This window comes from Symphalangus syndactylus, chromosome X (genome assembly GCF_028878055.3).
Source record: "Symphalangus syndactylus isolate Jambi chromosome X, NHGRI_mSymSyn1-v2.1_pri, whole genome shotgun sequence".
Lineage (NCBI taxonomy): Eukaryota > Metazoa > Chordata > Mammalia > Primates > Hylobatidae > Symphalangus > Symphalangus syndactylus.
Genome location: NC_072447.2, coordinates 80278074 through 80552310, shown reverse-complemented (window position 1 = coordinate 80552310; position 274237 = coordinate 80278074). Strand labels below are relative to the sequence as shown.

At 40.9% G+C, this 274237-nt stretch overlaps 5 protein-coding genes, 1 long non-coding RNA gene and 1 other non-coding gene across 15 annotated transcripts; 5 read left to right on the top strand and 2 right to left on the bottom strand.

Moving 5' to 3' along the window:
• Positions 1-18911: 18911 nt before the first annotated feature.
• Positions 18912-48721, bottom strand: LOC129476115 (doublesex- and mab-3-related transcription factor C1). 2 transcript variants are annotated; one of them, XM_055268726.2, is made up of 7 exons: positions 48666-48721; positions 22516-22673; positions 22158-22216; positions 21710-21843; positions 20770-20830; positions 20438-20585; positions 18912-19449 (listed from the first exon to the last, which is right to left on the bottom strand). In XM_055268726.2, exons 2-7 carry the CDS (start codon positions 22577-22579, stop codon positions 19337-19339), a joined length of 579 nt encoding a protein of 192 aa, XP_055124701.1. In that variant the 5' UTR covers positions 22580-22673; positions 48666-48721; the 3' UTR covers positions 18912-19336. The 2 variants fall into 2 exon arrangements, with proteins under 2 accessions (XP_055124701.1, XP_055124699.1); XM_055268724.2 differs by lacking the exon at positions 48666-48721 and adding an exon at positions 24778-26574.
• Positions 48722-48885: 164 nt separating this feature from the next.
• On the top strand, positions 48886-49693 carry LOC129476120 (protein FAM236D). 2 transcript variants are annotated; one of them, XM_055268736.2, is made up of 3 exons: positions 48886-49038; positions 49220-49383; positions 49538-49693. In XM_055268736.2, the coding sequence occupies exons 1-3, from the start codon at positions 49003-49005 to the stop codon at positions 49563-49565; spliced, it is 228 nt and encodes a 75-aa protein (XP_055124711.1). In that variant the 5' UTR covers positions 48886-49002; the 3' UTR covers positions 49566-49693. The 2 variants fall into 2 exon arrangements, with proteins under 2 accessions (XP_055124711.1, XP_055124710.1); XM_055268735.2 differs by having other exon boundaries at positions 49208-49383.
• A 22704-nt stretch (positions 49694-72397) lies between these two features.
• On the bottom strand, positions 72398-73999 carry LOC134735953 (uncharacterized). Its single transcript, XR_010119557.1, has 2 exons — positions 73911-73999; positions 72398-73253 (listed from the first exon to the last, which is right to left on the bottom strand). It is a non-coding gene; the product is annotated as an uncharacterized lncRNA (long non-coding RNA).
• LOC129476119 (protein FAM236A) lies at positions 72807-75524 on the top strand. 2 transcript variants are annotated; one of them, XM_055268734.2, is made up of 3 exons: positions 72807-74866; positions 75056-75219; positions 75374-75524. In XM_055268734.2, exons 1-3 carry the CDS (start codon positions 74645-74647, stop codon positions 75399-75401), a joined length of 414 nt encoding a protein of 137 aa, XP_055124709.1. In that variant the 5' UTR covers positions 72807-74644; the 3' UTR covers positions 75402-75524. The 2 variants fall into 2 exon arrangements, with proteins under 2 accessions (XP_055124709.1, XP_055124708.1); XM_055268733.2 differs by having other exon boundaries at positions 75044-75219.
• Positions 75525-114176: 38652 nt separating this feature from the next.
• LOC129476625 (U1 spliceosomal RNA) lies at positions 114177-114340 on the top strand. The gene has a single exon (XR_008655048.1). It is a non-coding gene; the product is annotated as a U1 spliceosomal RNA (small nuclear RNA).
• A 19295-nt stretch (positions 114341-133635) lies between these two features.
• PHKA1 (phosphorylase kinase regulatory subunit alpha 1) lies at positions 133636-273035 on the top strand. Of its 6 annotated transcripts, XM_063634348.1 has the most exons (33): positions 133636-134159; positions 135048-135206; positions 142688-142735; positions 152972-153140; positions 164031-164113; positions 170061-170141; positions 176035-176133; positions 177526-177672; positions 187522-187575; positions 188409-188531; positions 190815-190910; positions 191694-191801; positions 193860-193938; positions 201599-201733; positions 210021-210130; positions 211106-211250; positions 219298-219376; positions 223062-223228; positions 225435-225611; positions 227020-227111; positions 227476-227615; positions 235011-235167; positions 236793-236872; positions 241197-241275; positions 241416-241545; positions 243582-243683; positions 244530-244645; positions 244774-244812; positions 246938-246988; positions 255964-256134; positions 265564-265617; positions 267268-267468; positions 270733-273035. In XM_063634348.1, the coding sequence occupies exons 1-33, from the start codon at positions 134082-134084 to the stop codon at positions 270904-270906; spliced, it is 3723 nt and encodes a 1240-aa protein (XP_063490418.1). In that variant the 5' UTR covers positions 133636-134081; the 3' UTR covers positions 270907-273035. The 6 variants fall into 6 exon arrangements, with proteins under 6 accessions (XP_063490418.1, XP_055124683.1, XP_063490419.1 ...); XM_055268708.2 differs by lacking the exon at positions 246938-246988; XM_063634349.1 differs by lacking the exon at positions 225435-225611 and having other exon boundaries at positions 133652-134159.
• LOC129476118 (ubiquitin-conjugating enzyme E2 D2-like) lies at positions 183054-183590 on the top strand. Its single transcript, XM_055268732.2, has one exon. It carries the CDS (start codon positions 183089-183091, stop codon positions 183530-183532), a length of 444 nt encoding a protein of 147 aa, XP_055124707.1. The 5' UTR covers positions 183054-183088; the 3' UTR covers positions 183533-183590.
• Positions 273036-274237: the final 1202 nt, after the last annotated feature.

Genomic DNA, 274237 nt, shown 5'->3' with positions numbered 1-274237 from the left:
TCTTCTTTAAGCCCTATATCTGGGCCAAACCAGACTCCCATGAAGGACAGTTTTGGCCAATGGAAATGCCAGTTTTATTCTAGACCAATGTGAATTTTACAGTGGGGGAAACTGAGGCCAATCAGAACAAGAAGAATCAAACAGGGGAAATGAGTTAGACTCAGACCCTATTTTTGAAGGGCCCATGAAATATGAGGAAGCATCACTACCTTTTATTTATTCTGTGCTCACCGCACTAAGCACATACAGCCTCACGGCAACTTTGCAAGCTAAGCATTATTATTGCCATGTTGCCTATGAGGAAACACACTCAAAGAATGAAAGTGACTTGCAGAAGTGGTTTGGGGGAAATTTTAGGCCGAAGATCAGTGAACACTCCCTTGTCTTTACCAGGCCCTAAATCAGCGAATAATTCGATTTTTTAACAAAGCATTGAATAAAAGGTTCAAAACTCAAAGCAACAAACATCAGTCAGAGGGTTTTTCCAAAATAGTCCCTTTATTTCTTACTCAAGGTAACACTATGTAGTAATCGATCAGATCTTTCTTACCTGCACTGGTTTCCCAGTCCTCTGCTGATATTCTAAACAAATGAAGACCTGGAGACCCCCACCAGGCAGAAAGAAAGCTCAACTGGATATGAGCCCTTTTCCATGCTATTATCTCCCTCCTTTCTTCCCTCCCAGTACTTTACCCAAGACAATTGATTCGGATGACATCCAATTACAACTTGTCCTTCCTTTTTTGAGACCCCGAGAAGTCAGGACTCTTATATTCTTGATCCGATGGCAGAGAAACAAACGTGCAAAGTCACTCAGACTCGGAGCAAGACTAGACTGAAGTCCGTCTCACACCTTCCTTCCTTCCCTGATTTGTTACTCGAACAAGTGATCCCAAAGCCCCTCCTTTCCTAGTGATGGATGAACAAGTCCACATATTTCTGGAGGAATGAAGCGGTAGTACCTGGAAGAGGACTAAGATCCTGCTATGAAATCGTGTCCTAGGCACACCACAGTCCCACAGTTGACTTGGGTAAAAGAGGAGGCATATTTTGGTTAAAGGATGTGGCATGAGAAGAGGGAGGAAAAACAGAAATAAAGTGATGGGCATTGGGGGAAGGAGTGAGGCCCTTTTCCCTGTGCCCTTTTATTTTCCTGATGCCCCCCTCCCCCCATACACACACACACTTTTTCTAAAGTCTCATAATGGTGTATTTTTGGCATCTTAGGACATCTTTGTGAATGTTAAATATCAAACCTTTCTCGTGTACTTCCCTTAGCTGTGTACTACCCCTGTTCATAGATTTAAAACACTGCTGTGTAGAGCACTGTGAGTTATGTCTTGACTCGTGTATGTCACATAACAGCATTGGTTAGATCTGAGCATACCCATCACATCAGAGCTTCGGTAGAGTGGATCAATTTCAACCATTAGTGTGCACGTACAGGTTTAGCAACTGGCTCTCAGGGGAAAGGAAGGTTGGGGGAAATGCCCTGGGTTGTTGCATTTGCTGAATGCAAGATATCAAAGTGATGTCAGTGAACGCAGAGTTGGGAAGAGATGTATTTTTACCTTTCGGATACCATAAATGTGAATAACCACAAGAACACAGATAACAGTACAACGTAGAAAAATAATTAGGGATTGATTTTTTTAGCATATGTTATGTTTGTTTTCAATATAATTGATGTGATTGTTAGTTTATATAATGTAGTTTTTAATAATGGCTGTATTTAACAACTGGCTCACAAAATTCTTGAAAATCTTATGGTTGGCTCTTCTGTCTGGTAAGAGCCAGCTCCAGCACTCCGCCACTTTCAACCCTTGCCCAGAAAGACGGCTTTTCCAAAGTAGGTTCCGCTAACACTGCAGGGCCATAAAGGGCTGCTACTGCTGGTTTCTGACCAAGAACAGCCTAAGATGTACGGGAAAGTATTATCTTTAAATTAAAAAACGGAAAGATCTGGGACAAATATTGAGCGGAATAAACAGTCAAAACCATTTATGTGGGAATGTGCATTCTTGGAGGGGGCCAAAGTCGGGTGGAGGTCAGTGGTAGGGGCCGGGCGCGGTGGCTCATGCTGGTAATCCCAGCACTTTGGGAGGCCGAGGCGGGTGGATCACGAGGTCAGGAGATCGAGACCACGGTGAAACCCTGTCTCTACTAAAAATACAAAAAAAATAAGCCGGGCGTGGTGGCAGGCGCCTGTAGTCCCAGCTACTCGGAGAGGCTGAGGCAGGAGAATGGCGTGAACCCGGGAGGCGGAGCTTGCAGTGAGCCGAGACTGCGCCACTGCACTCCAGCCTGGGCGACAGAGCAAGACTCCGTCTCAAAAAAAAAAAAAAAAAAAAAAAAAAAGAAGTGAGTGGTAGGGATCTCAGAATTAGCAAAACCCATCCATACAAGGTTATATTCAACAGATTTCTCTTTTCTTTTTTGCCAACGGATTTCTTAAAGGCTAAAGAAATGGGGGCGACCGGTATTACCTGGCCATTGGACCTGTATCTCTCTTTAGAGAGACTGACGTTCATTACACTCCCGCCTCCTGCTTAGATAAATGCTGCATAAGCTGTTAATACATAAACTTCTCCACCTTGCCTTTTTTAAAAAACTTAAAAACATATCCTTGAGGCTACCTGATCGCCAAGCTGAGAACAGTGCTATTTCAGTGAATGGATGTACTGACCACACTATTATGCATCTTGTGAAGCATTTAAAGTCACACATATAAGAAAAATTTCTATAAATGCCACTTGTTCCCCATGTTGAGAACTGTGTTATTTCAGTGAGTAGATGTGTTAGCTACAATGTGATGCATGTACTGAAGTGGTTAAAGACACATGAATAAACAAAGTTACTAAAAGTGAAAAAAGAGAAATCCTTGAGGCCGGCGTGGTGGCTCACGCCTGTAATCCCAACATTTTGGGAGGCCGAGGCAGGCGGATCACTTGAGGTCAGGAGTTTGAGACCAGTCTGGCCAACATGGTAAAACCCCGTCTCTACTAAAAATACAAAAATCAGTCAGGCGTGGTAGTGGGCGCCTGTAATCCCAGCTACTCAGGAGGCTGAGGCAGGAGAATTGTTTGAACCCGGGAGGCAGAGGCCGCAGTGAACTAAGATCACGTCACTGCTCTCCAGCCTGGGCGACAGAGCGAGACTCCACCTCAGAAAAAAGAAGATAACCTTGAGATCACTCCACAGTCCTCCCTGGAGACATCCCTCACTCCTCACAACAGCTAGAGGGTACTCCATTGTGTGGACCTACCATAGTGTGGTCAACTGGTCTTCTATCGATGGACACTCTGGTTGTTTCTATTCTTGCTATTATTTTATTTTATTTTTTCTTTTAGTAGAAATGGGGTTTCACCATGTTAGCCAGGCTGGTCTCGAACTCTGACCTCAGGTGATCCACCTGCCTCGGCCTCCCAAAGTGCTGGGATTACAGGCGTGAGCCACCGCACCTGGGTCTCGCTATTATTTTAAAATATGGCTGCAATGGATAGGCTCCTGACATAATCTTTAGCAATTTTTATATCACTACGTCTTTGGGATTGATCCCTAGATGTACCATTGCTGCTTAAAAGGTGAAAACACAAGGTATCTTGCTCATTGCTGTCAAATAACTCTTCAAGAAGGATGGACCATTTGCCTTTTCCCCATCAATATCGGAGAGAGAAAGTTTTCCCAGCATCTCACCAGTAGTATTGCCAGATTTTTGAATTTGCCCATCTGTTAGGAGATAAATGACATATTAGTGCGTATGTTAACTTGCATTTCCCTTCATATGTGCAAGGCTGCACATCTTTTCCATACGGTTAAGAGAAATTCCTGTTTTCTTTATTCTTATGTACTTTTAGTTTATAATTTTGGCCCAGTTAGTATAGGGGCCTTGGCATTTTCTCCTTTCCAAGAAAAGTTCTTTATGTCCTAGGGGTATATTAGGACATTTACCTTTTCTTCTGATTTAAGTCGTAAATCATTTTTCCTGTTTGTCATGAATCTTTTTACCTCATTGATAGTGTTTTGTTTCATTGTTTGCCATGCAAAAGCATTTTATGTTTCCTTAATAAACTTTATCAATATTTTGCCTTATATCTTTTGGGTTTTTAGTCATAGCTAGGAAAGATTTCCCACTCTAAATATAGAGAAGATTGTCTCCTGTCACACTGTAAACTCTGGTCCACTTGAAATGTATCCTTGTGTGTGGTGTGAGGGAGAGATCCAGTTTTTCCAATACCACTTGTCAAAAAGTTCCCCCATGGGAGTGATATCAGCATGACAGCAGTCAAGAAAGCTACAGGCCCTCCTTCCCTGATAGAGACATTAACTTAACAACATTGTATAAACCTAAATACCTCTGTGAGAATTGTAGAGATCACTGGACAAGCTACAGCACATTGGCCCTTGTAAAACCAAGAAGGGATTCCAGCGACAGGGGTAGGAAAATTCCCAGCATTCAGCATCCCCCTTGTGCCCCTCCCTCTACATGGTGTAGTGTGGAACACTAGGAAAAAAAAATCACGAATTCTGGGCCCCTCCCTTGGGATAAAAACAAGAGAGTGGACCATACATACAACGTTCTGGCTTGTTTGGGGGCTATTTGAGGGACTGGTTTCTGTCTTGCCTGACTTGGAAGGCTGAAGCAACCTGAGATAGAGTCTGGAAGCTCCTGAAAAAGAAAGTGCACAGCAGGTAAGAGCTGCAGTTATGTAGGTAGACGCCAGGGGCAACAAGACATTACAAAAGGTTTGAGAGGTCCTAGAACCTCCAGCCAATTGGTGAAGGTCTTCCTATGCACCAAGCTGGTATGCAAAGACTGGGAAAGGTGATTGTTTCTTCAAATGCCCAAATCCCAACAAAAGATTTCAAGACATACAAATCAACTGGGGAAGATGGCCCAGTGGCTGGAGCAAAACAACACTCCAGGAGCCAGCCCTAAAGAAATGTAGACCTAAGAGCTGCCGGACAAAGAATTTAAAGTAATTGTCATAAAGATGTTCAATGAGCTAAAACAGAACACAGAGAGACAACTAAATGAAATCGGGAAAATGAAGCATGAACGAAATGAGAATATTGACAAAGAAATTAACACTATAACAAAGAACCACGCAGATTCTAGAGATGAAAAAATAATAAAATAATTTCACTTCAAAATTCACTGGAGGTGTTCAATAGACCACATGATAAGGCAGAAGAATTATCAAGCTTGAAGGCAGGTCATTTGAAATCATCATGTCAGAGGAGCAAAAGAATAAAAGAACGAAGAAAAGTGAAGATAGACAAGGGACTTATGGGACACCACCAAGTGAACTAGTATATGCATTATGGTAATCTCAGTAGGAGAAGACAGAAAGAGAGAGAGCTCATTTGAAGAAGTAATGGCTGAAAACTTCCTAAATCTGTGGAAAAAAAAATTGACACAAAGATCCAAGAAGCTCAAAAAATCCCACCATGGTTAAATCCAAAGAGAACCACACATTATACTCAAACTGCCTAAAGACAAAGACAAAGAGAGAATCTCAACAGCAGCAAGAGACATTTGGTCACATACAAGGCTACTTTCATAATGTTATAAATGGATTTCTGAGAAGAAACTTTGCAGATCAGAAGCAAGGAGGATGATATATTCAAAGCGTTGACATTAAAAAAAATAAGAAGAAAGAGGGGTGGAGCCAAGATGGCCAAAGAGAAACAGCTCCGGTCTACAGCTCCCAGCGTGAGCGACGCAGAAGACAGGTGATTTCTGCATTTCCATCTGAGGTACCGGGTTCATCTCACTAGGGAGTGCCAGACAGTGGGTGCAGGACAGTGGGTGCAGCGCACCGTGCGCGAGCCGAAGCAGGGCGAGGCATTGCCTCACTCGGGAAGCGCAAGGGGTCAGGGAGTTCCCTTTCCTAGTCAAAGAAAGGGGTGGCAGACGGCACCTGGAAAATCGGGTCACTCCCACCCTAATACTGCGCTTTTCCGACGGGCTTAAAAAACGGCACACCAGGACATTATATCCCGCACCTGGCTCGGAGGGTCCTACGCCCACGGAGTCTCGCTGATTGCTAGCACAGCAGTCTGAGATCAAACTGCACGGCGGCAGCGAGGCCGGGGGAGGGGCGCCTGCCATTGCCCAGGCTTGGTTAGGTAAACAAAGCAGCCGGGAAGCTCGAACTGGGTGGAGCCCACCACAGCTCAAGGAGGCCTGCCTGCCTCTGTAGGCTCCACCCCTGGGGGCAGGGCACAGACAAACAAGAAGACAGCAGTAACCTCTGCAGACTTTTTTTTTTAATATATATATATATTTTTATTATACTTTAGGTTTTAGGGTACATGTGCACAATGTGCAGGTTTGTTACATATGTATCCATGTGCCATGTTGATTTCCTGCACCCATTAACTCGTCATTTAGCATTAGGTGTATCTCCTAATGCTGTCCCTCCCCCTGCCCCCAACCCCACAACAGTCCCCGGAGTGTGATGTTCCCCTTCCTGTGTCCATGAGTTCTCATTGTTCAATTCCCACCTATGAGTGAGAACATGCGGTGTTTAGTTTTTTGTCCTTGCGATAGTTTACTGAGAATGATGTTTTCCAGTTTCATCCATGTCCCTACAAAGGACATGAACTCATCATTTTTTATGGCTGCATAGTATTCCATGGTGTATATGTGCCACATTTTCTTAATCCAGTCTATCGTTGTTGGACATTTGGGTTGGTTCCAAGTCTTTGCTATTGTGAATAGTGCCACAATAAACATACGTGTGCATGTGTCTTTATAGCAGCAGGATTTATAGTCCTTTGGGTATATACCCAGTAATGGGATGTCTGGGTCAAATGGTATTTCTAGTTCTAGATCCCTGAGGAATAGCCACACTGACTTCCACAATGGTTGAACTAGTTTACAGTCCCACCAACAGTGTAAAAGTGTTCCTATTTCTCCACATCCTCTCCAGCACCTGTTGTTTCCTGATTTTTTAATGATGGCCATTCTAACTGGTGTGAGCTGGTATCTCATTGTGGTTTTGATTTGCATTTCTCTGATGGCCAGTGATGATGAGCATTTCTTCATGTGTTTTTTGGCTGCATAAATGTCTTCTTTTGAGAAGTGTCTGTTCATGTCCTTTGCCCACTTTTTGATGGGGTTGTTTGTTTTTTTCTTCTAAATTTGTTTGAGTTCATTGTAGATTCTGGATATTAGCCCTTTGTCAGTTGAGTAGGTTGCAAAAATTTTCTCCCATTTTGTAGGTTGCCTGTTCACTCTGATGGTAGTTTCTTTTGCTGTGCAGCTCTTTAGTTTAATTAGATCCCAATTGTCAATTTTGGCTTTTGTTGCCATTGCTTTTGGTGTTTCAGACATGAAGTCCTTGCACATGCCTATGTCCTGAATGGCATTGCCTAGGTTTTCTTCTAGGGTTTTTAAGGTTTTAGGTCTAACATGTAAGTCTTTAATCCATCTTGAGTTAATTTTTGTATAAGGTGTAAGGCAGGCATCCAGTTTCAGCTTTCTACATATGGCTAGCCAGTATTCCCAGCACCATTTATTAAATAGGGAATCCTTTCCCCATTTCTTGTTTTTGTCAGGTTTGTCAAAGATCAGATGGTTGTAGATATGCGGCATTATTTCTGAGGGCTCTGTTCTGTTCCATTGATCTATATCTCTGTTTTGGTACCAGTACCATGCTGTTTTGGTTACTGTAGCCTTGTAGTATAGTTTGAAGTCAGGTAGCGTGATGCCTCTGGCTTTGTTCTTTTGGCTTAGGATTGACTTGGTGATGCGGGCTCTCTTTTGGTTCCACATGAACTTTAAAGTAGTTTTCTCCAATTCTGTGAGGAAAGTCATTGGTAGTTTGATGGGGATGGCATTGAATCTGTAAATTACCTTGGGCAGTATGGCCATTTTCATGATATTGATTCTTCCAACCCACGAGCATGGAATGTTCTTCCATTTGTTTGTATCCTCTTTTATTTCATTGAGCAGTGGTTTGTAGTTCTCCTTGAAGAGGTCCTTCACGTCCCTTGTAAGTTGGATTCCTAGGTATTTTATTCTCTTTGAAGCAATTGTGATTGGGAGTTCACTCATGATTTGGCTCTCTGTTTGTCTGTTATTGGTGTATAAGAATGCTTGTGATTTTTGTACATTGATTTTGTATCCTGAGACTTTGCTGAAGTTGCGTATCAGCTTGAATAGATTTTGGGCTGCGACAGTGGGGTTTTCTAGATATACAATCATGTCATCTGCAAACAGGGACAATTTGACTTCCTCTTTTCCTAATTGAATACCCTTTATTTCCTTCTCCTGCCTAATTGCCCTGGCCAGAACTTCCAACACTATGTTGAATAGGAGTGGTGAAGGCCGGGTGCAGTGGCTCATGCCTGTAATCCCAGCACTTTGGGAGGCCAAGGCGGGTGGATCACGAGGTCGGGAGATCGAGACCATCCCGGCTAACATGGTGAAACCCCGTCTCTACTAATAATACAAAAAAATTAGCTGGGCGTGGTAGCGGGCGCCTGTAGTCCCAGCTACTCAGGAGGCTGAGGCAGGAGAATGGCGTGAACCTGAGAGGCAGAGCTTGCAGTGAGCCAAGATAGAGCCACTGTAGTCCGGCCTGGGCGACAGAGCAAGACTCCATTTCAAAAAAAAAAAAAAAATAGGAATGGTGAGAGAGGGCATCCCCGTCTTGTGCCAGTTTTCAAAGGGAATGCTTCCAGTTTTTGTCCATTCAGTATGATATTGGCTGTGGGTTTGTCATAGATAGCTCTTATTATTTTGAGATACATCCCATCAATACCTAATTTATCGAGAGTTGTTAGCGTGAAGCATTGTTGAATTTTGTCGAAGGCCTTTTCTGCATCTATTGAGATAATCATGTGATTTTTGTCTTTGCTTCTGTTTATATGCTGGATTACATTTATTGATTTGCGTATGTTGAACCAGCCTTGCATCCCAGGGATGAAGCCCACTTGATCATGGTGGATAAGCTTCTTGATGTGCTGCTGGATTTGGTTTGCCAGTGTTTTATTGAGGATTTTTGCATCAATGTTCATCAAGGATATTGGTCTAAAATTCTCTTTTTTGGTTGTGTTGCTGCCAGGCTTTGGTATCAGGATGATGCTGGCCTCATAGAATGAGTTAAGGAGGATTCCCTCTTTTTCTGTTGATTGGAATAGTTTCAGAAGGAATGGTACCAGCTCCTCCTTGTACCTCTGGTAGAATTCGGCTGTGAATCCATCTGGTCCTGGACTTGTTTTGGTTGGTAAGCTATTGATTATTGCCACAATTTCAGAGCCTGTTATCGGTCTATTCAGAGATTCAACTTCTTCCTGGTTTAGTCTTGGGAGGGTGTATGTGTCAAGGAATTTATCCATTTCTTCTAGATTTTCTAGTTTATTTGCGTAGAGGTGTTTGTAGTATTCTCTGATGGCAGTTTGTATTTCTGTGGGATCGGTGGTGATATCCCCTTTATCATTTTTTATTGCATCTATTTGATTCTTCTCTCTTTTCTTCTTTATTAGTCTTGCTAGCGGTCTATCGATTTTGTTGATCTTTTCAAAAAACCAGCTCCTGGATTCATTAATTTTTTGAAGGGTTTTTTGTGTCTCTATTTCCATCAGTTCTGCTCTGATCCTAGTTATTTCTTGCCTTCTGCTAGCTTTTGAATGTGTTTGCTCTTGCTTTTCTAGTTCTTTTAATTGTGATGTTAGGGCGTCAATTTTGGATCTTTCCTGCTTTCTCTTGTGGGCATTTAGTGCTATAAATTTCCCTCTACACACTGCTTTGAATGTGTCCCAGAGATTCTGGTATGTTGTGTCTTTGTTCTCGTTGGTTTCAAAGAACATCTTTATTTCTGCCTTCATTTCGTTATGTACCCAGTAGTCATTCAGGAGCAGGTTGTTCAGTTTCCATGTAGTTGGGCGGTTTTGAGTGAGTTTCTTAATCCTGAGTTCTAGTTTGATTGCACTGTGGTCTGAGAGACAGTTTGTTATAATTTCTGTTCTTTTACATTTGCTGAGGAGTGCTTTACTTCCAACTATGTGGTCAATTTTGGAATAGGTGTGGTGTGGTGCTGAAAAAAATGTATATTCTGTTGATTTGGGGTGGAGAGTTCTGCAGATGTCTATTAGGTCCGCTTGGTGCAGAGCTGAGTTCAATTCCTGGGTATCCTTGTTAACTTTCTGTCTCGTTCATCTGTCTAATGTTGACAGTGGGGTGTCAAAGTCTACCATTATTATTGTGTGGGAGTCTAAGTCTCTTTGTATGTCACTCAGGACTTGCTTTATGAATCTGGGTGCTCCTGTATTGGGTGCATATATATTTAGGATAGTTAGCTCTTCTTGTTGAATTGATCCCTTTACCATTATGTAATGGCCTTCTTTGTCTCTTTTGATCTTTTTTGGTTTAAAGTCTGTTTTATCAGAGACTAAGATTGCAACCCCTGCCTTTTTTTGTTTTCCATTTGCTTGGTAGATCTTCCTCCATCCCTTTACTTTGAGCCTATGTGTGTCTCTGCACGTGAGATGGGTTTCCTGAATACAGCACACTGATGGGTCTTGACTCTTTATCCAATTTGTCAGTCTGTGTCTTTTAATTGGAGCATTTAGCCCATTTACATTTAAAGTTAATATTGTTATGTGTGAATTTGGTCCTGTCAGTATGATGTTAGCTGGTTATTTTCCTCGTTAGTTGATGCAGTTTCTTCCTAGCCTCGATGGTCTTTACATTTTGGCATGTTTTTGCAGTGGCTGGTACCGGTTGTTCCTTTCCATGTTTAGTGCTTCCTTCAGGAGCTCTTTTAGGGCAGGCCTGGTGGTGACAAAATCTCTCAGCATTTCCTTGTCTGTAAAGTATTTTATTTCTCCTTCACTTATGAAGCTTAGTTTGGCTGGATATGAAATTCTGGGTTGAAATTTCTTTTCTTTAAGAATGTTGAATATTGGCCCCCACTCTCTTCTGGCTTGTAGAGTTTCTGCCGAGAGATCCGCTGTTAATCTGATGGGCTTCCCTTTGTGGGTAACCCGACCTTTCTCTCTGGCTGCCCTTAACATTTTTTCCTTCATTTCAACTTTGGTGAATCTGACAATTATGTGTCTTGGAGTTGCTCTTCTCGAGGAGTATCTTTGTGGCTTTCTCTCTATTTCCTGAATCTGAATGTTGGCCTGCCTTGCTAGATTCGGGAAGTTCTCCTGGATGATATCCTGCAGGGTGTTTTCCAACTGGGTTCCATTCTCCCCATCACTTTCAGGTACACCAGTCAGACGTAGATTTGGTCTTTTCACATAGTCCCATATTTCTTGGAGGCTTTGTTTGTTTCTCTTTATTCTTTTTTCTCTAAACTTCCCTTCTCACTTCATTTCATTCATTTCATCTTCCATCACGGATACCCTTTCTTCCAGTTGATCGCATCAGCTCCTGAGGCTTCTGCATTCTTCACTTAGTTCTCGAGCCTTGGTTTTCAGCTCCATCAGCTCCTTTAAGGACTTCTCTGCGTTGGTTATTCTAGTTATCCATTCGTCTAATTTTTTTTCACAGTTTTTAATTTCTTTGCCGTTGGTTTGAATTTCCTCCTGTAGCTCAGAGTAGTTTGATCGTCTGAAGCCTTCTTCTCTCAACTCGTCAAAGTCATTCTCCATCCAGCTTTGTTCCATTGCTGGTGAGGAGTTGTGTTCCTTTGGAGAAGGAGAGGTGCTCTGATTTTAGAGTTTCCAGTTTTTCTGCTTTGTTTTTTCCCCATCTTTGTGGTTTTATCTACCTTTGGTCTTTGATGATGGTGATGTACCGAAGGGTTTTTGGTGTGGATGTCCTTTCTGTTTGTCAGTTTTCCTTCTACCAGACAGGACCCTCAGCTGCAGGTCTTTTGGAGTTTGCTAGAGGTCCACCCCAGACCCTGTTTGCCTGGGTATCAGCAGCGGTGGCTGCAGAACAGCAGTGGCTGTAGAACAGTGGTGGCTGCAGAACAGCGGATCTTGGTGAACCGCAGATGTTGCTGCCTGATCATTCCTCTGGAAGTTTTGTCTCAGAGGACTACCTGGCTGTGTGAGGTGTCAGTCTGCCCCTACTGAGGGGTGCCTCCCAGTTAGGCTACTCGGGGGTCAGGGACCAACTTGAGGAGGCAGTCTGCCTGTTCTCAGATCTCCAGCTGCGTGCTGGGAGAACCACTACTCTCTTCAAAGCTGTCAGACAGGGACATTTGAGTCTGCAGAGGTTACTGCTGTCTTCTTGTTTGTCTGTGCCCTGCCCCCAGGGGTGGAGCCTACAGAGGCAGGCAGGCCTCCTTGAGCTGTGGTGGGCTCCACCCAGTTCGAGCTTCCCGGCTGCTTTGTTTACCTAACCAAGCCTGGGCAATGGCAGGCGCCCCTCCCCCAGCCTCGCTGCCGCCGTGCAGTTTGATCTCAGACTGCTGTGCTAGCAATCAGCGAGACTCCGTGGGCGTAGGACCCTCCGAGCCAGGTGCGGGATATAATGTCCTGGTGTGCCGTTTTTTAAGCCCGTCGGAAAAGCGCAGTATTAGGGTGGGAGTGACCCGATTTTCCAGGTGCCGTCTGCCACCCCTTTCTTTGACTAGGAAAGGGAACTCCCTGACCCCTTGCGCTTCCCGAGTGAGGCAATGCCTCGCCCTGCTTCGGCTCGCGCACGGTGCGCTGCACCCACTGTCCTGCACCCACTGTCTGGCACTCCCTAGTGAGATGAACCCGGTACCTCAGATGGAAATGCAGAAATCACCTGTCTTCTGCGTCGCTCACGCTGGGAGCTGTAGACCGGAGCTGTTTCTCTTTGGCCATCTTGGCTCCACCCCTCTTTCTTCTTATTTTTTTTAATGTCAACGCTTTGAATATATCATCCTCCTTGCTTCTGATCTGCAAAGTTTCTTCTCAGAAATCCATTTATAACATTATGAAAGTAGCCTTGTATGTGACCAAATGTCTCTTGCTGCTGTTGAGATTCTCTCTTTGTCTTTGTCTTTAGGCAGTTTGAGTATAATGTGTGGTTCTCTTTGGATTTAACCATGGTGGGATTTTTTGAGCTTCTTGGATCTTTGTGTCAATTTTTTTTTCCGCAGATTTAGGAAGTTTTCAGCCATTACTTCTTCAAATGAGCTCTCTCTCTTTCTGTCTTCTCCTACTGAGATTACCATAATGCATATACTAGTTCACTTGGTGGTGTCCCATAAGTCCCTTGTCTATCTTCACTTTTCTTCGTTCTTTTATTCTTTTGCTCCTCTGACATGATGATTTCAAATGACCTGCCTTCAAGCTTGATAATTCTTCTGCCTTATCATGTGGTCTATTGAACACCTCCAGTGAATTTTGAAGTGAAATTATTTTATTATTTTTTCATCTCTAGAATCTGCGTGGTTCTTTGTTATAGTGTTAATTTCTTTGTCAATATTCTCATTTCGTTCATGCTTCATTTTCCCGATTTCATTTAGTTGTCTCTCTGTGTTCTGTTTTAGCTCATTGAACATCTTTATGACAATTACTTTAAATTCTTTGTCCGGCAGCTCTTAGGTCTACATTTCTTTAGGGCTGGCTCCTGGAGTGTTGTTTTGCTCCAGCCACTGGGCCATCTTCCCCAGTTGATTTGTATGTCTTGAAATCTTTTGTTGGGATTTGGGCATTTGAAGAAACAATCACCTTTCCCAGTCTTTGCATACCAGCTTGGTGCATAGGAAGACCTTCACCAATTGGCTGGAGGTTCTAGGACCTCTCAAACCTTTTGTAATGTCTTGTTGCCCCTGGCGTCTACCTACATAACTGCAGCTCTTACCTGCTGTGCACTTTCTTTTTCAGGAGCTTCCAGACTCTATCTCAGGTTGCTTCAGCCTTCCAAGTCAGGCAAGACAGAAACCAGTCCCTCAAATAGCCCCCAAACAAGCCAGAACGTTGTATGTATGGTCCACTCTCTTGTTTTTATCCCAAGGGAGGGGCCCAGAATTCGTGATTTTTTTTTCCTAGTGTTCCACACTACACCATGTAGAGGGAGGGGCACAAGGGGGATGCTGAATGCTGGGAATTTTCCTACCCCTGTCGCTGGAATCCCTTCTTGGTTTTACAAGGGCCAATGTGCTGTAGCTTGTCCAGTGATCTCTACAATTCTCACAGAGGTATTTAGGTTTATACAATGTTGTTAAGTTAATGTCTCTATCAGGGAAGGAGGGCCTGTAGCTTTCTTGACTGCTGTCATGCTGATATCACTCCCATGGGGGAACTTTTTGACAAGTGGTATTGGAAAAACTGGATCTCTCCCTCACACCACACACAAGGATACATTTCAAGTGGACCAGAGTTTACAGTGTGACAGGAGACAATCTTCTCTATATTTAGAGTGGGAAATCTTTCCTAGCTATGACTAAAAACCCAAAAGATATAAGGCAAAATATTGATAAAGTTTATTAAGGAAACATAAAATGCTTTTGCATGGCAAACAATGAAACAAAACACTATCAATGAGGTAAAAAGATTCATGACAAACAGGAAAAATGATTTACGACTTAAATCAGAAGAAAAGGTAAATGTCCTAATATACCCCTAGGACATAAAGAACTTTTCTTGGAAAGGAGAAAATGCCAAGGCCCCTATACTAACTGGGCCAAAATTATAAACTAAAAGTACATAAGAATAAAGAAAACAGGAATTTCTCTTAACCGTATGGAAAAGATGTGCAGCCTTGCACATATGAAGGGAAATGCAAGTTAACATACGCACTAATATGTCATTTATCTCCTAACAGATGGGCAAATTCAAAAATCTGGCAATACTACTGGTGAGATGCTGGGAAAACTTTCTCTCTCCGATATTGATGGGGAAAAGGCAAATGGTCCATCCTTCTTGAAGAGTTATTTGACAGCAATGAGCAAGATACCTTGTGTTTTCACCTTTTAAGCAGCAATGGTACATCTAGGGATCAATCCCAAAGACGTAGTGATATAAAAATTGCTAAAGATTATGTCAGGAGCCTATCCATTGCAGCCATATTTTAAAATAATAGCGAGACCCAGGTGCGGTGGCTCACGCCTGTAATCCCAGCACTTTGGGAGGCCGAGGCAGGTGGATCACCTGAGGTCAGAGTTCGAGACCAGCCTGGCTAACATGGTGAAACCCCATTTCTACTAAAAGAAAAAATAAAATAAAATAATAGCAAGAATAGAAACAACCAGAGTGTCCATCGATAGAAGACCAGTTGACCACACTATGGTAGGTCCACACAATGGAGTACCCTCTAGCTGTTGTGAGGAGTGAGGGATGTCTCCAGGGAGGACTGTGGAGTGATCTCAAGGTTATCTTCTTTTTTCTGAGGTGGAGTCTCGCTCTGTCGCCCAGGCTGGAGAGCAGTGACGTGATCTTAGTTCACTGCGGCCTCTGCCTCCCGGGTTCAAACAATTCTCCTGCCTCAGCCTCCTGAGTAGCTGGGATTACAGGCGCCCACTACCACGCCTGACTGATTTTTGTATTTTTAGTAGAGACGGGGTTTTACCATGTTGGCCAGACTGGTCTCAAACTCCTGACCTCAAGTGATCCGCCTGCCTCGGCCTCCCAAAATGTTGGGATTACAGGCGTGAGCCACCACGCCGGCCTCAAGGATTTCTCTTTTTTCACTTTTAGTAACTTTGTTTATTCATGTGTCTTTAACCACTTCAGTACATGCATCACATTGTAGCTAACACATCTACTCACTGAAATAACACAGTTCTCAACATGGGGAACAAGTGGCATTTATAGAAATTTTTCTTATATGTGTGACTTTAAATGCTTCACAAGATGCATAATAGTGTGGTCAGTACATCCATTCACTGAAATAGCACTGTTCTCAGCTTGGCGATCAGGTAGCCTCAAGGATATGTTTTTAAGTTTTTTAAAAAAGGCAAGGTGGAGAAGTTTATGTATTAACAGCTTATGCAGCATTTATCTAAGCAGGAGGCGGGAGTGTAATGAACGTCAGTCTCTCTAAAGAGAGATACAGGTCCAATGGCCAGGTAATACCGGTCGCCCCCATTTCTTTAGCCTTTAAGAAATCCGTTGGCAAAAAAGAAAAGAGAAATCTGTTGAATATAACCTTGTATGGATGGGTTTTGCTAATTCTGAGATCCCTACCACTCACTTCTTTTTTTTTTTTTTTTTTTTTTTTTTGAGACGGAGTCTTGCTCTGTCGCCCAGGCTGGAGTGCAGTGGCGCAGTCTCGGCTCACTGCAAGCTCCGCCTCCCGGGTTCACGCCATTCTCCTGCCTCAGCCTCTCCGAGTAGCTGGGACTACAGGCGCCTGCCACCACGCCCGGCTTATTTTTTTTGTATTTTTAGTAGAGACAGGGTTTCACCGTGGTCTCGATCTCCTGACCTCGTGATCCACCCGCCTCGGCCTCCCAAAGTGCTGGGATTACCAGCATGAGCCACCGCGCCCGGCCCCTACCACTGACCTCCACCCGACTTTGGCCCCCTCCAAGAATGCACATTCCCACATAAATGGTTTTGACTGTTTATTCCGCTCAATATTTGTCCCAGATCTTTCCGTTTTTTAATTTAAAGATAATACTTTCCCGTACATCTTAGGCTGTTCTTGGTCAGAAACCAGCAGTAGCAGCCCTTTATGGCCCTGCAGTGTTAGCGGAACCTACTTTGGAAAAGCCGTCTTTCTGGGCAAGGGTTGAAAGTGGCGGAGTGCTGGAGCTGGCTCTTACCAGACAGAAGAGCCAACCATAAGATTTTCAAGAATTTTGTGAGCCAGTTGTTAAATACAGCCATTATTAAAAACTACATTATATAAACTAACAATCACATCAATTATATTGAAAACAAACATAACATATGCTAAAAAAATCAATCCCTAATTATTTTTCTACGTTGTACTGTTATCTGTGTTCTTGTGGTTATTCACATTTATGGTATCCGAAAGGTAAAAATACATCTCTTCCCAACTCTGCGTTCACTGACATCACTTTGATATCTTGCATTCAGCAAATGCAACAACCCAGGGCATTTCCCCCAACCTTCCTTTCCCCTGAGAGCCAGTTGCTAAACCTGTACGTGCACACTAATGGTTGAAATTGATCCACTCTACCGAAGCTCTGATGTGATGGGTATGCTCAGATCTAACCAATGCTGTTATGTGACATACACGAGTCAAGACATAACTCACAGTGCTCTACACAGCAGTGTTTTAAATCTATGAACAGGGGTAGTACACAGCTAAGGGAAGTACACGAGAAAGGTTTGATATTTAACATTCACAAAGATGTCCTAAGATGCCAAAAATACACCATTATGAGACTTTAGAAAAAGTGTGTGTGTGTATGGGGGGAGGGGGGCATCAGGAAAATAAAAGGGCACAGGGAAAAGGGCCTCACTCCTTCCCCCAATGCCCATCACTTTATTTCTGTTTTTCCTCCCTCTTCTCATGCCACATCCTTTAACCAAAATATGCCTCCTCTTTTACCCAAGTCAACTGTGGGACTGTGGTGTGCCTAGGACACGATTTCATAGCAGGATCTTAGTCCTCTTCCAGGTACTACCGCTTCATTCCTCCAGAAATATGTGGACTTGTTCATCCATCACTAGGAAAGGAGGGGCTTTGGGATCACTTGTTCGAGTAACAAATCAGGGAAGGAAGGAAGGTGTGAGACGGACTTCAGTCTAGTCTTGCTCCGAGTCTGAGTGACTTTGCACGTTTGTTTCTCTGCCATCGGATCAAGAATATAAGAGTCCTGACTTCTCGGGGTCTCAAAAAAGGAAGGACAAGTTGTAATTGGATGTCATCCGAATCAATTGTCTTGGGTAAAGTACTGGGAGGGAAGAAAGGAGGGAGATAATAGCATGGAAAAGGGCTCATATCCAGTTGAGCTTTCTTTCTGCCTGGTGGGGGTCTCCAGGTCTTCATTTGTTTAGAATATCAGCAGAGGACTGGGAAACCAGTGCAGGTAAGAAAGATCTGATCGATTACTACATAGTGTTACCTTGAGTAAGAAATAAAGGGACTATTTTGGAAAAACCCTCTGACTGATGTTTGTTGCTTTGAGTTTTGAACCTTTTATTCAATGCTTTGTTAAAAAATCGAATTATTCGCTGATTTAGGGCCTGGTAAAGACAAGGGAGTGTTCACTGATCTTCGGCCTAAAATTTCCCCCAAACCACTTCTGCAAGTCACTTTCATTCTTTGAGTGTGTTTCCTCATAGGCAACATGGCAATAATAATGCTTAGCTTGCAAAGTTGCCGTGAGGCTGTATGTGCTTAGTGCGGTGAGCACAGAATAAATAAAAGGTAGTGATGCTTCCTCATATTTCATGGGCCCTTCAAAAATAGGGTCTGAGTCTAACTCATTTCCCCTGTTTGATTCTTCTTGTTCTGATTGGCCTCAGTTTCCCCCACTGTAAAATTCACATTGGTCTAGAATAAAACTGGCATTTCCATTGGCCAAAACTGTCCTTCATGGGAGTCTGGTTTGGCCCAGATATAGGGCTTAAAGAAGAAACCCGAGCCAACGTTTACAAGTCGAGTGATTTTATGTAGAAATCTAGAATTCCATCTTCTCTTGAAAAAACAGTCAATTTGGCCAGCATGAGTCGCTATCCCTGCATGGCAACAATTGCCTGGAGCCAAGCAGCAGCTGCCCACTTACGCAGAGCATACACCGTCAGTTTGGCCAGAGCCCATCGGGCCTGCTCTACTCATTTACATGATCTGCTTGATCCTACAGGCATTGCCACTTATGGCCCTCTGGGCAACTGGAAACAGTCTATGCCAGGCAGAGGGTAGGTACTTAATTGCTCAATGAATAAATATCCTACTCTTTCTCTTCTACCATTTTCTTATCTAGCCATGTTAGGAAATCCCAGTTATTGGATAAGGTGATTCTCACTTTGAAACATGAATTGAACAAATCGGTTAGAGTCGCGATAGTCTGGGTTACACTGTGGTAACAAACAACCCGTACATCACAGTGCCTTATAACAACAACAGTTTATTATTTGTTCACGTACATAAACCTAGACACAAAGTGAAAACATCTTCATGTTTCCACATGCATGGGTGTACACATGGGTGCACAGGTATGTCAGCAATCACAAGACGAATAAAAACTCTGGCATATGAACTCACACAGAACCCCACTGAGAGACTGATCAACTTAGATTGCACAATCCTGTCTTTATGAGACAGAAAAAGGCCCCAGCATCCAAAAGAGTAAGGAATAGAGGTACAAGAATATCCACCCTCAGCCAAGGAATTGCCCCATATAATAAAAAGCTTATAAAACACCTGAAGGCTTTAAAAAAAGATGTTAAGCGTTTTGGACGTTAACCATTTTGCACATTCAGAAACTGGATACCAAATAGGCAGTGCTCTATTGAGGCCTCCTCCTCTGGGTTCCTAGCTCAAGAGGGAGATGCACCCCAGATGTCCAATAGGCAGCGAGATGGAGCTGGCTGGCCTGGGGCGGAGAGAGGGGCTGGGAGGCTGGAATCCTTTATCTCCAGCAGGAGCTGTGGACAGAAAGGAAGGGGCCAGAGCCAGGTCACATCCACATCCCCTTCCAGATCTACTCTTTTTATGCGTCCCGCCCAACCAAAGATTTGTCACCTGGACTGTTGCATAGACCTCTTCCTCTCTGATTTCCCCATCTCCCATCTTGCCTCCCCCAATCCTTCCATCAAAGCCACCACAACTCTTTTTGTCAAGCTCAGGGTCTCTGAAATTCTTCTCCCCAGCTCAGAAAACGTTCCCTGGCTCCTCACTACCCACAGTTGCTGGTCCAGCCTCCTCAGCCTGACCTGTCAGAGCTCTGTGATTGGTATCCTCTCCAGCCTCATCCCTTTCTGTTCCAGCAGTCCCTCCAGGGGTGTTTCTTCACTGGCACGCCATGCTCCGTTCACCGTTTGGACCTGGGAATGCCTAGCCTTACCTCCCAGCCTCCCCAGTTGTTTATCCCCCCCTCGGAGCTCCTCCAGCCCCTCCTCTCTGGGCACATCGTTAAAATCTGGCCACAAAACACAGCTTGCAAGGGCATCCAGGCTCCACATCTAGATTGGAAGCTCCCGGAAGGCAGAGACCAGACCTCCTTCCAGACCAAGCCCCTTATCACCTCTGTATGTCCTCCCCAGACCACAGTAGGCCACAGGGGGCTGAGCATAGACCCTGAGCATAGAAAGTCAAGAGGGCCAGTTCTTCCACTTGACACGCTGCACGCATATCAGAGAGGGCAAGTCCCTGCGACTCTCAGGGCCTCAGCTTCCTTCTTTCTTGACATCAGGGCACTGAACGCTTGCTGTTGCGCACAAAGCTCAATAAACCGAAGATTCACTAAACAGCCCTCAACCACCATCTCGGGAGTCATACTGAGGAGCTTGGGTGCCTGGCCCCAAGGAGATTCAACTTACTGACTCTGATTTTTCAGTTAGAACCTGCTTACCACAACGACCCCCATTCCCCAGCTATTCCCACCCTGTGTTCTCCTTTCAGGGAGCAGGCTACCTGGTGGGTTGCAAGGCTGGTGCAGGGAGATGGAGTCAGGAGGGGCCTGGACAGAGTTTCTCAGAGTCAGCAGAGCCTCAGCGGCCTCCAGCTTCCGCTGCCACTCTGAGTGGGCAGAAACCAAAGCCTGGTCAGAGACTTTGGGGACCTGCAAAGGAAAGCGCGTGAGAGAATAGGCACTGGGAAGCTACACCTCTTCCCAATACGACAAGTGCCCCTTCAGCCCCCTGTTCCCTCAACCTCCTCCCCCACCCCCACCAAGGCCTTCTGCTCTTCCCATCCACTAAACTCCGCCCGTCCCAGCGTTCTGGACCCCACTACTTTCCCAGGACCTGTGGCTGCAGTAGAAGAGGGTCAAGGGTGGCACAGGGCTGGAGGATCAGAGTTGAGCATCTAGAAACAAGGAAAGGAGAGGCCAGGGGATTAAATCCGCTGGCGGACACATACTACCAGTAGACAGAAAGAGGGGCAGGATTTTGCAGTATCTGGATGTGAGAATCCCAATGCCTGCTGGACCATTAGTCATTGTGGCTGGGGCAAGTCCCTGCTCCTGCTTGGCCAGGTTTCTTTTCCATACCTCTTTTTCCTGACAGGGACGCTTATTCCTACCAGCTCTTGCCTCCCAGGGCAATGGTGAAAATCACGGGAAATTACAGGTGTCTGTGTTTTAATTTGCAAAACACCTGGAGAGATGTGATTACTGTCCCTGTTCGGGGACTGATTCTCACTTCCATATTGCCCAGTCCCCATGGGTCTTGAAGGGTCTCCAGGAAGCTTTCTCTGACGGCCTCTGGGCTTTGCCCTGGGCCTCTGTGGCCCTCGCCAGCACGGACCCCACCTTTCAGCAGGACCTTCTACCCCATCCACCTGTTTCATGTGGCATAACAACCCCCATTTGTCGAAGCCCTACTATGTGGCAGGCCTTGTGCCAGTTCTCTTTTCAATGCTATGGGTATAGAATATTGTCCTCAGTACCGCCATAGGGAAATGGAGGTTCAGACACATAAAATCACTTGTCCAAAGTCTCACAAATAGAAAATAGCAAAGCTAGGAGAGCCCTGTCCTTGCCCGTTAGTATTAGATGCTGCCTTGCCCTCCTCCTCCTTCTCCTCCTCCTCCTCCTCCTCCTCCTCCTCCTCCTCTCCCACCTCCTCGTCCCCCTCCACCTTCTCCTCCTCCTCCTCCCCCTCTTCCTCTTCCATCTCCCATGGCATCAAGGACAAGGTTAGGCACACAAGACACAACCTGCTCCATGGTCCTCACGCTACTCACATGCTGGGCAGGGCAGGGGCCCTGTGGGGATCCCCAGAAGGAGAAAGCAGTTGCTGCTCCAAGGTCGCTGGAGTACAGGGCAGAGACAAAGGTTCTGGGGCCTGGCCAAGCAGCAGAGCCCCTTGGGAGCTCCCCTGCGGGGACAGAGAGCACAGGTTGCAGTCAGGTACCAGGCCGGCCATGGAGAGAGGAGGTGTGGACATGTTTTAGGACGAGGATAGGAGCCTAGAATGTCAGAGCTCTGAAGACCTTGAAGACCAGGCAGTCTTGCCTTTCATTCTGCAACTGGGGAAACTGAGGCCCAGGGAGGAGAAGTGATATTTCCCAAGGTCACATGGTGAGCTGGTGATAGGATTGGAGATGAAACCCATGTCCTTGGGACACAGTGAAAGATGTCTGGACAGTGCCTGGGTGGGAGCCTACCCGACTGGTCACCGACTCTCCTTACCTCCTCCGGGGCTGTGAAGATGTGGGTCTCGGGCTGCAGCATGTTGTTCTCCTTCCCAGCTGTGAAAGACCAGGAACAGCTTTGGTGAGTCTTTCCCCCAATCCCACCCCACTTCACCCCACCTCCAGTCTCAGGTCTCATCTCACCATGGAGCTCTTCGATTCCCCTGTCCCCCAGCTCTCTCCTCCCTACAAACACTTGGTAGATAACATTGGTGACATTTTGCACCTGGGCACACTAAGGTCCAGGGAGCAACTTGCCCCAGGTCGCACTGCAATTCTGTGACAGGACTGGTGACAGAACTACTCATGCTTCCTCCACCCAAACTCTGGCTCCCTCCCTTGCCAGAAACACTCACTGAGGACTCCTGCTCTGATGGTCAAATTCCTGACACGGATGGGAGCTTTGGGAGGGGCAGCCATACTCCTTATTGGTCCTTGAGCCAGGTGTCTCTTTGATCGTGCCTGCTGCTCCCTCTTCAAGGCACTCACAGCAGGCAAGACCCTGAGGCGTTCTCTGAAGTAAAGGATTGCAGGGCTAAGATTAGTCCCATTTAGAGGAGGTCTGGCCCCCCCGCATCTCAGACACCATACTCATGAGAAGAGGGCACAGTTGTGACACTCGCAGGCCTGGAAGAGGCAGAAATGCTTGTGGCCCCTGATTTGGGCAGTGATACCGTGGTTGTGGCAGCGGTCACAGCAACCTATAGCTCTTCTGGGGCCAAGTTCAGTCCCCCATGGGGCTCCAGTCTGACGCCCTGTGGTGCATTCAGAGTCAGAGCGGCAGCAGGGTGCAGCAGGTATTTATTTGTCCTCAGTACATCCATAGGGAAATGGAGGTTCAGACACATGGGATCCACGCTTCTAGGGTCAGGAGCGGAGGTCAGAATGGCCACATGATCCCCTACCCCCAGCGTACTTCCTCTGCCCTTGGAAAACCCTATCTGAGGTGGCTGAATGCTCCTTCTGCATCCTTCTCACCGCTGGAATCAGATTGCCTTCCCTCCCCTTCTTCTCCCCTGGTTTTCGCCAGCCTTCACTGCGACCTCCTTGCTCATGTTGCCTCCTTCCCAGAAGCCCCACTCACACATAGCCCCTTCCCAAGAAACTCTTGGAATGGATCCCATACCCATTCAATGCAGTCATTATTCTCCTCGCTTACCGTCACTTCACCATAGACCCCACTTTCAGGCATGCACATGCACTCCCGTGCCCTCTTCCACCATTACTACACCCCCTTCTTGTGTATCATCCTGCACTCTGCCAAACCCAAGTATTATTCCTGGCGTCCACTTCACCAATTCTCTTCCGAACCTCCTGCATTCATTCACTCCCCACACAGGATTTTGTGCCACCACCACTCAATTCCACTGTCAGTCTCTTCTATGCCCTGTATTCAATTTTCCCCTCACATTTCATGCTGATTCATGCTGAATTTTTTCCTTGTACTCCACCTTACACTTAATTATTCCCTTGCTCCCCCTTTGGGCTGATTTCCCTCTAGTATCCCATGAAATCATATTGTTCTCCTGGATCCCTGGCCCTCTTTCAGTTACTAATTTCATGCATCCCTTCATGCATCCCCTTGATTCTTTTTTTTTTGGAGACGGAGTTTCACTTTTGTTACCCAGGCTGGAGTGCGATGGTGTGATCTCGGCTCACCGCAACCTCTGCCTCCCGGGTTCAAGTGATTCTCCTGCCTCATCCTCCCGAGTAGCTGGGATTACAGGTGCCTGTCACCACGCCTGGCTAAGTTTTTGTGGTTTTTTTTTTTTCTTTTTTTTTTTTTTTTTTTGAGACGGAGTCTCTCTCTGTCGCCCAGGAGGGAGTGCAGTGGCGCAATCTCGGCTCACTGCAAGCTCCGCCTCCCGGGTTCACGCCATTCTCCTGCCTCAGCCTCCCGCGTAGCTGGTACTACAGGTGCCCGTCATCACGCCCGGCTAATTTTTTTGTATTTTTAGTAGAGACGGGGTTTCACCGTGTTAGCCAGGATGGTCTCGATCTCCTGACCTCGTGATCTGCCCGCCTCGGCCTCCCAAAGTGCTGGGATTACAGGCGTGAGCCACTGGGCCCGGCCGATTCCCTTGATTCTTCATTCAGCAGGTACCTGCTGAGCCTCCTATGAAGTGTCAGGTTCTGATCTAGCCACTAGGGAACTCCTCAGTGCAGTAGTGTTTCTCTTGGACTGACACACCTTTTCTGCTTTCACGCAAACCCACACATTCCCTCCACAGCCTCCTCAAAATCTTCCATAATCCTCTGCACACTTCAACATTTGTGCTTGAGCACACCATCTCCCCCCACCCCCACCCCACCCCACACACGCAGTCCCGCCACCCTGGAGTGCACCACTTCCTCAGGAAGCCCAATCATCCATCCACTCCCTCCCGGACCTCTGAATCAAAAGCAATCCCATGCATGAGTCCTGCCTCATTGGCCAAAGGCCAGGGCTCAGGGGGCTGGAGCAAGGAGTCCTCCCAAAAGGGGTTCCGGGAGAGCTAAGGGTGCGATGGGACATCAGGAGCAGATGGGGGTTCCCTGCTGAGGTAGCAGAGAGGGGAAGGGGTTGGGAATCTGGCTCAGGAGGGTGGGAGGAAATAAGAGGCGTGGAGAACGAGGACCTAATTCTCATGTCAGCCTGTGGTTGCCTCAGCCTCCAGCAAGTCAGAACCAGTCAGACGGTCTGAGGGAAGATCCAGCTTCTGCTTCCCTTCCCGCCCTTGCCACAAAGGCCCATGAGCTCTTGCGCTGCCTTTGACCTCCCGCCGCTGTGGCTGGCGACCAATGAACCTCGAGATCTCTTGACGCTCACGTTCTGAGGTCACGCCCCCATCACCTCCCGGTAGCTTCTCCTGCTCCCTGTGCTAGGTCAGTCAAGAAATCCTGAAGTGATCGTTGAGCTTTATGCTCCCCAAGGCTTGTTTCCCAGATTAGTCTCCCTTTGGGTGTGAAATATTTTGTGTGCGTGCATTTTTAACTCATGTACTTGGTATTTTGTAGTTTATCTTTTAAAAATTCAGCATGTGATTAAAGATCGATCCGTATTTCTATGCCGCGGCTTCCCAGTCGGTGGTGACTTTGCAACCCCCAGGGAACAATGCTTGGAGACACTTTCGTCCATATTTGTGTGTCTCTGTTTATGAACTCCCTGTTCTGTTCCACAGATAAATGTGTCTATTCCTGTACCACTACTAAATTGTCTTAAATTTTTTCACTTCATAATACATCTTGACATCTGCTAGGGCAAGTCCCTGCATGGTGTTCATCATCTCCAAACACATCTTTGCTATTCTTTGCTTTTTTGTCCTTCTGCATGAATTAGTATGCAATGTCAAGTCTCCGCAGACTCAGTCGTAACAGCTTTGGACTGCATTTTCACTGAATCTATGGATCAGTTAGGGGGAGAATCTACTATCTGTAGAATACTCAGCCTTCCTGTTCATCAACTTGGGATGTCTCCACTTACGTGGGTCCTTAATGTTTTAATCTTTCAGTTCAGTTTTTAGTTTCATCTTTTGTATATTTAGATCTTGCACATCATTTATTGTATGTATTCCAAGATACTGTAGATTGTTGCTGTTCTTGTACTTGATGTCTGTTTAAAAGGACAATTTCTATTTGGATCTAATTTACAGAAATGCCTTTAACTTTTAAAAACGTGACTTGATCTTAAAGTCTGTCAACATGCTAAACTCTATAGTAGGCGTTCTGGGATTATCTGTGAGTTTATGCATAGTAGAAATAGAATTGAAGTTATGGGGGTTTTTTGTTTGTATTTTTTGGTTTTTTGGTTGGTTGGCTCTTTGTTTTTTAACAGCGCTGGCTAGGAAATTTAGTACAAGATCTAATAGCGACAGCAAAATTGGGCTTCTTTGGGTTGTTCCGGATTTTAAAAGGAATGCTGCCAGCATTTCCATATTAATATTGTTTCCTTGTGTTTTCCTTAACTTTTCCTTTCCTTTCCTTTCCTTTCCTTTCCTTTCCTTTCCTTTCCTTTCCTTTCCTTTCCCTTCCCTTCCCTTCCTTTCCTTTCTGTTCTTTCCTTTCCTCCTTCCTTCCTTCCTTTCTTCTTCCTCTCTCCCTACACCACACCACCTCCACCCCCGCATGTCTTACGCCTTTTGTCCTTCTGCATAAATCAGCATGCAATTTCAAGTTTCCCAAGAACTCGGTTGTAACAGATTTGGATTGCATTTTCACTGAATCTGTGGATCAGTTATGGGAGAATCCACTATCTCTAGAATACCCAGCCTAGGTAACTTCTAGGTTTTTTCCAAAACCTTCAGCAAAGTTTAACTTATAATCCAAAACGTTAAAGAATCATAAATGTATATCTTAATCAGTTTTCTTTCTTTCTTTTTTCTTTCTTTCTTTCTTTTTCTTTCTTTCTTTCTCCCTTTCTCTCTCTCTTTTTCTTTCTCCTTCCTTCCTTCCTCCCTCCCTTCCACCCACCCTTCCTTCCTTGCTTCCTTCCTCCCTCCCTCCCACCCACCCTTCCTTCCTTCCTTCCTTCCTTCCTTCCTTCCTTCCTTCCTTCCTTCCTTCTTCCTTCCTTGGGTTGCTTTCTTTATTTGATTTGTAAACAAAGAAGAAACAAAAAGCAGCCCCTCACTCTGTCACCCAGGCTGCTGAAGTGCAGTGTCGTGATCTTGGCTCACTGCAACCTCCACCTCCTGGGCTCAAGCAATCCTCCTGCCTCAGCCTCCCAAGTACTTGGAACTACAAGCACACGCCACCATCCCCAGCTAATTTTCCTATATTTTGTAGAGACGAGGTTTCTCCATGTTGCCCAGGCTATCGTGAACTCCTGGGCCCAAGCAGTCCACCCGACAAAAGTGCTGGGATTATAGATGTGAGCCACCAAGCCAGGCCTCTTAATGAGTTTTCAAAAATTAAATATACACATGCAATTAGTATCTAAAACAGGCAACAAAATATATGAGCAACACACAAACCTCTCTCGGGTCCCTTTCCAGTTACAGCTTTGCTAATGTCAAACCAGCTTTCCTCTCCCATAGTAAATGTAACTTAGCTATGGTGTATTAATTGTTTTGTATATGGTACATTAGAGCAGTGGTCCTAAAACACTAGCTTGCATCAGAATCACCCAGAGGGCTTGATAAAACAAAGATTTCTGAGCTCTGTATCTATATTCTCAGACGACAAGATCTGGGGTGGGACCCAGGGTTTGCTTTGCTTTGCTTTGCTTTGCTTTGCTTTGCTTTTTCTCTTTGCTTTGCTTTGCATTTTCTCTTTGCTTTGCTTTTTGTTTTTCTTTTCTTTTCTTTTCTTTTCTTTTCTTTTTTCTTTTTTTTTTTTGACGGAGTTTCGACAAACCTTGTTGCCCAGGTTTCAGTGCAGTGGTGCGATCTCGGCTCACCGCAAACTCCGCCACCCGGGTTCAAGTGATTCTCCTGCCTCAGCCTCCCGAGTAGCTGGGATTACAGGCATTCACCACCACGCCCGGTTAATTTTGTATTTTCAGTAGAGACAGGGTTTCTCCATGTTGGTCAGGCTGGTCTCGAACTCCTGACCTCAGGTGATCCACCCGCCTGGGCCTCCCAAAGTGCTGGGATTACAGGCGTGAGCCACCACGCTCGGCTGAGTTTTCTTATCAAACACGTTTCCCGGTGATGCTAACACTGCTGGTAGGGAACCGCATTTTGAGAACGACAGCACAAGAGAGGATAACATAAGGAACCTCCAAATATCCATCTCCCAACTGCAACCATTAACGACTCATGGCCAATCACATTTCATACATATCCTCTCCTCTCCCCCTCCTCCAGATTATTTTCAAGCAAATATCAGAAATCAAAAAAGTACAAAAATCATACGTGGATATCTTAATGTATCTTATTTGATTTGTAAACATTTCAGTGCATAACTCTAAATATGAGGAATCTATTTTCCTCAACGTTTTATTTTGAAAATACACAAAGCTGAGGGGGTAATACAATGAACAATCTTATGCCTAGATTCACATTATCTCATTGCTTTATCTCTCCGTCATTTTTTTTTCTTGCCTAACCACATAACAGTTCCAAACACTTCACCCAGTTACTTCAGCATGCACCTCCTGAACACTAGAATGTACTCCTATGAAACCACAGTGCCGTTATCACGTTGAAGAAATGTAACAATGAAGGGGTAATATTATCCAAGTTCACATGCAGTTCATATTTAACTTTCACCAAATGTCCCAATAATATCCTTTTGAAAGACTTTTTGGGGGATCAACAATCCAGTCAAGCATGGTACACTGCACATAGTTGTCATGTCTCTTTAGTGTCCTCTAATTGCAAACAGTACCCCAACCAATTTTTTAAACCTTCCATGACGATGACATTTTTTCCAGAGCCGAGGCCTGTTGTCTTGTAAAGTGTCCCACAACACGGGCTGGCCTGATATTTGCCTCTTGTTTATATTTATGTTTGACAGTTTGGGTACGAATATTAAGAAGGTGATGAGCAGTTCACATTATGTCACATCTGGAGGCCCCTAATGCCAGTTTCTCTAGTTATCGGTGATGCTGTTTGTATTCATCAGTTTTACCACTTAACTAAGGTATTTTTCAGACAGAGTACCACATTGGGAAGGTACTTCTCTCCCTTTGTGATTAATAAGTAGTCTGTCATGATATTTCGATGACATGCGGATATTCTGCTCTCCCACAAAATTTTACCTCTTGGCCTTAGTATTCATTCAGGGCTCTTGCCTGATTTGATTGTTACTTTGTTGGTTAAAAAACGGTGATTTCTCTAATTCTATAATTCATTTCTGCTTTTATGGATGGGCATTTTGATGTAAAAAAAGCTCATCTCACCCCCTCCCCCACCTCGTTGTTGTTGATGTTGCACTTGCTGTGGCAGAGAAAGAGCACAAGCTGTTTATTCGTTTTGTTGAAAGAAATGTAAAGAGAATAAACTGGACAATATTAAGAGAAATGTAGGCAAATACATGATGAATTTGATAAGAATTTTCCTTCTAACAGTCTAATCAGATTGACAAAATTCGTTGCCTGAAATTAGAATTAATTGGTCAGCAATAGCAAAAAAGGCAGTTTGTGATAATTATTAAGAGGATCTGAGGTTATTAATTTGGCCAACTAAAAAATGGCTTGGATCTTGTAGAAGACACACACACACACACATTTTTGGTGGAGACATCGTAAAAAGGTATTGTTATTTCAGTTACATAACGCATAACAGAAAATTATGAGACCATATATAATATTTTACAAAACGCAGAAGGCCTTCACCTAAGTCGCCACTCAAATGTCCATGTAACACAAGACCTTTCTAACCGTATGGGAGAATAATTGATTCAAAGTCTGAAAAACTTCAACTACCTTACTTTTAGCATTGCATGAATCGTGGGAAATTTTGTCTCCAAGAACTTTCCAATTTGCAAAGACATGCTCGTAGCATGAAAAATTGAACTCATAGTGCAGTTATTTAGGTATCATGTCTGCCTCTTAGAAAGGAAATTGAGCTAATTGTGAAAGACATTGCAGAAACTAGTTTCTATGATGAAAGACAGGGATCTGGCTGCTAGTTCAAAATTCAAATTTCGTCGTGATTTAAATCAAGAGTCCGATGTTTCTTTTATTTCTTCTTTCCATTGTACGATTCATATTGAAAACATAAGGGCTTAGCTTCCGAAAGTCAACTATATGAAAAGTTTCGTAACTATACTTATCAAAGTCATTCGGTAAATATACACAAAGGCAGTGAATCATCATAGGCTTATTTTTGCAGTCTTTATTGAGTTGTGTATGTCTTACTGGTCTTCTTAAAGACCTCGGTTTTTATTTATTGATTTTCTCTATTATTTTTCGGGTTTCCATTTCATTGATTGTTTTACGTATCTTTCACATTTCCTTCCTTCTGCCTCTTTTGCTCCTCTTTTTCTAGTTTAGTGTGGTGACATCATAGATTACTGCTTTGATAATTTTCCATTTGTCTAATGGAAGCACTTAGTGGCATAAATTTTCCTTTCAGCGATGCTTTAGCTTTGCACCACAGATGTTGACATGTTTTATAATCATTTCCATTCAGTTCAATTCACTTTCTGAAGTCCTGGAAGATTTAGTCTTCAGTATTCTTTTCATTTAAATTGGCCAATAAATATTGCATATATTTGTGGTGTACAACATGATGTTTTGATAATAAGCACACACTGTGAAATGGCTAAATCAAGGTAATTACCATATGCATTACCTCACATACTTACCATTTTTTGTGTGTGGTGAGAACACCTAAAAACTACTCTCAGCAAATTTCAAGTACACAGCATATTCTTATTAACTATAGTCACCAGGGTGTAGAATAGATCTTTTGAAATTATTCCTCCTGTCTAGCTGAAATTTTGTACCCTTTGGTCAACATCTCCCCCACTCCCCCAAACTCCAGCCTCTGGTAACCACCATTCCACTCGCTACCTCTAAAAGATCGACTTTTTCACCTTCCACACATGGAAATGCCGTGTGTTGTTGGAAACGCCATGATTTCCTTCTTTTATATGGCAGAACAGTATTCCATTGTGTATATAGACCACACTTTCTTTATTCGTTAATCCGCTGATGAACGCTTAGGTTCATTGTAAATCTTGGCTATTGTGAATAGTGATGCAGTGAAGATGGGAGTGCAGATATCTCTTTGACATGCTGATTTCATACCTTTTGAATGTAGTCCCAGAATTGGGAAGGCCAGGTCATATGGTAGTTCTATTTTAACTTTATGAGGAACCTTCATACTGTTTTCCATAATGGCTCTCCCGGTTTACATCTGGAAGATTTTCTCTTTAGCCCATGGATTGAGTGGCATCCTTAACGCTGAGTGGTGGTGAAAATCCTGACATCATCCCAGCAGGGACAAAGAGGGGCGTCTCCTTATGGCCTGGTGGGGGTATATGTTGGAGATCTCCACATAATCCTGCTGATATGACAGCGCGAAGGGGCCCTCGTCTCTGCCCATGGAAATGAATGTGGAAGTCTACGCTCCCCACTAGATCTTTGCTGGCATGAGTGGGGAAGGGGCCACAGAGTTTTCTGAGGTGTTCCACTGGAGTAGAGCAGTTATTGTGAAAAATATTTTCTGTCTTGTTTGGCTGCCTCTTTTCTGATCCTCAGGCTAGGAAGAACAGGCTTTTGTAGGTTTATTTCTTTGTTTCTTCACTTGTTTTGTTTCGTTTCGTTTCGTTTTACCTGTGCATTTTGGCATTCCCCAGTAGCTGGTTTCTTCAGCTCCAAGTCTGGGGTATATCAGGCAAAAACAAAACCCGAGGAACTCACCACCGTGTCATTCTGAGGTCCCCAGTTGGTCTTCTTTCTTCTCTCCATTTCCAGCCTTGTGTTTGTTTTATATATAGTGTCTAGAATTTTAAGTGGTACCTGGTGGGAAGAATAGGGAAATGTACAACAACTACACCATCTTTCCAGAAGCAGCAGTCTCTATAAATTTATTTTATTTAAAAAAGCAAATAATAATTACATATATTTATGGGGCACAATACGATGTTTTGATATATGTATATACAATGTGGAATGATTAAACGAAGCTAATTAGCATATCCATCTCCTCACCTACCTATCATTCTTTTGTGGCGAGAACGTTTACAATCTACTCTTTTAGCAGTTTAAAAATGTGTAATACATTATTTTTAACTAGAAACGCTGCGCAATAGATCACTAAAGCTTCTTGCTCCTAACTGGAACTTTGTACTCTTTGACCAACATCTTCCCTTGCCGTATCCCCCGCAAGCCCCGCCACCCCCAGCCTCTGGCAACCATCATTCTACTCTCTGCTTCTATTAGATCAACTTTTTAAGGCCGGGCGCGGTGGCTCACGCTTGTAATCCCAGCACTTTGGGAGGCCGAGGCGGGCGGATCACGAGGTCAGGGGATCGAGACCACAGTGAAACCCCGTCTCTACTAAAAAATACAAAAAATTAGCCGGGCGTGGTGGCGGGCGCCTGTAGTCCCAGCTACTCGGAGAGGCTGAGGCAGGAGAATGGCGTGAACCCGGGGGGTGGAGCTTGCAGTGAGCCGAGATTGTGCCACTGCACTCCAGCCTGGGCGACAGAGCCAGGCTCCGACTCAAAAAAAAAAAAAAAGTTTTAGGATTCCACATGAGTGAGATCATGTGGTATTTGTCCTCTTTTTTTTTTCTTTTATTTTTTTATTTGACACATAGTAGTTGTGCATATTTACGAGGTACAGAGTGTTATTTTGATACATCTATTCAATGTGTAATGACTATACCAGAGTAATTAGGGTATCCATCACCTCAAACATTTATCATTCCTTTGTGCTGGAAACATTCAAAATCCCCTCCTCCAGCTTTTTCTTAACATATACTATATGATACTGTTAACTATATTCAACCTACAGTGCTATAGAACACTAGAACTTATTCCTCCTATCGATCTGTAATATTGTATCCATTAGCCAACCTCTCTCTATCCTCCCCTCCCCTCTATACTTCCCAGCCTCTAGTAACCACAATTCTACTCTCTACTTCTATGAGCCCAGTTTCCTTCAGCTTCCACATATGAGTGAGAACGTGTGGTATTTGTCTTGCTGTGCCTACCTTGTGTCACTTAACCTAAAATCCTCCAGGTTCATTCATGCTGCCTCGAATGACAGGACTTCATTGTTTCTGGTAGCTGAATAATGTTCTATTGTACGTAGATACCACATTTTCTTTATCCACTCATGTCGACGGACGCTTAGGTTGATTCTGTATCTTAGCTATTGTGAGTAGTGCTGCAATAAACATGGGGAAGCAAATCTTTCTTTGATATACTGACTTCCTTTCTTTTGGATAAATACTCAGTTGAGGGACTGTTGGATCATATGGTAGCTCTGTTTTTAGTTTGTTGAGAAACCTCCGTACTGTTTTCCATGATGTCTGCACTAATTTACACTCAGACCAACAATGTGTAAGAACTCCCCTTTCTTCACATCCTCGCCAAAACTTATCTTTTTGTCTTCTTCATAATGGCCATTCTAACTGGGGTGAGAGGATATGTCATGGTAGTTTGGACTTGCATTTCCCTGAGGATTAGTGAGGTTGAGCAATTTTCCATAAACTTCTTGGCGACTTGTATGTCTTCTTTTGAGAAATGTCTATTCCGATCCTTTGCTCATTTTTAATAGTGTTATTTAGGGGAGTTTTGCTGTTGAGTTCTTTGAACGTCTAGTGTATTCTGGATATCAGTCTCTTATCGGGCGATTACTTTGTAAGTATCTTCTCCCATTCTACAGGTTGTCTCCTCACTCTATTGATTGTTTCCTTTGCTATACAGAAGCTTTTTAGTTTTAGATGGTCCCATTTGCGTATTTTTGCTTTTGCTGCCTGTGCTTTTGTAGTCTTACCCATAAAATATTTGCCCTACTAGAACAATGCCCTGCAGCTTTTCTCCTTTGTTATTTTTACAGTTTCAAGTCTTCCATTTAAGCCTTTAAGTTTCTACAACAATATCACGGTGTCTTGGTTACTATAGCCTTATAGTATATTTTGAAGTCAGGCAGAGTGATGCCGCCAGCTTTGTTTGTTTGCTTCCCCCAACCCCTCAGGATTTCTTTGTTTATTTGAGGTCTCTTGGGGTCCCATATGAATTTTAGGATATTTTTTCTATCTCTGTAAAAAATATCATTGGTATTTTGGGCGGGATTGCACTGAATCTGTAGATTGCTTTGGGTAATATGCTCATTTAAGCAATTTTCATTCTTCTAATCCATAAGCATGGAATGCCTTGCCATTATTTTGTGTCCTCTTCAATTTTTTTTATCAGTGTCTTGAAGTTTTCATTGTGGAGATCTATCACATCCTTGGTCACATTTATTCCTAGATACTTTGTTTGTTTTGTAGCTATTGTAAATGGGGTTGCCCTTTTTTTTTAAATTTTACTTTAAGTTCGGAGATACATGTGCAGAACGTGCAGGTTTGTTACGTAAGTATACATGTGCCGTGTGCCGTGGTGGTGTGCTGCACCTATCAACCCATCATCTAGGTTTTAAGCCCCGCATGCATTAGGTATTTGTCCTAATGCCCTCCTTCCCCTTGCTCCCCACCCCCCAACAGGCCCCAGTGTGTGATGTTCCCCTCCCTGCGTCCATGTGTTCTCATTGTTCAGCTCCCACCTATGAGTGAGAACATGCGGTGTTTGGTTTTCTGTTTCTGTGTTGGTTTGCTGAGAATGATGGCTTCCAGCTTCACCCATGTCCCCGCAAAGGACATGGACTCAGTCTTTCTTATGGCTGCAGGGGTTACTCTCTTGATTTCCTTTTCTGCTGGTTCATTATTGGTGCATAGAAGCACTACTGATTTTCGTATGTAGATTTTGTATCCTGCAACTCTATTGAATTTGTTTATCAGTTCTAAGAGTTTTTGGGGAGTCTTTAGGTTTTTCTGTCTATCTGATCACGTCATCTGTGAAGGGGTGCAATTTGACGTCCTTTCTTTCCATTTGGATGTCATTTATTTCCTTCTGGTGCCTAATTGCTCCGGTAGGACGTTCAGTACTATGTTAAATAAGAGTAGTGAGAGTGGGCATCCTTCTCTTGTTCCTGTTCTTGGAGAAAAGGCTTTCAGCTTTTCCCCATTCAGTATAATGTGGGTTAGTTTTATATATAGCCTTTTATTATGTTGAGATATATTCCATTTGTACCTAATTTGTTGAGAGCTTTTATCATGAAGTGACGCTGCATTTTGTCCAACACTTTTTCTGCATCTACTGAGCTGATCATATCATTTTCGATCTTTGTTCTGTTGATGAGACAGATCATATTTATTGATTTGTGTGTGTTGAACCATCCTTGCATTTCTGGGATAGATCCCAATTGATCATGGTGTATTATGTTTTTGAGGTGCTGTTGGATCCAGTTTGTTAGTATTTTGTTGAAGATTTTTGCACCTGTGTTCATCAGGGACACTGGCCGGCAGCTTTCTCTATTTCGTTTGTCTTTGTCTGGTCTGGGCATCAGGGTAATGCTGGCCTTATAGAACGAATTAGGAAGAAATCCCTCCTCTTCCCCCGCCCCCCTCCCCCTCCCCCTCCCCCACCCCTCCTGCCCTCCCCAACCCCCACCGCCACAGAAACAGCCAGGCAGGCAGTCTTGGGAAGGAGGGGCAAACATGGGGGCATGTGGTTCAGATGCACCTTGCTCCCATGGCAATGGCAGCGGGGCCTGTGTTGGGCACATGAGCGTGTCTGGACTCCACTATCTCCCGGCCCAGCAGACAGTAGGAGCTGCGGCCGCTTAGGGCAGGACACAGAGCCTTGGGGGTGGGCACCTAGAGCCATGTTTTCCTGCAGCTGCCCAGCACACTGAAGCCTTTTGGGCTCCACACAGGTTCAAGCAGTGCCTCTGCATCTTCTCCCTGCAGCTCTACCTGCCAGCCCAAAGGGAACTTCTGTGTCTAGGATCTCAGAGGTCCACAGCAGGAATGTGGTGCCTTAGGATTCCTTCACTCACCGCTTCCTTGGGTCCAGTCTGTGTCCAGGGGCCAGTCGTGGCACCCGGCAATACCAAACAGGCAGTCCCACTTCCTCCCTCTTCCACCACAGTGTCTTCCATTGCCCCTTTATTGAATTCTCGTGTTTTCTCTCAAAAGATGTGTTTGAAGTGTGCAGATTTACTTAATATTTTGCTTCCTCTCTGGGGAAGAGGCACACCCCAGCTGCATTTGGTCAGCCATCCTTATTCCCAATCAAAATAAGCAATTCTGTCTGATAAAGCCATTGAAAAAATACAAGAGAACACTAAGGAAAGAAAAGCTCGTATGTTGAATAGATATTTTTAATGATATTTGAAAGACTCCCACATATATCAAGAATATTTAAGGAACTCTATCATATGCAAACTGCCAGATTTTGGATTGAAAAAATAATAATTCAGAAAATTTTCAGTCTTAATTCTGGATTTTTCCCCAATTCCTAAGGTAAACCCACCTCCATTGAGTTAATACTCAGAAAGGTATATTTCATCTTTAATAACCAAAAATGAATACTCCTGTGAAAGCTGTTAAAATGACAATCAGGAAATTCAGTGAATGCGGCAAATTGGCCATTATGTAAGTGCATTAATTTGAGGAGAATTGATTGTGTTGTCACCTAGCATCACTAATCATATCAGGGAGAGTCATGAACACGGAGGACCTCTCTCCCTGGCCACTTTACATCCGTGGAAGCACAGGGGAAAAGCAGCTCACCGTTGCTCAGGTGAGGCAACTGGATTCCAAATCTCTTAATTTGGATCACTAAAACAGACTGGGTATTTATGGCATTAAGAGGTTGCTCACAGGGAGAGCTGGCAAAATGGCCAAATAGGAACAGCTCCGGTCTGCAGCTCCCAGAGAGATCGACGCAGAAGGCGGGCGATTTCTGCATTTCTAACTGAAGTATCCAGTTCATCTCGTTGGTACTGGATGGACAGTGGGTGCAGCCCACAGAGGGCAAGCCAGAGCAGGGTGGGGTGTCGCCTCACCAGGGAAGCACAAGGGGTCGGGGGGCGGGGGGAAGCTGTGATAGACTGTACGGGGAGGAACGGTACATTCCAGCCCAGATACTGCACTCTTCCCATGGTCTTCACAACCGGCAGACCAGGAGATTCCCTCCAGTGCCTGGCTCAGCGGGTCCCACCCCCACGGAGCCCCACAAGCTAAGATCCACTGGCTTGAAATTCTCGCTGCTAGCACAGCGGTCTGAGGTCGACCTGGGACGCTCCAGCTTGGTGGGGGGAGGAGCGTCCGCCACTGCTGAGGCTTGAGTAGGCAGTTTTACCCTCACTGTGTAAACAAAGCCTCTGGGAAGTTTGAACTGGGCGGAGTCCACCGCAGCTCAGCAAGGATGACTGCCTCTCTAGTTTTCTCCTCTCTAAGCAGGGCATCTCCGAAAAAAAGGCAGCATCCCCAGGCAGGGACTTTTAGATAAAACCCCCATCTCCCTGGGACAGAGCACCTGGGGGAAGGGGCGGCTGTGGGCACAGCTTCAGCAGACTTAAACATCCCTGCCTGACAGCTTTGAAGAGAGCAGCAGTTCTTCCAGCACAGTGTTCGGGCTGTGATAAGGGAAGGACTGCCTCCTCAAGTGGGTCCCTGGCCCCCCTGTATCCTGACTGGGAGACACCTCCCAGTAGGGTCCAACAGACACCTCATACAGGAGAGCTCTGGCTGGCATGTGGGGGCTGCCCCTCTGGGACGAAACTTCCAGAGGAAGGACCAGGCAGCAATCTTTGCTGTTCTGCAGCTTCCGTTGGTGATACCCAGGCAAACAGGGTCTGTAGTGGACCTCCAGCAAACTCCAGCAGACCTGCAGCAGAGGGGCCTGACTGTTGGAAGGAAAACTAACAAACAGAAAGGAACAGTATCAACATCAACAAAAAGGACATCCACTCAGAGACCCCATCCGAAGGTCACCAACATCAAGGACCAAAGGTAGATAAATCCACGAAGATGTGGAGAAACCAGCGCAAAAAGCCTGAAAATTCCAAAAACCAGAACACCTCTTCTCCTCCAAAGGATCACAACTCCTCACCATCAAGGGAACAAAACTGGACGGAGAATGAGTTTGACTAATTGACCGAAGTAGGCTTCAGAAGGTGGGTAATAACAAACTCCTCCAAGCTAAAGGAGCATGTTCTAAGCCAACGCAAGGAAGCTAAGAACCTTGAAAAAGGGTTCGACGAATTGCTAACTAGGAAAACCAGTTTAGAGAAGAACACGGATGACCTGATGGAGCTGAAAAATACAGCATGAGAACTTTGTGAAGCATACACAAGTATCAATATCCAAATCAATCAAGTGGAAGAAAGGATATCAGAGATTGAAGATCAACTCAATGAAATAAAGCGAGAAGACAAGATTAGAGAAAAAAGAGTGAAAAGAAATGAACAAAGCCTCCAAGAAATATGGGACTATGTGAAAAGACCAAACCTACGTTTGATGGGTGTACCTGAAGGTGACGGGGAGAATGGAACCAAGTTGGAAAACACTCTTCAGGATATTATCCAAGAGAACTTCCCCAACCTAACAAGACAGGCCAACATTCAAATTCGGGAAATACAGGGAACACCACAAAGATATTCCTCGAGAAGAGCAAACCCAAGACACATAATCGTCAGATTCACCAAGGTTGAAATGAAGGAAGAAAATGTTAAGTGTAGCCAGAGAGAAAGGTCGGGTTACCCACAAAGAGAATCGCATCAGACCAACAGCGGATCTCTCTGAAGAAACCCTACAAGCCAGAAGAGAGTGGGGCTCAATATTCAACATTCTTACAGAAAAGGATTTTCAACCCAGAATTTCATATCCAGCCAAACTAAGCTTCATAAGTGAAGGAGAAATAAAATCCTTTACAGACAAGCAAATGCTGAGAGATTTGGTCACCACCAGGCCCCCCTTACAAGAGCTCCCGAGGGAAGCACTCAACACAGAAAGGAACGACTGGTATCAGCCACTGCAAAAACATGCCAAATTGTAAAGAACATTGACGCTATGAAGAAACTGCATCAACTAACAGGCAAAATAACCAGCTAGCATCCTATTGACAGGATCGAATTCACACATAACAACATTAACCTTAAATGTAAACGGGCTAAGTGCCCCACTTAAAAGACACAGACTGGCAAATTGGATAAAGAGTCAGGACCCATCGGTGTGCTGTATTCAGGAGACCCATCTCACGGGCAAAAACACACATAGGCTCAAAATAAAGGGATGGAGGAAGATTTACCAAGCAAATGGAAAGCAAAGAAAAGCAGGGGTTGCAATCCTAGTCTCTGATGAAACGGACTTTAAACCAACGAGGATCAAAAGAGACAAAGAAGGGCATTACATAATGGTAAAGGGATCAACGCAACAAGAAGAGCTAACTATCCTAAATGCATACGCACCCAATGCCAGAGCAACCAGCCTCATAAGGCAAGTTCTTAGAGACCTACAAAGAGACTTAGACTCCCACACAATAATAGTGGGTGAAGCAGACCTAACAGACATCTACAGAACTCTCCACCCGAAATCAGTGGAATATACATTCTTCTCAGCAGCCCATCACACTTATTCTAAAACTGACCACATAATTGGAAGTAAAACACTCCTCAGCAAATGCAAAAAAAAACAAAAAAAATGGAAATAATAGCAAACTCTCTCTCAGACCATGGTGCAATCAAATTAGAACTCAGAATTAAGAAACTCACTTAAAACCGCACAACTACGTGGAAACTGAACAACCTGTTCCTGAGTGACTACTGGGTCAATAACGAAATAAGGCAGAAATAAAGATGTTCTTTGAAACCAATGAGAACAAAGACACAATGTACCAGAATCTCTGGGACACAATTAAAGCAGTGTGTAGAGGGAAATTCATAGCACTAAATGCCCACAAGAGAAAGCAGGACAGATCTCAAATCGACACTGTAGCATCACAATTAAAAGAACTAGAGAAGCAAGAGCAAACAAATTCAAAAGCTAGCAGAAGACAAGAAATAACTAAGATCAAAGCAGAACTGAAGGAGATAGAGACACACAAAAAAAAAAATTCAAAAAATCAATGAATCCAGGAGCTGGTTTTTTGAAAAGATCAACAAAATACGTAGACCGCTAGCCAGACTAATAAAGAAGAAAAGAGAGAAGAATCAAATAGATGCAATAAAAAATGATAAAGGGGACATCACCACTGATCCCACAGTAATACAAACTACCATCAGAGAATACTATAGACACCTCTACACAAATAAACTAGAAAATCTCGAAGAAATCGATAAATTCCTGGACACATACACCCTCCCAAGACTAAATGAGGAAGAAGTCAAATCTCTGAATAGACCAATAACAAGTTCTGAAATTGAGGCAGTAATTAATAGCCTACCAACCCAAACATGTCCAGGACCAGACAGATTCACAGCCGAATTCTACCAGAGGTACAAAGAGGAGCTGGTACCATTCCTTCTGAAATGATTCCAAACAATAGAAAAAGAGGGAAACCTCCTGAACTCATTTTATGAGGCCAGCATCACCTTGATACCAAAACCTGGCAGAGACACAACAAAAAAAGGAAATTTCAGGCCAATATCCCTGACGAAAATCGATGCGAAAATCCTCAACAAAATACTGGCTAAACCAAATACAGCAGCACATCAAAAAGCTTGTCCATCACGATCAAGTCGGCTTCATCCCTGGGATGGAAGGCTGCTTCAACATACACGAATCAATAAACGTAATCAATCACATAAACGGAACCAATGACAAAAACCACATGATTATCTCAACAGATGCAGAAAAGGTCTTCAACAAAATTCAACAGCGCTTCATGCTAAAAAATCTGAATAAACTAGGTATTCATGGAACGTATCTCAAAATAATAAGAGCTATTTATGAGAAACCCAGAGCCAATATCATACTGAATGGGTGAAAACTGAAAGCATTCCCTTTGAAAACTGGCACAAGACAAGGATGCCCTCTCTCACCACTCCTATTCAACATAATATTGGAAGATCTGGCCAGGAAAATCAGGCGAGAGAAAGAAATAAAGGGTATTCAATTAGGAAAAGAGGAAGTCAAATTGTCTCTGTTTGCAGATGACACGACTGTATGTTTAGAAAACCCCATCCTCTCAGCCCAAAATCTCCTTCAGCCGATAAGCAACTTCAGCAAAATCTCAGGATACAAAATCAATGTCCAAAAATCACAAGCATTCCTACACACCCATAACAGACAAACAGAGAGCCAACTCATGAGTGAACTCCCAATCACAATTGCTACTAAGAGAATAAAATACCTAGGAATACAACTTACAAGGGAAATGAAGGACCTCTTCAAGGAGAACTACAAACCACTGCTCAAGGAAATAAAAGAGGACACAAACACATGGAAGAACATTCCATGCTCATGGATAGGAAGAATCAATATTGTGAAAATGGCCATACTGCCCAAAGTAATTTATAGATTCGATGCTATCCCCACTGACTTTCTTCACAGAATTGGAAAAAACTACTTTAAACTTCACGTGGAACCAAAAAAGAGGCCACATAACCAAGACAATCCTAAGCCAAAAGAACAAAGCTGGAGGCGTCAGGCTACCTGACTTCAAACTAGACTTCAAGGCTACAGTAACCAAAACAGCACGGTACTGGTAGCAAAACAGATATACAGAACAATGGAACAGAACAGAGGCCTCCAAAATAACACCACACGTCTACAACCATCTGATCTTTGATAAACCTGACAAAAACAAGCAATGGAGAAAAGATTTCCTATTTAATAAGTGGTGCTGGGAAAACTGGCTAGCCATATGCAGAAAGCTGAAACTGGATCCCTTCCTTACACCTTATACAAAAATTAACTCAAGATGGATTAAAAAGTTAAACATACGACCTAAAACCATAAAAATCCTAGAAGAAAACCTAGGCAGTACCATTCAGGACATAGGCATGGGCAAAGATTTCATGACTAAAACACCAAAATCAACGGCGACAAAAGCCAAAATTGACAAATGGGATCTAATTAAACGAAAGAGCTTCTGCACAGCAAAAGGAACTATCATCAGAGGGAACAGGCAACCTACAGAATGGGAGAAAATTTTTGCACTCTATCCACCTGACAAAGGGCTAACATCCAGGATCTACAAATAAGTTAGACAAATTTACAAGGAAAAAAACCACCCCATCAAAAAGTGGGCAAAGGATATGAACAGACACTTCTCAAAAGAAGACATTTATGCAGCCAACAAACATATGGAAAAATGCTCATCATCACTGATCATTAGAGAAATGCAAATCAAAACCACAGTGAGATACCATCCAACACCAGTTAGAACAGCAGTCATTAAAAAGTCAGGAAACATCAGATGCTGGAGAGGATGTGGAGAAACAGGAACGCTTTTACACTGTTGGTGGGAGTGTAAATTAGTTCAACCATTGTGGAAGACAGTGTGGCGATTCCTCAAGGATCTAGAACTAGCGATCTTGACCCAGCAATCCCATTAGTGGGTATATACCCAAAGGATTATAAATCATTCCACTCTAAAGACACATGTACACGTATGTTTATTGTGGCACTGTTCACAATAGCAAAGACTTGGAACCAACCCAAATGCCCATTAATGATAGACTGGATAAAGAAAATCTGGCACACGTACACCATGGAATACTATGCAGCCATAAAAACGGGTGAGTTAATGTCCTTTGCAGGGACATGGATGAAGCTGGAAGCCATCATTCTCAGCAAACTAACACAAGAACAGAGAATCAAACACCGCATGTTCTCACTCGTAAGTGGGAGTCGAACAATGAGAACACATGGACACAGGGAGGGGAACATAACACACCGGGTCCTGTCAGGGGGTGGGGGGCTGGGGGAGGGATAGCATTAGGAGAAATACCTAATGTAGATGACGGGTTGATGGGTGCAGCAAACCACCATGGCACATGTATACCTATGTAACAAACCTGCACGTTCTGTACATGTACCCCAGAACTTAAAGTATAATAAAAATAAAAATAAAAATAAAAAAAGACGTTGCTCAATAGTAACTAAACCTAATATTTTTTGAAGCATTAGCTAGCTGCCGGATAGTGCACCACATGCTTTACACGTATTGTCATCTTTAATTCCTGCAATCCCTTTAGTCTTATCCTCAGTTTTGCAAGTTAGGAATCTGAGGCTGAGGGAAGCTAAGTAATTTATCCATGGTCACGGGAAAGAAAGTGGCAGAGCCTGGATTCAGAGTAAAATTTGTCTGACTCTTAAACATTATACTGTCATTTGAAGGCTCTTGGCAACTTTACAGACATGTTTATCCAAGGCACCAGAATACTCTGAGAAGTCACGCCCTCAACAAACAGGTTATGAGTAAGTTAGCAGCTTCAGTTCAAAGGATTTCAGAGACAGGTTATTCTATGTAAACTCAAGTCTTAGGTTACCAACAGGATCCTTGATCAATGACCATGTGATATTTGTTGATATGCAGAGGTTGATTCAAAAGGAGAGGGATGCAGTTATATTTCCACGCTGTGGTGTAAAGAACAGTCTCTTGGGTCCCTGCTGCTTTCTACCCAAAGGCCTATTAATAACTGCCCAGGTGGTGGGCTGCATCAATATAAATCAAGCCGTTTCAGTGGGAAATCCTAGACTGGTGCTAAGGAATTATTCAAAACCAAGCCCAGTTGTTGAAATAAATTTCAGTTTCTAGCTCTTCATATGGGAGATCTCTGCAGCACCTCATCTGCACTCTTACTCACTGAGGCTCCCAGTCACTTCTGAAGTGGCTAGGAATAAAACTAGTTGTGACGAGAGATACTAGCCAGGCTGCTGCCAAATATGCAGGTGAAAGCCTGGTTATATTTAAGACATGGAGGCCCAAAACAGCCCACATCCTTGATCCTCCATCCCTGCCCCCATCTTACTGAATTAAAATATAATTTGGTGACGAGATGCAGGCTTGGTGATCACAAGGCTTTAAATGTTTTGGTTAAATGGAATCTACTTGAGAATGACAACTTTGAGATCAAAGGTGATGAGCTATACATCTTTGCTTCTAGAGCTCCGGTTGTGGTCCCTTTCACATGGTCGGTAACCCATAAAGTGACTATTGAGAGATACGTAAGTTCCAAGCACAGAGGACCACCTAACAACAAACACCCTCATGGATAGGTATGATGAAAACTCGTTCAGAGAGTCAGCAACATCAACGATGTAAGGACCTCTGAAAATTCTCCCCTTCGTAAATGCAATGAGAAAACTGGCAAAAATGGTCAAAATGAATGTTTTCGGAAACGTGCAAATTCACCGAAAGCTGAGGGGCAACCTTGACACAGCAAAGAAAGAAAATTGCTACAAAGAAAATAAAATACCTAGGAATACAACTCACAAGGGATTTGAAGGACCTCTTCAAGGAGAACTACAAAGCACCGCTCAAGGAAATAAGAGAGGACACAAATGGAAGAACGTTCCATGCTCATGGATAGGAAGAATCAATATCGTGAAAATGGCCATACTGCCCAAAGTAATTTATAGATTCGATGCTATTCCCATCAAGACCATTGACTTTCTTCACAGAACTAGAAAAAAAACTACTTTAAGTTTCATATGGAATCAAAGAAGACCCCATATAGCGAAGACAATCCTAAGCAAGAAGAACAAAATTGGAGGCATCATGCTACCTGACTTCAAACTATACTACAAGGCCACAGTAACCAAAACAGCATGGTACTGGTACCAAAACAGACATATAGACCAATGGAACAGAATAGAGTACGCAGAAATAACACCACACATCTACAACCATCTGATCTTCGAAAAACCTGACAAAAACAAGGGGAAAGGATATCCTATTAAATAAGTGGTGCTGGGAAAACTGGCTAGTGATACGCAGAAAAGAGAAACAGGACCCCTTCCTCAGACCTCATACAAAAATTAACTCAAGATGGATTAAAGACTTAAATGTAAAACCCAAAACCATAAAAACCCTAGAAGAAAACCTAGGCAGTACTATTCAGGACATAGGAATGGGCAAAGACTTCATGACGAAAACGCCAAAAGCAATTGCAACAAAAAACAAAATTGACAAATGGAATCCGATTAAACTAAAGAGCTTCTGCACAGCAAAAGAAACGATCATCAGAATGAACAGGCAACCTACAGAACGGGAGAAAATTATTGCAATCTACTCATCTGACAAAGGGCTAATATCCAGAATTTACAGGGCACTCAAACAAATTTACAAGAAAAAAAACGAACAATCCCATCAAAAAGTGGACAAAGGATATACATCTTTGCTTCTAGAGCTCCGGTTGTGGTCCCTTTCACATGGTCGGTAACCCATAAAGTGATTATTGAGAGATACGTAAGTTCCAAGCACAGAGGACCACCTAACAACAAACACCATCATGGATAGGTATGATGAAAACTCATTCAGGGAGTCAGCAACATCAACGATGTAAGGACCTCTGAAAATTCTCCCCTTCGTAAATGCAATGAGAAAACTGGCAAAAATGGTCAAAATGAATGTTTTCGGAAACGTGCAAATTCACCTAAAGCTGAGGGGCAACCTTGACACAGCAAAGAAAGAAAATTGCTACAAAGAAAATAAAATACCTAGGAATACAACTCACAAGGGATGTGAAGGACCTCTTCAAGGAGAACTACAAAGCACCGCTCAAGGAAATAAGAGAGGACACAAATGGAAGAACGTTTCATGCTTATGGATAGGAAGAATCAATATCGTGAAAATGGTACACATTTTCTCTGTACACATGGACACAGAGAGGGGAAGGACACACACCAGGACCTGTTAGGGGGTAGGGGATGAGGGGAGGCAACTTAGAGGATGGGTCAATAGGTGCAGCAGACCACCATGGCACACGTGTACTTATGTAACAAACCCGCACGTTCTGCACATGTATCCCGTTAATTTTTTAGAAGAAATAAAGAAAAATAAAAATTAAAGAAAAGAAGAAAGAAAATAAGACATTTAAAAGCTGAGGAAAATTTTTTAAGCACACTCTTCTAATAACTACATATAATTAATCGGTAATCATCCCTAAAGACCTTGTTAAGATTAAAAGAGTGGTTATGTGGAGGCTTTTTTAAACCGAATTTGTAAATCATAAAGAAAACTTCAGTCTTCAATAGATTTACTGGTTAGCAGTATCATACATTTAAAGAAAACATAGTAGTAGTCCCAAAAGAACACTTTTAGAAAATACAGGACGGAACACTTTCCAGTTCATTTTATGATGGCAGCATTACTTTTATTAAAAAAAAAAAATAGAAAAAAGATACCAGAAGAAAAAAAAGTACTACAAACCAGTGTTCCTAATGAACACAGATACAAAACTCCTCGATAAAATTTTAGCAACTTGAATCCAATAATATATGAAAAAAAATAATCTATTACCAAGCACAGTCTGTCCTGGGAATGTAAGGTCATTTTACCATTAAAATTCCGTGAATATATTTCACCATATTAATGGAATAAAAGAAAAGAACATCTATTATCCAGCTATATAACAGAAAAGTAATTTGATAACGTAAAACACCCATTCATGACCAAAAAACCCAAACCACTTGATAAGTACATAAAGCAACGTCCTCAACCTAATAAAGTACTCCTACCAAAAACCTGCAGATGGCACCATGCCTAATGGTGAAATACTGAATGCTTCTCCCACAAGACTAAAAATAAGGCAGACTCTTCCTATGCGTATACAATTATCCTTGAGGTCCCAGCTAGTGCAGTGAGCCAAGGAAAATAAATAAAAATTATACAGATTGAATAGGAAGGAATAAAAAAACTCTCCATTTACAAATAGCATGATAGTCTATATACAAAATACTAAGGAATGCGGGGATAAACATCTCCTAGACCTAACAAGTCACATAACAAAGTTACAAGACAGAAACTCAACATGCAAAAACTGACTGTATTTCAACATACTGGGAACAAATAATTGGAGATGACATTATTTAAAATGTCATTTATAATTACAGCAAAACAAATGAGGTATCTATTGAGAATTTTAATGTAATATGTGAAAGACCTGAATGCAGACCACTATAAAATACTGGAGAGAGAAACTGAAGACCTAAATAAACAGAGATATATAACGTTCACTGATCAGAAGACTCAGGTTAAGATGTCAATTCTCAAGTAATTGATCTATAGCCTCACCATAATCATAATTAAAGTGAAGAACTGTTTCTCAAAAGTTATCTATAAATGCAAAAGACATAGAAGATCCAAAGCCATTTGGAAAAGAACAAACATGAAGGACTTACATCACCAAAGTCTCTGACTTAATATAAAGACATGGTAATCATGACAGCCTGGTATGACCTTAAGAATTCACATAGGGATCACTGGATGAAATAGAAGAAGGGCTAGAAATAGACTTACATATGTATAGTAAGTTGATTTCTAACAAAGGCTCAAAGGTAATTAAATTAGCTGACAATTAACTAATAGTGCTGGAAAAAGTAGATCTCTTTATGGAAGACCCAAACAACTTCCATATCTCACCATTCATCCCGACATTATTCACACTTCATGCGGGCATTAATTCAAAATAAATCCTAGATCTAAGTGTAAATTGCAAAATATTAAAACCTACAAACCACAGAAGAGAAAATCTCTGTTGTGAGGCTAGGCAACGATATCTTAGGTAGGACACATGAAGCATGAATCACACTGGAAAAATGATCAATGGACTGCTATCAAAATTCTATTAAAAATATACACTTTGGGTTCTCAAAAACCAGGGTTCAGTGTCTCTGTGAGGCACAGCTTTTCAGGTGCCTGTACTGGAACCTCGTGACTGACTTTGACTTCTATTAAACCCTGGAACAGAAAACCAGGCCTACATCTTTTCAGTTGCAAAACCTCACGGTATTGTCTTGGGCTTCTACTTGAGATGCTCTCCCTTGTCTCTATTTCTTGGCCAATTTCTTTTGTCCCTCCTTTCAGGCACGCCTCGTCTGGGAACTCTTCACTGACTCCCTTCCAATTCCCAAGGCTGAGTGACTGCCCGCCTCCTCAGTCCTCCCATAGCCCCATAAACGTCCCTCCATCACTCTCTGTTACATTCATGCCTCTATCGGTTTCTCCCTCACAGGAGAGCTTGAAGCAGAGCCTCATTCAGGGCACGGCCCATGATAGGCTCACAGAGATCAACTCTGTAGCCTCAGGATTACGTAAGAGATGTTTTCCTAAGCAGCACTATTATTTCAAAAGCCAAATAAAGACTCTGAGGCCACCTACTTCCACTTTCCCTTCAAGGTACTATTTGCAGGGAGCTCCTGTGAAGTCAGCGGTGCAGACCCCACAGACCCGGTTAGTAAACAGGGGGCATAACTTGGCAGCATTGCTTGTAACCCAAATGTCAAAGCCTGATTTTGACATAGCAAGACTAGGCAACAAGGAGCTTTCACCTCTGCTCTTCTACTTTCTTTTGTTTGTTTGTTTGATTTGTCAGTTTGTTTTTGAGACAGAGTCTCCTTCTGTCTCCCAGGCTGGAGTGCAGTGGAGTGGTGCCATCAAGGCTCATTGCAGCCTCCACCTCCCAGGCTCAAGCAATCCTCCCCCCTCAGCCTCCCGCGTAGGTGGGGCTACAGGTGTGTGCCACCATGCCAGGCTACTTTTGAGATTTTCTGTGAGGGTGGGGTCTCCCTATGCTGCCCAGGCTGGTCGGCTGTTCTACTTTCAACTCACCCCAGCCCAGGCCCTTCACCTCTCCCTCTCTCTCACATTTTCCAAGCCCTCCAGGCCCTAAACCACCTGATACTGACTGTTACACAGACGTGGAGTCTCACATAAACCTCAGAAAAGAAAACTGCTGTTGATTTGGACTCTGGATACCATTACCCAGCTCACTCTCCTTGCTGTGACGACTCATTTGGACTCATACACCTGCCCAGGGCATCCATGTACATAATCCTGTGAATCAAAGGCAGGAGAGAACCCACATGGACACTCGGGTCTGTGGCATCCCCACCAAATGATGACTCACCACCAGCTTGAAGACCTCTGCTTTTTCTGCTCGGCAAGGAGAAACGTGGCTCGAGCCTGCTGAGAGGGCCAGGAAGAAGAAGCAAAGGAAAGAAAGATTGGAGGAGTGGGAGTAAGAGACACAGAAACAAACGGAATGTGACATACCAGAAATGTATCCGATGCTGGAGCACGACGCTGCAGGAGGGAGGGACGATGGGGCAGGGGCAGAGGGGCTGAATGGGGCGTGCAGGGGGCAGGCCCTCGGCCTCTTTGCACCCGGCAGAGTGACGAGCTTCGCCAGTGTCTTCAACGAAGTCCTGTCGGTCCCTACCGGCACATCACACACTCCTGGAAGCATGATCTTCACTCCCTTCCTTCCACCTGCTGACCTGGTGAGTCTGGCTTCCCTCCATTGTCCTGGAATGTCCCCTGGGAGGCTGGGCTTTGGTCTGTGCAGGTCACTGCTGCATCCTCAACCCATGGAAGAGGGCCGGAGACGCACCCAACAGTTGCGTAAGGGAAGCCAGGGATGGGAGGGACCATTAGGATCCAGCTATTTAGTCTGTCTTTCAGAATGTGAAAGGGCCGCAAAAAGACCCTGAGGAAGTAGTTGCTGTGTCTGACGCCGCGGAGGATCCATCCGGTGGCACAGGCTTGCCCAGGGAACCTGCTCTTCTGCGAGGGTCTTGGAGGAGCTGGTTCCAGAGGGCCCTGGCGTGTTTCACCAAGTGCTTCAGGTGAGAGCTCCTTCGGAGCCAGCCTCCGCCTCTCTCACTGCTCACCACCAAGCCCATCCGCCTCCCCTTCCTGTTCCACCAAGAGAACCTCAGGCCAAGCCAGAAATCCCCAGGGCTCCCGAGGGTCCACTTGTCACTCTGCTTTCCTCCCTAGGGGAGGATACCGGACACTCGGAATCTGAGACCACCGGAGCCACAGACACAGGCGTGAACGGGGACCGAACCCCCTCTGCTGCTCCATGCCCCTGCTCGCCCCAGTGTCCCAGTCACCAGGCCTGAAATAAATGCTGGCACGCTTGACTGTTTTTGCTTTGTGGCATTTGATGTAACTTTCAACACGTCGGCTGAACTGGGGGTGGTCAGCTTTGGTGGTGGTGGGGTTGTGGAAGGAGAGAGCTAGCATCTTCCTTAGCCCTGTTAGGCTGTCCCCCCTCCTCCTCGAGGCAAGGCTGCTTGTCACTAGGTCCTGGTGGCAACGGGCTGTGGCCAGTCAACGGTGAGTTTTCCACGGCTCTCAGCTCTGACCCTGGTGGGGCACTTACGTGCAGGAATGAGGACAGAATAACATCTCTCTTCCCCCCAGCAATGCACACAGTCTTCACATCTGAGGAAAACTGGGCGGTGTTTATATGCAGAGGCGAGAGTGTGGAGGAAGAATCTGTGGATCTCAGAAAAGGCGTTAACCCCTATACTGACAAAGAGCTCCCAAGCCCCCCTACTCCACCACAAGACAGAGACCCCTTCCAACAGACGGCCTTGTCTCCAACTATGCATTGTTCCTTTCCATAAGATGAGGACTTTATTTTTTTTTCTTTTGCCTTCCTAAGGTGACCTTGGTATGTGTTGCAACACAGTATCAGCAGGAGAATTCTGAAAGGGGGGCGGTTGGAGCATAATTGTCCCTGTTAACTAACAACCATGGAGCAGGCCCTGTTAGAAACTGCAGCACCAGGAGTCACCAAAGTAAATGGACGAGGATATTGGATGTGCTTTTTAGCATCAAGAAGCCTAACTAGGACACGGGAACACCAAAATTCTCTCTCCCCCTCCCCCGTCTCATGTAGTCCCCTGTGCAAAGCCAGGGGAGAAAATAAAATGCTTTCATAGGGCCTTCTGGGTGAATTACTCACCCTCTGGTTTTTCAGAGGTCCAGGGCCTTTAAGCTCAAATTAAATCCAGATGGGGTAAGGTTCAGGTAGGCAACAGCATTTGGAAGTCCCACAGCCCTTTTCCTATATTCCTGGGGAACAGCCACGGTGAGACCCATAGGTACTGAACAGACAGAGCTGTTAATTATGGAGTGATGGAGTTCTTTACATCCCATGTCTCTGCAGCTTTTTCGATGGCACAGGTACCACCTATCTCCCCACAATGCCTCTGTCCTCCTGAGCTGGGCCCTAACTCAGTGGGGGAAGTTCAGCTCCATGTTGCTGCTTCTCCAAAAGGGGCTAGGACTTCACATCGTGGGGTTTAGCCCTAAACCCCATGTTTAGTCTAAAAGAGGAGCAGCGTTCCAACTCCCTAGGGCTGAGGGCCTGTTGGGTGTTCGTTCCTTCATAGCTGCTGTCATAACCATGAGCTCAGTCATTGCACTGGTAAGGGAGTGTCAGGGAGAGTCTGTGCATGCATGTGAATGGGCATGCTTGTGCTTGTGTGTGTGTATTTAGGATGCGAATGCTTGTTGAAACAAGAAATGATGTGGGGAAATCTGGTGGATAGGGCACAACTCGGCAGTCACACTTGAAACCCAAGTGGCAGAGGTGGGATTTAAAGGTAGCCAGACTCAGCAACAAGCAGCCCTTCTCCCCAGCACCACACTCTCTCCAGGGCTCTCCAATCTGATCCTAACATTGTCCAAGTCTGCTTTGCCCAGAACCGTATGCCCACTACCCACCAGATGCTGACTGACTCCCACACACAGCACTACCCATCGTCTCCTGAAAGGAACACCTCCACTGCTGATTCGACCTCTAGTTGCCATCGTCCACCTCAGGCCCTCTTGGGTTGGATGGACCATGCGGACTTCCCTGCCTTCCCCACTGTGCAGGCCACTGGACTCTGCAGCCTCACAGCAGAAGATGCTTTCCTCTGCCAGCCCCGTATACACAGGAGATTCCACTCGTGTTGAAATTTCATCCCCAAGGTGGTGGTGCTGGGAGGTGAGGCTTAGTGCACGGTCGTTTGGGTCATGAGGGCTCCACCTTTCTCCTTGTAGGTGTCTTGGTGCTCTCCTCACAGTAGTGAGTGAGTTCTTGCTCTGGCGAGACTGGATTAGTGCTCGCAGGAATGGACAAAGTGCCCAAGATAATAGGTTGCTATACAGCCAGGATGCCCCTCAGGTTTTCTCTCATTGCATGTGCCCACTTCCCCCTTGACCTTCCTCACCACATTATGACACAGCACACAAGCCCTCGCCTGAAGCTAGGGCCATGCCCTTCAACTTTCCAGCCTGCAGAACCATGAGCTACATAAATATTTTTTTATTTATAAATCACGCAGTCTCATGTATTCTGTTACAGCGACACAAAACAGATGCTCGTGCATCTCGAAAGCAGGCCCGTTACCCATTGCATAATGAACCATTTGAGCATACAGGGCAATCGCATGCAGGAATGGGGAGAGACAGGTCAGCGATAGGGGAAGGCATGGGTCATCAGCTTTACACCTTTGTTCCTGAAATATGACTGTGACCGAGTTATGAGTTCTTCTCCTTTGCTTACACCTCCCCACGACCCGCGTTTACATCACCTCAAAATCCCCGTGCCTGAGGGATGTCTCAGGTAGGTCAGTAAAGTGGACAGTGCCTCAGAAGGAGGTGTGGGGTCAGAAATTCCACCGCTCCAGGATCACCCAGCACTTCTGGTGAACAGAAGACCATTGGACTGTGCGAGTGAGCAAGAGATTAAGCTTGTTTTTCTGCCCCAGCCGTCCTCAGTCTCTCTGGTGCTATGTTCCCATGAATCCTGGGCAGCCTTACAGAGGTAGCAACATTTGTACTTAGCTCCATGAAATGTTACACAGCCTGCTGTGTTACAGGAGCGTCACATGTTTTTGTTTTATTATTCCACCATCCGGATCAAGGTGAGTGGTGTGATCACCATTCTGAGGTCGCATCGCCAGCACAAGAGGGAGCCAAGATACAGTCCCTGGTTGATCTGAGGCAAGGACCCTTCCATTACAGCAAGGCAGTCTAAGAGCCACTGTCACCAACTACAAATCAAGGGGGTCCTAATGAACTGTGAGTTACAGCCCACGCTCTTGGTGATGGGGACACTGTACTTGCAGTCCCACATGCAACAAAGCTAAAACATTCATGAGGTCAGGGTCCCCAGGTAACAGGGTGCTTGGAGACAGTTCCCACCACACAGTGCCCGATCTCCTCCCACACTGCACCCACTGGGGAATTGTTTCGACTGGTAAAATGATGGTGCGACCTAATGGGGAAAAAACCGCATCTGTCGTGCCCCTCCTCCAGTGCTCCCCATGGTCACCTGAGGTAATTCTACAGACCGCCAGAGTACTCCTGAGAACAGTCGCAAGACTGCTGGTCTCCTACAAAAGATGGAGCCTAACCGTGGGCCTTCCAGACACATACTAATGAGTGATGGGACCTCACATTGGTCATATCAAATCACATTCATCTGTTTTACTTCCTGTAGGGGGAAAGCTGCATCTCGCTGGAACCCCCAGAGTGGTGCCCTCAGCATTACAGGGTGGGCAGCTCAACCTTTAAGCCATCCCAAGGGGGAGCACATGCTCCAAGACCACTCTCATAAAAGGCTGACCCATCCTCACTGCACTGATTACAAAGAGAGACTTGGCTTTCCTGGGACTCCAGCATGAGGAACTGTAATGAGATCATGCCAGTGAGGGTCAACGTGGGCTTTGCTTGTTTCTGTGACCCTACCAGTCAATTTTATTCATTCACTGGCCATCTTTAGACCCTCTAGTCTCAGTCACAGAAAATAGATGGGCATAGGGAGAAATCGTGCCCAAAGAAAATGCACTCACTCACTCGTGGGTTTTAAAGTTTGTGGGGAGGCCGGGCGCAGTGGCTCACGCCTGTAATCCCAGCACTTTGGGAGGCCGAGGTGGGCGGATCACCTGAGGTTGGGAGTTCGAGACCAGCCTGACTAACATGGAGAAACCTCATCTCTACTAAAAGTACAAAATTAGCCGGGCGTGGTGGTGCGTGCCTGTAATCCCAGCTTCTCGGGGGGCTGAGGCAGGAGAATCGCTTGAACCTGGGAGGCGGAGGTTGCGGTGAGCCGAGATCGTGCCATTGCACTCCAGCCTGGGCAACAAGAGCAAAACTCCGTCTCAAAAAAAAAAAACAAAAAAAAAAGTTTGTGGGGAAAATTAGTGGAAGAGGGAAGTGGCATTATTTGAGAGATGCTTTTCATAGGATAGATAGAATGGTGCTGTGTTAGGTTGGAGGTGGGCCTGGGGCAAGGTCCAGAGAGGGGCCAAGGATGACACCCAGGTTTCTGGCTTGAGTGACTTGTGGCCCTGGGGTACCACTGACCGATATAGGGATCACAGGCGGAGGAGGAGAATTCAGTGAAAGGCTGAAGAAATCGGGTCTAGTCTTCGGTTCTGCTAAGATTCATATAGCTGACGGGTTGCTGAGAAGCTACGTTGAACATACTTGGCAATTACACAGGAAATAACCAGAATTCTACCCCATTCAGGAAATTTATACACATCCTGTTCTTGTTTCGGCTTGGTTTGGAGTTTTTTTACATACACGATAACCCATGTATGTTTTGGTGTATGGCGTAAAGGCGAGGCTCAAAACTGGTGGTGCTCAACCATGTTGGGTAATATTTGCAGGCTGTCCCAGGCCCTAATTGGCCACTTAAGGGTGGACAAGACCTGTATTGCAGAGACATCATAAACCACTGGCACACACCATGGAGCATGGGTCAGGAGGCTTTGGCCTTGGTTTACTTATTCATCAATGTCCTCTGGGGATTGTGAGGGGAGGGTGAACAGCCTCCTCCCAGAGGTAGGAGCTAGACTTGTCTTATTCACTTGCTGTAAGAACTAGATGGGATAAAACCTGTGGGGGCATGCCAGGCAAAACCTGGTCCCCGGTAACAGTGACTTTCCATATCTACTGAGAGGACAGGAGCTATGGATTCTTTGGGTGACATTTGTAACTCAACGCGGAATAGTATCAACAGTGGGCATTTAATGATTAGTAGTAATATTGATGACCATTTGTCTCATAATACACAGCTCTGGTATGTTTTCTGCAATTGCCTGGATGAGTAATCTGTCGGACTTGCATCAGGTTCCTCATGTTCTTGTCTTTGTTGTTGTTGTTGTTGTTGTTGTGAGTACATAGCAGCTGTATCTCACTTTCTAATATCTTCCAGGGCTGTTGGGAGCTTTCTCATTACTCCTCACAGCAGTCCTGGATGATTGAGAAGGACCAATGCTATTACTCTTTGTGGGGGTGGGAAGGAAAGCATCTCACAGAGGGCTTGTGAAGACTACTTGGGATGCCCCCTCCACAGAGCAGCTGGTGTTGTACCAGGCCTAGAGGCAACATCCATCAGGTTCCTTGAGATCAGGCCCTTTGGGATAAGCTTTGGATGCCATTTGTCCCCAGATCGTCATCCAGCTGCAGTCATTTACATGCAAATCACGATGATACTAGCAATAGCTGCTAAGCCTGAGAGGTTGCATTGGTAAGAGCTATGGGGTGCTGAAATGATTGCTGGAGGTATATCTCACCCCCTTTCCTTTTATCCCAGCTGGGGTCAAAGAACCCACCTTTCCGACACTTGCAATGGTGGCTCAGAACCGTTATCTGGTTATTAGAGAAGTGGCCAGGAGAGAGCCAGTTGCTTAGACAAAGTCACAGTTAGTGGTGGGTCTTGTCCTGGCCCCCAGATCTCCCAACCCTCACTACAGTGTCCTGTCCAGCAGGCCCCTTTTTATGCCCCTTCTTCTGCCATTCCCTGTCTTGTGGGCTTTGAAGTAGGCACACACCTCTGAGGACAAAAGAGGACTTGTTCTGCTACATGCCATGCTCCCTCTGTGTCTAGGAGGAGGCCAGTATGAATGGGGCTTTAATGTTGGCCTATAGCCTGCCATGGGCCCACGTCACTGCATAGCTTTCCAGTTAGGCACGCATAGGTTGGGATCTTGGATTAGAATCTAGGGACAAATCCCTGCATCTTTTCTTAGCCTCGCTTTCTGCATTTGTACACTGGGGTAAATAGGAGGAGTGACGTCAGCAAGAAGGCTGAACAGATGATCCCACAGTACCACTCTTCCCACAAAAGTACAACTACAAATTAATCAAAGACAAGAATACCACCCTGATTTCACTAGAACTTGGGGGAGAAGCAAGGAAACTTCCTGGGATGACAAAACTGAGAAAAGCCACAACCAGTAAGAGGAACAACAGTCACGTTAGACTGTGCCACCTCCTCCCCCAAACCAGCATAATGCTACTCACAGAGAATTTCTCTGGACCCACAATTTCTGAGGTGGAAGGAGGGAATTGGAGGTGGACATGTGACCTCCCCAGCAGTCTGGGAATCTTCATAGGAAGTCCCCTCCAGCCCTATCCCACGGGTACCCTTCAGAGTTCCAGAAGAGAGCTGAAACACCTGGGGTGAATTGGGAACAGAAAGTGGGTGCACTGATCACAGCAACTCTCACGTGGATCTTGGCAGCTGCTCTGTGCCACAATCAGTGGGCATGCCAATGCTGAGGAGACTGGCCAGAACCATAGCACTGCTGAGGGTGCAACACAAAGGAAGGCCCAAATCCCTGCCCAGATTTCCCACTAAGCCCACGTGATCACGTGGAGCCTTCCCTTGACCTGGAAAGAACTAAAAGGTTGGCAATAATGGGCCAGTGTTCGCTTAAGTCTTCCCCAGACCAAGAAACAGTGGCAGGGCAGCAATATAGTTCCAGTGGAGCATTTAAGTTCTGGTGCTCACAGTAAGTCTTTTCCAGACTGAAAGCAACAGCTGGCCAAGGTTGGAACTTAAGTTCCAATATTAAGTACTAAAGGTTTAACACCACCAAGGAGCAGCTGCAAAACCTGGAAGAAGTGAGCATCTCCTTAAACACACAGACATCAACATAAAGAGACAAGGATTGTGAAAACTCACAAAATATGACACGCCAAAAGAAACCAACCAAACTCCAGTAACAGACGCGGAAAAACTGAAGATCTATGGAATGTCTGACAGACGATTCAGAATAATCCGAAAGAAGTTTGGGGAATTACATGACAATATGGATAACAAACTAAATAAAATTTGAATAACACTCCAGGAACAAAACAAAAAATTTGACAAAGAAATAAAAACAATTAAAAAAAAAAAAAACAGAAGTCCTAAAATAGAGAATATAGTGACTGAACTGAAAACCTCATTAGAAAGGTTTAACAGCAGAGTTGACCAAACAGAGGAAAGATTCTGTAAGCTCCAAGACAGAACATATATAGAGGAGGAAAAAGACAAAAGCATTTTAAAAGAGGGAAGAAGGCCTTTAAGAATTATAAGACATCATCAAGAAAATTAGGCTCTGCGTAATAGAAATTGCTGAAGAAGACAAAAAAAAAAAATACAAGGTCTAGAAAGCATATTTAGAAAAATAATGGCTGAAATTTCCCAAATCTGGAGAACGATCATAGCATTCAGGCACAGGAAGCTCAGAGGTGACAAATAAAATTCAACCCAAAGACAAATTCCCCAAAGCACACCATATTCAAATTATTTAAACAAATCAAAGGCAAAGAAAAATGCTCAAAACATCAAGAGAAAAACAACAAAAACAACATATCACACTCAATGGATCACCAATACAGCTTTCAGTGGATTTCTCACCAGAGATCCTGCAGGCCAGGAAAGGGAGGAATGATACATTCAACGTGATGAAGGCAAAAAAACTGTCAGTCAAGAATACCATATTCAGCAAAGCTATCCTTCCAACAAAAAAGAAAGAAAAAGACTTCCTGAAGCAAAAAGAAAAGAAAGAAAAGAAAAAAGGTGAGAAAAAAGCATCAACACAACACCTGTCTTACAGGAAATGCTAACGGGGTTTCTTCAGTCTGAAAGAAAAGAACACTAACATGTAACAAAAAAATATCCAAAGGTATGAAACTCACGGGTAATAGTAAGAAAGCAGACAAATTCACAATGCTATAATATTGTCATCGCGGGTTGCCAAATATATCTTAAGTATGAAACCTAAAAGACAAAGCCGTTCAAAACAGTAATAACTACAACAATTGGTTAAGAGATAAGAATATAAAAAGATGTAACTTAAAACATCAAAAAGTCAAAGTGTGGAGGGAGGCATGAGTTAAAGTGTAGAGTTTGTTTTTGTTCGTTTTTCCTGTGATTAAAGTTAAACTGCTGTCTGTTTAAAATAACCTATTGTAATTATAAGGCATATTTTGTATATCTCATCATGGTAACCAGGAAGCAAAAACCTATAATAGGGACACTAAAATATAAATAGCAAGAATCAAAATTTACTACCAGAGAAAAATACATAACAGCAAAAGAAGATGGTAAGAGCGAAACAAAGGAAGAACAGATCTACAAACAAACAAAAAAACAGAAAACAGGTAACAAAATGGTAGTGTTAAACTTTTACCTGTCAATGATAAACTTGAATGTAAATGGACTAAGTTCTCCAATTAAAAGACACAGAGTGGCTAAAAACACAAGCCCCAACCAAATACTGTCTAAAAGAAACTCACTTCACCGACAAAGACACACACAGACTGAAAGCAAAGGGTGGGAAACAGACATTCCATGCAAATGGAACCCAAAACAGAGTGGGAGTACCTCTATTTAGATCAGATAAAATAGACTTTATGTCAAGAACCATAAAAAGAAAAAGACAAAGAAGGCCATTATATGATGTTAAACAGGTCAATAAAGCAAAAGGATATAACAACTGTAAACATATGTGTGTGTATATATATACATATGTTTTTGTAACAATTGTATACATAGTGATATATATTGCAAAATATATATATTTTAACAACTGTAATATATATTGTAATATATATTTAATTGTTAAATACATCTATTTTAACCATTGTAAATATATATTTTGTAAATATATATATAGTAAATATATATATTTATAATTGTTGTAAATATATATATATTTATAATTGTTGTAAATATATATATTTATAATTGTTGTAAATATATATTTATAATTGTTGTAAATATATATATTTATAATTGTTGTAAATATATATATATTTATAATTGTTGTAAATATATATATATATTTATAATTGTTGTAAATATATGCACCCAACACCAGGGCATCCAAATACGTAAAGCAAATATTAAAAGACCTAAAAGGAGAGATTGACCATGATACAATAATAGTGAGGGACTTTAATACCCCACTTTCAGCAGTGGATGGATCGTCCAAACAGAAAATTAACCAAACAGAAAATTAATGTCGGCATTAAACTGCACTCTAGACCCCATGGACCTAACAGATATTTACAGATCATTCCGTCCAAAAGCCACAGAATACATATTTTTTCTCAACAGCACATGAAACTTTCCTCAGAATAGACTATATGTTAGTTCACAAAGCAAGTCTTAACAAACTTTTAAAAATCAAAATCACATTGAGTACTTTCTGACCACAATGAAATAATCAGTAACAGAAAGAATATTGGAAACTGGGCAAAGTCGTGGAAATGAAACACCACGCTCCTGAACAATGGATGGGTCAATGAAGGAATTAAAAAGGAAAAAGGAAATTTAAAGATTCCTTGAGACAAATGAAAATGGAAACACAACATACCAAATCCTATGGGATACAGCAAATGCAGTTCTAAGAGGAAAGTTCATAGCAATAAATGCCTGTGTAATGGAAGTGGAAATATCTCAAATAAACAACCTAATGTTATGCCCCAAGGAACTAGAAAAAGAACAAAAAAACCCAAAGTTAGCAGAAGAAAAGAAATAACAAAGATCAGGGCAGAAATAAACAAAGTAGAGATTTTTTAAAAACAAAAATCATAAAACAAAGAGTTAGCTTTTTAAAAGATAAAGAAATTGACAAATCTTTAGCTAGACTAACTAAGGAAAACAGAGAGAAGACTCAAATAAAAACAGAGATAAAGAAAGGAAACATTACAACTGGCACCACAGCGGTGGAGATGATGACAAGAGACTATCATCAACAACCATCTGCCAGGAAATTCAAAATCTAGAAGAAACAGGTAAGTTCCTGAACACATACAAGCTACCAACATTGCATCACAAAGAAATAGAAAACCTGAACAGAAACAATAAGGAATAATGACATTGAAGCAGGATTAAACACTCTCCCATCAAAGAAAAGTCCAGGACCTGATGGATTTGCTGGTGAATTCTACCAAACATGTAAAGAACTGGTACCAATTCTTCTCAAAGGCTTAAAAAACAAACAAACAAACAAATAAATGAAGAGGAGGGAATACTTTCGAACACATTTTACGAGGCCAGCATTACCGTAATTCCAAAGCCAGACGAGGACACGACAAAACAAGAAAGCTAAAGACCAATATCCCTAATAAGCATGGATGCGAAAACCCTCAACCAAACACTAGCAACACATTAAAAACATCATGCATCATGATCAAGTGGGATTCATCCCAGGGATGCAAGGTTGGTTCAATATATGTGCAATGTAATAAAAGTGATGCCTCACATCAACAGAACAGAGGACAAAATCCATATGCTCATTTCAATAGACGCCAAGAAGCATTCAAAAAATGTCAACATCCCTTCATGATAGAAACTCCCAGCAAAGTAGGCAAAGAGGTAAAAAACATATCTCAACAAAATAAAGGCCACATATGATAAACCCAAAGCTAATATCATACTGAATAGGAAAAAGTTGGAAGCTTTTTCTCTAAGATTTGTAACAAGAAAAGAATGCTCACTTTCACTGCTCAAATTCAACTTAGTACTGGAAGTTCTAGCCAGAGCAATTAGGCAAGAGAAAGAAATAAAGAGCACCTGTATTAGTCTGTTCTCACACTGCTGATAAAGACATACACGAGAGTGGATAATTTATTTTTTAAAAAGAGGCTTAATGGACTCACAGTTGCACGTGGCTAGGGAGTCCTCGCAATCATGATGGAAGGCAAAAGGCACATCTTACCTGTGGGCAGGCAAGAGAGAAAATGAGAGCCAAAAAAACGGGGAAACACCTTATAAAACCAACAGATCTCACGAGACTTATTCACTACCGCGAGAACAGTATGGGGGAAACCGCCCCCAAGGTTTTATTATCTCCCACCAGGTCCCTCCCACAACACGTGGCAATTATGGGGGCAACAATTCAAGATGAGATTTGGGTGGGGACACAGCCAAACCATATCAGCATCCAACCTGAAAGGAGGAAGTCAAATTGTCCCTGTTTGCAGATGACATGGTCTTATATAGAGAAAACCCTAAAGACTCCACCAAGTAACTATTAGAAGTAATAAGTGAATTTGGTAAAGCTGCAGAATATAAAATCAGCATACAGGAATCAGTAGCATGTCTGTTTGCCAATAGCAAACTATCTGAAAAAGAAATCAAGAAAGTAATTTCATTTACAATAGCTACAAAAAAATAAAAAATAAAATCCTGGCGATAAACTTAAGCAAGGAGATGAAAGATCTCTACAGTGAAAACTGTAGAACACTGATAAAAGAAATTGAAGAGGACAAAAATAAATGGAAAGAGATCCCACATTCGTGGACGAATTAATATTGTTACAATGTCCATATTAACCAAAGTGATCTCCATGTTCGACGTTTGACATCCCTGTCAAAATACCAATGACAGTCTGGATAGAAAAAAAAAATCCTAGATTTGTATGGAGCCACAAAAGATGCTGATAGCCGAACCAATCACAAGCAGGGAGAACAAAGCTGGAGACAACACACTACCTGACCTCGAAATATACAAAAGCAGCCAATACAACAGGGCACTGACATAAAATCAGATACGTAGACCAATAAAACATCATAGGGAAGCCAGATATAAATCCAAGCATTAACAGCCAACTGATTTTCTACAAAGGAGCCAAGAACATACATGGAGGATAGGACAGTCTCCCCAATAAATGGTGCTGGACAAACTGTAAGTTCACAATCAGAAGAATGAAACCAGACCCCTATCTCTCACCATATACAAAAGTCAAATCAAAATGGCTTAAAGACTGCAATGTCAGACCTGAAACTGTGAAACTTCTAGAAGAAAACATAGAGGAGAGGTTTCACGAAATTGAACTGGGCAACGATTTTTTTTTTTTTTTTTTCAGTAAGGCCTCGAAAGCATAAGCAACAAAAGCACAAATAGACCAATAGGATTATATCAGACTATAAAGCATCTGCACAGCAAAAGAAACAATCAGTAGAGTAAAGAGACAGCTTACAGAATGAGAGAAATAGTATTTTCAAACCATGCGTCTGAGAAGGGGTTAATATCCAGAATATATAAGGAGCCCAAACAATAGCAAAATTCATAATAATTCAATTAAAAATTGGGAAAAATGCCTGAATAGACTTTTCTCAAAAGAAGATGTGCAAATGGCCAACGGATATATGAAAACAGTCAACATCACCAATCATCAGTGAAATACAAATCTAAACCGCAACGTGATATCACTTCGCCCCAGTTAGAATGGCTATTATCAAAAAGACAAAAAGTAACAAATGCTGGAGAGGATGTTGAGAAAGAGGAACACTTATGCACTGTTGGTGGGAATGAAAATTACTACTGTCATTATGGAAAACAGTATGAAGATTCCTCAAAAAATTAAAAATAGAACTGCTGCGTGATTCAGCAATCTCGTTACTGGGTAAATAGCGAAAGAAAAGGAAATCACCACATTGACGAGACATCTGCACTCCCGTGTTCATTGCAGCAATATTCACAATAGCCAAGATATGGAATCAACCTAAATGCCCATCTACAGATGAATGGATAAAGAAAAATGTGGCTTGTGTATACAATGGAATACTATCCAGCCATAAAACAAAATGAAATCATGTCATTTGAGGCAACATGGGTGAGCCTGGAGGACATTATGTTAAGTGAAATAAGCCAGGCACAGAAAGACAAACACCACATGACCTCACTCAGATGTGGAATCTTAAAAAGTTGATTTCATAGAAGCAGAAACTAGAGCAGTGGTTACCAGAAGCTGGGGAGGGAAGGGGGTGTGGGGCAACGGGAGAGGTTGGTAAAAAAGTAAAAAGTTACGGTTAGACATAAAGAACGAGTTCTGGTGTTCTATTACACAGTAGAGCGAGTATAGAAAATACCAATGTAATGTATATTTCAAGATTTTAAATCTAGAAGATTTTAAATGTTAACACTGCAAAGAGATGATAAATGTTTAAAGTGATGAATATGGTAATTACCCTGACTTGAAGATTATACAGTGTATACAGGGGTTGAAACATCACACGGTACCCCACAAATATGTACAATTATGTGCAAGTAATACATTTTTAAATCGTGAAGGGAAAAAAAAGAAGTTTAAGAGTGTGCCTGAAACTCTTACAGGTGGAAAGCTCTGTAAGTGTAGAGCTCATTACTGTGACGCCAGCCCTCAGTGTGATCTTGGCGCATGGAACTATGGTGATTCTATCCCCACTGCGCAGAGTATCTCTGACACCTAACTCAATAAGCATTTATTAAATGTAAATAAAACCAACCAAAAAAAAGAGAACTGAGGTAAATACTAACAACCTCGCATGGTTGTGGTGAGGCCTGAATAAAGCAGTCCGTGTGAACACCCCAAATGAAAAGTGTCCATACAAGAAGACACAGGAAATAAAATGCAAACACGAGTGAGAGACTGGGAGCGAACATCTTCTTCAATTATAACAGACTAAATAATCACATCTACAATATACAGAGAGCTCTGATGAGACAACTCAAGAAACACATGCGAGAACAAACAACAATAGGAGAGCTGACAAACAATCTGAGCAGGCCATTTATAGAAATACAAATGGCCACTATGAAAAGAATAGGAGCTCCACATCACAAGCCATAATGGAGTTAAGATAACAATGAGATTCCACTTTTCAAACTGCAACTTGACAAACATTTAAAATTATAATGATACCAATCGGGTATCATATACTGAGGTTCTGACGCTGGTAGTGTGAGTTGGCACAGATTCACGCTATGCGCCAAATGTGCACTCCACGTTTGGAGTGCCATTTGTCAGGGATTAAACGGTTTTGATACATTTACCCTATGGTGCATCCCCAGATTCTTTCTTCCTCCTGACACCAATCACAACTAGAAGTAGGGTGGGAAAACTGATGCTTCCTAGACCAGAGCCCTGGGGGCTCAGATGCCACAGTCTCAAGGCCCATCAGAGTCCTAAAAGGGCTCTGTCAAGCCCTTGACAAACCCTCGGGCGTCCTCAAGGCCAGGACCTTGGAAGGCTCCCGGAGGCTGAGCCTGAGCCTTGGCTGAGCAGCCTGACTCAAAAATTACAGCTAAAAATCTCAGGGCTCCGTGAGACACAGTTTTCTACATCCATGCTTCCCTCAAGTGCCCTACGTTGACTTCCACTAATGCACAGAAGAGAAACCTGGAGTTTGATTGTGGATCCCCAGCAACGCTGGGGTTCTGCTCACTGGGAATTTAGGGGTAGTTTCAGGGTTGTCTACTCACTGAGTTTCTTGACATGAAGATGGGGCTGGTGGGGGGAAAATGTAATTGGCAAGTACCCCGGTTTGAATTTCAGTAAACCTTAAAGATAACAATGCACAAATAGATCTTTCCTTAAGTCTTTAGGCTTATATAAGTAGAGTAACGTGAAAAGCAGAAACCATCACTTTCAATTCATCATTTAATCATCTACATGAGAGTCGTGTTGTGGGGCTGGAAGCTGATTAGAGTGGGTTCAAGGGAGAGTCGGGAGAGAGGAAAGGGAAGCGATGATACTAGTCAATGAGGCATCTCAGCACTTGAGGGAGTTTTCGAGAATGTATCAACTGTTTGAAAAGAGTGTACTCATCTACAGGAGGGGAGGGTGAAGATCCAGGCCAGGGACACGGGGATGGATTTTCACGAGGGGGACAGGCCCTGAGCCAGAGGCCCAGCACAATGAAGAGTCCTGCCGGCCTCTGACATTAAGTCCTTTCAGACACCACATGTACATCGCGCTTCTCAGAAAACATGAACTTCACCGGCATTCCTGCTGCTGCTGAGTCCTGATCTGACTGCATGGAGAAAGCCGCATCCCCTAGACTGGTGCCCTCAACTTTGCAAGGTGGGCAGCTCCAGTTTTTAGCCTTCCCAAGGAAGAGCAAACTCTTGAGGACCTGGTGAGCCTGATTTCCCTCCAGCGTGGCAGATAGTCAGCCCCAGGAGAGCCGGGATCTAGAGCTCTAGAGTTCATTGCTGTATCCCCAGTACCTGCAACTGATCCTGGTGTACACATAACAGGGCCCCAGCGAACACCCGATGAATGAAGGAAGCAATGTTAGTGCTGGCTAGAATGATTTTTCCCTATTTTCCTGAACAGGACTGGCTCAGCTAAAGACACTATGCCCTTGGTTTATTTTGCCAACACCATAGAGGACCAAGCTTGCCCAGGGAACCTGCTCTTCTGAGAGGGTGTTGGAGGAGCTGGTTCCAGGGAGCCCTGGCATGTTTCACCAAGTGCTTCAGGTGAGAGCCTCTGCCTCTCTCACTGCTCACCGCCAAGCCCACCAAGAGAACCTCAGGTCAGGCCAGAATCCCCAGGGCTCCCAAGGGCCCAATTGTCACTCTGTTTTCCTCCCGTCCACTCGGAAACTGAGACCACGGGGGCCGCAGACACAGAGCCGTGAATGGTGACCAAGCCCCTTCGGCTGCTCCATGCCCCTGCTCACCCCAGTGGGCCTGAAATACATACTGGCACACTTGGTTCTTTTGGTGTTATGATATTTGATGTCCCTCTCCACATGAATATCCACCTCCTGTGATTTTATGGTTTGCCTCTTTCGGCGAAGGTGGCAGGGAAGGGGGTCGTTGTGGAGAGAGAGTCAGGCACGGGGTACCTAGCCAAATGGGTTGCTGTCCTTGTACCTTGGAGCAGTACTGCATGTCCCCCAGTCACTTTTGCAATAGCACAATGGTTGATGGACAGTAAACATGCTACTGGTTTCAAACACTTCATGTAGGGTGGCTGATGGGCACTGACTGAGTGATAGCCCTTGGGCCGGGGAGGAGGGCTGTAGGTTGAGGGACAGGGAGGTGAGGTCAGAAGGAGAGAAGATGTCGCAGAATCCACAGGAAAGGCTTCAGAGGCGTTAAGTTATAATCTGACCACAACAACCCCCACCTCAACCTTGGAGAGAGCCCCTCCAGCACATGGCGTCAGATCCATCACCTCAGGTTGTTTATCTCGTATTATGACACCGTGTCTCTTTGTAAGCTGCCCCTGATACATATTGCAAGAAAATAGCAGCAGTGGGAAAAGCTGAGCCTGGTGGATGCTTCCCAGAACTGGAAAAAGCCCAGGCTTCTCGGGGATGGCTCTGCTCCTGGCTAAGGTTCTGCCATGGGAGTCCAGCCACCTGCAGTCCCGATCCCCACAGCCTAATGGAACCACTGGGTTCCTAGGAAACTCACAAGTTCACAATGCCACCGCCCCAGCTTGACGCATTTGGTTCTGAGACACACCTGGGAAATGTGGAGTGCAGGGGTCCTGAGAGCCCCTCCTTCTCTTCTGTTTTCTACTTTTAGAGTATTGTACTACTGACATATTTCAAACCTACAGAAAAACAGAGAGAAGAATACAGCAGCCACCATCCCTACTTAAAAATGCTTTGCCATGTGTGCTTCACATCTCTGTCTGCTTTTGAGTTAAATACATTTTGGAGACACACAAGCCATCCCCAATCTATACTCACTCCTCTCCCCCCTAGAGTAGGTCCCCCATCTTAGGCGTCTGAACACTTCTGGGTCTCCACGCAGCTTCAGAGCAGCTCCTTCTCTGGCATGGGTGCCCCCACGTTGCCTTAGAGATGTTTCTGTGATGCCTGCTGGAGAACATGGGGAGATTCTACCCAGAATCCCAACCCAGAGGGTAAAAGCAAGAACATCTCTGCAGCTTTCACAGATAACTCTGGACCCGGCCCTCTCCCACCTATACCCGTGTTCTCCTGAGGTGGGCCCTGTCTCAGTGGGAGAGCTGAGCCCTTCACCTCTGTTTTACCAGGAGAGGCCTGGAGCACCATCCTGGGTCCCAGTCCCACCCGAGTGATGGGTGTGTGCTTCAGTCACAGGGAGCAGGTCCATTTTCAGCTGCTGTGACATCTCATGGGCTCAGTGGCTGGGAGTAGCTGGTTGGTTTGGGGAGGAAGGCAAGGCCAGGCAGACTGGAGTCCTGGGCCTGCTGGAAGAGAGGTGGGATCAGAGAGATGCAGGCCACATAGCACAGTCCAAGGTAGCCCATCAACCATTTGCTCCGTCAAGGTGGTTGATACCCAAAGGGGCTCACTATACTGAGGTGGGTGCAGGAGCAGGTGTGGTGGGCAGCCTTCCAGAATGGCTTCCAAGGATCCCCCTTCCTGGCACCCATGCTCCTATGGAATTCCCTCCCCTTGAGGGTGGGCTGGACCTAGTGACTTGCTTCTAACCAACAAAATTTGGCAAAGGTGATGGCATGTCATTTCCATGCTTAGGCTATAACAAGACTGTGACTTCTGACCTGCCGGCATTCATTCTCTCCCTCAGGCTCTTCTTGCATGCATGTTTGCCCAGATGGAGAAGGCCAGCGGGCGAGGAGCTGATGAAAGTCTCTGGCCAACAGCCATAGAGGAACTGAGGCCCTCAGGCCAGCGACCCGCTAGAGCCTGCCAACAATCACATGAGTGAGCTTGGAAGTCTATCTTTCCCCAGTTGAGCCCACAGATGAGGAACTGGATCCTGCCAACAGCCGCATGAGTGAGCTTGGAAGTCGATCCTTCCCCAGTCAGGCCTACAGATGAGACTGTTGTCCCTGGGCTGGCAGCCTTGTGAGAGACTGGGAAGTAGAGGACCCAGTTAAGCCATACCCGGATCCCTGATCTACAGAACTCTCAGAGAAAAACTGCTTATCATGTTAACTTGATATGCTTGGGGTAGTTTTTTATGCAGCAATCAATAACAATTAAGACAGCAGGAATATCTGGGGGCTAGGGACTGAGTGCAAGACACAGAAGGCTCCATTAAGGCTGGGAGGAGTTCTCAGGTGCCAGGGTGGTGCATGGTGCACCCACGTTTTAGTCAGATCTGGGGTCAAGTCCCAGCTTTGTCAATAAATATCTGTGTGACCTTGGACAAGTATCTTGAAGTCTCCGGCCCCAGATTACACCTCTGTAAAATTTGACTGACATTGAACTTGCAGGACGGTTGGAAAGATAAGTGTCAGCTTACGTAATCCACACGACAGAGTGTCTGATATGTATTAGGCCCTCAGTAAGTGGCAGCCATGAGTAGTAATATAGTTGACCTGGGACCCTGCATCCTCCTCTTGGGAGCTCCCGGGTGAGCCGGGTCATTTCAGTGCCAAAAAACAGAAACCAAAACCCAAAAACAGTGCAGGAAAAATATCTTCCTAGCAAGTAGGACAAAGGCGTCTGTTCTCCAGGAAGAGAGGCCCATCACAGTGGATACTTTTCCAAAAATTCTGCTGTGAGGGAGGCAGCCCCAGCAGGCTGCAGCTCATAGGCCATATCCCTTATGCAAAGGACCAGATGCTCTCCTTCCTCCCTCCCTAGATTCCTCTCTTCCTCCCTGCCCCCATCCATCCCTTCCTCCCTCCCTCCCTCCCTCCGTCACCCCCTTCCTCTCCCTCTCCTCACTTTCTCTCTCTCTCTGCCTTCGCCTCTCACCGAGGCCTGATTCCAATATCTTAACCCCACAATTCTGCCTCTTTGCACTCATTTGACCCCTACTAGAAACGCAGCCCTTCTTTATGTCATCCTGGTTTTATTCTAGATGAACCCACATCAATGTCCTCATTATGCACTGTTTGCCAGCTTCCCCGGCCACACAGGATGGTATCTGATCACTGGCTTCTAGGGAACAGCTTGGGTGGGCATCACTCTGACCTCACCATTGTGCTTTAGAGTTGGTGTGTTTAGAAGGCCCAGTGTATGCACTGTAGAAAACTGCACAGGGACGGGAGCCCAGGACTCATCCTGCACCAGCAATGGAGACTTCCTTCTATACCATCCAGATCCAAATGAGATGATTCTGTGAGAGCCCCTTTCTACCCAGGACATTGTCTGTCATCCCTCGGACTTTCCATCTGGACATCTCAACTCTGTTCCTCTCCTACAGCCTCGTCTTTCTCCACAGCATGGCTAAAATTTGCCTTCAGTACCCCCCGAAAATAACTGTTAATTCTGCCCTGCCTCAGGGCCTTTGCATTATGGCTCTCCTCTGGAGCCAGCATTTCCTTACTCAGCCTGTCGCTTGTCCTTTTGATCGCTGATGTTCCTACCTTCAAAAAGAACACATCCTTCTTCCCTTGGTAACATGTCTCCCCTCCACTATGCCAGTCTCCATCGCAGTCTCCTCACTTGACTGTCTCACCATAGTGATACATTTTCTCTCTGTGTTACCTTGAGGAAGTTGCTATACCTTTCTGGGCTTCCATTTCCCTATCTATATGATGAAATATTGGACTAACACACAAACATACTGTGTACTCTTCTCTACCATAGCATTTCTCATGCTAGACTGCCCCCTCTGGCAGGTTAAGTTGCATGAGTGTCCTCACCCAGGTTCTCATCTCTGGAGCATGAGCTCTGCCTTGTTAGTCCTGGAACAGCCAGTACCTGGCCGCAGGGCTTTACCTACAGCATGGCACCCATCAACCTTTATTGAAGAAAACGAATCAATGAGCATGAGTCCACTAGAGCTTTGCTGTGCCTGGACTCTCTGATCTGGGATAAGGGTGAGAAGCATTCCTTTTATTTCCTCTAGCTTGGAGCCCAGAGCCTCCCGCTCAGCAGGAACCAGATGTTTTCAATGTCTGGACTCAGAGCTGTCTTCCTGGAGGTGCTGAGGCCTTTTCTGCAGTCCAGAAATGAATCTGGGCTGGCTGAATGTAGGTAGGGCAAGGGATATGAGACTGCGTGGGACACAGATATGGATGAAGCTGCCACTGCAGCTTAAGAGGCTCAGGCCCAGGGGGCAAGATTTGAGGCCACCTTGTTCCCTCCTTCCTTCCTTTGGGCTCAGAGGGAGGACCCTTGTCTGCAACGATACCACCCTCCAACCAATCCAGTGGGTTACGGGGGGCCATAACTTGGAAAACAGCAGTCGAAACCCAAGTGGTCATAGAGGATTTAATAGAGCAGGGCTTGGTGACAAGGGGACCTCACCTCTAGAACACACACTCTCACACACACACACACAGAGAGACAGGGAGAGAGAGAGAGGGAGCGAATGCCAGCCCGGAGCCCCCTGTTCACCACCCACCAGAGGCTGATTCACACACCAACACAGCCTCACACATTATATCCTCAGAGGCACAGCACTGCTGCTGATTGGGACCTGGCTGCCATGAACCTCCTCAAGCTGTTTGCTGTGATGACCCATTTGCACAGGCTCTTGATTTCTAGAACCTCTCAGGTTCAAGGGAAGACAGGTTTCATCTGTCAGTGTTAGTCACAGTGTCCTCACTTCACTGTCTCACCATAGTGACACATTTTCTCTCTGTGCTGAGCAAGTTGCTATACCTTTCTGAGCTTCCATTGCCCTATTGACATACTGAAATCTTTGGCTAAATGATCTCCAAATTCTTGTTCTTCTCACACATTTAGTGACCCTGTGGCTTAGGGGACTGCTACATTCACAGCTACCTGCTGTGTCAGCCAGCTGCCTAGTTGCAAGTCCCCTGATGGCACTGCTGCCCTGGGGGCTATTATGCCTCCCATGAGCCCCAATGCAAGTATTTTCAGTATCCTCTAAGGATACCCTCACTACCCCCTAAGATACTGCATGACACCATTGGCATCTCACCCTGCCTAAAATTGCTTCTTTTCATATCCCAGAGCTACAGAATGGGTGGGCAGCTGACTAGAGTCTCCCAGGCTAGGTCCTTAGGAGACTATATATATGTATCACTATCTTATGTCCCATGACAGACTTCAGAAACTCTAGGCCAGGGCCTGGATGCAACCCAGAAGATCCTCAAGGGCTGGACATTGGAACTCAGGCTAGCCCCTGATTGAGCACCCTCATTCTAGAGAACTGCAGCAGAGGAACTCAGGGTCTCCACTGGGACACACGTTTCTAATCCAGCACTGTTTCGTGGTAGCCAACCTTGACTGCTACTAGTGCACAGAATAGAAACTGGGTCTGCTTATTTGCAGTTTCCAAAATCACCTCAGTGGCCTGTTCTCTGTGCTTCAAGTGCTGTTCCTCCTCTCCCTTTCCCTGTCTAATTTCTTTCCTCACGCATTTCAGGCATCTAATCCTCTGGGACACCTCCACTGACTCCATTAACATCCCCAAGGCTGAGTGGGTGCCCTGTCTGAGCCTTCTCATGGACCCCCGAAACTTCCTCCTGTCACTCTCTGTTGTACTCTGTTGTGCCTTTCTCGGCCTCTCCCCAACCAGCCCACTGGAGGCGACATTTGAGTATGGGCTTGCAGGCATGACCAGGCCTGGACCTTCACGGATTCTGTAAGGAAGGCTTTGTCTCAAAACCTTTCATATATCAACCACCAGATTAGCAAATATTTAAAGGGATGAATAACATCAAGAGCGACGGTGAAGGACAATGAACACTATCCTACACTGCTCCTGAGAGGATAAATTGCTGCCACCTCTTTTCAGATCCATTTATCAATGGTTACTCAGTGTTGAAATATTTGTAGGGTTTTGTGCCAAAATTCTGTTTCTGTGTATCTCTTCTAGAGCGACACATCCTCTGCAAACAAAGATACTGGAAAAACTTTTGAGAACTTTAAAAGTTGAGGAAAACAATGTGAAGGTCCTTGTGTATGGAAGTAGTTAAAGAATTATGGCATATCACTTAGAATACTATGCAGAAGTTAAAAATGATGAGATAGTTGTCCGTGAACTGACAGGAGAAGTTCACCCAGACTTGCTGTAAAATGCAAAAATCAAGCGCCACACAATACGTGCATCCTGAGCCAGTATGTATCTTGTGGCCCCATAAAAGACAAGCATATGTTTCTATTAGTGCATGTATGTGTATGTAAATGCAAAGATTGAGGAATTTTTGAGGAAACACATTAAGCCATTGCTGAGGGGGCTGGTGACGGAGAGGGGTGGACAAGGGAGACTATTGTTTTGCCTGTACTGTTTTCGTACACCAGGATTATTTGCATAAATAAGATAGTATTGGAAACAGGTGATATACCTGTACTTACTAGGTCTTTAATAAAAAGAAACTGTTATTATTTGTAATAATCAGAATCACTTCACCTCTTGCAGGAGCTTCTGCGAAACTTGCTTGCAAGTCAACAAAATTGTATTGAGATCCTCTCATGTACCCAGTGCTTTCACACATATAATTTACCTGTAATTTACCCAGTTCAATCTCAGGGCTGGCAAAATCCAGTTGACCCCTACTCCCTGTAACACCCACTCCAAATTAAAAAATCAACTTTTTCTTGAATCCCTACACACTTCTTTAATCTCAGCTGAGGGAGACATGGTATAAAGCTGGGGGCCGACATCGTAGCCTTTCTCGATATGAATCCCATCCATCCACAAGGTGGTGCGGGGCGGGTCTTATCACCATCACTCACAGCCCCTCCCTGACTCTTTGCAGAACTCTGGGTCCATTCAAGGCAGTTGCACAGAGGCAGCTTATTCTCTCAAAGGAGATTCAGAAAAAAAAGGGAAATGTTACTGGGCGGGACAACAGGGTTGTCCACCTGGCCTCCTGGGCCAGCCTGGGACTCATTTCTTTGAAAAATCGCTAGGTTGGTGTATTAGTCCGCTCGGGCTGCCATAACAGAATACCACAGGCTGGGTGACTTAAACAACAGACATTTATTTTCTCACAGTTCTGCCAGCTGGGAAGTCCAAGATCAAGGTGCTGGCCGATTTGGTTTCTGCTGAAGGCTCTCCTCATGGTTTGCCTCCTTCTTGCTAAGACGTCACATGGCCTTTCCTGGGTGCATGCAGTGCAGAGAAGAAGAGACATCCCTGCTGCCCAAATGTCCCTGCAGAAGCACAGTTGTCACTACCTCGAGATACTGACAGATACAATGAGCTCTGTGGCGTCTCTTCTCATAAGGACGCTAATCCTGTCGGAGCAGGGCTCCACTCTTATGACCTCATTTAACCTTAATTGCCTCCTAAAGGCTCTAGCTCCAGATACAGCCCCGTTAGGGGTCAGGGCTTCAATATATTAATTGCAGGGTGGGGGAACGCAATTCAGTCCACAGCAGTTGGCAAGGTTTTGCGTTGCGGACCCTCGCTTTCTGGCGTTTCTGATTCCCTGCCGTCCAAATGTCCCTGCAGAATCACAGATGTCACTACCCTGACATACTGACAGATGCAACTCGCCCCTCATCCTGCCTGAAGCCACCTACTACCACATCCCAGGGTTACTAATGAGGAGGTGAATTGGGTCTCCTAGCCCAGAGGCCCTGCTGATCGATGTCACTGCCTTAAGCGTCATCATAGACGTCAGAAACCCTGGACCAGGCAGGCCCTGGGTGCACCCTGGAATAGCTTAAGAGGGCGGAACCTTGGGATGGTTCCCCAGGACTGATTCCGGCCCCTGAGAAAACTCACTCAAAAACTGCAGCAGAAGGGGCTCAGGGACTCCGTGGGGCACAGTTTTCTCATCTTGTTCTGCCACCTGGTGGCAGTTGGCTGCGTCTACAAGGAAACAGGTGGAAGCTCCATAAAACCTGGGCCTTTCTTCCTGGGAATTGCCAGCAGTTTGGAGCAACCCTCCTACTTAGAAAATGAGTTTCTTTATATGAGAATGAAAGTCGTGCTGGGAGATGACAGTGTAGTTATTTGGGTCTTCATTTCCATTCATTTTTTAAGTTAACAATTTAAACCTAGCTTTTATTAAGCATTTAAACACAACTTGCCGGTTTGGTCATTTTAATCACATAGCTAGTCATATACAACTATAAGAAACATTACTTTCACTTGTTCATTGGTTCATGTTCAATTAACTCCTAAGTTTCGGTGGAGTGGTGGAGGGGAAAACCTAACTGGAGTAGATTCAAGGAGAGAAAAGGGAGATAAGACAGACAATGAGACCTGCTCACTTCTCGGAGGAGTTTCTAAGTATTTCACAACACTTGCCTGGAAATTCACAAGATTTTGGGGAGAATTTTTGTACACATCAGAGGGAATTATGTATTTACATGAAAGCTAAGGGCTCTTTACGTCTGATCTGCACACAAATCCTATGAATCACAGGGCTGTCTGAAACCATTTGAACCCTCTTCTCTGCAGCATACGGTACAAGTGACCGCTCAGGCTGTGTTTCAACACGTCTAATGTTGCTAATCTCATTACCTTACAAAGCCAGCGATGGCCTGGTTGGTGGGAAGGACATCTTCGTGTGAATCCCGTCTGCAGCATCTGTGGTCTTGTTAACCTCTTTCCCGGCTCCTTCCCCTGACCTCGTCTCTCTGCAATTCTGGGTCCATCTAGAACTCTGGTGTGACACCCCAAGAGCAGATGTGATGGCTGCGGTCCAGTCATGGGCTTTTAGTGGATATGTATTCAGGGGCAAACACATAATGCTGCATTTACCTCCACACTATGAAGATATACAGAGCCTTCAATACACATCGATTACTCATAAATGTCTAAGTCTGATGTATCAGGATCACTCTTAACAATTTCATCTATAGGGTTCAACTGTTAAATGTGAGAAAAACAGTGCACAGTAATGTGACAATAGTGTCCACATGAATGAAGTAGTTCCAGTTTCCCTGGGACTGAGAGCTTTCCCGGGACAGGGGCCTTTAAGTTTTAAAACCGGAATGGTCCCACTCATGGCAAACTAGGACCATGTGTGACCTTGGCATGCAATGAACCATTCATGGCCAAATAAAATGAGCTACCTGTAGAAGACCTCTACACATCATGTTCTCTCGAGGAGGACCCTCGGGGCTGTTTCTGCTCAGCAAGCAGAAACGTGACTCGAGCCTGCTGGGAGGGCCAGGAGGAAGAAACAAAGGAAAGAAAGATTGGAGGAGTGGGAGTAAGAAACACAGGAAGAGACGGAATGTGACATACCAGAAATGTATCCGCTGCTGGAGCACGACGCTGCAGGAGGGAGGGACGATGGGGCAGGGGCAGAGGGGCTGAATGGGGCGTGCAGGGGGCAGGCCCTCGGCCTCTTTGCACCCGGCAGAGTGACGAGCTTCGCCAGTGTCTTCAACGAAGTCCTGTCGGTCCCTACCGGCACATCACACACTCCTGGAAGCATGATCTTCACTCCCTTCCTTCCACCTGCTGACCTGGTGAGTCTGGCTTCCCTCCATTGTCCTGGAATGTCCCCTAGGAGGCTGGGCTTTGGTCTGTGCAGGTCACTGCTGCATCCCCAGCCCCTGGAAGAGGGCCAGAGATGCACACAACAGTTGCTGGATGGGGTGAAGGAAGCCAGGGGTGGGAGGGACCATTAGGATCCAGCTATTTAGTCTGTCTTTCAGAATGTGAAAGGGTTGCAAAAAGACCCTGAGGAAGTGGTTGCTGTGTCTGACGCCACGGAGGACCCATCCGGTGGCACAGCCTTGCCCAGGGAACCTGCTCTTCTGCGAGGGTCTTGGAGGAGCCGGTTCCAGAGGGCCCTGGCATGTTTCACCAAGTGCTTCAGGTGAGAGCTCCTTCGGAGCCAGCCTCCGCCTCTCTCACTGCTCACCACCAAGCCCATCCGCCTCCCCTTCCTGTTCCACCAAGAGAACCTCAGGCCAAGCCAGAAATCCCCAGGGCTCCCGAGGGTCCACTTGTCACTCTGCTTTCCTCCCTAGGGGAGGATATCGGACACTCGGAATCTGAGACCACCGGAGCCACAGACACAGGCGTGAACGGTGACCAAGCCCCTTCTGCTGCTCCATGCCCCTGCTCGCCCCAGTGTCCCAGTCACCAGGCCTGAAATAAATGCTGGCACGCTTGACTGTTTTTGCTTTGTGGCATTTGATGTAACTTTCAGCATGTCGGGTGAAGTGAGGGTGGTCAGCTTTGGTGGTGGTGGGGCTGTGGAGGGAGAGAGCTAGCATCTTCCTTAGCCCTGTTAGGCTGTCCGCCCTCCTCCTCGAGGCAGCGCTGCTTGTTCCTGGGTCCTGGTGGCAATGTGCTGTGGCCAATGAATGGTGAGTTTTTCACAGCTGGCAGCTCTGACCCTGGTGAGGCACTTACATGCAGGAATGAGGACAGAATAACATCTCTCTTCCCCCAGCAATGCGCAGGGTCTTCATATCGGAGGAAAAGTGGGCAGTGTTTATATGCAGAGGCGGGAGGGTCATGTGGAGGAAGAATCTGTGGATCTCAGAAAAGGCGTTAACCCCGATACTGACAAAGAGCTCCCGGGCCCTCCTACCCCACCGCAAGACAGAGAGCCCTTCCAACAGACGGCCTCGTCTCCACCTACGCATTGTTCGTTTTCGTAAGAGGAGGGCTTCATTTTTTCTTTCTTTTGCCTTCCTGAGGTGACCTTGATATGTGCTGCAACACAGTACCAGCAGGAGAATTCTACAATGGGGGTTGGAGCATACTTGTTCCTTTAACCTGTTAGAAATTGCAACACAAGCAATCACCAAGGTCAATGGAGAGACGGCGGGCCTTTCAGACACACAGTAATGGGTGGGAGGACGTCATAGAGGCCCACGTCAAATTACATTGATCTGTTTACTTTCTGAATGAGGAGCTGAGTCCCATGGGTGCTCCCAGAGTGGGGTCCTCAGCTTTGCAGGCTGGGCAGCTCTAGTGTCTCAGCATGCCCAGGGGAGAGCAACACTCTCGAGGACCCACTCCCACAGGAGGCTGACCCATCCTCCCCGCTGGCACATTCTCTTGCTTCTCTCTCATTAAGACTGAAATAAATCTGGAAGTGTTTGGTGGTTTTGTGGGTCAATATCTTTTCACACCTCTTGAGAAAGATATTTAGGTGGGATAGGGTTGGCTGTTGGAGATGGAGAGGAGCTTAAGACATACACTCGTATCTGGACTCATGTACGTGGTTACAGTCATGGGACAGCATTGCTTCTTCCTAAGTACCTGTTAGGACTGTGACTTATAGACAATGCTTTTTCCACAGGTATCTTGCTATGGCCTTGAGGAGGGCAATTCAGCGTAACAATGCAGAAAAAATATCATCTCTCCCTGCCCAAATGCATACACCCTTCATAACTGACAATGTTTATTGGCTTCAAATGGAGAGCAGGCGGCTCGGGATTTTGAGGAAAGGCCTCAGATTGAGGTACACATAATCAGCTCCTACTATCCCCACCCCAAACTAAGACAGAGCCCTTCCAAAACCCTTTCCCCATTCACCTCAGATTGCATGCTTTCATATTATGATACCCCCAACTCCACTGCACCACCCCACCACCACCACCACCTCCAGCCTTTCCTTGATGCCAGCAGAGGAATGCGAGTGAGGGGTTACATTGTAATGTTCTCTGGATCCTACATATCCTAGGGTAGGTCCTGAGAGAACTGGTGCCAGGATCCCACGGTGTTTGTGACGAAGGGCACAAAAAGGCTTTGCAAGGCCAACGGACAGGGATGTAAAACATGCATGTCAATCTCTAAGAACTGAAGATAATTTTAGGCTAGTTATTATGATCACTATACCCACCAGGACCATTCTAAGGCATGGAGAATACTGGTCCTTTGAAAACCACGCTGGTGCTGGCCACTGTAATTTTTGTAGGGTTTGGCCTTCATCAGGTCCTTCCCTGCTCAGGAAACCTCCATAGCTTCCTGGGCCAGCCAAAACGGGTTTGAGCCATCAAGGCTCTTCCTGGCTTCGCTCCAGGCTAGTCTAGACTTATCTCTCACCCCTACAAACAGTTTTCCCTCTGTATAAACAGGATAACTTATCCATTCTAACATCTAGGCCTTTGTTTCTTAAAACAACAACAACAACAACTAACTGTAGTCATATAACCCACTGAGCTCTGTCTCTCCCAGGCTTCAGGGGCGAACATCTGCTCAGTAGCTTCTGGGAATCAGCTCCGGTGAGTGCAACACACTTACCCCCTTGCCCATCACTCCTTACGGATGCTGGATGTAAAGCACCTGCTGTGTGCACTGTAGAAACTGCACAGGGACAGGAGTCCAGGACAGCTTCTAGGCATGCCACAGGCGGAGTCTTTTCTCTGGCTCATCCAAGAGCCAAGAGCAGCTGCTTTCCAAAGAGTCACTTTCCACTACACGTTTACTTTATTATCATTATTTTTTTAATCTCTCAGCTGTGAAGTCCACCAACTGAGGATCCTGGCTCCTGTACAGGTCCCCACCTCCAGATCATCTCTCCCCAGTCTCCCCAAATTCTAACCTTCCAGTTCCACTGAAGAACATGGAATACTCCCGATGCCCACAATACCCTGCCTCGGGGGCACACCGCACTTACTACTCCTTCAGTGCTTCAGATCTCAGATGGCATCTCACTACAAGGAAGCCCTCCTTGTTCCCAGACGTCCACCACCCAGGGTTAAGTGTCTCTCCTCCAGGCTCCCGTACCACCTGGTCCTTATCCTCATCCCGGCAATTAATACATCAAACTGCCACATCTGGCTGATTTACTTACATGACAGCCCCATCTAGACTCTCAGATGTGGGGCAGAGGCTGAGTCTGGTGCATTCCTGTATCTCCAGCGCCCGGCACAGTGCCTCACATATAGTAGGTAGTCAGTAAATGTATGTTGAATAAATGAGTCGATGAGCGAGGTGTCTAATTCATTGAATTTTTATTTTTCCCTACATTCTGGAGAACTAGGCAAATACAAGCAGAGAGCGGTTGTAATTTTGTGCAACAGACACTGACCGGCTTTTTATTTTATCTTTTTATATTTGGAGGCCGGGGTGGGGGGGGAGTGATTGTACTGGTAAAGTCTCTCAAACTTCCAAAGAACAGCTTATTCCAACGCTATAATAAGTTACAGGCATAAAATGATATACTCTCCCAATGTCTTTTATGAAACAGCAAATCTCTCCTGCTAAAATCGAAACAGAGAACAATAAAACATTTGACCAACGTCATTCATAGACCTGGATGTTCAACTTAAGTACTCAATCAAGTGTACTTGGATGGAACAAAGGATTTTGAAAAAATGCTTAGGTATGGCGTTTGTTTCAACTCTGATATAACTCTGTCATCATGTAGTTTTAACCGGTTTATTTCCTGTAAATTGATCATCATTACAAAAAAAAAGTTAACTAAGGCAAACAAAACTTTGCAGTATGCCAATTGAAAGCTAAATCACTGAGAAAGACAAATAGAACTGGAACACAGATACCATGGGTGGCAGGTTCTCCCTAACCCCACTCTACCCCTCGACTCTTGAAAAGTCAGGACCCCAGCACCCACTGCTGTGGGGCCCTTTTGACTACCCACAGCAAAACAAAGTGAAGACTCAGCCTCAGCCTTCACTGCTGGCAGGAGGAGTCCCTGACATTAGCCTGAGATTGCAACCACACTGGCACTGTCCCAGGTACTGATACTTGCTCCAGCCATGGCTCTAGCCCTGGCACTGGCAACTGGCACTTGCATTGGTGCTGGTGCTGATGCTTGCTTCAGCCATGGCATAGGCCCTGGAACTGGAACTGGCACTAACACTGGCACTTGTCACGTCACCAACGGCAGCTGCCATCTCGGGCACGGGGCATCTCCTCCTCTTCTCTCAATGCCTCATTTACTGCCACGGAAAGGAACTGGGGTGGGTGTCATTCACTTTGGCCACAAACTCCGGGACTTCCATCTGTCTTGTTTCCTTTGAGAGCCCCCACAAGAACACCTAGAGCGTGGGATTGCTGTGGGACACCTATTTGTGCACCAGATACTCCTGCTGCACACTAGCTTTGGTGATGAGCTTCATGGACTCCCCAGAGACGAAATGCTTTTTAGACGAAATGTGCCTCCAACACCCTCAACACCTCCCAGACCACCTCCTCGGGGACACAGCTGGCCTGCATGAAGATCGAGTCCAGAGTAATCATCAGGAGCCGGGTCTTTGGTGTGCCCTGGTCGCCTGTCAGGCCCCAAACCAGGGCAGGATCGATTTTTCTGATCAAGACATAGGAGTGCTCTGCTGGATCAAGTTCCTTCAGATAGAACCCAAAGACTAACTCGGGGAGGTCAGAGGCTTTCTTGAAAATCTCAGGGAGGAAGCTCCTGTACCTTTTGATGACATACTTCAGCATGTCTGCCCTTTTGATCGCCACCGTCTTCCGGTTCTTAACCAGCAGGTACTGCACCCGCTCAGCTACTTTCTAGCTCACAGGGCCCCTGGGCATGCGCATCAGGGATGTCGGGGGCCCGAGGGGTACTGCGGGGGCGGGGGGCGGCGGGGGCGCGGGGCGGGGCAGACAGTTGCCTAGGGGTTTCTGGGGTCCACAAAGGAACTTTCAGAAGCACCTGAGCAGGGGCTCCATGCCTCAGAAGAAGTGCTCCCAGGGCTCCGGGGAGCACTTGGTGTCCCCGTTGCAGGCGCCCCCGTGGGGGTTTCTTGGGCAAGGAGGAGAGGAGGAGGCCACCGGGCCTCTGAGACCCGCAGGCCCTGGGTGTCACTTCTACCGCGGACGTTCTCACCTGCGGCTTTGGCTGGCCCAGGAAGCAGGAACTCTGAGAAGAGATGCGCGTCCACGGGCATTCGGCGGCCGGAGCGCTGTGTGCCAGGCCGCGAGGACAGTGACGTCGCCGCGGCTGCTGCGGCGGCTGCTGAGAAGACCCGGAGCCCCAGGGTCTTGAGTCGGAGACCGCCGCCCTCAGACCGGGAGGAGGAGGAGGAGGAGGAGGAAGAGGAGGAGGAGGAGGAGGAGGAGGAAGGGGAGGAGGAGGAGGTGGAGGAGGAGGAGGAGGAAGCGGGAGGGGAGGGGGCTAAGCCTCCGCCGCCCGGGTCTTCCCGGAGCTGTGGGAACTGGGGGGCGCCGCCCCGCAGTGCCTCTTCTGGCAGAAAACAGTACCGCAGGCTACAGCCTGAGGGATGCGGGGGCGCTGCTCCCAGAGGTGGGGCTGCTCATGTGAGGCTTGAAAGAGACCATAAGCCTAAAAGAGACCAGGCCCAGTGTAAGCGCTTAATAACTGTTACCTGTTGCTGTGATGAATCCGATCATTCTGGATTATCTTCGTATCCCTCCTTCTCTCCTGTGGAGAAGACTCCCTAAGAGCGTAGGCATTTCTGTCCAGCGGCTGCCTCTGCAGCTTCCTCTTCAGATCATCTACCTGAAGTTGCTTTGCTCAGTGCCTGGCCTAGAGTAAGCACTTAGTGAGTTTTCCTTTGCGTTCGTTTCATTATTATAGTGTACATCGCATCTACATTGGTTGCACCCTGTGTGGTCATCTAGATGTGGAGGAAGGACCTGGGAAACAAGTGACCTCCATGGAGAACTGAAGATGTGTTTCGTTTTCTTTATGATCAGTGGATCTGGGTGCACAACATCAGTTCTCTTGTGTATTATTTCTCTGCTACACAGTCTGGAAAGTTATTGTTAATTGTAATCTAACTTTGCAAACCACCATTCCCATAATGACATCCTCTTCTTACCTCTCTTACTCTCACGTCACTGCGCCTCATCCTTTCTCTACAGAGCGCTCTCTCCCATTTCACCTCTCATCTGAGATTCGGGGACCTTAAACCGACTCCTGCCTTGAGGTCAGTCCCTAGGAAGCCTGCAAATAAATAGCAAGAAGATTCCTCCACCCTAGCAAGTGCATTCTCTTATTGTATCGTGGTACAACTTAGCATTCCTTTCTTTCATCCTAACCTTTCTAGACAGGAACCAGTATAGCCTCCTCACACATAACAAAACGGTCGACGTTGTTGTTGTTGTTGTTGTTGTTGTTATTGCTGTTATTGAGACGGAGTCTCGCTCTTGTCCCCCAGGCTGGAGTGCAGTGGTGCGATCTCGGCTCACTGCAACCTCCGCCTCCTGGGTGCAAGCTTCTCCTGCCTCAGCCTCCTGAGTAGCTGGGATTACAGGCGCCCGCCACCACGCCCGGCTAATATTTGTACTTTTAGTAGAGACGGGGTTTTGCCATGTTGGCCACGTTGATCTTCAACTCCTGACTTCAGGCCCGCCCTCATCTCATCGGCCTCCCAAAGTGCTGGGATTGCGGTCGACTTTTATATAGCAATTGTTATACTTCGCAATAACACGTACTAGATTTCCATATAATGTCCACGCTTGCACTTCAAATTTCTCCCATTGATCTAAATTCGGTTGTTGCTAATTCTGCTATAAAGATTTAGAAATTGTTGTTGTGTGAGTAGAACTAATTCCCCCCTCACTATTCTTCTTTTACAAAATTTCTTCAAAATATTTTGGAAAATATTGTCATCTATAAGAACTTCAAAATCAAAGTTTTCAAGTTAAAGAAAATTCCCTGGCTTGAATTTTAACTAGAATTTCTTAGGACGTATAGTTTACTATGAGAATAATTAACATCTCATTAACATGAGAAGATGGAGGCTCCTCAGCCACAAAATACAGCATGTTCTTCATCTTCTTCCATTGATTCTGCTTTTTAATCAGAGTACTTCAGTCACCTTTTAGTTTGCTTTATATAGCTTTTGCATAATTCTTAAGTTTGTCCATGGCAGTCTTTTTTAGTTTCGTTGCTGCTGTGAATTGTGTATTTCCCATTATGTCTTCTAATTACTTATTTCTGACATATAGGAAGTCTACTGGTTTTGTATACTTTGGGGCATACGGCCATCTTAATATCCCCTCTCCTTAATTAGAATGCTTTTTCAGTGGATTCTCGCGCGTCTTCTAGGTAGGCAATCACAGTCTCCGCATATTATTAATACAGTATTCATTTTCCCTTTTCTCATCACATTGACTAGGACCGTGGTACCCTGTTAGCTAATAGCGATGATGTGAAACGTTTTTGTTGTCCTCGTTCCCACTCTTAACGGGAAGGACTCCGTTCATTTGGGGCTAAATATGTTGTTGGTTTTGGATACCGATTGTGACATTTATCAACGTATTGTCTGCCAGGTCCAAGTTACCTCTTCTTTGCCCTGCTTTGTCACACTAGAGGTGATCCTTGTGAGTCTTTCTCCTATGCCAACTAACAGAATGTTACGCTCTGGCCGTAGAGAGCACTGGGGGCGACCCTACAAATCCCAGCAGGAAAATTCGTCCCTCCTGCTAGTAGCAGTCTCCCGTTTGATGATATTCACTGAAGGAGGTCAGAGACCAGTGCAGGCAAGCTCCAGCTGCACCTCCAGACCATGATTTCCCCACTATCAGTTGCCTCTGAGCAGCTCCAGCCTTCCCATGCACCACCACCACCCACCACCTTCCTGCCTTGGTGGTCTCTGCTACAGACCAGCAAAGGCCCACACTCTCTGGTAAGTTTCGACACCACTGGCAGGCTGCAAGTTCTTTTGGCAGCTACATCCTCTTCAAAGAGGTCTGATTCTCAGCTCGGGAGCAACAGTGAACTCTCCTACTCCTTTACTGCCTGCTATCCCTCATCCTAGAGGTAGTAGCTGCTCTTTTGCAACTGCTACTCCTGGACCCCTTAAAGCTCTCTTTTGTGCCTTTTAGGAGGTAACCCCCTTCCACCACTTAGCCATGTTTTGTATTCACTGTGCTCTGTCCAAACAACCTGCGTGGTTTCTGTCTCCTGATTGGGCCCCGACTCACATATCACTTATCAACCTGGAGATGTTTCCCTCTAAACCAAACTTTCTAGCAGGCTTTCTTTTCTTCTTCACCCTCGCCGCCGACTCCGACTCCTCCTCCTCCTCCTTCATCTTCTTCCTCTTCTTCTTCTTGTTTGCAAATGTACTTTAAATTTCATCAAACATCTTGTCATTATCGATCAAATTATTCACATGGTTTTGCTTCCATAAGGGCTTTTTATATTTAAAGAAGCCTGGAAAAATGCAGACAACACAAACAAGAGATATGCATTAGAAATCATTGCAATGAGCAGGGTGCGGTGGCTCTCGCCTGTAATCCCAGCACTTTGGGAGGCCAAGGCACGCGGATCACGAGGTCAGGAGATCGAGACCATCCTGGCCAACGTGGTGAAACCCCGTCTCTACTAAAAATACAAAAATTAGTTGGGCGTGGTAGCGTGTGCCTGTAGTCCCAGCTACTCGGGAGGCTGAGGCAGGAGGATTGCTTGAACCTGGGAGGCAGAGGTTGCACTGAGCTGAGATCGTGCTGCTGCACTCCAGCCTGGTGACAGAGAGAGATTCCGTCTCAAAAAAAAGAAAGAAAGAAAAGAAAAAAGAAAACATTGCAACGCACAGTAGTGGGAATCATACAAATTTCTTTAAAACTGTCCTTGGTGAGTCTTTGGCTGCAGACTCTCATTAAGATACTGTAGGCTGGGCGCGGTGGCTCACGCCTGTAATCCCAGCACTTTGGGAGGCCGAGGCGGGCGGATCACGAGGTCAGGAGATCGAGACCATCCTGGCTAACACGGTGAAACCCCGTCTCTACTAAAAATACAAAAAATTAGCCGGGCGAGGTGGCGGGTGCCTGTAGTCCCAGCTACGCGGGAGGCTGAGGCAGGAGAATGGCGTGAACCCCAGGGGGCGGAGCCTGCAGTGAGCCGAGATCGCGCCACTGCACTCCAGCCTGGGTGAAAGAGCGAGACTCCGTCTCAAAAAAAAAAAAAAAAAAAAAAAAAAAAAAAAAAAAAAAAAAAGATACTGTAAGTGCTATAGAATCCTCTCTACATGGCCCACTGAACACAACTGCTGGCCATGTGGAGGGTTTTAGCCTGTGAGGTGAAGGAGAGCTCTGTTCCCTGGAACGCTCCCCACTGTACTATTTGTTCACAACTGTTCTCTGTTCTCCCCACGACAAAGTCACCCAACCTCCTCAAAAAGTTGTCCAATCCACTACTCTGTCCACAGACAGACCTCAGAGGGCCTCTGCAGGCCAAGGAAGGGGGAAAAGCCTAGGCCAAAATGCTTTACACTTTTGAAGAGGGACCACCAGAGGATGACCCAAGCTGAGAGCAGTGTGCTTGCTAGGCATACTCAGGCCGAGTGACGCATTCAAGCTTCCTTCTCTTCATGCTCTCTCTCTGCTTCTCTCTGCAGCAGCATAGCCCTATGCCCTGCCTCCCTTTACCACCCCACACACTGCTCATGCTAGCCTGCTCTAAAAAAGTAAAGAAAAGGTAGAAAACGGGCAAAACTTATGGACCTACTCCCCAGAGTCAGAAATTCAGATGGCCAACAAACCTGCATGTTGTGCCCATGTACCCCAGAACTTAAAATATAATAATAAAAAACAAACAAAATCTTCAGGCTGGGCACAGTGGCTCACACCTGTAATCCCAGCACTTTGGGAGGCTGAGGCAGGCAGATCTCTTGGGGTCAGGAGTTTGAGACCAGCCTGGCCAACAGGGTGAAACCCTGCCTTGACTAAAAATACAAAAATTAGTCGGGCGTGGTGGTGCGTGCCTGTGATCCCAGCCACTCGGGAGGCTGAGGCAGGAGAATCGAAAAAAAAAATTCTTTGAACCCACCAACAATCAGGAAAATACTCATAAAACAACAAAGAGATACAATTATTTACCCAACATGCAGCAAATCCATGTTTAAGTAGATTCATATCAAATATGGCAAAACACAATTGTAAAGACTGTCAATCAGCTGTAAAATTTTAAATGCGTATACACTCAACAACAAAAACTCACTTATAGGTATTCATCCTTCGTATTGGTACCAAATAAAATAACGGACTCCCAGTTAAGCTTGAATTTCAGATCCACAGCAAACACTTTTTTAGTGTAAGTGTGTCCTGTATGCAATATTTGAGGCATTCTTACACTAAAACACTTACTAAATGCTAAGAAATTATTCATTGTTTATGGGAAATTCAAATGTAACTGGGTTTCCTGTACTTTTATTTGCTAACTCTGGCGACCCTAATCCTAGAGAACCACCCAGTCCTATGCACAAGGAGATGTGTGCAAGAATTGTCATTGCTGTCTTGTATATAATGGTTACCAAAATTGAAAATAACAGAAATACTCATCAATAAGAGAACGCTTTTAAAAACTACACTGTGACTAACTACTGTGTGTAAGTTGAAAGATTAAGGAAGATTTACAGGTATGACATGAAAAAACATCTATTCTTGAGTTTTAAAATGTTGAGGAACAATATATAGGATTGTCATCATTTAGTCAGACAAAGCAAAACTCAATTATACATTTCTGTGGGTAAAAATACACTAGCGTAAAAGCATAGAACAGGTCTAAAAGGATGCTCATCAACCTTTTAAGAGTGGTCACCTTTGGAGTGGGGCTTTTTATTTGGGGGATTGGAAGTACGTACTTTCTATCAAATGTCCATCATTGCAACACTGACTTGCAGTGCCAACAAACGTTAAACTTACCAAATTCCCTACATGCAAAGGTCTGTCTCTGGGCTTTGTGTTCTTTTCTGTTGACCTATTTATCTCAAGAGCCAGCACAACACTGTTCTAATTAGGATATCTCTATCGTATACATAATTTACATTATGGCAAGCTCCCCTCTGAGTTCTTACTATTCAAAAATGCGTAAGAGTAGCTGCATGTCCTATTCTGTTCCGTCCATAAGACAATTCTCAACTGGCAAGTTCAGTTTGACCCTGGTCAGGGAACGAGGATCACCCATATAGTTCCGTCCCAGCTCTGTTCATTGAAGCTTGCACATATATCTCAGGCTGTTGAGCTATGGGTTGTTCATATATGGCCAAATAATACAGCGCGTGTAAGTCTTAATGTAAAATAATTATAGTAAATGTAATTGTGAATCTGCTAAACTCTCCAGTTAAAAGAGACCCTCAGGTTGGATTATCAAAATGAGAACCAAGAAACACGTTTACATCAAAAAAATAAAAAATAAAAAACAGAAAGATTGAGAACAAAAGTGTGGAAAACAATATAAAACAAAAAGAAAGTTGGGGTAGCAATTTGTTTTTGTTTTATTCCTTTTCTGATACTGGCAGCACTTTAAATTGGGAGTATAAATTGCATGCACAGAAATGCACAAATCCAAATGGTTAAGTATAGAGATGGCTGATTTTTGTCCAATGCATTCACTTTGGTAACTGTCACACAGATCAGAATAGAGACGACTTCAATCGCCCCAGAAAGTTCCCTTGTGTTTCTTCGCAGTCAGTCAGTATCCACCCCTCCCTCCAGCGGCAACCCCTTTTCTGATTTCTATCACCGCAGATTAATTTTGCCTCTTCCGCAACTTTATAGAAACTGAACCACAGTGCACATTTTTTTCAGGCTTCTTTTGCTCAACTTAACGTTTTTTGAGATTCATCCTTGTTGTGTGTATTGACAGTTTGTTCGTTTTTATTGCTGAGTAGTATTCCATTGTACGAGTACATCACAGCGTGTTTATTCTCCTATTGACGGTGGTACAGCCCGATGACCTGGCTAGCTGCCAGGTCTGCTGCTCCCCTCCTTTTAAAGGTATCAGTGTCAACACACTCCACACCAGAGCCAGCAATTATCTCAAGTATTTCAAAGGTGTATTAGTCACTCAAAGGTAGTTAAAGTGAGGGGCGTCCTCGGGGAAGGGAGAGGGAGGCGTGGGGGAGGGAGTGGAGCACCTGGAAATATATACAGGACAAGGAGCCCCCCTGTAGGAGTTTTTAATAGTGTCGGGGATGGGGGAATGGACCAATTTCTGACAGCCCACAGAGTGCAGGGGCGGCTGAGGAGTGAGTGGAGTGAGGAAGAGCAGTGTTAGCAATGTGCAGGTGAGATTTCTAAGAGTGAGCTTAGCAGGCGGGAGTTATCTAGGAGACTGGCACGTGCCACTCTCGAGTTTACCTGGAGTTTCCTTTATTATGTGGGGTATTATGTCTGCTTATGCTATGTGGGCATAGGCAAACAAATAGGAGCACATGCATTTGGATAGGTGCCTGAGCTGCAATCATGGGCCTGGGACCAGACCTGATACATCAGCATCCCCTTGATCTGGACCAGGACAGCATAGAGGAAAACCCAAGGCCTTAAAATGATAACGTTTCCTATGGATGGCTTTACGGGCTTGTTTCATGAGCTTTAGGTCAGCAAATAAGAGGGGGGTCTGTTCCTGGGGGCAGGAAGCAGGCCTGGCATTGTGTGAAGTCCGGCCTTTGGGATGTAACTTCAGCTATGTATACACACAGATTAGCACAGGGGGTAGGTAGCCTCAAGCAGTAGCCTTGCCTCAGGAGGCACACGGGGACAAAGTTTTAGCCTGAGTGGAAATGGGCTTTGTTCTCCTAGGGTGGGTATGGAAACCCTAGTGAGGCTGGTCTTCAAAGTGTGGTTTTATGCACACAATAAGGAGGATGGGGAAGGAGAGGGTTATAACCCAGGAGTCTAGAAGGTGGTGGTTGTTTGGACTGTGGTCATCCTTTGAGATACTTTGGTTGGCTGGGCTGTAGTCATCATCCAGGATGTGGCGATGGCCTCCCAGGGCCAGTATGACTCTTGAGCCAAATCCAGGACTTGGAGGCACAGGTCAAGGTCAGACAGTCTATCATCATAACTACGCTAAAGGTAGCTCCAGGGAGCACAACCAGTGTAGGACCACATTATTTTTTATTCTTCCTGATGGCTGGTCAGGATGCTGTTCATATGCCTAGTCAATGGTTTTGTAGAGGACTAGTTGTACACTATGGATAGAGATGACACTGTGGGTGCAATACTGCCTTGGTAGCCTGGCATTGAGTAGGGGAAACTGTGTCCCAGATCCAAGCCATCAGCCATATCAGGCATAGCTAGGCCAGTGATAGCCATCTCTCTCTCCTTTCTGCAAGATCTACATGGTGGTAGGCATGGGTCTATAGGCCAACACTTTTATTTCCTTTTGGGAAGGGCCTGTAATTAGCGAACCTTTAAATCCATCATCACTGTGGAAAGCCTTAGAAAGTGGTAGTGCCTGCTTTCCAGAAAAAATAGAAAAGTCATGTTGGATATTTCACTCTTCCATCTATGGCCAGTGGATCCCAGTGTATTAGCCTGCCTTGGGTCCAGGTGTCAACTCTTCGTGGATTGCATTTGGGTAAAAAAAAAAAAAAAGGACACGGAAATGGAGTATGGAGGTTGTGCTCAGGAAATGGGAATCAGAGTTGGGAATCCATGACTTGGAGTCCAAATATATTCATATATTTGTGGGGATTGACAAATTTCACCCATATGGAAAGTATTACTGGGGTCCATTTGGCTCCAATAATCAACAAAACCGTTTTTAGTTTAACCCATCCTGTTGTCCTTTCAGTCAGGGCATCAGTGCAAATCATCAGGCTGGTGAATTTGATGGGTGCTATGACCATGGTAAAAATCACACAGAATAATGGTCTCAATGGTGAGGGTTGGCAGGGGGTTGCATACCCTTGCTTCTGTAGCCTATAATCCACCTTGGTGAAAAAGAATCCTCTGCTTGAATTTGGAAGGATCCCCAGGAATCCAAGTGACCGGAGAACCTGTGTGGAGTAAGGCCAGAAAGTGTTGAGTATTATGAGGGAACCAATGGACCACCAGGGCTGTAGATGGCCATACGACCCTGGAGGGTGGCACCAAAGATGGCCAAGTCTCTATTATATGGAGCTATCGGCTCCATTGATAAAGGTTGGGGAAACTAGAGAGGCCATTTAGTGGGAGAGCCATGGAAAATCAATGGCCCAGCATTTGCCCCAGAGAAGGATACTTGTGGGCCATTTAAATGGCCCATTATTAGACGTCCTATAGTTCATTTTCATTTTATTTCCATACGGTTTTCAGGAAAAGGTGGTGTTTCGTTACCTAAGTTCTGTAGTGGTGACTTGTGAGATTTTGGTGCACCCATCACCTAAGCAGTATACACTGTACCCAATTTGTGGTCTTTTATCCCTCACCCCCTCCCAACCTTTTCCCACAAGTCCCCACAGTCCACCGTATCATTCTTATGCCTTTGCATCCTCATAGCTTAGCAACCATTTATGAGCGACAACATACAATGTTTGGTTTTCCATTCCTGAGTTACTTCACTTAGAGTAATGGTCTCCGATTCCATCCAGATTGCTGCAAATGCCACTATGTCATTCCTTTTTACAGCTGAGTGGTATTCCATGGTATATATACACAGCACAATTTTTTTATCCACTCACTGATTGATGGGCATTTGGGCTGGTTCCATATTTTTGCAATTGCAAAATTTGCTGCTATAAACATGCAAGTGCAAGCATCTTTTTCGTATAATGACTTCTTTTCCTCTGGGTAGATACCTAGTAGTGGGATTGCTGGATCAAATGGTAGTTCTACTTTTAGTTCTTTAAGGAATCTCCACACTTCTCTTTTCCACGGTTTGTACTAGTTGTGCACTAGTGCTTTGTACTTGCTTACATTCCCACCAGCAGTGTAAGAGTGTTTCCATTTCACCGCATCCCCGCCAACATCTATTATTTTTTGATTTTTTGATTATGGCCATTCTTGCGGGAGTAAGGTGGTATCACATTGTGGTTTTGATTTGCATTTCCCTGATCATTAGTGATGTTGAGCATTTTTCATATGTTTGCTGGCCATTTGTATATCTTCTTTGAGAATTGTCTATTCATGTCCTTTGCCCATTTTTTCATGGGATTGTTTGTCTTTTTCTTGCTAATTTGTTTCAGTTCCTTGCAGATTCTGGATATTAGTCCTCTTTCGGACGTATAGATTGTGAAGACTTTTTCCCACTCTGTGACTTGCCTGTTTATGCTGCTGTCCATTCCTTTTGCTGTGCAGAAACTTTTTAGTTTAATTAAGTCCCACCTATTTATCATTGTTTTTGTTGCATTTGCTTTTGAGTTCTTGGTCGTGAAGTCTTTGCCTAAGCCAATGTCTAGAAGGGTTTTTCCGATGTTATCTTCTAGAATTTTCATAGTTTCAGGTCTTAGATTTAAGTCCTTGATCCATCTTGACTTGATTTTTGCATAAGGTGAGAGATGAGGATCCAGTTTCATTCTTCTACATGTGGCTTGTCAATTATCTCAGCACCCTTTGTTGAATAGGGTGTCCTTTCCCCACTTTATGTTTTTGTTTGCTTTGTCGAAGATCAGTTGGGTGTAAGTATGCGGCTTTATTTCTGGCTTCTACATTCTGATCCATTGGTCTGTGTGCCTATTTCTATACCAGTACCGTGCTGTTTTGGTGACTATGGCATTGTAGTATGGTGTGAAGACCGGCAACGTGGTGACTCCCGATTTGTTCTTTTTGCTTAGTCTTGCTTTGGCTATGCGGGCTCTTTTTTGTTTCCATATGAATCTTAGGATTGTCTTTTCTAGTTCTGTAAAGAATGATGCTGGTATTTTGATGGAAATTGCATTGAATTTGTAGATTGCTTTTGGCAGTGTGGTCATTTTCACAATATTGATTCTAGCCATCCATGAGCATGGGATGTGTCTCCATTTGTTGGTGTCATCTACGATTTCTTTCAGCAGTGTTTTGTAGTTTTCCTTGTAAAGGTCTTTCACCTCCTTGGTTATGTATAGTCCAAGTATTTTATTTTATTATATTTTATTTTTTCAGCTATGGTAAAAGGAGTTGAGTTCTTTTTTTTTTTTCATTGTGCTTTAAGTTCTAGGGTACATGTGCACAATGTTCAGGTTTGTTACATATGTATCCATGTGCCATGTTGGTGTGCTGCACCCATTAACTCGTCATTTAGCATTAGGTGTATCTCCTAATGCTATCCCTTCCCCCCTCCCCCCACCCCACAACAGCCCCCAGAGTGTGAGGTTCCCCTTCCTGTGTCCATGTGTTCTCATTGTTCAATTCCCACCTATGAGTATGAACATGCGGTGTTTGGTTTCTGTCCTTGTGATAGTTTACTGAGAATGATGGTTTCCAGTTTCATCCATGTCCCTACAAAACACAGGAGCTCATCATTTTTTATGGCCTGAATAGTATTCCATGGTGTATATGTGCCACATTTTCTTAATCCAGTCTATCCTTGTTGGACATTTGGGTTGAATCCAAGTCTTTGCCATTGTGAATAGTGCCGCAATAAACATATGTGTGCATATGTCTTTACAGCAGCACGATTTATAGTCCTTTGGGTATATACCCAGTAATGGGATGGCTGGGTCAAATGGTATTTCTAGTTCTAGATCCCTGAGGAATCACCACACTGACTTCCACAATGGTTGAACTAGTTTGCAGTCCCACCAACAGTGTAAAAGTGTTCCTATTTCTCCACATCCTCTCCAGTACCTGTTGTTTCCTGACTTTTTAATGATCGCCATTCTAACTGGTGTGAGATGGTATCTCATTGTGGTTTTGATTCGCATTTCTCTGATGGCCAGTGATAATGAGCATTTTTGCATGTGTTTTTTGGCTGCATAAATGTCTTCTTTTGAGAAGTGTCTGTTCATATCCTTCGCCCACTTTTTGATGGGGTTGTTTGTTTTTCTCCCGTAAATTTGTTTGAGTTCATTGTAGATTCTGGGTATTAGCCCTTTGTCAGATGAGTAGGTTGTGGAAATTTTCTCCCATTCTGTAGGTTGCCTGTTCACTCTGATGGTGGTTTCTTTTGCCGTGGAGAAGCTCTTGAGTTTAATTAGATCCCATTCATCAATTTTGGCTTTTGTTGCCATTGCTTTTGGTGTTTTAGACATGAAGTCCTTGCCCATGCCTATGTCCTGAATGGTGTTGCCTAGGTTTTCTTCTAGGGTTTTTACAGTTTTAGGTCTAATGTTGAAGTCTTTAATCCATCTTGAATTAATTTTTGTATAAGGTGTAAGGAAGGGATCCAGTTTCAGCTTTCTACATACGGCTAGCCAGTTTTCCCAGCACCATGTATTAAATAGGGAATCCTTTCCCCATTTCTTGTTTTTGTCAGGTTTGTCAAAGATCAGATAGTTCTTTTTTCTCTAGACTTCCCTTCTCATTTCATTTCTTTCATTTCATCTTCCATCGCTGATACCCTTTCTTCCAGTTGATCGCATCGGCTCCTGAGGCTTCTGCATTCTTCACATAGTTCTCAAGCCTTGGCTTCCACTCCATCAGCTCCTTTAAGCACTTCTCTGTATTGGTTATTCTAGTTATACATTCATCTAATTCTTTTTCAAAGTTTTTAACTTCTTTGCCTTTGGCTTGAATTTCCTCCTGTAGCTCAGAGTACTTTGATCGTCTGAAGCCTTCTTCTCTCAGCTCGTCAAAGTCATTCTCCATCCAGCTTTGTTCCATTTCTGGTGAGGAACTGCATTCCTTTGGAGGAGGAGAGGCGCTCTGCTTTTTGGAGTTTCCAGTTTTTCTGCTCTGTTTTTTCCCCATCTTTGTGGTTTTATCTACTTTTCGTCTTTGATGATGGTGATGTACAGATGGGTTTTTGGTGTGGATGTCCTTTCTGTTTGTTAGTTTTCCTTCTAACAGACAGGACCCTCAGCTGCAGGTCTGTTGGAGTTTGCTAGAGGTCCACTCCAGACCCTGTTTGCCTGGGTGTCAGCAGCAGTGGCTGCAGAACAGCAGATTTTCGTGAACCGCAACTGCTGCTGCCTGATTGTTCCTCTGGAAGTTTTGTCTCACAGGAGTACCCGGCCTTGTGAGGTGTCAGTCTGCCCCTACTGGGGGGTGCCTCCCAGTTAGGCTGCTCGGGGGTCAGGGACCCACTGGAGGAGGCAGTCTGCCCGTTCTCAGATCTCCAGCTGCATGCTAGGAGAACCACTACCCTCTTCAAAGCTGTCAGATGGGGACATTTAAGTCTGCAGAGATTACTGGTGTCTTTTTGTTTGTCTGTGTCCTGCCCCTAGAGGTGGAGCCTACAGAGGCAGGCAGGCCTCCTTGAGCTGTGGTGGGCTCCACCCAGTTTGAGCTTCCCAGCAGCTTTGTTTACCTAATCAAGCCTGGGCAATGGCAGGCGCCCCTCCCACAGCCTCGCTGCCGCCTTGCAGTTTAATCTCAGACTGCTGTGCTAGCAATCAGTGAGACTCCGTGGGCGTAGGACCCGTGAGTCAAATGCAGGATGGAATTTCCTGGTGTGCCGTTTTTTAAGCCCGTCAGAAAAGCACAGTATTAGGGTGGGAGTGACCTGATTATCCAGGTGCCGTCTGTCACCCCTTTCTTTGACTAGGAAACGGAACTCCCTGACCCCTTGCACTTCCTGAGTGAGGCAATGCCTCACCCTGCTTTGGCTTGTGCACAGCGTGCTTCACCCAATGTCCTGCGCCACTGTCTGGCACTCCCCAGTGAGATGAACCTGGTACCTCAGACGGAAATGCAGAAATCACCCATCTTCTGCGTCACTCACGCTGAGAGCTGTACACCGGAGCTGTTCCTATTCGGCCATCTTGGCTCCCGGAGTTGAGTTCTTGATTTAATTCTCAGCTTGGTTGCTGTTGGTGCATAGCAGAGCTACTGATTTTTGTACATTAATTTTGTATCCTGAAAGTTTGCTGAATTCGTGCATCAGTTCCAGAAGCTTTTTTGGAGGAGTCTTTAGCGTTTTCCAGATATACGATCATATCCTCAACAAACAGTGACAGTTTGACTCCCTCTTTACTGATTTTGATGCCCTTTATTTATTTCTCTTGTCTGATTGCTCTGGCTAGGACTTCCAGCTCTATGTTGAATAGAAGTGGTAAGAGTGTAGATGACCTATAGTTCTGAAACAGTTTTCCCTGCTACTAAGTGGTCGAGGAAGCCTAAATCTCAGTTTCCAGTGTCAGAGAGTCTGTTCGAGATCTTGGCAATTTGGATGTCAGGGATCCTTATTGTCACCTATGGGCCTCTTTCATTTAAAGGCTTTATTTTGTGTTTGAATTTGATAGACAATGGCATCTCCTCAAACTATTCAAAAAAATTAAAGAGGAGCGAATTCTCCCTAACTCGTTCTATGAGGCTATCATTACCCTGATACCCCAACCAGACAAGGACACAACAAAAAGAGAAAACCACTGGCCGATATCCCTGATGAACTTAGATGCAAACATCCTCAGCAAAATACTGGCAAGCCAAATCCAATGGCACATCAAAAAGAAAATACACCATGATCAAGTGCGAATTATTCCAGTTATGTAAGGATGGTTCAACATACAGAAATCAATAAACATGATACATCACATCAACAGAATAAAGGACAGAAACCATGTGATCATCTCAATAGACACAGAAAAAACATTTGTCAAAATTCAACTCCCCTTCATGATAAAAAAAAGAAACTCTCAACAAAGTAGGCATAGAAGGACCACAACTTAAAATAATAAAGCCCATATGTGACAAACTCATAGCTTACATTATACTAAGTGGGGAAAAATTAAATGCCTTTCCATTAAGAATTAGAACAAGACAAGGATGCCCACTTTCACCACTTCTATTCAACACAGTACTGGAAGTCCTAGCCAGAGCCATCAGGCAAGAAAATGAAACAAAACAAAAAGTCTTTCAAACTGGAAAAAAGGAAGTCAAAATATCCTTCCTTCCAGACAACATAATCTTATATCTAGAAAAAAAAGAAGACCCCACCAGAAAACCGTTGGAACTGATCAAACACATTCAGTAAAGTTGCAGATACAAAATTGACATACAGAAATCAGTAGCAATTTCAGACACTAATTATGAAATAGCTGAAAAAGAAATCAAAAAGGCAACTCACAAAGCAATGGGGTTACAAGCATAGCCACTGTGCCCAGCAGAGAATTCTTTATATATTCTTAACGCAAATGCTTTATCAAATATATGCTTTGCAAATATTTTTTTCTCAGTCTGTGGTTTGTCTTTTCACACTCTTAACTTGGGTCTTTCCAAGAGCAAAAGTTTTTAATTTTGACAAAGTCCAATTTACCAGTTTTTTCTTTATGGTGTTTTTTCTTTCTTTATCCTTTTAGTGTCAGACGTAAGAATTTTTTGCCTAATCTATTATCACAAAGATCGTCTCCTATATTTTCTTTTTTTTCCCTTTTACTGACATGGAATAATTTACATACATGTGGGTACATGTGAGTGTTTTTTACATGCAAAGAATGTATAATGATCGAGTCAGGGTAACTGGAGTACCCATCACCTTCAGTGGTTATCATTTTATGTGTTGGTATCATTTGAACCCCTCTCTTCTAGTTACTTGGAAATGTAAACAGTATTGGTTTTAAGAATAGTTGCCCTGATCCACTATCCAAACATTAGAACTTCATTCTTCTAACTGTGTGATGGTATCCATAACCAACCTCTCTTCATACCCCCTTCCACCCTACCCAATCTCCCCAGTCTCTGGTATCTATCAGTCTATACTGTATGTCCTTAAAATCAACTTTTTTCGCTCCCACTTGCAAGTGAGAACATGTGAAATTTGTCTTTCAGCACCTGGCTTATTTCACTTAACATGATGACTTCCGGTTCCATGCACGTTGCGGCAAATGATGTGATTTTATTTTTTTCTGTGGTCAGATAGTATTCTGTTGTGTGTATACACCACAATTTCTTCATCCATTCATCCACTGATGGGCACTTAGATTGATTCCATATCTTGGCTATTGTGAATAGTGCTGCTATAAACATGTGAGTGCAGGTATTCCTTTGATGTACTGATTTCTTTTCCTTTGGATAGATACCCAGCAGTGGGATTGCTGGGTTGTATGGTAGTTCTATTTGTCATATTTTGATCAGATCCTGCTGGTCGTTGCCTGGAAGTTATTTACACAAACGGGGTTTCCAGCCAGGATTCAGCTGAACTTGTCACTGTATTGGATCTGAATCGTCAACTCAACAAGGGTGTGCATATCTGAGACTCCTTGTTGTCTCTACCGGTTCAAGGTGCCATTTTACCCATGGCTGGTAGAAAGTTCATGCTGAATTAAGCTTTGAATATCTTCATCATTGGATTTATTGAATCCCTCCATCATTGGGTTTATTTCCGTTTCCTAGGAATACAGTCTGTTGGGATTTGTTTGATTCACTGGTCAGATTTGTGTTGTTCCTTGGTGCGGTTGCTTTCTGGCCTTCTAAAGCTGCTCTTATGGTCTGTCTGCTTGTTTAGTACCTTAAGTGCCATTTGTCTGTAAAATGATTACTGAGTGGGGGAGGATAGGCATAAACTCAGTAAGTCTGTCTGCGAGCCAGTGCCTTGGACTGAGAAGCTCAGACGATCTCCCAAGAACATTTTGCTTCAGACGTATGTTGCCTCAGGTCACCATATCAAAACATTTTAAGGACCTTCTCCTTACTCTTGTGTTTGTGTCAGTTTGCCAAACCTGCTTTGTTCAGTTTCACTTGCCCAGAAACAGCTGCTATTGTCTGGCCCCTGATGGGTGACAACTGGCCTTGCACCAAATTCCACAGACACTAGGTTATAGAAGCGCCATGCTTATAGACTGTTGTTTCTTATGGGGTCATTCTATCTAAAACTGCATTTCTTCCAGGACAAACACCTGTTTCCTTCATGTTTTCACATTACAATGTTAGCATGTGTACTTGTCCCTAACTGACACAATTTCACTAGGGCCAATTTGAAAATGGCTATGGCCTTTTTTGGGACATTTTGACATGAATCAGATTTTCATTTGACAGGTACCCTAAAAACAAAACAAAATGTGAATCAATCTTCATGAGGAGATTGTTTTTCCTGGCTGCCTAAATGAGAGATCATTTTGTTTAATATAGGAGTCAGTCCCATCTTCATTTCCATCACTTGGATTAATACATCCCAGCTCTTTATTCATGTGGCTTGATAATATTGTCTAGGGCTTAAGTCCTCAAATCAGCCACACTGTCACTCTCTTTAGTGTGTATGTTTATCAAAATGTTTCTCTATATCTAAACTTTGTTTTCTCTCCTTACAGGAAGCCCTATAAAATGGATATAAATCTTAAAACCTTGACATCTTTTACTTGCACCTAGAGGTATGGCCATAATAAAAGTGGAGTTTAAATAAAAAATGCTTCTTGATATTTCTCACAATTGCAGAGATAAGTTAGCCATGATATTGGGGCATTCAATATTAGTTGAGTAATTTTAAGAATATTGCCAAGAAAATTTCCAATGCATATCTACCGGCTGATGACACAATCCTGGCAAGACTATGCAGGCAAGACATGGAACAGAACCACAACCTCAAGGCCTCTTTGAACACCTCCAAATGGATTTTCCACAAGTGCCTTCAGCAACGATCCCTAAATATGTTCTGGTTATTGGTTTTCGTTCCTAGGGTGGGTGCACTCTCTTAGTTGAACAGCTATGGCCGTCATGATTTTTAAAAGTACTTGATATCCAAAAACTGGAGAATTCCAACCTATCTCTTCAGTAACATGGACACATATTTCGCTAGAACTATTATTAAAGAATAATTTAACACCTTTTATTCGGAACTCCACTGTCCTTATCATCCGCAGACTGCAGACAAAATAAAGAGAGCTAATGGAATTCTCAACTTAGAATTTTCAAAGCTCTCAGGTATCCTTAAACTTCCAAGCACCGAACTATTTCCATTGGCCTTGATGACAATAAGATCAATCCCCCTCAGGACCTGCAAGTTCTCTACTCCTGAGTTAATTATCAGACTGCCCCACATATTTGGAAATTGCTTCCAGTCCTACTTTCTGCCACACTACAATGTATCTGAATACAAGAGATGATATGATGCTTCCAGGTGTTTCATCAAGTACAAGCTTCATTTCCAAAACCGCAGCTAAGAAGCTTCTGTAAGATCTGTAACTGGGAGATTTAGTCTTCTGGAAGTGACATAAAAGGAAAACTGCCCTTGAACCTCAATGAAAAAGACCTTATCAGACACTGCTAATAACTGACACAACAATAAAACAACAAGGAATAGATCTGGGAATCATACTTCTCAATTAGAAAAAAAATACATCATTTTGTCCTGACTACTGGAAGCCCATTCCATTAGGGAACCTCAAACTGAGGATTCTTAGAAATTCTTCAGAAACAGCTGATTTCAAAAATGGACAGATTCCGTCCAAGACTATAGAATGAACCATCTACTTCGGAAGTGGACAACTTCTGCCCAAAACCGCAGAACGAAATGAACTTTCTGATTTTTTTTCCCAGCACTTTTTTCACCTGTCCTATGGTCTATCATGTTGTGTCACCCTCTGGAACATTAACATGATCTTTTTATCTTTTTTCTGCCCCCGCTATGGTTTTCTTCTACCACTTAAGAAAGAAAAAAGCAAAACTGTTTTGTACTTTTTCCCAGACTCTAGCTATTGCTCTGAAGTTCACTGGTTCCAGGATTTATAATCCCTTGTTCTCCTTTCTGGCCAAAATTTAATAGCCATCCCTTTAAACAGTTCAAAAGGTAGCGCTGGGCACAGCGGCTCACGCCTGTAATCCCAGCACTTTGGGAGGCTGAGTCAGGCAGATCTCTTGAGTTCAGCAGTTCGAGACCAGTCTGGCCAACATAGTGAAACCCTGTCTCTACCAAAAGTACAAAAATAAGCCGGGTGTGGTGGTACCTGCCTGTATTCCCAGCTACTTACGAGGCACAAGAATTGCTTAAATCTGGGAGACGGAGGTTGCACTGAGCCAGGATCATGCCACTGCACACCAGCCTGTGACAGAGTGAGACTCTGTCTTAGAAAATAAATAAATAGATGCTGACTTAGGAAGATGGCCTAATAGGAATAGCTCCAGTCTGCAGCTCCCAGCGAGATCGATGCAGAAGATGGGTGATTTCTGCATTTCCAACTGAGGTGCCTGGTTCATCTCATTGGGACTGGTTGAACAGTGGGTATAGCCCACTGGGGGTGAACTGAAGCAGGGCGGGGCGTTGCCTCACCCAGGAAGCACAAGGGGTCGGGGGATTTCCCTTTCCTAGCCAAAGGAAGCCGAGACAGGCTGTACATGGAGAAACGGTACACTCCTGACCAAATACTGCACTTTTCCCACGGTCTCAGCAACTGGCAGATCAGGAGATACCCTCCCATGCCTGGCTCGGTGGGTCCCATGCCCACGGAGCCTTGCTCACTGCTAGCGCAGCAGTCTAAGATCAACCTGCTATGCTGCAGCTTGATGGGGGGAGGGGCTTCCACCACTGCTGAGCCTTGAGTAGCTTACAAAGCAGCTGGGAATCACAAACTGTGCAGAGCCCACTGCAGCTCAGCAAGGCCTACTGTCTTTATAGATTCCACCTATGGGGGCAGGGCATATCTGAACAAAAGGCAGCAGACAGCTTCTGCAGACTTAAACATCCCTATCAGACAGCTCTGAAGAGAGGAGTGGTTATCTCAGCATGGCGTTCAAGTTCCAAGAATGGACAGACTGCCTCCTCAAGCGGGTCCCTGACCCCTGTGTAGTCTGACTGGGAAACACCTCCCAGTAGGGGCCAACAGACACCTCAAGCAGACAGGTGCTCCTCTAGGACGCAGCTTCCGGAGGAAGGATCAGGCAGCAATATTTGCTGCTCCACAGTCTCCGCTGGTGATACCTAGGCAAACAGGGTCTGGAGTGGACCTCCAGCAAACTCCAGGAGACCTGCAGCTGAGAAGTCTGACTGTTAGAAGGAAAAGTAACAAACAGAAAGGAATAGCATCAACATCAACAAAAAGGACATCCACACCAAGACCCCATCTGTAGGCCACCAACATCAAAGACCAAAGGTAGATTAAACCACAAAGATGGGGAGAAACCAGAACGAAAAAGCTGAAAATTCCAAACACCAGAGTGCCTCTTCTCCTCTAAAGGATCACAGCTCCTCGCCAGCAACAGAACAAAACTGGATGGAGAATAAGTTTAACAAGTAGACAGAAGTAGGCTTCAGAAGGTCAGTAATAACAAACTTCTCTGAGCTAAAGGAGCATGTTCTAGCCTATTGCAAGGAAGCTAAAAACCTTGAAAAAAGGTTAGAGGAATGGCTAACTACAATAAACAGTGTAGAGAAGACCTTAAATGACCTGATGGAGCTGAAAACCATGGCACGAGAACTTTGTGATGCATTTACAAGCTTCAATAACCGACTCAATCAAGTGGAAGAAAGGAGATCAGTGCTTGAACATCAAATTATTGAAATAAAGAGAGAAGACAAGATTAGAGAAGAAAGAGTGAAAACAAAAGAACAAAGCCTCCAAGAAAGATGAGACTATGTGAAAAGACCAAATCTACGTTTGATTGGTGTACCAGAAAGGGATGGGGAGAATGGAACCAAGTTAGAAAACACTCTTCAGGATATTATCCAGGAGAACTTCCCTAACCTAGCAAGGCAGGCCAACATTCAAATTCAGGAAATACAGAGAACACCACAAAGATACTCCTTGAGGAGAGCAACCCCAAGACACATAATTGTCAGACTCACCCAGGTTGAAATGAAGGAAAATATGTTAAGGGCAACCAGAGAGAAAAGTCGGGTTACCCACAAAGGGAAGCCCATCAGACTAACAGCGGCTCTCTCGGCAGAAACCCTACAAGCCAGAAGAGAGTGGGGGCCAATATTCAACTTTTTTTTTTTTTTTTTTTTGAGACAGTGTCTCGCTCTGTTGCCCAGGCTGGAGTGCAGTGGTGCAATCTCGGCTCACTGCAAGCTCCGCCTCCCAGGTTCACGCCATTCTCCTGCCTCAGCCTCTCCAAGTGGCTGGGACTACAGGCGCCTGCCAACACGCCCGGCTAATTTTTTTGTATTTTTAGTAGAGACGGGGTTTCACCGTGGTCTCGATCTCCTGACCTCGTGATCTGCCCGCCTCGGCCTCCCAAAGTGCTGGGATTACAAGCGTGAGCCACCGCTCCCGGCCTAATATTCAACTTTTTTAAAGAAAAGAATTTTCAACCCAGAATCTCACATCCAGCCAAATTAAGCTTCATACATGAAGGAAAAATAAAATCTTTTACAGACAAGCAAATGCTGAGAGATTTTGTCACCACCAGGCCTGCCTTACAAGAGCTCCGGAAGGAAGCACTAAATGTGGAAAGGAACAACCAGTACCAGCCACTGCAAAAACATGCCAAATTGTAGAGACCATCAAAGCTATGAAGAAACTGCATCAATTAACAGACAACATAACCAGCTAACATCATAATGACAGGATCAAATCCACATATAACAATATTTACCTTAAATGTAAATGGGCTAAATGCCCCAATTAACAGACACAGACTGGCAAATTGGATAAAGGGTCAAGATCCATTGGTGTGCTCTATTCAGGAGACACATCTCATGTGCAAAGACACATAAAGGCTCAAAATAAAGGGATGGAGGAAGATCTACCAAGAAAATGGAAAGCAAAAAAAAGTAAGGGTTGCAATCCTGGTCTCTGATAAAACAGACTTTAAGGCAACAAAGATCAAAGAAGACAAAGAAGGCCATTCCATAATGGTAAAGGGATCAATTCAACAAGAAGAGCTAACTATCCTAAATATATAAGCACCCGATACAGGAGCACCCAGATTCATAAAGCAAGTGAGACCTACAAAGAGACTTAGACTCCCACGCAATAATAATGGGAAACTTTAACACCCCACTGTCAATATTAGAACAACAAGACAGAAGGTTAACAAGGATATCCAGGACTTGAACTCACTTCTGGACCAAGTGGACTTAATAGACATCTACTGAAGTCTCCACAACAAATCAACAGAATATACATTCTTCTCAGCACCACATTGCACTTATTCTAAAATTGACCACATAATTGGAAGTAAAGCCCTCCTCAGCAAATGTTAAAGAACAGAAACCACCACAAACAGTCTCTCAGACCACAGTGCAACCAAATTAGAACTCGGGATTAACAAACTCACTCAAGTCAGGTAGCGTGATGCCTCTACCTTTGTCCTTTTGGCTTAGGATTGTATTGGAAATGCAGGCTCTTTTTTGGTTCCATATGAACTTTAAAGTAGTTTTTTCCAATTCTGTGAAGAAAGTCATTGGTAGCTTGATGGGGATGGCATTGAATCTATGAATTACCTTGGGCAGTATGGCCATTTTCACGATATTGATTCTTCCTATCCATGAGCATGGAATGTTCTTCCATTTGTTTGTGTCCTCTCATATTTCCTTGAGCAGTGGTTTGTAGTTCTCCTTGAAGAGGTCCTTCACATCCCTTGTAAGTTGGATTCCTAGGTATTTTATTCTCTTTGAAGCAATTCTGAATGGGAGTTCACTCATGATTTGGCTCTCTGTTTGTCTGTTATTGGTGTACAAGAATGCTAAAACACCAAAAGCAATGGCAACAAAAGCAAAAATTGACAAATGGGATCTCATTAAACTAAGGAGCTTCTGCACAGCAAAAGAAACTACCATCAGCGTGAACAGGCAACCTACAGAATGGGAGAAAATTTTTGCAGTCTACTCATCTGGTAAAGGGCTAATATCCAGAATCTACAAAGAACTCAAACAAATTTACAAGAAAAAAACAAACAACCCCATCAAAAAGTGGGCAAAGGATATGAACAGACACTTCTCAAAAGAAGACATGTATGCAGCCAACAGACATGAAAAAATGTTCATCATTACTGGCCATCAGAGAAATGCAAATCAAAACCACAGTGAAATACCATCTCACACCAGTTAGAATGGCAGTCATCAAAAAGTCAGGAAACAACAGGTGCTTCAGAGGATGTGGAGAAATAGGAACACTTTTACACTGTTGGTGGGACTGAAAACTAGTTCAACCATTGTGGAAGACAGTGTGGCGATTCCTCAAGGATCTAGAACTAGCCATCTTGACCCAGCCATCCCATTACTGGGTATATACCCAAAGGATTATAAATCATGCTGCTATAAAGACACATGCTCACATATGTTTATTGTGGCACTATTCACAACAGCAAAGACTGGGAACCAACCCAAATGTCCAACAATGATAGACTGGATTAGGAAAATGTGGCACATATAGACCATGGAATACTATGCAGCCATAAAAAAGGATGAGTTCATGTCCTTTGCAGTGACATGGATGAAGCTGGAAACCATCATTCTAAGCAAACTATCACAAGGACAGAAAACCAAACACCACATTTTCTTACTCACAGGTGGGAGTTGAACAATGAGAACACATGGAAACAGGGCAGGGAACATCACACACCGGAGCCTGTCAGGGGGTGGAGGGTTGGGGGAGGGATAGCATTAAGAGAAATACCTAATGTAAATGACGAGTTGATGGGTGCAGCAAACCAACATGGCATATGTATACCTATGTAACAAACCTGTATGTTGTGCACATGTACCCTAGAACTTAAAATATAATTTTAAAAAAAGATAAATAAATAAGGCCAGGCACAGTGGCTCACACCTGTAATCCCAGCACTTTGGGAGGCCGAGGCAGGCAGATAACCTGAGGTCAGGAGTTCGAGACCAGACTGGCCAAGATGGCAAAACCCCGTCTCTACTACAAATATAAAAATTAGCCAGTTGTGGTAGTGGGTGCCTGTAATCCCAGCTACTCCAGAGGCTGAGACAGGAGAATCACATGAATCTGGGAGACAGAGGTTGCAGTGAGCAGAGATTACACTGCTGCACTCCAGCCTAGGCAACAGTGAGACTCAGTGTTAAAAAAAAAATAGTAAATAAATAAATTACATTGACCAAAAAAAGTAGGTTTCCTTTTGCAGACTCATTCTAGTACTTAGAATTTCCCCTCCAAATTCTAGTCTTGTGAGAAAAACAGACTTTGACTTCATATCAACAAAATGCTTCTACTGAGGTCATTACAATGTTACAGTGAAACCTAGACCCTCAGGAATGGGAATAAATATTTGTTCTATTCAAAGACACTGCGGCTGCTTTGCAGGAACTATTTGGCTCCACTCAAGGAATTTACCCCGCTAAGTGACAAAACATGGGCTTACTCTGGCCAGGCTCAGTGGCTCACGCCTGTAATCCCAGCACTTTGGGAGGTCAAGGCGGGCAGATCAGGAGGTCAGGAGATCGAGACCATCCTGGCTAACACGGTGAAACCCCGTTTCTACTAAAAAATAGAAAAAATTAGCTGGGCGTGGTGGCGGGCGCCTGTAGTTCCAGCTACTCGGAGGCTGAAGCAGGAGAATGGCGTGAACCTGGGAGGCGGAGCTTGCAGTGAGCCGAGATCGTGCCACTGCACTCCAGCCTGGGTGACAGAGCAAGACTCCATCTCAAAAAAGAAAAGAAAAATGGGCTTACTCATGATGGGCCAAGTGATAGTCATACTCCCAATGCAGCCTGTATCCCACCTGGATACTACTTAAGTGGACATCAGGCTTATCCTCTTCTGCCACTAAGTTAGCCTGGAGAATCTGGATGATTGATAGAGAATTGAGGTATTTAGGACTAGTACCTCTCCATGTTTGCATGGGGAAGAAGCCCAGAAACCTTCAAGATGAGGTGAGCACAAACTCCTTGGGAGAATTCCCAGAAGAGATAACTGACTCCCTCTTTTTGCATACTATGCTGGCTACAATTCACACAGCAGAAATAATACAACTAGAAAAGGGGGTGCAGAATTTTTCTCCAGACCTGGAAGAAGTCACAAATGGAACAATTTCTACTCTGGATGCCCCCCAAAAACTACTCTAAATCTGCTAGCTAGAGTTCTCACGGACAATTGCATAGCCCTTGGTTTCCTATTAGCTATCCAAAGGAGACCTCATGTTAGAGTAAATACATCTCGCTGCACCTATGCAAATATTACAGGGCAAGTAGAACAGTTTATGGTAAATTAAAAGAAAATAAACTCATCTGGATCTCTAAGGCAGACCCAGCTGGATTCTGGGACATGCTTTCCTTGCCTAGGCTTTATAACCTAGACACCCTTGGCTTGGAGATCTGCAGCAAGGGCTAATAATCATTTCATTTCTGTTAACTGCCTGTGTTGCACTTTGTCAACATATCATGTCTAGCATCTAAAATGCTACTGTGTAGTTTTGAGAGATCTCTTTGATACTGATTTCTATTTTTATTGTACTGTGGTCCAAGGGTACGCTTGGTATGATTTAAATTTTTTTTAATTTATTGAGACTTGCTTTATGACTGAGCATGTGGTTGATCTTAGAATATATTCTGTGTGCACATGAGAAGAATGTATGTTCTGTGGTTGTTGGGTGGAGTGTTTCGTAGATGTCTATTAGGTCCTAATGGTCAAGTGTCAAGTTTAAGTCCAGGGTTTCTTGGTTAGTGTTCTGCCTCAGTGATCTGTCTAATGCTGTCAATGGGGTGTTGAACATTCCCACTACTATTGTGTGGTTGTCTAAGTCTTCTGATAGGCCAAGAAGAACTCATTTTATGCATCTGGGCTCTCCAATGTTGGGTGCATATATATTTAAGATAGCTAAGGCTTCCTGTTGGATTGTTATTGTTTGTAATGCCCCTCGTTGTCCTTCTTAATTTCTATTGGTTTAAAGTCTGTTTTATCTGGCATAAGAAGAGGGACTCATGTTCTTTTCTGTTTTCCATTTGTATGGTAGATCTTCCTCCACCCTTTTACTTTGAGCCTGTGGGTGTTGTTGCATGTGAGATGGGTCTCTTGAAGGCAACAGATGATTGGGTCTTGTCCTTTTGTCCAGCCTGCCACTCTGTGCCTTTTCAGTGGGGTGTTTAGCCCATTTACATTCAAGGTTAGTATTTATATACGGGATTTTGATCCTGTCATCGTGATGTCTGGTGGTTGTTATGTGGACTTGACTGCGTAGTTGCTTTATACTGCCTGTGTGCTATGTGCTTAAGGGTGCTTTTGTGGTAGCAGGTGTCATTATTTTGATTCCATGTTTAGCACTCCCTTAAGAACCTCTTGTAATGCTGGCCTAGTAGAAATGTATTCCCTCAGCATTTGCTTGTCTGAGAAGGATTTTATTTCTCCTTCACTTATGAAGCTTTGCTTGGCAGCATGTGAAATTCTTGGCTGGAACTTCTTTTCAGTAAGGACACTGAAATTAGACCCCCAGTCTTTTCTGGCTTGTAAGGTTTCTGCTGATAGGACTGCTGCTAGCCTGATTGGGTGACCTCTGTAACTACACTATAAAGCCACAGGAACCAAAACAGCTTGATACTGATAAAAAAAAAAAACAGACACTTAGACCAATGGAACAGAAAGGAAAACTCAGAAATAGAGCTGTACACCTACAACCATCTGATCTTTGACAAGGCTGGCAAACACATGCAATGAGGAAAGGCCTCGACTCCCTATTCAATAAATGATGGTGGGATAACTGGCTAGCCACTTGCAGAAAATTGAATCTGGACCCCCCCACTTTTCACCACATACAAAAATTAACTCGGCCGGGCACGGTGGCTCACGCTTGTAATCCCAGCACTTTGGGAGGCCAAGGCGGGCGGATCACGAGGTCTGGAGATCCAGACCACGGTGAAACCCCGTCTCTACTAAAAATACAAAAAAATTAGCTGGGCGTGGTGGCGGGCACCTGTAGTCCCAGCTACTCGGAGAGGGTGAGGCAGGAGAATGGCGTGAACCCGGGAGGCGGAGCTTGCAGTGAGCCGAGATCGCGCCACTGCACTCCAGCCTGGGCAACAGAGCGAGACTCTGCCTCAAAAAAAAAAAAAATTAACTCAAGGTGGATCAAAGATTCAAATGTAACACCTCAAACCATAAGAATCCTGGAAGACAACTTAGGAAACACTCTTCTAGACATCAGCCTTGGCAAAGAATTTTTGACTAAGTCTCCAAATTTAATTGCAACAAAAACAAAAATTGACACGCAAGACCGAATTAAAGAGCTTCTACACAGCAAAAGAAGCTATCACCAGAGTAAACAGACAGCCTACAGAATGAGAGAAGATATTAGCAAACAATGCATGTGACAACGGCCTAATATCCAGAATCTATAGGGAACTTAAACAAATCAACAAGTAAAACACAAATAGCCCCATTAAAAAAAAAAAAAAAAAAAAAAAAAAAAAACAAGTAAAGGGCATGAACAGACACTTCTCAAAGGAAGACGTATAAGCGGCCAACAAACATGAAAACATGCTCAGCATCACTAATCATCTGAGAAATGCAAACCAAAACCACCATGAGACATCATCTCACACCAGTCAGAATGGCTATTATTAAAATATCCAAAAAGGATAGATGCTGGCGAGGCTGCAGTGAAAAAGGAACGCCTATACACTGTTGGTAACTGCTGCTTCTTTACCGCTTACAGCCCTAGGCATCATTTATTCTTCCCTCATTCTAGATAAGATTTATTAAGATACCCAATCATAGCATTGCCTCTGCTCCTTAAAAGCATCTAATGCAAAGTTTGCCCAAATCCTGTAAGTCCTTTCTAATGCCCTCCTGCTGAGTTGCTCCGCAGTTTCCCGTGGGGTGCATTCTCCCTTAATACGACAAGCAATAAACCCAACTTTGTTCAACTACAGGCGTGCTCCTGGTGATTGTTGGGTCGTGAGCACTGACATATTATAAAGATCTGCTTAAGGCCGGGCGCGGTGGCTCACGCTTGTAATCCCAGCACTTTGGGAGGCCGAGGCGGGCGGATCACGAGGTCAGGAGATCGAGACCATGGTGAAACCCCGTCTCTACTAAAAAATACAAAAAATTAGCTGGGCGTGGTGGCGGGCGCCTGTAGTCCCAGCTACTGGGAGAGGCTGAGGCAGGAGAATGGCGTGAACCTGGGAGGCGGAGCTTGCAGTGAGCCGAGATTGCGCCACTGCACTCTAGCCTGGGCGACAGAGCGAGACTCCGTCTCAAAAAAAAAAAAAAGATCTGCTTAATTGCCTCCACCCTACCCCATCCCACAGACCGTGACCTTTGTTAGAACAGGGCCTGGGGCTTATTTATTTTTTGTCCCCAGTTCCAGTGGTGAATGGATGTATCATGGATGGCTCCATGGATGGAAGGATGGACGGATGAATAAGAAGAAAAGGGGGAGAAAGGGGAACAGTGAGAAAATGAGGAGGGAGAGAGAAAAGAAGAGGGGAGGGAGGGCGAGGAGAAGTAACTCAGGTTGTCCTGCTCTATTCCTTGGCCCGTGCACATGCTCACTTATCTTTACACACTCTCTTATTTCCTATGGGATCCATAGTCACCAGATGTCTGTTAAGGTGACATTTTATTTTGAAGGCAGTCTAGACGCCTATTACTCCAATTTTCTGCCATTGCCCTGTTTTCTTCCTACTCTTCCTCCCTTGTTTGTCTCATCCACGCTCATGGGTTCGCTTACTACTTTTCAGCAGAAGCCTTCCAAGTCTCTTCCTCCAACGCCAGCCTCTTCTCAAAGTTGTGGTCCTACATTTCTAGTTGTACCACATGGCGGTGCTCAAGAAGAGAGAAACTTGGATATGTTTTTCTGTTACGTGTTCTGGAAGCTCTAACCACATTCCTCCTTCTGTCTTCTGCATCTTACTACAGTTCTTTGGTTATATTCTATTTAGGCTCTCGGTGGCTGTCTTGAGTCAAACTTCAGAGGAGGAAGGGCTTTTCTAAGAGGGTGAGGGAGTCATAATCTGAAAGTAACAACAATAATGATAATACTTCTGTGGAGGTTCCCCTCTGGGAGGATCAATGCTGGACACTTTAAATGTTACCTCATTGTTTTCTTTTTTTGAGACAGGGTCTTGCTCTGTCACCCAACCTGGAGTGAAGTGGCATGATCATAGCTCATTGCAGCCTCAAACTCCTGTGCTCAAGCCATCCTCGTGTCTCAGCCTCCTGGGTAGGTGGGACTACGGGCACGCGTCACCACGCCCAGCTATTTTTCATTTTTAGTAGAGATGGGGTCTTGCTGTGTTCCGCAGGATGGTTTTGAACTCCTGTGCTCAAATGATCCTCGTGCCTCAGCTTCCCAAAGTGCTGGGATTACAAGCCTGAGCCACCACGCCCAGCCCTGTTACATCATTTAAGCTCGATCCTCACAACAATCATAGTAGAAAGGGCTTATTATCTTTATTTATAAATAAGAAAACAGGCTTAGAAAGGTGAATTCACTTGCCCAAGGTCACACAGCTAGTAAGTGGAAGAAACACCAGGATTCGAACTGGAAGCTGAGCTGCTACTGTAGAGCTGGAGCTCTTAACTGCTGTGTTGTATTAATCCAGGAAATGAAGACAATGAGGTCTCTGCCTCCATGTCTGTATGGTGTTTGGGTTATGACAATAAGAGAATCATCTAGTGAAAAATGCTGTGGGGCAATGGTGTCTCTAGGTGAACTAGGTAAAAATAAGGAATGATACCTAGTTTCTCTTGTATTGCTACAATTAAGAAAAGGAGCTGGAGTGAACACTGAAAACAAAGTGGGAGGATATAGGGGAGATTTATTCAAAGTATGAAACAAAAAGCCAGAGTGCATTCAAGAAAAGAGTTGGGCAGAGTCAGACATGGAGAGGAAACAAGAAAATAATAGCCAGAAGTTCCTGCATTCGGGGCAGTATTGAGATTGACAGAGAAATGAGGCTTGGTGGCATCTGCTGGTCTAAAGTTACCAAACAGAGGAGACTCTGATTAAAATTGGTCTGTGCTGGTACACCAATGTTCTGGAAGGTGCTGGCAGCCTACTGATTAGAGGCAGGTGGAAGTAGCAGTAGCCAAGGCTCAGGGTTCAGGAGTAAGCGTCAGTGAAAAATTGTGATAGTGCCCTCTGCAAAAGAAGCAGACAGTTCCTAGGGCAGTATTTCACAGACACGGAGCCACAAACTCTATCTTGTGTTCCTATTGCCATACTGTTCCTGATGTATCTTAGGAAGGTACCATATACATAGATCATTCTGATTTGGAGGATGTCTGGAATCAAGAACAAGAGCATTTGCCAGAGTGCTCCAGTTAAATGTTTGCAAGAACCAATTTGTCATTCCACGAAGGGAACAAGGAAGATGTAACCTCAAGAGGATTAGAAGGGCATAGGCCAGGCGCGGTGGCTCACACTTGTAATCCCAGCACTTTGGGAGGGCGAGGCGGGTGGATCACGAGGTCAGGAGATCGAGACCACGGTGAAACCCCGTCTCTACTAAAAATACAAAAAATTAGCCAGGCGTGGTGGCGGGCGCCTGTAGTCCCAGCTACTGGGAGAGGCTGAGGCAGGAGAATGGCGTGAACCCGGGAGGCGGAGCTTGCAGTGAGCCGAGATTGCGCCACTGCACTCCAGCCTGGGCGACAGAGCGAGACTCTGTCTCAAAAGAAAAAAAAAAAAAAAAAGAGGATTAGAAAGGCTTTTTACCTGGTTGGGGAGAAAGTATAGAATACTTATGAGAAAATAAATCAAATCGGAAGACAGACCTCGGAGGGGAAGTGTCTGGCTGGATGTGGGAAGTGAGAGCAGAATGTGAGCACATTTTCTGAGACATGTGATAGCTGAAGAGAGGAGCTTCTTAGGCATTATTGTCCGCTGCAGCATGTGGATACAGAGATGGAGAAGGAAGCTGTTTTTCATTAAATGAGATACATGAAACAAGAGAAAATAGGCCCTAACCTCCATCCCCAAATGTGTAAGGCCAGTACTGGTGGCCCCAGACAAAGCTGTTACTATCCCTTGGAGGTCTTTGCTTCTTGCACAAGAAACCTTGTCAGCACCCTTACTGGCAGGGCAGCAACATTGGCACTATGCTCCCATATTTGTTCCAAAGAATTGGGTACCACCTTAAAACTGGGAGGCTAAGGGGCTCTGGGGAACAAACAGGATAATGGCAATTTGTGACAACACAATATTTATACATACTTTCTCTTTCCTTCCTCCTATCTGCCACCCCTACTTCCTTGCCCTTAGCTTAGAGGGAGGGACTTGTTCGTGTATTAGAGGCTGATTGACTGCTGTGGGGGAGATATGGAATGGCAGGCTTCTCATCATCTTGCATCCTGATTGTATTTCCAATCATCCTAGCACATGATGATTTACCGTTTAAATTCAATCTCTGAAGTCGAATTTCAGTTTACCACTTACTATCTGTGTGTGTCCTTGAGCAAGTTACTTAAACTCTCTGTACCTCAGTTTCTTTATCTGTAAATGAGAATAATAATAACAGCACTCTCTTCATTGGATTAATATATTAAATAAACTAGCATGCTTAGCACAGGCCTGCTCATCAACAGCTCATCCTACAACAGAAGGAACAGAAGGGATTAACCCCAGTGTCTAACTACAGACTATGTTCTGTATAAGAAGTGTTTAATAAAAGTTAGCTAATATGATGATGATCTAGAGAAATAGACACCTGATACATTGCTAGTTAAAGCCTCTCATAGTACTGATCAACATAAGCATGTAAGGAAACTGTCCCGGATAAGAAAGAGCCATGCAAAAGAATTAGAGGGAACAGTACCTGGTACTTTCACAAGACTAGGAATACTGCGTATTCTCAACTACCAGACTGGAAAGTCTCTCAATTCTCTGAGCAATATACAAAGTGCTGAAAAGAGATTTACCTAACTAGTGGAGAGTAATGGGCCCTAGACTAAACACAGCTTTGGTCTCATCTAAGACCAAAGCTTAAAAGCAAGACCCCAAAGTATGAAATGACAAGCAACTTAACTGCATCCCAGAACAAAGCTCAGGAAAAATTATGAGAATACAAAAATACTCGGCACTCAACGAGCTAAAACTCATCATGTCTTGGCATCCAGTTAAAACCTAGCAAACAAACAAAGAACCAAGAAAACGTGACAATAACAAGGAGAAAAATCAATCAACTGAAAGTGACCCAGAATTCACACAGATGCTTAAACTAGAAGAGAAGAATATTAAAAGTTATAATAACTGTAGTTCATAAGCTCAAGAGTCAAGTCGACATGGAAGATACAGAAAAAATGTAAATCAAACTTTTGGAGATGAGCACTACTACATCTTTTCTTTTTTTTTTTTTTTTGAGATGGAGTCTCGCTCTGTCACCCAGGCTGGAGTGCAGTGGTGCAATCTCAGCTCACTGCAAGCTCCGCCTCCCGGGTTCACGCCATTCTCCTGCCTCAGCCTCTCTGAGTAGCTGGGACTACAGGCGCCCGCCACCACGCCCGGCTAATTTTTTTTTTTTTTGTATTTTTAGTAGAGACGGGGTTTCACCGTGGTCTCGATCTCCTGACCTCGTGATCCGCCTGCCTCGGCCTCCCAAAGTGCTGGGATTACAAGCGTGAGCCACTGCGCCCGGCCGATGAACACTACAATATCTGTGATGGAAAATGCACTGGATGGGATTAACAGTATATGAGACATTGCAGGAAAAAAAGATTAGTGAACTTAAAGACATGGGAATATAAGCTGTACAAAGAAAAAAATGTAAGAAAAATGAACAGAGCAACAGAGAACTATAGGACAATGTCACGCAGCCAAATATATGTGCAATTGTTGGCCCTGAAAGAGAGAAAATAAAGGAGGGAGGGACAGAAAAAATACATTTGAATAAATAGCCACTGAAATCTACCCATAATTGCTAATAATTTAAGCCCACACATCCAAGAAGCTGAACACACACCAGGCACAAGAAACGTAGAGAAAGCTACACTAAGGCTCATCACAGTAACATTTTACAAAACCAGTGAAAAAGAAAAAAATCTGAAGAGCAGTCAGGAAAGACAGAGGGGCCACACGTTGCATACAAAGGGACTGAAATGAGGATGACAGCAGATTTCTCATCAGAAAAAAATGCAAGTGAGAAGACACTGGAGCAACATTTTTGAAGTACTAAATGAAAAATACTGCTAACCTAGAATGCTATGCCCAGTGAAAATGTCTTTCAAAAATGAAGGCCAAAAAGAAGGAAAGGGGAGCAAATTCATGAGGCCAATAGAAAACATAACACAAGATGGTAAATTTAAACCTAACCATATCAATAATGACATTGAATATAAATGGTGCCAACATGCCAATTAAGAGACAAAAACTACCAGACTGGATACGAAAGCAAGACTCAACTATATATTGCCTATAAGAAACCCACTTTAAATATAAAGACACATCATAGCTTAAACATAAAGATGGGGGCAGTATACCAAGCTAATCACAATAAAGACATAGTTGTTATATTAATATCAGACACACTAGACTTCAGAACAAAGAATATTACCATTGATAAAGAGCATCATGTCATAATGACAACTCCTTGAATTTATGATGAGTAGGTAACAAAATTCTGTGTTTGTGCACCTAAAAGCAGAACTTCAAGATGCGTGAAGCAAAAATGAATAGACCTACACAGAGAAATAGCTGCATCAACAATTCTAGGCAAAGATTTCAATACCCCTCAATATACTGTTGGTAAAACAAGGAGACAGAAAGTCAATGACAATATAGAAGACTCAAGCATCACTATTACCAACTTGACCTAATTGTCACATGTAGAACCGTCCACCCCACAACAGAAGATTATGCATTATTTTCAAGTGTACATGGAACATTTACCGAGAGAGACTGTATTCTGTGCCATAAAACAAGTCTCAATGCATTTTAGACAATTCCAGTAACACAAAGTGTGTCCTTCAACCACATACAATAAAATTAAGTTAGAAATTAACAAGAGAGATATTCAGAAAATCTACAAATATTTAGGAACCAAATAATGTGCTTTCAATTACCCTATGAATCAAATAAAAAATCATAATGAAAATTAGAAAGTGCTTCGAACTGACTGAAAAGGAAAACACAACATATCAAAATTTGTGAGAGGCTGGTAAAAAAAAAAAAAGAGTCGGGAAATTTCATAGCAGTAAAAACACCTCTATGAAGAAAGGTCTCAAATCAATGAGCTCAGAAAACATGTTAATAAATGAGAAAAAGGAAAACAAATTAAATTAAACAGAACAAAGGTAATGGTAAGTGTCAGAGTAGAAATAATACATCCTCACCTGTCAGGGGAGATACCATGAGCACAAAGGTGGTTTTCCTAGATTGAGGCTCATCTATTGCACCCTGGGTGTGCTGACACCCGATATTTCCCCAAACAGGGGAGACTCAACTGCATAAATTGTGTACATGGGGGACTGAGTTTGCACTTTCCCTGATAAAATAAAAAAAAAGAAGTCAACGTGATACAAAGCAGAAAAACAATAAAGAAAATCAATGAACCCTAAATCTGGTTCTTTCAGAAGAGCAATAAAGTTTATAAATCTCTAGCCAGATAGATCAAGAAAAAAAAAAAAACGACTGAAGATACAAACTACCAATACTAGGAAAAAAGAGAGATGACATCCCTACAGATCCTATGTTTATTAAAATGGAGAAATTTGAACAACTTTATGTCAACAGATTCAATAACTGAGATGAAATGGAACAATTCTTTAAAGGCACAAACTACCAAGGCTCATCCCAGAGGGAGATCATCTGAATAACCCTTTATCTAGTAAAGAAATTTAATTGGCAATGAAACACTTTCTTAACAAAGAAAGAAAACCTCAATCATAGATGGTTTCAAGAATGAGTCCATATATGAAACCACATGGAATTATACAGAAGTATGTAAACAGGATCACATACTTCTCAAATCATTCTATGAAGCCAGAATTACAGAAAAGAATGAATTTGGGCCTCTACTTCATCCTGTATACAAAAAAATTATCCAAAATCAGTCAATGACTTAAATACAAATGCTCATACCAAAAAACTCTTTGAAGAAAACATAGTGGTAAACTTTTATGCCCTTGGATTAGGCAATGGATTCTTAGATATGACACCAAAATCATGAGCAACAAAAGAAAAATAGATCAATCAGATTTCATCAAAATTGAAAATGCTTATGCATAAAGAACAGCATAAAGTAAAAAAAGAAAACATTGTATAGAATGATAGAAAATAGTTGCAAATTACGTATCTGACAATGGTTTACTATTCAGAATATATAAAGAATTCCTATAGCTCAACACAAAAAAGAAGAACAACCTAATTAATTTTTTAAATGAGCAAATGACTTAAGAGACATTTCTCCCACTAAGCCCATGAGATGATGCTCAATATCATTAGTCATCAGAGAAATGCAAATGGAAACTACAATGAGATACCACCATTAACGCTTTACATACACATCTGTAATTTTAAAAAAAAAACTTTTCTTGAAGCAAATAAGAAGCATTGGTAAGGATGTAAAGAAGTTGAAATTTTTGCACATTGCTAATGGGAATGTAAAATGGTGCACCTCTGTGGAAAAGCTTGCGGTCCCTCAAAGAGCTCTTTCCATAATGTATACAAAGATCAAAACGTCACATTGTACCACATAAACATACACGGCTATTATATCAATTAGAAATAAATTTTAAGAGTTAAGCATAGGATGCCTTATGACCCAGCAATTCCACTCCTAGGGAAATATACACAAAATAATTGAAAATAGAATCTGAGACAGTCAGTTTCATGCTAATGTTCATTGCAACATTATTCACTATAGCCAAGAGGTAGAAACAACCAAAGGATCCATCAGCAGTTTAATGGACAAATGAAATACAGCATGTGTATGCAATGGAATATTATTCAGCTGTGGAAAGAAATGAAGTTCTGATATGTGCTACAACATGGATGAACCTGAGAAACATACTAAGTGAAATAAGCCAGACACAAAAGGAAAAATATTGTATGGTTCCACTTATATGAAATACCTAGAATAGGAAAATTCATAGAGACATCAAGTAGATTAGAGGTTATCAGGGGCTAAAGGGAGGAGGGAATGGGGAGTTATTGACCAATGGGTACAGAGTTTCCATTTAAAGTTTGGAAGTGGTGGTGATGGTGTCACAATGTTGCCAATGTAATTAATGCCACTGAATTGTACACTTAAAAAGGGTTAAGATTGCAAATTCTATGCTACATATATTTTACTATAATAACATTTTCCAAGGCCTGATGCAGTAACTCATGCCTGTAATCCCATGTACTTGGGATGCTGAGGTGGGAGGATCACTTGAGGCCAGGAGTTTGAGACCAGCCTGGACAACATAGCAAAACGCTGTCTCTACAAAATTTTTTAGAAATTAAAAATTTTCCAAAAAGGAAACAGAAAAAAAATCCAGGACTACAGGAGGAACAATCCATGCCCCGCACCTCCCTTACTGCTATCTTTTAGAACATCACAAACTAAACCCAGGACGGCACTGGGAAACCCTAAGCCACAATTCATAAATAAAACTTGGCAGCAATCTTCTTTAAGTACCATCATGACAGCTGCCTCTGAGGCAGCTGCTACATTTCCCGTCTCCTACCTCTGCTTCTTGGGTTACAACTTTACCCTCACAACCTTTCTTTCCCACTCTGCCAGCATACTGAATATTTCTCACCAATAACTTCCTTCCAATCCACCCATCCCGGTGAAAATCTTCAGCCTACATTTATGTTCCTATCTTACTGACCAATCTATGTCTAGAACAGGACTCTCAACATTGTGCTGCTTTAGGTCATACCTCCAGCTTGACAACACTGTTTGAATAGTGAGTCTGAAATATGGGAATTGACTTGGACAAACACACTTAATATTAAGCCTATAGTTTGCCTTTATTTGGTTCTGTGTGATCATAGGCAATATACCACTCTGAGCTCAGCATCCTCATCAATAAGATAGCAATAGCATTGTCTTCCTCCAAGAGTTATTTTTTAGGATTAAATAAGACTAACATGTGGAACATATCTAGTACATAATAGAATCTAAGTAAAGTTTAGTTACCTTCCCCTTCTTTATAACATGTTATTACCAGAAACTGGTATGCTGAGGTAGGTGTTGCCTGCATTTCTAGCATTTTGAGGATGACAGCAGGCAGACAACCTTACCTTCAGACATGCTAATATTCATGCCTCTGCCAAGCACCAATCCTGGGATGAAGGGAGGATGGGTTGGTCTTATTATGGCAACCTTCTGTTCTTCTGCACTAAAGGCCATTGCTATTTAGAAAAAAAATCCTCCCTTGAAGAATTTTGTAAATTAACTACTTTACAGTTTCAAAGCAAACAATTACATCTTTTGAGTAAAGCTGAGTTTTAATATATCTTATATATTGAGCTGGCTTAGAGTAAGACACAGCTCTAAAATAGAGGACCACAATATCAAGGAAGTGGAATTACCCTTTTTCCAGGCAAGGAGTCATTTATTCATAAATGTATCCATTCAACGTGTATGATATGCCACTATGAGCCATCCCTGGGGATACAGAGATGGAAAAACCATGGTTCCTGCTCTTAAGGAGCCCACAGTCTAGTAAGGGAGACAGAGAAGTAGTTAGACAATTACAATACAGTGCACTAGGTGTTGTGAGTGAGAGGAATTTTAGGAACAGGTTGGTAGGAGGCAACACCTGAGTTGTCTTGAAGTTCATGTATGAGATATAAAAACTCACCCCATTGCTATTATTATTTTTTCTAGGTTTGCATACACATATGTAAATTCATAGAAAAACATCTGGAAGGATCACACCAAACTAGACATTTAAAGTCAACAAGTATTTCCTAAATCCCTACCATGTACCAGGTACTTTTTCTAGGCACTTGTGACATATCACTGAACGCAACAGACCAAGATCCCTGCTCTTGTTGGTTGAGGATTATATTTTAGCAGAGGGAGATACACAGTAAAAAATAACTCACATAAGTAAAATATATATTGTATGTTGTAAGGTGATAGGTGCTATGAAAGAAAAAAGAAAAAGTTTAGTAGAGATAGAGAATACTTGGGGAAAGGTAGTCAGGCTGTGGTATTAAATACGGTGATCATGGTTGACCTCCTTGAGATGGTGTAAGTTGAGTAGAGACTGGAAGTAGGTGAGGAAACTAGCCAAATGAATATCTGGGGACATAGTGTTCCAGGAAGGGAAAATAATTAAAGAAAGACCCTAAAGCAGACATGCGGTTGACATGTTGGAGAAACAGCAAGGTCATTAATGCTGGAGTCAAGTGAATGAAGGATAGAACAGGAGGTGAGGTTACAGAGCTAAGAGGAAAAGTATGCTGATGAAGAATGCAATTTCATTTACAATAACCATGAGAAAAACAAATACCTAGGAATACATCGAATGAAGGAGGTGAAAGGTCTGTACAAAGAGAACTAAAAAACACTGATAAAAGAAATCATAGACAATGCAAACAAATGGAAAAACTGTTTGGAGGAATCAATATCATTAAAACGGCCACACCACCCAAAGCAATCTACAGATTCAACACAATTCCTATCAAGTTACCAATGTCATTCTCCACAGAATTAGAAAAAAACCTATTCTGCAATATATATGGAACCAGAGAAAGAGCCAGAATAGCCAAACAGATTCTGAAAGAATAAAGCTGGAGGCATCATATTACCAGACTTCAAACTATCCTACAAGGCTACAGTAACCAAAACAGCATGGTATTGGTATAAAAATGGACACATAGAACAATGGAACAGAATACAGAACCCTGAAACAAAGCCACACACCTACACCCAACTGATCTTTGACAAAGTTGACAAAAATAAACCATGGGGAAAGGACACCCTATTCAAATAGTGGTGCTGGGACAGCTAGCTAGCTACATGCAGAATAAACCTGGACCCCTACCTCTCACTATTACAAAAATTAAGTCAAGACGGATTTAACATTTAAATGTAAGACCTCAAACTATAAAAATCTTAGAAGAAAACCTAGGAAAATTCTTCTGGACATTGGCCTAGGTAAAGAACTCATGACTAAGACCTCAAAAGCAAATGCAACAAAAACAAAAATTGACAAGTGGAACCTAATTAAGTCAAAGAGCCTCTGTGTAACAAATAAACCATCAACAGAATAAACAGACAACCTGCAGAATGGGAGAAAATATTTGCAAACTGTGCATCTGACAAAGGACTAATATCCAGAATCTATAAGGAACTTAAACAAAGTAGTGAGAAAAAAACAGTCCCATTACAGTGTGGGCAAAGGACATGAACAGACACTTTTCAAAAAGGCAAACAAGTGGCCAAAAAAAATGAAAAAAATGCTCAACGTCACTAATCATCAGAGAAATGCAAACCAAAACCACAATGAGATGACATCTCGCACAAGTCAGAATGGCTCTTATTAAAAAGACTAAAAATAACAGATGCTGGCAAGGCTGGGGAGAAAAGGAAATGCTCATAGATTGTTGGTGGGAATTTAAGTTAGTTCAGCCACTGTGAAAAGCAGTTTGGAGGTTCCTCAAAGAACTAAGAGTAGAACTACCGTTAGACCCAGCAATCCCATTCCTGGACATCTACCCAAAGCAAAAGAAGAAATCATTATATGAAAAGACATCTACATTTGTATGCTCATCACAGCACTATTGACAATAGCAAAGTCATGGAATCAAACTAGGTGCCCATCAATGGTGGATCAGATAAAGAAAATGTGATACCTATACATCATGGAATACTATGCGGCCATAAAAGGAAAGAGATTATGTCCTTTGCAGCAATATGAATGCCTCCGAAGGCCATTATCCTAAGTGAATTAACGCAACAACAGAAAATCAAATACTGCATGTTCTCACTTATAAGTGGGAGCTAAACAATGGGTACACATGTACACAAAGACGAAAACAATAGACACTGGGGACTCCAAAAAGGGGGTAGGGAGGAAGTGGGGCAAGGGTTGAAAAACTACCAATTGTGCAATATGTTCACAATATGAGTGATGGGTTCAAGAGAAACCCAAACCTCAGCATTATGCAATATATCCATGTAACAAACGTGCACATGTACCCCTTGAACCTAAAATAAAAGTTGGAAAGAAAAAAAAATTTAAAGATATATAATAATTGTGTGCTTTGTCTATGGGTGAGGGGTCATGCAGGATTTTGATAAGAGAAATGCTGTATTAGCTAATGTTGTAATATAATATGACGTCATATTTTATCGCTCTGACTGCTGTGTTGAAGACAGGCTTTGGGGAAAGAAAGAAGCACGGAATCCGGAAAACCACTTAAGAGGCTTTTGCAGTAATGTAAGTAAGAGATGACACTGGTTCAAACCAAGGTGATATCAGCAGAGGTCATGAAAAATGGTAGCCTTCTGGATATATTTTGAGGTTAGAACCAGTCGGACTTCCTAAGAGTTTGTAAATGGGCGGGAAAGAAAGAGAGGGGTTAAGAATGACTCCAAGGATTTTGGCTTTAATTACTGGAAGAATAGAGTTTCCATCAACTTAGATGGGAACAGTGTGGACAGAGTCGTTTTGGAGGGGATAGATCAGGAATTTAATTTTGACCACACTAAATTTGAGATGTCAGGCCCGGTAGCTCACGCCTGTAATACCAGCACTTTGAGATGTCTATTTGACATTCAAGAAAAGATGAGTAGGAAGCTGAATATATAAACTTGGAGTTCAAGGGATACGTCTGTTCTGGAGTAATGCATTTGGGAGTCATTTTCATATGGATGGTATCTAAAGCCTGAGACTGAATGAGAGCACCAAGCAAATGATTGTTCTAGTTAGAGTAGAAAAACGTGATTCGAGGAGTGAGCCCTGGGGCATTTCAATATCAGTAGATTGGGAAGGAGGGAAGGGATCAGCACAGAATAAAAAAGAGCAACTGATGTGGAATACAAGGAAAACTAGGAATGTTTGGTATTCTGAAAGCTGAGTTGAAGGGATGGGTTGCCCCTCCACACCTGTGGGCGTTTCTCCTTAGGTGGAATGAGAGACATGGAAAAGAAAGAGACACAGAGACAAAGTATAGAGAAAGAAAAATGGACCCAGGGGACCAGCGTTCAGCATACGGAGGACCCGCGCCAGCACCGGCCTCTGAGTTCCCTTAGTATTTATTGATCATTATCGGGCGTTTCCCGGAGAGGGGGATGTGGCAGGACAATAGGATAATAGTGGAGAGAAGGTCAGCAGGTAAACACGTGAACAAATGTCTCTGCATCATAAACAAGGTAAAGAAAAAAGTGCTGTTCTTTTGATGTGCATATACATAAACATCTCAATGCCTTAAAGAGCAGTATTGCTGCCCGCATGTCCCACCTCCAGCCCTAAGGCGGTTTTCCCCTATCTCAGTAGATGGAATATACAATCGGGCTTTACACTGAGACATTCCATTGCCCAAGGAGGAGCAGGAGACAGATGCCTTCCTCTTATCTCAACTGCAAAGAGGCGTTCCTTCCTCTTTTACTAATCCTCCTCAGCACAGACCCTTTACGGGTGTCGGGCTGGGGGACGGTCAGGTCTTGCCCTTCCCACGAGGCCATATTTCAGACTATCACACGGGGAGAAACCTTGGACAATACCTGGCTTTCCTAGGCAGAGGTCCCTGCTGCCTTCTGCAGTGTTTTGTGTCTCTGGGTACTTTGAGATTAGGGAGTGGTAATGACTCTTAACAAGCATGCTGCCTTCAGGCATTTGTTTAACAAAGCACATCCTGCACAGCCCTTAATCCATTTAACCCTGAGTTGACACAGCACATGTTTCAGGGAGCACAGGGTTGGGGGTAGGGTGACAGATTAACAGCATCTCAAGGCAGAAGAATTTTTCTTAGTACAGAACAAAATGGAGTCTCTTATGTCTACTTCTTTCTACACAGACACAGTAACAATCTGATCTCTCTTTCTTTTCCCCACACTAAGTGAAGAAAAATCAAAGAGGGAGCAATTAAGTGAGTCAAATGCTGCCAATAGGTCAAATAAGATGAGAAACGGGAACTGACCACTAGCTTAGCAAATTGTTAAAAATGGGTGAAGGGAGATCTTTCAGACAGAGGGGGTAGCATAATTGTGAGAGAATGCACAGTGATTTCCGGCAACTGCAAATAATTGAAAACAGCTAAAGCATAAGGATATAGCAGGGACTGGAAAGGAAAGCAACAGATGGATACTCGCAGCCTGGATCACAATGTCATACTAGACATTTTGGATTTACCCTAAAGGCTATGAGAATCCACAGGAAAATTTTATGTTGGGGAGTAACCGAGTCAGATTTGCATTTAAAAGATCAATTAGGCAGTGGCATGAAAAATGAGGAACAAATCTGAAGGCAAAGAGACTAGTTTAGAGGCTGTTAACAACTGTCTGTGGAGAAACTCAGCCAGTGACCATGGGGATCAAGATGGGAAGGTGACTCAGATAAATATTTAGGAAATAGAATCTATAGGACTTAATGACAATTTTGACATGTAGGAAGGCGGTGTTAAAGAGACGAAGGAGTCACAAATGACTCAGGTTCTGGTTTCGGCAAGTGGGTAGGGAGTGGTGCCATTCACCCAGGAACCCTTGAGAAAGAGCAAGATTGCCAGAAAACAAAAATCACACACTCACAAAGCACAGAAAGCAGCCTAGTATCTTAGACTTAGTGCGTTCGCATTTAGTGCTGTTAGGGAGGTGGAAAAACAGGCTTAGAGAGATTAGGTAACTTACCCAAGGTTACACAGCCAGAAAGTGAGAGTCCAGACGAGAACCCAGTTCCCAACTCCAAGCCTACTGTTCATTCCACTTCTCCAAAACTGCTGTGTGAAAAACTTTGGGGCAAGGAGAAAGAGTATTTTTAAAAATGAATAGAGAAGGCCAACAGGTGGAGAAAAGAGGGGGTTGTAGGCTTTTTAGGGCAGGTTTCCTAAATATATTTTTTTTCTCTGAATCTGCCTGGTTGGAAGATACAGGAAATATAAATGTTTACTAGCAACACATTTGGTTTTATTAAATTGAATGGTTTGTAATGTAAGGTAGAGAAGACACCAAGTTGGTGCTTTTTCAGAACCTCTCAATGTCTTGTTGGCTTGTCTTCATCATCTTAAGGTTATCCACAATAACTAACTACTGATGGGCCCAGGGGTAGTACTGAATGGTCCATGCTCTGGTGGTATTCACAGTCTAGTGAGGAAGATAAACACAGCATTACAATACAAGGTGTTGAAAACATCTAGCAACATCGTTTCTTTAAAAATAAACTTTTTATTTTGGAATAATTTCAGATTCACAGAAAAGTAACAAAGGTAGTACACAGAACTGTCCTATACTCCTTATCCAGTTTCAGTTTCTCTTAATGCCATCATCTTACATCACAGTAGCATATTTATCAAAAATTAAGAAACCAATATTGGTACCTTACTTTGAACAAAATCCCAGACTTTATTTGGACTTCACCATTTTTTAAAAAAAGTTCTTTTCCTGTTTTGCAGTCCAGTCCAGGGTTCTCTGCTGCACATTGGTTGTCCTTAGCTCCTTAGTCTCTTCTGATCTGTGGCAGTATCTTGGTCTTTTCTAGCTTTTCAGAAAGCATCACATTTGAAAAAAATATTTTATATGGTATATACATTTTTTTTTTTTTTTTGAGACGGAGTCTCGCTCTGTCGCCCAGGCTGGAGTGCAGTGGCGCAATCTCGGCTCACTGCAAGCTCTGCCTCCCGGGTTCACACCATTCTCCTGCCTCAGCCTCTCCCAGTAGTTGGGACTACAGGCGCCCGCCACCACGCCCGGCTAATTTTTTGTATTTTTAGTAGAGACGGGGTTTCACCGTGGTCTCAATGTCCTGACCTCGTGATCCGCCCCCCTCGGCCTCCCAAAGTGCTGGGATTACAAGCGTGAGCCACCTCTCCCGGCCTGGTATATACATATATTAGTATATATAGCAGATTGAACCACCTTGATTACCTTTGCTAGGGTATATTAAAGGAGTAGGTTTATTTGGTGAAAATCAGACGTAAAACACCTGAGGCAATGCATCACAGATTATTGTGTAAGGATTGCAGGAAATGTCATATTAACACACTGTGTTATTGTAATTTCTGCATAGGACATTGAACTATGCAATACCAAGAAGAAATAAACATTGAACATATCTGTGTTAGCCCATTCACATTGCTAGAAAGGAATGCCTGAGTATGGGCAATTTATAAAGAAAAAAGGTTTATTGGCTCATGGTTCTGCAGGCTGTACAAGCATGGCATCCACATCTGTTTGGCTTCTGGTGAGAGCCTCAGGAAGCTTACAGTCATGGTTGAAGGTGAAGGGGGAGCAGATGCATCACCTAGTGAGAGAAGCAGCAAGACAGACAGGGGAGGTTCCCCACTTCTGAACAACCAGCTATGGTGTGAGCTACCAAGGGAGAATCCATTTATTACCATAGGGAGGGCACCAAGCCATTCATGAGGGATACGCCGCCACGACCAAAACACCACCCACCAGGCTCCACTTCCAACACTGGGGATTATATTTCAACCCAAGAATTGGAGGGGACAAGCCCCCAAACTATATTAATATCATGCATTATAATGTAATGCCAACAAATCATTACTATGGGTAATTGCCTATGTTTCTGAGCTTTATTGCTACCCTGTATGATGTAGTGATTTGTCAATTGAACATAATACCAATGAAAATATCAACACAGACTTTTTTTTTTCATTAGACAAGCTCATTTTAAGTTTATATAAGAGGCCGGGCATGGTGGCTCATGCTTGTAATCCCAGCACTTTGGGAGGCCGAGGCGGGCGGATCACGAGGTCAGGAGATCGAGACCATGGTGAAACCCCGTCTCTACTAAAAATACAAAAAAAAATTAGCCGGGCATGGTGGCGGGCACCTGTAGTCCCAGCTACTCAGAGAGGCTGAGGCAGGAGAATGGCGTGAACCTGGGAGGCGGAGCTTGCAGTGAGCCGAGATTGCGCCACTGCACTCCAGCCTGAGTGACAGAGCGAGACTCCGTCTCGATCTGGTCTCGATCTCCTGACCTCGTGATCCGCCCGCCTCGGCCTCGCAAAGTGCTGGGATTACAAGCGTGAGCCACCGCGCCCGGCCTCTACCAGGTAAGTTTCACCAAGACTGCAAGTAACACATAATTTTCATTTCATCTGAACAGTTCCAAAGAAAATGATGGGAAACTACCAAAGCCATTTTACAGCCAGGCATAATTTTGATACTGAAATGAAACAAGGACTGATAAAAATAGAAGGCTATAGGCTGACATAATTTAAAAACAAAGGTTTGAAAATTATAAATAAAATATTACTAAATTGCATCTAGTGTGTATTAAATCTAGTGTGTTTATCGTGATCAAATGTGGTTTAGCTTAGGAATAAAAACAAGGAAAGGTACTGGTGTAATTCACACATTAGCCAAATAAAGGAATAAAACCGTATAGTTTTTTCTTTTTTTTTTCTTTTTCTTTTTTTTTTTTTTTGAGATGGAGTCTCGCTTTGTCGCCCAGGCTAGAGTGCAGTGGCGCGATCTCGGCTCACTGCAAGCTCCGCCTCCCGGGTTCACCCCATTCTCTTGCCTCAGCCTCCGGAGTAGCTGGGATTACAGGCATCCGCCACCACGCCCAGCTAATTTTTTGTATTGTTGAGTAGAGACGGGGTTTCACCGTGTTAGCCAGGATGGTCTCGATCTCCTTACCTCATGATCCGCCCGCCTCGGCCTCACAAAGTGCTGGGATTACAGGTGTGAGCCACCGCGCCCGGCCAAAACCGTATAGTTTTTTCAACGCATGCAGAAAAAGAATCCAATAAAATTCAACATTCTTTCAAAATAATATTAATAATAAAGTTTTAGGAAGGCAAGGAGAAAAAGAAACTATTTTAATGTGATAATGGTGTCTTCTGGAAACCTACCGCAGACTTATTTAATTGTGAAATATTACACCTAGTCCCATTAAAGTCAGGAGCAAGGCCGGGCGCGGTGGCTCACGCTTGTAATCTCAGCACTTTGGGAGGCCGAGGCGGGTGGATCACGAGGTCAGGAGATCGAGACCACGGTGAAACCCCGTCTCTACTAAAAATACAAAAAAAAATTAGCCGGGCGTGGTGGCGGGCGCCTGTAGTCCCAGCTACTCGGAGAGGCTGAGGCAGGAGAATGGCGTGAACCTGGGAGGCGGAGCTTGCAGTGAGCCGAGATCGTGCCACTGCACTCCAGCCTGGGTGACAGAGCGAGACTCGGTCTCAAAAAAATAAAATAAAAATAAAAAATAAAATAAAGTCAGGAGCAAGAAGTGATAACCACTATCCCCACTATAAAGGTCATTAAGATTTGAAAGACAAAAGCACAACTGTTACTCTTAGCAAATCATATGACTGTCAATCTAGAAAACCAAAAAATATCACCTTCAAACCACTGGATTTAATGTAAGAGTTTAATAGAGAGTGGATATAAAGTAAACATACAAAAATCATTTCCCTATACATAATAATAATCAATTAAAATATAATAGCAGAAAAAATACCAAGAAATAAACAACCAAAAAATGCAAGACTTTCATGAAGAAAAATGTACAGTTTACCGAAAGAAATAAAAGAAGGTCCGAATAAATAAATGTACATTTTTTTGTAGACAGGAAAGCAAAACACTGTCAATATGTCAATTCTCCCCAAACAAATCTACAAATTCAATGCAATCACAATAAAAATCAGAATTTTCAACTGGGCATGGTGGCTTTATACCTGTAATCTCAGCACTCTGAAAGGCCTAGGAGGGAGATCACTTGAAGCCAGGAGTTCAAGACCTGCCTGCACAATATACACCCCACCTCTACAAGAAAATTAAAAAATTAATGGAGCATGGTGTCATGAACCTGTAGTCCTAGATACTTGAGAGGCTGAGGCAGGAGGATTGCTTGAGTCCAAGAGTTCAAGGCTGCAGTGAGCTATAATTGTGCCACTGCACTCCAGCCTGGGTGACAGAGTGAGACCCTGACTCCCCAAAAAATAATTTCCTTAGAATCTGACCCAATGATTCTAAAATTCCAAGGTAGTACAATATTGGTGAAGGAATAGAAAAATAGATTGATGGAACAGACTCATGGGTATGCTCAAAGCAGCATTTCAAATCAAGGGAAAATAATTACTCAATAAATGGTGTTAGCATAACTGGCTAACCATTTAGGAAAATATTAAGCCAAATTTCTGTCTAGACTCGTTTAGAAAAATACAGAAGAATTAAAAGTTACAGATAAAAAGCACAACAATAAAAGTATTAGATAAATGATCATTTATTGATGATCTTGGGGGCAAGAAGATTTTTTTTATTTATTTATTTAGAGAGAGAGAGAGAATCTCACTCTATCACCCAGGCTGGAGTGCAGTGGCATGATCTCTGTTCACTGCAACCTCCGCCTCCCAGGTTCAAGCGATTCTTGTTCCTCAGTCTCCAGAGTAGCTGGGATTACAGATGTATGCCACCATGCCTGGCTAATTTTTTACTTTTAGTAGAGACAGGGTTGACTTTATTCATTTCTTACGGCTGCTGCAACACATTACCACAAACTGGGTGGCTTACAACAGAAAATTATTCTCTCACAGTCTGGAGGCCAGAAGTCCTAAATCAAGGTGTCAGCAGGATTGGTTCCTTCTGAAAGCACTGAGGGTCAATCCATTCCATGCCTTTTTTCTAGCTCCTGGTGGCTGCTGGCAATCCTTGGTGTTCTTTGGCTAGTAAAAGCATCGCTCCCATCTCTGCCTGGCTCTTCACATCACTACCTTCTTCTTGTGTGCCATGTCCTCTTCCTATAAGTATGCTCATCACTACATTTAGGGCCTGGTTGGAAAATCTGACTGGATTTAATCTCCAGATCCTTAACTACAGGTGCAAAGACTCTTTTTCCAAATAATATCGCATTCGCAGGTTCTAGGTGGACATATCTTTTGTGGGGGTGGAGGGCACTGTTCAACCCACTCCAAAGGCCTTTTAATTTAAGACAAAAGGGAAAAGATTCATAAATTTGACTTCATTCAAAATAAAAGCTATATGAAAAAAGGCATCATAAATAATGTTGATAGACAAACCACTTATGTGAAAACATGTGCGGTATCTCTTTTACATTTATTTTAGAGAAAAAGTTAAAGTCCAGAATATACAAGTTGTAAAAATTGCTGTAACTCAAAAAGAAAAAGACAAACAACCCAACAGAGAAATGACCAAGTATATGAGCAGTTCTGTTAGGGAAGCAAGAGCCTAGGAAAGCCAGAGTAACACCATTTTAAGTTCAGCTTCAGGCCGGGCGCGGTGGCTCACGCTTGTAATCCCAGCACTTTGGGAGGCCGAGGCGGGTGGATCACGAGGTCAGGAGATCGAGACCACGGTGAAACCCCATCTCTACTAAAAATACAAAAAAATTAGCTGGGCGTGGTGGCGGGCGCCTGTAGTGCCAGCTACTCGGAGAGGCTGAGGCAGGAGAATGGCGTGAACCCGGGAGGCGGAGCTTGCAGTGAGCCGAGATCGGGCCACTGCACTCCAGCCTGGGCGACAGAGCGAGACTGCGTCTCAAAAAAAAAAAAAAGTTCAGCTTCATCTAGGGATGAACAAGGCCCATTCCTTGCCAGTCACGACCCACATTCATAATATATTTACAGCTGAGGAAACAACCTAAAGACACCTACAAGGGGACACTCCTATAACAGTGGAAAGTCTCAATGTCCCAATACCCATACCAATACACATTTTCAAGATAATTATAGTTATGCTTTGATGTCTTCACACACTAAAATGTAAAGGATAGTTTTCTTTAAATCAATAAAAGAATAAATTTTGTCATGCTGTCTGCTCACCCTCACATAGACACAGCTTGGTTTAGTCTTTACGTGGACAAGACCGCTACATAAGAAAAACTTGAAACAAAGACAGTGTGTTCATCTGCCTGCTTTCTGAGGACACCCTACTCTGTAATACAGTAGTTTCTAGTAAACTTGCTTCCTTCGCTGTGCTGTGTGACTCACCTTGAATTCCTGCACGAGATCTTAGAACTCACTCTTGGAGTCTGTGTTCAGACCCCTTTCTGGTAACAGTTTTTAACCAGAAGAAGAAATAAAACAAACTAAATAAATAAACATAAATTAAACTAAAATAAACATTAAAAGATGATCAATGACATTAGTATTCAAGAAAATAAAAATTAAAAGATGCCCTATATTTATATCAAAATTTAAAATGCACATTTCCAAAACACCTCTATGCATTCACAAGAAGACATATATATATGTTCACTGAAGTACTGTTTTCAAGAGTTCTAGGCCGGGCGCGGTGGCTCACGCCTGTAATCCCAGCACTTTGGGAGGCCGAGGAGGGCAGATCACGAGGTCAGGAGATCAAGATCATCCTGGCTACCACGGTGAAACCCCATCTCTACTAAAAATACAAAAAATTAGCCGGGCGTGGTGGCTGGCACCTGTAGTCCCAGCTACTCAGGAGGCTGAGGCAGGAGAATGGCATGAACCTGGGAGGCAGAGTTTGCAGTGAGCCAAGATCACGCCACTGCACTCCAGCCTGGGTGACAGAGCGAGACTCCGTCTCAAAAAAACAAACAAAAAAAAAAAGTTCTAATGGGGAAACAAACTAAATGCTTATCAATAAAGGAATGCCTATATAAATCATAGTTTATGAGGTAACTCTATGTAATAACAGGACTAGATCTTCATGGTATAATTTTGAGTGAATAAAGCAATATGCAAAATGTAGGTACAGTATAATACAGTTCATATTAAATGAATACACAGAAAACAACACTACATATTTTATATGCAGTTCTACATATATATGTAAATTCATAGAAAGAAATCTGGAAGGATACAAACCAACCAAATAATGGTGGTTACCTTTGGGAAGGGAGATAAAGGGTACTGTGATAGAGGGTGATAGACATAGGGAACTTTAGTCTAATCTTCAATATTTCGAAATTTTTCATTGAGAATGCATTCATATGTTACCTGTATAATCTTAAAAAAAATCTTAAAAAAATAATTCTTAAACAGAGTGAACGGGAAATAATGAAAAGGAAATAGTGTACGGACTATTTTTTTCAAGAAATTGAATAATAAAGGAATTATTTTTAATTATGATGAGAATAAGCAAACTGTAGAACATCTACTAGAAGGAAGATTAGTACAGACATTAATGTAAAATGCAAAATGCTTATAATGTGAAGTTTTAAACTTGATGAATTTTAAAAAATTGGTATGATGAAAAAATTTCAGTAATATAAGGGAGCAACAATAAAATTGTCTCAGGAACTTGGAAATACAATTTTATTTGAGAGTCACACTATGAAGTGAATGCACAATGAATCAAAGAGAAAAATCACCTTCATGAAACATAATGCCTTCCACTGGCAAGTCTTGTCTATAAGATCGTTTGATGATTTTGACATGTGTAAGGAAAGAATGTGTCAGTAAGCCATGGAAGTGTAGAAAAGAGAGAATCAGTGAGGCCAACATGGACACAGCAGACTTGTCAGTTTCTCCATCTTTCCAATGGGATTAGCAATAGTGCCTACTTCATAGAGTTAGTGTACAAAGCAAACAGCACCTGGGATGTAGTGAGGCTGCACTTTATTAAAGGGAGGGAATGTGGTGGTCAGGCCAATATAAACGGTGTCATAGTTCTATTTCTCATTATCAAACAGCATCCTGGTTTTCATACATCAGGTTCCTGTGAGGTAATCAGCACGAGTCAGCCTCCTGACTCTGACTAGTTCTGGGACACTGAACAGATCCAGTTTCCGAGACTGCCAGACTCAAAGTCCAGCCTGGACCGAGGTTGAAAAAGCACCAAGGCAATGCTATCCAGCAAGACCTCTTGATAGCCAGCCAGTAGTCTTTTGTAGTGACACCCTACCTTTGCCATACCTAATCTACTCAAACTTCCAAACAGCTTGAAGGGGAGTGGGGAAGCTCTATGCAGAAGAAATAAAAGAGCTGGAAAAATAAATTAAAATATTAACAGGTGTTTGTGTGAAGGAATTATGGGTGATTTTAATATTTTCTTTGTTTTACTTTTCAATACTTTCCATGTTTTATTTAGTGTGTATTACTTTAATATTTAATATAAATATATTTAAGATTTAACATAAATATAAATATTTAATGTTGCATAAACATGTTTAAATCATGGTGAAGCGAAGAAAAAGAGAGGCTCTAGCTTGAAGGGGGCACAAGGGTGGAGAAACTGCTTCTGAGGCTACAGCTGAGGGGAAGATGTCAGCCAGTTAGGGGCAGAGCAGGGATGATCCAGATGCTAGTTCAAGTTCGAGACCAGCCTGGCCAACATGGCGAAACCCCGTCTCTACTAAAAATACAAAAATTAGCCGGGCATGGTGGCAGGCGCCTGTAATCCCAGCTATTCGGGAGGCTGAGGCAGGAGAGAATCGCTTGAACCCGGGAACTGGATGTTGCAATGAGCAGAGATCGCGTCACTGCACTCCAGCCTGACCGACAGAGCGAGACTCCGCCTCAAAAAAAAAAATGCAAGTCCAAGATGCCCGTGCTTTCCGTGGAAAGACTTTTTCTTCCACTGTGCACCTAGATTTTGAAGTGGCTTGTTATTTGCCAGTCATTGCATTTGCGTGGCGAATCACTGCAATGGAAATCATCCCCTTGAGAATTCTAAGTGTGTCACGATATCTAACTACATCACTGGCTGTTGAACCTGAAAGTCCCAGATTTGAGTTCTTAAGCATTCCCTCCTTCCTCATCATCATTACCAAATTACTAGTCACCTCCTAGGTGCCTACCTCTATGCTAAATTGGGCGGAGGTTTTGGGGTGGAATGGAGGGAGCTTATGTGGAGAGAAATAAAAAGATAAACGAAAATGCAAAGTCACCGTGGCCTGGATGAGGTGGCTAAGGAAGGCTTAGAACTTGAAGTCAATGGGTCTAATTCTCTTATCCCGCGATTCAGGGAATAGGTGGTACTTAAGCAGAGCCTTGAAAGGTTTGCAAGGTTTGAATAAGCAGAGAGCAAGAGGTGGGGGATGGTGGGAGGAGCCGGAGATGAACAGAGCAAAGGCACTGGGGTCCAGGCCGGGCCGCCCCAAGGGTTACAGACTGATTCCACGAAGCCAGTAAGCAGCGTTATCTGCAAGCTGCTGCCTTTTTTTTTTTTTCTTTTTTTGAAACGGAGTTTCGCTCTTGTCTCCCAGGCTGGAGTGCAGTGGCGCGATCTCGGCTCACTGCAACCTCCACTTCCAGGGTTCAAGCGATTATCCTGCCTCAGCCTCCCGAGTAGCTGGGACTACAGGAGCGCGCCACCACGCTTGGCTAATTTTTGTATTCTTTTTTTTTTGTTGTTGTTGACAGAGTTCTGCTCTTGTTGCCCAGGCTGGAGTGCAATGACACAATCTCGGCTCACCGCAACCTCCACCTCCTAGGTTCAAGCGATTCTCCTGCCTCAGCCTCCGGAGTAGCTGGGATTACAGGCATGCACCACCACACCCGGTCAATTTTGTATTTTTAGTAGAGACAGGGTTTCTCCATGTTGGTCAGGCTGGTCTCGAACTCCTGACCTCAAGTGATCCGCCTGCCTCGGCCTCCCAAAGTGCTGGGATTACAGGCGTGAGCCACCGCACCCAGCCTAATTTTTGTATTTGTATCGGCGGCGGGGGAAGGGGGGGTTTCTCCATGTTGGCCAAGCTGGTCTCGAACTCCTGACCTGAAGTGATCCGCCCGCCTCAGGCTCCCAAAGTGCTGGGATTACAGGCGTGGGCCACCGCACCCGGCCATTGCAAGCTGCTTTTATTATTTTATTTTTATTTTTATTTTTTGAGACGGAGTCTTACTCTGTCGCCTGGGCTAGAGTGCAGTGGCACGATCTTGGCTCACTGCAACCTCTGCCTCCCGGGTTCAAGCGATTCTCCCGCCTCAGCCTCCCGAGTAGCTGGGATTACAGGCGCGCGCCACCATGCCGGGCTAATTTTGTGTTTTTAGTAGAGATGGGGTTCCGCCATGTTGGCCAGGCTGGTCTCGGACTCCTGACTAAAGGTGATCTGCCCTCCTCAGCTTCCCAAAATGCTGGGATTACAGGAGTGAGCCACCGCGCCCAGCCTCCAAGCTTCTTATGCAGCCTTCCTTCTCCACTTTATTTTCAGCTGAATCTTTGTTGCCTCAGCCTTGTGACCTACGTGCGCACGAGGGAGCCATCCAAAGCAGTTACAGGATCTCTTCCAGCTCGAGTCCTGCCAACGCCGCTTTCTGGGGCTGCCAGCTCCCAGCTGTTCCCCGCCTGGGGCGCTGGCTTCCTCAGAGCACACCACTGCCTCCTCCCTCCCAAGCCCGCAGACTCGCCAGTTACTAAGGAGTAAAGTACCCTAGGGAGTTCCTGTTTGGTAGGTCTGGCTGGAAGTGAGGCGTTTAATCTGAGCTTTTAAAGTCAAAATCTAAAATACAATAAACACCCAGAAACCCAAGTCTTTAGACCTGGAACACAAGCGTGTCTTTCAGTTCTGAAGTTCACTGTAGGTTCCTGTATAAAACTAGTCCTGTAGAAGAAAGAAGAGCCTCCCCAACATCCTGTGTGCACAGCAAGTGTGGAAAACTGAAATAGTGATCTGAGGTGTTTCGAAAATAAACCTCGGAAAGCACATTGCCTACGGTGACACATTCTCGGCCCTGGGGCGGGCGAGCCCCCGGGTCGCAGCGCGCAGCTGCCAGAACCAGTCGCGCCCGCCCCGCCTCCCGCTCGCGTCTCCCGCAAGGTGGAGGCGGCGCAGCGGTCGCGGACCTGTTGGCGGCGGCCGGGCGGGAGGCTGTGGGCCGCGGCGGTCTCCCGGGGTTGACGGGAGGATGCAGGAGCCACACGCGGAGGCCGGACGGGACTAAGGGGGCAGGAGCGGGGACTGGGGCGCTGCGGCGGGGCTCTAGACCGCGGGAGGCCGGTGCTAGTGCTGGCGCGTGGTGGGCCCCGGGGGCCGCCGGAGTCCTGAGAGCTACGCGGAACCCACGGCGCCAGGCCTGAGCGGTGGGAGGGCTCTGCGGGGCCTCGTGTTCAGGTCTCCCACCACAAGGGTGGAGCAGCGTTGGATACTTGTTCCTTGGGGACCGAAGGCTCCGGTGGCACCGGGCTATTTCTCAGAGGACAATTAGTAACGTGTCGCCATGAGGAGCCGGAGTAACTCCGGGGTCCGGCTGGACGGCTACGCTCGACTGGTGCAACAGACCATCCTGTGCCATCAGGTAAGTGCAGGGGTGTCGCTCGTAATCACCGAGCGAGGATGTAGCGTGTCATAGCTTGGACGGAGACCTTGGATGAACTCCGTGCGTGCGTGTGTGTGTGTGTGTGTGTGTGTGTGTGTGACGGAGTGTGTGTGTGTGACGGAGACCTTGCATGAACTCCGCGTGTGTGTGTGTGTGTGTGTGTGTGTATCTGTATCTGTCTGTAGCAGGTTCTCCCGCCCCGTTAATTATATATTTTTTGTGCTCCTTTCTGCTGGTTTTTCATTGCTAGTTCGCTAGTTCATTCTAACCAGAAAGTTAAAACTTTCTTTTAATAATACTCATTGTAAATGCACTTAATAGTACTTTTAATTGTGCCTTTAATAATACCCACATTTCAGACTCGAAAGGCTTCAGCCACCGCTTACCCCTTATTCAAGATAGTATTTGCAAAGGGCACAAAGTTTCAGTTATAAGATGAGTAAGTTCTGGGGATCTGATGTACAGCAGCATGGTGACTGTAGTTAATCATACTGTACTGTATACTTGAAATTTGCTAAGAGAGTAGATCTTAAGTATTCTCACCACACCAAAAAAAAAGGTAACTGTGAGGTGATAGATGTGTTAATAAACGTCATTTTGGTAATTTCCCAATGAATACATAAATCATCATGTTGTACTCCCTAAATATACACAATTTTTAATGTGTCGAATATAGCTCAGTAAAGCTTGGGAAGGTGGGAAGATAGCATTTGCCTGCGATAGGTCAGAAGAAGAGGAGGTTATAAAACTCAAGAGTGGAGAAGTAGAAGAAAGACCAAAGTCCCTAAAAAACCCATTTGGAAGATTCTGTTTCCTAATGTTAACACCTATGGTTATCTTCCTGCCCTCTTTTTCTTGACCTTGCAGAATCCAGTGACTGGCTTGCTTCCAGCCAGCTATGATCAGAAAGATGCTTGGGTCCGAGATAATGTGTACAGCATCCTGGCTGTGTGGGGTTTGGGCCTGGCCTATCGGAAGAATGCAGACCGGGATGAGGATAAGGCAAAGGCCTATGAATTGGAGCAGGTACTCAAAATAAAAATACAAAGAGATCTGGAGCTGTGTGTGATTGGGGGTTGGGGGCAGAGTGGGGACTGAAGGAAGTGAAACCCACCAAAAGCTAAGAGACCTGTATTTTGCCTTTCCCTCTTTCATCATCTTTCTGAAATTATATTCCAAAAGCTTTCCTGTATTGTACTGAAGTGGTATTCTTGCAGTGGAAACTTGAAACTTGCTGATTTGAGGGAGAGGGAACAGTCTGTTCTGTTACAGTGGAAAATCCTATCCTGGGATCTTTCCTGAAATGCATGACTCTATAAGTAAATGTATCTTGTAGTCTCCACTGTATTTGTTCTCATTGAGAAAATGTTTGGGAGCATGTATCTACTATTTTATTTCATTTTTAAAAATTGTGGTATTTGTATGAGGGTAAATGACATAAATCAGCCAACCTTCTGGACTAGACACAGTAAAGACTTTATTTGTTGATTTTTATAGCTGTGGCCACTGTTTCAGAGCCTGTTGCCTCCTCCCTCCCCCAACTCCTGGGCAAAATGAGGTCTGAGTCAGCAGATGCCTTTAAGCCAACTTTTAAGGCACTTCCCCTCAGTAAACAAGCATCCTTTATAGAACTGTTGAGACACAAAGGGAGCTGCATCCTCTTCAATGACCAAGAAAATAATATTAAGAAAACAATATTCTGGGCTCTGGTGGGAGTTGAAGTACTCTGTTGTCAGTTATAAGACGGATGTGCATTCATTTCCATCAGTGGGAAAAATTCTCTCTATACCAGCAATTTTCTCCAGTGGTCTCTCCAAGACTTAGACAATCAGCGCTCCAGTCTTCATCTATAAATCAGAATATTGATATTTGGTTATTTTACGAGTATCAATATAATGTGGGGTTGCACCGTGTTGTCCTTAGCGACAGCAAGCATTTGTTGTTCATTCAAGCCATTATTGAGAGATACATAGGTCCACCAAAAAAAAAAAAAATTGTTCAAGTTTTTGCTCTACACCAGGTAGTACAAGATCATTATTTTTATGACTTTTTTTGTTGTTGTTGAGACGGAGTCTCACTCTGTCCCCAGGCTGGAGTGCAGTGGCACGATCTCGGCTCACTGCAACCTCCACCTCCTGTGTTCAAACGATTCTCCTGCCTCAGCCTCCCGAGTAGCTGGGACTGCATGCGCGTGCCACCACGCCTGGCTAATTTTTTGTATTTTTAGTAGAGATGGGGTTTCACCATGTTAGCCAGGATGGTCTCAATCTCCTGATCTTGTGATCTGCCCACCTCGGCCTCCCAAAGTACTAGGATTACAGGCATGAGCCACTGCACCCAGCCTTTTATGACTTTTATAAAAATAATACCATTGTAGAAATTTGGAAAATATAGAGGAGTGTTTAAAAAAATTCACCTGTAATCCTGCCCACTCCCCTCCCCCAAATCCTACATCCTACGCCATGTTTTCTAGTTTGAGCTCAGTGTTTCGTTTGTTGCTATTTTTACTAGAAATTAATATCAGTAGAATTGGAATTCCATGTCTGGTACAATTTGACCAATTTTTTCAATTCTATTAGAAGAAATCTGTTATCTCCCTGTAATGTTAACACTTTTTCTTATTTGGCCCAGTAATAAAGAATTTAACAGAGGAAGGGGGAATAGTAGGGAAACATTCAGTTGCCCATTCTAAAATTTTAATGTTCCATTAAATAATTTTTCACATAGCCAAAAAAATACCTTTCATACTACCTTAATAGTAATTAGGAATGTTTCTTTTTTTTTTTTTTTTTTTTTGAGACGGAGTCTTTCTCTGTCCCCCGGGCTGGAGTGCAGTGGCACAATCTCGGCTCACTGCAAGCTCCGCCTCCTGGGTTCACGCCATTCTCCTGCCTCAGCCTCCCAAGTAGCTGGGACTACAGGCGCCCGCCAACACGCCCGGCTAATTTTTTGTGTTTTTAGTAGAGACGGGGTTTCACCGTGTTAGCCAGGATGGTCTCGATCTCCTGACCTTGTGATCCGCCCGCCTCGACCTCCCAAAGTGCTGGGATTACAGGCTTGAGCCACCACGCCCGGCAGGAATGTTTCAAAACATAGCAATGGGATACATCTTTCAAAAAGATTTTGTGGGAATTTTTAAATTTATATGAACTTTCATTATTAATTGCAACAGGTTTTTATTATTAGGTCTCAATTTTTTTCTCAAACCTGATTCAGTGTTAATCAAGGACCAGAAAATCATATCTGTAAAAGGCCAGAACTATTTTTGTCTTTAGGGTTGTAGGTCACATGTGGTCTCTATCCAACTACTCAGCTCTGTGATTGTGGTGCAAGTGCAGCCAGAGACAATGCAGTCATCCCTCAGTATATGTGCGGGATGGATTCCAGTACAGGCTGCTTATAACCAAATCACTGCATACTCAAATTCTGCAGTCAGCTCCGTGGAACCCATCTATAAGAAAAGTCAGCCTTCCATATACATGGGTTTCTCATCCCTGAATCCAGTATTTTTGATCTGCGTTTGGTTGGAAAAAAGCCACATATAAGTGGACCTGCACAATTCAAACTTATGTTGTTCAGGGGTCCCCTGTATATAAAGAATGAGTATAGTTATGTTTGAATAGAACTTAATTCATAAAAATAGCAATGGGCTAGATTTGTCCCTGATCTAGATGAGTGTTTCCCAACTCTGACTATACTTTGGGAAGCTTTTTTTTTTTTTTGAGACTAAGTCTTGCTCTATTGCCCAGGTGGTTGGAGCGCCGTGGTACGATCTCGGCTCACTGCAATCTCTGTCTCCCAGGTTCAAGCGATTCTCCTGCCTCAGCCTCACAGTAGCTGGGATCACAGGCGTGCGCCACCACACCCGGCTAATTTTTTTGTATTTTTAGTAGAGATGGGGTTTCACCATGTTGGCCAGGTTGGTCTGGAACTCCTGATCTCAAATGATTCACCCACCTCGGCCTCCCAAAGTGCTGGGATTACAGGTGTGAGCCACCATACCCAGCCAGGAATCTTTTAAGAAATACCCTTACTACACCACAGCTTAGAACAATTTAAATATGAATCTCTGGAAGTGGAGCTCAGTAGCATCAATATTTTTTAAAAAACTACCCGGGTGATTCTAATGTATAGCCAGTGTGAAGAATGACTAGTTATGGCAAAATATGAACATAGATTAAATCCAATAAATTCATAGATTAAATTCCCACCTACTGCAACTTTCTATTACTGTGTGGGTTTTCCCAAAACATTGATTGTTAATTATTTCTACCCTTCCTTCTGATTCTTACCTTGGTTTCTTTCTGAGAAATAATGTCAGAGAATTGAAGAGAATTCTGGATGAAAAGAGGACAAGGGTTTAGGCAACTACTGCATCCTAGATTGAGAGTAGAATTATGCACATGTATGTTTTTACAAATGTCTTTCTCTAAGGTATATAGATACAGTCTCATACCCGTAGAAATATAGGCACACAAATAGGGATATCTCTTTGCATTCATGGTACCATGAAATTTCAGCTTCATCTCTGGGCCTCACTCCAGTTCTGTGTGCTAAGTTTTGTTCTTTTTGTGTAGTCGTTCATTTTTTCTCATGACTTTATTACCTTTATGAGAATGACTTTCGAGTCTTCATCTTTTACCTCACTTCAATTTTAAGCCTAGGTTTTCATTTGTCACCTCATCAGTTTCATCTACATATACTGTGGCTCCTCAAACTCAATGTGTCTGAAACCCCACCTTTCCAACTAAAGACAGACTACAAAACAATGGCAACTCATCAACAATCTCTTTTTCTGTTATTACTGTGTCCATTCTACCAACCATCCAGGCAATATTACTTGGAGTATTTCCCATAGTATGTTCTGTGGAATACTAAGCCAACTAAGTTTGGGACTATGTTAAAGAGCAGGTGTCTTTACTCCATAATTTCTCAGAGCCTTTGATGTACTAATGTGCATTTTTTGTCTAAGATGGGAGTGAATTTTATAGCCTTTCCAGAATCTCTTGGACTAGCACTCTATAAAACGGTGCTTGAAGTGTGCTACTTAACCTTAGAATGATTTTTGACTTCTCCCTCTTACCTTTTGATGCATGCACACCAAAGTCTGTTGATTCATATAATTTCTCTTGAAACTATTCCCTCTTTTCCCTTCTGCCTCAACCTCAGTCTAAGCCCTTATTTCCTAACACTTCTGTGAAAACCACACTTAAATTATGTTATTTCCATCCTCGACAATCTTAATGTGGCCTTCATTTCTCCACAAGTAAAGTCGACACATTTTGGATTGATAGACAAGGCCCTCTATGGGTTGGTCCTAGCTTATTTTTTTTCAATATTATATCACGCTGGTGCCCTCCATTATACCCCCAGTTCCAGCCAGGCTGATGTCTTTATTAATCCTCTAATCCCTTAATAAAAATACCTAACATTTGTATAAATACTTCCCATTGTACAACACACTTCCCCATAATTACCAGTATTTTATTCTCACAATACCCTGTAAATCAAGTATTATTATCCTCAATTTCCAAGTGAAGGGATTGAGGCCCAGAGATGAAGCTGGAATTTGATGGTACCATGAATGCAACCTGGGTCTTACGACTTCGGAATCAGTATTCCTTGAATTTTTGCCTCCGTTGTAGCCATAGACATTGCCACCTGCAAAAATTTTTATGGGCTTCTTCTTCTACATGCCTGTTCCCTTTCAATCTAAACTAATATCCTTTGAAAGCCTACCACCAATCCCACTTTTTCTGTGGTCCCTGTCCTTCCTCACAGACCACTCACTTGTACAGTGATCACTTCTTTCTCAGGACTCCTTTCTTGGAACTTCCAGATCGCTTATCATCTGTGCCATTCAACATCTTCATTTTTTTAAATTTAAAAGACTGTGTAATCATCATGTGCCAGGCCCTATAATAGATGTTAAAACGAAAGTGGGACAAAATGTTTATATGTAACCCTCAGCTTTTTTTTATGGAAAATTTCAAACTTACAGGAAAGTTGCAAGAATAGTAAAATAAACATATTTGCATATACTCTATCTAAATTCGCTAGTTGTTAACACTTTGTCATATTTGCATACCCACCCCTCCACACACACACACACACACACACACACATGATTTTTTGATAAGCCATTTGAGAGTTACTTGCAGACATGAGTTTGTTTTTTAATTCAACTTCCTTCGTCCATTGACTTAAAGGTCTTTTTCTGAACCTGGCCTCTGCCCCTTTTTCTCAGGGAGTTCATTGTCTGGTGGGGGAGACAGATATATAAGCAAGTAGTTACAGTACATTAAGATAGGTACTATAGGTACTGATTTATATATTTGAGATAACTACTAAGCTCTGTGGGAACACACAGAGGTGGGAATGTCTAAACTCTGGGACAAGGCGAGGAAGACTTCAGAGAGGAGATGGGTTTTAAAGGATAATTAGGAAATGCTGGGTAGACTATGCTGTACTTAGTTTTTAAAACATATCTGTCCCATTTCCCTTTTCTTTATGTTCTACAAAACCTGATAGAGTTTCAATAAATATCTGATTGCACATATTCCTGGGGGTAGAAAGAAAGAGGTACACAGATATGGTTGTGTAGTTATATAGTCTTATAAAGTCAGTTCACAGATATATATTGATTTATGTCCTCAAAAAGAATAGGCAAGAGGGAGAGTCACTTGGTATGGGGTAGAAGCCCTGGTGTATGAATGTACATGTATAATTAATGCCATCTAGCACACCTGGATCAGAAAACAGTTAGTTTGGGGAACACAAAGTACAGATACCTCCCATCATTCCTACCTCCCCATTCTTCCGACTAATTTTATCTTGCCTTGGAATTTAGAACTTGAGGATAGAAATGGCTGATAATGGCCACTAATTGAGATCCTCCACTGAGTCCTTGATTCCCCAGGTTTGCTGTTTAAAGAAAATTTAGATGGGAGTAGTGGGGCTGGATGGTAAAGGGAGTTGATGGATTTGCAAGAGAAAAGGTGACTAAGGCAGTAAAATAGTGAAGAAGCCAATGACATGAGCCCAGGATTCTTACAGAATAGTATAAATGCTGAGTTCTATATTGGTCGACTAGAGGCCCTTAATATGTTTTTTTAAAATGAGTTCCTTTAGGCCATTGATATAAAGACAAGACTATTCAAGCCCCTCCCTCTGCTTCCCATTCTAATTCATTGACTTTTAGAAAAGACAGAATATGGTAGAAACATTTGAGTATGTGGTGACATGTGTCAGAATTGAATAAAGTTTCCCTACAGAAGAGGTTGTGTTAAATACTTTCCATAACAGGGTATATTAAAGACATAGACTCTTTCATTATCATCAAAGTCATATAGATGTCTTCTTGTAGGGGTTACAATAAGTTTCCTTGCTTTATAATAAATGTTTCAGGCTTTAAAATGTGACAAGATCATGCACTGCCTATTCTTTTTCTCTTTTTAAAATTTCTTCTTTTGATCTGTAAGGGGAGGGGACCATTTATAGACAGAAATGACTTAAGAAAGGGGACTCTCCCACGGAAACCATTTTTATTCTTATTTTTCCCTCAATAAAAGACTTCATAAAGAGTTGGAACTTAATAGGTACTTATCCTTATCATGACTATTGCTTGTAGTCCCATTTGAATATGTTTTGAAGAAATAGCAGAATCATGTGGCTTCCAAGTAGATTAGTTTTCAGAGGTGTCCTGAAGTTACCTCTGAGCCAGCATACCCTGGAGTAACCTGGTTGGATTTCTTTTGGACTGTGAAACAGAAAGCTTTTTGGAGAAATAGAGAAGCTGTTCGGTGCTATGTTCTTCCAAAACACATTTCTACCCATGCCACGATTGATGGGCCATTTAGTGTCATGTAGTATAGTTGGTGATCAGAATTTTGAGCTGTTATGATTGGAAAACAAACTACTTTAAATTGTCAAGCCCCAATAAGAGGAATAGTGATGACCTGAAACTTAAGAATTTGTGACTTTCTTTCAAGGAAAACGGGTTGAGTCAAATGAACAGATCCCCTTTATACTTATTCGTAATTAAAATTCACTTTATTCTTTAGGGGACATGTCCAGATAAATATTTCTGTGGACTCTTGGAGATAAGTCTTGGCTAGTTTAGAAAAAATGAAAGCAATGTTGTAGTGAAGTCTTTCTAGGCCATAGGATGTATTTTAGAATATCCTCAGAGCCTTAGGATTTTTGAGCTGACTTGCCCCTTTCTCCAGGTGGAATGTCCTCTGATAGGATGGTTGGCTTATTTTTACATAAACCAGTTGAAGCTTGGATGATTTTTTTGACTTGAAGGAATCATAAAGCGTAGCTTTTGATTCCACTTTTGGCTGTAATCTGCTCTTCTGTATACCAGTAAAGTAAATGTCATGTAAATAGGAACACAGGATAGGGTTACTTGTTCTCAAAAGGTCATGTACCATCTGCAGTTGCTGAGTAAGTGTTCCTGTATCTAGGGATGTTTATAACTGTCTTGCTTCCATTTATTTCTGCAGAGTGTAGTGAAGCTGATGAGAGGACTACTGCACTGCATGATCAGACAGGTATGGTATTGGTAACACCCTCTCTAATAAAAGCACATTGTAATAGTATCTCTACCCCTTAGGGAATGTTTATAGCTTATATTTTCTTTCAGTTTCACAAATAGTACACACTAATTTTAGAAAATTTGGAAAATTGGAGAGGGATAATGTCACCCATAATCTCACAATGTAATTACCACTGGAATGTTTCTTTCCAGTCTTTTTTGACCCTCTACAAATGATTTTCAATGTGTTTCATCATTACTGTACATGCAATTTTGTATGTAGGGTAAAAAGATGATACAGGTCTAAAAACCCTCATTTGACCAGGCACTGGTGGCTCATCCCTGTAATCCCAGGCCAAGGCGGATGGATTGCTTGAGTCCAGAAGTTCGAGACCAGCCTGGGCAACATGGTGAAGCGTTGTCTCTACAAAAAATATAAAAATTAGCCGCGCATGATTGTGTGCTTCTGTAGTCCGAGCTACTTGGGGATAGCGGGGGTGAAGTGGGAGGATCACTTGAGCCTGGGAGGTCAAGGCTGCAGTGAGCCAAGATGGTGCCACTGCACTCCAGCCTGGGTGGCAGAGTGAAACCCAGTCTAAAAAACAAGTAAACAAAACACACACACACAAAACCCTCATTTGAAACCCTTGGGGCCATCAACTTTAGAATTTAAAGTTTTTCAGGTTTTAAAAAGGCAGTACAGTGCATACTCCTGCCAACCTTTAATTATATGGTGTATGGTATATATACACCATATATTACCTTATGCTTTCTGCGGGTCTAGAACAGTACTCTATAATCAGAAACATTAATATCTCTGTAGGGAAACATGCAATTTCATACTAAGTGGAATAAATAAAGACTTAATTTGAATCTAGTGTTGCCAACAAATGAATTTTAATGCAAAACTTAGGGGAAAAACCTTTTCAAAGTGTTTTAGATTTTAAGATTGGAGATAAGAAACCTTGAATTTGCATCTCCTTGCAGTAATTTGCATCTCCTTGCAGTAATTTGCATTTTCCTGACCTCCCGTGAAGTTGAGCATCCTTTTATGTGTAGATTGAAAATTTGCATTTCCTCATGGATGAATTGTCTGCCACGTCCTTTGCCTATCATCTAGGTTCTCTTTCTTGCCTGTTGAAAAGTTATTGTACATTATAGACATTAGTCCTTTGTCATATGCATTGTGAATTTTTTAGTAGTCTATCATTTATTTTTGAGGCTTGTTTGTGATATTTTTGCATACAAAAGTGTTTTTACTTTAAAAAATTGTTTTATCCTAGGAGATCTTAAAGCATTTTGCCCACACTGAATCTTACCTGGCTTTTCTGAAGATCAAGATTATGTTTTATTAGAAGAAGAAATTGAGGCCCAGATTGCTAAAGTGACTGCCTACAGGCACAGAAGTCAATAGTAGAAGGAAATATATAGTAGATAGAAAGTAGTACATAGAAATATATGATAGATAGAAAGTCTTTGCTACTTTATTTTGTATTTTAGATATTTGCACTTTTGTTTTTTTTTTAGATAGGGGTCTCACTTTGTCGCTCAGGCTGGAGTGCAGTGATATGATCATAGCTCACTCACTGCAGCCTTGGCCTCTGGGCTCAAGTGATCCCCCCGCCTCAGCCTGCCGCATCACTGGGACTACAGGTGTACACCACCATGCCTTGCTAATTAAAAAAATTTTTTTGTAGGGACAGAATCTCACTATGTTGCCCAGGCTGGTCTCAAACTCCTGGGCTCAAGTGATCCTCCCACCTTGGCCACCTAAAATGCCAGGATTATAGGCATGAGCCACCTTGCCTGGCCAATATTTGAACTTTCTACCTTACCAAATAGGTTTAAGGTCACTAATTTCAGGAACCAAATTTAAGGTATAACGGTTACTGTCATACGTCAGAGGCATTAATTATCAAATTTAAATTTCAGGAACTAAGTCTTTCAGTTGTCCTTTGCACAATATTTCCCTTCTGGCTTCTAGTTTCAGCTTTCTGTTTTGAACCCAGGAAATCTGAGATAGATCTCAGTTAATTTAGAAAGTTTATTTTGCCAAGGTTGGGGACGCACCCATGACACAGCCTCAGGAGGTCCTGAAGACATGTGCCCAGGGTGATTGGGGCACAACTTGGTTTTATACATTTTAGGGAGACATGAGACATCAATCAATATATGTAAGAAGCATAGTATATTAGTTCCATCCAGAAAGGGTGAGACAACTGAAAGCAAGGCCTCCCTCCACTATGGGCTTCCAGGTCACAGGTAGGTAAGAGACAGATGATTGCATTCTCTTGAGTTTCTGATAAGTCTTTCCAAAGGAGGCAATCAGAATATGCATCTATCTCTGTGAGCAGAGGGATGACTTTGAATAGAATGGGAGGCGGATTTTCCCTGAGCAGTTCCCAGCTTATAGGGGCCCAAGTTATTTTCCTTTCACATCCCCCCACCTTTGGTTTTTCAAATCTTTTGGAGAAAGCATTTTACAAGAAAATGAATCTCTGATCTCAGGTTTCACCTGATCTCTCATGAGCAGGACAGTTTATTTCTAGATGGGCAGGTCCCAAAAGCTCATTTTTAGCAGGTTGTGAAGTCTCATATCCTGTGAAGAGAAAATGGGGGAGGTAAGGGAGAAAAAACAATAACAAACAAAAGAACAATCCTGGAAAAATCAGTATAGGCCCTATTACTCTGAAGTCCATACATTATTAGGCAGGTATGAAAGTGGCTTATGAATGTAAATAGGTTACTGTTGTTTTTTGAGACGAAGCCTCTTTCTGTCACCCAGGCTGGAGTGCAGTGGTGTGATCTCGGCTCACTGCAACCTCCGCCTCCCGGGTTCAAGTGATCCTCCTGCCTTAGCCTCCTGAGTAGCTGGGATTACAGATGTGTGCCACCACACTCGGCTAATTTTTGTATGTTTTTAGTAGATATGGGGTTTCACCATGTTGGTCAGGCTGGTCTCAAACTCCTGACCTCAAGTGATCTGCCAGCCTCAGCCTCCCAAAGTGCTGGGATTACAGGCATAACCCACCGTGCTGGCCAATTGCTGTTATTTTTTTCTGAAGTTTGAGTTGTCTGGCTTCAGTTCCCAGGGTTTTAAGAAAGCACAGCTGAGTTTTCAGTGACTCCAAATTAGGAAAAATGAGGGAAAAAAAGTTGAAAACATTATTTTGAAGACTTGTAGCCAAAAAAATTAGAATTCCATCCAAACTGTAGAAACTAATAAAAATTGAAACAAAAATTAGGCAAGACTAGAATCTAACAATGGGTGTCCTATCGTTTTGAAATATAATTTTTTCTCTCTCCAGTTTCCCCTTTTACTAAAGACAAATCATGGTAGGACTGGTTTGCTTATTATACTTGGCCTAATTATTTGTATACAGTGCAGCAAGAATAATTATTTTTTACATAGGCTTTTAAATGGGCTTTGATGGAATTTTGTTCCATAGGAGGAATCTCAGATAAGATTTTTTTTCTTGAGATGGAGTCTTGCTCTGTCACCCAGGCTGGAGTACAGTGGCACGATCTCAGCTCACTGCAACCTCCACCTCCTGGGTTCAAGTGATTCTCCTGCCTCAGCCTCCCGAGGAGCTGAGATTACAGGCGCCCACCACCACACCCAGCTAATTTTTGTATTTTTAGTAGAGACGGTGTTTCACCATGTTGGCCAGGCTGGTCTCGAACTCCTGACCTCATGATCCACCTGCCTCAGCCTCCCAAAATGCTGCGGTTATAGGCATGAGCCACCACGCCAAGCCATTAGCTAAGACTTCTTGAAAGCCGAGCCCAGCCATGAATTTATGCCATCAAATATCTATGAGTTGTTTGAATTTCTCCTCCTCTTGAGGTTCCAAGATAAACCTGAGGCTTCTGTGCCTGTCGGAAAGTGACATTCTTTACTTACCAAGGGTCAGAAACCCTATACGTGGCCTGTGTACATGAAATATGAGGCCAGTTTTTTCAAGGGCTTTACTGGCTTCACAAGTTAAGTTTGATTCTTTAAAGGAAAGCACACCATTCCAGTCAAAGCCTTGGTAAAATTACCAGTTTCTCCAACTGTGTCCTGTTACAAATGAAAACAGATTCTTATTGACTTATGCAAATAACTGTATTGCCATAATACTCATAAATAGTTTCCAAATTCTGGAGAAAATCAGGTAGAGAGAAACAAATATGCTCCAAATCTTGTTTATGGCAGTATACTAAATTGTTAAAAGCTGTCAATCTGAAAAACAAAACAAAGGATCAGCAAACATTTTAAGCAAAAAGTCAAAAAAATTAGTTCAGTCCATGCAGTTATTTCTTTTTTTTTTTTTTTTGAGATGGAGTCTCATTGTCGCCCAGGCTGGAGTGCAGTGGCGTGATCTCGGCTCACTGCAAGCTCCGCCTCCCGGGTTCATGCCTTTCTCCTGCCTCAGCCTCCCGAGTAGCTGGGACTACAGGCGCCCGCCACCTCGCCCGGCTAATTTTGTGTATTTTTAGTAGAGACGGGGTTTCACTGTGTTAGCCAGGATGGTCTCGATCTCCTGACCTTGTGATCCGCCCGCCTCCGCCTCCCAAAGTGCTGGGATTACAGGCGTGAGCCACGGCGCCCGGCCTACCATGCAGTTATTTCTTGTTCTGCTTGATACTCATGAACATTTTAGCTCTCCATGAGTCCTGGAAGTTTTTCCTCTATTCTGATGTCACAGTCTTCAAAAGTTATCAGAAACCTGCATTTAAGAGCACCTATTGGAATTTTATAGCTGATTATAAAACCATCTTCTAAAAAGGACCAAAACAAGACAACAATTGTCCATGGATGAAAAAAAAGTTTTAAGGCAGCCATAATCAAAAGACACAATTGACAAAGAAATTTGTTACCTCTGTGGCACACAATAATTTTAACATAACAATTAGGAATATTACTGGTAATGTACACCAAGTTATATCAGAATTTCAGGAGTTTCTCATAATTTTGGAACACATACCAATAACATTTATACAAATACAGCCCAAAGAAAACCAAACAACATTTCATATTTGACAATGCTTCCTATATAATTTTTATATCAAATAAGCTAAATTATGACACTTTTGGACTTCAGGGAACCTAATGTCTTAAAGGATTAATTAGGTTAGAAAAAGACATAATTTATAATTTGATTTTGGAAAATTTGTCAAATATAAAAGTTTAAAATGCTTGATATTGCAAAATAGTATTACAGGTCATTGTTTAACCAAAGTGATAATTCAAGGACTTCAAAAAAAGTGAAAACCTTAATTCTTTGAGAGAAGAGACTTAATTTCCTAAACAAAAAGCCCTAATAAAAACAGCATGAAGCCAATTACATTTGTTTTTCAAAATTTTGTAAACAATCTATAAAGTTTAACCTTGATTATAAAATATAACTTCCACAAGGCTTTTATAACCTTTATTAAGGAGTTGGAGGAGTTGGTTAATGCTTTAAGAAAAACTTGTTAATCTGACACAGGGGTCCATATACTGGTTTTGCATCAGTGTGCCTTTGACACTAATGATTAATTTATAGAGAAACTGAACTTATTTTATCTTTAAAAATTGGCCTTTACATTCTATGCACTCTCTTCTTCCACAATAGTTCCTGGCTCGTGAGGAATCAAATAGCTTTAATTGTTTTTTGCCCTGTATTTCAGGAATGCAGTTTATTTTGATTGGCATCTTCTATGGGGCCTGAAGATGAGACTTTATTTATTTATTTTATTTTTTATTTTATTTTATTTTTTTTTTGAGACGGAGTCTTGCTCTGTCGCCCAGGCTGGAGTGCAGTGGCGCAATCTCGGCTCACTGCAAGCTCCGCCTCCCGGGTTCACGCCATTCTCCTGCCTCAGCCTCTCCGAGTAGCTGGGACTACAGGCGCCCGCCACCACGCCCGGCTAATTTTTTGTATTTTTAGTAGAGATGGGGTTTCACCGTGGTCTCGATCTCCTGACCCCGTGATCCGCCCGCCTCGGCCTCCCAAAGTGCTGGGATTACAAGCGTGAGCCACCGCGCCCGGCCTTATTTTTTATTTTTTTTGAGACGGAGTCTCGCTCTGTCGCCCAGGCTGGAGTGCAGTGGCGCAATCTCGGCTCACTGCAAGCTCCGCCGAAGATGAGGCTTTAATTGCTGTTAGTGTTTAAGATTTAGCAGGACTTGATGCCCTTTTTATTAGACCCAGGAGTTAAAGCCCTCTAACTCAATGTCACAAGGACTTTAAAAGCCCATATAGGGAAGATACATGGATGTAATAACCTTAGTTTAAAAAAACTTTTTTTGTTAATCTCAGTTTTTTTCCTAAGCAAAACCAAAACTTAATAATAATATTTGGACTTTCTGGTTTGTCCTGAACATCCCTCTTTTTTTTTTTTTTTTTTTTTGAGATAGAGTCTTGCTCTGTGGCCAGGCTAGAGTGCAGTGGTGCGATCTCGGCTCACTGCAACCTCCACCTCCTGGGTTCAAGCAATTCTCCTGCCTCAGCCTCCTGAGTAGCTGGGACTACAGGCGCACGCCACCACACCCAGCTAATTTTTTTTCTATTTTTAGTAGAGACAGGGTTTCACCATGTTGACTAAGATGGTCTCGATCTCTTGACCCCCTGATCCACCTGCCTCGACCTCCCAAAGTGCTGGGATTATAGGCATGAGCCACTGTGCCTGGCCTCTTTATTCTTATAACTTTCTTTACATCTCCTTTTGTTTCCTGATTGTTTTTACCTTGTTTTATACATAACCTTTAAATAAGCTTTGAATTAGACAAAACTTGTTCACCTTTTATTTTTTAGCAAGAATGTTTTCCTACAATATATATTTATTGGAAAATACCCAAATAAATATCTATTATTTAATATAACTTTACATCCTAAATTATGACCAGTTTTTCTGCAAGTACTTATCCTATTACATTTACATAATTATTTTATTTTAATTGTTTTACCCTGATTATTTATGAAAACTGTGATAGTCATGATTTAAAGTTATGAAACTGCCATTGAAAATTATGACTGAGACAGTGAAAAAAGATTTGACCTAACTGACTCCATCTTGCTCTTAGCCCCAAGCTGTCCTTGTTCACTCCTGGGCACAGGCCAAACTAACTTTGGGAGGAATTTAGCTTATAGATTAGCTTTGAAACAGAGAGAATAACAGTCCTTTCCCAAAACAAACCTTATTGTCTGTGCATACTGCCTAAAGCCACAGGATTCAAAGTTACGGTAATATTACTAAATTCAAGATGCAGCTATTTTCATTAAGCCCATATCAATGTCTTATTCATTAAAAATTACACAAGCAAAGAATCATTCTGTTTTGGGCTGGGCTTATAGTTTGTAACCCCTATGCCAAATTTTGACACCTTATAGTATTTGGCAGGGATAAGTATGAAATTGCTTGATTAATAAATGCAAAACAAAAGAATGTATACTGGCAAATCTTAAGACATTTCTAATATTACTTTACCAAATAATTTTAAAACTAGCTTATTTATTAAAGATGTTACTTAAGTTACATAAGCTTGAAAAAGCATTTGACTATTCTTTTTTAGTATCTGATTTAAGTGCTTTTATTTTTCTTTAAGCCAATTAATTAGATCTCATATATGTTTAGTAGTGAAACACTGTGTACACAACACATAAATACATATAAGGACACATTAGGCATGCCAATGGATTTATAAAGACCCCCTCTTTTTTTTTCTTAGATTTTCATATTCTTGATAACCTGTTTCACAACCCTACACAGCTGTCAGCTAAACAGCCTTAAATTTGCACATTAAAGGAAACAGTTCAGGTGAAATCAAATAGCAAAATTTATATCATAATGTACAGAGAGAAAGGTGTGGTGGTGCAGACTAGAGGGAGATGCTTTTACAGTGCACTTAAAAAAAATTTTTTTTTCTGAGACAGAGTCTCGCTCTGTCACCCAGACTGGAGTGCAGTGGCGCAGTCTCCACTCACTGCAACCTTCACCTCCCAGGTTCACGCCATTCTCCTGCCTCAGCCTCCTGAGTAGCTGGGACTACAGACACCCGCCACCACGCCTGGCTAATTTTTCGTATTTTTAGTAGAGACAGGGTTTTACCGTGTTAGCCAGGATGATCTCGATCTACTGACCTCGTGATCTACCAGCCTTGGTCTCCCAAAGTGCTGGGATTACAGGCGTGAGCCACCACACTCGGCCAAAATTTTTTTAAACAACGACATTTCTTTTTCTTTTTTTTTTTTTTTTTTTGAGATGGAGTCTCGCTCTCTCACCCAGGCTGGAGTGCAGTGGCGCGATCTCGGCTCACTGCAAGCTCCGCCTCCCGGGTTCACACCATTCTCTTGCCCCAGCCTCTCCCAGTAGCTGGGACTACAGGCGCCCGCCACCACGCCCGGCTAATTTTTTTGTACTTTAGTAGAGACGGGGTTTCACAGTGGTCTCGATCTCCTGACCTCGTGATCCGCCCGCCTCGGCCTCCCAAAGTGCTGGGATTACAAGCGTGAGCCACCGCGCCCTGCCTAAACAATGACATTTCTGAGTGTCTTCCTTAAAAACCCAAGTGTAGCCTCTGTTGCAATAACTATTTTAGTCAAAAAATCAGGTGAAAACAGAATTCAGTCAACTGAGAAGAAAAAAAAAAACTTGTGCTCAAAAAAAAGACAAGGTCTTAGGAGACCTTTTTCTCAAAAAAAAAAAAAAACAACCCCAAAACATGAAGGCCTTTTAAATACAAACATGCCCACATGCACACATACACACACACATCTTGGATGTTAAGCTTTTAATTAAGCCGACTTTTAACTAAACATTGAGCTCCTTTAAAAAAAATCTTTTAAAATCTTATTACCGTATTTCAGCTAGGACAAAATGCTGCTAAACTAACAATCATCACACAAATTGTATGATTTCTGGGCACTCTAAGTGTAAGCAGAATTTAACACCTGCTGGTTGTTAACGCTAACTTCAGTCGTTTAAAAAGAATTTTCAAGACAGAATCCCAAACCAGTTTCTTACATAATGATGGGTCTCAGGCTGTAGACTGCTCTCTACCGTCCTAGAAACAGGAAAAACGAAAACAAAACTCATCTTCCCTGTTAGAAGCGAGTTCAAACTCCATAAAGGAGTTACCTGCCTTCGCTTTCCTTGTGTTGGAAGCAAGTGAAACTTCAAAAAAAGAGGAGTTGTAACAGCAAAATAAGCTTTAGATCTCGACCAAATTTTGAGAGATCAGGGATTCTGTGGAGGGGGTGCTCTCAGGCCTCAGCAAATTGTCCTGTTGGTTTGAGCCATCAAGTTAGCTCATGCTGGTACCAAGCACCAACAGGAGATTTGTCAAAGGTCAGGGGCATCTCCACTCAGAATCTACCCCACCTTGAGGTTACCAAGATGTGAACCCTGAAAATCTGAGACAGGTCTCGGTTCCCTGAGCAATTCTTAGCTTGAAGGGGCCCAAGATATTTTCCTTTCGGACTGTCATACCTTTACTCCCTCACTCTATGTGTCTCTCAGCAGCTCTTTTCATTACTCCTTCAAAATATATCCTCTTATTCTAATTTACTTCGAAATTTCTACCTCAGTTTCAGGAACAAATGTATCTTTTCACATTCAGTTATCTCTTACTAAGCTGTTCTCACTCAAGCACTCTGAATCTCAGTTTATATCTACAGTGTGCAGTGTGGCAAAGCAACCATATGAAGAGTGAACAAGAGGCAATGAATAGGAAAGAGCTGTTTTTGACTATTTGGTATTATTTTCTGATTAAATCACCTAAATTGAAAAACAACAGGCCGGGTGCGGTGGCTCACGCCTGTAATCCCAGCACTTTGGGAGGCCGAGGCTGGTGGATCACCAGGTCAGGAGATCGAGATCGTCCTGGCTAACACGGCGAAACCCCGTCTCTACTAAAAATACAAAAAATTAGCCGGGCGTGGTTGCAGGCGCCTGTAGTTCCAGCTACTCGGGAGACTGAGGCAGGAGGATGGCCTGAACCCGGGAGGTGGAGCTTGCAGTGAGCAGAGATCCGCCACTGTACTCCAGACTGGGCGACAGAGCAAGCCTCCGTCTCAAAAAAAAAAAAAAAGAAAAACAACAATAACAGACTTTCCAGTTGTATTAGTGCAGGGAAAAACAGGTAACAGAGTATTTTAAATATTCACAATTGCCTGAAGATAGTGTATCTTCACACTGCAATAATGTATGTTAGAGTATTACAGAAGTGTGGCATGTGGGTTGATTTTTCAGTATATCCTTCTTTAAATGTTTTTGTTCTTTTCAGGTGGATAAAGTAGAATCCTTCAAATATAGTCAGAGTACTAAGGATAGCCTCCATGCCAAGTACAACACCAAAACCTGTGCCACTGTAGTGGGTGATGATCAATGGGGACACCTGCAGTTGGATGCTACCTCTGTGTACCTGCTCTTCTTAGCCCAAATGACTGCCTCAGGTCAGTATAAGGATAGAAGTGCTGGGAGCCCCTGAGCATGGAGTCTGGGGTACTAATTAATATTCTTTTAAATTGAGAACCAGGAAGGCTGGGGTAGATCTTCATGAGACAGGTATTTTTTATTATTTATTAATCCTCAGATATCATGAGATGGCAAAGAAGGGCTAGGGTTTATTGCTTGTTCTCATACAGTACAATGACAAGCCTGCCAGTTAGTATAAATACAAATTCAATCACCTACTTTATGCTACTCTTTATGAATATATTATAAACAAGGCATCTGTCTATAGGCATCTAAATTATATTAAGAAAATTAACTTTGGAATCAGAATCCAAATTTTTAAATTATTGAATACTATGTCCTTTTCAGATGGTTCTCAATTTATTAATTTTAGATGCTTTACCTGAGAAAGGGAAATGTAAGAAACAACTTAATTTCCTTTTATTTCTCCTAAATTGGGGGAGGGCAATGTATCCGATTATACCTAGTTTATAAAAGTAATGGGACCTTTGCCAGAGCTTCCTAAACTAATGTACTTCTCAAAATACCATATTTTTGACATTTTAATTTCTTCATCTTCCAATCTGGTTATTGAGCTCCTTGGTACTAAGGGCATCCAGGGTGGGAATTCCCTCAAAATACTCTTCTTCTCCTTTTTTAATAGAAATAAATATTTGATGATAAACCTTTCCTTTATTTCCTCTAGAACACACAGCTCAGAAGCTGAATAGCCTTTTCTTAAAAGTATGAACTGGCTACCCAGATATGTCCTCCTGTTGTAGGGGAGGTTTCTTCCTGAATAAATGTATTTTTAGGTTTAATTTATTTAAATAGAATGACAACTATAACTCTATTTCTAATAATATTTTAATACTAATTCTGGAGTTTTGTCTACAAAGCAACAATGTCTGAATATCTCTTGTAGTTTTTCATTTTGAGCCCAGAATGCAAGCAGAAATGTATCAAAGAGGCTTATGGGAGACATAGCCATTCATTCAACAAATGTTTATTGATTCCCGACTTAACATTTGATTTTCAGCTCAGTCAGCTGAGTTTGATAGGTACTTGGAATAAGGTAGATATTATTTGATCAGGCCTTTGAGGAATAAGTAGAAATTTACAAATCAGAGAAGGGAAGGGAATAGCATGAATATAACATGGAAATTTGAAAGGTACTGGCCATCAAGGTAAGGCTGGATATCTTCTATGGTTAGAGTATAACATGCATCTGGGAAAATGACAAACTGTAAAACTAGAAGGTTGGGGCTAACTATTCGAGGGCCTGTGTACCATGCTATATAGTTTGGAGTTTAGTCCGTAATCAGTAGTAAGTCATTCAAGGTAAATAATCAAGGAAGTTTCAGATGATTCACTTCAGTAGCAGGAAGATAGATTGGATAGGAAAGAAGATTAAGATGGCAGACTAGTTAGGAAGTTAGTGAAATACTTTAAGGCAAGATTGATATAGAATTTATGTAAGGCAGTTACCTTGAGAATGAAAGGGCATATGTGAGATATAAGTGGTAGTATGCCAGATCTTCATAGAGTATTTAGCAATGCTCTACACAGGCCCTGATTAACCTTGGCCCATTACACTATTAGGGTGGAGGTTCCCCACCAGGAGGGATCAAAGGCTACCATCCTTTCCCAGCACTCAATTTGTAAAGCAGGGGTGTCACTCCAAAAGAAGTGGCCCACTGTTCTCACCACTAGCTCTGGAGCACTGGCACGGAAATTTTGCTGGGGAGAGAGGCAGGCTGTAAGGACACAAAGCTCTGTAGCTTTTCCCAAAGGAATTGACTTTATTTAACAGAGTGTGGAAAAGTTAAAGCCTAAAGGCAATCTCAAAAAACAATGGAGATTTGGGTTCTAAGCAATTAAGAGGAGGCTAGCAGCTCAATAAGAGCAAGAAGCTAAACCATATACTAGCTCAATGGCACATGGAACATTTTTCAGGATAGATTATATGGTGTACCATAAAACTAGCCTCAATCAATTTGAAAGATTTCAAAATCACACAAAGTATGTTCTATGACCAAAATGGAATGAAATTAGGAACAGAAAGAAACTTAGGAAACTCACAAATATATGGAAATTAAGCAATACACGCCTAAATGACCAATGAGTCAAATTTAGAAAATACTTTGAGCTAAATGAAAAAGAAAACACAACATACCAAAACTTACAGGAAGCAGAGAAAACAGTGCTTAGAGGGAAGTTTATAGCTCTAAACACCAATGTAAAAAAAAAAAAAAAAGAAAAATCAGTAACCTAACCTCCCACCTTAAGGCACTGGAAAAAGACAAGCAAACTAAACCCGAAGCAAAGAGAAAAGATGAAGTAATAAACATTACAGCAGAAATTAATGAAACAGAAAATGGAAAAAACAATAGAGAAAATCAACAAAACTAAAAGTTCATTCTTTAAAAAGATCAACAAAATTGATAAATCTTTAGCTACATTGACCAAGAGAAAAAGAGAGAATACTCAAATTACTAAAACTAGGAATAAAAGAGGGGACATCACTACAACTATAAAGAACTAAAGGGGAATACTATGGACAACTGGTTACCAACAAATCAGATAATTTTGATGAAGTGGGAAAATTTCTTGAAAGAAAAACTACTGAATCTGACTCAAGAAGCAAAGGAAATCTGAGTAGACTTACTACAATCAAAGAGAATTAGTAATATAAAATCTTTCCACAAAGAAGTAAGCCCGGGTGCAGATAGCTTTACTGATAAATCTACCAAATAAAGAAGAGTGAACACCAGTTCTTTACAAACGCTTCCAAAAATAGAAGAGGTGACACTTGCAACCTCATTCTGTGAAGCCGTTACTCTGATGCTAAAACCAGACAAAGATATCACAACAAAGTACAATTACAGATCAATATCTCTTATTAATATAGACATAAAAATAAACAAAATACTAGGTAACTGAATCCAGCAATATATTAACAAGTTTATATACCTTGACCAAACCATATATATTCCAGGAATGCAAGGTTGTTTTATTATCTGAAAATTAATGCAATACATCATGTCAATGGAATAAAGCACAAAGGTATATTATTGTCTCAGTAGACACAGAAAAACATTTGACAAATTCGACACCTTATCATGATAAATACTTACCAAATAAGGAATAGAGGAGAATTTTTCAACCTGATAAATGGCATCTTTGAGAATCCACAGCTAGCATAACATTTGATGGTGAAAGAATGAATGTTTTTCCCCATAGATCAGAATAAGACAAGGACATCAACTCTTGCCACCAGTATCTAAAATTGTACTGGCAGTTTAGCAAGGGCAAATAGCCAATAAAAAGAAATAAAAGGCATCAGATAAATGAAGGAGTATAATTATCTCCATTTGCAGATGATATGTTCTTACATAGAGAAATCCTCAGGAATTCATTAAAACTCTAGAATAAACAAAGTTCAGCAAGGTAACAACGTACAAGATAAAAATGCAAAAATGAATTATATTTCTAAACAGTAGCAGTGAATAACCAAAATGAAATTTAAAAATAATTTCTATTAAAATAGGATCAAAAATGAGGAATAAATTTAACAAAAGAAATATAAAATTTGTACTTTGAAAGATACAAAACATTGTTGAAAGAAAGTAAAGATCTAAATAAATGGAAAGACATCTATATTCAAGGATCAGAAGATTTATTGTTAAGGTGGCAACATTTCCCAAATTAATCTACAGATTCAGCATCAACTGACTTTGCAGAAATTGTCAGGCTGTTTCTAAAATTTATATGGAAATTTAAAGGACCCAGAAGAGCTAAAACAATCTTAAAAAAGAAGAAAGTTGAAGGACTCAAATTTCCTAATTTCAAAACTTACTACAAAGCTATATTAATTAAAACAGTACAGATACTGGCATAAGTATAGACATGTAGCTCTTTGGAGTAGAATTGAGAGGTTAGAAATAAGCCATCACTTTATGCTCAGTTGATTTTTGACAAAGGTGCCAAGATAATTCAATGGGGAAAGAATAGTCTCTTCAACAAATGGTGCTGGGACAACTGTGTGTCCACATGCAAAAGAATGAAATTGGACTTCTTCCTCACACCATATATAAAAATTAACTCAAGGCTGGGCGTGGTGGCCCAAGCCTGTAATCCCAGCACTTTGGGAGGCTGAGGTGGCAGGATCACTTAAAGTCAGGAGTTTGAGACCAGCCTGGCCAACATGGCAAAACCCCGTCTCTACTAAAAATACAAAAATTAGCCAGGCGTGGTAGTGTGTTCCTGTAATCCCAGCTACTCAGGAGGCTGAGGCAGAAGAATTGCTTGAACCCAGGAGGTGGAGGTTACAGTGAGCCGAGATCACGCCATTGCACTCCAGCCTGGGCAACAGAATGAGACTCCATCTCAAACAGCTTAAACAACAGAAATTTATTTTCTCACAGTTCTGGAGGCTGGAAGTCCAAGAGCAAGGCTGGCAGGGTTGGTTTCTGGTGAGGCCTCTCATCTTGGCTTTCAGATGGCTACCCTTCCTGTGTTTTTACATGGCCTTTTCTCTATGTGCGTGCACTCCTGGTTTGTCTTCCTCTTCTTATAAGGACGGCAGCCCTATTGGGTTAGGGCCACCCTCATGACCTCATTTATCTTCTTAATTATCTCCTTGAAGTCCCTATCTCCAAATATAGTCATATTAGGGGGTTAGGGCTTCAATATACAAATTTTTGAGGGGAGGACAAAATTCAATACATAACAAACACTTAGAGAAAAATATAGGAGTAAATGTTTCTGGCCTTGGGTTAAGAAAAAGCCTCTTAGATATGGCACCAAAAGCATAAGCTACTGAAGAAAAAATAGATAAACTGGAATGTATCAAAATTAAGAACTTTTGTGCTTCAAAGGACCCCATCAAGAAAGTAAAAAAGCAACCAATAGTATAGAATATTCACAAGTCATTTATCTGATAAGGTACTTGTATCTAAAAGAACTCTCAGAACTTAATATAAAAGATAAATAACCGGCCGGGCGCAGTGGCTCACGCTTGTAATCCCAGCACTTTGGGAGGCCGAGGTGGGCGGATCACGAGGTCAGGAGATCGAGACCACGGTGAAACCCCGTCTCTACTAAAAATACAAAAAAAAAAAAATTAGCCGGGCGTGGTGGCGGGCGCCTGTAGTCCCAGCTACTCGGAGAGGCTGAGGCAGGAGAATGGCGTGAACCCGGGAGGCGGAGCTTGCAGTGAGCCGAGATTGCGCCACTGCACTCCAGCCTGGGCGACAGAGCAAGACTCCGTCTCAAAAAAAAAAAAAAAAAAAAAAAAGATAAATAACCTAATTAAAAATGGTCAAAGAATCAGAATTTACATTCCTCTAAAAAGATGTTCAGATAACCAATAAGTACATGAAAGGATAGTTAACATCATTAATTTTGAAAGAAATGTAGGTCCAAACCACTATGAGATACCACTTCACACTCATCAGGATGACTGTAATCAAAAAGACAGATAATAAGTGTTGCTGAGGCTGTGGAGAAATTGGAACCCTCATACACAGCTGGTGGAAATGTAAAATGGTGCAGCTGCTTTGGAAAAGAGTATGGTAGTCCCTTAAAAGGCTTAAAAAAGAGATACCATATGATCTAGCCGTTTCACTCCTAAGTATATATATACCCAAGAGAAATGAAAACATGTTCACTCAAAAGCTTATACATTAATGTTTATAGCAGCATTACTTATGATAGCCATAAACGAAAATAACCCAAATGTTTATCAACTGATAATTGGATAAATAAAATATGATACATCTGCACAATGGAATTTTTAAATTTTTTTTCATGTTACTGCTACCTCTCAAGATGGAATATTTTGGGCAGTAAAAAATGAATTATGGATACATGCCACAGCACTGACAAACCTTGAAAATATTATGCTAAGTGAAAGAACCCAGACATAAAATGCCACATATTGTATGATTCCATTTATATGAATGTCAGCTAAGGCAAATCATAGAGACAGGAAGTAGATTAGTGATTACTTAGGCTGGGGGGCAACTGTAGAAGGGAAGTGGGGAGTGACTGCTAAGGGGCACAGGATTTCTTCTGGAGTGATGACAGTGTTCTAAAATTGATTGTGGTGATGGTCGCACAACTGTGCATACACTAAAAAACGTTGAATATATACTTCTTATGCATGCTTTTTACGTATCTCAATAAGGTTGTTTCTAAAAATGAGAGAAAGAGGCTTAATGTTATACAGATGAGTGCAGAATATAAGTGCAATAGACTACTGATTTAGCTCCATTTCTGGAGCCCTGTATGCCTTAGTATTCTTTATATAGTCACCTTTGGTCTAATCCAGCCCTATCTCATTTTATGTGTACTCACCTCTGCATTCTTTGTTCAACAAGCAGTGTCTCAGCTCTACAGGAGGCACAGGATCCAGAGGTACTCCATTTATGACCTTTCCTCAAGAGGCTGATCCCTTTCCTGTGGTTAACAGAGGTGTTTAAAATCACTTAATAAATTTTCAAACATCTACTGTTCAATGCTGTTTAATACCGTTCAGAATACTATGTGAGATACTCTTAGTGGCTATGTGAGATACTTTTAGAAGATGCAGATATAAATAAGATATAGTTCCTTCCTTAAAATTAAAGTACACATTTGTCTATAATACAGAGTAAAAAATTAAGTTCATAAAAGTAAGAAAAACAAAATTCTGTGAATCACAAAATAGGAGAATCAATGATAGCATCACAGAGGACATAGCATTTGAGCTGAGCCTTGAAAGAACAGCAGGATTTCAAGATATGGAGAGAAGAAGGCCATTTAAATGGAGAATATAATGAGCAAAAGGACATAAATGGTAGATATGTCTGGCATTTGTATGGTATAGCTGTGATGCAAGTCTAACATGAATAATACCAGTTTCATACTTTTGCCTTCTCTGTCTCTGCTCAATTGCATTGGCACACAAAGATGACAAGATAAAGCTATGAAGCTGATGTCCCATGTCACTATCATCTTTTCTCTTTACCGGCGTCTTTCCAAGAAGTTAGTGTCATTACTGTTACAAGAAAAAACACACTTTGCCACTTTGCTACTGCAGCTTCCCTGTGCTGTGGATGCTATTTTGACAGCCATGGATCAGAAGGAGTTTGCAATCTGATAGTACCAATCATATAGTTCTTTTTAATTATAAAGTTACACAGTTCCATGATTTAAAATATATGTTAATAGATCAAAGATTTAGATGTGGCCAGGCGCAGTGGCTCAAGCCTGTAATCCCAGCACTTTGGGAGGCTGAGGCGGGTGGCTCACGAAGTCAGGAGTTCAAGACTAGCCTGGCCAATATGATTTTGTATCTACTAAACATACAAAAAAATTAGCCGGGCGTGGTGTTGGGCACCTGTAATCCCAGCTACTCAGGAGGCTGAAGCAGGAGAATCGCATGAACCCAGGAGGCAGAGGTTGCAGTGAGCCGAGATCATGCCATGGCACTCCAGCCTGGGCAACAGAGCGAGACTCCGTCTCGAAAAAAAAAAAATTTTCTGATAATAAAAAAATACTATAAACAAAGTCCAAATTCCAACAAACTAGCAAAAATACTTGCAACCATATGATGTGCAAGAGACTAATTTCCTTAATATTCGTTAAAATATCAATAATAGAAAAAGTTTTTTTTAAAGTTTAATGCTGAGCAAATACACACACACACACACACACACACACAATATGTTTGTGCGAACCACAGAAGAGGGGAAGCAATGACAGCATCACAGAGGAGATAGCATTTGAGCTGGCCCTTGAAAGAACAGTGAGATTTCAAGATATGGGAAGGAAGGGAAGGCCATTTGAATGGAGATTATGAGCAAAAGGACATAAGTGGTAGAAATATGTGGCATTTGTATGGTATAGCTGTGATACAAATCTAAGATGAATAAGGCCAGTTTCATACTTCTGCCTTCTCTCAGCCTCTGATTTCTATTGAATTTTCAGTCTTTCTGGTACATACATATATATGTATGGTTACTCCTAATGGGTACAAGATTTCTTTTTGGAGCGATGAAATTGTTCTAAAATCAATTGCGGTGACGGTCGTACAACAGTGCATACGCTAAAAACCATTGAATATATACTTATAATGCATACTTATGTATCTCAATAAAGTTTTTAAAAATGACAGAATGTGGCTTAATATTATACAGATGGTGCATATATATATATATATATGTATGTATATGCCAAGACCATACATATACCATTTTATATATATATATATATATACTAAGACCATACATATACAAAGACTGGTATATGTATGTACCAGGAAGACCAGCAATTCAGTAAAAATCTGAAGGACATGACCAAACAGTTCATAGGAAAAGAAATATGAAATACAGGTAGCTTATAAATATATGAAAAGATTTACAACCTTACTCATGATAAAAAACTGGAAATTAAACTACAAGGAGGTTCTAGTTCTTATCCATTAAAGTGAGACAAAAATTAAAAATTTTTATTAAAATCTGTGTTTGCAAAGATGTAGGGAAACAGGCAGTTGGTGTTGGTATATAAACTGTAGAATTTCTTTGAAGAATAACTTGGAGATGATTATTAAAATTTAATATACATGATGAAGTATTTAGAGGGAAGTGTACGGATATCTGCAGCTTATTCTGAAATGTATCAAAAAGGAAGATGGATAGATATATGATGAACAAAGTATACTAAAATGTTAATGGTGGAGTTCAGATGGTGAGTATACAGGGGTCCTCTGTAAAATTGTTTCATTTTTTTCTGTTTGAACGTGTTCATAATAAAACTTTGGAAAATAATATGCATGCGTCTTTGGGTCAGCAATTCTAAATATCTGCCCTGATGTACTGGCACATGTGCATAAAGATATATTTCGACAAATACTCATTGCAACATTGTAGTGATGAAAGATTTGATACAACCTAAATATCCTTCAGTAGGGAAGTGGTTACATGAGTAACCATTCAGTGAAATGTTCTGTAGCCATTAAAAAAATGAGACAGATGTATTTGAAATTATCTCCAAGTTACTTGTATATGAAAAAGCAAAATGTAGTATAATATACACTACTACCCTTTGTGTAATGTTTGTGCATGCATAATATATCTCTGAAAGGGTACAGAAGAAACTGGTAAAACAGGTTTCTCCAGAGAGATTTGGCAGTGGTGAAGGTGATGTGGTTCTGGGTAGGAGGAAGACTCACTGGTTATCCTTCGGTACAGTTTGATTTTTTTCATGAAAGAGTATTACTAAGTGCTGACTTATGAAGGGCATGTTAGTTCTTAGAATTCTTTCTGAACTGGAATGGGTGTTCAGGATATTCACAGTGGAGTTCATTTGAAAGCTGACATTAAGAAACATTTGACAATCATTTTCCATCATGCTTCTAAGAATGTGAGAGGACTTTTTCCATTCTCAAGCCCTTTTAAGGAAGTTTTTTTCACCTAGATCTAATTGCTCTAGATATGCCCACTGTTCAGCAAACTAGAAATTCTTGGCTTTTTCTGGCTAACACAACTACATAGCTGGCACATGTACTCATTTCCATTAAACCAACACATCTGTTTTTGTGACAAATGCGAACAAAAATTGTTTTGTTTAAATAGAATAGCCTCCACCAAGTAAATATGAGAAGCTTAGAAGTTTAGTCTCTATAGCTAACCTGATGTTTACTTTTCCCTCCTGCTTGTTATAGACCGGAAAGGAAAAATTAGCTTCCTGATTTTTAAATTCTGAAATGATTTCTTAGTTTAGAATCAAGTAGTCCAAACCGAGTCTTTAATATGTAAACAGTAATATTTATTGTTATAAAAGAGGAGTATTAAAAGTTAACTGCTTAGTAAATTTTACATGTATAAAAACTTTTAGTGCTCAGGATTTAATAATTTTGTATAAAATTTTACAAAATATATCCTGCAGTTTTCTGATTTATTATGATTTTGCTTTTTAATATAACTTTAAATTACAAAAGTAGCACCTATTTCTTGTAGAATACTGTAAAATTGCAAAAAATGTCCAGAAAAGATAAAATAAAACTACCTTGAATCTCACCACCAAAGATAACTGCTATTAACTAACATCCTCCTGGTATATATTTGTGTAGTTCTGTATGTTTGAGGGGGGAGATATAAAGAGAGGAGTTTTTAAGCAAAAATGGATCATATTATACATATTAGGAGGCAGTATAGCATCTTACCTCCTAATGAAACTGCATTCAGCATTCTCTGAAATGAAACTGAAATCAACAGTCAATTGAGTCCTGGTTCCACTATTTGTTAGTTATATGACCTTAGGAAAATTTTTAACTCCTTTAAGCCTCATGGAGAAAATAGAGGTGCTTACCTCTTAGGGTTGTTGTTGTAAAAATTAAATGGATAATTCATGTAAAACATTCTGTGTGTAAGTTATAATATCTTTGCATGGCTTACATTTAGAATAATTATCATTTTTACTTAAAAATGCAATTTAAGTCCTTTTTAAAATCATAATTTTATCTATTTCTTGCTTAGTATTTAGACCCCTTCCAGCTCAGTTTTGAAATATTTGTCTTTTATTCCCCAAGTGCTTAGGTTTGTACATTTAAGCATATTATAAATTAGTTACCTATAGAATCAGATGTTACTTTTTGGTAAAATCTGTAAATAACAGTTAAAATTATTCCATGTTGAAATATGCTTATATCTTGCTTAGTTGGAGACTAGCCTAGGACTTGTTTGTGGTCTTGTTTTTATAGTTTAAGATCAAAGTGCCTTCCGTTGTTCCTAGGCAGGAGTAGGATTACTTGGGAGTAGTGAGATCACTTAGTCACTATGGCTGCCTATAAAGCTTATAGTGATAATTGACCAGTTCTGTATCTTTATTTCCTCTTTCTTCAGGACTCCATATCATCCACAGCCTAGATGAAGTCAATTTCATACAGAACCTTGTGTTTTACATTGAAGCTGCATATAAAACTGCTGTAAGTACTGATTTTAGAATGGATTTTAGACATATGATGTTTTTGTTTTCTAAATACTGGGCAACTCAGTTGTTTTCTTAATGCTGCTGCTCATAGTGAACCAACCTAAAAGGCTTCTGGCAGAAATTGTCTTTAGCCTCTTTCTTTATTAAGACCTGTCATCCTATGTCTTCTCTTCAAGGGGGTTACAGAGACAAGAGGGTCAGGATGCTATACTTTCATTCCTTTCAAATTCTGTGATATCTCATGGTATGTATTTGGCAATCTGGGCTAAATTGTGGTCTTATTTTAATGATTTAATGTCTTAAGAGCAAGATAGCTAGGTTGTATTGTGGGTCAGTTAGCTACTTAGAAATAAAATTTAGTCATGTTTGTAATATTATCTGTAGGTGTTGATTCAGTGCTTACAATGCAAATAAGTTATTTTTCCTTACAACTACCATATGAGGTAGGTTTCTGTTAAATTATAATATAGTTAACATCTTCTCTGTATAAAATGTTAGACACTATACAGGAATGCGATTTTTTTCTTCTTCAGTCTAACATAGACAACTTTTCGTTGTTGTTCATTGAAGCTTTATTCATAATCTCCAAAACTGGAAATAACCCAAATATCTATCAACAAGTAAATGGATAAACAAACTGTGGTATAGCCATAAAATAGAATACTACTCATCAATAAAAAGGAATGAACTGTTGATTCATGCATCAGTCGGTGAATCTCAAAGGCATTATGCTTAGTGAAAGAAGTTAGACAAAAAATGTACAGACTGTATGACTCTACTCACATAAAATTCTAGAAATCTATAGTGACAGAAAGCAGATCCATGATTGCCTCAGGAGAGGAGCAGAGAGAAAGATAAATTACAGAAGACTTTTGGAAATTTTACAAATATTCATTATTATGATGATAGTTTCACACATGAAAACATATCAAAATTAATCAAGTTGTACAGTTTAAATATGTGCAGTTTTTTTGTATATCATTTATACCTCCATAAAGATACAAAAGTTATTATTATTTGTTGAATCTGTGTTTCTGTTTCTTTTTCTGTTTTTGTCTGTCACCCAGGCTGAAGTGCAGTGGCACGATCATGGCTCACTGCAGCCTCAAACTCCCAGGCTCAGGTGATCCTCCCACCTCAGCCTCCTGAGTAGTTGCGACTAAAGGTATACGCCACCACATCTGGCTAATTTTTGTATTTTTTGTAGAGACGAGGTTTCGCTATGTTGCCCAGGCTGGTCTCAAACTCCTCGACTCAAGCAATTCACCCTCCTAGGCCTCTCAAAGTGCTGGGATTACAGGCATGAGCCACCACACCTGGCCTGTTTTCCACTTCTTACTAACCACCCTCCTCCTTTGTGACCAACACATATTTTTTATTTCTGTTAATTGGACAGTTATCTTTTAAATATATTTAAATAAATATTAGAAATTCATTTACCATTTCTGGTGTACTTCTTTTCTTCATGTAGATTCAGATTTCCAACTGGCATTATTTCCTTATGCCTGAAAAACTTTCTTTAAGATTTCTTCATTCTTCTAGTGATGAATTATTTCAGCTTTTGTATGCCTGAAGAAGTCTTTATTTCATCTTCATATTTGAAAAATATTTTCACTAGGTTTAGAATTTTATGATGGCAGATATTTTTGTCTTTCAGTACTTTAAAAATGTTGTTCCACTGTCTTCTTGCCTGTATTGTTTCTGATGACAAATTTGTTGTCAACCTTATGTTTGTTCCTCTACATGAATGTGCCTTTTCCCGCTGTCTGCTTTTAAAAGTTTCTTTTATGGCTGGGCATGGTGGATTCATGCCTGTAATCCCAGCACTTTGGGAGGCCGAGGTGGGTGGATCACCTGAGGTCAGGAGTTCGAGACCAGCCTGACCAACATGGAGAAATCTTGTCTCTACTAAAATACAAAATTAGCTGGGCGTGGTGGCGCGTGCCTGTAATCCCAGGTACTTGGGAGGCTGAGGCAGGAGAATCGCTTGAACCCTGGAGGCAGAGGTTGCAGTGAGCCAAGACCACACCATTGCACTCCAGCCTGGGCAACAAGAGTGAGAATCTGTCTCAAAAAAAAAAAAAATTTCTTTTATTACTGACTTTAAACACTTTGATTATGATATCCCTTGGTGTCATTTTCTTCATGTTTCTTCTGTTTAGGGTCCATTTAGCTCCATAGATCTGTGCATGTATCATTTTCACCCAAAGTTTTTGGCAATTATTTCTTCATATTGTTTTTATGTTCCCCCTCTTCCTTCGAGTATTCAATAACATGTGTATTAGGCTGTGTGATGTTGTCCCACAGCTCACAGATGTACTGTTTAGTTTTTTAATTCTTTTTTCCCTCTGTGTTTCATTTTGGATAGCTTCTATTACTATGCCTTCAACTTCACTAATCTTTTTATTTACAATGTCTAATTTGTCACTAATCCCACCCAATGTATTTTTCAGCTCATATACAGTTTTATCTCTAAAAGTTGAATTTGAGTCTATTTTTCTATATTCCATGTATCTACTAAACTTTCTGAATGTATGGAATATAGTTATAATACATGCTTTAATGTCCTTGTCTGAGTATTCTAACATCTGTGTCAGTTCCAGGTTGGTTTCAGTTGATTGATTTGTCTCGTTATGGGCTATATTTTCCTGCTTCTTTGCATGCCTAGTAATTTTTTATTGGATGAAAGACATCATGAATCTTATCTCGTTGCATCCTAGATATTGTTGTATTCCTGTAAATATTCCCGAGCTTTGTTCAGGGACCTAGTTAATTTAGTTGAAAACAGTTTAATCCATTATTACTTTTAAAATGTGTTTTGTGGGACCAGAGTCATGTCTAGTCTGGGGCTAGTTATTCTCCACTACATAGGTAAGACACTTCTGAATACTCTACCCCATGCCCCCTGAATTATGAAGTTTTCTAGTCTGGCTAGTTGCAACAGGCACTATTTCTTGTCCTGTGTGAGCACTAGGTATTTTTTCCCTTTAATTCTTTGGATGGTTCTTTCCTTAGCCTCAAGTAGTTTTCTCACTTACATGCATTCTTCATTATTCTGCTGAATATTTGAGGGGGACCCTCTGCAGATTTCTGTAGTTTTCTGTGTAGCTTTCTCTTCTCCGCTAGTCTGTCCTGCAAATTATGGTTACCTTGGTGTATCTGTACTCAGCTCCATTTCCTCAACTCAGGGAGTCTGCCAGGCTCTGTTTAATTTTCTCCTCCCTGTATAGTGGCCTGGAAACTCTTACAACAGTAGGTTGGGACAGTCATAGGACTCATCCTATTTGCTGCCCTTTCTCAGAAATCACTGTCCTTCATTATGTGATGTTCATTGTATTGAAAACCATTATGTTATAAATAGTTTTTTAGTTGTTGCAGGTGGGAAGGTAAATCTGGAACCTTGTTACTTCATATTCACCAGAAGCACAAACCTAACATAGATAATTTTATGCAAGCAAACATTATTTGTTGACTGATGGCTTTGCTTCTGACACCACAGGCCTGCTGTGGTTCAGTGCAGAAGTTAGGGTTCTTTGGCCTCTCCATTATATCCAATGATTATAACAGTAGAATTATTGATATTTCTGTATTCTCATACTCTAACCTTTGCTGTATAAACTAGAATGGAGCTGGACCGGGGGACAGGTAAGGCCAGTCATGGGTTAAACGTGGCTTACCTTCCTGAAACTTCACTTTAACTCAGAGATTTGGCACGAAAAGTAATTAAAGGTAGATACAGAGATATAGATGTGTGTGGGAGGGTGTGTGTTTGTGTGCATGCACATACACATGTGCACATGTCTGTTTCCAAGTTCCATTTAATGAGAGGGCCTAGAAGCAATGACACCTCAGTGATAATGACTGTACCCAGTGCCCAGGTCTTGGATTCTGACTATCATTTTCTGATTAAATAAACCAGGACTTCTTATGAAAGTGGTTGATTCCAGGGCTATGGTGGGGAAAATACGAGATAAGATCAGAGCATCTTACAGTGCCAAAAAGTGAAGAAATGTTCAAAAGGGGAGTGTTTTGTTTTGTTATGTTTTGTTTTGAGACAGGGCCTCTCTTTGTCACCCAGGCTAGAATTCAGTGGCGCAATCATGGCTTACTTCAGCTTCAACCTCCTGGACTCAAGCTATCTTGCCACTTCATCCTCCCTAGTAGTTGGAACTATAGAAGCACCATCATGCCTGACTAATTAAAAAAAAAATTGTAGAAACCGGGTCTCACTGTGTTGCCCAGGCTGGTCTCGAACTCCTGGGCTCAAGTGATCCTCCCACCTCAGCCTCCTAAACTGCTGGGATTGCAGGCAGGACCTACCATGTTCAGCCATGCTCAAAAAGGAATAGGCATGTCAAAAGGTCACAGGAGCCAACCTGAAAGAATACCCAATGGCCAAAGCTGGAACAGTTTGAACAACAAAATAAATAGTGATAGTGTTTTATTATAAGCCAGAGAAAAACCTAAATATCTGTAAGTTCATAGCAATATAAATAACTGAATAAATAAATAAATAAATGGGAGAGAAAGGACAGCTCTTCCTTAGAGAAGAGTTGCAACTAATGGCTGTAGGAGTAATGAAGAGAAATGGAAAATCACCATTAAAGCACCACTGTAATAATTGTTTCTGGCAAGATCCATCAGTGGATGCTGAATTAGTGAGTTAATGTTTGAGAGAAACAAGATATTTGCATACTCCTAAAGTATCTCTCTCAAGATATTTATTAATTATAAAGGAAAAAATAGTAACAGTAGAATTGAGAAACCCAGCAGACATCACATTAACCAAGTGATGAGGGTTAATATCACCAGTAATAAGACGCATCAGCATTGTATATCCCTGCTATGATGCACTGAGAAGGACACAGCATAATGTCTGTAATACATATTCTTGCCTAAAATGCATATTCTCAGTCTAATCTAATGAGAAAACATTAAGCAAACCCAAATTGAGGGAAATCTACTAAATACCTGATCACTAATCTTTGAAGAGTGTCAAGGTCACAAAAGACAAGACTTGAGGAACTGTCACTGATTAGAAGAGACTTAAAGAAACATGACAAATGCAGCATGAAATTCTGGATTGGACCCTGGAATGTAAAAAGGCCATTGGTGGAAAAAGTGGTAAAATCCAAATAAAGTCCATAGTTTGGTTAATAGTATTGTGCCGATGTTAATTTCTTAGCTTTAACTATTACACTGTGGTTATGTTAGATGTTAACATCAGGGGAAGCTAAGTGAAAGGCATATGGGACTTCCTTGTAGTGTTTTTGCAACTTTTGTATAAATCTAAAGTTGTTCCAAAATAAAAAGTTTTTAAAAGTAATTTTAAAAGCTATATGATTCAGGGGATTTATAGAGCTCTGGCTAAGAGGGTAGGCTTTGGAGTGAGATTCCTTGGATTCTAATCCTGGCTCTGTCACTTATTAGCTGTGTGACTTTGAATGAGTCACTTAACTTCTCTTTGCATCATTCGTTTCATCATCTATAAAATGTAAGGATTAAGGAAGATAATGTAAAATGCATAAATTAGTGCGTGGTACATTGTCAGTACCAATAGAGAGTAAAATTAGAATGAATGTTTACAATAAAATATTGTGCTGCTATTTAGGCTCCATCTTCCAGATCTACTGGGTATTTGCTTTAATGAAAAATTTTGAGAAACACCTCTCCAGATAGAGTTATAGTTCTTAGCCCTCCTGATTAACTGTTGAGGAGTCTTCCAACGGCTTGGAGGCCCCAGTATAATTTAAAGCTATTGGCAAAGTAGCTGCAGGGGCCACCCCACTCATTAGCATCTCCTTAATAAGCATTGTGGGTATACATTTATATGGCAAGTTAGTTACTCCTAGTGTCTTTTATTCAAGGGTAAACACTTCCTGCATCTAGGAAATATTTAGTAGTTATGACTTGCTAATTGTATATTGGTTATTTTATGCCAGGACTTTGGGATATGGGAACGTGGAGACAAGACCAACCAAGGGATCTCAGAGTTGAATGCCAGTTCAGTTGGAATGGCAAAGGTAATTTTCCTTTCTTGTTTGTACTAAGTATGGGATAAGGAAGTCTGGTATCCCTTTGTCACAGATAAAACTTAATGTGAGTGTGGACCATAATCAAATTAATGATTATTTTAAACCACAAGCAACATTCAGATTCTCCTGTAGAACCATGGATATGTAGATGAAAACTTTCATAAGCTGCAGATTTGATATCCAACTGCTTTTGTGGCATGTCTCTACTTATATTATATGCCATAAGGACTTGAAAGGACTTAAACTGAACTTATCATCTCTACCATTACAAAAACAAGCAAAAGAAGGCTTTTATTCCTTCCATTTACCAGTTGACCAAGCTTTATGTCAAGGAATCCTCTCTCAATCCTCTATCCTCTTTATTTTCCTCCATCCCCCAAATCATCATCATCATCATCATCATTAGCAGCAGCAGCATTACTGTTCAACTTGGCTCTACTTTTTCATCCTACCCACTCTTGTCTTCTCTGGAAACAAGAAGACATACAATAAGATAGCAGGAATAGGATCAAACATATCCATTATGAGAAATATGCATGATTTAGTCTCTCCTAATATGCAAAGATATAGATAGATTTTAAAAAATAAAAGGAAATCCAATATATGCTGTCTATAAGAGCTCTAATATAACAAAATGATACATAAAGATTAAAAACAGAAGGATGAGCAAAATACAGTCTGACAAACATAAAAAAGAGCTAGGGTGACTATGTGAATGTCAAGTGAAGTAGAATTCAAAGTAAAAAATATTACATGGAACAGAGGACAAAGGGAGTCACAATAGAATTTTATTCTATTTTTATTTTATTTTATTTATTTATTTATTATTATTTTATTTATTTATTTATTTATTTTTATTTTTTATTTTTTTGAGACGGAGTCTCGCCCTGTCGCCCAGGCTGGAGTGCAGTGGCACAATCTTGGCTCACTGCAACCTCCACCTCCTGGGTTCAAGAGATTCTCCTGCCTTATCCTCCTGAGTACCTGGGACTACAGGCATCTGCCACCATGCCCAGCTAATTTTTTTTAATTTTTTTTATTTTTAGTAGAGACAGGATTTTGCCATGTTGACCAGGCCAGTCTCGAACTCCTGACCTCAGGTGATCCATCTGCTTCAGCCTCCCAAAGTGCTGGGATTACAGGCGTGAGCCACTGTGCCTGGCCTAACAATCTCATAGTGCACTGAACAACATAACCAAACATCCTTCTATGTCATTTCACACAGACAAATTTAGTTTATTCTTTTCAGCTGCTATACAGTATTTAGTAATTGCTCCATTGACATAATTGTCTTTATTTTTTAATATTCTAGATAATGCTTTAGTGAAGATCCTTGTACATACATCCAGGTAAATTTACACAAATATTTTTATAGGAAAAATTCCTCAAAGTGGAACCCTTAGGTTAAGGGATGTATACTTTTAAATTGCCCTTCAGATATAAACAGACACTTCTCAAAAGAAGACATTTATGCAGCCAAAAGACACATGAAAAAATGCTCATCATCACTGGCCATCAGAGAAATGCAAATCAAAACCACAGTGAGATACCATCTCACACCAGTTAGAATGGCGATCATCAAAAAGTCAGGAAACAACAGGTGCTGGAGAGGATGTGGATAAATAGGAACACTTTTACACTGTTGGTGGGAATGTAAACTAGTTCAACCATTGTGGAAGACAGTGTGGTGATTCCTCAGGGATCTAGAACTAGAAATACCATTTGACCCAGCCATCCCATTACTGGGTATATACCCAAAGGATTATAAATCATGCTGCTATAAAGACATGCTGACGTATGTTTATTGCGGCACTATTCACAATAGCAAAGACTTGGAACCAACAACGATAGACTGGATTAAGAAAATGTAGCACATATATACCATGGAATACTATGCAGCCATAAAAAATGATGAGTTCATGTCCTTTGTAGGGACATGGATGAAGCTGGAAACCATCATTCTCAGCAAACTATCACAAGGACAAAAAACCAAACACCTCATGTTCTCACTCATAGGTGGGAATTGAACAGTGAGAACACATGGACACAGGAAGGGGGAACATCACACACCAGGGCCTGTTGTGGGGTGGGGGGAGGAGGGAGGGATACATTAGGAGATATACCTAATGCTAAATGACGAGTTAATGGGTGCAGCACACCAATATGGCATATGTATACATATGTAACAAACCTGCACGTTGTGTACATGTACCCTAAAACTTAAAGTATAATAAAAAAAAATTTCAAATGAAAAAAAAATAAATTGCCCTTCAAAAATATTTCCACTAGTTTACACTTCCCCATCCTCATATGGTGGATATATGTCATTATATACCATAGATGTCATTTTTCTTTTCTTTTTTTTTTAATCATATGCTGTTTCTTTCAGTGAATAAAAGTGTTTGACAGAGAAATACCTTTGGAAACAAACATTGAGAACATGTTATTACAACCTGTTTCTTTTTGCACTGGTACTTATTATTACAAATTTACATATAGAGCTTTTTTGCCATTTTTCTCAAACTCTCACTACCTGGATATTATCAATATTTTTGTATATTTGATTTAAAGTTTTTTTACCACTTAAACTTTTTTGCCTTTTATTTTGTGTTCATTTGTGACTTAGAGGAAAGTTATAATAATTGTACAAAGAATTCCTATATAGTACCCTTCACTCAAGTTCCCTACTTGTTAATATTTGCTTATCTTTTTCTCTGATTAAATAAAACACACATACAGAGTTATTTTTTTCTGAACCAATAGACAGTACATTGCAGACATGATGCCCCATTGCTCCTAAATATTTCAGTGTGAATTTCCTCAAGGACTCTTTTATAACCATGATACAAGCATCAAAATCAGGAAATGAACACTGGCATTATACTGCCACCTAATTGATATAGCCCATTCAAATTTATTTAGTTGTCCCAATAATGTGATTTATAGCAAAAAACAAAAAATCCTTTTGATCCAGGATCCAGTCTAAGATAACATATTACATTTAATTGTAATGTCTCTTTAGGCTTCTTCAGTCTGGAACAGTGCCTCAGTCCTTACTTGTCTTTCATGACCTTAGCATTTTTGAAGAGTATAGGCCAGTTATTTTACAGAATGTTCCTCGATTTGATTTCTTGTGATATTTCCTCACGATTAGATTCAGGTTATGTGTTTTTGGCAAGAATACCACAGAGGTGATGCTGTGTCCTTAGTTTATCATCAGGAAGCACATGATGTGAATTTGTCCCATTACTGTTGATGTTATCTTTTATGACATCATTAAGGTGGTATCTGCCAGGTTTCTCCACTGTAAATTTTCTATTTTCCCTTTGTAATTGTTATGACTTGAATGTTTGTGGTCCCCCCTCACCAAAATTCGTATTGAAACTTAATTACCAATGTAGCAGTATTGAGAGGTGGACCCTTTAAGCCGTGACTGGATCATGAGAGTTCTTCCCTCATAAATGCATTAATCAATTCATGGATTAATGGATTAGTGAGTTATCATGGGAATGGGACTGGTGGCTTTATAAGAGAAGGAAGAGACACTTGAGCTAGCACACTCAGGCCCCCTCATCATGTGATACCCCATTCCATCTCGGGACTCTGCAGAGTTTCTACCCACCAGAAGCCCTCACCAGATGGGGCCCCTTGACCTTGGACTTATCAGCATGATGAAGGGGAGCCAGGTGCTATTCCTCAAGACAATGGAAGAAAGACCCCAAGGCATTTCAGAGATCTTAGGTGCTGCCTTTTCCATCACAGGCCCAAAGGCCTAGGAGGGCAGAATAGTTTCAGGGGACAGGCCTGGGGTGTTCTTTATTGGCTATGCCCAGGACTGCCTTGGAACTGTACTCCCGGCACCCCTGCTTCAGTGTTCACTCAGCTCGTGCCACTACTCCAAAAGGTCCGAGTGATAAACCTTGAAGGTATCCATGTGGTGTTAATTCTACAGGCCCACAGAATGCAAGAGCTGCAGAAGCATGACAGTTTCCACCTGGATCTCAAAGGATATATAAAACAGCTTCTGGGCCCGGGCAGAGACTCGTCACAGGGGTGGAACCACAACAGAGAGCCCCCGCTAGAGCAACACTGAAGCAGAAACATGGGGTTGCAGCTTCCACAGAGAGTTCCCACTAGGGCAGGACCACCACTGGAATGCCAGAACTGTAGTCACTGGCAGCATGCAAGGTCTGCCTGGGAAAGCTTCAGGCACCAGACTGCAACCTATAGAAGCAGCTACCTGTGCTGCACCCATCAAAGCCATAGGGGCAGGGCTGCCTGAGGCCTTAGAGACCCAATGCCAACCCGAGCGCAGAGTCAAAAGAGATTATTCTTCAGCTTTCAGATTTAATGTCTGCTATGCTGGGTTTAAGACTTGCTCTAAGCCTGTTACTCCTTTCTTTTTGCCTATTCCTCTCTTTTAGAATGGGAATATCTCTGTCTGTCTTATGCCTGTACCACCATTGTATCTTGAAAGTTGATAACTTGTTTTGATTTCAGACTCATAGATGAGATTTTGGACTTTTGAGTCTTATCCTTGGTGCTGGAATGAGTTAAGACTTTGAGGCCATGGAGTTAGAATGAATGTATTTATATGTGAGAAGGACATGAGTTTGGCGGGGTAAGGAGTAGTATAGTAAGACAGTAATTAATGAGTATTTTGGGCCTGGCTAACTTCTACTTACCCTATAGGTCTCAATTTAGGTGTCATTTCTTCAGGGAAGACTTTCAAAACTGCCTTCTACCCCCAAGACTAGGTCAAGTCTGCCCTTTAATTGAGGAATTACAGATAACTAATAAATACTAGAAATAATATTCAATCTTATTAGCAATTTAATGCATGTGAATGCAACAGATACACCATTTTTTTATCACATTAGGAAAAAATGTTAAGATAATACATTGTTTGCATTAAGGAAGGTATTGTCATATACTGCTAGTGATAGCTATGTTGGTACAACTTGCAAGAAAAGCAATTTAGCATTATGTCTTAAAAATTATTCATACTCTTTTACCCAGTGATTCTACTTCAGGGAATTGATGCTTACAAAATAACTCAAAATGAATACAAAGATTTATTTTATTAGCTTGACAGCCATTACTGAGAGCCTGCCGTATGCCATGGTTTGTGCTAGATATTAGTGAAGACATAATCCCTGATCTCAAGGAATTTATAATTTAGCAATAGATGTTTATCAAAGTTCTATTTCTAATAGCACAAAATTAAAGGCGACCTAAATTTCCAACAATTGGTAAATGGCTAAATATACTTTATTATAGCCATATGAGATAATAATATGTCAAAATAGTGTTTGTAATATGGAAAAATACTTATGCTATATTATTAATTGTAAAAAGTAGGATACCAGATGTGATCTCAACTGTACACAAATAGACATAGAAAAAACTAATAACATGTCAAAAATGTTAAAAGTGGTTGTTTTGGGTGATTTTCCTGCCCTCTGTACTTTATTGTGTTTTCAAAATATTCTATAAGGAGTGTGTTTTACTTTTATGATCAAAAATATATTTAGAAAAGTAAGAAATTAATAAATAAATTCTATTTTAAAAAACATAATATCTCATTTATATGTGGAATCTAAAAAAATTGAACTCATAGAAGCAGAGAGTACAATGATGGTTAAGTATGATGCTTAACTTGATAATGCTATAAACTCCTTCTTAACTTTCTCTGAGACAATATGGGAGACAAAGAGAAACTCAGAATGCCTTGGGAATAAATAATGTTATTGTATTATATATTCTGTCAGACATATTCAAAAGTGACATCATGTGTGTTGATAAGATACTGGGATATAGGGAGAAGAAATATATATCTTTCTAATGCTAAACTTGTCCTTTCCGTTCTTGTTCCTCACAGGCAGCCCTGGAAGCATTAGATGAACTGGATCTGTTTGGTGTGAAAGGTGGGCCTCAATCAGTTATCCATGTCCTGGCTGATGAAGTACAACACTGCCAGGTAAGAGATTATGGAAAATGGAAATAGCAAATTTTATTCTTGCCCAGACTCAGATTTAAGCATGAGCTTTAGATTAAGGATAGCTGAATGAGAGACAGTGCATCATCTGATTAATTACCATGTACCAAAAATATATTTAGCAAGCACACTGTACTGAGATAAGCCAAATATAGCATGGGCTATAAAATAGATCATAGTCCTGTTCTCTAGCCAAAGGTTATAAAGGGATCCCACCATACTATGTGGGATTATCCACCAGTATCATATCAAAGGGATATGGTCTCTCTTTCTGAATATCTCCTTTTCTAAATATATAAAGAAAACAAGAGATGATAGATTCTTAGTATTCTTGTTAGTGTTTCGGAAACATTCTCTTGTCCCTGGTTGACTCTAGGCTTAGATATTTGGAGATTAGACTTTAAGTGGCAAATATATATTTTCAGTTTTGTTTAGGATTACTCTCCATATTGAAAGATTAACGTTTTTCTCATTGGCATGAGGAATTTTCTCCTTTCCTTCAAACCCTGATTAGATACCATAGGGTCCTATTGAGTATAATAAACTCATCTCCAATTTTAAAAACACAAAATTTCCCAGAGGAAAAAAAAATACGTCAGGAGTAGAGGAGCTGAGCCTTCCCTATCCTGCTTCTCAGCAGCTGTGTTTTCTCTTGACTTTATTCTTTTTTTTTTTTTTTTTTTTTTTTTTTTTTGAGATGCAGTCTCGCTCTGTCGCCCAGGCTGGAGTGCAGTGGCGCAATCTTGGCTCACTGCAAGCTCTGCCTCCCGGGTTCACGCCATTCTCCTGCCTCAGCCTCTCCGAGTAGCTGGGACTACAGGCACCCGCCACCACGCCCGGCTAATTTTTTGTATTTTTAGTAGAGACGGGGTTTCGCCGTGGTCTCGATCTCCTGACCTTGTGATCCGCCCGCCTCGGCCTCCCAAAGTGCTGGGATTACAAGCGTGAGCCACCGCGCCCGGCCGACTTTATTCTTAAGTAGTTGCTAGTGGAGCAACAGGACTGTGGGTGGTATAATAATGTTAGAATATTCCTTATCTGTGAGGAACTGGTTAAGAATCAGGATAGGGAAGTATTGAGAGCAGAATTGAGACAAGAGATGATTTACAGAAATTGCTGGTTTTCTCAGTTCTAACTATAGAGTAATGTCTAGATTTTCTTGCGAATGGTCCTCTTCTACATAAATCTTTTGAAACCAAAGCTATTAGTTTTACAATGCTAAGGTATTTACTAACCTACTTAAAATAGATAAAGAATGTTCTTTTCTATTTTGTCAAACATATTCAAAAGTGATATCATGTGTGTTGATAAGATATTGGGGTAAAGGGAGAAGAAATACATCCTTTTATATAAACTTAACTTCTTTTCTCTTAGTCTATCCTAAATTCACTACTGCCCCGTGCTTCAACATCAAAAGAGGTTGATGCTAGTCTACTCTCAGTGGTTTCCTTCCCTGCCTTTGCAGTAGAGGATAGCCAGTTGGTGGAGCTCACAAAACAGGAAATCATCACCAAGCTTCAGGTATGTCCATATGTGCCTTTGTTTTCTTTAAGGCTGTGACTTTAAGGATAAATTGTGCCTTTGGGGGCCTTAAGTATGACCTGTGACTGTGATTTCAAGAAACCTTTAAGTTTTCTGAGTTGTCTTTATAGTTTCTTTTAAAAGTGTTAAAGCTTCTACAGCCATTCCTGGTAGCAATGCAGGGTGGTACACCCACTTTAGAAAACAGTTTGGCAGTTTCTTATAAATTTAATCATACACCCGCCCTATAACCCAACTATGTCATCCTAGAAATCTACCCTACAGAAAGGAAAACTTATGCTCACGAAAAAATCTGCACACAAATGTTTACAGCAGCTTTATTCATAATTGCCAAAAACTGGAAAAAACCTTCAACAGAGGAAGGGATAAACAAATTACACTATATTCATGCAGTAGAATACTGCTCAACAATAAAAAGATACAAGGTACCAACTTGATCAGATTTAATCATGGTGTATAATCTTTTTGATGTGCTGTTGGATTTGTTTTGACAGTATTTTGTTGAGGATTTTTGCATCTATGTTCATCGGGGATATTGGCCCATGGGTTTTTTGTTGTTCTTGTGTCCTCGTCAGTTTTGGTTTCAGGGTACTGCTGGCCTTGTAGTGAGTTTGGAAGAATTCCCTCCCCTTCAATTTACTGGAGTAGTTTGGTTTTAGCTCTTTAAAAGTTTGGTAGAACTCAGCAATAAAGCCATCCATTCCTGGACTTTTCTTCATTGGAGTACATTTTATTACTGATTCAATCCCATTACTCGTTATTCGTCTTTTCAGGTTTTCTATTTCTTCTTGGTTCAATCTTGGTAGGTTGTATGTGTCCAGAAATGTATCTGTTTTCTCTAGGGTTTCCAATTTCTTGGCATATACTTATTGATAATAGTCTCTAATAATCCTTTGTATTTCTGTGGTATCGGTTATAATGTCTCTTTTTTATTTCTTATTTTATTTACTTGGGTCTTTTATTCTTAGTCTGGCTAATGGTTTGCCAATTTTGTTTATTTAAAAAACTTTTCATTTTGTTGATCTTTTGTATTTTTTGGCCTTAATTTCACTTATTTCTAATTTGGTCTTTGTTATTTCTTTCCTTCTATTAATTTTGGGTTCTGTTTTTTCTTTTCTAATTCCTTGAGGTGCATCATTAGGTTGTTTATTTCAAATCTTTCTACTATTTTGATGTAGGCATTTATTGCCATAAACTTCCTTCTTAGTACTGCTTTTTCTTTATCTCATAGGTTTTGGGATGTTATGTTTCCATTTTCATTTATTTTAAGAAATTTTAAAATTTCTTTCTTAATTTCTTCATTGACTCATTGGTCATTGAGGAGCATGTTGTTTAATTTCTATGTGTTTGTACAGTTTCAAAAGTTTCTCTTGTTATTGATTTCTGGTTTTCAATGAAGTCAGAAAAGATAATTGATAGATTTCAATTTTTAAAAGTTTGTTGAGACATGTTTTATCACCTAACATATGATCAATCCTTGAGAATGTTCCATGTGCTAATGTGTTTTCTGTACCTGTTGGATGAAATGCCCTGTAAATGTCTGTTAGGTCCATTTGGTCTATAATGCAGTTTAAATCTAGTATTTCTTTGTTGATTTTCTATATAAATGATCTATCTAATGCCAAGAGTAGAATGTTGAAGTCTCCCACTATTATTATACTGGAGTCTAACTCTCCTTTTAGATCTAATAATATTTGGTTTATATATCTGGATGCTGCAATGTTAGGTGCATATATATTTACAATTATTATAGCTTTTGCTGAATTGATCCTTTTATTATTATATAATGACCTTCTTTGTCTCTTTTTACTTTCAACTTAAAGCCTGTTTTATCTGATATAAGTATAGCTACTCCTGCTTGCTTTTGGTTTGTATTTGCATGGAACATCTGTTTCCATTCCTTCCAGTTTAGTCTATGTGTGTCTTTACAGGTGAAGTGACTTTCTTGTAGGCATCATATGAGTCTTGTTTTTCTTATCCATTCAGCCAATCTACATCTAAGTTGAGAAATTTAATCTATTTACATTCAAGGTTATTATTGATAAATGAGGACTTTCTCCTGTTATTTTGTTAATTGTTTTCTGGTTGTTTTGTATATCTTTTGTTCCTTTTTTCCTCTCTTGTTTATCTTTACAGTTTGGTGGTTTTCTGTAGTGATAAGGCTTGATTCCTTTCTCTTTCTCTTTCTTTCTCTTTCTCCTTTCTGTATGTGCCGTACTAGTGAGTTTTATACTTTTGCATGTTTTCATGATGATAGTTATCATACTTTCACTTCCAGTTGTAGAACACCCTTAGGCATTTCTTGTAAGGCTTGTCTAATTCTCCGTATAATGTTCTTGCCTGACAGGTTTGTTTTTTTTTTTTCCAGCACTTAGAATATATCATCTCATTCTCTTCCAGCCTGTGAGATTGCTATTGAGAAATCTGTTGCTAGTCTAATGAAGGTTCCCTTATATGTAACTTTATGCTTTTCTCTTGCTGTTTTTAAAATTTTCTCTTTATCTTTGACTTTTGACATTTTGACTATAATGTACCTATGAGAGAACATTTTTTGGGTTGAATCTACTTGGGAACCTTTGAGTTTCCTGGATCTGGATATCCATATTTTTCCCAAGAATTGGGAATTTTTCAGCTATTATTTCATCAAATAGGTTTTCTGTACATTTTCTCATCTCTTGTCTTTCTAAAACTTCCATAATGCACTTATTTGTTTGCTTTATGGTGTTCTGCAAGTCCTGTAGGTTTGTTTCATTCTTTTTTATTCTTTTTTTTTTTTGTATGCCTGGTTTATTTCAAAAGATCTGCCTCCAAGTTCAGAAATTCTTCTGCTTGATCTCATCTGTTGAAGCTCTCGATTGTGTTTGTTATTTCATTAATTGAATTCTTCTGCGTTAAAATTTGTTTTTTAAATAATATCTCTGTTGAATTTCTCATCAGATCATGAACTGTTTTCCTGACTTTATTATCTATCTTTATTCTTTTATATCTTGCTGGGTTTCCTTAAGATCATAATTTTGAGTTTCTTTTATAGCATTTCATAAATTTCCTTTTCTTTGAGGTCTGTTACTAGATAATTATTATGTCCCTTTGGATGTGTCATGTTTCCTTGCCTTTTCATGTTTCTTGTGTCCCTGAATTGATATATGCACATCTGGTGGAGCAGGTACCTCTTCCAATTTATGGAGCAGCTTTGATAGGGAAAGACTTTTTTCTGGAGATGGGTCCTAAGGTGTTGGTTTAGGTAGGATACACTGGCTTTGTTTCTAGGTGGACACAGTTATTATAGTCTCTGTGCAGTTTCTTGAGCTGTAATCCACATAATTGACGTTTGTGAGTACCTCAATGGCCTAGGCTGCAGGAGTTTGTGAGTGTGGTGGGTAGCTTTGCTGGGGGTGGGCTCCTGTACAGACTGATTCCAGGCCCTGGGGTGTACACATGCATGAGGAGAAGGGCTGCCAGGCTGTTTTTCTAGCCAAGGTCATAGGCACATGGCAGGTCAGCTGGTTCAGGGACCGGTTTGCCAACCAGGGGCAGGGCTGCTGGGCTATTTCTGTGCCTGGGGGCGTGGGACTTGGGAACTGGCTTGCCAGGGGTGGAGCCACTGGGCTGTTTCTCTGACCGGGGACATGGGTCCGTCAGGCTGTTTGTTGCGGCTGTCCAGGGTTGGCTTTCTACTATGCAGGACCAGAGTCATGGCCATTCCTGGGGCCAGGCTTCGAGCAGCTGAGGTCATGGCACTGCAGCCACCTGTGTGGGGTTGGTGAAATGATGGCAAAGAGTCAAGGTTGGAGAGGCACAATGGCTACTGGTCCCCAGAGTAGGGGGACCAACTACTACACTCCTGCAGTAGCTCCAGTTTCAAGATGGCACTGTACTGCAGCAGCTTTGGTCATGAGAAATAGGAAGTGCACAACATGTACTCGTACTCTGGAGTAATGCAACTGTGTGAATTCTAGGCAGCTCCCCAAACTGGGCTCAGCACTTGGGAGGACTGTAGGATTCTCCTATAGTAAGGACTGCAGGTGTCTGGGCTGGCAATGAGGGACGGTGGGAGCCTTTTGCTTACCTTTTCCCTGCAAGGGGAAGTCCCTCCTGTCTCTGAGCCAATCCCAATAGGGGAGATGGGGCAGCAGAGCTAGGGTGCCTCGCTCCCCTCTCTATGCTGCCATCCTGGGCTTTTCTACTTCTCAGGGTTCTTGCTGCCAGTCACTTGCTACACCACAGTGCTCTCCCTCAGACACTCCACTTGAATTTTAGTTGTTTATTTGTTGTTTTGGTCCTTTTTTGTGGGGAAGACAAGCACCAGGCACCTCTAGTCAGCCATCGTGCTCTGTGTTGATTCTTTTTTTTTTTTTTGTCGGTACATTCCAAACATGTGTAACCAATGAACATGGCCTAGGTTTTTTTTTTTTTTTATTGGTATTCACTTCAGTAACTTGAATCCACAGATATAAGCAGTATATAATCAGAAAGTTACAAGTAAACACAGATTATACATGCAAATTTCTGTTCACAAAGGTCACATATGCAGGTACATGAATTAGAAGCGTGCATCTAGGATTATGGCCAAACTGTTTTTAAGATGCAGAAATATAAAATTACATCTTGAAAATATGAAGAGGTGGTCTACACACTTCAAAAATCAAATGTTGCTTATACCAGAGATGTATGACGATTATAGGATTCAAGTGACAAGCAATAAGTTCTCAAAAATTAGTACTGGTCAAAGAGAATGGGAATATTTTTATGTTTCACTGAAAATATATTGACTACTAGGATACAAAATCTAGCAGGAACTCAGGGAAAAAATTACAAAATCTAAAGCCAATTACTTAATATTTCTTATTACCTAAAGAACAGCATGACATTTACAGAAAACTGCACCTGCATTTGAATTGCCAATCTCATTTTAATGAAGTTCTCCAAAAATGAAATGCAACCAAAAAAGGGTCAAACTCCAAATGAAAAGTTTGCAAGGCTCAGATTAAAACATGGAATGTTTCAGATGAAAGTAATAAAAATACTATTGGTTTTGTTCTTTATTAAATGGAATCAAATATTGACATTTCTTTGAAGCTTGGAACTACTAAATTTCATTTTCCCAAATGGTTCTGCATTTTTTTCTTAGTGGTGCAAGTTGTCTTAAGTAGCTTACGAAGTCAGTCTCTACAAATTACTTCTATAAAACAACTATTCATTAATCATATGTATTTTTTTGCTATAACACTTAACACATGAACAGACATTAATTCTCCACCAAAAGAGTACAATAGTTTTCTTCTGTCAGTATTGTATTTAAAAAAGGTTAACATTAAACACAAAGAACCATTATTTTCTGTGAAATCCTTAAATCGCCCGTCCCCGCCCCAGGGGCCGCCGCCACCTGCCTCCCACCATGGCTCTGAAGAGAATCCACAAGGAATTGAATGATCTGGCACGGGACCCTCCAGCACAGTGTTCAGCAGGTCCTTTTGGAGATGATATGTTCCATTGGCAAGCTACAATAATGGGGCCAAATGACAGTCCCTATCAGGGTGGAGTATTTTTCTTGACAATTCATTTCCCAACAGATTACCCCTTCAAACCACCTAAGGTTGCATTTACAACAAGAATTTATCATCCAAATATTAACAGTAATGGCAGCATTTGTCTTGATATTCTACGGTCACAGTGGTCTCCAGCACTAACTATTTCAAAAGTACCCTTGTCCATCTGTTCTCTGTTGTGTGATCCCAATCCAGATGATCCTTTAGTGCTTGAGATTGCTCAGATCTACAAAACAGATAGAGAAAAGTACAACAGAATAGCTCGGGAATGGACTCAGAAGTATGCGATGTAATTAAAGAAATTATTGGATAACCTCCACAAATAAAGATAGGGGAACTCTGAAAGAGAAAGTCCTTTTGATTTCCATTTGACTGCTTTCTATGAGCCCATGCCTCATCTTCCCCTGTGCACATGTTTACCTGATACAGCAGTGCTGCATGTTGTACATACTTGGAACAACAAACTAGAAATACTGTACTTCTCTACCAACATTGCCTCCTAGCAGAGAAGTGTGTGTGTGACAAGCCAGTTCTACAGGCATTACCTAGGTGTGAGACTAAAAGCTTTTCTTACTGACTTAAATTTGGATAACAGCAGGGTGTGAGGGGGGTGGTGGGTATGGTGTGTGCTTGGATGGGAAAGAAAAGGCTCCACTCACCTGTAGCAGATTATTTTTAAGTGGAATCCATTTAAACTCAAAACAGTTATGAAAAGCAAGGTGAAGAACATGAAGCTGTGTCTGTACTCATTTTATTCCGAAGGAGCTACATCTTAGGTGGAAGTTATGACCAATCAGATTAAACTCTACCCACATCCTGCATTTTAAAGTCTAAGTTTAACTGGTCAACATTTAAATAGATTGGAGCTATTAGTACATCAGGTGTGATGGGCTTTGTTCCCAACTCTTTTACATCTCCCTACCCCTTCAACCTTTGGCCTTTCAGCCCTTCTTTCTCTCTTCCATATTCTTTGGTTTGTATGTGGTTTCTCAGTTAATACGTAGCTAATAGCTCTTATTTTTCTTATGTTTTTAACCGCTTAGGTCTATTTGGATGTAAGGGTGAAAATTCATTTGATGGAAATACTTGTGTATATTTAAAGACCCAGTTGCTCCTCTGGAGCTTGTACGTTCAAGAATGATTAATCTGTGTAATAAACTGGTTACTACAGTCATTACATACAAAAAAAAAAAAGAAATCCTTAAATCTTCTTGCATATCTTAAGTTTCCTTTTCCTGTCTGCATTCTTCTGCCAATTTATTCAGAAATTTATTTAATTTCTCATAATGAGGAAGGCTGCTGGAATGAGTATTCTTTGCAACTTCTTTTGTATAAAAGAGTGAACATAGCTTACCGTAAAGCCCTGTTTTAGGTATCACATAGTCTATACAAACAGGAACATTGGGCTGATATGGTCCAATTCTATACTCATCTGGGATTGTATAGTCCTCCTCATTCTCATCACTTTGGCCATCTGCATTTTCACTTATGTTGATTCTTCAGTGCATTTTACTAAGTGAAAAAAAGCCAAACCTCAAAGACTACGTATTACATGATTCCATTTACATGACACTCTGGAAAAGACAAAACTATAGGGAGGAAAACAGATCAGTAGTTGCCAGAAGTTGGGAGGACAGATTGTCTATAAAGATATAGCACTAGAGAATTTTGAGGGTGATGGAATGGTTCTCTATGGACTTATGCTGGTGGACATGTGACTATATGTTTGTCAAAAGCCAAGGAATTGTATGCCACAAGAAGTAAATTTAAAGAATCTACCAGGGTGTGTCAAGAAAGATGGAATTCAGACTGAAAAATGAGTCTAATTACATTACAAATTAATCAGGTAACCACACTAAAGGGTATGGAAAAGAAAGGAGCTGACCTAAGTCTTGGAAAACAGTGTTTTGACTAGATACTGCAAGCCTAACCTAAAGACAAAAATAACTGTATACACACACTGTACTCTAGTTCAGGGGTTAGCAAATTACAGCCTGTGGGCTGGCCATCTGTTGTTATAAATAGAGTTTTATTGGAACACAACCATGGTGTATTTACGTATTGTCCATGGCTGCTTTCAAGGTATAACAGCAGATCTGAGTAATTGCAACAGAGGCTGTATGGTCTGCACAATCTAAAATATTCACTACCTGGTCCTCTATGAAAAAGTTTGCCAACCCCTGCTCTAGTTGATAAATTTGTCTCTCAAAGGGGTACTGGTTGGCAATTCTGAAACTATCTGTACAGTAAAGTTGACCAAATAAGTAAATATGTAGTAGATATAGTGGGTAATGAGACCTAGGTTTCTTACTGTTACACACAGGGAATGGGAAAAGCCTAGAATGAACCTTGTGATGTTGGATTGGAGAAGGTAGTATCAGTATGAAGTGTTTGTGTGTCTGTGTGTGTTTAATATAGGGATGTGTGTCTTCCTATATATGTTTTCTAACTTTGTCCACTGAGAGGGCCCAGAGGCAATGAGTACACCTAGTGTCCAAATATTGGTTTCTAAATGTCATTCTCAATGAAAGGACTCAGGGCTCCTTGGAGAAGTGGTTGATTTGACTGGGGCAGGGAGGATACAAGAGGAGCCTGGAGTATCATATGGTTCTAGCAAATAAAGAGGTACTCAGAAAAGTATGGAACATGTCAAAGGAACACAGGAACCAACTGAAAAGTGCTTCTAATGGCCAAAGCAGAAAAAATTTGAACAACAAAATAACTATCGAAGTATTGGATTATAACCCAGAGAATAAATGAAATATCCATAAGTCCATACTGATATAAATAAATAACTGAAAAATGAATAAATAGGAAAGAAGACAAATCTCCCTAATAGGAGAATGTCAGTTAATAAATGCTAAAGGAATAAAGGAAATACAAAATTGCCATTAGACAAACATGAGAATAACAATTATTTCAGGAGAAATCTACTGATGGTTGCTAAAACCAGTAGACAAAAGCTTAAGCATAAAGAGCATATTCGAATAGTCTCACAGTATCTCCCCCAAAATATTTAATAGTTACAGATGGAAAATTACAGTGGAGAAATTCAGCAGACACCACTTTAACCAAGTGATCAGGGTTAACATCACCAGTAATAGGACACATTGACATCATGTACTCTCTCATACAATGCACTGAGAAGGGCACATCACCTCTGTGGTATCCTTCCCAATTTGCATAACCGTAATCTGATCATGAGAAAACATCAAACAAAACCAAATCGAGGGACATTCTACAAAATAACTGATGAACACTCTTCAAAGTGTCAAGGTCATTAAAAACAAGGAAGGACTGAGGAACTGTCATAGATTGGAGGACACTAAGAAGACATGATGACTGAATGCAATATGGGATCCTGAATTGGGTCCTAGAACAGAAAAAAGGACAACTGATGAAATCCCAATAAGCTAAGCGCTTTGGTTAATAGTATCGTACCAAAGTTATTTTTTTTTTTTTTGAAACAAAGTCTGGCTTTGTCACTCAAGCTGGAGTGCAGTGGCACGATCTCAGCTCACTGCAACCTCTGTCTCCCAGGTTCAAGCGATTCTCCCACCTCAGCCTCTTGAATAACTGGGACTACAGTCATGTGCCACCACGCCTGGCTAATTTTTGTATTTTTTTGTAAAGACAAGGTTTCACCACATTGGCCAGGCTGGTCTCGAACTCCTGACCTCAGGTGCCTCACGCCTCAGCCTCCCAAAGTGCTGAGGTTACAGGCATGAGCCACTACACCCAGCCACCAAGGTTAATTTTTCAGTTTTGGCAAATTTCTATGGTTATATAAGATGTGAATATAACAGAATGGTGGTTGGTAGGAATACTGGGATTCTCTGTACTGTTTTTGCAACTTCTGTAAATCTAAAATTATCTCAAAATTTAAAAAATATGTGTTTTTTAAAAAAGCTTATGGAGTCTTATGACTTATGAGCTGTATGTGTCTTATGAACAGGACCACATAGATTACTAATTAGGCTGTCACAAACTTACCCTAGGTGGATAGCCATGGAGAGGATACTGTTAGGAACACTGCTTTAGTGAAGAGCCTGTCACTTTGCCTTCACTTGGAATCACATTGCTGAAATCTGTTTCTGCTGCTGGATTGATTTTTTTGGTTTTAAGCATTATTATATTATTATAGGTTTTTTTGGTTTTAAGCATTATGCCTTTATTGGTGATAGGTTGGTGGTACATATAGATGTTGCAAGGATGTATTGCTGATTAATTACATGGCCGTACCAGTGTACAAGCTGCTGACCTTTTTTCTTTGCATTCCCAGGGTCGATATGGTTGCTGTCGCTTTCTGCGAGATGGATATAAAACTCCTAAAGAGGTAGGTTTCTTTTCTCCAAAATGAATCCAAGGTAGAATGGCCACTTCTACCTGCAGCCTCATTCAGAGAAAATATTTACCTCACTGATGGTACTTACAGAGATCACTAAGTAGGATAATAATAACTGATGTTTGCTATATTTGTTGAACTTGGCTTAGCTGCCAAGTTCTCAGTTTGTAGGCCTTTCTGGATTAAGTAAAATAGAGGAAGGTGTAGTCCTTCCACCTCTTGCATTGGTTAGTTTCAGGAAAGAACTACTGATACATGGTAAAATCAGTGGATGAAAGCTTACACAGAAAATAGTATTTGCATTGTCTCAAAGTATCTCTCCCAAAATATTTAACAATTACAAAGGGAAAAATCTTTCCATCAGTAGATCTTTCTGGCCCCACATTCCACCTCTTGTAGTTGGTTAGTTCTAAACAATACTTGATTTTGCCAAGTTAAGTTCCTTTTATTCAACTAGTCAAAAGTTCGCCTTGGAAATATCAATGACAAAAATTCAGTATTATTAAAGGGATTGAACAGTCAAGATGTACCACTTTCACTGGTAATGGAAACATTGTTTAAAGCTTAGATTTGATGGTTGAGAGACATTATGGATTTTTTAAAATCATCGAGCTCAAACTCTTCTGGTCTACTTCCTCTCTTCCACTTTATTTTTTAGCCTTGAATTTGACTTCTTTCTAAGGGAAGGGCGTATGCACATGATCTGCCTTCCTGAACACCTTCTCTAAAACAATCAGTAATGAAAGCCCGTATTATAATACCTCTGAACTAAAGATGTACATCTAACCTCTGACTGATGACAGACTTTATTGTGTTTTTACTAGGATCCCAATCGTCTGTACTATGAACCAGCTGAGCTGAAGCTATTTGAAAACATTGAGTGTGAATGGCCATTGTTCTGGACATACTTTATTCTTGATGGGGTCTTCAGTGGCAATGCAGAACAGGTAATAAGCTGGGGAAAGAGTTTTCAGCAGAATGTTTTTGTTATATCTTCTTATAGCTAATAGTATACCAACCCTGTGTCCAGATGGAAGTCTTCCTAATAGGGGAGAGACAGTTGTTCCCTACAGGCTACTAGCTGAGGGCACTAAGAGTAAAAAGACCTGGATTATTTTTTTCTTCTTTTTTAAAAAATTTTGGTTTCACTCTTGACCATTGGGTGCCCAGCTATTATCACTGACTTCTTCAGTTTCTCTGTACATAATGAAAATAGTTTTTCCCCATTCATTAAAGAATATATTCCTAAAAGTATTTGAATTTCACAGATAAAGACGTATTATAAATGCAACATACAGTCAGTTCTGCTATAATGATACATATGCAATCTTTTTTTGTTGTTGTTTTTAAGACAGGGTCTCTCACTCTGTTGCCCAGACTGTAGTGCAGTGGCGTGATGATGGCTCACTGCAGCTTCGATCTCCTGGGCTCAAGCAGTCCTCCCACCTCAGCCTCCTGAGTCATTGGGACTATAGGCACATGCCACCACATTCAGCTATTTTTGCTTGTTTTTTTGTAGAGATGGGCCTCGCTGTGTTGCCCAGGCTGGTCTCAAACTTCCTGGGCTCAAGCTATCCCTCCTGCCTCAGCCTCTCAAAGTGCTGGGATTACAGGCATGAGCCACCACACCCAGGCCATATGCATTCTTTAAAAATCACCATGCTAGGCCTGGCGCAGTGGCTCACACCTGTAATCCCAGCACTTTGGGAGGCCAAGGAGGGCGGATCACAAGGTCAGGAGATCGAGACCATCCTGGTTAACATGGTGAAATGCCGTCTCTACTAAAAATACAAAAAATTCGCCGGGCCTGGTGGCGGGTGCCTGTAGTTCCAGCTACTTGGGAGGCTGAGGCAGGAGAATGGCCTGAACCCGGGAGGCGGAGCTTGCAGTGAGCTGAAATCATGCCACTGCACTCCAGCCTGGGTGACAGAGCAAAACTCTGTCTCAAAAAAAAAAAAAAAAATCACCATGCTATGCATATTTAAGAAATAAAAACTACAGGGCTTATGAGAAAATGGGGTAAGGAGTGCAGCACATAAAATGTAACACATACAAAATGATAGGAACCTAATGAAAATAATAGTATCATGGCTTTATACATGGTAAATAGTTAAGAAATACATAAATACCACAATAGTTACGGTACTTTCACCTTAAAAAAGACCCGAAGTTTGCTTGTGCAAGTGTGTACCCAAGTTTTCACCAGCTCACCCACCTGGCTCTCATGCCCACTACAGAATGTGCAAGAGGAAGAGAATGAAAGAGGGATTAAAAAGAGTGAGAGAAAACAGAGAAAAAGAGCATAAAACAGAGAGGAAAATTTTTTTAAAAGGCTGAGAGGAAACAGGTGGAAAACTGAAGAGAGGGCAAGGCATGTGGCTGCATATCCAGGGTGGCCATCAGAGGATTGCAGCTTGTAAGTTCAGTAGTGGTGAAAGGAGTGTTATCTGAAATTGGACAGAAAGTAGTAACAACAGATGTGAATAGGTACAGTTCATTGTTCTCCTGAGATGTATGCATGTGTGTTTTGTGTATTCTTACATGGCCCAGTTCAGCTAGTATATTCTCAGTATGAAATTGTGCATAACCAAACACGAAATTCATGTTATACTCAAATTTTTCCCTAATATATCGGAAGCATTGGAACAAATTTGTCTACAAAGAAAGTGTTATAGCAGAACTGACTGTATTTTTTTTTCCATCATAAATTACAGTTTTGGGTTTTTTTTTTTTACATTTTATATATTTCTAAGCTTTAGCAAATGGTTAAGCACAGAACATAAAGTTGACCATAACAGAACCTAATTTGGCAGGTAGAAATGCAGTTTTAAGACAATACATCCTCAAATCTAGAAGCTATACTTAAGATATACATAGTGGAACAAGACAGGCCTTTGGAAGCAGACTGCCATGGCTACACCCTGGACTCAACTGTGTTCTCACTCTGATCTTCCACAAATTTACAACCTCTTTGAGACAATTTCCCTGTAAAAAGGCCTTAATTACACATAGCTCCTAGGATAGTTTTTACAGTTAAATGCATTAAAGTATGCAAAACTCCTAGCATAATATTTGTCCTATAACGAGCATTTAGTAAATACTCTTTCTTTTCTATTTTCCTGGGTGAATAAGCTACTTTGCAATAGGACCTTCTTTGGCTACAACCTTCTCCTGGGTCCCCAAAGGGACTCTCTATAAGTCTTTTTTTCCTGCCTTTCTTTTATCTGCAGGTTCAAGAATATAGAGAGGCTCTTGAAGCAGTCCTCATCAAGGGCAAAAATGGAGTCCCACTTCTGCCGGAGCTGTACAGTGTTCCTCCTAACAGGGTGAGTCAGACAGTGCCATAACATGTAGCTGATAGAGAAGAGGAGCAGTACCTTGATCAGACTACCTCATTTGAGTCAAATAATTTTTAATCTTATTTTGTTGTTCTGAAAGCTTGTCTTTAGGTACAGGAGAACATAAGTATGATTTTATTCCTTCAAAAATAAAATTTTAAAGCAGTCTCAATGATGGTACTGTTGCACAGTGAGACAAGGACAAGACCAAACCTTAATCTTGAGAATGATGTAGAGATCACTAGGAAAAACTAGGATGATGTTCTGTGTGGACTCTCAAGATTTGGTATTCTCTATTTTTAGGCTAGTAATCCCAGATTGTTTTAATAGATCAGGCTTGGAAAATGAATATGTCTTGTTTTCAGACTGTCATTTGCTCAAAATGCCAGTCGGGTGTAACATTGTTCCTCTTCTCCACTGCAAAAGAGCATTAGACATGGAAGAGAATAGTCTTCCATTCCGGTGAGAATGAGTAGAATAAGCTCCCAGCAACATAAGCAGCACCACCTGAGAGCTTGTTAGAACTAGATTTCAGGCCCTACCTCATACCCACTCAATCAGAATCTGCATTTTAACAAGATCCTCAGGTGATCTGTATGCACATCACAGTTGGGGAGCACTGCCCTAGATTATAGTGATAGTGCTTCACTTTTCAGTACATTGCATATGTAGCTATATAGGGTATAAATTACAATCCAGTCCACCTTTTTATTATCCAGTATCTTAAACCTTCTATTATTCCTCATCTGGCCTCTTCATCTTTTCTTTTAGGTCGATGAAGAATATCAGAATCCTCACACTGTGGACCGAGTCCCCATGGGGAAATTGCCTCACATGTGGGGTCAGTCTCTATACATTTTAGGAAGCTTGATGGCAGAGGTAAGAGAAATCTTCAAGGCTGTCCCACTTTTTTCTGCATTGTCACCATAATAATCAGATTTTTAAGTAGCTCATTAAATCTGAAGGATGTCTTCTGCCTTTTGCACTTTGCCTTAATTATAGTTTTCCTCCAGGTCTTCAGAGTAGGGAGCATGGCCAACCCTCACAAAAAGCTCTTGCTGCCTGGCAACCATGTCCCTCATGCTGCCCAGGGCTCCCTACTTTGGCACTGTATTCGGAGCTGCTCAGGCCCCAGATCTATCCCTTTCAAAACTTCCCTCAGTGCCCTGCCTGGTGACTAACAGATGCATTTGTGCTTAGCTAGTTAATTACTGATAATGGATTAAGTGCTAATGTTTCCAAGCAACATAATGTTTCATTCTTTAACTGATATTTTTAGGTGCCATGATAAGTGACTAGGAACATTATGGCTTTTTTTTCTTTGCTTGGGTTTTTATGTTTGTTTGTATTTTGCTAGGGGCTCTCTAAATGTTCCTTATATCAGATTCTGTTGAGATTGCCCTTAATGAGGCATTTGGGAGTTTCTGACTTTGTGTCCACCTTCTTTGTGACATTTTGAGCCTGCACAGAGGCATTCTGTTTCTCAGAAGTTTTTCATATCATCTGGCAAGTCTACTTCCCCACTCTATGTTATTTTGATAAGATATAACCCAGGCTCCTAGAGGATCAAGAGTGGGACTTAACTATCCTATCTGAGTCAGACTCTTTGACCTATTTATGTATAACCACTGATTTTTGCAGCTGTTTTGTTTATTTTCCTTGTGTGGCTGTGGCCATGGCTGTTTGATTACTCTTAGTCGACATTACTAAATGAATCTAGCAAAAGTGGGCAGAATGGTTTGTTTAAATAATCCTTACCTGGTGACTTTCTCATTCAATTAAAATAAAGTAAATGCATTGATAAAAAGAATACCACAGTGATTGGTATTCTTTTTTTTTCTTTTTTTAAAATTTATTTTATTTTATTTTACTTTTTGAGACAGAGTTGCACTCTTGTTGCCCAGGCTGGAGCGCAATGGCGCGATCTCGGCTCACCACAACCTCCGCCTCCCGGGTTCAAATGATTCTCCTGCCTCGGCTTCCCAAGTAGCTAGGATTACAGGCATGCACCACCATGCCTGGCTAATTTTGTATTTTTAGTAGAGATGGGGTTTCTCCATGTTGGTCAGGCTGATCTCGAGGTGATCCACCCGCCTCAGCGTCCCAAAGTTCTGAAATTACAGGCATGAGCCACCGCGCCCGGCCAGTGATTTGTATTCTTAAGGAAAAAATAGGTGAGTTCATCCCATTTCATAAAGGGCAGAAACTCAAGTCAAAAGATTTCTGATGTGCAGAAGGTATAGTAGATACATGAACAAATGAGAATACAGCAGGACTAATGGCTTAAATTACTGATAAGTTCTGTGATCTAATCATCTAATCATATGTATATCCAGAGAAGATAGAGGAATAACCAAAAAACTTTCTGTTTATTTATAATTTATACCCAGCTGGGTGCAGTGGCTCATGCTTATAATCCCACCACTTTAGGAGGCCAAAGAGGGAGGATTGCTTGAGTCCAGGAGTTTGAGATCAGCCTGGGCAACATAAGCGAGACCTTGTCTCCATGAATAAACTAATTAGCCAGGCATGGTGGCACACGCCTGTGGTCCTAGCTACTTGTGAGGCTGAGGTGGGAGGATTATTTGAGCCCAGGAGGTTGAAGCTGCAGTGAGCCATGATTGCACTACTGTACTCCAGCGTGGGTGACAGAGAAAGACCCTGTCTCAAAAAAAAAAACAAATTATACCCTACATATTTATACCCTACCTAAAAAAGGATTTGTGGCAGCCAATAGAAATTAACTCTGGATAAATGAATTTTGGTGTGAATTTGGGAGTTCAAACATTTTCATACAGTGAAGGCATTTGTTTCCTTTCTACACCTGTCTCTTGAATGTGATGGTGCAAGGTTATGGGCATAGGGATGTTGTTTTCCCTCAAATATTAGTTTTTCTTTTGAGACTTAATAATCTGTCTTTTTATGGTTTTTCTTTAGGGATTTTTAGCCCCTGGAGAAATTGATCCCCTGAATCGCAGGTTTTCTACTGTACCAAAGCCAGATGTTGTGGTTCAAGGTATGTATTCTTATTCCCAGTGGAAGAAACTTTATATTAAAGGTCTGATTATGGGCAGAGATCTTTAGGCTAGTAAATTATGACTTTATTCTATATCTTTCACTTTATTAGGCTTCAAAAAGTAAACAATGAACTTGGTTCGGTTTGGTTTCAAAATGCTGGTTATCTTAATAATAAACAAATGAATGATGTTCTATGTCAGATGACTCCAAAATATTATTTGACACTCAACCACTCCTTATATCTGGAAATTATTTTCTTTTCATTGTCATAACATTTTAGCCTCCTGGTTATCTCTGCTTTTTCTCTGACCACTCCTTCTGTGCTATTTCTACTGTACTTCTTTCTTTGTATATCCTTCTAATGGTTCTGCACTTAGTATTTTTTTTTTTTTTTTGAGACGGAGTCTCTTTTTTTTTTTTATTAATTTTTTTTGCACACAAAAACAATAAACATTTTCTAAAAATACATACAAACAAAAAGATGCATATCAAACATATTAGGAAGGTTGCACATGGGAAGTCGGGGAATAGAAATGGGGGGTGGGAGTTAAAATAAATGAGAGAGGGACTTTATATGGATCAGTGATAATAACTCAATCCTCTATTTGACAAAGAAGAGGGAGAAGGAAGAGGAAGAAAAAGAAAGTGGGATAAAGGATCAGAAAGGGAGGAAAATAGAAAAAATTAGAGTATGACTCCAGGGTAGACCTGTTTTGTTGTCACTGAGTTGGTTGGTTGGTTTGTCTGTTGTATTTTTCATGTTTCGCCAAGTTGGCCAGACTGGTCTCGAACTCCTAGCCCGAAGTGATCAACCCGCCTCGCCCCCCAGAGTGCCGGGACCACAGGCGTGAGCCACCACGTCCAGCCCCCACATTGCTTCTGGCCTCCGTGGTAGACCTCCCAGACGGAGCGGCCGGGCAGAGGCGCTCCTCACTTCTTCCCAGACACGGGGCGGCCGGGCAGAGGCGCTCCTCACTTCCCAGACGGGGCGGCCAGGCAGAGACGCTCCTCACTTCCCAGACGGGGCGGCCAGGCAGAGACGCTCCTCACTTCTTCCCAGACGATAGGTGGCCGGGCAGAGGCGCTCCTCACTTCCCAGACGATGGGTGGCCGGGCAGAGGCGCTCCTCACTTCCCAAAAGATGGGTGGCCGGGCAGAGGCGCTCCTCACTTCCCAGACGGGGCGGCTGGGCAGGGGCGCTCCTCACTTCCCAGACAGGGCGGCCGGGCCGAGGCGCTACTCACTTCCCAGACGATGGGTGGCCGGGCAGAGGCGCTCCTCACTTCCCAGATGGGGCGGCCGGGCAGAGGCGCTCCTCACTTCTTCCCGGAGGGGGCGGCCGGGCAGAGGCGCTCCTCACTTCTTCCCGGACAGGGCGGCCGGGCAGAGGCGCTCCTCACTTCTTCCCGGACGGGGCGGCCAGGCAGAGGCGCTCCTCAGTTCTTCCCGGACGGGGCGCCCGGGCAGAGGCGCTCCTCTCTTCTTCCCGGACGGGGCGGCCGGGCAGAGGCGCTCCTCACTTCCCAGACGGGGCGGCCGAGACGGAGTCTCTTTCTGTCACCCAGGCTGGAGTGCAGTGGCGCAATCTCGGCTCACTGCAACCTCCACCTCCTGGGTTCAAGCAATTCTCCTGCCTCAGCCTCCTGAGTATCCGGGATCACAGTCGCGCACCACCACGCCTAGCTAATTTTTGTATTTTTAGTAGAGACGGGGTTTCACCATGTTGGTCAGGCTGGTCTCGAACTCCTGACCTCATGATCTGCCCGTCTCGGCCTCCCAAAGTGCTGGGATTACAGGTGTGAGCCACTGCGCCTGGCTGCACTTAGTCTTATACTCTTGTCTTTCTGTATTTACACTCTGTATTAGTTAGCTAAGCCTGCCTCCTTCATAGTAAATTTGCTTCCATGGCCCCAACTATTACCTCTTTGGAGAATACTCCAAACCTTTGTTTTTATTCCTAACAATCTACTTAAATTTGGGACATCTACTTTCTGCAGAACTCTAGGCTGAGTTCTATAAACATGTTAAGAATTCTAGTCCCAATATCTATAAAACTTCTGTGCCATTTACACTTCAAACACAAAACTGACCTCTTTTGTCTCCATCCCATCCTTTTCCTCTCCTAAGAAATGCAAATCGTTCTACCTTCCTTATTTCTCTCAATGATATCACCATTATTCTAGTCTCTTAGTGTAGAAGACTTGAAGTAATTTTTTACTCTCTAACATCACAATCCAATGTGGTGTTGTGAAACTCCTTTGAGATGTCTCCAATCACTTGACTTTGGGGTTGGTTCTATATGGAAAATAATCTCGTGTGTTTTCTAAATTTTCTTATACTTGACATCCCATGTGGTCATAGAGGTAGTTCTTGCTTATCAATGTATATAGCAACCATTATATAAAAGTCATTACTCTTCCCTTCCCATGAGAGATCTTGTTCTCCTTTGAGGTTTATTCCACCTGTCTATGTTGATCTCCTGGTTGCTCTAATTCATTCTTTGAAGACTTTGAGGCTTGGCTACAGCCTTCCTCTTCCTCTCCAAATCCTGCCATAGAACTAGATTTTAGCATTCACATCAGTGCAGTCTAACACTTCAGTCTCAAAGTTCTGGATATCCATAACTCTAGTGACCTTTCCTTCTACCTATACTTTTAGCCATCCACTCAAAGGACCAAACTTTAAGGCTCTTTCACTTCATGTATCTGAAATTCCAATATTCTACTCTGTGATCATAGTCATAACATTGTTTCAACTTTCTTTTTTTTTTTTTTTTGAGACAGAGTCTTGGCTCTGTCCCCCAGGCTGGAGTGCAGTGGCGCGATCTCGGCTCACTGCAAGCCTGACTCCCAGGTTCACGCCATTCTCCTGCCTCAGCCTCCCGAGTAGCTGGGACTACAGGCGCCCGCCAACACGCTGGGCTAATTTTTTGTATTTTTAGTAGAGACGGGGTTTCACCGTGTTAGCCAGGATGGTCTCGATCTCCTGACCTCGTGATCCGCCCGCCTCGGCCTCCCAAAGTGCTGGGATTACAGGCGTGAGCCACCGCGCCCGGCCTCAACTTTCTTTTTCTTCCCATTACCCTTGTTTCTATTTTCCCCTAGTTTACCCTTTTCTACCTCATGGTTGTTCATCTAAATCTCCCAGTCACCAATGCACCATACTTTCTATTACACCCACTCAAAAAATCACAGCCCCAGGTCAGTGTCACAGTCTGCATTTTCTGATCCTATACCTGGCCTGCTAAAAAGCTATTGGGGAATAAAAAGACACAAATGAGCAGAGTGGTGGCACTGGAAATCATGGTCTCCAACTCAGCTAGGTTTACAGTGCCTCCTGTTCATCCTTGTTCTTATTAGTCAACATTTTCATACTTCTCAACCACTGTTCCACACCTTCTCTGTTTTCAATCCCCACCTCTTTTTTTCAGGCTAATTCTCGGCCTGCTGCTTCATGCCTGATAATATTCTGATCTTTGTCAGTGTCTCAGCCCTCCCCACCACTACAGTCTTACTTACCCTTGCCTCATTTTCTACAATCTCAGAAAAAGGGTTTCTTCTCCTATTCAAGGACAAGTCTTCCTTCTGATGTTTGATCATTATCTTCTTCCTTAGCCTTCTCTAGAAACTTACTCTTTCCTGGAATCCTCAAACTCTCCCATTCTGTTGGTTCTATTTTCTTTAGTCTACTGACATGTTCATCTCCCTCTACACTATATAGCTTCTTTCTTTCTCATCCAAACTTCCACTTTTTTATCTTCCCTTTATTCTGCAGTATTTTATAGTCTGGCTTACTACTATGAAAATGGTCTTGCTTAAGTTACCAGTGACCTTTGTATTGCCAAATTTGGTAGGTACTTTTTAATCTGTATCTTACTGGAGTATTTAATCTGTATCTCATGTCTTCTATGATGCCATACTCTCTTGAATCTCCTTTAACCTAGATTAAGCACATTTCTTACTCATTCTGGTCTTCCTCTTCTTCTTTGCCCCCTAACTATCGGTATTTCTGAGAATTCTGTCCTTAGCCCACTGCTCTTGCTTCTATAAATATTTCTTTCTGTTCCTCAGCCTCCTCCTATTCCAACCTTTTCCCTTTTCCCTTTTCCCTCTTTCCACCTTCTTACTTCTTCCTTCACTCTCAGAAGATGATCTCACCTCCTATACCATAGAGGAAATACAAGCCATGATGTAAGAACTCCTCCACTTCACCCCCGGCTTTTCTTCATTTGCCCATGTCTTTTATGTTGGCATTTTCCAAGGTTATATTCTAAGTCCGCTTCTCCTTTTCTCTATATATTCTCCTTGACCCATCTCATCTCTTTCTATGCTAATGACTCCTGAATCTGTATCAGCTTCCTTTAAGGTAGCCTCACTTGGGTGTCTCACTTGCACTGTAAATTTATTCAACATGTCTAAAATTATTCAGCTATACCCTCCTAGTACTACATCACCCATACCTGCTTTTCCTCCTATATGCCTGTGTCATTAAATGACACACCATCCTCCTAGTTACACAAGTAAATACCTAGGGAATCCTTGATATTTTCCTCTCTCTCATCTCCTACATTCAACATTTAACAAGTTCTGGCTGCTTTATTTCCTAAATAATTCTGAGATCCATCCAGTTTTTTTGAGATGGAGTCTCGCTCTGTCGCCCAGGCTGGAGTGCAGTGGCGCGATCTTGGCTCACTGCAAGCTCTGCCTCCCGGGTTCACGCCATTCTCCTGCCTCAGCCTCCTGAGTAGCTGGGACTACAGGCGCCTGCCAACACGCCTGGCTAATTTTTCTGTATTTTTAATAGAGACGGGGTTTCACCGTGTTAGCCAGGATGGTCTCAATCTCCTGACCACGTGATCCACCCGCCTCGGCCTCCCAAAGTGCTGGGATTACAGGCTTGAGCCACCACGCCCGGCCTCATCCAGTTTTTCCAGTACCAATATCTTGATCCTAATAGAGGTAGTCAACATCTCTTCCTTGCATTACTGTAGTAACTTTTTTTTTTTTTTTTTGAGATGGAGTCACTCTGTCACCTAGGCTGGAGTGCAGTGGCGCAATCTGAGCTCACTGCAACCTCTGCCTCCTGGGTTCAAGCAATCCTCCTGCCTCAGCCTCTGGAGCAGCTGGGATTACAGGCATGCACTTCCACACCCAGCTAATTTTTTTTTACTTTTAGTAGAAGCGGGGTTTCACCATGTTGGCCAGGCTGGTCTCGAACTCCTGACTTCAGGTGATCCACCCACCTCTGCCTCCCAAAGTGCTGGGATTACAGGCGTAAGCCACAGCACCCGGCCTTGTAGTAACTTTTTAGCTGGTCTCTCTGTCTTCACTACAGTCTATCAGTTTATTCTCTATCAATCTGAATGTACTATTTTTAAGGTACAGGTATTAATGTGGTATTCCTCTGATTATACCTCTACAAGCGCTTCCCATTGGCAGTCTCCTTAATATGACTTACAAGGCCCTTTAGATCTAGCCCCTGACCCCACCTCCAGCTTCATTTTTTATCACTGCCCTTTTAATACTACATGTTCCTGTTATAAAGGGCTTTTTATAATTCCTAGCTCTGCCTTGTTTTCTGTTCCCTTGAGCCTTTGCCCATGCTATTTATTCTGTCTGGTACAATTTCTTCCTTACCTTTACCATATCCTGTTGCAGGTTAACTTCAATTCAGGCCTCTAGCAGGACTCTATAGCCATCTCATTTTTTCCATGTAGGGATCATGTCCTTAACATATGGCAGTGCCTAGCACATAAGAGGCACTAAATAATAATTTTCTAAATATTTTATAAAACAAAAAAATGAGTTGCTTGCGTTGAAGGTACTCCTGGGGCCCCAGAGTATTGTTCACTTGACTGTCCTTCAGTCCCCTCTACTCTTACAACCAATTCCCCTGAAGAATCCTGAGGCTCAGTAGAAAGCAGTTTGGAAAGCGTGGCCCAAAGATGAAATACAAAATCCTTCAAGTGATGCATATGCCCTTCACGATGCTCTAACCCCTGTCTATCTTTCCAGATCCGTTTCTTTTGCCACTCTGCAAGGTATATTAATGCTACTGCAATATTGAAGTGTATGTGGTTCTTCCCAGCTCCCTCTATACATGCAGCCATGCTGTTTTTCATCTCTGTGCTTGATAAGTTCTTTCTGGACCCTATTCCTAGAATGGCTATATCCTTCCTAATCCCTTGTTTCTCCTAGCTCACTTATTCATTATTTCAAGCTCAGTTTAGGCATCAACTCTTTTCGGAAGCCTTTCCTGGTACCACTCCTTCCAACCCCACACTACCTAGGTGTCACTCCTGGATGGTCTCATAAAGTTTTGTGCACTTATCTCTATTTACCTAGCAGGTCATTTTACAATCCATGTGTATGCCACTTCTGTTACACTGTGAGCTCCTTGAGGGAAAGACTAATTTATCCATTTCTGTATCCCTAGTGACTAGCATAGCACCTCATCCATTGAGGTACTTAATAAATGTTTACTAATGAATGAATGAATTGCCATATATTTTTTCCTGGACTGTCCTCAGCCCCCTATCATTCTTCCCCTGCACATTTTTCCTTGAAGAATCTCTTTTATGTTCATGTTTTCAGTTAGAAGTAATCAAGATGGTGTTATGTCCAGGGGACTCTGTGATCGACGTATCCTGCTATCCTGGCCCAGACAACAGCAGCCCATTAGCAAGAGGTTCCCAAGATAGAAAAATACACAAAGGATAATGGCAAAGGAAGGCAAAGTAGCACTTTGTTAACTAAGCCTTTGCTTCAAAAACTCAATGTAGAAAATAATGGTAAGCTAGAATGAACCAAGCAGTGCATTCTTTTTCCTGTGAACAATCCATCACATCTACCAGCACTAGAGGAGCAGGAGTAGAGGGCACATTTGCCACTGGTGCTTAGTGTCAAGACAGCTAAAGCCTCAGTTGGATTACTGGCCCCCAGTCAGGTGTCTGTTCCATACAGGGAAAGTGAAAAGAAGAATCAGGAAGCTGGCCTAGCCTCCTCTCTTGTAGTTGGGCTTCCTACTTCAGTGACATGAGTATAAGAGGAAGAAAAGGGAGCTGTCCAGGCTTGGCAGGCTCTGAATCTAGAGAAGTATCATCCCCCATCTCTCCCCAGCACCCCCTACCTGCCGCCTAAAAAACATACAATTTCAACTATAATACCTTCTATATGTTGATGACTCAAATTTTTATCCCCAATTCACCATGCCTTCTATCATTCTCTAGCTATAGGCAACTCTTGTCATTAGGGTGTTCTTTATTACCCCCACATACCTGGCTCTGACCTTAGGTTTACTGATACAAAAGAACTCGGGGAATCAGTTTTTACCAAAGCTGTTCCAAACCTCATGATGGATTTTTCCCCCATTTAAACATGGAATCTTAGATATAAAGAGAGTGTGGTATTCTCTAGGAGCACATAAGTATTTAGCCAAAAAGCAAAATCTAATGCTCTAGTCTTGAGATCTTTTACTTTTCCTTTTAGATAATATTAAGTATTTAGCATGATACTTATTTTATCAAAGTTCTTCAATAACTGTTCATTTCCTCCCATTTCCTTTTTTTCTCTTCAAAAGAAATTATATAACTTGAGAGATTGTTAAGTTGCTATTGAAATAAAATTTTCTGTTGACCTCATCTTCTTTGTCTCCTCTAGTCTCCATTCTAGCTGAAACAGAAGAAATCAAGGCCATTTTGAAGGACAAGGGAATTTACGTGGAGACCATTGCTGAGGTATACCCCATCAGAGTACAACCAGCTCGTATTCTCAGCCACATTTATTCCAGCCTAGGTAAGGAGATTGGCCAGCCTGCTAGAATCAAAGCAGTATTCAATACAGGCTGGTTTCCATCCTTTTTTTCTTCTTCATGATTGTGTATTGCTTTATTAAGCTGGATCTGAGAAGGAATTTAGAGTCTCTAGAATCCAAGTTTCTTACCTTCTCTATTCTGAGCAGGTCTGATAATTTTAGGTGTGTTTTATGAACCCTTTGGGTACGTGAGGCATGACTATTATCAGCCAATATTGTATCTTTATTCCAAGTGTGTGCTTAAATAACATGTTCTCTCCTTTCTTGGAACCTATACCTCTCTTTCAAATACTTGCTTATTTTATATGGAATGATAGCCAAGGAACTTATTTTTAGGTCTTTTATACTTTGTCATTTAATGAACTAGTTGATAATATAAAAGATTCCTTAATATAATACTTATTTTTAATTAGTACTTATTTTTTAATTAATTCACATATTAAACTTAGTGAGAGATTTTTTGCATTAGACAAATTACTATATTGTTATCTAAAAGAAATTCTAAACTACTCTTGTGGAAGACTGAATAATGACTCCCCAAAGATATCCAAGTCCTAATTCCTGGAACCTATAAACCTTACCTTATATGGCCAAATGGACTCATTTGAGATAGGAAGATGATCCTGGATTACCCAGGTGGTCCCTAAATGTAATCACAAGTGTCCTTATAAAAGGAATCAGAGGAAGACCAGACTATAAAAGTAGGAGATGTGACAACAGGAGCAAGAGATTAGAGTGAGAAGGCTATGAGCCAAGGAATGCCCACATCATCTAGAAGCTGGAAGAGGCAAGGAATAGATTCTTCCCTGGAGCCTCCAGAAGGAATCAACCCTGCTGACACTTTCGTTTTGATTTTAGTCCCATAATGCTCATTTTGGACTCATGATGCCAAGAACTGTAGAAGTATAAATCTGTGTTGTTTTAAGCCACCAAGTTTGTGGTAGTTTGTTATAGAACCAATAGAAAAGTAATACAATCTTAAACCACAAGGGAGTAGATTTGTAAAAGATTGGATCTTAGATAGTGGGTTGCCACTTACAAACCCAGAAGTTAGTTTGTATATGTGTGCATGTGTGTGTGTGTGTGTGTGTATGTATACTTTTTTATCACTCAAGAATGGTATGTTAGTAAGGCAAGTATTCCCAGCTTAAAACCAGCCTCCTTCCCTTTTCTCTGGCACTTAACTCCAGTCACTTGATTTCTTTGTCTAAATTGAGAGGGAATCAACCAAAGAGGAAAGGATCAAGAGTCAGAGCTGACTTTTGTCTGTCTCTAGGAACGTATATTTAATGCCAACAAGGCTTGAACTCCTTGCATTCCGGAGCTATTAAGATGGCATCTGGCTTTAGGAGTATGTGGATTTCTTTCTTCCATCCTAGCTATGATGTAGGAATGTCCCTTTCCTAAAAATTCATATATAATGTGATTAGAATTTTCTAAAGAAACTTTGCTTTAAAAAGATAATGAAGAACTAAAATATATACACTAACAAATTTATTGAATATGTCTCAGATCCTAATAAATTTCTAAAATCTAGCCACAAATTAGTTTGAATATTATAAAATACTCCTGGTTCCCTCTATTTACTCAACCCTAGCTGAGGTAAATACCAAGTCAAGGCTCTGAAACTTCTGAGGCTGATTTGGGTGGATGCTTTGCTAGGTAGGATACATACCTCACCCCTTCCCAGAACCTGCTTCCTGTTTTTATTTTTTTGGCCATTCCCTGTAGCCCCAGACCTATAATGCACTTCTAGTCTCCAGATACTAGTCCACTTGCACTAAATCCCTTGAGATAAGGAAGGCATTTCCCTATTTAGCCAACACCTTACCCACCTGAGTACTAGTTGATCTTACAGTCACTTTCTTTGTAACTCTTAGAAGTCTCTACAGCAATGGGTTTATGCAAGTCCTGTTGGTGATTTTGACCTGATTCTCTCTGGCTCTCACTCAAAAGTTAATAGGTTAATTTTACCCATTGCTTCATTGCATCTATTATTCTAAATCGGCATATCTTACTGGGAAACAGGTAACTTCTAAGCTCTGGGCCATTATTTATAGAATCTGCCTGCCTCACATCAGGTCTCTCCAACAAACAGAAGCAATCTCCTTACTATTTACTTTTTCAAAACCTAGACTCCATCTTAGGCCTCTTACTAAGTTCTTATTTTCTAGCCAAAGGAAATAAAAACTTAATGATGATCAAACATTCCAAGGACTCAAGTGACAAGTGGACATTTATCTTCCTGATATGTTCTTTCGTTTGCTTCATTCATTCATTCATAAGCATTTATTGCTCACTTATTATGTACCAGGCACTGGGCTAGATGCTATGGAAGACATAGCCATGCAACTAAATAATCACAGTACAATCTTATAAATGCTATGACCATGGTGTTACATATGAAATACAGAAGAAAGGGGTTAGATTTGCCTGGGGAAGTCAGGAAAAGCATGATAGATGAGGCAACATTTGATGACTTATCAGTCAGATGAGTGACTATTGAAAATTCTGTTATTGGAACAGTTTCACAATAACAAAATTGCCCTAAGGATATGTCAAATGACAACCATAATTCCATGAAGGAAAAGGGATATTTCTTTAACAGGTGTATTTGTTTATATATGTTAACTAAACGGAGTTCTCTTTCTCACCTCAAATGCTCAGTATTTCATCGTCAGTTCTAAAACATCTTTTTTATTTTTTTAAATTATGAGATTAATCAACTTTGTAAAAGTAAGAACTTAAAATATTAAGTTCAAATCTTTATGTAATGCTAATTCTTTTCTAATCTTAGTGCATATAGATGCATTTTAATAGTTATCTTTAACATGCCTATATTCACTTGTGTCCTGTTTGTTTTCACTTATTGTCTCATGATGCATTTCCACATATTGAAATAGCTATATAGTATTTCATCAAATTAAAGTAATTGTTTCCTTATTATTAGCTGAATTGTTTCGAGAATTTTTATCCTTCTATAAATGCCTTTTTATAGACCACTGTTTTATTAATTGTATATTCTCTGTAAAGGGATTCTGGATAAGATTGTGAACAGCTTTTTAGCTCTTGTTACATGTTGCCAGATGATTATTTACAAAGACGAACTAATTTATAGTGATGTAACTAAGATATAAAATACGCCTTTCTTTTTTACTACCCCACTAACATTGGAGTTTTATTTATTTTTGTTAGATAAGTAGGTTTTAGTATGTATAAATTATTTTAATTTTCTATCTTTAATTCCCAATGACCTGTACATTTTTCTATTTTTGCTTTACCTCTTTTTTTGAAACTATGTGTCTACAATTGCTTGCTTATCTAATAGGGTCTGCACATTTCTGTATATATTTATCAATTATTTATATTTTATGGTAAGCTTTTGTCAGTGAGATTTATATATATTTCCTAGTCTGTTACTTTCTTTTAGATAATTATTTTCTTGCCTGTGTGCAAATCTTTAAATATTAGCTATATCCATTTTATCAGATATATTTTTCAGTCCTTCAAGAATTATGAATTTATCTCCTAATTCTATCTGAATGGGTATGCTATTCTGGTTCTCTCCAAATTTCATAAGTTGTAAGCTATCTGATTACAAATTGGTATGTATGCATTGACTGCAGGGAACTGGAAAACAGAGACAAGCACAAAGGAAAAAGATAACAATCGCCTGTAATTCCACCGCTCAGAGGAAGCCACCTTTTATTTTGGCATATTTGTTTCCAATCATTTTAAATAAAATAAGTACAAACATGTTTTTAGAAAAATGATGTCATTAAGAATGGATTTTGCATTCTGTTTTTCTTGAAAAATAACAATATATGATAAACTCTGTTACATTTTGGTAAGTAGCCACCTACAATCCAATTTGATAGCTGTATTAACATAATTTCTTCAAAAGTTATTTTCATAAATAGCCTTTTTCTGTTAATTTTGCAAATCGTCTACTTATATTCTTTTGCCACTTTTCTACTGGATACTTGTTGATTTCTTACTGATTTCCATGAGGTATTTTTAAATATATTAGGGATACTGACACTTTCTCTTCCACATGTTATTGCAATGTTTTGCTGTTTTGTTATTTGCCCTTTAATTTTGTGCTGCTTTTCATGTATAGAAGTTTTATATTTTATGTAGTAAAATTTTCTCTTTTTTTGGATTCTTTCCTTGCTGTTACACTTAGAAAGACAGTCCCATCCCTAGGTCAAATACATTTTCACTGCATTTTCTTTGTTATTTATGGTTACAATTTTACATTTAAGTCTTAGGCTATAATATTAATTTTAGTTTATCCAATGAGGTAAAAATCTGACTTTTTGCCAAATAACCAATCGTTCCAGCACTACTGATTGAATAGTTCATATATAGGTTGTTTTAAAATTCCACCTTTATAATTTACTGTACATGCATATACTCACTCACATGTGTGTGGATACTTTTAATCTTACTTTTTGGTGCTGCTGATCACTGTTTCTTCTTTCCTAGTACTATATTTTTTAAGTTATCATAGTTTCAACCTCACCAATGATTGTGAAAATGTAAGATAAAAGAATAGTGCTATGTAATTTTTTGCCCATCAATTTTACAAAAGTTAAGATTGCCAATATCTAGTGCTGATGAATATGTGGAGATGTGGACACTCTCAGCACTCCTGGTAGTGTAAATTAGAAGCAGGTAGGCATTACCTATAAAAAAAAAAAAGTAATGCACATGTCTTTGACCAACAACCTTACTTCTAAGAATCTACCCTTTTTTTTTTCTTTTTCTCCCCCCAAGATGGAGTCTCGCTCTTGTTGCCCAGGTTGGAGTGCAGTGGCGCGATCTCGGCTCACTGCAACCACCGCCTCCCAGGTTCAAGTGATTCTCCTGCCTCAGCCTTCCAAGTAGCTGGGATTACAGGTGCCTGCCACAATGCCTGGCTAATTTTTGTATTTTTAGTAGAGACGGGGTTTCACCATGTTGGCCAGGCTGGTCTCGAACTCCTGACCTCGTGATCTGCCCACCTTGGCCTCCCTTCCAAAGTGCTGGAATTACAGTCATGAGCCACTGCACCCAGCCCAGAATCTATCCTATATAACACTCATAGAAGTACACAAGGACATATGTTCAAGGATGTTCACTATATTATAATCTGTGGTGGCAAAACAACAATTAGAAGTACTGTAATGTGTAGAAACAAGAATGGTAGAATTATGTATATTGTATCATAGCTAAAAAGAAAAGGTAGACTTTCAGCTTCCAGCTGTGATGAAATAGCTTGTATTGGGCTGTCATACTAAGAATAACTGGAATGGTTGGATTTTAAAAATGAAGGTGAGTGAAGGCTTCAGAGAGTAATTACAACAGCCAGAACTTGAGAAACTAAAACCTTGGACAGAAGGCACACTCAAAGAATAAACTCACTATTCTCTGTGCAGTTTACCTTTGAGGCATTTGCTGATTCTTAAGTTTTGCTTGCATGATGTAAGGGGCCAAGAAACTAAGCAGAAAGTCTCACTGTTCTACGGAGACAAAAATTGCATTTCTGGACCTTCCTATGTGGAAGGGGCTGTGATAAACACCTTGGGCTTTCAATTGAAACCCCTAAAGAGTGGACTACACCTTAGGAGTAAGGAAAAACCGTAAATAAACAAGTTCTTAGAAAGTCTCAAATACAAATCCTAAAACACAATCTTCTTAATTCCTGATTGGGCTAAGAAGATCTGCTTATACTGTATCTGCCTGCTAAAATAAACTGAATCTTCTCTGGAGGGAAATAATATCATCCAGAACCTCTACAATTCTTTATACACTGTATTCAGCATTGAAAAAATATAACAAGACATGACTTAGAAAACCATGACTTGTTATTAATTGGTAAATTAATAAAATTAATAAAAGAAAAAAGAAAAAATAAAACAGACACACAGACTTCTATTTGACATAGCATTTTTTTTTTTTTTTTTTTGAGACAAGGCCTCACTGTGTTGCCCAGGCTGGTCACAAACTCTTGCACTCAAGGGATCCTCCCACCTTAGTCTCTGGGACAACAGGCACACACCATCACAGTCGGCCAGCATTGGAAGTTCTAGCCAGAGCAGTTAGACAAGAAAAAGAAATAAAAGACATCCAAATTGGCAAAGAAAAATTAAAACGGTCTCCATTCACAGATGACATGGTTTTATTAAAAAAAAAAAAAAAAAAAAAAAAACCTGTGAGAACTAATAAACAAATTCAGCAAACTTATAGGATACAGAATCAGCACACAAAAGTCAGTTACATTTTTATACACTAAAAATAAACAATTTGACAAGGAAATTAAGAAAACAGTTCCAAGGCTGGGCGCGGTGGCTCACGCTTGTAATCCCAGCACTTGGGGAGGCCCAGGCGGGCGGATCACGAGGTCAGGAGATCGAGACCACGGTGAAACCCCGTCTCTACTACAAATACAAAAAAATTAGCCGGGCGTGGTGGCGGGCGCCTGTAGTCCCAGCTACTTGGAGAGGCTGAGGCAGGAGAATGGCGTGAACCCGGGAGGCGGAGCTTGCAGTGAGCCGAGAACGCGCCACTGCACTCCAGCCTGGGTGACAGAGCGAGACTCCGTCTCAAAAAAAAAAAAGAAAAATAATAAAAATAAAAAAATTTAAAAAAAGAAAAAAAAGAAAACAGTTCCATTTATAATAGCATCAAAAAGAATAAAATACTTAAGAATAGGCTTAACCAATAGGTGAAAGACTTGTACACTGAAAATGGAAAAACATTGCTAAAAGAAATAGAGAAGACACAAATAAATGGAAAGACATGCTGTCTTTGTGGGTTAAAAGACATAATATTTTTAAGATGCCAGTACAACCCAAAGCTATCAACAGATTCTATGCAAGCCCTATCAAGAGCCCAAATGACGATTTTTGTAAAATAGAAAAATTTCTTCTAAAATTTATATGGAATCTCAAGGGACCCTGAATAGCCAACATGAGGATGTGGAGATATGAAAACTCTTGTGTACTGTGGATGGGAATGTAAAATGTGTCAGCCCCTATGGAAAACAGTATGGCAGTCCCTCAAACAAATTAAACATAGAATTACTATATGATCCAGCAATTACACTTCTGAGTATATATCCAAAAGAAGTGAAAATAGGAACTTGAACATTTTCTACATCAATATGCAGCATTGCCCACAATAGCCAAAAAGTGGAAACAACCCAAATGTCCATCAATGAATGGATAAACAATATGCAATGTATACACAAAATGTGTACCCAAAATGGAATATTATTAAGCCTTGAAAACGAAGGAGATTCTGACATATACTACACATAGATGAACTTTGAAGATTATGCTAAATGAAATAAGCTAGTTACAAAAGGAAAGATACTGTATTATTCCATTTATATGAGATACCAAATTCATAGAGATACAAAGTAGAACGGTGGTTGCCAGAGGTTAGGAAGCAGAGAATATGAAAAGTTACTGTTCAATGAATAGAGTTTCAGTTTGGGAAGATGAAAGAGTTCTGGAGATAGTTGGTGGTGAAGTTTACACAATGATGTAAATGTACTTAATGCCACTGAACTTAAGGTTATTAAAATGGTAAATGGTAAATTTTATGTTGTATATATTTTACAGTATTAAATAGAAACAAAAAGGAAGGAGTAGTGGGAAAACCTGGTTGTGACATCAGTCTCAGATAAAATGTGTGCTTTACTGCATGGACCCTGGAATATGACCAAGGCTTTGACAATTCTCTGGTGCTAGCCCCCTAAGAGTAAAGCAACACTAAAACTGGCATATTTTATAACACTTAGGTAAAGCAAAGGAAAAAAATTAAATTCCCAAGAAAAATGTGTTCTAGTCAAAAAATAAAAAAGTAGTAGTTCTGTCAGTACTGACATGAAAGCATATTTAATACGTGTTTTGGGTAAAACAGTTTCAGAACAATATAAACAGTGTTATCCTATGATATAAAAGAAAAATATGTGTGTGAATAAACTATTTTCTCATCGTAAGGTATCGATTTTGTAACTCCCTTTTGGAAGACGAAAAGAAATTCAGCTACATTTAACATAGATATCAATTATAGGTTGGATTCCAATTTCAGAATGCTAAACTGTAAAAAGAAGACAACTTAAATTCAAGGAAATACAGTGGATGTGTGTGTGTGTGTGTCTATATGTATATACATACATTGTGTATGTGTGTGTGTGTATATATATATATGCAAAAATGTTTGCTGATTTGATTTGTGCTCTAGAAATATTTTTTACCATTTCTCAATTCTGTATCAGGATGCAACAATAGAATGAAACTCAGTGGACGACCCTACAGACACATGGGAGTGCTTGGAACTTCAAAACTCTATGACATTCGGAAAACTATCTTTACTTTCACTCCACAGGTGGGGGAAATAAACTGCAATGTGCATTGAGTTGAATGGAAATTAAAGAAAAACATTGAAGAAATAAAGCATTTACTGGAGTTGGGATAAGTGTCAAAGAGTTCCACCAGGCCTTGCACATAACTTACTCAGTGAATATTTATAGAGCTGAACTGAATTGAACTTCCAGCACAGAGTTTCACTAAGTGATTGTAACTGCCAAAAGTAACCTTGGTTATTGCAGAAACTAAGGATTTTACAAATGCTAGAGTACTTACAAAAGTAATCGTTACTTTTAAAAGTTAAAAATAAAACTGTATGTGTCCTTTATAAACAAAATACAACCTTTTTTATTCAGCTGAATTATGTTTTCTTTGTTTGGAGGAAGGGCCCTTTTTACATTTCATAGAAATCTTCAGTATCCTCTTCTAAAGAAAAATGTCGGTACTGTTTTAGCTGTTATTAAACACGTTGTTAGCCTGATGTTTATTAGCTACATGATAATAACAAACCTGATTATATGTGTTTATGGGGAGGAGAAACCATTTTCTGGAAAGAAAGCTTAAACTCCCCATTTGTCATCTTACATTTGAAATAGTGCAGCTGAGGTAGGTATAAACAAAAGAGTAATGGATCATAGATTCTATTTCTGACTTTGCCATTTGCTAGCCATATGATTTTGCTAATCCACGTATCATCTCTTAGCCTTATTTTTCATCTATTAAAAGAAGAAAAGCCCTCACTGGGGGGTTACAGGATTAAATAAAATTATATACTTGAAAATGCTTTGTAAACTGCAGCATACCGTAAAAATGTCAGAAATTATTATATGTGCCAGTTAACCCCAGATACTTTGGAATGTATTAGACATTAAATGTGGGGGTATCATTGCCCTGTGACATCTTGGATACTCTTCTGAATATGCGAGTAGTTTAAAATATTACTTGATAATTGTAAGAGTAAATTATTCTGAGCTATTATTTTTATTTGTCTCAGTTTATAGACCAGCAACAGTTCTACCTGGCTCTGGACAACAAGATGATAGTGGAAATGCTTAGAACAGACCTCTCCTACCTCTGTAGCCGCTGGCGGATGACAGGCCAGCCCACCATCACCTTCCCCATCTCACACAGCATGCTTGGTAAGGGCTGCATGAGGCAAGGAATGAATGTATTTTGGAAATAAGTCATAGATTTAGCCCTTCAACATCTTGGTGATTCTAGAGAGCTACTTCTTATAATTTATTCTTTCAGCAGTATTTATTGGCTCCTATTTTATGCCAAGCACTTTTCTAAGCACTGGGGACACATGGAGTGAATAAGGCAGATGAGGTTTCTGTTCTCATGGAGCTTATGCTTTAGAAGGTGAAGACAGACTATATATAATACATAAATCAACATACAAGGATAATTTCAGGGCTATAATTGAATAGTTTTCAGATAGTTTGAGAGCTATAATTCAAAAAATGTAGCAGAGGATAACTTAAAACTTGGTTGGCGGTTACTTTAGATAATTAGTTTCTAGGTCAATTTTCAGAAACTTTATTCATACAATTATTTTTAAAGACAGTAATACTATATCTGCATATTTCTTACTCCAGTGGTACATCAAGATTTTATAGATAATTTCCCAGGCTGCTTCTTCCAAAGCCTGTCTAATGGAAGCTATAAAATCTAGTAGGGGAAAAAGCCAAAAGGCTTTTGGCTTACGTTTCCTCTTTTTTTTTTTTTTTTGGACTGGATTTCCTGACATTGCTTACTTGAAACTGGGTGAAAGGCTTTATTATCCTCTCAGTTCCTGGAGGACTAGAGCCAATACTGAAGCAACTGCTTCCTTTCTGTGTTTCTCCTGTTGCTTCCAAAGACCTGTTTGTACTGCCAAAGTACATAGAATTCCTTTTCATTAAAGAAAAATCCCTTATTGTAAATCATTCAAAATCCAGACAGACTGTTAGGGATTTTGGTCACATCTCAAAAGTGCTTCAATATCACAGGACTCGAGGAAGTAGGGTAGTCTTTCTTCTCTTTGTCTTTCTTCATTACTTAAGACAGTTAACACAAGTACCCATTTAAAAACTACTATATTTGCAGAATTGTCTTCAGAAAGTATAAAGTCTAATTGGAGATGAAAAGCTAATATGCAAGAATGATAGAAACAATTTAAGACAATATATAAAGAATTACTAAACCATTAGATCAGTATTTTACAGTGAAGGAGATCCAGTTGACAAAGAAAATTTCTCAACTGAGGTAGGACTTAACCAGGCTTTTTGGAGTGGATAGTATTCAGATGACAGGAGTGCAGAAGGAAAGGTACTGTAAGTGAGGAGGAAAATACCATGAGTGAGCCGTAGAGGCAAGAATGAACTTGACCCGTAAGAGGAGAATGAAGTGACCCACCTGAATAGAGTGGAGTTTGTGTGTTGGAGTATAATTATAAGCAAAATGGGAAAAGTAAGGTAGGGTTCAATAATGAAGACCTTGAAAATAAGCAAAGATATTTAATACAGATTTTTCTCAGAAGTCTGAAACTATCAAAAGGTTTTGAGCAAGGAGTAATATGATAAAAATGATGTTTGGGGACTATTGGTGACAGTACACTTTGTAATGGGGAGAGACTGATGTCAAAGAAATTAATCCACATATGAGGTGAAGAGAGGGTACACTGGATTGGAGGTAATAAAAGCAGAATGAAAAAGAAAGATACGAGTCATTTTAAGCAACACCCAACTCAGGTATTGGCTAACTAGATATAAGGTATGAATTAAGATAGCTATAACAAAATACCAAAAAGTTGGTAATTTATAAACAATAGAATTTTATTTTGTACTGTTCTGGGAGCTAGGAAGTCCAAGATCAAGGTGCTGACAGGTTTGGTGTCTGGGAAGGACCTGAAGTCTCTCCTTCTAAGATGGTGCCTTGTTGCTTCATCCTCTGCAGCAGACACACGTGTTCTTACATTGTAGAAGGGACAGAAAAGAAGCAAACCCACTCTCTTAAGCCCTTTTATAAGGGCCCTGATCCCATCCATGATGGCTCCACACTCATGACTTAATCACCCTAGAGGGCCTACTTCTTAATGCTATCACATTGGTGATTAAGTTTCAACAAACGAATTTGGGGACACATTCAGATCATAGCACTAGGTAAATGTTGCTGCATTGATACAATCAGAGACATTTTATACGAAGAAGCCAGTTATAAAGGGACATGAATTTGTAGTGACAAAGAGATTTCAGAATTGAAATACCTGAGAGTTGGGATGAGATACATAGCCACAGCTTGGGAAGCAGAATAAAACTAAAGATCTAGGCTTAAATCAAGCATTTTTGGTACTTGATATGTGGTCACATAACAAAAACAACAATAACAATAGCAATAATAACTGTAATATTTACTGAATACTTTCTCTATGCCAGGCACTGAGCTAAGTGCTTTCAATAAATTATTTTGAAATCTCTACAACACTCTTATTCAGGTAGGTACTCATTATCCAAAGTCAGAAAGCTGGTAAGTGACAGAGCCGGGCCTCAAACCAGATCTTTCAGTCCCTGAAACATTACCAACAACAGTGTGTTTTTGCCAGTGAAAATTTTGTGCTGGTGAAAAGAGAACAAACATTAGTGATCACATTGAAATGTGGATTAGTTAAATTCTCATATTAAAGACAAAGATTCCTGTAATACATAAAAGAGCAAAAATAATACATAAATGGCATCCAGGTGGATGCTATTTACAATAGATATCCCTAAAATAAAATCATACAGAAAGATGGAAGAAAAGAATATGTAAAGATATATCATGTAAATGCTGACAAGAAAGCAGTGGTAGCAGTATTAGTATCAAAAATAGCAAATAAAATTCAAGGCAAAAATCAGTAAATGAGATAAGAAGGATATTTTATATTGATAAATAGTACACCAACATGATATAACATATATAAACTTTCATGTACTGAATAATGTGAATTAAATGCATAAAGCAAGTGTTTAGGAAAACTTAGGGACAATATCACAAAACTATTATATATTCATGGTGGGAAAAAACAACATACTTCTATCAGAATGTCACAGTTGAATTATACAAAATAATTAAAGACATAGAGGAGTAACAAACTTGATTTTTGTATTTATGGGTATATATATAACTATGTATCCAAAAAGGCAGAACACACAAAGAATGTTTATGTTTAAAAAGTAGAAATCATATAAACGATATTGCCAGATATGTGACATAAAACTAATTAACACAGAATAGTTAAAAAGAATCTAACTATAAAGGAATTATATTTTTTCCCAAATAATTATTAGATTAAAGAGAAAGTCAAATTTGAAATTATATGCTTCTTAGAAATGAAAAATGATACCACTACTTATAATTTATGAGATTTGGTCAAAGTCATATTTAGAAAATTTCATATCCTTAAATACTTATACTTTTAAAAAGTGACTTTTAGTTTTGAGACAAGATGGCATAGACTCACTTCTCCCTATTCCTCCTGCTAAGTGCAGCTAAAAATCCTTGACATTATATATAAAACAGACATAAGAAAACTCCGAAAGTTGGAAAGCAGGCAGATCAGCTAGGGACTTTAAGACCTGAGGAACAGCAGAGCAGTAAATATCCTGGGCCTTATATGTCCTGGACTGGAAGCTAGAGAAGCTGACATCTCAGAAATACAAAAAGGAAAAAAAAAAAAAAAAAAAAAAAGGAAAAACAGATTTTTTTAAAGACCCAAGAAAAATCTGCTTTGTGTACCTGAAGGAACAGGAAAGGAGCCACCTAGAGAGACAGAAAACTTTTAGACCCTATTTTACTTGGCCCCACTTATGCCCCTGTCAGCAGAGACTGAGTGGGGACTCTAGACTTCCACGCTTGCACAGCTCTGAAGAGGCATCCCTCTCCCTCTTAGGAGTAGTATCAGAGAAGGGCTAGTGGGGAGCTTAAACTTTCATCCTTGCCCAAAAGTAGAGGAGCTCCTCCCACTTCAGCCAGTGTAGTGTCAGTGATCAACAGATATCAACAAATGTTGGAGTTACCATGCAAAGATTTTAAGGCAGTTATCATAAAAACACTTTCACACACAATTACAGTCACACTTGAAACTAATGATAAAGTAGAATGTACGTCTTAGCAAAGAAACTGAAGATACAAAGAACTGAATGGAAGTTTTAGGACTGAAAAATACAATAACTGAGATGGACAACTCACTAGATAGGCCCAGTAGCAGAATGGAGACAACAGAGGGAACTTGAATACAGAACTATAGAAATGACCCATTCTGAACAACACAGTAAAAAAAAAACTGAAAAAATATGAACGGAGCCTCAAAGACCTGTCGGACTAATAACAAAAGATTTAACATTTTTTAACATTCATGTTAAAAAGATCTAACATTCATGTTATAAAAGTTTCAGAAAGAGGAGAAAAAGTATGAGAGAAAAACAGAAAAAGCATTCCAACTAATAATGACTGAAAAATTGGTAAAAGACATAAACCTACAAATTTTTTAAAAAATGAGAAATTCTTAAACATGATAAACCCACGTCAAAACACATAATAATAAAGTTCTTGAACATTAAAGAAGAAATATCTTGAAAGTGGCCAGAAAGAAACAATACCATGTCTATAAGCGACAAACAGAATGACAGCAAATTTCTCATCAGAAACCATGGACACCAGAGGGAAGTGACACAACATTTTTTAAGTACTGAAAAAAAAAAGAATTTTAAACCAAGAATTTTGCCCTGTCCAGTGTACTTCAAGAATAAAAGGAAAAGACATTCTCAGATGTAGGAAAGCTAAGTGAATTTGTCAGCAGGAGATCTGCCCTAAAATAATGGTTTGAAGAAAGTTCTTGAAACAGAAAGGAAATAATAATAGATGGAATCTTGAAACATCAAAAAGAAAAAATAAAAATAGAAGGAGTGAAAATATGAGTAAATGCAATAGACTTTCTCCACTTCAATTCCCCCCCTTCTCTCTCTCTCTCTCCCTCTCTCTCTCTCTCTCTCTTTTTCTTTTTCTTTTTCAGAGTCTCTCTCTGTCACCCAGCCTGGAGTGCAATGGCGCAATCTCAGCTCACTGCAACCTCCAGCTTCCGGGTTCAAGTGATTCTCCTACCTCAGCCTCCCCAGTAGCTGGGATTACAGGTGCGCACCACCATGCCTGGCTAAGTTTTTGTATTTTTTTAGTAGAGACGGGGTTTCGCCATGTTGGCCAGGCTGATCTCAAACTCCTTCCACTTCAATTTTCTAAATTATGCTTGACAAGCATTGCTTAATGTAGTTCTCAAAGTATGTAGAAGAAATATTCAAGGCAAGTATATTATAAATGGGGAAAAGTAAGGATCTTAATGGGAGATAAGATTCTATACATCACTTTAATTGGTATAATGTTGACACTAGTAAAGAGTGATATATGCATCATGTTTGTATATATAAGACAATGCCTAGAGTAACCACTAAGAAACCTATAGAACGAGATAACAGTCAAACCCCGTATAGATAAATCAAAATGGCATTCTAAAAAATATAAAAGTAACCCATAAGAAGGCAGGAAGAAGAAAATAGACAAATGAAGAACAGAGGTACAAATAGAAAACAATAAAATGGCAGACTTAATCCTAACATATCAATAATTACTTTAAATTTAAATAGCCAAAATACATCAGTTCAAATATAACAATATACGTAGACTGAAAAGAAAAGGAAGGAAAAGGATATACCATGTAAACATTAATTTTAAAAAGCAGAAGTAGCTACATTAATATCTGGTAAAGTAGAATTCAGAGTAAAGAAAAAAACAGATAATAAAAATGTTAGGAAAGACAAAGGAGATATAGCAACAGAAATAGAGGAGACTTTAAACACTGTAAAAGAATACCAACTACAATTTTGTACATCTATCTAGATAAAATTGACAGATTTTCTACAAAAGTAAGAATACAAGTATAAGCTGAATAGGAACACTTATAAAAGTGTATGAGAAAAACTATAAAACTATTGAAGACAATAAAATATTTTAATTAGTAGAGAGGTACACCATGTTCCTAGACATAAATAGTTAATATTGAGAAATTACCCACTTTCATTATATCAATTCAGGCAATTCCCAATAATAATAAAAACATAAATTTTTATGAACAAGCTGAACCTCGATTTCATATGTAAGAGAAAATGTAAATGAATAACCAGATTTTTAAAAAGAACGTGAAAGATCCATTGTAATTAAAATAATGATGAAGATAGAATTTCAAATAGAGACAAAATGTAAATATAAATACATTTGGGAAAATAATTCATTTAGGCTTGCTACTTTACTTTTTTTGCAAAAATACATTCTAAATAGATTAAAGAGCTTAACATAAAAAATAAACCTGTGAGAGTCTTAGAAAAAAATATGGGAGGTTGGGCGGGGTGGCTCAAGCCTATAATCCCAGCACTTTGGGAGGCCAAGGCGGGAGGATACTTGAGGTCAGGAGTTTGAGACCAGCCTGGCCAACATGGTGAAACCCCATCTGTACTAAAAATACAGCCAGGTGTGGGGCACATGCCTATAGTCCCAGCTACTTGGGAGGCTGAGGCAGGAGAATCGCTTGAACCTGGGAGGCGGAGCTTGCAGTGAGCGGAGATTGCACCACTGCACTCCAGCCTGGACGACAGAGCCAGACTCCATCTCAAAAAAATAAATAAATAAATAAATATATATATATATATGGGAATATTTTTGTTATCTTAGGTTGAAGAGAGCTGTCCTTTGCAAGACACAAAAATAAAATATTGTCAGATTTTAAAACATGAAAATTTTTTATATCAAAAGCACTGTGGATGCGGTTGAAAGAAAAATAATAAACTTGATAAAGTATTTGTCATACATATGAGAGTGAAAAGGGTAATATCCACAAAACACAAAGAACTCTTGAAAGTCAATTGAAAAAAGATAAACTACCTAATGGAAAAATGGGAAAAGGACATGATCAGGCAATTCATAAAAGAAACACAGATTTTTAGTAAATACATGAAAATATGCATAATCTTATTGGCAATAAAATTAAAACAATATCTTCTTGTTTTACCTGTCAGATTAAGAAAAATTTAAAAGATTATTGCCCATTGTTGTTAAAAGTGTAGGAAAGGCCGGGCGCGGTGGCTCACGCCTGTAATCCCAGCACTTTGGGAGGCTGAGGCGGGTGGATCACGAGGTCAGGAGGTCAAGACCATCCTGGCTAACACGGTGAAACCCCGTCTCTACTAAAAAAAAAAAAAAATACAAAAAATTAGCTGGGCGTGGTGGTGGGCGCGTGTAGTCCCAGCTACTGGGGAGGCTGAGGCTGGAGAATGGCGTGAACCCGGGAGGCGGATCTTGCAGTGAGTCGAGATCACGTCATTGCACCCCAGCTTGGGTAACAGAGCGAGACTCTGTCTCAAAAAAAAAAAAAGTGTAAGAAAAAGTCACTTTCTATACTGTTGGTGGAAATAAAATTGGCACAACTCTTATAGTGGGTAATTTGGCAGTCTCTGTAAATTTACTTAGTAAGTTTTTCATTTGTCCTAATAGTTCTACTTGTAAGAATTTAACCTAAGGATATAATAGAATAAGTGCATCAAGATGTAGGTACAATGGTCTTCATTACAGTGTTGATTATAATATAAAACAGTCTAAATTTACTAGGAATTATTTTTAGCTATTACAAAGGTTAAGTTAGAAAGCAGATCATGAAAGAGTATGTGTAGTATGATTCCTTCCACATAAAATCAGATAATTGTTAGCTTTCTAGATATTTTTTATGCCTATACACAGACATATGTGCCAAGGTTCTTTATATGAGATAATGTGTATAAAATGTTTAGCACAGTGCTTGGCACATAACATTCAACAAGTAGTGGCTACTGGTATTATTATCAGCATTCAGTAGTCATTCAGTGTTCTGCCATCAGGCACTGTGCTAAGTACTTCTGACAAATAAGATAATGCCTTTGAGGAAATCTGTCAGTCATCATCCCTTACTATTTGCCCATTCTTAAGTGTTGTTGGCTCTCAGATGAATTGTTAAAATCAGGGTGGTCAATGAGGAGTGTCTCGTTTGTACTGTAACCACCAGAATGTTGATTTGAAATAATTACAAGATTTCCCCCTACTTCAGAGTTAAAACCACAAAGATTGTTTTAAAATTCTGTTCATTTCAAGATGAAGATGGAACAAGCTTGAATTCAAGTATCCTGGCAGCACTCCGAAAAATGCAAGATGGCTATTTTGGTGGGGCAAGGTAAGTGACCTCTATACACTCTTTAGTGAAATGAAATGAAATTAGGGGGCTGGATATAGTAGTGGCATACCTGTGATGCCTTTCTGTGTATGATAGTCCCCCCTTATCTACAGTTTCACTTTCCAATATTTCAGTTACCCATGGTCAACCTATAGTCTGCAAATAGGTGAGTACAGTACAGTAAGGTATTTTGAGACAGAGACAGACTACGTTCACATAACTTTTATTATAGTATATTGTTATAATTGTTCTATTTCATTATTTTAAGCTCTTACTATGCTTAATTTATAAATTAAACTGTATCATAGGTATGTATGTATAAGAAAAAACACATTATATATATAAGGTTCAGTACTATCTGCAGTTTCAGGAATCCACAAGGGGGTCTTGGAACATATCCTGCAGGAGTAAGCGGGGGCTAACTGTATCTTCAATAACATAATCCCATCCTGCTTAGAGGAGCTAATGTTTGATAGATTGAATCAAGGAATTTAATGTTGTAGAGGAAGGTTGGAAGTTTTTCCTACCCTGTTCTTTGCCTAGATCTCAAAGGATCAGAAAACCTGTTTTGTTTTGTTTTTTTAATGCCTACTGGATTATTTGATTCTAGCTGCTTTTCTTTTCTTTTTCCTCCTAAGTTTTTATTTTGAAAAATTTCCAGCTTACAGAAATTTGCAAGAATACTACTGAACACCCATATACCCTTTCTCAAGATTCACCTGTTATTAACATTTTGTCCCACTGTACATTCTCTATTTCTTCCCTTCCCTCCCTTCCTGCCTTTCCCCCCTTCCTTTCTCTCTTCCTCCCTACGTAGTCCCATACACATACATATGCATATACACACATATGTACATACTACATATACTACGTGTTTTATAATATATATACATATATATACACACATGCTTTTTTGCTAAAATAATTAGCCATAGACATCATAACTCTTCAACCCTAAATACTTAAGTTTTCTTTGTTTTGTCTAAGAACAAGTGCATTCTTACATATAACTATAATATAATCACACTTAGTTTGGGAGGCCAAGGGGGGCAGATCACTTGAAGCCAGGAGTTCAAGACCAGCCTGGCCAACATGGCAAAAACCTCTCTCTACAAAAAATAAAAAAATTAGCCAGGTGTGTTGGTGCATACCTGTAATCCTAGCTACTCGGGAGGCTGAGACATGAGAATCTCTTGAACCTGGGAGACGGAAGTTGCAGTGAGCCAGGATTGCGCCACTGCACTCCAGCCTGGGAGACTGTGGAAAGCAGTTTTTAGATTTCTCAAACAACTTAAAATAGAACTACCATTCTACCCTGCAGTCCCATTACTGGATATATATCCAAAAGAATATAAATTATTATACCATAGAGACACTTACATGCATATGTTCATCACAGCACTAGACACGATAGCAAAGACAAAGATGGGCATCAACCTAGATACCCATCTATGGTGGACTTGTTGAAGGAAATGTGGTACATAACGCACCATGGAATACTACAACGCCATAAAAAAGAACAAAATCATGTCCTTTGCAGCAACATGAATGCATATAGAGGCCATTATCCTAAGCAAATTAATGCAGGAACAGAAAACCAAATACCACATACCACATGTTCTCACTTATAAGTGGGAACTAAACGTTGAGTAGACATGGACACAAAGAAGGAAACAATAGACACCAGGACCTTCTTGAGGGTGGAGGGCGAGAGGTAGGTGAGGATTGCAAAACTACCTATTGGATACTATGCTTACTATGGGTGACAAAGTAATTTGTACACCAAACCCCTGTGACATGCAATTTACCCATGTAACAAATCTGCACATGTACCCCTGAGCCTAAAATAAAAGTTGGAAATAAAGTAGAAGGAAAAATAAAAACAGTTAAAACATTATTGGGATAATTGGGTAACTTTTTATTTTTCATAGCTGTTTTCCCACCAATCCAGGATCCAATCAAAGATCACATGTTAGCACTTAGTTGTTATATCTCTTTGGTATCTTTTAATCGAGAAGAGTTCTCCAGCCTTTTGTCAATCTTTCATGACAGTTTTCATTACATTTTTGAAGAATGCAGGTCAGTTATTTTGCAGAACATCTCACAATTTGGATTTGGCTGGTGGTTTCTCATTATTAGATTCAGGCTATATGTTTTTGGCAGGAATACTACCTGTGTGATGTTGGGTCCTTGTTTTAAGTTAGGATCTTTAAGATGGAGAGCACCCCTTCAATGGTTAGGAGAGGCACAAGATGGAAATAAAGATTTTATTACCTACAGGTCCTGCAGGTGGGGTACACAGAATACCTGGAGGCCACACACACTGAGGTCAGGGAGCATGTGGAGAGAGAAAAAGAGAGACCCATGGGCCAATTCCTTTATTGAGGTCCAGGGCATTATCCAAACAGATATTCCTTGGGGAGTTTTAATTGGTGGGTTTAAAGCAAGTAGGCATGACTTCCTGGAGGTCACACTGTGACTGAGAGGTGGTCACTGTGGCATATTGGCATAGTTCATGTAGGATGTGAGGATCACTGAGGCTAGTCAAATAGATCATATTTAGCTGTCCCTTAGGGAGGTGGTTCCCAGGAGGAAGTTGTATAAGGCAGATATGTGGACTGACCACAGTGAGGAATTGAGGGAGGTATAGAACTGGAAACTGTCAAAGATTCCTGCACTCTGCTTCTGGTATGAGAAAGTTAAGCTTATATTCAAAATAGATGCCAGGGAAACATACAATTATAAGAATTTACTACAGTCTCTTTCAGTGCATCATATCAGAGGCACATGAGATTTGTTCGTAACATTATTGGGTGATGATAACCTTGATCACTTGGTTAAAGTGTTCAACCTGGTATCTGCCAGGTTTCTGCATATCCTTTCTCCAACGGTCTTTGATCAAATTGTATTAGCTTCCGTTGATCCTTGCATGAATTCACTTATTACTAATGGAGTTATTAAATGGTGTTTCTATCATTCTGGGTACATTTATTGATTGAAATTCTTATGTTAAAAAAAGAGCTTTCCCTTACCCCCTTTTATTTTGTAGTTTAGTATCAGCACAGATTCATGGATTATTTTATTCAATATGCCATGATCCATTTATGTCATTATTTCAATATTTTAATTATCCAAGGTGTGGCCATTGATAGCCCCTTCAAGTTGGCCTCTTTTGAAATTTGGTAATGCTGACTTTGCTTCTGGGTTTTGTAATTGTCTTCATAAGTAGGAGACGATATGGCTTACAGTCTACTATAATTTACAGAATTGTCAGGTACCATCGTTTATGTTCAAATGGCCTTTGGGTATTTTTTTAATGAAGTGATGGGTTTCTGATGATTTATCTTCATTCTCTCCAGGCTTCTCCAGTAGCCAATGCAAATTTTTACCAGATGTTTGGCATAGTTAGCAACGTAATATATGGCAGTAGAAGAGAGCAAAACTGGTCTGCTGGTGGATTGTTAATCCATAATTGTAACCTTTATTAATATAGTCCCCTAACCATTTGAGATGTACACCATGCCTAGGGGTGCTGTAAAATTTTATTTTTACAAAATTTATATTAATGTATGCACATTAGTAATCCCCCAACAAAACATATTAGGTGTTCTTCTATCACTAAGATTGTGTTGTTTAAAAAGGATCACCCCTGATTTTCTGTTTTCTATCCTCCTCTAATTTTTAGGGTTCAAACAGGTAAATTGTCAGAGTTTTTGACAACATCTTGTTGCACACACCTGAGCTTCATGGACCCTGGACCTGAGGGTAAGCTGTACAGTGAAGATTACGATGACAACTATGATTACCTGGAATCTGGCAACTGGATGAATGATTATGATTCAACCAGTCATGGTAAGGAGGCTTCATAAAGCACTGGCCTGGCTGAACAAAACTACAAAATATTGTTTAGCACCATCCTTAATAATTTATGCTGCCAGCAGTCTCACAGTGTTCTATCCTCACTCTAGATCTCTACTTTTGTTTGGCTTTACTTTTCCTCCCTCTACTTACCTTTGGTTTCTGGTCTAATATTCCTGTGGTAATTGTGGAGTATGGAGTTGGACTGTCCCTTACTAAGATTGGGGAAGATTCCTCTCTCAGGCGTTTGAAGTGGCTGGTGATTTTGACATGGGAAGAAGCAGTGGTGAGTGAGAGATGATTAATCAAGTCTGAAGTAGGAAAATAATACATACACAGTACTGCTTTTTGACATTAAAAAGTATAAAAATATGAAATTTAATTAGAGCCCTTTTCATATAATATTAGAGGAGCATATCAGAATCTCTGGGGAGGTCTGTGTATTTTGAAAAAGCCTATTCAGTATGTCTGTTATTTTCATAGTACAAACTAGGCAAATACAACTAAGTCAAACTCTAATTGGCTTCTAGGAATACACAGGTGATATAGTGAGAAAGCATTGCAGGGGCATGAATTGAAAGTGAGTGAGCAACAGTACCCTACAGTGTTAAAATACTGACTTAGGCGGAGCAGGCATTATGTTGCTTGAATCTCATACAAAGAAGGGCCAATAAGAAAGAATTATTTGTCTAGCCCTCTAAAACATGATTTGCCTGCTTTCATTGTCTGGGTATTTGACTGTTAGCCTGTATCTTAAGGCAGCCAATTTATTTATCTTAAGAGTGGTATGTTGGAGAAAAGAAAAAAATAAATTTGCTGCCCTCAGTGAGGTCAGCCAGCACAATCTCATACAATAGGACAACACATTAGCAGTCAGAAGGACTATTTTCTTTTTTGGGCCCAACATTTACTCACTAAGCACCACTTCATTCATTCTGTATTTGTTTTTGTAAGATCTAAAACAGTTGAATTTCTTTGTTGGAAAAGTACATTAAATACAAGCCTATTTACTGTTATCAGTAATAACCAAAGTCATGATGTCTTAGCATAAAATACTTTGAAAATTAAATGAGAAGATCATATATTGAGATTGTTTGCTATTCTATGGATAGTTGTGATTTTTATCTGTAGTACTCATTCCATTGGATTACTAAAATATATATTTCTAATGATATGTATTACTGAATATGACATTATGGCATTCTGAATCACTTTCCTAGTTCCGGGTTTACTCATCAGTGGTCTCAAAATGAATGTATTCATTGCTTGCCAGCCCTTCTGTGGGTAAAGAGCTTCTCTCCATATTCTTCATAATCCTCCACTCAAGTTTCTAGATTGTATTCAAGGTTACAATCTTTGTCATTAGGATGTCGCTGAATATGAGCTTCATTCTTACACCTCTACTAGTTTGCATTAGTCACATCAGAGCACAGAAAGACATCTGGAGATATCAGTAAATATCATCAAAAACAAGGTGACTCATGACTGATATAGCAGACTTGGTATCGATCTGAATAGTGTTCTTTTCTAACTATAAACCTTGTGAATATTCATGTAAAGTCTGAAATATTAAGCTTCCACAGGATACATGTATGTTTTTCTTTCCATTACCCATACTCAGAGATAATATTATAGAAGGTATATCGGAGAAGGGGAGCCCGAGAAGATAGGGACCATATCCATCCTCTTCACCACTGAAATGTCAGCAGCTAGTACACTGCCTGGTACATAGCAGCCAACAAATATTTGGTGAATAAACAAATGAGGTGACTAAGAAGATTTTTGCCCTTTCCTGGCCCTTCCTCACCAAAGTCCCCTCACATTAGTGCGACCTAAAGCTCCCTGTTCTGTTCCTCCTCCATCCCTGCCACCATTACCATCACATGCACACACACAAATACACAGATTGCAAAATGCTTGCTCCAATATAAAACAAGCTCATACTGCTTTCAAGAACCCTGACCTTGTCTCAGCAAGCTGAAGAAGAGGTGGATCCTGGTAAATGGCCATGGTCGCTGGATCTTAAAGTGATGAGGTTATGTCATGATCACAAGCTTTCCCTCCATGAGCTAAAAACAACCTACTTCTGGTGCTGTGTTGTGAGCACAGGAGCCAATAATTCTCTTTGCTGGGGTAGATTGTAAAGTAACTAAAATATTTTCATTCTTTTCTCTTCCCCCTCCCCCCACTAACCTTGCAGCTCGCTGTGGTGATGAAGTTGCCCGTTATTTAGATCGCCTTTTGGCACACACTGCTCCCCATCCTAAACTAGCCCCTACCTCACAGAAGGGAGGGCTAGATCGGTTCCGAGCTGCTGTGCAAACAACCTGCGACTTAATGTCCTTGGTGACCAAGGCCAAGGAACTGCATGTACAGAGTGAGTAATGCCGTGACTCACCAGAGTCAGGCACAGGATGATGTGAAGCCCAGGATGGGGGCGGGCATTGATTACAATGTAAGCAGGAACTTTAGTTTTGTTCACTGCTTTATCCCCAGCATCTCAGACAGCACCTAGAACACATTAGACACTCAAATATTTGTAAAATTAGTGAATTGTGTATAGTTATGCTGCAGGTAGTGCTATGTAGTCTGGTTTAACTGGTAACATGGTAAAAAGAGGCAGAACAAGAGACATGGAGCATATTCAACTGTAACATTAAAGTTTGAAATGGTAGAAAGGGCTTTTCCTTTGGGAAAATTACTTCTATGGAATTTTGTTGTTTCCGCAATGTAGAGCTGTTTTGTCAAATATAATACTCATTCTTTACAACTTTGCCATTCTCCTCCCCATGGCCACTACCCTCCTTCAGTTGTATTCGCAGTGGAGGGTGTCTTCTGCCACACATTGCCAGGAGTAGTCATAGTTCCTAAGAGTGTTCAGTGTCTTTATAGTAGCTGGATATGAAAGGAGAGAAGGGCTCTTTGGCCACACCTAGAAGACCTGAATGTTAACATTTTACAGATGATGAGAATGACTGAGATGCATGCTCTTGCTGTCTAAAACTTTATTGACCATTACTAACCAAATATATTAAACATGAACATTGGGAATCATTTAACATTTATGATAGGGAAAAGCTGAGCATACCCTTTGAGTATGCTTCCTTGAGAAAGGGCTTATATGAAGAGATGAAATTTATTGTTACACTTCTCAATTGTGAACCAGAAAACTTGAGCTTAATTCCCAGCTCTGCTACTTACTTGCTTGAACAGTTATTTGAGCTCTGTATCTCTCTTTCTGTATCTGTAAAGTGGTGAAAATTACAAATCTTTCCTTAGAAGTGATGGTAAGTATTTCAACAATGAACGGTAAGTAAAAAATCTTAGGAATATCTCAAAGTCAGCAACTACATTTTTTTTATTCCCTAGATAGGATCATCCATTCACTTATTCTTAGGGAAATTTAACCACTAGCAGCCAGATATTCACCTAGAAAAGTTCGGAAAATATAAAATGCAACTGAGTTCTTTCTATTATATGTCGTATTCCATCAAAGTATCAGTGAACGCACCATTGTGGATTAATTACATTAGTAAATTTAATAGCTTACATGTCCAGCTAGTGCTATAATTCTAGAAATTCATTTCAAAATATACTTATTAATTGCACATTATTTAAATTATCTTATATTCATATTTATTTTGATATTACCAAGAAAGGAGAAATTTGTCATTCTTGTTCTATAAAGAACTGACTCACATGTGACTTAATTGTTGAAGTCAACTGTGCATTTCTATTAGTCTCCTAATTACCTAATATTTCCCATAAATGTCATATTTTTGCAGATGTTCACATGTATCTTCCTACGAAGTTATTTCAGGCTTCCCGGCCTTCATTCAACTTACTTGATTCACCTCATTCCCGACAGGAGAACCAGGTAAATTTGCGCAGGAGGTATTTTTATCGGCTTTTTGAAAAACTGCCATCTTTATGGGAAGTAATAGGACTAGTCATTATGGTTCTTGTTAGTAACTAGTGGTACGCAAAATGCTATCCTGGTGAAGATACATGTTCTTTTCAGTTCACTTTTACATTGGGCAAGTTTGTCTGGTCAAACTTTGGGAAAACTAGATTGCTGTATTATACATCTGGAAGGTTTCATTGCTTTTGCTTTGCCTTTCTTTAATATTTAAAGAATTCCTTGGAAAAGGTTTAGAGGTGAAAAGATGACTCATTCTAGGACATTATTTAAGTTGAGCACTTGTGAACTTAATTTCTTTTCGTCATTTCTCAAACTAAAGGTTCCCTCTGTTCGTGTAGAAATACATCTTCCTAGAGACCAGTCTGGGGAGGTGGACTTTAAAGCACTGGTTTTACAGTTGAAGGAGACCTCAAGCTTACAGGAACAAGCTGATATCCTCTATATGCTGTATACTATGAAGTAAGTGGTGGATATTATCAATCTAGTTTAATGTTCATAATCAGGAATTATAGCATAATAAATAGAGCACAGCTTTTGGAGTTTCGCTGATCTGGATTTGAATATAGTTTAACAATCTACCCATCATGTGACTTCACACCCTCAGTTGTCCTCATTTATAGAATTTGGATTATATATACCTCAGAGGTACTGTAAAGATTAAGATGTAATATCCACGAAGTCTCTAATACAATGCCTGGCACATGGTGGGTGATCGATAACTGATAAGTATTACTGTCATTAGGTTATTTTTAAGCCTCCATTATTTGGTCAAATGTACAGATAAGTTTTTAACTCAAGAAAAGTAAGAATATAGAGGTTTATAGGAAAAAGAAACTAACATTTTTGTTTGCTATGTGTCAGGCATCCTGCTAGGTACTTTGTATTAGTACAAACTCAATATGTCCAAATTGAACTCCTCTCTCCTAAACCCCACAAGCCAACACAAAAATAATCTGTTCTGCCTCCTTTTCCATGTTGTAGTCACCATGAAGAGGCAGGATGGACTTTTCTTCCCCTAAATTTGGTTTGGATGTTGAGATAGATGGTGACATACACATACCAAGAAGGTGTGGAATATTTATTACTCATATAATGAGGCTTTCTAGGAAGAGCAAAGAAGGTTCCCAGCTTGCTCCCAAAAAGGCTTGAGAGCCCAGGGAAAGGAGACTAAATTGGGGGTTTTATAATCATTATAGGATGAGCATTCTCACTGGCTTCTAGTTTTCTTCTTTTGTTGTGTTCTTGTTTGGTTTTGGTATCAGGGTAATGCGGGCCTCATAAAATGAGTTTGGAAGAATTTTTTTGGAATAGTTTGAAAAGAATTAGTATTAGTTCTCTAAATATTTGGTACAATTCAGCAGTGAAACCATCTGGTCCTGGGCTTCCTTTGATGGGAGACTTTTTATTACTGATTCAATCTCCTTTGTTATTGATCTATTCAGATTTTCTATTTCTTCATACTTCAATCTTGGTAGATTGTATGTGTTCACAAATTTATCCGTTTCTTCTAGGTTTTCCTACTTGTTGGCATATAATTGTTCATAACAGTTTCTAACAATTCTTTTTATTTCTGTGGTATCAGTTATATCTCATCTTCTTTTTTTAATTTTGAGGTGAGGTCTCGCTCTGTTGCCCAGGCTGGAGTGCAGTGGCACGATCATGGCTCACTGCAGCCTTCACTGCCCAGTCTCAAGTGATCCTCCCACCTCAGCCTCCTGAGTAGCTGGTATCACAGGTGCGTGCCACCATGTCCAGCTAAATGTTTTTTTAATTATTTATAGAAATGGGGTCTTACTATGTTACCCAGGCTATATATCTCCTTTTCATCTCTCATTTTATTTATTTGGGTATTCTTTCTTTTTTTCTTTGTGTAGCCAAAGCTTAGTTGATTTTGTTTATCTTTTCAAAAAACCAACTTCTCATTTTGTTAATCATTTGTATTGCTTTTTTAGTCTCTATTTTATTTATTTCCACTCTGATGTTTATTGTTTCTTTCCTTTTACTAATTTTGGGTTTAGTTTGTTCTTGTTTTTCTAGTTCCTTTAGGTGTAACATTATGTTGTTTATTTGAGACCTTTATACTTTTTGATATATGCATTCATTGCTATAAACATCTCTCTTAGAATAGCATTTTCTGTATCCCATATCTTTTGGTATGTTGCATTTCCTTTTCATTTGCCAAAAGAAATTTTTGTAATTTCCTTCTTAATTTGTTCAGTGACCCCTTGGTTGTTTAGGAGCATGTTTAATTTCCTTGTATTTGTAAAGTTTCTGTGGTTTCTCCTGTTATTGATTTCTAGTTTTATATCATTGTGATCAGAAAAGATACTTGATATGATTTTGATCTTCTTCAATTCATTAATACTTGTTTGTAGCCTAGTATATAATCTTCCCCCACAGAATGTTCCATGTAAAGCTGAGAATAATGTGTATTCTGTAGCTTTTGGATGGAATGTTCTGTAAATATCAATTAGGTCCATTTGGTCTAGTGTGCAGTTTAAATCCAATGTTTGTTTGTTGATTTTCTGTCTATGTGATCTGTCCATTACTGAAAATGGGCTGTTGAAGGCCCGTACTATTATTGTATTGTAGTCTATCTCTCCCTTTAGGTACGTTAATATTTGCTTTATATGCTTAGGTGCTCCAATGTTGGGTGCATATACATTTACAATAGTGGAATCCTCTTGCTTAACTGATCCCCCTTATCATTATATAGTGACCTTCTATATCACTTTTTAGTGTTTTACTTAAAATCTATTTTTTTAAGACAGTCTTGCCCTGTCAGCCAGGCTGGAGTGTAGTGCCATGAACGTGGCTCACTGTAGTCTCAAACTCCTGGGCTCAAGCGATCCTCCCACTTCAGTTTCCTGAGTAGCTGGGACCACAGGTGCATGCCACCATGCCCAGCTAATTTTTAATTTTTTTTTGCAGAGCTGGGGTCTGGCCATGTTGCCCAGGCTGGTCTCAAACTATTGGGCTCAAGCCATCCTCCTGCCTCAGTCTCCCAGAGTGCTGGGAGTTCCAGGTGTGAGCCACAGCACCTGGCCCTGAAAGTCTGTTTTATCCAAGTAGAGTTACATCTGTTGTCTTTTGGTTTCCATTTGCATGGAATATCTTTTTTCCATCCACTCACTTTTAGTCCATGTATGTCCTCACAGGTGGAGTGAATCTCTTTTAAGCAGCATATAGTTGGCTCTTGGCTTTTTTTATTCATTAAGCTACTCTGCTTTTTAATGGGATAATTTAATCAACTCACATTAAAGGTAATTATTGGTAGGTAACGGCTTACTACTGCCATTTAATTAATTGTTTTCCAGTTGTTTTGTAGAATCAATCCTTCCTTCCTTCCCCCCTCCTTTCCTTCCTTCCTTCCTTTTTTATTTCTCTCTTACTATCTGTCTTTATGGCTAAGCGATTTTCCTTCATAATATGTTTTGATTTTTTGCTTTTTTATTTTTAGCATATCTATTATATGTTTTTGCATTGTGGTTACCATGAAGCTTACAAAAAATCTTAACAATTTAACTATGATTACAATAAAAGAGAAGAAAAAAACTCTTTAACTCCACCTCCCAACATTTTGAGTTTTTGATGTCACAATTTAAAATTTTTATATTGCATATCCCTTAACAAATTATTGTAGTTACTATTTTTAATGGTTTTGTCTTTTAACCTTCATACTAAAGATGTAAGTAATTTACACACCATCGTTAGATTAATAGAGTATTCATATGACTGTGTACTCAGTGACATGTATTTTCAGATGTTTTCATATTATTCATTAATGTCTTTTTCTTTCATCTTGAAGAACTCCCTTTAGCATTTCTTGTAAAACAGGTCTGATAGTTATATATTTCCTCAGCTTTTGTTTGTCTGGAGAAGTCTATATCTTCTTCATTTCTGAAGTATTCTTGGCTGGCAGTTTTTTCCCTTCAGCACGTTGAATACCTCATCTCACTATCTCCTGGCCTATAAGGTTTCTGCTGAGAAGTCTGCTGTTAGGCTTATTAAGATTCCCTTATATGTTATTTGCTTCTTTTTTCTCACTGCTTTCAGAATTCTCTCTGTCTTTGATCTTTGACATTTTTATTATAATAGGTTGTGACATAGTCTTATTTGGAGTAGAATTTATTTTCAAATATATATCTTCCTATTGAACATGTCTAAAGTCAAATTCACTGTGTTTACCACAAACCTACTGCTATTGTCTTTCCTGACTCTATTCTTGGTATCATCATTCCTTCAAGTAACTCAGACTTGAAATTGTGTCATTGTCTTCAATTCCTCCTCATCCCCTGCCTCTCGCTACAGCATCAACGCTACCATAGGGAATCATTGGCCAAATCTAAATCCTCTATGATTTGACTTTCAACTTTTATTTACCATTGCTCTTCCCTTACAATGTGAATGCTGTCACCAAAACAGTCTATTTATCATACCCAAAGCACAGCCTCTACATGTCTACCTTCATACCTTGATTCTTATTTTTTCCTCTGCCTAGAATACTCTCCTTTACCACACTCCATTTCTACTTCTTGCATTTCTCTCTGTCAAGGCCTAGGTCATCTGTCACCCACATGAAACTTTCTCCAATCTCTAATAGTAAAAATAATCTTCCACTGATTCTGAGATCTCACAGCACTTTTTTCATATCTTTAAAATTTGACAATGTCAGACTTAGAGAAAAGTTGTGAGGATAGTACAATAAAAATTCTGGATAGCCCTCATTCAGATCCATCAGATGTTTCCACTGAGCTTTTAATCTCTCTCTCTCTCTCTTTCACGTTGATATCATCATCTATACTCAATCATACACACATATTATTTTTTTCTGAACCATTTGAGAGTAAGTGGCAGACATGATCCCCATCTAACCCTAAATAATTTAGTGTTTATTTCCGAAAAATTACGAACTCTCCTACATAAGCACAGTATAATTGCCAGAGTCAGGGAATTGTTTAACATTAAACCAATACTATTAACTATCTACAGATACTATTAAGATTTGTCATATAGCCCAATAGTGTCTTTATAGAAAAGAACATCTAAAATCATGAATTTTATTGAGTTCTCAGGTGTCTTGAGTCTCCATTTATCTGGAACAGTTCCTGAGTCTTCATTTTTCATGTTGTTAACATTTGTGAGGAATACAAACCAGTTATTTTGCAGAATATCCCTCAATTTCAGTTTATGTGATATTTCCTCATGATTAAATTCAGATTATACATTATTAAGGTAATGCCAAGTTCTTTTCCATGTGTCATATCATAGTGTTGATTAGTCCCATTGCTGATACCGTAAACTTTGATCACTTGGTTTGATCATTTGGTTAAGGTAGATTCTTCCATGTACCTACACTGTAAAGTTATTATGTCATCTTTTGTAATTAAAAAAGTATCTTGTAGATATGTACTTTGAGACTACGTAAATATACAGTTACTCTTCAAACTTTTGCTCACTGATTTTTTCCATCCATTAATAACTCTTCCTATAGCACATTTTATTTCATGTTTTTTAATTTAATATATTGAATAGATATATTCCCATGGTTCAAAAATTTTTAAGTACAACAGGATATACAGTGAAAATGTCTTTCTCCCATCTCTGTTCCCCCAGATACCCAGTTCCCCTTCTCATGGGCAGTCAGTGTTGTGTGTGTGTGTGTGTGTGTGTGTGTGTGTATCCTCCCATGGACATTTATGGATATGTAGGTAAACACAGGCATATATGTGGATAATTTTACCCCTATTTATCCAAAAGGTAGCATAGTATACACACAGCTCTACCTTGCTTTCTTTCACTAAAACTATATATCTTGATGATAACTACATATATATTCTAATTATCTATTGCTTCATAACAAATCACTCTGAAACTCAGTAGCTTAAAATAACAAAAAGTTTTAAATTTTTTAAATTATCTTTCACAGTTCTGGGACTTGCCTGTGTTCAGCCAGGCAGTTCTCACCTGAGGTCTCTCATTTAGTTTTGGTCAACAATGTCTGGGGCTGGAATCTTCACAATGCTTGCCCACTCATATGTCTAGGGGTTGATACTGGCTGTTGGCTAGAACCTCAGCTGAGGTTACCTACAGCTGGTACACCCACAGATGACCTCCTCAGGTGTCTCTCCACATCTTCACAGCATGATGACTAGGTTCTACTAGTAAATGTCCCAGCTGGGAGCTCTATTACTTTGTATAGCCTAGCCTCAGAAATTAGGTAAGTCACTTTTGCCTTAATCACAAGCATGCCTGGGTTCAAGGGAAGGGAACACAGAACTCATCTCTTCATGGGAGGAGTGCGAGAGTCACACTGTAAGAAGAGTAGGTTGCATAGGAAATTGTTGCAGCTATTGTTGAAAATATAATACCACAATCTGGATCTATTTCATATTTTCTGAATAATTGTGTGTCATTCCATTATTTGAATATATCATAATTTACTTAGCCAGTTTCTTATTGATGAACATTTGAATTGTTGCCAGAATTCACAATCACAAAAATGCTATAGCAAATAGCCTCATAGCATACAGCATTTCACGTGTGTGAAATTTATCCTGCAAGTAAACCAGAACTCGAATTGATAGATCAAAAAATAGGTAATTTTTAACTGTACAATTAAATGGCTTTGAATAGATTCACATTGTTGTGCATTCTTCACCACTATTCATTTTAGAACGTTTGCATTACCCCAAAAAGAAATCCCACTTCCTTTATCCATCAACCCCCAATCCCTCCATCCCCGCAGCCCTAGGCAGCCACTAATCTACATTCTGTCTGTATAGATTTGTTTGCTTGAGACATTTTATATAAATTGAGTCTTGCAATATGTGGTCCTTTATGACAGGCTTCTTTCGTTTAACATAATATTTTCAAGGTTTATCCGTGTTGTAACATGTATCAGTACTTCATTCTTTTATTGCCAGATACTATATCCTATATAAATATAACACATTTTATTTATCCATTCATCAGATGATGGACATTTGGGTTCTTTCTACTTTTTGGCTATTATGAATAATGCTGGTATAAACATTCATGTACAAGTTAATGTGGACATATGTTTTTATTTCTATTGGCTGTATAACTAGTAGTGGAAATGCTGGCTTATATGGTAATTCTGCATTTAACCATGTTAGGAATTGCCAGGCTGTTTTTAAACATTTTCAATACTGATATATATTTCCAAATAGCTCTCCAGAGGAATTGTCCAATTTTTATTCTGATCAGCAGCATATTGATGGTGCCTGTTTTCTCAAAGCCTCACCAAAATAGTGTTATCAACTTTAGGGACTTCTGACAATCTGATAGGTTAAAAATGTTATCTTGGTATAGTGCTAAGTTAAAATTTTTCTATGAGTGAGGTTGAGCACCTTTTCCTATCTTTAAAAGCCATCTATTTGTTTTGCCAGCAGTATTTGTTTTGCCAGGTTTTCATTTGTTTTTAATTTTTTAAATCTACATGTTCTTTATTTATAAGGGAAATTATCCTATGAATTGCAAACATTTTTTCCTAGTTGGTAATTTGTCATATGACTTTCCTTACAGTCGTTTTTGAAATAATTCTTTTGTTAAATCTTTGTCTTTAATTTCAACTATATTGAAGCCCATGAATAGGGTAAAAGAATGCATTTTGTCAAAAGCACAGCTAAAACTAAGACTTATTCTTGTGTAGGTACTGGCTTTCAGGGCTGACTGTTAATCATAGTTTTGTAAGGATTCTTAGTAAATTACATTGATTTCCTAGTGAGAGAGACCTATCAAAAACAGGCATATTCATTATAACACTGAAAGAAAAGATGATTGCCAGAAGCTTTACTTATAACTGATGTAGTCCTGTCATTAAAATTCTAGAGGACCTGACTGGAACACTGAATTGTATCATGAAGGGAGTGCTACAGTGAGAGAGCTTCTTACCGAGCTGTATGGCAAAGTGGGAGAAATTCGTCACTGGGGCCTGATCCGATACATTTCTGGGATCTTAAGGAAGACAGTGGAAGCACTTGATGAGGTACTATAAATTCTTGAATTTATACCAAATCTAAATAAGAGTGCTTTTTAAAAATTGGTTTCCATAATTGTTTTTTAAAATAACCATAGCCTCTAACCATTTGAGATGTCTTTTCCACATAAAATTTGATATTCAGTTATTTTTGTTTGTGAATGACAAGTAAGAATTGTAGATTTATAAAATGTTATAAACCATAACATCTTTATAATGATATTAAGAATTCTATATCTTAAGAATGAATTTACACTAGGTTCCTACCTCATAGAAAGGGAAACGTCCGTACACCATTAGTGGTAATGGAACTTAATATAGCTACTTATGGAAAACAGTATGGAGGTTTATCAAAAAACTAAAAGTAGAACTACCATGGGATCCAGCAGTCCAACTGCTGGGTGTATATCAAAAAGAAAGGAAATCAGTATATGGGAGAGGTATCTACAACTCCCATGTTTATTGTAGTACTATTCCCAATAGCAAAGGTATGGAATAAACCTAAATGTCCATCAGAAGATGAACAGATAAAGAAAATGTGGTATATATACACAATTGGATATTATTCTGCATTAAAAAGAGTAAAACCCTGTCATTTACAGTAACATGAATGGAACTGGAGGGCACTATGTTAGGTGAAATAACCCAGGCACAGAAAGACAAATACCACATGTTCTCACTCATATGTGCGAGCTTAAAAAGTTGATCTCATAGAGGTAGAGAGTAGAATGATTGATACTAGAAGCTGGGAAGGGTAGTCGGGAGTGGGGGATAAAGAAAGTTTGGTTAATGGGCACGAAAATACAATTAGATTGAAGGAATAAGATCTAGTGTTTAGTGTCACAATAGGGTGACTATAGTTTACAATAATTTGTTGTAAATCTCAAAATAACTAGAAGAGTAGATTTGGAATCTTGCCAACACAAAGAAATGATAAATATTGAGGTGATGGACGTCTCAATTACCCAGGTTTGATCATTACATGTTGTATGCTTGTATGAAAATATCACATGTACTCCATAAATATGTATAACCCTTATTTATCCATAAAAATTTAAACAAATTTTTAAAAAATAAATTTAAAAAAACCCCATAAACCAACCAAACAAAAAAGTTCCTACTTTCGGCTGGGCGCGGTGGCTCATGCCTGTAATCCCAGCACTTTGGGAGGCTGAGGCGGGTGGATCACAAGGTCAGGAGATCAAGACCATCCTGGCTAACACAGTGAAACCCCGTCTGTACTAAAAAACAAAAAATTAGCCGGGCGTGGTGGCGGGCGCCTGTAGTCCCAGCTACTCCGGAAGCTGAGGCAGAAGAATGGCGTAAACCCGGAAGGCGGAGCTTGCAGTGAGCCGAGATCGCTCCACTGCACTCCAGCCTGGGTGACAGAGCGAGACTCCGTCTCAAAAAAAAAAAAAAAAAAAAAAGTTCCTGCTTTCTAGGAGATAGATGAAAAGACCTCATTGTTTCCTCCTAGAAATCCTTCTTTTCTGATCTTCATGGTATTTTCTGAGGAAGAGAGTTCAGTGTGTCATTATGTTAAGGAGGAGCAAAGGTTTTTAAGCTGAAAAGAGAAATGTTTGTGGAAACCTGAGGTGTTTCAGAAACGATAATATTATGCTATCTCTTGTTAGGCCTGCACAGACCTTCTCTCCCACCAGAAACATTTGACAGTGGGACTTCCTCCAGAACCTCGAGAAAAGACTATCTCTGCGTGAGTATGGCTGGGTTTGATCAGGCTTCTCTGAGAAGGAGTGGTGTGGACTTACAATTCCCTTGCCCTAATCTGTCAGTGGATGATAATGTCCTACATATGTTCACCTCTATCAGAGATACCTAGTGGAAGAATGTTGGTAATGATAGGGCAAGAGTAAATGAAGGAGAAAACTCACAGAGAGTATAGTACTCAAACTCTTTTTACTTATTGGATTTTCCATACCTGCCATTCAAAAAAACAAAACAAACAGGGTACCTTGAATTAGCAAACAGAAAATATCAGCCATACTCTGGAAAGAGAAGGTGAAAGAAAGTGGCTAGAGCACAGGGCTGACCATGAAACTCCATGCTGCTCATGGGGACTAAAGGGGATGGCGGTCATAGTCAAAGAGGAAAAAATGGCTAATTACAGAGCAATGTGAGGTAGCACCCCTCCAGGAACCCTGTAATCAGAGTGCCACTGTCTGAGGTCTGCCACAGCCTCCAATTGGAAACAGTACCCTAAGATAGGCTTGGTCTGGAGGGAGATGTGAGTCAAGTGATGGGGCTGGGATGGAAAATTGAATCTTTATACATGAGTCTTCCTTTTGCCACTGGCCATGCCAGTAAAATTCATCTGCAGTAAATGTGTTTAATTTCATATCACACCAGTGCCAAAATTTAAATCTTGCAAACAGTCTGTATCTCCAAGAAATATTTTTAGAGAGATTCTAACTTCATTCATAAATGATCTGAAGAATCTGTTTTTCTACTAGGAGTAATTTTAAAAAAGGGTATTCCCCCCCTGCTTGCCAGTTCTACTTCTGTAGCCAATGTAGTAAAAAAACTTTTGTAAATATTTCTCCCTCATTTTTTCCTGGTTAAACTCTATCCAGAGCATGTTTTTTGTTTACAAAATTTCTTTAACTACATTGGCTACAGAAGGGATACTTTTGCTGATGTCTGCATGCTACTTCCTTCCTGGTTTATGTCCATGACTTCTGTTACCCTTGAGTTCCAGTTCAAGCTCCCATATGAAGGCTTAGAGAAACATAAGTTCCAGCAAGCTTCACCACCGTGGGCTTAAAGTGCTCTGGGTACTAAATAGACTCAAAAAGCAGTCTAGGCCACAAGGACTGCAATTCCTGGGCAAATCCTTGTGCTGTGCTGGACTTGAAGCCAATGGACTTGGGATACATGCGACCTAGTGAGACATCAGCGAGAGTGGGCAAAGGAGTGCTTGTGCCACCCCTCTTCCAACCCCAGATAGTGCAACTCTGGGAGAGAATCCTTCCTTCCACTTGAGGAGAGGAGAGGAAATAGTAAAGAGGACTTTATCTTGCAAGTTGGATACCAGCTCAGCCACAGTAGGATACGGCACCAGGCAGAGGCATCAGACTCCCATTCCAGTCCGTAGCTCCTGGATGACATTTTGACACACACCTTGCACCAGAAAGGAACCTGCTACTTTGAAGGGAAGTACCCAGTTTTGGCAGGATTTATCACATGCTGACTAAACAGCCCTTGGGCCCTGAACAATCAGCACAGTGACCAGACATTCTGGCTCCAAGTGTGACCAAACACATCCCCAGCTGTGGTGGGTATAGGGAGAGACTCCTTCTGCTTGAGAAAAGGAGAGGGAAGAGTAGAGGGGACTTTGTCTTGCAGCTTAGGTACCAGGTTGGCCACAGTGGGATAGAGCACCAAGCAGGTTTTTGAGGTCCCAGATTACAGGCCTGGCATTTGGCCCAGGAACTGCTAACAAACGTACAGTGCAGTGGTGGTTCAAGAAGTTTTGCAAAGGAGACGAGATCCTTGAAGATGAGGAGCATAGTGGCCTGCCATCGAAAGTTGACAACGACCAATTGAGAGCAATCGTTGAAGATGATCCTCTTAAAACTACATGAGAAATTGCCGAAGAACTCGGCATCGACCATTCTACAGTCAGTCATTCAGCATTTAAAGCAAATTGGAAAGGTGCAATGGGAGAAAATATTTGCCAACTACCCATCTGATAAGGGATCAATAACCAGAATGTATAAGGAGCTCAAACAATTCTATAGGGAAAAAAATCTAATAGTCTGCTTTAAAAATGGGCAAATGGTCTGAATAGACATTTCTCAAAAGAAGACATACAAATGGCAAACAGGCATATGAAAAGGTGCTCAACATCATTGATCATCAGAGAAATGCAAATCAAAACTACAATGAAGTATCATCTCACCTCAGTTAAAATGGCTTTTATCCAAAAGACAGGCAATAACAAATGCTGGCAAGGATGTGGAGAAAAGGAAACCCTCATGTATTGTTGGTAGGAATGTAAATTAGTACAACTACTATGGAGAACAATTTGGAGGTTCCTGAAAAAAGCTAAAAATAGAGCTGCCATATGATCCAGCAATCCCACTGCTAGGTATATACCCAAAAGAAAGGAAATCGGTATATTGATGAGATATCTGCACTCCTGTGTTTATTTCATCAGTATTCACAATAGCCAAGATTTGGAAGCAACCTAAGTGTCCATCAGTAGATGAATAGATCAAGAAAATATGGTACATATATACAAGAGAGTACTATTCAGACACAAAAAAGAATGAGATCCTGTCATTTGTAACAACATGGATGGAACTGGAGGTCATTATGTTAAGTGAAATAAGCCAGACACAGAAAGACAAAGGTCACATGTTCTCACTGATTTGTGGGAACTAAAATTCAAAACAGTTGAACTCATGGAGACAGAAAGTAGAATGATGGTTACCAAAAGACTGGGAAGGGTAGCAGGGTTTATGGGGGTTGGGGGTGGAGATGGTTAATAGGCACAAAAAGTAGTTGGAGAGAATGAATAAGATCTCGTATTTGATAGCACAATAGGGAGACTATGGTCAAAATAATTTAATTGTGCATTTTAAAATAACTGAAAGAGTATAATTGAATTGTTTGTAACACAAAAGATAAATGCTTGATGAGATGGATACCCCATTTACCCTGATTTGATTATTATTATTATTTTTTTTTTTTTTGAGACCGAGTCTTGCTCTTTCACCCAGGCTGGAGTGCAGTGGCGCAATCTCGGCTCACTGCAGGCTCCGCCCCCCGGGGTTCACGCCATTCTCCTGCCTCAGCCTCCTGCGTAGCTGGGAATACAGGCGCCTGCCACCTCGCCCAGCTAATTTTTTGTATTTTTAGTAGAGACGGGGTTTCACTGTGTTAGCCAGGATGGTCTCGATCTCCTGACCTCGTGATCCGCCCGCCTCGGCCTCCCAAAGTGCTGGGATTACAGGCGTGAGCCACCGCGCCCGGCATCTGATTTGATTATTATATGTCGAATGCCTGTATCAAAAATCTCATGTACCTCAGAAATATATACACCTACTATAGACCCACAAAAATTAAAAATTAAAAAAAATTTAAAGAAAAGAATTTGAGGAGAGGACACAATTCAATCCATAAAATCTTCTGGAAAAAGAATCTTTTTTGTATCAGTTTTGTGACACTGCAGGTAATCCAAAGAAGATGGCATGGTTCATGCCCCAGAGTGCTTTGTGTCAGCAGGAGAATCAGAAGTGTGGGAGGATGTGTGTATACCTCTGTGTATGTGTGTGTGTGAGTGCACGTGTGTGAATTGAAACTATAGAAAATCAAACAACTCTGTCAATTGTGATTGTAAAGTAATAAAATGGTTTCAAAAAGGCACAGCTAGTATTCCATTGTAGGGGTGGGATGCTGAAGAGATGTTGATTAAAGAAGGAATACATTCTAATGTTCAGTAGCAGAGTAGGGTGACTTGTTAACAACAATATATTGTATATTTCAAAATAACTAGAAGAGAGGACTTGAAATGTTCCCAGCCAAAAGAAATGGTAAATGCTCAAGGTGATGGATACCGTAAGTACCCTGACTTGATCATTACACATCCTATGTATGTAACAAAACATCACATGTACCCCGTAAATATGTAGAAACATTGTGTATTACAAAAAAAGCACAGCTTAAAATTAATTTAGTACTTTGTAGCCATAATAGTTACTTGTCAAATGTTCAAAGCTAACTATGAAAGACTAGTCTAGAAGAACATCATGGTGTGAGTTTTAAATAAATTTTGAAGGAGGAAGAGAATCCAGATTTAGAGAGAAGAGAGCAGAGCTCCTCTAAGTTGATATGGGCCAGAGTGGTTTCAGGAGGCAATGAATGAGCTTTGAAGTTTGAAAGAATCAGAATGCTGTTGGTAATGATGAAATGTTGAGGCAGTGACTTGGACTTGGATAAAGCTTCTTCATTTTTTCAACATATTTAAGATTAAGTGGTTGTAGAATATTGTCTTTCTTCACTGTCTTCTTCCTTAGACCTCTGCCCTATGAGGCGCTCACTCAGCTGATAGATGAAGCCAGTGAAGGGGATATGAGCATTTCAATCCTTACACAGGTGAGAAGAATTGTAAAGGCTAATCTGGTGATTGATATTTTAAAGTTTGTTTTTAATTGATCTAGCAATTTCCAAAGACAACAAAATAGGCATTGTGAGACCTAGGCCATTATTTTTGTCTATATCTACTCCTCGTGCAGGAAATAATGGTATATCTAGCCATGTATATGCGAACCCAGCCTGGCCTCTTTGCTGAAATGTTTCGACTTCGAATTGGTCTGATCATACAAGTTATGGCAACAGAACTGGCCCACTCCCTTCGATGCTCAGGTACTTAATTCAGTAACTGTTTTAGGTAGAATTCACTTTTGATGTAAGTTTATAGAGTTTGGAATCAGGAAAGAAAGCAAGCTAAAACATTTTTATCCATAGCTCAGAAGCTGGATATGGCAACCTTGTTCCCCTGTTAGTCACTATTTATGCAAGTCAAGGAGCTGATATGATGACACATTTGTGTATCAGTTCGCAGCTTCAGAATGCCATCTCCTGTGGGCTCTTCACTCCAAATCCCTCTTATCACTCTTTGCTAACTTCATTTCTCTAACTCTGGAGAGTACTTGAATGTGACAGATTGGGTTGGGTTCAGATTTAGGCAGTGGAGCGTCTGTACACCAAGAATGAGTCACTACATCAGTGGATCATGGTGTCAGTATTCTGTCTAGTCACCATCATGATTGAATAAAGGAAGATGACGTTTTCATTAACATCTATCTGACAAGACTCTCTTTGAAATTAACTATAGGTGTATTTGGCAAGATAAAAGTTTTAGTTAGAAGAATAGTTGGGGCCTGTAAAAGCTGTAGGGCAAAATGGTATAAAGTGTGAAGGGGAAAAATGGACCCCTATGACATGACTCCTTATTCCATTAGTATTTGTTTGATTTCAACAAGAATTGCAAAATAATACAGATAGGGATGGCACAGAAAAATAAAATCAAAGTTGTAAAACTCAATTTTAGCCATTCTTTCTGTTAAATTTCCCCCAAAAGACTTTGAATCAAGCTGTTAGCAAGTAGCTAAATTTATCAGTTTGAGTCAAACCTAACTCAAACACATGAGATAATTTATATTTAAGTAACCCTTTGACAGAAGAGAGCTAACAATTATTTTATACCTACCATATGCCAGATACTGTGCTTTTTGCTTTAAGCTTACATATATTGTGTCATTTAATCCTTTCAAGAATCCTCTGGAGAAGAAGGTATTATTGTGTCACTTTTACCAATAAAGAAACTGAAACTCAAGAGGGTTAACTAACTTCCCCGAAGTAACATCGCTAGTAAATAGTGGAATTTGAGTCTGAGTCCACCTGATTGCAAATGATTTCCAGTTCAGTACATTGTTACAGATAAACATTATATAGTATAATTTTTTTTTGCAAGAGGGTGTGATTGCTCAATAATAAACCTCGATAAGGGATAAGCCCCTGAATATTCACTTTTCCTTAATTTAGCCTGTTATATTTCTTGTTTTCCTGTGGATTCGTGAAAACCATGGCTCTTTATTCCTTATAGGATAAAGTCAAGATTCCTGAGTCTGATATTTAATACCCTCAACAGTCTGGCCTTTATCTTTTACTCCCACAGTACTTCCCACTAATTTTGGCAGTTCCAGTCCTTGGAGATTGATGTCTCCATTGATTTCAAAGGCAATTATTGTCTATATCTCCCATTTGGCACATAGAATATGCAATGTTTTATTGCTTATCTTGTTTTCATGTTCCATCACTCCCAAAGAGATAGTCAGACTAAGATTAGGTATCATGTCGTCATACCTGCTTGTACTAATGTTACTTAAAATGATGACCTGCATGTAGTCAACTTTTAATAAATGTGTGATGCTGATTAACATGTTCAGGTTATCCTCATATATTCATAATTTAATGGATTCAAATCTATCTCTTTTAAGTCTCTATTATTTCCAGGCTGAGAAGTTTTAATTATTTTAGTCTATCTGCATATATACATTCATTGCCTTTCTCTGAATGGCCTCCAGTTCCGTTGTTCTTCTTTCATTCTTCCCACCTTCAAATAAAGATTTTACTAAGTACCCTAATGGTGTGGAAGCGGGGTGAGGAAGAAATCAATTACCTTGCTAATCCACAAACTGGATAGTCAGTCCTTAAATAATTAAGAATCTGTGGAAGTAAGAATACCTAAGCAGTAGGGTGCTATCAATTTATTTTGTAATTCTGTTCTTCAATCAAGTGACTCAGAAATTCTAAGCAAGAAAAGAAATAGAGAAAATATAGAGAGGGCATGGCAGGCAAATTAGAAGTCCTTCTGTTCTAACATTTCTGCTGACTAGCTGAGGAAGCCACAGAGGGCCTGATGAATCTCAGTCCTTCGGCCATGAAGAATCTCCTGCATCACATTCTCAGCGGCAAGGAGTTTGGAGTGGAACGAAGCGGTGAGGTTGAATAACTGCATTTTCATTTCATACTGTTTGGTTTAAGTGTCTCATTGGTTTTAAAATGTTTTTCCTTCATCACAGGAACCTTTTGCCCCAAATAAATAAACTCCAATATATAAAACAGAAACCAAGCTGTCTTCTGAAACAAGATTTGGAAACCACTATATTTTTCCTTAAATGATGTATCAACTAAGTGGATTGATTACTATCATGTTTCATTTTTAACTGTTTAATGCATTCCCTCACATTATCTTAAGTCTCCACTTTAGGACAACTAGCAACCCATATCATCTGAAACTTTCTTGTATTCTAATTGGCAATAATTCAGTAGCTCTTACAGTATTGTATTATGTGTATAGCTGCTTATGGTACTTCTAATGTAACCCTTCAACTTTAAACTTAAAAATTAATAGTCCACCTACATTTGTGGTTTTGGTTGGATTTGGCATTGCGTACCTAAAGCAGCAGAGCAAATGAAAAGCGGTCATCTCTCATGCTCAACTTTCAGGGTTAGGGTAAGTAGATATATACGGTCAGATGGTTGGATGTCAGACCTTAGAGTGGTAAAAGAAAGTTAAAAAGCAGTGCGTTTCAAGCAGGGTATCTTGCTAAAATGCACATTTTGATTCAGTAGATCTGGGGTGGGACCTGAGATTCTACTAACAAGCTCCTAGGTGGTACAGATGCTGTTGGTCCATGGACCACATTTCAAATAGCAAGGTTATAGTTTTTAAATTAAGTTAAAAATAAGGATATATATGAAAGTTTTTTTTTAAACGTGATGGGGAAGAAATTGAACCTTATTATCTTCTCTCTTTCTCTGTAATCTCTCATACTACATAGTTCGTCCCACTGATTCAAATGTCAGTCCTGCTATTTCTATCCACGAGATTGGTGCTGTTGGAGCAACCAAAACAGAACGAACTGGGATCATGCAGTTAAAAAGTGAGATAAAGCAGGTAAGATACTAATTGGGAGATTAGCTGGGATATTGCCATGTTTCAGAACATTCTTTTGGAATCAGACTTTGTTGGGTCATTTATTTCGTTTCACATTCTGAGTTTAATTTGAGCCATTTATGTTTCAGGTGGAATTTCGTAGACTGTCAATCTCAGCTGAGAATCAGGTGAAACAACTAGGGATCACTTAACATGGTTTAACTTACCTTTAGTTCTATATAACATGCATGAGCTCATGGCCTTTTTACAAATAAGGTAACAAGTCATGGAGTAGATTGTTTGAATCGCCTTTATAACAGTCATTTTGCAGATAGCTTTCCTTTTTCTGGACCAAAGTACCTTGCTAATTTTAGAAGGAAAGTAACTTGCATCTGATTACAAGAAATTGAAGTTTCTCTTATTAGGACTGATGTAATTTTCGAATTAATTTTCTTTATAAAACAAGACTTAGACTTCAAGCAAAGTCTTTGCTTGGCCAGAGTTTAGGTGGGCTTCTGAACCTTTTCCTAGGCCCATTTGTGCACTTCCTTGTAAAATCCAGCTTTAGCAAGAGAACCCTGCTAAGTCAGTTTAGCCAGAAACCCCTATCCTCGATATCTTATCATCCTTGATATCTGATCAGGCTCCTCATCTTCTCCCACCCCCAGGTGATGTCCAATCACCCTGGCCTGTCTTCAGCAAAAATCCTGTTAGGAAGGTTTAGCCAGAATCCTCCCTACCTCTGATGTTTCCCTCTTAGTAATTTTCCACCCCTTGGCTATAAATTCCGACTTGATTATGTTGTATTCAGAGGGGAACGCAATCTCTCTCCCTTACTGCAAGACCTCGTTGCGATGGTTCTGTACCTATTAACAATGGTCCTGAATAAAGTCTTCCTTACTGTGCTTTAACAAGTATCATTGAATAATTTTTTGTTTAACAAGATGTAGAAAAGGTGCTGTGGACACATAGAAGGAGAAACATCTAAATCAGTCTGGGAGATAGTGGGAATCACTAAATACCCTGTTGTAGCCTCTTAATTTTTCCTGCAGGTGAGAATAGAGAGTGGTTGCATTATACAAGGAAATAGTTAACAAAAGCTTCCATAGCTTCTTTTTAAAACTCTAGGAAGTCATGTGGTTTCAAGATCTCCAAGTTGAGAAATTACTGATTTGGTCTCTCCTAGAAGCACATTTTATGAAAAGCTTAAAACTACTCCTCCTGTTTTCAGAATAGAATTATGATAGCTTGCAGTATTGAAACCTCCAGAAGAGGAGAGGTGAAATGGAAATTTGGAGTTTTATTTTTAGTTTTCGTTTCTTTTTTTTAGTTTTTTAGCACTGGGGTCTCACTATGTTGTCCAGGCTGGAGTGCAGTGGCAATTAACAGGCACAAAATCCTGGATTCACGCAATCCTCCTACCTCAGTCTCCAGAGTGGCTGGGACTAAGGCATGCCACCACCTTGCTATTTGGTTTTTTTTTAAAGGAATTAGAAGCCATTTAGAAAGACAATGAGCCAATGCTTGAAGCTTAATTTGAGGTAACTTAAGTACACTCATCAAATGCCCTATGGCATTTATATTTATGCAAGAATAAGTATGAAAATGGAGTAAGAAAGGGCCTTGTGTTCACTTTACAGTTTTCTTGAATAATTTGAATAATCTGAACATTTTCCTATTTGAAACATGAAAGAACTACATTCAGTACTGAATAGTTAGTTACACTGGCATTATTAGTAAATAATCTTTGATTTGGTTGAGAGTTATTGGATAAACATTTTATAATTGTTGATAGTCACTCAGCATTACTTATAAGTTCATTATATATTTACAACTTGAAGTACATGTTCCCAGCTAGATTAATATGATGTTGAGACTTGACCTACCCAGCTACATCATTTAAGTTTTTTCTACACATTCACTACTTATAGCTTTTCAAGGGAGCCAAAATCACTAGGACTATAATTTAGAGGACTGAGAGTCCTAAGTTTGCATTACTTTCTTATTTCTAAATATTAACTTCCATCCTCACCTGCCTGTCTGGTATTTTGTATTGTTCTAAGCCATTTTGTCCCTATCACTCAAGAATGCCCTCTTTTCTGATTATGAAAAAAAAATTATGAGTATTTTTATTTCTTTTCCCTTCACCATGGCTTCTAGAGTAAAGTTACTTCATCAGCTTTTTAATGATTATGTGCTGACTACATAATGAAATAGTCTGTATTTTTACTCCACTAGTGACTTAAAAGTACAAATAATTGTTTCCTGGCCTCATATCTTTTAAAATTTTATTTTCTTAATTTGTTCTCATAGTCCAATGGTGGTCATCCCCTGGGTGTAGATTTGATGTCACCATCTTTTATGGTAACTGCTGTGATCTTCTCATATATGCCATTCACATGTGCTTTGAATATGCTCTTATATAAATCATGACATATACTGGTTGATTAAAAAGAAAAACAAAATCAAGAATTAAAATAAGTATTAAGCAATTTCATATATGGCGGCGAATCTTTTCATTTATTTTCCAATAACGTAGGGAAGGGAGTTCAACTCCAGCCTCTTTGCGATTTCAGAAAACAAAATTCAATTTGCTAAGTATTGATTAAGTATAAATTCTTGGTCCCACCCTAAGTACACTGAGTCAGAAAGACTGGGGATGAGGCCCAGTAATCTGTTTTATTTAGATGATTCTGATGCATTTTTAAGTTTGAAAACCACTGGCTTAGCTATGCTTCTGATTATGAATTCATTTAGTAAATATTAATTGAGTGCCAGTTTTGTGCCAGGCACTGTGAACAAAATGGATGCGGTCCTTGCCCTCATGAAGCTTACAATTTAGGAAGACTGACCTCTAATTAAATTTATTTGGTTTAAATCAAAGACTCATAATGGCCTATGATTTCAGATTTCTCAAGCTGAAGAGATTTAGGCTAGACAATAACCAAACAAAAAATGGAAAATTATTCGAAACAATATTAGTATTTTGGTTAACCTTAATCAAATACCCTGTAATGAACTAATAAGACTTGGCCGACTCTATCATATCCACATTAACATAGGACAGGGGTAGAGAAGAAAATTTAAAAACTCAAAATGATTGATATTTGGCTTTGGAAAACAGTCTGAATTGTACTTTATCAGACCTATACCCTTTCTGGTTTGACCTCACAATCAACAGCCTAGGATCTTGGTGGTATAAACAAGACAATGAAGATAATTAAATGGCAGTTCATCTACTCAATAGATCAGTGCGATAGTCACTTGCCAATAGAAATGTTTGGGGGCTCTTTTCTTTTTTACATTGCATTGGTTGGTGATTTAGGCATTTGGCCCAAATTAAAATGTGAGAAGTTCTTTTCTCAGATAATATGTCTATTATCTTCTATCTTATATTTATTTCTGAATTTAAACTGTTAACCACTTTGCCCAATGTATTTTATCCTTTACTTAGTATAACTTTTTCAAAGTTCATTGTGTTTTAGCATGTATCAAAAGTTTATTTTTTTATTGCTGAATAATATCCTACTAAATTAATGTACCACATTTTATTTATCCATTCATCAGTTGATGGACACCTGGATTGTTTCCACTTTTTGGCTACTATGAATAATTCTACAATGAACCTTCATGCACAAGTTTTTGTATGGACAAATGTTTTCACTTCTCTTGGATATATATCTAGGACTGGAAGTGCTGGGTCATATGGTAACTATGTTTCGCATTCTGAAGAACTGCCAGACATGTCCAAAAGGGCTGCACCATTTTACATTCCCACCAGCAGTGTATGAGAGTTCCAATTTCTTCACATCTTCACCAACCCTTACAATTGTCTTTTTTATTATAGCCATCCTGATGGGTGTGAACTGGTATCTCACTGTGGTTTTGATTTACATTTCCCTAATAGCTAATGATAAGGAGTGTCTTTTCTTTTTTTTTTTTTTTTTATTATTATACTTTAGGTTTTAGGGTACATGTGCACAATGTGCAGATTTGTTACATATGTATCCATGTGCCATGTTGATTTCCTGCACCCATTAACTCGTCATTTAGCATTAGGTATATCTCCTAATGCTGTCCCTCCCCCCTCCCCCAACCCCACAACAGTCCCCGGAGTGTGATGTTCCCCTTCCTGTGTCCGTGAGTTCTCATTGTTCAATGCCCACCTATGAGTGAGAACATGCAGTGTTTGGTTTTTTGTCCTTGCGATAGTTTACTGAGAATGATGTTTTCCAGTTTCATCCATGTCCCTACAAAGTACATGAACTCATCATTTTTTATGGCTGCATAGTATTCCATGGTGTATATGTGCCACATTTTCTTAATCCAGTCTATCGTTGTTGGACATTTGGGTTGGTTCCAAGTCTTTGCTATTGTGAATAGTGCCGCAATAAACATACATGTGCATGTGTCTTTATAGCAGCATGATTTATAGTCCTTTGGGTATATACCCAGTAATGGGATGGCTGGGTCAAATGGTATTTCTAGTTCTAGATCCCTGAGGAATCGCCACACTGACTTCCACAGTGGTTGAACTAGTTTACAGTCCCACCAACAGTGTAAAAGTGTTCCTATTTCTCCACATCCTCTCCAGCACCTGTTGTTTCCTGATTTTTTAATGATGACCATTCTAACTGGTGTGAGATGGTATCTCACTGTGGTTTTGATTTGCATTTCTCTGATGGCCAGTGATGATAAGCATTTCTTCATGTGTTTTTTGGCTGCATAAATGTCTTCTTTTGAGAAGTGTCTGTTCATGTCCTTTGCCCACTTTTTGATGGGGTTGTTTGTTTTGTTCTTGTAAATTTGTTTGAGTTCATTGTAGATTCTGGATATTAGCCCTTTGTCAGATGAGTAGGTTGCAAAAATTTTCTCCCATTCTGTAGGTTGCCTGTTCACTCTGATGGTAGTTTCTTTTGCTGTGCAGAAGCTCTTTAGTTTAATTAGATCCTATTTGTCAATTTTGGCTTTTGTTGCCATTGCTTTTGGTGTTTTAGACATGAAGTCCTTGCCCATGCCTATGTCCTGAATGGTATTGCCTAGGTTTTCTTGTAGGATTTTAATGGTTTTAGGTCTAACATTTAAGTCTTTAATCCATCTTGAATTAATTTTTGTATAAGGTGTAAGGAAGGGATCCAGTTTCAGCTTTCTACATATGGCTAGCCAGTTTTCCCAGCACCATTTATTAAATAGGGAATCCTTTCCCCATTGCTTGTTTTTGTCAGGTTTGTCAAAGATCAGATAGCTGTAGATATGTGGCATCATTTCTGAGGGCTCTGTTCTGTTCCATTGATCTATGTCTCTGTTGTGGTACCAGTACCATGCTGTTTTGGTTACCGTAGCCTTGTAGTATAGTTTGAAGTCAGGTAGCGTGATGCCTCCGGCTTTGTTCTTTTGGCTTAGGATTGACTTGGTGATGCGGGCTCTTTTTTGGTTCCATATGAACTTGAAAGTAGTTTTTTCCAATTCTGTGAAGAAAGTCATTGGTAGCTTGATGGGGATGGCATTGAATCTATAAATTACCTTGGGCAGTATGGCCATTTTCATGATATTGATTCTTCCAACCCATGAGCATGGAATATTCTTCCATTTGTTTGTATCCTCTTTTATTTCGTTGAACAGTGGTTTGTAGTTCTCCTTGAAGAGGTCCTTCACATCCCTTGTAAGTTGGATTCCTAGGTATTTTATTCTCTTTGAAGCAATTGTGAATGGGAGTTCACTCACGATTTGGCTCTCTGTTTGTCTGTGATTGGTGTACAAGAATGCTTGTGATTTTTGTACATTGATTTTGTATCCTGAGACTTTGCTGAAGTTGCTAATCAGCTTAAGGAGATTTTGGGCTGAGACAGTGGGGTTTTCTAGATATACAATCATGTCATCTGCAAACAGGGACAATTTGACTTCCTCTTTTCCTAATTGAATACCCTTTATTTCCTTCTCCTGCCTGATTGCTCTGGCCAGAACTTCCAGCACTATGTTGAATAGGAGTGGTGAGAGAGGGCATCCCTGTCTTGTGCCAGTTTTCAGAGGGAATGCTTCCAGTTTTTGCCCATTCAGTATGATATTGGCTGTGGGTTTACTGGCAAACTGAATCCAGCAGCACATCAAAAAGCTTATCCACCATAATCAAGTGAGCTTCATCCCTGGGATGCAAGGCTGGTTCAACATACGCAAATCAATAAATGTAATCCAGCATATAAACAGAACCAAAGACAAAAACCACATGATTATCTCAATAGATGCAGAAAAGGCCTTTGACAAAATTCAACAACACTTCATGCTAAAAACTCTCAATAAATTAGGTATTGATGGGACGTATCCCAAAATAATAAGAGCTATCTATGACAAACCCACAGGAGTGTCTTTTCATGTGCCCAGTGGCCATTTGTTTATCTTCTTTAGAGAAATTTCAATTCACATTTGTACCTATTTTAATTTTTTTTGTCTTTTTATTGTTGAGTTGCAAGGATTCTTTATATATTCTGGATACAAGTCCCTTTTAAGATATATAATTTGCAAATATTTCTCCCATCCTGTGAGTTGTCTTTTCACTCAATACCATTAAGTATTCTTTAAACAACAAAAATTTTTAATTTGGACAAAGTCCAGTTTGTCTATTTTTTCTTTTGTTAATCATGATGTTTTTGGTGTCATATCTAAGAAGGCTTTGCCTAACCGAAGGTCACAAAGATTTATTCCTATTTGTGTTCTAAGGGTTTTATATAGTTTTCTGTTACATTTAAGTCTATGATTATGTATGGAGGGATCCCCAAGATCACCTTCAGATTTAATGATTCACTAGGAAGACCATAGGACTCAGCATATAGTCATACTCACTGCTACGGTTTATTACACCGAAAGGGTACAAGATGCATTGGGCACAGTGTAACTACAGTCAACAATAATTTATTGTACATTTTAAAATAATAAAAAGTATAATTGGGTTGTTTGTAACACAAAGGAAGGATAAATGCTTGAGATAACGGATACCCCATTTACCCTGATGTGGTTATTATGCATTGTATGCCTGTAATAAAATGTCTCATATACCTCATAAATATATAAACCTACTATGCACCTACAAAAGTTAAAAAAAAATTTAAAAGAGTCATTGGTCAAAGTCTAGGGAAAACAGACACAAGCTTCCAGAGTACTGTGTCAGTAGAGTCACCCTGCAATGAGTTGTGACAAGATGTCATTGCCAACCAAGGAAGTTCATTAAAGACTCAGCACCCGTTGTTCTTGTTGAGGGCTGGTCACATAAACAGCCTCTGTCTGGCATGTATCAAAACTCTGAACTCCCAGAAAGAAAGGAAACGTTCAACATAAACCATAGCGTTTGTACAGTTTAGGCAGGGTAAACCACTGTTATTAGTTCTGGGAATGGTGAGAACTCTCCCAGAATCCAAGTTTCTAAGTTTCTAAATGCCAGCCAAGGGCCAACCTTGTAAGCAAGTCTTTCCAAGAATAGCAGTTCTGGCCTACTGTCTTAACTCTTTTCTGCACAATGGGCTTAATTTTTGTGTGTGGTATAAGGTAGAGAGTTCAACTTCATTCTTTTGCATGTGGTTGTCACTGTTCCAGCACCATTTGTTGAAAAGGCTATTTTTCCCTCATTTAATTATCTTGGCGTCCTTGTTGAAAATTAATTGACCAAAATATAATGGTTTATTTTTGAACTCCCTGTTCTATTCCATCGATCTGTATGTCTATCCTATACCAATATGACACAGTTTTGATAGTTTTGTAGTTTTGATAGCTTTAGAGTAAATTTTGAAATCAGGAAGTGTGAGCTCTCCAACTTCAATCTTCTTTTTAAATATGAATGTTAGGATCAGCTTGTCAATTTCTGCAAAGATCCCAGCTGGTATGTTGATAGAGATTGTGTTCAGTCTGTCCATCAGTTTTTGATATATTGCCATCTTAATGATGTTAAGTCTTCTGACCCATGAACATGGAACTATATTTCAACTTATTTAGGTCTTTAATTTCTTTCAACATGTTTTATAGTTTTCAGAGTATTTGTTTTGGACTTCTTTTGTTAAATTTATTCCGACATATTTTGTTATTCTTAATGTTATTTCTAATGGAATTGTTTTCTTAATTTTATTTTAATATTGTTCATTGCTGCCGTTTACAAATACAGTTGATTTTTTTATTGTAGTAAGACATTTAACATGAGATCTACCCCTTAAAAAATTTTTAAGTGTACAATACAGTATCATTAACTATAGGCTTGATGTTGTACAGTAGATCTCTAGAACGTTTTCATCTTACATAACTGAAACTTTATACCCATTGAATAGCAAGTTCCCATTTTCCCCTCTACCCAGCCCCTGACAACTACTGTTCTACTCTCTGCTTCTATGAGTTTGGCTGTTTCAGATACATTACATAACTGGAATCATACAGAATTTGTTATTCTGTGACTGGCTTATTTCTCATAGCATAGTGTCCTCCAGGTTCATCGACACTGTCATATTTTGCAAAATTTCCTTCTTTTTTAAAGGCTGAATAATATTCCATTTTATGTATTACCAGATTTTCTTTTGCCATTCAGTTGTTGATATATATTTAGGTTATTTTCATATCTTGACTATTGTGAATAATGCTGCATTTGAACATGGGCATGCAAATATCTCTTCAAGATTCTGACTTCAATTCTTTTGGATAAATATCCAGAAGTGGGATTGCTGAATCATATGGTAATTCTATTTTTAATTTTTGAAGAACTTCCATAATGTGTTCTATAGTGGCTGCACCATTTTACATTCCCTGCAACAGTGTACAAGGGTCCTAATTTCTTCACATTCTCACCAATACCTGTTATCTTTGGGTGTTTTTTTAACCATGGTCATCCTAACAGCTGTGAGGTGATAGCTCATTGTGGTTTGATTCGCATTTCCATGATGATTAGTGATGTTGAGCATCTTTACATGTGTGTGGTGGCTATTTGTATATCATCTTTGGTGAAATGTCTACTCAAGTAAAATTTAATTGATTTTTGTTATTGATCTTATATCATGAAACTTCACTGAACTCATTTATTAGTTGTAGTTGCTTGTTAGTGAATTCCTTAGAATTTTCTATTACAAGATCATGTCATCTGCAAATAGAGTTTTTACCTCTTCGTTTCCAATCTGGATGCCTTTTATTTCTTTTCTTAATCTCCCTGGTTCAAGCCCCCCATAAAATGTTGAATACAAGTGATAAGAGTGGACATCCTTGTCTTGTTCTGATCTTCGGGGGGAAAGCTTCAGTCTTCAACCACTCATTATGATGTTAGCTCTGGGTTGTAGGAAAAAAATCTAAACTTTTATTAGACTGAGGAGGTTCCCTTCTGTTCCTAGTTTGTTGAGTGTTTTTATCATGAAGGTGTGTCGAATTTTGTTATGTGTTTTTTTCTGTATCTATTAAGATGATGCGTTTTTTATCTTTTATTCTATTGATGTAGTGTATTACATTAATTGATGTTCAGATGTTAAAACAGCCTTGAATTTCTGGAATCAGTCCCACTTCATGTTGCATAATCCTTTTAGTATATCACTGAATTTGGTTTTCTAGTATTTCCTGGAGGATTTTTGCATCGATATTCATAAAGGATATTGGACTGTAGTTTTCTGGTGACATCTTTGTCTGATTTTGGTATCTGGGTAATATTGGCCTCATAGAATGACTTGGGAAGTGTTCCCTTCTCTTTTTTGGAAGAGATTGTGAAGAGCTAGTATTAATTCCTCTTTAAATGTTTTGTAGAATTAACCAGTTAACCCATCTGTGCATGGGCTTTACTACTATGTGGGAACGTTTGTTTATTTGTTTGTTTGTTCATTTGAGACAGAGTCTAACGATATCACCCAAGGTGTTCTCAAACTCCGGGGCTCATGCAATCCTTCCACCTCAGCCTCCCAAGTAGCTGGGAATACAGGCACAAGCCATATGCCCGTGCATCACGAGCCAAGAACCCATACTTTGTAGGAAGTTTTGTACTTACTAATTTGATATATTTGTTTGTAATAGGTCTATTAAGATGTTATCTTTCTTTTTGAGTTGGTTTGGGTAGTTTATGTCTTTCTAGGAATTTGTCTGTTTCATTGAGATTATGTAATTTGTCCGCATATGGCTGCAGATGGTATGCCCTTATAATCCTTTTTCTTTCTGAAGGTCAGAATTGAGGTCTTTATTTCCTCTTTTTGATCCTTCTAGCTAACGATTTGTCTATTTTGTTGATATTTTCATAGGAAAAAATTGGGGATTCATATCCTTTCCCTATTGTGTTTCTAGTCTCCATTTCTTTCCACTCTAATCCTTATTATTTCCTTCCTTCTGCTTGCTTTCAATTTAGTTTGCTCTTCTTTCTTTATTGTCTTAAAATTGAAAGTTTGTTTATTGATTTGAGATATTTATCCTTTCTTTAATATAGGCATTTATAACATAAGTTGTTCGTTAAGTGCTGTTTTAGCTGCATCCCATAAGTTTTGCTATGTTGTGCTTTCGTTTTCATTCATTTCATTATTTTCTAATTTTGCTAGTGATTTTTTCCTTAATGCATTTATTATTTAGAAGTGTGTTGTTTAATTTCCACATATTTGTAAATTTCCTTAATTTCTTTTTGTTACTGACTTCTGTTGTGGTTAGAGAACATACTTCATATGATTTGAATTTTAAATTTATTATGGCTCATCTTATGGCCCATAAGGGCAACAAGCTAAACCATGGACCAGCTAGAAGTTTAACAGAGATAATCAGATAAAGAGACAGCTAAGAATGTCCCATATCATCAGTATTTTTATGGCTCTTCTCATGTATCACCAGATTGCTTTCAAAAAGGATTGTACCAGCGTACAGCACTGCTAGCTACATATAAGTCTACTAGCTTCACTATAACCTCTTTGTCTTGGCTGTTTCACTTAATATTTGGTTTATAATTCTGCAGAGTATGTTTATTGTTCACTATAAAGTTCAAAGACTTGGGCCGAGCATGGTGGCTCACGCCTGTAATCCCAGCACTTTGGGAGGCCGAGGTGGGCGGATCACGAGGTCAGGAGATCAAGACCATCCTGGCTAACACGGTGATACCCCGTCTCTACTAAAAATACAAAAAATTAGCCAGGTGTGGTGGCAGGCGCCTGTACTCCTAGCTATTTGGGAGGCTGAGGCAGGAGAATGGCATGAACCCGGGAGGCAGAGCTTGCAGTGAACCGAGATTGCGCCATGCCACTGCACTCCAGCCTGGGCGACAGAGCGAGACTCCGTCTCAAAAAAAAAAAAAAAAGTTCAAAGACTTCATCATAGAGAAAGAGATAACTTTTGATTTATGTTCTTTCCTCTCCTCTTCCAAGTCACCTGGAACCTCTATGACTCCAAGTAGTGGGTCCTTTCCTAGTGCATATGATCACCAGTCATGTAAAGATAGTCGTCAAGGTCAATGGCAACGCCGAAGAAGGCTGGATGGGGCACTGAATAGAGTACCAGTTGGATTTTATCAAAAAGTATGGAAAGTTTTGCAGAAGGTGAGCATAATACATTGTTGATGTCTCATTTTTGCCCCTTGAAATTCTCAGTCTCCTTGGCAGAGATATGACATGACTGTAATGTAATCACTGCAATTATGTAAAAGTCAAAACTCAGATAGACAAAACCAAGAAGAAAACATAAAAATGAAACAGTTGATTTGTTATTGTGGCATTATTAATAATTTAGTCTCTTTCTATTATTTTTCCCATAGTAATTTTTGTTTCTAAATTAGACTTTTAAAATAATCACTTCTCTCCTTCTGGCCATAGTTGGACATTGTGATACATTTGCTGCTAATCAAATGAATTTGTTACTAAAGAGCAAACTTTCTTTGTAGCTGTGGAGGGTTGTAAATGTTATTTGTAGCAACGTGCTATTCATAACCAAGTATCAGTAGAGTAAAACAAATGCAGTACTTGGGGAGTTTGTGTTAGGAGTTATTACCTATATTTTTTCTTCGATGAACACTACTAAATAAATGCAAAGTCATAATGATGGTAATAGTTCGGAGACTCTTTGATATGACCAATATTTATTTTTTCTTTTGAAGGCCTATTTGGCCAGAAATTTAAGGGCCTGCCACACGATTATGGTGGTGACAGTTTTAGAGGGCCAACAGCACTATTATGCTCAGCATAGGTCTCATTCATAGTCTCTTAGGTGCCAGTTTCTGCATCATTGGCTTTAATAAAGACCTGAAGATCACTTCATCCAGGACTTAAAACCCTTTAGTTATGTTTTTTCCCCTTTGGGCACTGATATTCTTCCAAGGACAGAATCAGGTGATCTTTTAGAAAGGTAAAAGTTGATTCCTCAGACTATGGGCTCTGGCAATCTTCCTTTTAAAAAGTACTGATAACTTGCTTTTTTTACAGCTAACTTCTATAGCACAATGGTGACAAATACGATTTTATCTCTTCAGCTATGGATGGATTATGGCAATGTTCTATGTGCTCATACAGCAAAGAACAAAACACAATAATCTTCATTCTCCTTGAACGTATATTCTACTAGGGAGAAACAAATTGTAAATAATAATAAGTAAATAAGCAAAGTATCTAGAATGGTAAAAGATGATAAGTACTGTGGAAAAACAAGAGCAGGGTAAGAGTATTTATGAAGGGATGGGATGCTTAACTAGAAAATGTAGTAACGGTACATGTCCGATAAATGCATGTCTTCATTTTCAAATTAAGACTTTATGTTCAAAGAAAAGCACTTAAAATTTAAATGAAAATATATTGTTTTAAATCATTCATAAACCAATATCTCTCATACACAACATGCAATGTACAGTAATTAAAATTGGCATTTCTGAAAGCATTGTTATAAAGATATTTAGAGTTATACCCAGTAACACATAGTTTTGTTGAATACTGTAATATGGAACAATAGCCAGTTCTATAAATGACTTTAAAATTCTAAAAGTATTGGTGTGCTAGGAATGGCAAATTTGATTTGTGTGAATACTCTTTAAATTCTGTAAAGGTTTTTTTTTCTTTTTCTTTTATTATACTTTAAGTTCTAGGGTACATGAGCACAATGTGCAGGCTCGTTACATAGGTATACATGTGCCATGCTGGCCCACTGCACCCATCAACCTGTCATTTACATTAGGTATTTCTCCCAGTGCTATCCCTCCCCCCACCCTCCACCCCACGACAGGCCTGGTGTGTGATGTTCCCCACCCTGTGACCAAGTGTTCTCATTGTTCAATTCCCACCTAGGAGTGAGAACATATGGTGTTTGGTTTTCTGTCCTTGTGATAGTTTGCTGAGAATGATGGTTTCCAGCTTCATCTATGTCCCTGCAAAAGACATGAACTCATGCTTTTTTATGGCTGCATAGTATTCCATGGTATATATGGGCCACATTTTCTTAATCCAGTCTATCATTGACGGGCATTTGCACTGGTTCCAAGTCTTTCCTATTGTGAATAGTGCCGCAATAAACATACGTGTGCATGTATCTTTATAGTAGCATGATTTGTAATACTTTGGGTATATACCTAGTAATGGGATTGCTGGGTCAAATGGTATTTCTAGCTCTAGATCCTTGAGGAATCACCACACTGTCTTCCACAATGGTTGAACTAGTTTACACTCCCACCAACAGTGTAAAAGTGTTCCTATTTCTCCATATCCTCTCCAACATTTGTTGTTTCCTGACTTTTTAATGATCACCATTCTAACTGGTGTGAGATGGTATCTCATTGTGGTTTTGGTTTGCATTTCTCTGATGACCAGTGATGATGAGCATTTTTTCACGTGTCTGTTGGCTGCATAAATGTCTTCTTTTGAGAAGTGTCTGTTCATATCCTTTGCCCACTTTTTGATGTGGTTGTTTGATTTTTTCTTGTAAATTTGTTTAAGTTCTTTGTAGATTCTGGATATTAGCCCTTTGTCAGATGGGTAGATTGCAAAAATTTTCTCCCATTCTGTAGGTTGCCTGTGCACTCTGATGGTAGTTTCCTTTGCTATGCAGAAGCTCTTAGTTTAATTAGATCCCATTTGTCTATTTTGGCTTTTGTTGCAATTGCTTTTGGTGTTTTAGTCATGAAGTCCTTGCACATGCCTATTGCCTAGGTTTTCTTCTAGGGTTTTTATGGCTTTAGGTCTAACATTAAATCTTTAATCCATCTTGAATTAATTTTTGTATGAGGTGTAAAGAAGGGATCCAGTTTCAGCTTTCTACATATGGCTAGCCAGTTTTCCCAGGACCATTTATTAAATAGGGAATCCTTTCGCCATTTCTTGTTTTTGTCAGGTTTGTCAAAGATCAGATGGTTGTAGGTGTGTAGTGTTATTTCTGAGGCCTCTCTTCTGTTCCATTGGTCTATATCTCTGTTTTGGTACCAGTACCATGCTGTTTTGGTTACTGTAGCCTTGTAGTATAGTTTGAAGTCAGGTAGCATGATGCCTCCAGCTTTGTTCTTTTTCTTAGGATTGACTTGGCAATGCAGGCTCTTTTTTGGTTCCATATGAACGTTAAAGTAGTTTTTTTCCAATTCTGTGAAGAAAGTCATTGGTAGCTTGATGGGGATGGCCCTGAATCTATAAATTATCTTGAGCAGTATGGCCATTTTCATGATATTGATTCTTCCTATCCATGAGCATGAAATGTTCTTCAATTTGTTTGTGTCCTCTCTTATTTCCTTGAGCAGTGGTTTGTAGTTCTCCTTGAAGAGGTACTTCATATCCCTTGTACGTTGGATTCCTAGGTATTTTATTCTCTTAGTAGCAATTGTGAATGGAAGTTCACTCATGATTTGGATCTCTGTTTATTATTGGTGTATAAGAATGCTTGTGATTTTTGCACATTGATTTTGTATCCTGAGACTTTGCTGAAGTTGCTTATCAGCTTAAGGAGATTTTGGGTTTAGACGATGAGGTTTTCTAAACATACAATCATGTCATGTGCAAACAGGGACAATTTGACTTCCTCTTTTCCTAATTGAATACCCTTTATTTCTTTCTCTTGTCTGATTGCCGTGGCCAGAACTTCCAGCACTATGTTGAATAGGAGTGGTGAGAGAGGGCATCCCTGTCTTGTGCCAATTTTCAAAGGCAATGCTTCCAATTTTTGCCCATTCAGTATGATATTGGCTGTGGGTTTGTCTTAAATAGCTCTTATTATTTTGAGATATGTTCCATCAGTACCTAGTTTATCGAGAGTTTTTAGCATAAAGGGCTTTTGAATTTTGTCGAAGGCCTTTTCTGCATCTATTGAGATAATCAGGTGGTTTTTGTCGATGGTTCTGTTTATGTGATGGATTACTTTTATTGATTTGCATATGTTGAAGCAGCCTTGCATCCCAGGGATAAAGCCGACTCGATCGTGGTTGATAAGCTTTTTGATGTGCTGCTGGATTTGGTTTGCCAGTATTTTACTGAGGATTTTCCCATTGATGTTCATCAGGGATATTTGTCTAATATTCTCTTCTTTTTGTTATGTCTCTGCCAGGCTTTGGTATCAGGATGATGCTGGCCTCATAAAATGAGTTAGAGAGGATTCCCTCTTTTTCTATTGATTGGAATAGTTCAGAAGGAATGGTACCAGCTCCTCTTTGTACCTCTGGTAGAATTCAGCTGTGAATCCGTCTGGTCCTGGACTTTTTTTTGGTTGGTAGGCTATTAATTATTGCCTCAATTTCAGAACCTGTTATTGGTCTATTCAGAGATTCAGTTTCTTCCTGGTTTAGTCTTGGGAGGGTGTGTGTGTCCAGGAATTTATCCATTTCTTCTAGATTTTCTAGTTTATTTGCATAGAAGTGTTTATAGTATTCTCTGATGGTATTTTGTATTTCTTTTTTTTTTTTTTTTTTTTTAATGTTGATAGATCTTTTTAATAAACAACCTTCTTTTTTTTTTTTTTTTTTTATTATACTTTAGGGTTTTAGGGTACATGTGCACAATGTGCAGGTTTGTTACATATGTATCCATGTGCCATGTTGATTTCCTGCACCCATTAATTCGTCATTTAGCATTAGGTGTATCTCCTAATGCTGTCCCTCCCCCCTCCCCCCTCCCCCCACCCCACAACAGTCCCCGGAGCGTGATGTTCCCCTTCCTGTGTCCATGAGTTCTCATTGTTCAATTCCCACCCATGAGTGAGAACATGCGGTGTTTGGTTTTTTGTCCTTGCGATGGTATTTTGTATTTCTGTGGGATCGGTGGCGATATCCCCTTTATCATTTTTTATTGTGTCTATTTGATTCTTCTCTCTTTTCTTCTTTATTAGTGTTGCTAGCGGTCTATCAATTTTGTTGATCTTTTCAAAAAACCAGCTCCTGGATTCATTGGTCTTTTGAAGGGTTTTTTGTGTCTCTGTCTCCTTCAATTCTGTTCTGATCTTAGTTATTTCTTACCTTCTGCTAGCTTTTGAATTTGTTTGCTCTTGCTTCTCTAGTTGTTTTAATTGTGATGTTAGGGTGTCAATTTTAGATCTTTCCTGCTTTTTCTTATGGGCATTTAGTGCTATAAATTTCCCTCTACACACTGCTTTAATGTGTCCCGGAGATTCTGGTATGTTGTGTCTTTGTTCTCATTGGTTTCAAAGAACATCTTTATTTCTACCTTCATGTCGTTATGTACCCAGTATTCATTCGGGAGCAGGTTGTTCAGTTTCCATGTAGTTGTGCAGTATTGAGTTAGTATATTAATCCTGAGTTCTAATTTGATTGGACTGTGGTCTGAGAGACAGTTTGTTGTGATTTCTGTTCTTTTACATTTGCTGAGAAGTGCTTTGCTTCCAACTATGTGGTCAATTTTAGAATAAGTGCCATGCGGTGCTGACAAGAATGTATATTCCGTTGGTTTGGGGTGGAGAGTTCTGTAGATGTCTATTAGGTCTGCTTGGTGCAGAGCTGAGTTCAAGTCCTGGATATCCTTGTTAACCTTCTGTCTCGTTGATCTGTCTAATATTGACAGTGGGGTGTTAAAGTCTCCTATTATTATTGTGTGGGAGTCTGAGTCTCTTTCTAGGTCTCTAAGGACTTGCTTTATGAATCTGGGTGCGCCTGTATTCGATGCATATATATTAGGATAGTTAGCTCTTCTTGTTGAATTGATCCCTTTACCATTATATAATGGCCTTCTTTGTCTCTTTTGATCTTTGTTTGTTTAAAGTCTGTTTTATCAGATACTAGGATTGGAACCCCTGCTTTTTTTTGCTTTCCATTTGCTTGGTAGATCTTCTTCCATCCCTTTATTTTGAGCCTATGTGTGTCTCTGCACATGAGATGGGTTTCCTGAATATAGCACACTGATGGGTCTTGACTCTTTATCCAATTTTCCAGTCTGTGTCTTTTAATTGGGGCATTTAGCCCATTTACATTAAGGTTAATATTGTTATGTGTGAATTTGATCCTGTCATTATGATATTAGCTAGTAATTTTGCTCGTTAGTTGATGCAGTTTCTTCCTAGCATTGATAGTCTTTACAATTTGGCATGTTTTTGCAGTGGCTGGTACTGGCTTTTCCTTTCCATGTTTATTGCTTCCTTCAGGAGCTCTCGTAAGGCAGGCCTGTTGGTGACAAAATCTCTCAGCCTTTTGCTTGTCTGTAAAGTATTTTATTTCTCCTTCACTTTTGAAGCTTAGTTTGGCTGGATATGAAATTCTGGGTTGAAATTTCTTTTCTTTAAGAATGTTGAATATTGGCCCCCACTCTCTTCTGGCTTGTAGAGTTTCTGCCGAGAGATCAGCTCTTAGTTTGATGGGCTTCCCTTTGTGGGTAACCCAACCTTTCTCTCTGGCTGCCCTTAACATTTTTTTCCTCCATTTCAACCTTGGTGAATCTGACAATTATGTGTCTTGTGGTTGCTCTTTTTGAGAAGTATCTTGTGGTGTTCTCTTTATTTCCTGAATTTGAATGTTGGCCTGCCTTGCTAGTTTTGGGAACTTCTCCTGGAAAATATCCTGCAGAGTGTTTTCCAACTTGGTTCCATTCTCCCTGTCACTTTCAGGTACACCACTCAAACGTAGGTTTGGTCTTTTCACATAGTCCCATATTTCTTGGAGGCTTTGTTCATTTCTTTTTACTCTATTTTTCTCTAAACTTTTTGCTTTATTTCATTAATTTGATCTTCAGTCACTGGTATCCTTTCTTCCGCTTGATTGAATTGGCTACTGAAGCTTGTGCGTGCGTCATGTAGTTCTCGTGCCGTGATTTTCAGCTCCATCAGGTCATTTAAGGTCTTCTCTACGCTGTTTATTCTAGTTAGCCATTCATCTAATCTTTTTTCAAGGTTTTTAGCTTCCTTGTGATGGGTTCAAACATCCTCCTTTAGCTCAGAGAAGTTTGTTGTTACCAACCTTCTGAAGCCTACTTCTGTCAGCTTGTCAAAGTCATTCTCCATCCAGCTTTGTTCCGTTGCTGGTGAGGAGCTGCGATCCTTTGGAGGAGAAGAGGTGTTCTGGGTTTTAGAATTTTCAGCTTTTCCACTCTGGTTTGTCCCCATCTTTATGGTTTTATCTACCTTTGGTCTTTGATGTTGGTGACCTACAGATGGGCTTTTGGTGTGGATATCTTTTCTGTTGATGTCGATGCTATTCCCTTCTGTTTGTTAGTTTTCCTTCTCGCAGTCAGGTCTCTCAGCTGCAGGTCTGTTGGAGTTTGCTGGAGGCCCACTCCAGACCCTTTTTGCCTGGTTATCACCAGCAGAGGCTACAGAACAGCAAATACTGCTGCCTGATCCTTCCTCTGGAAGCTTCGTCTCAGGGGGCACCTGCCTGTATGCGGTGTCATTCGGCCCCTACTAGGAGGTGGCTTCCAGTTAAGCTACACAGGGGTCAGGGACCCACTTGAGGAGGCAGTCTGTCCTTTCTCTGAGCTCAGACACTGTGCTGGGAGAACTACCGCTCTCTTGAGAGCTCTCAGACAGGGGTGTTCAAGTCTGCAGAAGTTTCTGCTGCCTTTTGTTCAGCTATGCCGTGCCCCCAGAGGTGGAATGTACAGAGGCAACAGGCCTTGCTGAGCTGAGGTGGGCTCCACCCAGTTGGAGCTTCCCAGGCAGCTTTGTTTACCTACTCATGCCTCAGCAATGGCGGACACCCCTCCACCAGCCAGGCTGCTGCCTTGCAGTTCGATCTCAGACTGCTGCGCTAGCAGTGGGCAAGGCTCTGTGGGCACGGGACCTGGCGAGCCAGGTGTGGGATATAATCTCCTGGTGTGCCATTTGCTAAGACCACTGGAAAAGTGCAGTATTTGGGAAGTGTCTCGATTTTCCAAGTACAGTCTGTCACGGTTTCCCTTGGCTAGGAAAAGGAAATCCCCCAACCCCTTGCACTTCCCGGGTGAGGTGGTGCCCCACCCTGTTTTGGCTCACCCTCCGTGGGCTGCACCCACTGTCCAACCAGTCCTAATGAGATGAACCAGGTACCTCAGTTGGAAATGCAAAAATCACCTCTCTTCTGCATTGATCACACTGGGAGCTGCAGACTGGAGCTGTTCCTATTTGGCCATCTTGGAATGGAGACCCAAGGTTTTTTATAAACATCTTTTTTATTAATCAATCATAACATGGCAAAATGTATACTTGCCATTTCTGAAAAGTGATCCAAACTCTACATCCACAGATGAAAAAATTCTTATAGAATTTTGTGAAAAGCATACATGTTGAGTTAAACAAATTGTATAGCTGTTGGAATGCCATGAAATTAATACTTGCATTTTGGACTGCCGTAGTTTATACTTTTTATATGTTTCAAATCAGGTGTGCACCATTTGTACTGAGAACACCACAAAATGAATTATCTAAAATCCCTTCATTTTAATATGTGTTTTGGTTTATTAACAAATTACAGTAATTTCTTACACATTTTTGGAAATTAATTGTATAAGAATATATGTATCTGTTTATGGATACACTGTGTAAATAAAACTTTTTTTTTTTTTTTTTTTTTTTTGAGATGGAGTCTCGCTCTGTCGCCCAGGCTGGAGTGCAGTGGCGCAATCTCGGCTCACTGCAAGCTCCGCCTCCCAGGTTCACGCCATTCTCCTGCCTCAGCCTCTCCGAGTAGCTGGGACTACAGGCGCCCGCCACCACGCCCGGCTAATTTTTTTGTATTTTTAGTAGAGACGGGGTTTCACTGTGGTCTTGATCTCCTGACCTCGTGATCCACCCGCCTCGGCCTCCCAAAGTGCTGGGATTATAAGCGTGAGCCACCGCGCCCGGCCGTAAATAAAACTTTTGCTCACCAAACTATCACAAGGACAGAAAACCAAACACCGCGTGTTCTCACTCATAGGTGGGAATTGAACAATGGGAACACTTGGACACAGGATGGGGAACATCACACACTGGGGCCTGTTGTGGGGTGGGGGGAGGGGGGAGGGATAGCATTAGGAGATATACCTAATGTAAATGGCGAGTTAATGGGTGCAGTACACCCACATGGCACATGTATACATATGTAACAAACCTGCACGTTGTGCATATGTACCCTAGAACTTAAAGTATAATAATAAAAAAAACAAGGATTTAAAAAAAAAAGAAAACTTTTGCTCACTAAAAAATAAGTAAATAAATAAATGCATGTCTTGAGTTTTTTCCTATGGCCTAAAATTGTTTTCCAAGGCCTTTTTGTGATGGCCGTGCGACCTAGTATGATATCTTTCCAGATAGTCTCTGAATATTTGGGACTAGTCTATCCCAAAAGATAGAGCTTTCCTACTCATTCCATTTCCCTAAGTAGAGGATGAACCTTAGGTCTCCTATAGTCCAATCCTGCATCTTGGCACTTAGGAATCACAACCCCATGGCAAGGGCACTTGGACTGCAGAGCCCCTTGCCTAGTCTGTAATTACTCAGCATATACCACATGAAGCACACTTAGAAATACAGTGTCTCCTTACAGCCTGCCCGTTGTTTGTCTATCCTTGGTGATATGGTTTTTGGTGATACGGTTTTTTTCTCTTTTGCAGTGTCACGGACTTTCTGTGGAAGGATTTGTCCTTCCTTCTTCTACCACTAGAGAGGTAAGAGTCTCTTTCTTGCACATTTATGTGACTGATAACTTTTCTGGCTAAAGTATCCCAGTGATCACTTATTTTTCAAAGTGACAGATCTATGCTTTTATAAATCAACTGAACATGAAATGCATTTGAAGAAAAGAGAATTTTTTTAATTGAAAGAGAATATTATAGAATACGTATGGATTACTTTATATGAAGACAAATACTTTTAATGGTTGATTAAGTTAGGCTGGCTTATGTGAGTGTTGTGAGGGTTAGACAAGGCAGAGGGATCAAATTCTACGAATGCATGACTTCTCATGTCTCCCGTCCTTCACATTCCCACCTTTCTCTAGTAGGATGTTTATAGACCATTAGAACATAAACCAGTGGTTGTTAGCTACAACTATATGTTGGGGTAACCTGGGTTCCAATTTCCAATTTAGTGGATTAGAATCTCCACGGATGGGACGTGAGCATCTGTATTTTTTTTAATCTGTAGAATGATTCTGATATATAACCATGGTTGGAAAATATTACCATGAACCACAGACATAGATTATCAGATGCTTTTATATTTTCCTTTTTGTCCAAATTACACAGAAATTATAAAAACTAGCTTTTACACACAGTCAACAAAGGAGCTAGTGTTAGCATGATTGAAGTAGTAATATTCAATAGTAGAAAGTTCTCAAAAATGCTGGGGTTGTTGCAGATAGTATCTTGGGGGACAGGTACAGAAAGCTAATGTTATGCTTCAGGGCTTCACTATTGCCTACAGGCCTTTTCTCTAATCAAGAATGCCGTGTCCCCCATTTGTCTTTTCTCTACCTTTACGCAAGAGTGAAATGTTCATATAATTAATAATACATACCTGAAAAGTACCTTTGAGAGTCTTCAAACATTATTTTTACATTTTTAAATTTGGTCTTAAACACCATTATGTAAAATAGGCAAAGAAGGAATTATCATTCCTAATTTATGGATAAGGAAACAAATTTAGAGATTAATTGTCTAAGGTTGTATAACTAGTAACTAACAAAGATAAGACTTGAACCCAAGTCTTTATACTCCAAATCTACATTGCCTCCCTAGAGGATATACTCAATACAAGTTTACCAAAGCATACTTCTCAGTCCCCTTCACCCCAAAATAACTTTACATTTATTAATGCCCTTTTTAATCTAATAGTATACGGATGTTTTACATAATTCTAATTTTTATGTATTATACATACAATTTTAAGTTTTACCTCAGTTTTTCCTTTATTTACAGTCATCAGATTTTAATAAACAGTCATGTAAAAACTCATGAAGTTGCTATGCCATGATATGCCATTCCCATGCTTAAGTTACCTCTAGTTTTACACTTGTGACTAAAGCTACTATAAGTACTCTTCTATATGAAGCTTTCTTCCTCTTTTGAATTACTATCTTAGGATGCACTCTCAGAAATAAGATTATGGGTTAGAGGGCATGGACACTCTTATAGCTCTTGTTATGCATTGCCAGATTGCCCTCCAAAAATCTTGAAGCAGTTTACTCACTCAGTTATTTTGAAGGGGGCTGAATCAATGCTTATGGCTATAGTGTTTTTACTGCCTTTCAGAGCAGGTGATTGATGTTTCTTGGATGATGGACTCTTAGGGAGTGATTTTCTTTTTCTCTATCACAGATGACTCCAGGTGAGATTAAATTCTCTGTTCATGTGGAGTCTGTCCTGAATCGTGTACCTCAGCCAGAGTACCGCCAGCTGCTGGTTGAAGCCATCCTTGTCCTCACCATGCTGGCAGATATTGAAATTCATAGCATCGGAAGCATCATTGCTGTGGAAAAAATAGTGCATATTGCCAATGACTTGTTCCTTCAAGAACAGGTAGGCAAACCTATTGTTTTCTCAATAGAGAAATGTTTTTACTCTAACCTGATGACATTCAGAGGTCTTTGAGGAGCCACAGTCACTTTTTTGTGCCCTCTTCCTCATACTTCTTTTCTGAGCCCCCTTTGTAGTGGCTCTGAGCTCTGTTTGCAAAAGAAGTAGGCTGCAGGAAGATCTCTGTCTTTCACCATGTGTTTTTGGTTTGTGTTAGAGGGTAAAGTTGCCTGAAACTCAGGAGGCTTTATGCTTTTCCCTGAAAGGCCCTGAAGCATACTATTAGCATCACATTTCAAATTTCTGACCACAATGCATTTTGTAGTTTTAAGGACTTAATAAGAAACTATTGGATGGCATATCCTTTCTGAACTATTCAGGAAAAGAGATTTGGTTTTAGTTTTGCTTTGCTTTTGCTACTCACCGATAGGAAAATAAGAAAGTGAAACTTTTATTCCTACATTTTTCTTATTTTCTTAATAAATCTTCTTCCAGGAAATTATCCACATTCAAAAATACAAACTATTGAAAGTGTCCCAAATGTTGCCTGTATTAACAGTAGGAGCACATAAGTGAAGGACAGGCACTGTTGGCAGTAAGAAAATTTTCAAAACATATAATAGGTATTTTCATTCTGTTAGCCACTGGGAAGAGATGTGATAGTGTTGGAAGTTCTGGCCAGGGCAGTCAGGCAGGAGAAGGAAATAAAGGGTATTCAGTTAGGAAAAGAGGAAGTCAAAATTGTCCCTATTTGCAGATGACATGATTGTGTATCTAGAAAACCCCATCGTGTCAGCCCAAAATCTCAAGCTGATAAGCAACTTCAGCAAAGTCTCAGGATACAAAATCAATGTACAAAAATCACAAGCATTCTTATACACCAATAACAGACAAACAGAGAGCTAAATCATGAGTGAACTCGCATTCACAATTGCTTCAAAGAGAATAAAATACCTAGGAATCCAACTTACAAGGGATGTGAAGGACCTCTTCAAGGAGAACTACAAACCACTGCTCAATGACATAAAAGAGGATACAAACAAATGGAAGAACACTCCATGCTCATAGGTAGGAAGAATCAATATGATGAAAATGGCCATACTGCCCAAGGTAATTTATAGATTCAATGCCATCCCCATCAAGCTACCAATGACTTTCTTCACAGAATTCGATAAAACTACTTTAAAGTTCATATGGAACCAAAAAAGAGCCCACGTTGCCGAGTCAATCCTAAGCCAAAAAAACAAAGCCAGAGGCATCATGCTACCTGACTTCAAACTATACTACAAGGCTACAGTAACCAAAACAGCATGGTACTGGTACCAAAACAGAGATATAGACCAATGGAACAGAACAGATCCCTCAGAAATAATGCTGCTTATCTACAACTATCTGATCTTTGACAAACCTGACAAAAACAAGAAATGGGGAAAGGATTCCCTATTTAATAAATGGTGCCGGGAAAACTGGCTAGCCATATGTAGAAAGCTGAAACTGGATCCCTGCCTCACACCTTATACAAAATTAATTTAAGATGGATTAAAGACTTACATGTTAGACCTAAAACCATAAAAACCCTAGAAGAAAACCTAGGCAATACCATTCAGGACATAGGCATGGGCAAGGACTTCATGTCTAAAACACCAAAAGCAATGGCAACAAAAGCCAAAATTGACAAATGGGATCTAATTAAACTAAAGAGCTTCTGCACAGCAAAAGAAACTACCATCAGAGTGAACAGGCAACCTACAGAATGGGAGAAAATTTTTGCAACCTACTCATCTGACAAAGGGCTAATATCCAGAATCTACAATGAACTCAAACAAATTTACAAGAATAAAACAAACAACCCCATCAACAAGTGGGCAAAGGATATGAACAGACACTTCTCAAAAGAAGACATTTATGCAGCCAAAAAAAACACATGAAAAAATGCTCATCATCACTGGCCATCAGAGAAATGCAAATCAAAACCACAATGAGATACCATCTCACACCAGTTAGAATGGTGATCATTAAAAAGTCAGGAAACAACAGTTGCTGGAGAGGATGTGGAGAAATAGGAACACTTTTACACTGTTGGTGGGACTGTAAACTAGTTCAACCACTGTGGAAGTCAGTGTGGCGATTCCTCAGGGATCTAGAACTAGAAATACCATTTGACCCAGTCATCCCATTACTGCGTATATACCCAAAGGACTATAAATCATGCTGCTATAAAGACACATGCACACATACGTTTGTAGCGGCACTATTCACAATAGCAGAGACTTGGAACCAACCTAAATGTCCAACAACGATAGACTGGATTAAGAAAATGTGGCACATATACACCGTGGAATACTATGCAGCCACAAAAAATGATGAGTTCATGTCCTTTGTAGGGACATAGATGAAGCTAGAAACCATCACTCTCAGCAAACTATCACAAGGACCAAAAACCAAACACTGCATGTTCTCACTCATAGGTGGGAATTGAACAATGAGAACACATGGACACAGGAAAGGGAACATCACACACCGGGGCATGTTGTGGGGTGGGGGGAGAGGGGAGGGATAGCATTAGAAGATATACCTAATGCTAAATGATGAGTTAATGGGTGCAGCACACCAACATGGCACATGTATACATATGTAACAAACCTGCACGTTGTGTGCATGTACCCTAAAACTTAAAGTATAATAATAATAAAAGGAAAAAGAAAAGTATCCAGGGCTTTCTAGGACAATTCTAATTTTAAAAATTATGGATTGCTGTCAGTCCATGTATCTAAAAATGCGTTCCCTTTTAGGCATAGACCTCTAGCCTCAGAAAACTTAGTCTATTTGAATTAAGTCGCCTTAGAAAGAAATTGTGATCAAATGCAGGATAAAAGAATACAAGCTGAAATGAGTAGTACTAGAAGGAGTCAGACCAAAGCTCTACTAGGGTGATTTGTGTTAACATTTGTCTATTAATAGGTATGACTCAATAGATTAATGATTATATTTAACTTTTAGAAATTGATCATAATGGGGAAAATTCTAAACAATTAATAATTTTTAAATAATTCACATGATTTGGGGACCTAGTGAAAAGTGCCTGTATACAAACTCATATTCACCCTTTTGTCCATAAACCTATTTCTTCCTGGATAAACAGTCTAGGGCCCAACTAATTGATGTTGGGGAGGAGGTTCTGAATTATACTACTCAGGACTTTACTTAGTAGGATTAGTAATTTTTCCTTTCCCCTGTGTTCTTCTTCTACCCTTAAAAACCAAACAGAAAACCCTCGGTGCAGATGATACCATGTTGGCAAAGGATCCCGCATCTGGCATCTGTACTCTTCTGTATGACAGTGCACCCAGTGGCAGGTTTGGCACCATGACCTACCTCTGCAAGGCAGCCGCCACCTACGTGCAGGAGTTCCTGCCCCACAGCATCTGTGCCATGCAATGAGGGCTTTGGTTCCTGGCTTCTGGGAGCCTTTTGACAGCTGGTCCCTGCCTCGGTTGATTGTGCATGGAACTAAAATGTTATTGCCTAATCACTCCGACCCTGCCCCTTTCTGTCCCATCCTTCCCAAGAAGAGAGAACTTTTTCGATGAACTAACTACTTTAGAAGAAGAGAGCACTTACCTGGAGGCTCACCTTGCAGAACCAGTGACAATCTTATGAGTATAATGAACACTCAACCAGGCCTTTCATGATTGGCTTTATTTCTTTCATCATTCATAAAAGTTTGCATGTGTTTTTTTCTCTAGATCTGTTACCAACATAGTTTTCTAACTCCTGTTTGGGGAGCAAGTGTTAATAACTTATTCCTAAAGCTTGGTTTTTCTTATTTGTGATTTTATTGTGTATATGAGTGGTGGGTACTTTGGGACATTATTTCAAATGAGTAAACTCTAAATTGTTAAATATTTATGCTGCTATAAATTAGAATTACCTAGTCTACGTGCCTTTTCTTAGGAAAAGAGAGTACTGGATCATGGTTTTCTTCTTTACTTACAGGTTGCTTCACACTGAGTGATAATTTAAAATTGTTTCTGTGTAGAATCATTGTCTCTACTGTTGCCCTCTCTGTGTCTGCACATATAATGCCTCTCTCACTTTGGTGAAATATCAAAAAAATGCAAGTACAGCGTGCATATTTAAGAATTTCTGAACTAACACTTGAAATCACGTTTTATAAAGATTGTTGGTACTCAGAGTTGTATTTGCAGCAGAAAGTGCAGAATAACCCAGAGAAATGGAGCCCGGAGCCCAATTCCAGAGAGGAAGGGAAAGAAGACACGATGCCTGGACAATGTCTTATACATAGGGAACAGAGAGGGAATCAGAGGGGGCTTAGTTCCCTGAAGGTAGCCTTATGTGCCTAATCCCTGCCTTTGAAAAACGGGCCAATACACAACACAGACAATAATTTGAAGCCTCTGTATTCGGCAAAGATAAATACAGCAGTCCAGTCTATGGCTGCTCTACTTAGCATTCTTTTCATGTGCTCTTGGTCTCTGTCTCATTCACCTACTTTCTACCGCATCCAACTCAACTCCCTGACACCCCGCCCCCCATCTATTCTTAAACTCTTTCATATATATATCTTCACTTCCTAATTCTAGTATGCATATCCCTGTATATCATGGTATCTGTGGGCGTGTGTCTATTTCTTATAAAGACACATATTTTTGTGTGTGTGTGTATAAGCATACATGGGAATTTTTCTGAATGTAAGCAGTTTTGATGTGTCTGTATATCAATCTGTGTCTACATTTGATGGACTGAGTAAGAATGTTGCATGTGAGAGAGGGGGTGTGACTGTGGACTCAGACTGACACACACAGGTTGGTGGAAGAATAGCTTCAGTCCTCTTCCTTCGTCCCATATGTAGGTAGCCTTGCTTGACAAATGTTTCTCCTAACTGTCCTTCTTCTGAATTGTGCAGAGACTCTGCTAACTTCCCTGTTTGCACTTAGATAACTTCCTACTTCAACCCCATCCTTTATCTTGGATTTCTAAGGTTTTTCCCTAATAATGGGAATGGTGAGGGTGGGGATGAGAGACTCTCTAAACAATTCTTGCAGAACCAGTGACAATCTTATGAATATAATGAATAAGTAAGTATATAGTAGGGTGATAGAATACAGATAGTAGAAACAAAGAGGACAGCAAACCTTTTCAGCACTTCTCTCAGAGCAAATGGAAACACACAGTAGGTAGCTTTCTGACTACATTATTTTCTGGTCACTTTTAAAGAAAGTTTACAACCTGTTCTGAAACTATTTGTCTTTTCACTGGTTGTAAGTGTACCCCAATCTCAGGGAGTATATCTGTAGTGCCACAGGTGAAAGATCCACTCCTTCCCACACTCATTCGCCTGAACTGAGTCGAAGGGCTGCATTTCTCTGAGTTTACAAAATTGTGTCATTATGGTCCCCATACAGTGGTATTTAACTTTTAAAGCAACTTTTAAGAAAACTCTACTTGTATTTTGTTCATTTTAGGTGTGTGGTAATAAAAAGACATGTTAGACTTTGCTAAGCACTTATGTTTTGAAAATAGAATAAATAAAATTTCCAATTAAATCATGTCTGGTGCCAGTGTGCAAATCTTTACATGTGTTTTTGTGATCAGAGTTTATTTCACGGCTTTATTCTACATACTCTGCTTAATTATACAGTACAGTCAAAGCTCATTCATTGGGTTGAAGTAGAATAATATTAATATTATTAAGCAGGCTTATTGACATCTGTAGGGAACATTTTCTTTTCTTTTTTTTTTAAGACGGAGTCTTGCTCTATCGCCCAGGCTGGAATGCAGTGGAGATTATTTTCCACATGTAGTCTCCATTTCCTTTTTAACTTGAGTAACCTCAGGTGTTGGTTTGTCCAGGACAGCCCCCATTTATGCCTGTTTTACTGGCATAATTATCAATAGCACTGTGTCACTCTCAAAAAATGTCTCAGTTTGAAAGATATGGTCACCCTGTATTTAGCAGATGTGTGGTTTCTTTTAAGGCTAAGCCAAAAACCCAAGAACTTAAACCACTAGTAGTACTTGTGCAGTAGTGGTATGGGGGTAAGGATGACAGTAGGGGGAAACTCCCTTCCCCACCAAATATAGAAATATTTGGCATAGGCCAGGCGCGGTGGCTCACGCTTGTAATCCCAGCACTTTGGGAGGCCGAGGCGGGCAGATCATGAGGTCAGGAGATCGAGACCACGGTGAAACCCCGTCTCTACTAAAAAATACAAAAAATTAGCCGGGCGTGGTGGCGGGCGCCTGTAGTCCCAGCTACTGGGAGAGGCTGAGGCAGGTGAATGGCGTGAACCCGGGAGGCGGAGCTTGCAGTGAGCCGAGATCGCGCCACTGCACTCCAGCCTGGGCGACAGAGCGAGACTCCTTCTCAAAAAAAAAAAAAAAAAAAAAAAAAGAAATATTTGGCATAATGGCTCTTAAATAACCAATATTTGAGCACATACCAAATGCCATTGTTATATAGGCACTTAGCGTGAGCCATTTTATCTTCACAACTGCCGTGTAAGATAGATACTGCCATCTCCATCTTACAAGTAAGCGAACTGAGGCACTGAGGGTTTAAGTAAATTGCCCCAAATCAATCATCTAATAAGTGATAGAGCTGGAATTTGAACCCATGCCGTCTGACTCTAGAGTTCACATTCTCAACAACTACACTCTCCAAGGAAAATGACATTAAGGGGGTGGTGTGAAAACAAGGGTCAGTTGAAGACAGTTGAAGTGTCACTGGACAGATAGTGAAATGAGCTTC

What these genes read in the sequence shown, in the direction of transcription:
- LOC129476118 (XM_055268732.2), top strand. Translation starts at nt 183,089, where the DNA reads ATGGCTCTGAAGAGAATCCACAAGGAATTGAATGATCTGGCACGGGAC.
- PHKA1 (XM_063634348.1), top strand. Translation starts at nt 134,082, where the DNA reads ATGAGGAGCCGGAGTAACTCCGGGGTCCGGCTGGACGGCTACGCTCGA. An exon ending in ATTCCCGACAGGAGAACCAG is followed by an intron (nt 227,112 to 227,475) that starts GTAAATTTGCGC and finishes CTCAAACTAAAG; the next exon opens with GTTCCCTCTGTTCGTGTAGA. An exon ending in CGAGAAAAGACTATCTCTGC is followed by an intron (nt 236,873 to 241,196) that starts GTGAGTATGGCT and finishes CTTCTTCCTTAG; the next exon opens with ACCTCTGCCCTATGAGGCGC.
- LOC129476115 (XM_055268724.2), bottom strand. An exon ending in TCTTCACAGCCCCGGAGGAG is followed by an intron (nt 21,844 to 22,157) that starts GTAAGGAGAGTC and finishes CTGTCCCCGCAG; the next exon opens with GGGAGCTCCCAAGGGGCTCT. An exon ending in GCCCCTGCCCTGCCCAGCAT is followed by an intron (nt 20,831 to 21,709) that starts GTGAGTAGCGTG and finishes CCTTGTTTCTAG; the next exon opens with ATGCTCAACTCTGATCCTCC.
- LOC129476119 (XM_055268733.2), top strand. Translation starts at nt 74,645, where the DNA reads ATGTATCCGCTGCTGGAGCACGACGCTGCAGGAGGGAGGGACGATGGG. An exon ending in TCCTTCCACCTGCTGACCTG is followed by an intron (nt 74,867 to 75,043) that starts GTGAGTCTGGCT and finishes CCAGCTATTTAG; the next exon opens with TCTGTCTTTCAGAATGTGAA. An exon ending in TGTTTCACCAAGTGCTTCAG is followed by an intron (nt 75,220 to 75,373) that starts GTGAGAGCTCCT and finishes TTTCCTCCCTAG; the next exon opens with GGGAGGATATCGGACACTCG.
- LOC129476120 (XM_055268735.2), top strand. Translation starts at nt 49,003, where the DNA reads ATGATCTTCACTCCCTTCCTTCCACCTGCTGACCTG. An exon ending in TCCTTCCACCTGCTGACCTG is followed by an intron (nt 49,039 to 49,207) that starts GTGAGTCTGGCT and finishes CCAGCTATTTAG; the next exon opens with TCTGTCTTTCAGAATGTGAA. An exon ending in TGTTTCACCAAGTGCTTCAG is followed by an intron (nt 49,384 to 49,537) that starts GTGAGAGCTCCT and finishes TTTCCTCCCTAG; the next exon opens with GGGAGGATACCGGACACTCG.